Consider the following 259,514-nt stretch of genomic DNA (forward strand, 5'->3'; position numbering starts at 1 on the left):
CGTAAGTGCACGGCGTACGCAAGGTGCGTAACTCAGGCCGGCGTAGGGCGGGAAGAGCCCGGTGCGCTTTGGCGCAGCATTCTTACGCGGACCGCGCAGGCTGGGCCGGAGGGTTACGCTGGATTCGCAGACGGTTTGAAGAATACAGCCCGCCGCCTACTCGCCCACGGGCTCCGCCGAGCTGGCGGCGGGCTTGAGGACACGGTGATGGGACAATGGCGGGACAATAACGGGACGCTGGGCGACGGGGCGACAGCGGCCCATTGGACCTCTGTGGCGGCTCCGGCGGGCCGAGGTTATTCCCTGTAAGATTAGCAGGGGGATCTCGGCGCGGCGCGGCGCGGGGGCCGGAGCAGAGTGACAGCGGCCATGATGTTTGGTGTCGCCTGAGCGCCGGCAGGCCGCGACAGAATTGTCCATGTGCGCCAGAGAGTCCTCGCCGAAAGGCAGAATCATCCACGAGGCGATTTCCTGGCACAGACCATGAATGCTTTAGTGCTGTGTGCGTGCTGTCGCCAAATCGGTGTGTCCTGGGTCAAGGAGCTGTGTCCCATGGATGGTGGGGTTAGACCAGCCAAACCCAGCCCTGGCCCACACCGTGCTTCACTAGCAGCAGAAATTTCTGGGCTGACACGTTATCGAAAGCTGGTTATACTGGCAGAAGGGAAAGCGAGTCCCCTTTACTTTTAGATCCTTGGATAAAAATATCAGCCTAGAACGACACACAAATTACCATTTTAGTTTCACATCCTATATATATAGGTATGTATGTATCACGTGTTTGAGAAAGCAAAAAGCAATCTGAGTGCTTAAAATAAAATGCAAGAAAGTTTCTGTAAGGAACCTGGGTCTTTTAAGTGGGTGGCAGGGAGTCAAGTGACACTGCACGCTCTCACTGACACTGGGTACTTGACCACTGGATAAAAATGCCTAGTGTGGGAAAGCCTGGCACATGCAAAGGACTGGACATTGCATCAAATGACAGTGGCTGATCCATTCCTGGCTCTCTCAGCTGAACCAGCTTCCCAGCCTACAGCTCTCTAGACTTTTCTCCACTGTGAAAAATAGTGCTTTGTCTCAGGAAAAATATCAACTATCTGTTAAGAAACCACTTTAAGAAGGCAAGCCCTCTAGGTCTGTCACAAGGAAAAGCCTGGCTAAATTGTCAGGCGTCTCTTCCATGAATTTCTGGTCATTGTTGCCTTTTTACTTGATGTTATCTTACGTGCATTTGGTAACCTAAACAAAAAAAAATTCTTTTGCCAGTGAGGACAAGCTCTTTGACCAGATACCAAAATTAGACTCACTGTAATTACCAGAGGACAAAGTAAGACTTCCCCATGATATCCATGTGTGTGTTTATGTATGTTTAATTATTATTAATTATTATTGTTTAATTTATTTAAAACAAGATTCCATGAGCATTGGCGATTTTGCAAAACGAATTGTTATTTTGGCCCCCAATGCCCTGATTCCCTCTTTATTCCCAGCTTCTTCTTTTGCCCCCTGTGACCTACATCTCTGGCTAGTTCAGAGCTGTGCCTGTGCTGGCTGGCTCCCTCAGCAAGCTGAATCTTAAGTGCCTTTACCTTGGTATAAGTGCTGGTGCCAGCCTCTCCTATCTAGCCACTGGATTTATTTTATTCTTTTTAATAGTAACAATATTTATTATTACTTAATAGTAATCTTTAATAGTCTTACTTATACTAGAAGGATGACGAGTCAGTTATATCAAGTTAGTTTCTTTAGAGAACTAGAAAAAAGGTTTTAAGGTATTGGGTTGCGCCCAGATTATTTTTCTCGTGAAAGATCACTGAGATTTCTGAGAGGGGAGTTTAATTCAAAGCACCCAAACATAGTCAGACTTCTGTTCTAATTCATAGTCTTTATTTTTAACTTTAATAAGAACAGGTTTAAAACATTCTGTCCAAAAAGTTGAAAATGCTAAATAAAAACATGAACATTATCTAGTCAAGATAAAAATATTTAAAAACGTATTCTTAAAACTACTCGTTCTTCTACAGTACGTGAAAATCTGTCAAGTTCTTGAGCTGTTGTTCCTCCCACTGCCTTTTCCATCTATATATGTCAATTTTATAACTGAGTTTATTACAGTTCTGTTGCATTTCACACTGTTAAATTCTACCGCTTAGACACGCTCTTTGAAATAAATTAAGAAAGAGTATGTTCACTCCCGTGTGCAAGGACAGGTTTGATTTTCACAAAAGATAGGAAAAAGATTCTAAGAACAATTCACAATCTAATGGCTTAAATCTTTGCATGCCAAAAGTTCAATTGAAAAACAAAAATCCTACATGACCAAAATTTTAGTCCAGTAAAACTGAACTGTACAAATTCCATCCCAGTGTTCTCCCAAAATATCTTAAATATCTCCCAAAAGCTACAAATGCAGCCAGAGGTAGTTGTCAAGCTTTCACAAATCTTCATCCCAGCTGCTCAGCTGGTTTTAACTGTATGTTTACATCTTTTTTTTACCTATTCTTTGGCATCCCCAATCCCTCCAGTGGTTATTGCAAATGTGGCTTCGTTTTCAGGCATCTCAGGGCTGGGAGAAAAAGAAACAAGAAACTTGTGGATTTTTCCATGTAAAATGCAGTTGTGAAACAGTCTCCAAAATGTTGTGGGTGTGAGCAACCTGGAATACCTCAGTGCCTTTATACCTATGTGCAAACTGTAGAATGTGATCGATATCATCAGGATCAGAAAATGTGAAATTATCGCGTCAGGAAAACTTAGGAATTTAACATGTTCAGAATTTTCCTGCCAAGGGACCACCAGTCCTACCAAAGTATTTGATGGTCTTCATTAAGAGCTGAGCACCTAGTAGGATTTATGATGAAAGATTATATTATTTAATGTATGCAATGTGCAAGACAACTTTAATCAGTTGTTTAATCTGTTACTTAGTTTGTCCTTTCAGATTTTCTCCCAATGTACCATCCAGACAGTTTCTATACCTTGAACTTTGTCACCTTCCCTCCTGTGAGGGAAAAGTTGTTTACCTGTCGTAGATCTTTGCAATACGTAGCTCCCCTCTCCCTTTCCTCAAACTGATCCTGGTAGTCGAAGCATGAGCAAGGATGTGGCCCCCGATGGGCTTTTTTGGGTCTGCCTGAAAGCTGAATTAGCAAGAAAATTGTGGTGATTCACTGTGCAAATTCCAGAGGTTAATACTGTGATTAACTGTCAGACTGAGCTCTATTCAACTCAGTAACAAATAATCAATAGGGAAATACGTTAGAAACTGGACTTTTGCACACTTGTCTCAAGATAATCTGTTCATATATGTTCAATGCTGGCATCATTTTCCTGTCATTACATTCAAGAGGCTCAAGAAATACACAAATATCACATATGAGCTGCTCCAAAGGAAAATGTGGTGCTTTTTCAATATGTTTTAGCTCATTTTCTTTGTTTAAGTCACAGTGAAATCACACCACCAGCCAGCAGATAAACATAAAAAAGCTCATTCCAAAAACTGGGAGAAATTTCCAGAGGTCATTTATGTATGAATTCCTAATACCACAGGGAACAATGACCAATCTGATCTTTCATTTCAGTGCCTTTCACTCCTTACAATCTCAGTTCTCATTTCTGTTAAATACATAATACAAAGTACAGGATTTTTTTTTTTAAAGAGATAGAAAAATATCTTACGTCATAGTTGCTCCTGGGTCAGCAGTCATCTGGTTGGTGACAAACACGGCCACGTTATATTCTGCAAGAGAAGACATTGCAAAGAAAGTAGACTTCATCCAATTAGAATTCCAAAATATTCTCTCATCCATGGTAAAAGCAAGGTTTCTGCTGAAGTACTCCAAAATTCAAATGAATGAGAAGAAAATATTCTTTATGACCGATGGCTGCAGTTAGTCTCGACACAGCCTAGATTTGCTCTTGCATGGCTTCAGATGTAATACACCAAATATGAGCACTTTCTACAATTCCAGTGAACAAGTCTTTCTCAGTTCCCATCTATTCTCTGCTGGCTCCCTGTCCTCAGCTCTCTCTCCTTCCCTTTCTCTGTTTGCATTTTTTTTTTCTTTTTACTTCAGGAAAAAAGCATTATTCATTCCTCATCAACATTTCTGAGACATTCCAAAGAGAAGGAACTCTATTCATCCTGTCATCATCCTTCAAAGCATTGCAAAGTACTGAGAAAGTGGCAAGAGGCATGGCTTTTTCATTTCTCTATGCCTTCATCCTCTTTCCTCTGTCTTTCTTTTGTATTTAGACTGTTGAAATTTGGGGAAGGCAATTACTCTAACTGAGTATTTGTCCAGTTCTACACCCTATTATGTCATTTAGGGCTTGAGAGTATTTCTAGAAAAACTCTAAATGTTGGAAAGTCCAGAAGTTTTCTCAATCTGTCATCTTGAAATAATATATTATCAGTTTGATCTTTTTGTTAACTGACAGAGGTGTAAAGTGAGGAAAGATCCCTGGGCCAGTACCTGATTGATAATACACCTGGACTACTAAGTCGTTGTGCTACCAAAGCTACTGGTAGTGACTTCAGCCTGTATTTTCCAAATCTTGCAATGTTTCCCATACCTTCTGATATTTTTTGGAGCCTTGACAACATCTGAGCTAGTTTCTGTTGTCGTTCGGCCAACTCTCCGCGACCACTGAAATCCACACGGAAAAGTGCCATTATGGAGTCAATGATCTGCATTGTAATCATGCTAGGTAAGTAAATATAGTGAAAGAAAACAGGAACACTTATTCTGAGAACAGTAAGCATACAGAAGTCTTGTACCAATAACTTGAAGATACCAGCTTCCTCATGGAACTTGGCTGCTACGTAGTCAAGCAATTCCATCTGATGCTCACCTAGTGGGAAGCAGTTGCCAAGAGAAATAAGGACCAGAAAGAGCTCTGAAGGAACACAAGCCTGAACTTTAAAATTCCACTTTAAATGCCCGCACTGGTTATATTTTCATTGCCAGCAGTTTTAAATCCAGTGCCCAGCAACAATCTATTTTGCAGGTTTCAGTTTCCTCTCACCCATCTCACAAAACTTCTTTGTGAAAATCTTCACTCTGCATGAAGACAACTTTTTGTTGTATTATAAACTGAAAAGCAATATATACATTTTAATTTAATGTTGAATTAAATGACATACAGAAAATGTTTTAATCTTATTATTTATGTTTATATTGCACTCTTAAAGAAGTCTTATTTCAAAATTTCTTGAAGTTTTAAAGCGGTGTCTTGTGACAGAGTGTGTGTTGAGCTGTTAAACTGAGAAGTGTTAATAAACTGAAAACTATTAAAATAGGTACCTGAGAGAAAAAACCCTAGATATCATGCCAGTTGCAATAGTGGTCTTACTGGTATATGCACGTGCATAGAGCACGTTGTCAAGTACTGCCTCGTGGTCAACGTTGAAGCGATCAGCAATGTCACGCAGGCGGTCTGGTCGGCTTGCATGAGTCAGAGTTAAGGATTTCTCCTAGTGCAAACCATGCTCTGAAAATAATAAAACTCCATTCCAAAATAGGACTATGGGGGAAAAAAAAAAGAAGACTATTTATTTTAGTCCTAGAGAAGACTGACTTTTTGTCTTCAGGCTGTCCCACATACCCTAAAGATAGTTTAGGGCTCACGATGGTAATTGTTTTGTGTTTAGGGTTTGAGGCGGGGGGGTTGACATATGGATATCTGTGCTCTAGGAATTCAGCTGTGAGCAAAACCTGTTTATACACAGTCTACTGCAAATGTGAAGTGTTAAAAATAGTGTTTAGTACTTAGATAAATTTATCTTGAATAGAAAAGCTGTTATAACCTGTAGGAGGCCTACTAGATCTCAAAAACACAAAACCCCCAGAACAAACAAACAAAAAAAACCAGTTAAAATAAAATCCAATTCCTAACTAATTGTTCCAGCTTATATTACATCAAATGTCAAAAGAAAATCTCCCTTGTGGGCCACTATACACTGTGCGCTCCATGATTTCTGTGCCAGTCATGTTTTACATATATGAAGCTTCCTTATGACAAAATGCCAATCATAATGTTTTACATGTATGAAGCTTCCTTATGACTAACTTTCCAGTTCATCACACCTGTAGCTTTTAACAGTCAAAAAGATACAAAGTGTTTTCAGTATCAATGAAGATAATCTTTCCACCTGTGTAGCCATTTGGTCCTGGGAGCTGAGCTGTCACTACAGAGAATCATAGAAGATTAAAATGAAAAAGCAAGAAAAATATTTTCTTAATCCATCTATCATTATTTTTAAAATAAAATGCTACTGTTTATCCATATCACAAAGAACTGTCAGTTTTAATAAATGTGAAAATCAGGAGTATCTTGTCTTACTGCCATCTTGAGACTAAGCTCAAGCCGCTTTTCTCAATTGCAGATCAGATGAGATTTAATTAATGGTGTCAAAACTGTTTTTCTCAGTACCATCACTAAATCTGTGTATTTTAGGGATATGATTAGTGAGTTCTTACACACAAAGTCTCTTCTTAATCCTCTGCCCAAATTAATTCTATTGACTTAGTAGGCACTTTTTCCAGCTGCAACTCATATGATCAAAATTCTTTGCATATGAGTTTTTCCTGATATACAAATAGTTGCTGATTGTGGGTTTAGTCTCTTTGGAGTGAATAAGCTAAAAGACTCAATCCAGTTGTAATCATTCATGCAAAAGGGTATGACTCTGCTGACCATTACACTGTACTAACCAGAAGAGGCCTTGTTTTTCCAGAACATGCCATATTTCACTTTACAATATAGGGGGTTAATTTAAGAGACTTTGCCTACTCAGTGTCTGGTAATTCCAGCAGCATTAATAGTTTTATAAGGTATTGTTTACTACTCTTTACACATTGAGAAATATCTCTGGGAAATCGGAGTCCTGCTGTTTTTGGCACTGCCCAAATATCGTGACTGCCAAAGTCTGTTTATCCAGTTACTGACAGCTGGTAGTACCCTTTCAGTGCCCTTTCAGAATGTCATACTCAGCAAAACCTCTTGAAACCAGGACAGTCATAGAGAATTTTTTTTTTGGCTGAGAAAAAAATTTTGCCTCTGCCCTTTTATGAGCAATGCCCCGTTTACATGCGACCCATATCTGTGCTCTGCTTTTCCAGATGGTGTGTTTCACTGTTTTTTCTAAGACAGCCTATTATCTTCACTCTCCTTATGGCAAAACTTTCATGGATGTGAGCTCTATTAAAAAGTAACCATTTATATGAGTTCTCTACTCAAGCACGGTTTATGGCAGTAAGAGTCACCAAGGTCTGTTTCACTGTATTTGTAGAAATAGAAGATTCTGACTTTTTACTCTATGTGTTTAATTCTCATAGACTTGTAAACAATGGATTCACTGAGAAGAAACATCACTATTTTAAGGTGTTATACCTACCACAAAGAGTGTGAGATAGCTGGGTTTTGCCTGTCCGGAACTCTGTTAAATAAAGAGAAGGAGAAAAAGAGTCAGGGTTTCTTTTTCCAAGTTTGACAGATTCAGGAATTACTGCAGTTAGAAACTCTTACTTACAACATTCACCTCAATCTCTACCTTTTTAAATCATTTAACCTCAATTTCTAAATCATATTCTCTGCAGGAGAAATGTGTTACATGAAAAGCAAAATCTGAAATGCTTTAATTTGATCGTGCTTGACTGCTGAAGTTATTCTCCTGTGTATGGAAGTTAAAACCATATGGCAGCTGTGGAAAAGTGATAATGGGGGGGCGAGGTGGGGAAGAAATGGTTGATTCCATTAACCTAGCCCAGTTTCATTTCCAGTAAAATGATCAAGGACAAGCTTACAAATTTATTAATCTCATTCTACCAAAACACATTAGCCTCCAGTTTATCTCTCCTAAAAGGAAGATGACTGTGTTTTATGAACTCTTATTGCTAAAGTGTCAAGCACCAACTAATTAGGTGTCCTGTAACAGTAGCTTAATTGTAATTCCAAAATCTTACATAAAATGCAGTGTACCTTCAGTGTGCATAACAAAAATACCTTTTGTGGCAATTTTGTTACACTGCATCAGGGAGAACTCTGGCATGTTAGTAATAGTCTTAGTAATGCTATGTGGTGCTGAATTAGCATGCTCAAACTTAGCTGCAAGCAAATGAAGAGGAAAAACTGGAAGACATTAAGAGAAGTGGATTATTTCTCATTGCACTCATGCAGATAGTCATCTTTGTAACTACAGTGTGGTAAACTTTATGTAAGTAATCCAAGTTGAACTAAAATCTAAATAAAGTTGCAATTCTTTGTTTGGTAATACTCATTTAATGTGGTTCTCTTACCTCCAAAGGCCTCAGTGATTGCCATGCTTTCAATCCCACCACCCAGAAGTTTACTGCAGAAACAAAGAGGATTATGATATAGTTAAACCCAAAAAAATCACAAGAGGAAAGTAAAAAAGAGACATTTTACTACTTTAAGGAAAGTAATTTCTGCCCTAATGCCCTTCACTTGATGCATTAAGTGCAGGGCACTAAATGATTGTTGATTCATAAAGAATTAACTCTGTCTTTTACCTCCCTTTTTGTGTGCAAGGGAAAGATCGATAAAAATTATTACTGGAAAGAAAGGAGAGAATATAATATTGAAAATAATATTTGAAAATAACATTCCATGAAAATATCTCAAGGAAGGACTTGAAGACTTGTAATTTTGATCTGAAACCTGCAGATTATTTTTATAGGTGAAAAAATTATACTGTCAAGATTTCTGGATGCCAACTATTTATTTACAGTGACTGTACGAAGTCCAGTTTCCTCTCACAAAAGGAGTTGGTTTTGGTGCTTATTGATGTAGACTTCTTTAAGCCAGCACTAACTCCAAAAGCAGGGGGAATCTATGTGTCCTAGCTGAGTATTTATTCCCTTATATTTCTGTATCTCATTAAAGACAATTAAGATGATTATTGGGAACATTTGGATAAAGGAAGGATATAAGAGATAAGCTTACTCAAATTCCTGGCTGCCAGTAGAAATATGAAATACCATCTTCCGTTTTTCACTGTACTCAAAGGCGGTGAGGAAGCCTGGTTCCTAGGGAAGACCAAAGAGAACAGGAGAGGTTTAGTTTAGCTTTAACCTGAAGTTAAAAGTGAAATATCCCACATAAATATCTTTTCCCCCTAGCCTCATTCCCATGGGTTGGGTATTAAAAGCACCACAGCATTCGTCTGGTTGTTGTGGAGTATAAAATATTATACCTTAGAGTAACAGGCAGAATAATTTTCAAAATTATTTTGATGATGCAGTGGGAAATCTGCTAAGAGAAATGTTGCACAGCATTTTGGAGAGGCCAGCATTAAATTCAAACTCTCAGGAAAGTGACTGGCTTACAACAAGCTTGTTTGCAGCTTCTTTAATCTTGTCCACTTTGGCCTCTGAGAGCCCCTTCACATTGCACAGTGCCCTTCTTGTGGTCATCTGGATTCCTTTGATTGTGCAAATCCCAACTGCCTTCAGCTTTTTAATATCTGCTACGTTCTGCAAAGAAATTTCCCTTCTGTGAGTACTCAGGACAGTAAACAACTAAAAGGTGAAGTAAACCTTTACAAAATATTTTAATTTACATTCATATGCCTCTGTTTTCACCAAGAAAGAAACTGATTTACAGTAAATTCTTCATTGTGTATTTTGTGACACCAACAAAACAAAATTTCGAGTAACATTGCTGTGAGGGATTATGGTGCAGAGAGCAGCTTCTGGTGGTTTTGAGAGAAAGATGTCTGGGTATTTACTTCTCCCCTTTCAGTGCCAGTTTTTCTAGCTCAAAGTTGATAGGAAAGAAACAGTACAGAATTATTTCAGATAGTGTGGACCTTGGACACCCTGTGACACTCAGTCTGTCCTTGGTCCCTTAGCACAGATAATCTGTAAACCAGATAATCTGGTGGTGGATAGTTGGGAGCTGGCAGGTTCACTGGAAACTGAGTCTAACTGCTGTGCTGTTTCTGCATGTGCAGTTTAAAACACATGTATCCTGCAGATCTGACTGACACTTTAGGCTGGAGTGAGCTCCTTGTTTTTCATAAATTGGGAACAGCACAACTTCAGACAGCACCCTACTGACATATTTTACCTTCCCTCACCTCATTTTATGATTCTGCCATCACTGGAAATGTAAAAGCAAGAACAGATTACTCATAAGAAAACATACTATGTGAAAGGTGTGGGATAATACATCAATTTACCATTTCTGGCCAAGATTTTTCTTTGAAAAAAACTATGAACTGGACATATCATCAATTTATCTAGAGTGTGTGGGTACATAGAGCATAAGAAGGGAGGGGGGTTGTGTGAGAAATTAGTCATGTTTATTTTGAAGCTTATTTCTCATCCTGTGATGTGTGTGTGACACTCAACAGAGGCTGAGGGGTAACAGCACCTTAAATCCTACCAAACACTTTTGATCATCAAATCACAGTCTCAGTTGTTCTAATCTGATTCTCCTTCTGGGCACACTGGAAGATCCAGTATATATTTTTCTCTCTAGTCCTTGAAAAAAAATTCTAAACCCACAAAAATTGTTTCTCCAGGTAAATGAATTTAACATATATAGGTCATCCTATGTTTGCACAAAGCTTTTAGCTGTCAGAGAATAAAAACTTCCTCTGAGGTTTAAGAAAAACCACTTGGAAGAAATAAAAAAAAAATGGAAAGGAGCAGAAAACCTTTCTAACCCCAAAAGAACAGCCTAAGCCATTATTCTTAGTTTTCAAACTCTTTCATACATTTGTATCATTCTGTGAATGCCATGCCTTGTTTCATACTGACAGGGTAGTACAGCTCCCTTCCAGCTCAGGTCACCCTCTTTGATCAACTTGCTAAATTTTTTAAGCAAGAATTAGTTTATTTTTCCTATATTTCCTATTTTTCCTAGTTATTTTCCTATGTTGCCCCATAGTTTGAACACCCAACCATGTGATCCTTCTTCAGAACTATCTTTAAAACTGCCAATGAACTGCCAATTAAAAAAAAAAAAGCCAACAATTGCACTGCTGACATGGTCAGCCCAGTAACTACAGTGCTGACTCATGATGAGTCATTGTGATATGTCCTTCCCATCTTTATGTGTCTGTAGTCACCTTTATTAAATCTCACATTACTTCAGGCAAACCCAACTTTTTATTCTGCTTCTATAACTCTGATTATAACACAATTCCAATCCACGAGCCAGTCTCCTAAATAAACATATAATTATTGTAATTCAAATAAATAGGTGATGTTTATGTGATGATGCTAACAAGGATAGGAATTCACATTTGATGAGGAAAACTAACCACTTATTTCTCTAGCTACTAATATTTTCCTCACTCCTACTCTACCCCCTGCACCAGCACGCTGAAAATAGTATAGTAACAATTGTCACAGTGTAATTTCACAGGCACCAAAAATGCAGGAGTAATTACAAAGATTGGCAGGAACAGGAAATAATCTATCACAGTTTTCAAATAAATTAGCAAGCAGTTGGTTTTTCAAGAGTGCTAGGTGCTAAATACTCTGAGTATCTTGACACTTTATTTAGGAATCTGATGTGAATGAGATTTTCTAAAAATCTGTCTTACCACCAAAGGCAAAATTTGTCACCACTGACTGAGATAGAACTTATTGTAAGGAGGAATTTTAGTTATTTGCATCAATGTACATACAATTTTGAAAACAACCTTACAGTAGCTTTTGAGGGACAATTCTGCATGATCAAGTGATTGCTAATACTTACAATTCCATGCTTCTGAAGCAGATCAATATCCTGAAAAAAGGATTCCTAAACAAAATAGCAGAAACAAAAATAGATGTTGCTTTTTCTTGTTATTACATCTATCTCGTTACATGACTGTTTCAGATTTGTAAACATTTATTGATTTTTCACAAATAATACATAACTTGTTGGACAACTGAAATAAGCAAAGCCATAGTGAGCCAAAAAGGCCTACATATTTCCTGTCATCTTCTCCATAAAGGGTATCTTCACAGGCAATTAATCCTCTGCTGTGCTAATAAAACTTGTGTTAGCATCATCATAATCTGCAGCTTTTCTAACATAATTTCTCACTCTTTTCATGCTGATGATCATTCTTCAGAAGCAGAAAATTAACTGATAGTCCCCTTGCATTTAATACAGAAGTGTAAAATATGATAAAACAGTGATAATCCCATTAAAAACTGTGCACAGCTTTTGAAAGGTTAATGAAGATTACTTGAAAAGCCAGGCTGTACAGGGATGAGGGGAATGAGATTTTCTTGGTAGTAGACTGGAACAAAATTTTAAATGCATTGAACTCCCTGATGGCTTTTGGGGGCCTCCTGTCCCTCCATGGGTTTCTTAAGACTATCAAAATACCTTTGAACATTTGCTGCCCATAGTTTTCAATCAATAACAAATTTACCTCATCCTCCTGGTATCCTGGTTCTTCTTGGACTACTTGATCCTCCATGGCCTTCATTGTGAAAGAGCATGCAATAAAGTATTGATCACTAGTGGGAAATGCAAACAAAGTCAGTCATGGGGAGGCAATAAATGAGTAAATGTCTGTGAAAGGACTGTTAAGAAGTCCTCGAACTACAGAAACATGTCAGTATGACATCATATATAGATTTAAATTTGGATTCTGCTTCCAACTCTTCATTATCTGACCTACCAGACCAAAAGGAGAAAATCTATGGCTTACCACTCAGATGAACCAGTTTGGCTAGAAAGGGCTTCATAGGTATTGGGAAAAGAGATCTCATTCCCTTGTGAGAATCTTGGGTCAGAGATGAGTTTTGGAGGTGGGAAATTTAAAATGAATTCTTACTAGTGGAATTTATTGTGGTAAGAATGCTAAATGCAGTCTGTGTTTTTATAATAAAAGTCAGCATAGTTGCAGACAGAATGGGCAATGGGAAGGCAATGTAACAGCTCAGCCTCTCCATCTTTATGTGACAGAAAACCTACAGAACAGTGCTGAGAAGGCTACAGCTCTTTAGTGATGTATCTTGAGAGCAGATTATTAAAGCTGTATTTGTTTTGAAGTTCTTGCTGAGGTTCAAAATGACCAATAAATGCTGAAGACATGCAGGTAATGGCTGTAAGGAGTACGTTTGCATGGAGAGAACAGAGAGCTCATTTCATGTCTTTTCATGGTTAACTTGCCATGTCTGGACTCCAGCACAGCTTCACTGCCTTCTCTGTGTGACTTGCTATAAGCAAGGCCTAGAACTGGAATAGGCACTTAGTGACACCATGGTCAAATGAGCAAAGTGTGACCTCCTTAAATTTTATGAATGCAAGAATAGTGAATACAAAGTAGTTCCTTAGAAATATGATCTTACAGCCAAACTACTCTATCATTTTTGTGGTTTTGTAAATGGGTTAAGTTGCTTCTGTTTAAATTGTGAGCTTACACTTGGTGTTCTGGACGATCAAAGGTTTTGTAGTCCACCACATCAAAATGTGTGCATATATTTACTTGCTCATTTGTTAACAAAATCCACAAACTATAAGATGGGCTATGTCTAATAGATGTTAGGATAGTTTAAGCTAAATATCTGCAAAAGGCCTTTTTTTCAGCTTCTAAATGGATACTAATTTGCTTGCAATAATCCTGTGCATATAGAGGCTGGGAAAGAAAGGAACAGGATATCAGAATTTCAGAGTTATCTTATTCTGTTAGTATTTAATGGAAATATTCTTATAGAATTGGTTGTTTGTGACAGTGTCATGATATATTTAATTTCTATTTCAGAATTCTGACAATTATGGAGTAACAAAGCACGCCTTCACATAATTACAGTAAAATACTAATTAAAAAATACTTTGGGAAATTTGAAAAATCCCCTAGCTTCAAATACTGAAGGAAGAAAAACAAGTAATGCAAGAGGCATTAAAACTATATTACAATCTCCTTCTTCATTAAAAACGTCCTCACAAAATGCACATAATCCTGCATGTCAACCACCGCTGAGCAGGTTATGGGATTGTTCTCCTACTCCCCATCCCTAGGCAATTGGCATCTCACAGCAGAAAAACGAGGCAGACCCAGACCTGTGCCTTCCTGCAGGCTATTAGGGAAAATGGAGAAATTATACCTCACCCTATTAAAAGCGTTAGGTATGAAAAAAATCCTCCTGCATAGTCAAGCGTTGTCCTGCTGCTGTTGTGTGCTGGCACACCTGAAGGATTCCAGTCACCACTGCCTGCAGTGAAGCAGATAACAGGGTGAAGGTCTGAGACAACAGAGCAAATCCATGAAAAACCACCAGCAATCTTGTGCCACCTCAAGTACCAAGGGCAGGTGAGCAAGACCTGGATACCGTGGTGTCCTTCCAGCCTGCGGGTGTGACAGGGACCCACTCCCTGCAATTCCCGCTGGGCTTGGGCCGGCGGAAAACGGCAGCAGAGCTCGGCTCCCCGGTCAGGGGCGATCCGACCTGCCCCAAGGGGCTCCACGGCGCGACCTCACATCTGTTGCCTCAAAGGAAAATAACTGATTAATCGTCACCAACACACGGATTTATTCGGCTTTTCCTTGCCAGCTGCCTCCTCATGAGATGTACATTTCTGTTCCCAAAGGGCGAGGGACCGCTGAACCTCCCTCCCCCAGCAGAGCACCGTAAATCCCCATCAAAATTAGAAAAGTAATTAAATCCCCAGCTCGTGCCCGGGCAGCTCCGTGGCAGAGGGAGGGTGCAGTACCCGGGCGAAGGCTCCAAGCTCGCCGCGCCGCCCGCCTCGCCCCTCCTGAGGGCACGGCCCCGCCGCCTTCCCGCCGGCGGCGCGGGGCGGGGCCCTGCGGGCGCCATGAGGGCGGGCGCCATGAGGGCGGGCGCCATGAGGGCGGGCGCCATGAGGGCGGGCGCCATGAGGGCGGGCGCCATGAGGGCGGGCGCCATGAGGGCGCTGCGCCTTCCCTCACCCGCCCCCGCCGAAAGGCGCCTCAGCCTCCGTCTTCAATCCGTCCGTCGCTCGTGGTTTATCAACTGCTGTACTCGCCGTCCACCAGGAATATCGCACTGCCCTCACTCTACAGCTGGGAAAGGCAGCATCAGTTAAAACCGCGTTGGTTTGGAAGGCGTTTAGTTCAACGCAGCTCTGCCTTTTGTTTTTCCAGGGTGCCGCTCACGCGTCTTCCTCAACACACGGCGTTTCTGGATTGGATGGCCAAAATCTGTCAGAGAGCTGAAGAGAAGTGACTTGGCTGGAGTCACAGGACAAGAAAATGAGACTGAGTCATACACATGACTTAATGTGCCATTTTAAAAGGATGGAGAAGGTGCTTCTTAGGATACGAACACTTCTGCGAGACATCTGCAGGCTTCTTGGAGACAGTATTTGGAAAGCAGTCGCCCGTTTTAGCTTGCCTCTGGTGGCACAGTTGGTAGGGACTGCATGTCAAGGAGACATCACATCTCCTGCGAGCAGGAGTTCCTGGCTGCCCCTTGTGTGGGCTTGGCGTGGCAGAAGGGATTGGAGCAGCATCTCAGCCTGTTTCAAGGGCCTTGTGAAAACTTCCCCACCCTCTGCCTGTGGGAGGTTAAGGGCACCTTTTCCAAGCCATTTCTTAGCCAAGTCAAGAAACCAAGCAACAAAACCCACAGCCCTGTGCCATCATCAGCACACCACAGAAGTGCTTGTAGGGTCCCCATTCAAAACACTGAGCGATTTCTATAATTACCAAAAGTCCAATCCTGGGAGCACAAGGCTTTGTCTATACAGAGGAAGCGGCTGGCACAGCTTTTGAAAACCGCATTATTCTGCAAGAGCTATTCCAGAAGAGCACTTAGGCAGACAGTCCTTTAAAGGTGAATTCCTGCACAAAGTACGCTTTTATTCCAGAACAGAATGAAGAGGGTGACCCCTCTGGTGCTGCTGAGCAGCTCTGCAGCAGAAAATGCCTCCCTCTGTAAACAATCTTCCCTTCATTATCCTTTTAGTTTGTAAAATGGTTCTCAGAAAGGTCAATGAATGCACAGAATCTTAAGACCATTTCCCACTCCAAAGAGCTACTTTGGGCAATAAATTACATTCTACAACTTCAAAACATTGTGTGATCATTAATTGCTCATTCGGCTTCCAGCTGCTGTTGTACAATAACCCCGCAGAGCCCATCCTGTTAGACATTGGCCCAAATGAGTAGAGGCATCCCTCACTCTTCTCCTTCCACTTTCCAGGTTCTGCTGTGACCAGTGCATCTCCATCCCTGAGGGACGTACTGGAATGAGACACACCACTGTGATACACATTTCCTTTCACTCGAGATCTTGTACCTGTTTGGACAAGAACCAAGTCAAACCATTACCATAAAACATTAAGTTCCCAGCTGATTATTTTTTTCATCCTCAAAAACTTCATCCGTGGGTGCAGTAGGGGAATCATGAGGAGTTTTGTTGTTGGGGTTTTGTTTTCTGTCTCTGGTCAGAGGTAAGATGAGCAGCAAAAGCTCTGTGCATACAGTGGGTCTCAGGGTAAGAGTGGCAAAATATCAGATCAGCCAAGCTTTGAAATTCAGACTGAATTAACAGGAGAGCTATATTGTTAAAATGGAATCTCTGGAAGGAATAGAGATGGTACTGGGGGACTGAGTTATGTCTCCATCACAGTCTTGAGATCCTTAGGCTAAGCCTTGACAAAAGTATTCAATACTACAGTATTGGGAGTGATCCTGCCTTAAAAAGACATGTTAAAAGGTAGATTTTGCTACCTCTAATTTATTTTGAGTTAATCACTAAGGATTTGTTATAGGATTAGAGATCTCCCTTCTGTCTATCAAGATGTCCTGTCCAGACCACGGTTCAGCATTGCAGCTATGAAGGAAGTGATGAATTAGCGGGCTGTGCCCACTGATATCAAAGAGATGACAGGTCAGGTCAGGAACACAACAGATTGTATGTGACTGGAAAAGAAGATAGCAGTAATATCAAAACACCAACTAGAGAATTCAGGAATGGGTATTTTTCTAAATGAGAAATAAATAATCTGTATGTCAACTATACAATCACAGTAAGTGATAGTAATCCAAGCCCCACAATATTCACTATTTTTATAGGTGATTGTGAAATTAGAAATTATTTATATATATAATTAAGAATGACATGATAAAATAAAAAAATAAAAAAAGAAAGCAAACTGGAAAAAACAAGGCCACTTGCAATCTTTGCAAAACCTAAACCAAGTTAGAGGATTTATGGAGACATGCATCAGTATATCACGTGTGATCTATCAAAAAGACAAAGGAGATAAGAAAAACCATCCATTCTGAGAATGCACAAGGAATATTTTCTTTAAGATAAAAAACAAACTAATAATAGAGAACAATAGGACTGAAAGAGACATCAAGAGATTATCTATCTCAAAGCAGAGTCTAATGTTCATTTGGCTGGGGAGGCTGTAGATTTTCTTTTATCTTTTGAGAAAGAACTAGATCATTTCAGTGCTTGCCTATCCTTGCCATTACCCTTGTTGTCTACCCTTTACTATGCCATGCAATTTTATCTGTAAAAAATATGCAATATTCCAACTAACTTCTACTTTTAAAAGTTTGGGTAACTGAGACTCTAATACTTGCATGCTTTTTTACTACCCCAAAAGTGAAAAAAAAAAAAAAGCCCAGCATAATCACTTCTAAAAACATGCCCAAACATGGTGGATTATGTGATAGTGTGTGCAGCTTGCTCTTACCTGCTCCTGACCTTTGGGGCTGAAACATGCAGCCCTGGAATAGGGTATTGCCCCTTTCAGTAATTTTCCATAAGCTTTGTACTGAATGTGCAAGGCCTCAGGACTGAGATTTGTCAGGTTTGCTTTGTTTGAACTTCTCTGGACCCTTCTGTATCTTTTCACTGGTTAACTGTGACAGCAGTTTCCATAATTAACCAGGTCTAGGCTAATTTGTTTTACTTCTGTTTATCTGTGTGTGGTACAACCATCATTTTATATAAACAAAAGTAACAAACAGTTATTTTGTGTAGAAAAAGAGACTTATGGCTAGCGCAGTGATGCAGGGCAGAGAATTGCAAGCATGGAGCAATAGCAGAAGCCTCGAGAAGTGGGGGCACAAGATTTGCTGAGGAATACAGGGGTATAAAGGCAACAGGCAAGGCACAGGGCTGGCCTGGTGGCTGTGAACAACTCACCAGTGATCAGTCAAAGAAAAACTGAGCTGAAGCTGGATTTAGGGGCAACAAAGAGAAAAAAAAGAAGAAAAAAGTAACATTCATAATAGGCACTACATACCATTAAATAAGATGTAGTGTGGTACTGCCTGGTGTAGGTGCAGCAAAGCTGGGGCCCTGCCAGGATCACCTTGCCATGCCTTTTCCAGCCCCAGTGTTCCTGGAGCTGTAGGCTCTTGGACTCTCTCAACCCTAAACCTAACCCTAACCACTACCCTAACCCTTTGAGCACATTTCTTACCTATGCTAACAGATATTTAAAAAATACATTTTTAAAGCATCTTTCTCATTTTTAATACTTCTTTCTGCTTGAGCAACTGGTGCTATAACCTTTTACGGTTTATCAGTCTCTGCATAAAAAAAAAAAGAATCTCTATTTTAATCACTATAGAAAAAAAATGAAATGCAGTTGGCAAAATATATTACTCTGAATCATGAAATGTATACTTTGGGAAGTGCAGGTCTTTTTTTTAACTGTAAGAGCTTTCTAGATAGCTGTTGCAAATTCCAGAATAACTGCTCTTTACTAGCTCCACATACATAGATTTTTATTCTGGAATAAGTGCACCTTGTTCTACTTCAGCTGAATATTAACTTTATGATAAACAGAAGTAACGGACTAATTATGAAATAAGACTGCCCACATATGTAGCTAAGTGGGAGTAGTAATTGCAATTGCATATATCTTTGTTCATTTGAATTACCTCCAAGATCAGATAAAAGTAGGATGAAGAAAGCAATAATAAAATTTATTTGATATGAAACTGTTATCAGTCTTCAGATTTGGTGACAATGCCTCTGAGAAGCTTGCATTTGAATCAAAGCTCACTCACAGCCCTGGTTAAAGTCCATGGGTAAATATCTTCATTTTGCTAAGTAAACCAGAAGAATTGACTAAACAATCCTCTGCTCACAGATTAAATGGGAAGCCATTCCCCAAGGGAATGACGTACATCACATGGCCAGTCCCTGGCACCAGGGGCCTGATCACTGCCTGATCATGGCCAGGCTCCTACACTGCACAACCTAATACCCCATGTTCCAGCCCTCAGAGAGAGCCTGAGCTTAGCTTTAACCCAGCAAGGCATTATGATTTGCTTTTCTCCTATTTGTATTCCCTCTGGTGCTTATCTGAACAGCAAAAAAGGAAAGATGGAATCAGGCAGCTGGGAGTTGAGGGAGAGAGCGAAAGACTGTCTTGGCACAGTGCTGGATCACTTTTGCCATTTGGTGGACTGTCGCCGTTCCTGTAGACAGAGGGACTTCTCTGGGACTGAATGCAAATACAGGGGGTAGAATTTGTCTGGCAGCAGCTGAGCACATTGGTGCCTAATAAAAAGTGAGAGAGAAGGAACAAGGATTTGTTGCAGGAAGCTGAGTCAGAAATCTTGATTTAACTGCAACAACTCATGAGAAAGGGAGTTAAAACAAGAAAATGTTTCAGTGCTGCAGAACATAGGCCTCTGTGTGTGTATTCTTCACAAAGAGATTCTGACTCCTAATGCAAGCAAAGTTGGAAGTACTGCAAATACTGTCTTAACTGTTATGGCCAAAAGAGTCAATGCTTCTTTAACTTATTCACACACTAGCACTGAAAATTAGTCTGAAAAAGACATGAAGCAAAGCAGCTTTTTGCACCAAACATAGGACAGCAGAGTTTTCAGTGTTACAGCTGAAAAAAGCATAATTCATTGAATGTCTTTTTCTCCCCTTTAATGCATTCCAGCTCAAAGAAGCTGAGTGCTTCTGTTGTCAAGTAGGGTGAATAATGACTTTGTGTACACTGCTCTGTTTTGTACTCAGGACAACATTTTCATTAGCATGACTCAGAAAGAACAATGTATTTAAAGTGCAGCTGATAGAAAATTTTAAATTTCTAGGTCATGGCAAATTTCACTGGTCACATAAAAAAAATATGTATTACAGGAGAAACATTTTTAAATTCACGTTTGGAAGAAATTCAGCACTGGTATTTGAGACATTTCTTCATTATAAAAAACCCACTAAATTTTGAAGAGCCTCTGCTTGAAAAACAAATAAATTTAACAGTCTTCCCACATTCCTTATCAGTTTGGAAAAGCTCAGGTTTTCCAGCTTAGCCTCTCAGTTGATATCAGCTTTCCTTTTAAACCAACCATCCTGCAGAACTGAACATGCTCCTCCTTTGGCCAGTTTTTCACTCTTGGCTTTGCCTGCTGTTTCCAACTGAGTTTGTATGTAAACCATAGATAAAAACCCCAATCTTGCTCCATTTGTATTCCGTATGTTTGCCAGGCTATTGGCCACAAGAGATCATAAGCAGTTTGTTTTTCAAACCTCAAAACTTGGATAGGCATTGAGTGCATCATCATACAGTTATTTTTACATTAGAATAATATTTAAAGGTCTTAGGAATTGTAATTGGTTTTAAAATACTGCTTCCTTGATTTTGCTACAATAGAGCCTTAATTTTCCATAATGGTGTGGCTAATGATTTTCTTCAATCTTAAACCTTTAAACTTCAGAGTTTCATTAGTCTGATTATTCTTTTTTAATTAATTGTTCTCCTTTCCATGGATTACCATGGTTTCTTTACCAGCCTTATTGGTAAGTGAGTTCTTTATTAAACACTTCTCTGTCCATATCTGATAAAAAAGCTGTTAATCTCTCTTTCTCATGTTTTTGCTGAATTGGTGATTATAAATGACATATCTGTGTTTCTGAAACTCTGTGCAGCTGCACAACTCCTACTCAATAACAACTCCCACTGGGGTTCAATATACCCCAGTACTTTCTACTGCAGTCATTCTTCCTATTTTGTCTGTCCTGCACTTTCGTTCTTTCACTGGATTATTAAGGCAGCACTTCCTGTTTTAACAGTCAGGCAATCCAAGACAGAGGAATAGGTCAGAATTTCTGAGACCAGAGCTCACGCTCTGTCAAAGGACCTCTGTCCTTTGGACAATGAGCATCAAACAAGAAGGAAGTTGTAAGACATTCAAATATTTGATTTCAAAATTGTATTCAGTATTGAACTGCAGCCATGAGATGTTCCTAACTGACCAGCCACAGTTCCTCAGCCTCAGCTATCACATGCCACTGATGCAGCAGAAATAAACTGGTGATAAGAAGCTGAAGAGAACAACAACCATCTTTCATCCTGGGCATTTGTTAGAAATGACTGAGCGGTCTTGAAGAACCTTTTCTAAAGGTCTGCAGATCGGCTCAGGATTCTGAATTGTCTGGGTGAAGGTTAATCCTGAGTATCACTTGAGGAAGAATTCAAGTATCTTTGAAAGGATATGGGACCTGCTTCCCAAGAAAGGAGTAATATCTTCTCACCCATTCTTCTCAGGAAGACAAAAGGGTTTAAGTTTTAATGGGTATGGACCCTACTTTCTTAGGGGCAGAATCTGTGAGAAAAACTGAAAAAATGCAACACTAAAATGTGCAAAGCAATCCCACTTCCACACTGCCTTTACATGAGCAACTGCCCTTAAGAATCTTTTTTTTTTTTTTTTTAATTACATTGTGTATATGGGTGCTAACAAATCAGCTGTCAGCAGGAGAGAAAAATTAACTCAATCTATGACATCATGGCCTAACCTTCTCAAACACTGTGTCACCTCTCTAGGATGAGGTGCTATTTTTAGTCCTCTAGTTTCAAACATACGTTGAGACAGCTTCCAAATGCTTTCCTTCTTATCCTTTCAAGCTTTGCATTATATACCTGGAAAAGTCACTGGTTTATATTTTACTTGTTTGGACTTAGAAGATTTGCTTGTTTGATGAGGATGGTACTTGCTAGAAGCTTGTCCATGTCTCAGTTCCTTCAAGAGAAATGAAGGCCAGAAAGAATTTCAGTAATTTACCATATTGTTAGGATGAATGCCTTAATTCTCATGCCTTCTCTAAAAAGTCTGGCCCATCTCCGAGTGAAACATACCTATCTCTAGGGCAAAATACAGCAGCACTAGTGCTAGCAGCACCACACTGCAGCCATGGGAAAAGGAATAAAAGCATCCTCTCCTGCTGAAATAGCAGGAGAAATTTCAGGGTCATAGAAGGCAATTATAGTCTTGCAAAATAGCCATGAAACCAGGGAATGTCCTTATCTAGTAAAAAGCGACTGATGGAATTACTCCATAAAGCTCACAGCCGAGTCAGCTGTCTCCAACAGAAACGAGTTTAGAATGTTTCTTCCTTCAAGATTTATTGACTCCATAAACTGCTTTCACAAAATTAACAAATCACAACACACTTGTGTGTTTCAGTCTGTCAGCGTGTATAGAAAATGAGAATAGCATCACATGGTTACTGTATTTTTCTAAGACAGTTTTATAAACAAACTAATTTCTCCCAAATTCCACTCCCTGCATAATGCCCTAGTGAAGTATGTTTCCCCCTTGCCACTCCACGGTGACAAAGCAGCACCAGTTAAAGGGCTTTTTCTAACATGCTGTAATGACAATGCCCTGCCTGTGGCAAGAGGAATGTGGCTAGCAGCGTGGCAGTATCACTGGGATGATACTTAAACATAAGCAAGGACAGGGATTCAAAAAAATAAAAAGTGACCTGGATTCCATCAGCATTGCTCTAACAGTGACTATTTAAAGAAAAAAAAGAAACCAAACTCAATTCAACTTGGTCAAGAGAAGACAAATATTTTGCTTCCACTTGTTGACAGACATGTGGCAACACAAACTTTCATTATAAAAATATGTAGAAGTCAGCAAGTTGAAAACTGAGTAAATTGTGTGTTATGCTGAGAGAAGAAATTGGCAGCATGAGTAAATATAAAAGAAAATGTTTATACCTAATTCTAGATTTTAAGGAGAATAGCTTGCTCTCCTGCCAGCTTGTTTTCAAGGGCTCTGGATTTTAACAGAGCAGACAGACTTGTGACTGATCACCTATTCCTTCTCACCCCACCTCCCCTCCCTGCTTCAATGTACAATACAGGAAAATTCACAAAGTGTGTAACAATGTAGGCATTGTTCTTTACTTCTACTTAAGAGCAATATAATTCAGTTTCATTCCAAAGCATTTGTAGTGAAATAAATGTTTGGCTCTGTGAACACTAGCTTTGAATACCCTCAACAGGCTTCTGTATCCGGTTCAGTGTTCCCAGCCTCTGACTCAATGCAGCCTGTGTGCATTTACCACTACCATTCCTTCCACTCTTCATACTTTCTTCCATGCTGCTTTGCCCAAATATCCTTCCCTTGCTTTTTTTCCTTCTGCCTTATACTCTCTTAGCTCCCTGTGCTTAGAGCTTTTCCATTTTTTGTGTGATAAATAAGCATTTTTCCTTTTTCATAAAACACTAACAAAAAACATGTCAAAAATTCCCTTGGTTTTCTGTTAGACATTTCAAAGTGATTTCCTACTCTCTACCCAGCTACAGTGGTCAAGCTGTTGCATTATGCTCCATCATCCAGATTATTCAGGTCTCAAGATATCAAACCAGGAATTAAATCAGGGGCTTATAATTAAGCAGTAAAATTTTAGTGGTGGGCACCTGCAGTTCTCATTGACTGCAAAATAAGTGCCTATTATGGAGCATTTTGGAAAGTGTCACTACTTACCTAGGTGACTAAATATCAAATTAGGACATTTGTTTTGGATACTGCAATCCCCATTTTTTACTGGCAGATTATCCTTTTCTGCAGCCCACTGCACACTGGCTCTCCTGTCCAATTTCGATTACAAGTTTTCCCGTGTTCTACACTATGCTTGACATCCTTAACATGATCCCTGGCAACAAGTTATCACTACCAGTTGTTTAATCTTGGAACTGAAGTAGCATATTACTTCAACTGTAAATGAATGAATGAATTGTGAGAACAGCCTGTCTGCTGACCCATGAAAACAATTTCCCTTTCTTTCAGAGTGACAAAATTTAAACCTTCAGAGACTAAGATTTTCATTTGGTTTTTTCCCCAAAATTAATCAAATTACACAGATGTGTGAGCTGGGAACCACTTTCTAAATATGACAGGCCTTCCCTCCCATTAAAAAGATGAGATTCTTTACAATATTTAAGCACTTGGTGCATAAGTCAAAGTTAAGTATAATTTTCCCTGTACCACATTCTTCCCTTACTTCTTTTCTAAAGGAAATGTCTTGTATCTTGGATCTTGGCTAGAGAGTACAATATAGGCAGTGAGTGTTGCCTGGGGAATGATAACCTGCAACAAATAAGAATCCCTGAACAGCAGAGGAAGTGGAAAAGGTGCCTGTGGCATGTGTTTGAAATTAGAGTGATAGAACCTCTGCCAAGGACTTCAAGAAAGTCTTTCTGAATGGTTACAGAACTCCTGTTTCATGTCATCTGACAAATTAATGAAAAAAAAAATCCAACAAACCCAAACTGACAACCTTTTCAGTTATAGTAACAAGATGAAGAGTGTTGAGGAACACATTCAGTGCCAGTAGCTCGGTGTACAGCTGCAGTGTCAGCCACAGGTTGGGCTCTGGGCTGTGAGAGCCCCAGGCAAGAGGCCAGGAACTGGCGCTGAACCTTGGCACAACAGAGGGCACAGGACCTGTGGCACAGCCAGGTGACCGGACACTGGGACACAGCAGGAGCCGAGGACTCAGCAGGAGGAGCCAGGACTTTGTCACACAGAGATTGGGAGGGTATAAAACCCGAGAGCTTTCTTTGGGGTCCCTTCTTGGAGGCACCTAGCTTGAGCCATGGTTAAATTATTTTAAGGATCCAGATGTCTGAGACTCTACTAACAGAAATCTCAGCTCGAGCCAGTAAGGAAACCTGGTCTGACTGCGGGAGTGGGGAGGGTGTAGGGAGTCAAGTGAGGGACCCTCTGGGTCACTGCAACAGCCTGCTAAGAAAGAGCTTCAGTCCCAGGGTGACTGACAGAGTGGCTTCTGGATGGTTAGACAAGGAAATTTTCCTTAAGAGCAATGAATACTTTAAATGAAAGCCTGAACTTCTGTGACACGTCCAGTTGCTGGCTGCACATATTTGTGAATATATTTTTGTCCTGCATTCCTATCAGTCTTACCAGTCTTCTCTGAACTGCTTCTCATCTTGAAGGAATCTGGGGAAGGAAGGCAGAATGAAAAACACAGTTCCTAAGTTTAGTATCCATGACTTAGTTTATGTTTTATTTTCAGTTTCAGAGAGAGATTACCCTCCATTATGGCACATTTGGCTTGGGCATTTAATGCAAATTCAAAATTTATACTCTCAGGGTCCGCTTTCCCTTGTGAACCAATGAGCTTTAGTGCTGGTGAACACACTTGACACTGCGCAGCTACTTGTATGACAGTTGTTGACCTACCAAGATCACCTTCTTCCTGGTCCTAATATGTCTCATATTTGCATCCCTTGCTACCCCAGGGAACAACACAGAACAGGAAACCAAAACGAATCAGATTTCCTATTTATTGCTGTAAATACTCCTGTACTCTGCTTTCACAGGTCTCAAAGAAATGGGTTCTAAATTGGCATCCTGGAGTAGTGCAGACCATTGGTGAGCTGCTGTCTGCATTCCTCAAAAGCCTGAAAAGTAACGTCATCTGCATATACGCTGGCAGCAGATACCCAAAAGGACTTTCTGGGCCACACAATCCGTTGTCATGTTGTTGCAGACAATCCGTTGTCATGTTGTTGCAGACTCCACATCATCTAAAGACCACATTATTTCCAATTTTTGCGTTTGATAGGAGGCCATCCACAGGCATACCTTTCTAACACAAAGAATTAATGTAAAGTAACCTGTAGATCAAGGCATCCTAGGGGGAAAAAAGACCACCCAGGTTGGATACAAAATTCTTATTTTGATTAGTAGGGTCTAGGGAAAACGCTTACCTCAGTGTTCTTATGACTCTCTTTGGTGACAGCAGTTTGTTCATCTTGAATTTTTCTGGTTCCAGCTGGGAATCCTCCCAGTTAGTGGAGCTTCTTGGAGTGTGTCTAAGTGAAGGTACAGAAGGAATGGTGAAAGAACATGGAAGAGGAAAGAATACTTAGCACTTCTCTCCCACCTTCATAGCATGCTATACACACTGAGCTTCACAGAATCTCATCATACAGTTTATGATACACAAGTGTGCTTGTTTGTACAGGCAAAGCACAGCTGATGCTCTTCTGAGGCCTGAGATGAAACCACCTTGGCAGGGAATTTAGAATCCAGGCCCTGTTTGCTCTCCCCTATAAACAACACAGCAGCACAGTCCAAAGGCCAAACATCTTGTCTCCAGCAGCTGCCAGTGGTGAAGGGTTACAACAGCACCAAACACCAACCCACAAGAGATGCTTGAGACCCTTTCCCTGGTATTCCCTTTTCCAGAATCTGCTCGTCAGGAACATACAGACTGGAGGCTTAAGTTTCATCATTTCCTGGAAAGTGAGCCATGGAAACAGATGACTGTGAAAGTAAGAGACAACGAAAAGAATGAAATATTTTTTCATTCATGAAAATGTGGCAGATGTGGAAGCAAGCAAAGAGTAGCCAGGTAATAGGAACAGAGTGAAATAAAGCTTAACACAAGCTTTCACTGCTATGTGGGCTGCACATGCTCTCTGAACCTTTGGTTTCCCAGTCACCAAGGACAGCCTCGTGACAAACTCTTGTCAGGAAGCAACGGATTCTCTCCAGAGCATGTGAGTGGCTCAACTGCTTGGGTATTCGTGTAAATTCTTTCAAGTGAACAGTGTGGCCAGAATGGTGAGCAATGATTGGGAAACCTCAGAGTCCTGGGACTTTGCATATTTCATGCATGGCTTCATTTACACTTTTTTTGCTTCTTAGAGCAGAGGATACATGTTTTCCATGTTAGTACACATTAGAGAGGCCAAAAAGCACAAATGTAAACATGTTGTATGTATGTGTGAATCCAGGGAAGGAGGGCAGAAACTGAGTTTGAAAGACAAGGGGTAACTCAGTTTGCAACTGAGGGTAACTTACAGCTTGCAGAAGCTGCATTTCCTGACAGGAGCAAAACTGTTCTCACCTGTCATCCATTCTGAAATTGCATTGCAAAGCTGTGTCTTGCACTCATCAGTACTGAAACATGACCATGGGAAACAAGCACAGAAGCGGGTATACAAGGCTTGACTCAGCAGTGAAGAGAAAAATAAATAGGGTTTAAGGAAAAAATAATGACAACTCTACATCCTTTTTAGTCAAGAGATCATGTACACAGTGTTCTTTTGAATAACAAAGTCTACATTTCAGCCAAAGTAATGACTGCAGCTTTGAAAAGCCAGTAGGGTAAAAAAATAAGGATAAAAAACATTTCTCCTTCCTCCTTTATTTAAAGGTCTGGTTAGCAAAATAGAACAATCAGAAAGAGTGTTAGTGCAGCTATTCAGAACTTTAGGACACTATAAAAGCCAGCTGTGAAAAGTGAAAGAGAATTAAGAACCTGTGAATAAGTAACTAAAAGAGAGAAGGCAGAGGCAAAGTAGGCGAAGGCATATTTGCTGGCTGATAGAGGGCACACATAAGGGATGAAAAATATGACCTGTGCTTTACTGCATTTTATTATTTTTTAGGTTACTAAGATCCATCCAGAAGACAGAAGCATGAACTGCCCTGGCTATCACTCAGCTATTCAATGAAGGGTACCACCTGTGACAGACACTCCATTATCTCCAAAAGTCATGGCATCCGTGATAGTCAGATATTGAGATATTTGCGATAATTAATTGATACTTGCACAGAACTCTGAAAATCTCAATTTATAGGATAAGCATTAATTTCAGATTACTTTTGCGCGGATGGGTTTCTCCACTTCTCTTCATTCTCCTTGTGTTTTCTTTGCCTAGATATAAGCACTGGAAGGAGGCCTCCTGGTGGTGGAATCTGTGACAGTCAAGCGGGAGGAAAGCACGTTTCTTAACAAAGCAGTGCAAACGGCTCTTCTGTTATCTCTTGAGTTAGCTATAATGAAATAAAGAAACAGAGAGAAAAAGAAGTGTCGCCTTTGTCAAGAAAATATAGGTGAGGTATTTAATATCTAGAATTCTAAAAGAAGGGACGTCTTTAACTGCACAGCACTGAGACAATAAGAATTACCTCACTGCTGAAAACTTTATTTGGGCAGGGAATTAATTTCAATATGCCAAAAAGGTTTTAATTTATAGGTTTTAAACTCAGTCTCATTTAGTCCACCAGGTGTTACAGATAGGTAAGGCTTTATAAAGCCTTACCTATTCATAACAACCAGGCAATGTAGCAACTTTCAATACAAAAACGAAAATAAATACTCTCTGATGTCAGAGTAAGCCTAGAGTAAGTCTACTGAATTCATCAGTCAATGGGTTTTCCCTGTAATTATTGATATGACAGAGAACAATAATAATCTTGCAGCGTATATGAAAAAGCAAGAGAAACTCTATGGAGTTAAAAGCAGCTCTGAGAACATCTAAGCTATAGATTCTTTATCACTTTTGAGCCAAAAAAGCTGAAGAAGAGGCTCCAAATTAGGCTACCAAGAACAGCTTGGGTCTATTCCAAAATTTCCACACTGCCATGTGCTACAGCCCTATCTTCATCCTGTCAATCTCTCAGCCTTCCACCAGTGTTCTCAAAGATGTCCTCCTGGGAACATAGGCAGCTTCCTTACACAAAGACTGCGACATACAGGTTCTTCACCATTTAACGGGCTTTTGCAGTTCCTAAGTGATCTCTGTAGTTTTTGTCCTGGGAGAAAGAGTGTGTGCTAGGTGTTCTTTTCCTCACAGAGTGACAGGAACAGAAGGATGCAGACTACTACACCATAATGCTCTTAACATAGCTGAAAATCGTATGTCAAACTATATATAAATATATGTATGTATGTATTTGCAATATACTGAGAGACAATGCTAGAAACAGCAACAGTCAGTTCTTGTCTCGGTATCTACCTGATGTAGGTGGAGAAACAATGATAAAAAGCTGCTGCCAGAATATGCTGGGATGTTGGTGCAGTGAGGAAATTCCATAGCATTTTTCAAAGAAATTGAGTCTGGCAAGAAATGAAACCATGCAGAAGAAAGATTGCTGAAGCAAATCACAGCAGAAATCAAGACACTGAACCTCCTTCTCTTAGTCTCCAGGAGAAGGTTTCCGAACTCTTGTTGACAAGCTCTACCAACTGTGAGACCATTCACACAGGTATTATTCACCGTGGGCTCAGCAACCAGGCACAGAAGGAAGCATTTCTCTCACATGCCAAGGCAGTGGGGATGAGCTGCCTGGCTTTTTCCAAGTCTCTGCTCCACAGAAAGAGGCACTAAGAGAATCACTCTGAAACCCCAGATGCATGAGACAGTTCAGTTTTACAATAATGACAGTGTATTTCTACAATACTCATCCTGCTCAGCACAAGGAGAAGTCAAGCAGCAACTGTGCTGAAACATACAGGTTTATTCTAGGAAGGTGAACATTACTGAAAAAACCACCCCAAACATAGTGAGCTCAGTCCCTCACTATCCTGTACGGTCTTTGGCTCTTATCAGCACCCAGGTGAGCTGCCTTTATTTTCTCATTTCAAAATTCTAATTCTATATGCTCTCAGCTTTTATTCCAAAGTTCTTGCCCTCATTTATCTGGACCTTCCTTTCATCTTTCTTACCCAATATATGCACACACATATGGGTATTAAATGGTGATAGAAGCCACAACTACTTCACAAAGACCTTGCTCTGAACAGCAAGTTTTTATTCTACTTTTAAGGGTGTTGACTTCCCCCTCCCCACCACCCCATTATAATCACTTCTCTTATTGCAAAAATCACTGCTTTCCAGTGCACAGGCTCTGGTATACTGGGTCTGAAAGCAACTATTTGATAGCTTGTTTTCTGCAAGAACCACATATTGGTTAACTGGACTACCAAAAGATACAGCAGCACCAGAGATTTTTCTTGTCTCAAGTCACTGGATTTAACTGTGCTATTTTTCCAATTCCCATTCCAAGTGAGCAATTTTCTGGTTCACTTAAGGCAGGGTGCCAATTAAGCACTCTGGGAATGAAAGTCTGTTAGATAATTATTTTTTTCCCTGGAGTACAAATACATGTACAAACCAAATCAAAATGTTGGTGATTCTCTTCTTTTCTTCTCCTTTTATCTGCCTGCCCCATTGTTTTTTTTTTTTCTCCTTGTCTTTATTGTTCCTTTTTAACTGAAGTCAGCATCTTAGTACCTCATTAATCCAAAATTTTTCAGGAAAGCCCCAGGAAGTCCTCAACATAAGCTTTTTTAACAATGAAGCAAGTAACTTCAGATTGCTATTCTAACATATTGTAGAATTAATTTATACTTTAGGAGTGGCATTTTGCCTCTGTAACATAACAAGTGCTGGTGATATGTGTTACATACCCATGTCATTCATTCAAAATATCCAAACCAACTGCCACTGCCACCTCCATGGAATACAAGCCAGCAAGTAACACAAGGAATCTAAATTTATTCCATCATTTGCTGAAAGGGAGGACTTTGCAGTGTGCACAGAAAATCAGGATGCTGGGACTGCTTCAAAGGAAGGCATGTGAGGAGCTGCTGCTGTGGAGTCACTGTCCCTGGAGGTGTTTGAGAAAGACTGGACGTGGCACTTAGTGTCACGGTCACGTTCACATGGTAGTGTTTGGCCAGGACTTGATGATCTCAGAGATCCAACCGAAATGATTTTGTGATTCTGTACGATTCTGCTCTCTCCATCATCCCCTGAACTCGTGCAGGGCCAGACCTCCTCCACTTCTTCTCCAATGTTCCCAAGCAAGGAAGGGTTCTTTGCCTAATGGCGTTTAGTTATTTTTCTGAAAAAATAAACAAACAATCCCCACCAAAAACATTGTTAACAGCTCTTCCAGGCGATTCGAGCATTTTAGGGAAGGTGTTAAGGAAAGCGCGGTCAGCCCGTCACTAGTTTGACGCAGCCCGTTAGCAGAGCCCGACCCCCAAGCCTATTGCCCGGCACTCCGCCCCCGTCTACCTCCACCACGGGAGGCGGAGCGGAGCCGCGGATCCCATCGCCACGGCAACGCGGCGGCCGCAAACCGCTCCCGGGACACGCGGCGGATCCCACCGGCGGCGGACGGCGAGCGCCGGGAGCGGGCGCGGCCCGACGGAGAGGTGCGGGCCCCCCCCGGAATTAAGACGAAGCTCGATGGAACAGCCCGGCCCAACCGCCCCCGCACCGCGGGGCCGACCCTACCACTGCGGCGCGGGGGGCATGGGGGCTGGGGGCATTCTTCATCGGCTCCGCTCTTGCCAGTGAGATGCCGGGAGGGAAAACAGAACAAAGGAGCATCCCGGTGGTGGCCCGTGCAGGGAACAGCGCCCCGCGGGGCTCCCCTTCCAGCTCCTCGGCGTGCCCGTAGGGCGGTACGGGCCGTGCCCCCGCCGAGGTGCCGGCCGCGGGCAGGGCGGCACACCTCGCGCCGTCCGTCCTCTGCCCCCCGCCCGGCTCGGTCGCGTGGCGGCGGAGGTGCGAGGGACGTGCCCCCGGAGGGTTGGTGCTGCCTGGTGGCAGTGGCGGGGAGGCGGCCAGGACCGCCCCTCGCCCAAAATCTCTATCTTGGCCTGAGAGCTGGGCCGCTCTGCCTGGGGAGAACGTCACTGGAGAGAATGAGGGGCTCTGCCTCGGGACAGCCTGCCTGGGGAGAACATCACTGCTCTCGGCCCACAGCCTCAGACCCGTTGTGTCTCTCTTGCTCCTTCAGCAGCCCGCCGTAGGCCTGGCCAGCAGCTTGCGATGCCTCTCTTTGGGAACTCCTTCAGCCCGAAGAAGACCCCCCCCAGGAAATGGGCCTCGCTGTCCAACCTGCACCTGGTGAGTCCCAGCACCTGCAGTTTGCTGCTGGAGCGCTGCCTTGGTGGCAGGGGTGGGTGGCTCCTGCTGTGAGTGCCATAATCCTTACAAGGGGTCCCAGCTGCTGCTGGGGCAGGAAAAAGTTCTTCACCCAGAGGGTGATTGGGCTCTGGAACAGACTTCCCAAGGCAGTGGTCACAGCACCAAGCCTGACAGTTCAGGAAGTGTTTGAACAATACTCTCAGACACACGGTGCCGCTCTTGGGGACGGTTCTGTGCAGGGCCAGGAGTTGGATTCAATGATCCTTGTGGGTTCTTTCCAACTCAGTATATTCTAGTATTCCAACTGTGCTGCTTTCTTCCTGCAGTGCAGTGCCATTCCTGATTACTGTGACTGTACAGGAAGCTAGAAATGGAATAGCTCAGGGAAGAATCATCATCACCCCACCTGCAGTCCAGAACTGTGTCACTGAAAACTTCTCACCAGTGGTCTCCGAGTGCACGGAGATGAGTGTGTAGGTGGGAGAAAGTGCAGGGATGGCAGTGAGAGGAACCAGTCCTCTACTGCAGCAGTACATGACCAAAGTAGGGTTCCAGGCTCCAGGGCCACTTGGACCAGTGTCTTCCACTAGAATGCCAGTCACTAAGAAATGGGAGAGCAGGGGGTGGCTCTGGAATTCTGTGAAACTCTTGAGTGTGATCTTCTCCCTGCAGCTGGATAGATCCACCCGTGAGGTTGAGCTGGGCCTGGAATACGGCACCCCCACAATGAACCTTGCTGGCCAGAGCCTGAAGTTCGAAAATGGCCACTGGGTTTCAGGTACAGTACAGCTCAGCTTGCTCTGGTCTGAAGTAGCCACGGTTGGCTGACAATCTGTATTTCTACCTCCTTCTTTCCTCCAAGAATCAGGAGGCTTCGTGGGGGATCGCAGGGAACTGCAGCGCTTGCGCAAACGAAACCAGCAGCTAGAGGAAGAAAACAACCTACTTCGGCTCAAAGTGGACATTCTGCTGGACATGGTGAGCCTTTGCCCAACCCCTGCCTGCCTGTAGCAGTGGGGATGCCCAAGCAACGGGTTCTGGGTCCCCTGAAAAAGGCTGTTCTCAGGGCACCCCACTTTGTGCTTTACCCTGTTGTGCAACACAGGTGTAATGGCAAAGTGACTGTGGGAGTAAAGCCTGATCCTCTGTGTGAAAAGAGGGGAAGGTTCCCCCCACGTCAGAGCTTGTTGTGAACACTGTGACTGAGGAGAGAGAAGCCCCTGCAAGTGCCATGTCACCTGTTTCCCTTTCTGCACAGAATATGGCATTTTTCTTGCCACTCTGTCCTCTGCCCCAGCTAAGAAACTGAGTTACAGCCACTGTTTCTGGTCACAGAAGATTAAAGCTTCCATCTGCTGTCATGAGGGGTGGGACATCTATCCTATGTATAAAACTGTGGATGAAAGAATTTCCAGTAAATAAACCGAAATTCAACCTTACCCAGAAATCACAGCTTTCACGCTTAAAATCTGGAGAGACATTCAGTGAAATAGAACACACATCTATTCTCAGTTAATAAGTGATTTAGCCTTTATGTCACTCTAAACAAATATTTTCTTTCCCTACTCTTCACATGTTTTAAAACTGGAAAATGGTTTTTGTGGCTGGAACACTTAGCAGAAGCGCTAGCTGCTCTCCAGGTTTTCCAGGTGATCTCAGTGAAACACGACATGGCCACTTCCCCCTTGGTCAACAGGAACAAATTACCTCCCGCAGGACCTGCCTTGTGGCTGTAAATCTCGGTTGTGCTGTGAAGTTGGAAAAGCCTCACGAGCTTTTAACTCCCTCCTGTTGTTGTTTGCTGTGCGTTCCAGCTCTCTGAGACCACTGCCGAGTCCCACCTCATGGAGAAGGAGCTGGAGGAGCTGAAGCAGCACAGCCGGAGGAAGAAGTGAACAAGAGATGGCCAGGCTGGTTCTGGGTCTTGGCCCACGGGATGCTGGGGCTGGCTTGGGCCTCCCAGCCATGTTGGTACTGTGTGGAGGTACTCTGTTTCACGGGACCACGAGTGCCGAGATGCCTCCAGCGTTGTGTGGTGCCTTGGGTACTGCTAACGGCTGGTTTGGCACCACAGCGCTATTAATTAACACCATTTTCCTCAGAGCACTTTACCTTGCTACGTTTCCTCACCGCAGCCCAGCATAGGTACCCTCTTCTCTAAGGCAGCCGGACAGCAGGCGGTGGGGAAGCTCCGTCTCCATGAGGGCTCCTGCTCGCCTTTTCCGCTTACCGAAGCGGGGAGACCTCTGCCCGTTCCCCCTGGGGAGCCCGCGGGTGCTTGTACAAGCCTCACCGTCTGCCTTGGGCGAGCAGGATGCTGCAGTTGCTCGTTGTCGAGAGTTTTGCATATTTTATATAAAACCTTGCAATTAAAACCCGGTTCTGAGGGTGTTTGTAACGCGTCGCGCTGTGCTGTGGGGGCCGGAGCGGGGGCGGCCGGTGCTCCTCCTGGCCGCCAGGGGCCGCTGCCTCGCCCGGGCTGGTGGCGGGAGGGCCGCCGCGCTTCCGGCGGCGCTCTGGCCGCCGCTCCTTCCGTCCTGTCTGGTGGCGATGGCGGCCGCGGCGTCCCTGTCCCCGGAGGAGCTGCTGCCCAAGGGCGCTGCGGGCAAGGCCGAGGAGCTGGAGGACGAGCTCGAAGAGGAGGAGGAGGACGACGAGGAGGTATGGGGGCAGGCGGCGGGGAAGGCCAGGCGGGCGCGGTGACCCCGTGGGGCGCGCAGGGCCGTGCGGCGGGGCCTGACATGGTGGTGCCGTCCGCAGCTGGACGAGACGCTGGCGGAGCGGCTGTGGGGACTCACGGAGATGTTCCCCGAGAGCGTCCGATCGGCGGCCGGGGCTACGTTCGACCTGTCGCTGACGGTAGCGCAGAAGATGTACAGGTGAGGGGGCGGCGGGCCGGGCCGGAGCCCCTCGCAGCGGGCCCGGCGGGCAGAGCAGGGGCGCGGGACGGCTTCGCCGGCTTTCGCGGTGGCTTCGGCCGCTGGTAGCGCAGTCCGGGGCCCTCGGGGAGTGGCACAGCCACGGTTTTTGTTTATGGGCTGCTTGGGAAGGGCGGGGATAAGGGGACGCCCCGGAACTCGGGGTTGAATTTGGAGGCAGGCTTATGGTTGAGGCACGGAAGGGAAACGCGGGGTTGTGCCAAAAAGTACTGATTCCTAGAGTTCTTTATCCTTGATAGATTCTCTAGGGCAGCTCTGTGGATTGGGACCACCTCCTTCATGATTCTGGTTCTTCCTGTTGTCTTTGAAACGGAAAAACTGCAGATGGAGCAACAGCAGCAGCTGCAGCAGCGACAGGTGAGGCAGGAAGGCCCAGCCGTCTCTCCCGGCCCTGCAGAGTTGGCTGGGAGTGCCTGCACCTCCCGCTGGGAGCAGCGGCTGGGGGAGCCTGGGCAGAAGGGTGCACTCTCTTGTACGCTGTGGCCTCACTCCACCAGATCCTCTGGCTGGATGTCCTAATTGGACAATCCTGCTGATTGCCAGTGTCAGGCTGGTGGCAATGCCTGGCAAGCATAACCTGGCTTTTACCAGCCAAAATATGCTGTGACGGGCTGAAATAGGGGCTATGGTCGGGTTCTGACCTTGGCTGTTGCGGCAGGCACGGGACTGGTGCTGCAAAGTGCCACCAACACCTGTGGGACTGGGCACAGCACAGCAAGACATCTTGTGTCCTTGAAACCCCTCAATCGTTTTCTTTCCAGATCCTCCTCGGACCCAACACAGGGCTCTCAGGGGGAATGCCAGGGGCCCTGCCTCCGTTGTCTGGAAAAATCTAATTTGCAGAAGCTGAGTTGGATTCATATCAAGTGGGAAGACCTTGCAATTATGATATATTGAACTGTTGATTTGTTGGGCCAGGGCATTTTTCCTTTTTATTTGTGGTTCTCCTTTGGGACATTGACCTGTTCATAACGAGGGAGGGAAGCCCCCCTATGGACCTGATGATGGCTCCTGTCTGCATCCCCCTCTCCTTTAGAAATCATGAGTATTCCCTTTTATTCAATCACTATGCCATAACCAGTTACAGACTTGGACCAGGGGAGCTCCTCTGCCAGCTTCTTGCCCCCACAAAACATCCTGGGGCACAGGTCAGGCTTTGAAAAGCAGCAGGCAGACACAACAAATGCTTTCCTGCCTGATTTTGAGCTGAAGGACTGTGGTGGCAGGAAGTGTGACTATCCCAGCAGAGGAAGGAGGGGTGCCGGTGGCAATCAATACCCCATGGAAAATACTCTTTGTGAAGATGCATCTGCAGAAACACTTTGCAGCTGTGTGTGTGTGAGAACCGAGGGAGCAGCAGGCCAGGTTTGAGACGATCACATCCATGCAGATTCTCTGCCTCATAAAATAGAACAGACATCAGCTGCGTATTTTTTTGTATGGAATATTAAATAAATCCAACCTGAGCAGTGTGGTTTTAATAGATGTCCTTGAGGGAGGCTCAGTTCTTTCAGAGCTGCTGGGGGATTTCTGGGTAGGGATCTCTCCATTTCATGCACAGCCTGGCAGTGTGGAAGGGGTCGACATGGCCTTGTCACCTTCAGAGGGGTGGGGAAGCCTTGTATGGCTTAAGGGAATTCTCCAGGAGGTGATCCTACCTCAGCACCAGTGTCCACCGTTCAAGGTTCCTAATGCACAGAAACGTGGTGGTTTTATAACCAAAGAAAAAAAATTTATTTATCCTTTACATACTTTGTTACAGAACAATTCATTTGAACATACAGAAGTGATAGGACATTTATATGGAAACTTTTTTTTTCCATTTTTAATATTTGGTTAAACAAAATACATCTCTGTAAACAAACCCAAGACGAGGCTCTAACAAAACCAAACAAGCAAGAAAACAAAGAGGGGCTTCCCCGCTCCCGAGCAGTGGGACTGGACCAGCTCACCCACCCCCGGGCTCAGCAGCCTCACCTCCCACAGGGATGTGATCATACACTTTCCCTTTACCTGAGCAGCTGGATCACACTGTTTCTCCCCTGGGAAAGCAGCTGACATACAAGGAGAGGAATGCAGCCCCAAAGTATTTTAAAACATCTTTGCATATTGTGCACTGATCCATTGGCTTGCAGTTTCCATGCAAACAGGGTTTTTCTCCAAAGTGCAACTTCAATCAGCATAGAAAATGTTGCTGTTGAGATTTATATTTTCACCTCTTGAAGAAATGGCTTCAAGTCAGGAGCAGAATGCCTGCAGGCTGAACATCCTGCCTGGAAAGTGTTTAAAAACTCTGCCAGCTGGTATCGGTCATTGGAATGTGTTACGAAATAGGACTTTTTAAAACATAAGAGCCATTTGCCCTTGACTGTGGGAGGCTGTGCTCAAAGGACTGCAAAAGTGCTTGCCAGATGTCCAGGGGTCAGCAAACGCCATCATCCTGTCGTCATGTGGCCTCTTGTTCTTTGTCGGGATGGTGCCACTTTGGTGGTCTCTGAGGTTCGAGCACCTGCTCATGTGTTTGCAGAGCTCTGAAGAGAGAAAAGTAACTGAGAAAAGGTCATTACAATCCCTCCTTTCACCAGCTCAAACATCAGTAATGAGAGTTTCCTGCATGATGGAACAGGACCCTTTGAGCTCCATCAGGTCCCAGAGGTTGCTGTTCAACCAAGACATGTAAAGATGGAAGCAAACAGCAGCTCAGCCAGGAAGTGCTAAACACAATGAAGTCAGTTCCAGATTCAGCATTTCCTCCTCCTGCCATGGAAGGCATGGCTGAGCTACAGCTCTCCTGGGTGACTGGGAAACAGCCGGTGGAGATTCCTTGGTGTCTCCGTGTCTAGTCTCTCTTCCCCATGGAAGGCAGAAAAAAGCAATTCACCCATTAATGGAATGTTTGTTGGCCAATGCTAAAGGAGAGGTTGGTTCAACTACCAAGCTGGGGTGTCTCCAATGCCTCAAAGTTCTGGTGGACCCTCTGCAGCTCCCACACCAGCAGATAGTAGCAATAAAAGGGCAAAACTGACCGCTATAAAGGCTTCCCTTCCTCAGCCCATTTTTATTTTACAACTTGACCTCTTTCATTTCACATTACATCCGTGATTGTAGGACGGACTTCTGGAGAGAGGAAAATAAAAGGGAATTAATTTCTTTGAAAACCTCTTCAGCTTTATTCCTCTCTCCAAGGAGCCCCTAAACTACTGGGTGACCATGCAGAAAACCAAAATAACTGTTAAAAAAATAGTTTAAAAAGCCCCAACATAGCATGAAGAAACCCAAGCAGACTGTGGCCTCTCTCCAGTCCAGAAACTTGATACTCCTCAGTCATCCTGTGCTTGCTGTTTCCATGTCACCTTAGCCAGACACACGCTGCCAAACAACCACTCACCACATACATAAATCCTTGGAGACCCTGGGGAAGAATCCTCTAGCTACCCAAAGAATTTCTTGGATGACTCTGGTTTTATTATTGTTTCCTAATTCCTGGCACAAACCAGCCCTAAGAAGCAGAGGGTCGTGCTGAGCACCGTACCATTCCTAGTGTTTTGAGTGTCCTGAGAGACCCTTAGGAATTGCAAATGTCTTCACAACAACTTGTTTTGGAGGGAGAGAACTGTAAAGAGGCGCCAGCGTGCTCAGTCCCTGCTCCTTCCTGACAAGCCCTGGAGGGAGCAGCGTCCCACCACACACAGCCTTGAACCACATGGGGAAATGGAGGCCCGGGGTTTCCAGGCACTCTTGCTCCCCAGCCCAGTTTTTCAAGAGTGTGATGCCTTCCAGCTGGCCAAAGGGCACTGCAGCTCATCCACCTTGCAATTAGAGTGATTGGCTTCCAGTTTCCTCTGCTCTGCCCTCAGTTCTTCCCCACCCACCACTCCCAATGTCCTGCGCCATTGTCCTATTGCACCGAGGAAGGAAGAGAAGAGCCTAACAAAGGAAATTCCAGACGAAAAGAGTCGGGGCACCCATTATCCAGGTTTTAGGACATCAGGAGTTTGGTAAAGGGGAAGAACTGTAGTGGGAGGACAGAGTTGGCCTAGGTCACACGTCAGCTCTCCAGGTCTGATGTGCTTCCACTTCCTCTGGCACCACCAATAGGAGTTCACAGTTCTTTCCTCTCAGCTGGTGTTTCAGAAATTTCCTATCATAAAGAGAAATAGAAACAAGTGCTGCTGAATATAGAACTTCATCTACAACAACAATTAAAAATTACCTTAACCTCAGGAGAGATGACTCTATACTGATACCACTTTCTTTCTTTCCAAGGCAAGAAAAACAGAATTAAACCCAAATTTAGTTTCTTAATATTTCCAAGATCAAGAATCCCACCTTAACTTTAAATAATTCCAAAAAATCTGGGGAATTTTTTTTTTATTGTAAAAAAGGAACACCCCATCATATAGATGTCCTTAGCAGCAGTGTACCAGTTGGTCATTTGACATGTTTTTTTAGCCCTTTTCTGCATGTAAGCTTTTTCTAATACTAAACTTGGATTAGTTCCAATAAATATGAAAAATCAACATTTTCTCAAATATCTTTTGGTCCAGATTTCCAAAACTCCCAGTAGAGAAAGCCTTTATTTATTGCTGGAGAATGACACTCCTAGGATAAAATCCACCAGAACCTCTGCACAGTAGTTTCACAAGAGAGTTACTTACCCCAGAAATTTACCTAAACTTCAATGCCATGGCTGGCTCTGCAGACACTGCACACATGCAATCCCTATCTCAGAACAAGACTAATCAAAGAAGCAAAGCTGCTAGCAGGATTTATGGCACGATGGAATGGAAGCTAAACAGCAATCAAGAGCAGGTGAAACTTTACAAAGTATTTACAACGACCTTCTTGTGTTAAGATTGAGGAGGGAAGGGGAGCCAAGCCAGAAGGGCAGCGTATGCTTACATAGGAAAAGTGATTCCTAACAAACAGTTCTTACTGCTGTCAGGGATAAGGCTGCACTTTTAGTCTGGAAAGCTTTTTGTTGGAGACATAGAGATTGTTACTAAAGAGGCAAAGAATGCTGATACTGTCATGTTCGAGGAGGGAGCAGGGCACAGCACGTTGTGTTGCAGGTGGCAACCAGTAATACCAGAGATGGCCTTTACCTTCGCCACAGACAGAGCCAGACACGTAAGAGGCCAAGTCAAGCTCTCCTGAGCTGATAGAGATGCCACTGCCAAAAGCATTTCCCTAGCTTTGCACAAATGGGGCATAAATCCAAATGGAGGCAGAAGAATCTTATTACTCTCCAATTTTTACTATTGAAGATCAGCCATACATGTTTCAATCACCAACTGTTTTAAGTATAGACTTCTTACCTCCAACAGGGAAGGATTAGAGGAAATCCTACCTGAGCTCACTTTCACCTCCAATCCACTCGGGCACCTTGAGCTTGGAGTCGAGGTTGTAGTAGGTGCCTCCCACCTCCCGGACACAGATCCAGTGCTGTCGCTTGAGGGGGAGCTTCAAGGGGCCCCAGCAAAGGCTGGAGGGCAGATTCATGATAAAGCCCATCACATTAGACAGGGCAATGGCATTAACATCCCTGAAATAGTGCAGAACATCAACCAGATTATGTTCTGGTGCTTTCACTTCAATCTCTTTCTCATTTTCACAAAGAGTAGCCACCTCCAGAATTACACAACTTCTCAGTACCTGCGTTTATCCCACCAAACTGCCTCATAGCCTTTGGTCTGAAGTGCTGCCATAATGACGTTCACATCATAGTTCCCATTCCCCAGCATGCTCTTCTTGTGGGGGGTCACCATGGTGTTGGGAGACAGCCTGCAAACAGAAGAGGAGACTGCTCTAGAAGATGTTTGCTGAACCTGTATTCCACAACCTGCTATTTAACGTCAAGTCCATTTCCAGGGGTTTTGTGTTTAAACACAAACTACTGCATCCCCCCTTATCCCTCATCAAATGGGCTGAGAGAACTAAGTACTGCATTAATAATAACTTTGATGTACAAAGCCTCCAAAAATCCTGCCTTTGATGCAAAAGAAATCACAAAGCTGACCCCTTGAACTGGTACTTCTGAAGGATGCTTCAATTATGATTTTTCCTCAATTTACAGTTGGAGTAAATGCCCGTTTGCTATTTAGGACAGCAGTTATTACAATTTCAGGAGTCCAACAGTCAACACCAGTCTTGAAGACTGGATGAGAAAAAGAGGCTTGGCTGTAGGAAGGTTGTTCTTCCTCCTCCTCCACTGGTAAATGAAAGAAGTATTCAGACAGAAAGCTGTGAAGACACTTGGGGTTGGGAGCTTTCCAAAGCTGTTGCTAGATGACAAAAAAGTTATCTGTTGCTGTAGGTAACTAAACAGATAATCCTGATGCGAGCAAATCTCTTCAGCTTTGACCTGTAAGTTTGCTTAGACATGACGTGCATTACTACAGCATCTAAAAATGCAGAACCATGGTCCATCACATTCATATAATTGCAGAATATCCTGAGATGGAAGGGATCCACATGGAGTCCAACTCCTGGTCCCAGACAGGACAGTGCCAAGGATCACATCATGTGCTTGACAGCATTGTCCAAACTCCTCTTGAACTCCGTCAGGCTTGGTGCTGTGACCACTTCCCTGAGGAGCTTGTTCCAGTGCCCAACTACCCTCTGGGTGAAGAACCTTTTCCTAATATCCAAACTAAACCTCTGACAGTGCCTCATGCCATTCCTTCAGGTCCTGTTACTGGTCACCAGAGAGGAGAGATCAATGCCTGCCCCTCCACCTCCTCTTGAGAGGAAGCTGTGGGCTGCTATGAGGTTACATGCCAAAAATATCTAACAGCCTTTGCACAAGTTCACATAATGGATGTGAGACATAACATGGAGATGTGCAGCAAAAAAGCCTGTTAGCCGCTTTTATGATTTTATGTTTCCCCCCTCCGCCTAAGAAATTTTGTAAGGAGGGAAAACAACAGGATGTACTATTATGAAGATGACTGCAGGAAAAGCAAGCCCGGGGTAACTGGGAGCAGAGAACAACAAAGTCACGTAATGCCAATCCAAAGAAAGTCAAGCCTCAGATGAGTTCTGTTGTGATGAGTTGTTCTTTCCATTGATAAGAACTCCATTAATTCTGCTAGTGCAAAGTTCAGATTTCATATCATCCAAACATCTGTATTTTACCTGCCTCCTCCTCCTGTCAACTCCATCCCCAAAACTTCTAGTGCTCCTGCAAGTTTTTTGCTCAGCCTTTACCACACTGAATATTCTGCAGGCATATTTCATCACTGGAAGTCCCTCAGCCCTTCTGCATTCCTGCCCTTCTTACACAGCAAATTGTATTTCTTTAAAAAGGCGTCCATGCAGCAGTGGCGGAAGATGTGGAAAATTCTTTTTAACTTTAGCACAATAGTGTTTGATCCCTATATCTGTGATTAATGCTTAGTTTTGTACCATACAGTGCCTTGTACAAATGCCAGAGATTAATGTGGCTTTGTGTTAACTCCCTACATCTGTGACTAACAGTCTTGTATCAGTTAGTGCTTCCTTATTTACCTATATCAGCCATTAGGATGTACTAGCAGATGTCTTAGTTTTGAGAACAAAGACTGAGTGCCAGGGCAAAGAATGATAAGAGAAGTGCATGGTGACCTGACAACATACTTGAGATAGTCTCAAGGTGAAAAGATTCATTAGAGCATCCAGAACCATAAATGGAAAATTTGGGGAATTGGATGTTCCCAAATGGCCACCAAAGACCCTCAAAAAGATCCCTACTGATACTCAAATAAATCCATGGAAACAGTTAACATACATGCATGTATTTGGGAAGTATTTGTAATAGAAATACAGTGAATATATACTGGTTTCATGCATGTAACCTGGTCCAGTTGTATGACTAGTAAACTCCTGGGTGCACACATTAGTTGGAGCGATCCCCAGGCATCCAGCACGCTGAATAAAGCAATCTCAGCTTTCTTACTTAACCAGCTGTGGAGAGTTTATTTCCCAGTTATCAGTGACACCCTGACAGCATAAGGCATTTGACAAGAAAGCAGTGAACTGAGTAGGGAGTTTCAGAGCAACCAAAGCTGGAGAGGCTACAGACAGGTAGCCTTTGTCTTCAGCTGTGAGTTTTTCTGCAGTGGAGCAGTTTGCAGCAGAACAGTCTGGGAAGTGTGTTCACTACAGAAGGGAGAGGAGTCCACAATACCATGGTAAGAGGAAAAGCTGTTAATACCCACCATGGGGGTGTATTTTACTAATCAGAGAGATAGAACCTGCAGCTTGTCACAGCTCTTCCAGCATCTCCATTAAGCAAGATCACTTGGCTGTGCCTAATTCCTCAAGATCACTGCTTCAACCTACCAACTCTCCTAACACCAGCAAGCAAGGAAAACCTTACAATTCAGAGAGCCCTTTGGGCTGCAGAAGCACCCTCTCATGGCACCATTTTCCAGACAAGTTTATTCAAGAGCTGAAAGAACACATTTATCTTTGTTCCTTCACATAACTTCCAGAGCCCCAGAAATGCAATGAGGTGACCAGCATGAGCAACAAAAAACTGGCACCTGTGAGCAAACTTGCCCCAAGAACCACCTCAACATCTTGACCCACACATACCTAAGCAGGGTCCACAATCATCAGCTGATGGATTCTGACTAGGCAAGGAATTAAATTGTTGTTCCGGTACTTTTTATCTAGAGACTGAGCTGAGGAAGACTGACAAAGCTGGACAGAAATCCAGGTAAATAATCCTCCTGATCTTTCTATCAGAAACTTTCACCAACATGTTGTCCTAACGCAAAGGGCTCCAATATTCCTGCATGCAGTTGTCTTTCCTAATCAGGTTTCAAGATGCAGACTCCAGTGAAGCAAAGAGCTTTTGTTTGTATCTCCATGCAACACTTGGAACATGCAATCATACTTCCTGCAACAAAAGCCAGACAAACATCAAAAAGGTATTTCTTGTTTTAAGCGAAAGAAGATGGAAAGACTACACAATCGGAGGGGTGCCCAGACCAAGTTTTGGCATATGCTTGAGATGATAATCATCAGACTACCCTGGCCTTACACAATAGGATGCAGCAAAAGGGAAGCTAATGATTAAGCAATCTGGTTCAATCATTCTCCAAGGAATATAGTAAAAGCTAGAGAGCTTAAGTTTATTTGTAATTTTGTTACCTTGTCAACACCAGGTTTAAAAATAAGACCTCAGCATTTTTGCAGGTTATTAAAAAATATTCATCCATCCTTTATCAACACATAGAATGTGAGTAGACACAGGAAAAGACAAGTGACACAAAAAGGGCAACTAAATTCACACTTCTTAGAGGCAAGTCAAAGAGCTACACCTAGGGAGTCACCCAACAGAAAGGCAGTGGAAATTCTTACGTATGACTTATAGCTCATCCATTTCCAAGAGGAATATCCATGTGTATTTCCATACTACCATGGGGCTGAATCAATCTGTGTATCTTGATCTGAGTATTAGGATGGAACAATTCCATGTTGGAATAAAAGACAAACTCTCTCTTCTAGGGAAAGAGGTCCAACAAAATTAATACCTAGTCTTTTTCTGAGAGGTTTCATGCTACACACTAATTCTGTCTCACCAAACGCAATCAAAGCCAACTAATTAGATCATCACACTCCTACCACATGAACTGCCTTTGTTTTCTTCAGGCCAATCCAGCTGTGATTAAGATTCTGACAATTGCTGCACTGGAACAAAACCACAGCGTGTTTACACTGGACAAAGAGTGCCTTGAGCCTGCCACAGACTAGCTCCACTCCACCAGCAGGAGTTTTATCTGCAACGCCACAATAAATAGCATTTCAATCTGATACTTGTTATTGTCCTTCACCACATTCTTTTGCCAAAGACAGGCATGAGTTTGATGAGTCAAGCACCAGTTTCATAAATTTGTCAGTTTTCGGGAGAGCGGCAACAGGCCTACAGCTCCCTGCTCATCAGCACAGGGTACCACGACTGCCTTATCCCACAGCACCTGCTGCCATGATGTGAGATCTCCTGCTTGTCACAAACACAAGATGCTGCTGGTAACAAGATTTCAACCATAGCTTACGCGATGTTTACAACATCTGCAGGTTGAATATCAGAGGAGAGCCCTTTTCCATTATTTCCTTTATCATCACTTAGGTTCATCAGTGGTGGGTCACCAGAACTCATAAAGGCTTACACAGGAGAATTTTCATAAAGCATCAAAACACCATAAATAAACATTATTTTGCTCAGTGTTTATTTAAACGGAGTTAAAATAAACACCGAGCAAAATATGAGCTATTGCACAGGCCACATTGGTAATTTATATTCATCCCTGTAAAACTCAAATCCACTTTATTAATTATCTGAAGCTCCTGGGAAACATTTAGCAATGCCACAGGAAACAGGCATCCAGCTACTGAAATTAAATCCAGTTTGAGAGAGTACAGAGTCTTGCTGTATGGAAAAAAAAAGCTGATAATATTTGAAGAACTTCACTGAACCTCTTGAATAAAGAATCACTCATTTGGCAAAACTCCTTATTTCTAAAAAACTTACAAGTGTTGCAGTACTAAGTTAATAAGTCATTCCTGCCACCTTCATTCTCCCAAGGCAATCCCCAAATCCATTATTAACATCTAGGTAATTTATCTACACAAGGCAGGGGAAAAAATATGGAAGACGGGTAGAAGAGGCCTTAAGGTGAGCAGAGAGGAAGACAGCACTCCAGCCACATGACAGCATCTACAATAAAACCCTTGGACCCAAAGCTGGCAGCCAGAACAGGTTAACAAACAAGTAAAATGAGAAAGAATTTCTGCATGGAGGGGAAAAAAAAAATGCCGGGGTTAAAAAAACAAGATACATTCTGTTCAAAGCAATGGCACAGAACCCTTCCTTTTCTTTCTATTTCCCCCCAGATAACACCCAAAAATTCCTCCAATCAGCAGAGGACAAGGGGAAGCTAATGCCAGAACAAAGAGCATCCTACCTCTGGAAAATCTCCTGCAGGGTTTCCCTGGTGAAGGCGTTGCTGTCCTGGAAGACATTGTTGAGGGCATGGAGGGCACACAGCTCCCTACGTTGCTTCTCATGGTAAATGTGCTGTGGTGGCAGCTGGGATGGCTCTGGTGATTCCGATTTGGTCTTGTCACCTTTCCATGGCACACAACTCATTTTCTCGACGGGCGGATGAGAAGTAGGTGGTGAAAAATGAAGGAGGCTGAAGTTTCTGCCTAGACAGTCACTGCCCCTTTCTTTTGTGGGCTAGTGCTGCTTCCAGCTTACAAATCCTCCTCTTGTGCTTCAGTTTATTCAGTAATTGCCTCTGACAGCTGGTTTTAAAAAACACATGAAGATCTGCAACCTCCCTCCTCCCATACGCCATAAAATGTAGTATTTCACTCCCCTCCAAAGAAAAAAAAATTAAAATGTCAAAATATACAATTCTCCTTAGTGTCAAGGTATCAGCTGGAATTCATCACATCGCTCCTTTTCTTCCATCTCCTTTGGTCTACAGTGCCACTAAAAACAGTACCCAGACCGGGTAACAAGAGAGGCCCACCCCCGAAGTGCCAAAGGGAAGAAGATGAAGCCAGCGCCTGGTACTGCCTATAGGAGCACAGGGTGGTTAAGCACTTATCAGCTGGATTCCTCCATTCCTTTGGGAACGACTGAATCCCGGCAGAAAGATGCCAACAGCTCGGGAAAGGAAACCACTTCTTGCTAGGCCACGAGAAACCCAAGTCCAGGCTGGGGGAAGGCGATTCCTCACAGGTCACCCTGCTCTCCGACAAAGGGAAGTCTCCGTTAGCAACCAGAGGCAGCTCAAAGCCCGCGGGAGCGAGGGTAGGGCAGGCGGGACCTGCCCCACGGCCTGCCTCGCACCTTTGCACCCCGCCCCTCCCCACCCTACGCGCTCACAACCACCACCTCCAAAACAACAGCGACAACAGCCGCCCAGACGGGAGCCGCTTCCCACGACCAAGGCCCAGCGACGCCCGCAGCCCACCGCGCTGAGGAGACGCCCCCGTCTAACCCCCACCCAGGCCTTCGGGGCTCGCTGCTGGGCCGAGGCGCCCGCCCTTCCCCTCGGGAGGGTTGGAGGGGCCCCGCCGGGCCGGGCCGGGCCGGGCCGGTCGGGGCCGGTCGGGTCCCGCCGACGGCTCCTCACCGCCCGCTCGGCCCCTCGGGCCGCCCCGCGCCGGCGCACGCGCGCGCCGGGCCCCGCTCGCGCCGCTCTCGCGCACGCACGCACACACGCGCGCGCGCGCGCGCCCCCCGCCCCCCGCACGCGCCGGCGTACGGCCCCGCCCGCCCTGGCGTCAGCGGCAAAACGAAGCGGCAGCCAAGCGAAAGCGCTCTCACCGCCCGCTGAACAAACAAACGTAAATCCTCCCGCGGCTTCGTTCCGCGCCACAGGTTGGCGTCTGCGGCGGCGGTGCCACAAGCGTGCGTGTGGCTAGGCGGAGGAGCAGGACAGGCAGCTTTCCCCGCCGCTCTGCAGGGGTCACCTGCCCGTCCGCAGAGCCCCTCAGCCAGAGGGGTTTCCTCCTTGGCGCTCGAGTCCTGTCTGGCGGCCCCCGCCGGCGGTCTGAACACTGTGGGCTCGCATGGCGAGCAGGCGTAGGGCTTTTCTGTAGGGAGCCCGAGGCGGCAGGGGCGGCGGGGTTCTTTGCGAACCCCAGGAGCTGGCGGCACGACGCGCCGGGACAGGAGGTCCCGCGGCCAGCAGGGACAGCAGGCGCACTCCCTCCCTGCTCCATTGGCTGACACAACTATCAGTAAAAAAATGTCCTCTTTCTCACTGGCTCTCCCGAGAGAATGCCCTCCCACCAGGGCGGGCTCTGTGGCAGCACTTAGTCCCACCCAGGCTTTTGAGATCCCTTATTCGATTGGCTGTCACGGTTGTTTGTCAGGAAGCCCAGCTCTCCTATTGGACAGCCGGCCCCGGACACGTCGAGAGCGCTCTGTTGTGCGTGCGTATGTGTAGAAAACAAGCCGAGCTGGCAGTGCTGCTCCCATTGGCTTCGCGCGCTTCGAGGGGGCGTGGCCTCTCCTCATGAATAACCACTACTCCACCCACCGTCGCCATGGCAACATGCAAAATTAGCCGCTGCGCCGTCGGTGATTGGCGGGCGCCGCCTTGGCGGGCCCGGGGGCGGTGCCGGGGCGGAGAGCCGGGCAGGGAAGGGAAGATGGCGGCGGCGGAGCGGAGCAGATCCCCGGTTCCCGGGGGGTCCCCGGTGCCGGCCTGTATGTTCGCCCCGGAGCCCGGCTCCCCGGGCGGACGGCCTCGCGTGGCGGCGGCCGCCTGTCCTCTCCGCGCAGCCTTCGACGGCGAGGACGGCGAGGCGCTCAACGGCGAGCCCGAGATCGACCTCACCAGTAAGGTAGGCCCGGCGGGGGGGCGGGCGGCGGCGAGCGCCATCACCCCGCCAGGCCCCCGCTGCTCTCCTCCCTGCCGGCTGGCCGTGCGCGGGGGGCTGCCCCCGAACCTGACCGCTCCCCCGCACCTCTCGCAGGAGAGCGAGAGGCTGAGGCCCGCCTGCCTCCTCCGGGACGGGAGCTCCCCTGAGCGCTCCCCGGGCCCCAACATCAGCTGGGCGGGCAGCAGAGCCGGAGGTGCCGTGTGGAGGCGGCCGGGAGAGGCGCAGTAAAGTTGTCCCGTACTCCGGCCGGGACAGGAGGGTGCTGACAGGCTGCTCCGCCCTGCGCCTTCCCCGCCTCGGCTGCTCTAGGGGGGACGCCAGCCCGCAGCCGGTGGAGCAGCCTCAGGAAGCGAAGGGTTTGGAGCTGTCAGCTGCTGCAGCGTCCCGCTGACGTTTGCTCTCCGCGCTGGGTCTCTGTAGTTATCTCTGCTCCCAGTTGTACTAGTTCCTGGGACTTTCTCCACAATCTTAAAAGGAGGTCAGAGCTTGTAACTTTTAAGCGCAAGAGCCCAGTGACAAGGGTGCCTTGCTCCTGCAAACAGGGTTAAGTCAACGCAGAAAAGGCTTGTTCACCTTGTGCAGTTCCTTTCTAGGATCCCAGGGACAAAACTGTGTGGTGGTCTTATTTCTGTCAGAACCAGTTCTTGCTCCCGTCCTGTAGGAAGGTATATTGTAGTAATATGTGTGTGCCAGAGCCTGCCACAGACTACCTTAGTTGCTTTCTGTCACTGTCTTCTATTTTTTTTTGTTCCTAATCGGCTGATCTCTTTAACTGTATACCTTTTGCTGCCATGGGTTTGGTGTACTGTGGTGCTATCTCCCACTCTAAAGTCTCCTGAAAACTTCATTTGATCCATTTGTAATTATGTGATCCATAAGTCAGCATAGCTGTTGTTTCCTCCTAGTTTTCTGTCATCCCTCCCCTTCATGCTTCCAGCTGAAGTTGTTCCAGAGTCCTGGACTTTCTTGCCCTCTATACACAGAGAAGGAAAGAGGAATTGTATCTGTGTACGTGGAAACCTTTTTCTTTTTAATGGCTATTTTACAATATGGTACTGTATTAAAACAAACGTTATGAAGAAGTCTTGTAAGATAGTAAAGAACAGAAATCAGACCTGTAGTATCTATTGATCGTGCCTTAATGAGCTGGACAAGATTTTTGTACAGGATGCCAATATTGATCTGTGCTTTGTCTTGGACGTGACTGCTGTGGAAGAGGGCCAAGGAGGATGCCAAGGACTGCATCACTGATTCTTGACAGCCAGGAACCTGACCAAAACTGTGGCGAAGAGTGCTTTTCTCCCACAAACTCCCATTTGTGGTGTCAGTCTGTCTTCCATTCCTAGAAATCTGGAGGTGCTGTGGAGGTGGTAGGTAAGCATTTTTTTGACCTTTATTACAATTTACTTTTCCATACAGCATTGTGCACCTGCTATCTTTTCCCTGGACTTTTCATTCATCCCCACCTTGGATGAGAGCTGAAACTGTGAGCTTTGCTCCATCTTTGAGTTAATCTCACACTGTGTGCTCAAAACAGCAATCCCATATGGTGAGAATGCAGTAGCTAACCTGTGCCTCCCTGACCTCCCCCCCCATCCCCACCCCATCTTTTCTCCAGTTGAATTATTCCACTCCAGTCCCTACTTAAAATGGGGACACCCACTGCACTCAGTTTGTTTGATAGTTGCTAGTTCTGTCCTGGTCCTTCTGACCCACCCCTTGGCTGTGTTAATACTTTTCCCTCGGTCCTTTCCCTGTGTGTGAGGTGAGCTCTTAGAGAGGAACACTTTGGGATACTCTTATCAAGTGCACCTTGTCAGCTGGTCAGGGAAACAGTTCCGTTCATCAGCACAAATTCATTACCATGTTGATCTTAATGGGTGTTTGTTTTCCCTTCAGTGCCAGCACACTGCAGCAGTAATCAACTTTCAGGTCAAGAACCATAGCACACAAGGCTATTAGTGAAGCTGATACTTATTTTAGATCTACATTGACAACAGAACATAATAGCACCTGAACAATGTATGTCTACAGGGCATAGAAAACAAAATATGACACTACAGAAGGTGCCTTTCCCCCAGCTACTCGATGGCTGATGGTGGCTTTCCAGCTGTGCAAAATGTCAAGCTCTGTTTTTTCTAGTAAAGAGCAGCACTATGTACCACATAGTATTTGGTTTGTCCCTAATACTTACAGTTTGTCTGCCTCATGGAGGCAGGCAAAGCCACCTTTCCCCAGGGACTGGGAGGGGACTTGAGAGATGGCATTTTGAACTTGTGAGATGTTTCCTTCTGCTGTCATAAGAATAAAACAATAAGTCGTTGTCACTTTTTTGCCCTATAGGAAACCTGAGTTTGCTAGACCCGCATGGCTCCTACTGAGAACTGCCCAGTGCCTGACAAAGTGGAAAGAACAAAAGTGAACATTTTTGACTTTGTGAAAACCTCTTAAAACCATGCATTCGTAGTGCAGGCATGGAGGTGTTGCTCAAAGGTGAAAAGCAAAAAAAAGCAGAGGAACCAAAAGGAGGTCTTCTCTTTGACCAAGGAGATGGCAGAGGAGAGGCTCTCTCCATCCAGGAAGCTCAAGAGATCTTCAAAACAGCATGTCACATCTTGCAGTGACCCAGGAAACTACACAGCTGGCTGAGGCTGCAACTGCAGAAATAGTTGTCAGAAATACTGAGTGGCATTGGAAGGTGTGATCCATGAAAGCTGCTGTTTTATCTACAGATACTTCTCTTGATGTCCTACTATGTCATACGAGCTGTCAACTTCATCGGTCATGGAGTAAACTTTGGAGGCAATCTGCTACTGGAGCACCCTTCAGGAGCACCTTTGCATGGCAGTGAAAGCAGCAGTGTGGGGGAACAGTGTTGTGGGCTGACGTGAGTGAGCCTGTGCTGTTTGAGGCCCCCAGCCCTCCTGCCTGGCAACGTGAGGAAAGGGTACAATGAGCTGCTGACTGCCTTGGTACTTGTTGCAGCACTCTGCCTGCTCACACTGCTGAAGCACTTGGACTCAGACGAACAAAGCTGGTGATGAGTCTTGAAGAAACTGAAGTTAATTTGCCCTGTGCTTATGGCCCCTGCTATTTTATTGATCTTTGTGTGTGTTACAGCCTGTTTAATAGATCTTCCTGAGTCTCTGGCTTGTGCTGGTGCACTGGCCTAAAAAGAGTGAGCTTGTCTGCTGTGCATCCAGGTATTCCTGAAAATACTTGCAGGGCAAAATGAGCCCTACACATCAGAACACAGCCATCCATTCCTGCCCGGATTGAGCCTCTCACCAGTTGCTGATTTCGCTCTCAGTGCTTTTACATCCAGTGGTTTCCCTCAAGAAGAAAATGAAACTAAAAGAAAACAGAACTGAAAGAAAAACTAATAAAAGCAAGACTCATTCTTTTATAGCATGAAATAGAAGGACTGTGACCTTGCAGAGCAGAGTGCTTTGGTACACTTTGCAGACCACACCAAGTAGTTGAAAGGCTTAGGTAGGGCATGTGTCCAAAAGGGGCATGTGAAGGTGATTGTATCTCTTGTAGCTGTCTGGCCCTTGCAGACACATCCCTGCTGTCTGGGACCCTTAACATCTATGGAAAAAGTTGCTTTGGCAGCCTTAAACCTTCTAACCAGCACCTGCTGTCTGTGCTTCAGTGTCCCAGCATGCATCACTATGGTTTTGGAAACTGCTTAAACGTTATTTGTGGGGGGTTGGGTTCCTTTACATTCTAGATTTCCAAAAAAGGCCTTCATCAAGTGTGTAATAGTGGTGGTAAAGGTAGTTTCTCCTTGAAAACACATTGTGTTAACTGTGCTAAGCAAGCCAGGCTGTTTTAGGGAATGTTGAGCAGACATGAGGATGTTATTGTCAAATGCTCTAAGCCATATGTTTTAGGCAAACATCTAATTTAGCACAGCTTTCAGTCTCAGTGCATAGTGAAGGGAAGTGCTTCTTTCTGGGTGTGATTTTGGGATGTGTATGTAGGGACAGCTGTGGATGTCACTGAGTGTTGGCACAGGTATGTCTACCCTTAGGGCTCTTGGTGGGTGTCAGCCTTTAATAATTGTTACTAAGAGTGCCTTTTTCACAGAAATGTATATCTCAATTGCTACAGCTATCAGGCTACTGTACTGGGATGCTCAGCCACCAACAGATTTGTAACCATGGAGGCAGCCAGGGAGCAGGTAGAGTGGCTGATGGAGGTCTCCTTGGTCTCTCACTGCCATGCCACCATTGTGGCTGCTCTGTGCAAGTGTCCTCAGCTGTACTGTGTGAGCAGTGCAGGTTTCTGCCAGAAATGGTGCTATTCCATTCTAGGGAAAGTCATTCCTGAAGCACTCTCTTGTCCTCATTTTCTGCTTTGTTTCTGTTTTATTTTTTCATTCTCTTGATGTTCCTGAAGGGAAGGGCAAAGGAAGTTTGATTATTGCAATAGCTGCAGTCAAAGTTTGTTGGTAGCACAGCTGCTGGCCTACAAAACTGCAGCTCTCCACTGCTGAAACCTCCAGATGTGCTCATACAATTTGCTTTGCATGTCTGCCCCTCAGCACCGTTGTGTAAAGTACCTAAAATTTGAAAATAATGTTTATTTGCGTTCTCTCCTTTCCTTCTGCCCCCTCAGAAAACAGAAGGGGACATCAAAGACTTAAAAGATGCTCTGGATTTTGGTGCCCAGGTGTTCTCTGCAGTGAGGTCTGGTTGGCTTTCTGTGGCTGTCCAGTCATGTTTCAAGGAAGCAGCAGCACTCTTCGCAGCAGAGACTGTGGAGTACCCAGCTAAGGAATTTCTGTGGAGAAAATATCTGCTCCCCTTTCTGTTTTCCTTGAATGAAAACATATTGCAGTGTTCACTTAAATGTGGCTTTTAAACATTGGTTACATCAAAATGAGATACTTGGTATTCTTACTTGCTTTGAAGTGTATTTTCCTGCATAAATGAACTCTGAGCTCAGACAAACAACCTTGTGCCATGTCACAAGGAAATAGCTGTCAGCAAAAGCGGAGTAAAAAAGAAAACAAAACCACCACAAAGCGGTCCTGGAAAAAGAATCCTTCTCTTTCAATAAAGCACATTGATTGTGCTTGTAACTGAAGCTGGTTTTGAAATTGTTTTCCTGACATCTGCAAATGGATATTCAATCTTTTTTTCCAGCTGGTGATGGTGAGTCCAACTTCAGAGCAATATGACAGTTTGCTCCAGCAGATGTCAGAGAGGATTGATGAGGGATGTGGGGAGACCATCTATGTCATTGGACAAGGATCAGGTGAGTATAGCTTCCCCAGCAAAACAACAAAAAATTCTTAAAATTATAAGAAAAACCTAGTTCATCTAACTAGACTGCTGCTGCAGGTAGTGCTTATTTTTCCAGAATAACTTGAAAATGTCCATAAAACATAGCAGAATATGTGGGACAGATTCTTTTATTTTATTCCTGACAACTATCTCATGTAGTGGAGCGAAACTTTTTTTTTTTTTTAATAAAATCATGCAAGTTATTTTTTGGAAATAAGGCATATCTTGTCTGAGCTCACCAGAAAAAGGCGAAGAATCTAAAATTACAATAACAGCTTTAGCACAGATGTCCTCGGTGTCTGTGAAGGTCTTGTTCTTTCTGATTTTGTTCACTGCTCCGTTGGAAATAACATATTTTTGCCCCACAGGAATTTATTATAGATACTTCACATAGCCAAAATATATGGTGCTGACTTTCTGTGTTAGTATGGAGGGAAGTGTTTTCCTTTGCTCATCATGAGACCTTTATTGTCATTAGTTTGCGTGTGACCGCAGTCATTTGCCTTTGCAGATTTTAGCAGTTAGCATGGATTACATTTTTGTTCTTTTTGACAGTTTGAGTATTTGCATCTGATGCTGGCAAATGCTGGTAAAGGGCAAGGCATGCCCTTGCTTTGAAATAGACATTTCTGATTATAAAATAATTGTCTGTGGTTATCATAAGGTGAAAGGCATGTTTCAAGTATACTGGATAGCTACTGAATATGAAGTTGTCGTGATCAGGCATTTGCTGTGTTTGAGGAAGAATAAGAAACCCTGCCAGAATTGGCTGAAATAGTGGAGGGACAGAGCTGTGCAACCTCAGAACTGTGTGCTTTTTGGGTTTTCTTGGAGTTTTGTGAAGCAGCCAATGTAGAGGAAAAGCCATAATTAAATGGCCAGTGTTCATGCAGCCAGGGATTATGCTCTTTCCTCCAAGCAAGCTTCCCACATGTAGACTGTATCCTTGGTGTTTGGGATAAGCATATCTGCAGTGGAGTTCTAGCTAGTCAGGCTAGTACCTGCTTTTTCTTCTAGGATACCTTGTGAGAGTATTAACTGGTGGGTGTTGGAATGATTTACTCAGAAGTAGGCATTTGTTTCTTAAAATATGAGGCTAAACTTCTGACTTCATTTTGGGTTGCAGTGTAGCCGAGGAAGATGGGCGTATTTTCAACAGAGAAAGGATTTTGGTATCCCTGCCACTGTTGCTCCTTTTCATTCCCTTTTAGCATCTGTGATTTTGATCATCCCAGATACCCAACTCAGCTGACTGAGAAGCAATTGAAGACTGCCATAGGAAGATCATTAGTTCACCAGTAGTGACCTTTCCCTTTCTCCCTTGGGTCTTGCCATCTCCTGCCCCCTACTTCTCGTTCCCCTCCTACAACCCAAGGCTTGTTTTAGTTTTCCTCAGTCGCAGACAGCTTATGAGCAAGGCTGGAAATCGCCCGGTAACTCTGCTAGTTTTAGAGCTGGGCACTAATTAAAATGCTGATAAGTTCATGCAAACTGCAGTTCCTGCTTACCAGCCGATGAGTCAGCCATGCGTGTGATCATGTACACATGGCAATAACTTTGGTCATCTGGGTGCAGTGTGGCTCTCCACCTTTGTTGTTTTGGGGGCATTTTTTACCCACAGAGGAGGTTCTGGGGTCAAATCTCTGCACCTTCACAGCACCTGGATTGGGAAAAAGACAGTGATGGCCTTGACCTTGTCTAGATAGTTACCACTGTCATGCTCTGACTGTCAGCTCTTTTGCTTGGGTGAGCTGCTCAGAGGAGGCAATGCCACATTTACTGGCTAATTGTGGTGATGCTTCACTCAGAGCTTTCCTTTTGTTATTGCTTTACCTCTTCTTGCAATGTGAGAGGAGATTCTTTATCTGATTGAAGGACACAAAGTACCTTCAGCATGTGAAATAAGGGAATGAGACAGAAATGTGTCTTTCTTGCCAATCCCTATGTATTTGCTTGTAAAAATTATGAAGAAAACTCCTCTAGATGAAAGATGGCGGTTTTCTAGTGTCTTTTAAGACATAGAGTGAAGACCATCCCTTTTTATTTTGGGCCAAGAGTGTTTACTCTGTGTACATGGCTGACACCTCCAGTCCACATATAAATCCCAATGGGTATGAAGGCCCCAGGCAGGATGACAGTGCTGCTGCCTGTTGCAAGGTGCTGCTCACTGACTGCCCTTTGTCTCCTGCACACCACACCAGATGGGACCGAGTACGGGCTGAGTGAGGCAGACATGGAGGCGTCCTATGCCACGTTGAAGAGCATGGCAGAGCAGATCGAGGCAGACGTGATCCTCCTGAGGGAGCACCAGGAGGCCGGGGGCAAGGTGCGCGACTACCTCGTTCGGAAACGTGTGGGTGACAACGACTTCCTGGAGGTCAGGTGAGGAGCCGGGTGGAGACAGGGTTAGTCAGCAGCTCAGCTGCATTTTTACCGTGTGAGCAGTGCGTGGTGCTGAGCCAGCAACGCCGCTTTGGGTCTGGGTGTTGGAGCTACCCAACAAAGGGAGTCGAGCTTGACCACTCCTTGCTGATGAAATTGCCTTTTTGTTGGTGTTGCTGTCTCTTTTGTGAGCAAACTGTTGGTGGAAATTTGCCTGTATTTAGCAGAGGGCTGTTGCTCTCTGGGTGACAGCCTCACAGCTGGGGGCATCTTTTAGTATGCTGGGTTGCCAGAGGAGAGTCACGTGTGCACATGTGGCTGTATGTATGTGTATATATGCACACTGCTGGAACACAATACTTTTGACAAAGGAGCCTTTTCTGTTCCAAGACTGTGATGATCCAAGTCACCTTTTAATGGACATATACTAGCTTATATAACGTAACTTGAGAGTCTGCCCAGACCTGGATGGAGAGGATTTCCAACATTTGCCAACAGCCATAATAGCCACGTTGATCAAAGAAGGAGCTTGCTATAGGACATGGCTTCCTCCTAAAGTATATAACTTTTTTTTGAGCATATCCATTTCTGGGAACAACAATTTTAATTTTTGTGCTCTTCTTAGCTCTTGGTGCTGTTGCAACATAAGAAATATGAGAAAGGCAGAGGTGTTCTAGACCGACTTGGGCTTTAGTCTTCCTTTTGAATTGCCACAGTGTTTACGTTGGATTGCGGAGACAAGGAGTTGGAATAGAGACACTGTGTGGCATCAAGCAACGTCACGTTCAGTTGACTATGCTTTGGACACCAGTGACGTGTTCCCACAATCTTCCACATCCCAGTCCCCAGAGTCTGGGATCTCCTCTGTTAGTTAATAACTGTAAAGGAATCTCTGCTTGTGAAGCTCTAACATTTTTTAGTCTCTGTTTGAAGGATAGGGAGCAAAAGCCAGTTACTTGCAAGAGCAGTGATGTTTGGGTTTTTTGGATCACTTGTTCATTTCAAGTACCATATTTTACCAGGCTCCTTTTCCTTTCCCCTGCAGGGTAGCAGTGGTTGGCAATGTGGACGCAGGGAAGAGCACCTTGCTGGGTGTCTTGACTCACGGCGAGTTAGACAATGGCCGGGGCTTTGCTCGGCAAAAGCTCTTCCGCCACAAGCACGAGATTGAGTCAGGCCGCACCAGCAGTGTGGGCAATGACATTCTGGGCTTCGACAGCGAGGGCAACGTGGTGAACAAACCTGACAGCCACGGTGGCAGCTTGGAATGGACAAAGATCTGTGAGAAATCCACCAAGGTCATTACTTTCATTGATCTGGCTGGTCACGAAAAATACCTGAAAACCACCGTCTTTGGCATGACCGGCCACTTGCCTGACTTCTGCATGCTTATGGTAGGTAGCAAGAAAGATGGACCATACCAGCTGGAGTCGGGCTGTTCACAGCTTTAACAGCCTCAACTTTTTTCCTGTTGCAATGTGCCTGTGGTGTTTTGGAGGGAGGCAACATCTCACAGTACAGGAGAGCAGAAGCCTCTGTGGCTATCTGTCCTGTACTGTGAGGCATGTGCCCCAGGACTGTCAGTCCCAGACAAGCCCAAGGTTTGTGATTCTTGAAAATGGAAAGATTTCTGAATTTTAGAAAACCTTGTTAAAACTGGGGAGAAATGAGTCAGTCCTCTGCCAGTGTCCAACGGCATCTGAGATGAGCTGGGTCTGATCATATGGCCCCAGTGGCACATCTACAACCTAACCATGGTCTACTGCATGTCTGACACAAGGCTGTCTCTGTAATCCAGCTTACTGCAGAAGAAGCATTGACATCCCTGTATTTTGTATCCCTGGTGTAGGTTGGGAGTAATGCTGGGATTGTTGGAATGACCAAGGAGCACTTAGGCCTGGCGCTTGCACTAAACGTGCCTGTCTTTGTTGTGGTGACCAAGATTGACATGTGTCCTGCCAACATCCTGCAAGGTGAGTCTTACAGGCTCTCTCCAGGGCTGTCTCTTACCTCTGTACGTGTTGCTGTCCTCTGCTTGGGTTCAGGAACTACTGCTGGAAGAAAGCTGCTTAATCTGGTTCTGAGTGCATCCTAAACACCTTCCAGAAATCTATGCTTTTCCCTTGCTCATTTTGCAGATGGTTGACTTACACTCACTGTGTCAAAATTACCCACCCTGGGGACTCAGCAGCCCAAAAGTGTTTGCTACAAGTTTTTGCTTAATTGAGCTCTAAGAGGAGCAGCATACAGCTGGGATTTTGGCTTTGCTTTCTCTCTGAATATTTAAAGCTGGAGGAAAAGTCTGGAAGTTCTTTTGAAAGCTGCTTTCCTCCCGGCCCACAGTTTGAGTGTGATCTCAAGCTGTGATTGGACTTGATCTCCCCCTACTGTTAGTGAAGGGGCAGCTGCTTGTTACCTCCTGCTCACCTGGGCACTTCTCAGGTATGCTGACATAACTACAGCAGCTCCTTCCTCTTGTCTGAGCAACCAACCAACACTTAATAAATCATGGTTTGAAGCAGCTACATATGTAGGCTATGGTAGCAGGATGGGAGGCAGGACTAGATGCAAGCAGGGATGGCAACAAGTAGCATGGGCTAGTGATTTTTTTCTCAGCAGAGTTAAAGAAGCACCTCTGACCCCAGCAGCATCCCATTAACCCATGCATGGTGTTTTTTCAGGCTGTGACCTATCCTCACTTTAAAAATTCTCTTTAAGCATTTCTCATGCCTTCAGAAACATGCTGTGGTTAATTGGAGCAATGAGGTTTCTTTGATAATCAGTCCTAAGAATCAGGAAAGTGAATGCTCCTCGTACTGTCTGTAGTTCAGTGCATTACTATAAAAATCCTAAATATATTTCAGGCAAATAGATGCATATGATCAGAAGATAATCTGTGTGTCTCTATACTAGATGTTCAGCAAATAAATGTAAGGCCTGACCATAAGATAATAACTGGGAAGAAAGGAGAGCCTTTGGCTCAGCATGAGGAGAGAAGAGCTGCTCTTGGGAGAAGCTACTCCCGTGACATGCTCTGTTTAAAGTAAATAGACTCAAGATTTGACTCAGGTATATCTGTGAAGAGCAGATGGCCTGATTAGATGTTTGCGTTTCTGTATCCAAAACATTACTTTCCCACAGGCAATCGCTTGTTTACAAAAACCAGTCTAATTGGATGACAATTGTAGAACATAAATTATTTGCTCTTTTAAGCCCTTAGTACCCTTTTCTGTTTTTTCTTTATTTATTGTCAGGCACTTTGTAGGAGGTTGATACTAGTGCATCAAGTAATGCCCCTGCTGGCTGCTGGATATGAGGCCTAGAAAATAAGTTAAAAAGAGGCAAAAGCTGAAAATTGGAGCCATGAGATTTGTCCCAAAACACTGATTTCTGTATATGGTCCACCCACGTTGTCCTAGTCTGTGATGATAATCTTTACCTCCTTCATGCTTCTCCAGCCTCCTATGGCATGTTGACTGCCAGGAAAATGTATTGAGGTTTGTTTGGTCAAAACAGATTTGCAATTTGCATAATCTCAAATATTTCTGTCACTGAGTCCTGATTTTCAATTAATTCACTATAAAAAATCCTTTTTAAGAAAGAGGAAATACCTTGTAACTGCTTAAAGCTACTAATAGACAGCTACAAAATATCTACTTCACAGCATTGCGAACTTGTCTGTCTGTTAATGTATGGCGTCGCTTGGCAGCAGGCTAGCTGGCATGAAATGGAAGATGGAATGGCTCCTAAGTCCTACCTGGGCTGCAGCAAACTCACAGTCTCACCTTTAGCCATCTTCTCCTGTCTTATCTGTGGCCAGAGCATCCATCTCCCTGTGGGGAGAGACCCCACAAAAGTGATTTGTAAAGAGGGGAGATGCTGCCCTAACAATATTCATTTCACCCTTTAAGAAACCCTGAAGCTGTTACAGCGACTGCTGAAGTCCCCAGGGTGCAGGAAGATTCCCGTGCTGGTTCAGAGCAAGGATGATGTCATTGTAACAGCCTCCAACTTCAGCTCAGAGAGGTAACGGGAGTAGAGGAGAATCATTTCTCTTTCAATCCTATGTGGAGACTGGGTGAGGAGATTCAGAGAGTCCCATTGTCTAGATGTGTGAAGGTTTTATCTGCCATGTGGAGTGTGTTCCATAAGAGTGTGTTGATTTTGAGGCTTACCTGCTTGTGTTTCCCTCTCTGAGGCAGAAATGAGAGGCTGCTCCTGGGCAGTCTGCAGAAGACAGCAGGGCATTTGGCTTCCTTCAGTTCTTTCTTCAGAACCTTACACCTTTTCCCAAATGTCATTGGAAAGCAGAGGCAATGTTGCAGGTTTTCAAACATGGGGTGTTGTGCATCTGACTGCTTGCCAGGATCTCCCTTCCTAGCACAGTATATTGAATTAGTCCCAAGATTTTGGATGTCTCCCTACATGTGGAAGGCCAGGTAGGAAGGTGAACTAACTCCATTTTCATCAATTTTCCTTTACAGGATGTGCCCAATTTTCCAGATTTCAAATGTTACTGGGGAGAATCTAGATTTGCTGAAGATGTTTCTTAATCTCTTGTCTCCACGGACCAGTTACAGGGAAGAAGAGCCAGCAGAATTCCAGATAGACGATACTTACTCTGTCCCGGTAAGGGGCCTAGTATTTGGAAGAATATTCTGTTCCCTCTTTTAGAGGAGAGTTCTAGAGCTCTTTTGCTGGCCTGGTAGAGTAACCACAATTACTGCTTTTTCTTTTGTGGCATAGGGTGTAGGAACAGTTGTCTCTGGGACGACACTGAGAGGCCTAATCAAGCTAAATGACACCCTGCTGCTGGGGCCAGATCCCCTTGGCAACTTCCTCCCTATCGCTGTTAAGTCCATCCACCGCAAGAGGATGCCCGTCAAAGAGGTGCGGGGAGGGCAGACTGCCTCCTTTGCCTTGAAGAAGGTGAGATGATCTCCTCTAGACCCCCAGAACAGGAACTGCCCTCTTAATTTTCGAGTGTTCTTGGAGTTCAGCTGCAGTAAGGCTGTTTCTACATACATCAGCTGCCTGATGTTGCTGTGTAATGGAATCCCATAGAACCTCTGTGGTTCCACATCCTGGTTTTTCCTGCTAGGAGCTGCCAGGGGATAGCAGTGCCACTAGACAATGATGTTGGAGATATCTAAGAAGGTGGAGGCATTGCAAGAAAAGTCTCCTTTTGTGCTGGAACTGCATTAGTAACCTGCACAGAGTATTCACACTACTCCTCTTGGCTTGTAGGACCAGCTGCATGATTTGGGATTTAAAAATCAGCAAAATTTGATATGACTCCTCTTGCAAAAAGTTTCTGTCAATAGAAGCGGCACTGATTTTAAGGGGATATAGTTTAAGTTACACCATACTTCATGTGTTCGGGCTTATCATGTTATATTAACAGACATCATGATTTAGGAGAGATCCTTTCCTTGGATAATGTGCAACCAGGATGTATGTTTTGCTTTTAAAGGATCAGTGAGGTAAATGCGTCAAGTGTCCAGCATTTCCAGTACTCTAAATGTTCCTTATAAACTTCAGCTGAATTTGATTTTTGCAACCTTTACATAATATCATATACATAACATACAGCTATGAAGCTTTTGCTTTGCCTTTTGCTGAGCATGAGATAGTATCTGTGAAATCCCTTAGGATTCTGCTGGATGCAGTCAGCCAGAGCAGCTGATTTCTTCCCTGGAGAATCATGCTAAGGTTTTTTGTGTCTCTGCTTTTCAGATCAAGCGTTCTTCCATCCGGAAAGGCATGGTAATGGTGTCACCACGCCTGAATCCACAAGCGTCGTGGGAGTTTGAAGCAGAGATTCTGGTGCTCCATCACCCCACCACCATCAGCCCACGATACCAGGCCATGGGTACGTGTGTCAGTGTTGGATTGTCTTTGTTTCCCAGTGGTAGCATTTTGCATCAGATCTAGCCTAAGATAATTTTGCTCCTGATGTCTCTGCCAACCTGAATATATGCCATAGTTCCTGGTTTTGCTTTTCCCAGCACTGTGGAAGGGAGAGGGAAGGGAGCTAACAGAGAGTAGGGAAAGGCTATAAGGTAAAAAGGAGATGTGTGCTCTCAAATGTACCTGGAGCCTGCCTGTGCTAATATCTCTGTAGTGCAAAAATTCTCCACTTCCAAATGCTGATGGAAAGACTCATTTTGGGTCCTGACCTCTAACCCAGCTGCTTGGTGTGTAGGATTCTTGAAGGTGCTCCAGGACAGGCAGGATTTGAAGGCAGCTGTTCTAGCTTATGTGCATGTTCTTTTTGGGATGGAACAAAGGCAGCTGCGTGACTCATACGGTCTTTGCTGTTGGGTGAGGAGCTGCCTCAGATGTGTCTCTGAAGCTCGTTCCACTAATGGGCCTGGCTGCTGAAAGCCTTTGTGCTTTACTTTCACAGTGCATTGTGGCAGCATCCGTCAGACGGCCACGATTCTCAGCATGGACAAGGACTGCCTGCGGACAGGGGACAAAGCCACGGTGCACTTCCGCTTCATCAAAACCCCGGAATATTTACATATAGACCAGCGGCTGGTCTTCCGGGAAGGCCGCACCAAAGCTGTGGGTACCATCACTAAGGTAAAGGCTGCCAAGTCCCACTTGCTTTTGCCCATTAGCTACTTCTTGCACTGAGAAGCCAGCAGGAGAATCAAGATAGCTCTGGAAGATTGAGGCAAGAGGCTGTGCTTCAACCACAAGCATCAGGACTGACATGGGTCAAGGATGACCCATGTGCTTTGTCATGTGGTGGGTCTTTAGCTGGTGTGAATGAGGGAATGTAAAGGGAGGGGCTGTCATATGCTGCTGGTTCTTAAGGCTCAGTCTCTTTCTGACATCTTGAAGCTGGTCTGTTTGAGTCATGTTGTGGAGGTTAGTCACCTCAGCCAAATGGTCCTTTCCAAGGGTGGAAGATCAGAGGTCTAGGTTTCTTTGAACAGCTGCTGCATTCTTCTCCTTATGGTTATTTTTACAAATTCTCCTGAGGCTTTTTATTAAAAAGCAGCAGTGAACCTTGCCAGATCAGCCTGGCTATTTTAATGCTGAGTTTGGCCTCTCCCTTTGCAATTTGCAGCTACTCCAGACCACCAATAACTCACCAATGAACTCCAAGCCACAGCAGATCAAGATGCAGTCAACGAAGAAGGGAGCTGTTACGAAACGAGAGGATGGTGTTCCCGCTGCTGGGACGGCAGCTGGAGGCCCAGCAGCTGGGGATGAGGCCCCCTCAACAGCTGCAGCACCACTGACACCTACTGCCCTGCAACCGTTGGTAAGTGAGGAAAATACCATGTCTGTCCTAGCTGTTTGTGTCATGGTTTCACCTGTTGGAGGAAGGGCACTCTAAAGCACAAGTATTATCCCCTCATACCTCGAACTCACCTTGCTGCAGGAACAAATAGAAATGTAAGTAGTCTCACAGCAGGAATCATAATTCTCTGATGACTGGATGACTCCATGGCTGACCTTGCAGCAGACAGCAGCTCAGGCTACTGGGACAATTCACATTGGACCTCAGGAAGTGTCTAGTCTAACCTCCTGCTCTAAATAGGATTAGCTGTGAAGTCAGACTAGGTTGCTCAGGGTTTTATCCAGTCATGTCTTAAAAACCTCCCAAGGGGAAAGACTGCAGAACCTCCCCTTGGCAACCTGTTTCACTGCTTTGACCATGTGCACAGTGAAGAAATGTCACTATATACCCAGTAGCTGAACTAGTGAAACATACAACAACCAGTCACAGAACGAGTCTTAGATGTCTGAATGAGAGGTAGAATATCCCTACACTAGAGAAATTACAACCTATGTATTAGGCACAGGTCATCTGCCCTGTTGAAAAATAAGGATGGGGACATCCAAGAAGAAGGAAAGCCTTGAAATTTTTCTTTAGAGAAATTTATCTAGGTTGTTTTGTTGGTTAGGACTTTTCAGTTCAGCTCGTCCATGGAGGATACCTAGTCTTTCTGGCCTGAAAGGAATGGAAATTCAATTCTCACTGCAGGCCTACTGACCAGCTTTATTACTGATAGAAGAAAGGTCCTCTCCTTGTAGGGTACTTCTTCAGGAAGTGAAGTGTTCAGGAACTGACTCTGTCAAGTGACACGGTGTTTCCCTTAATTCTAGCTATATTAGTTGCCATGGTCAAATTTCACCCTCTTGAGCCAGACTGCTCATCAAAGGGGGTCCCCTGGCAGGGGTTCTGTCCCTCTGCATATCCCTGGGGCTTCACACCAGTCCTCCATCTTGTCCATGTCTTTTTGTAGCATCGCTGTGGTTGTAAGTAGTGGTCCCAGCTTGCTCTTTGTTTCATCCCTCCCCCTGAGGCTCTGGGTTGCTTTTGTTCTTGCTTACATCTTCCTCTCTCTCTTTGCTGCGTCCCCTCAGCCTGCACTGGATGAAGAGCCCCACATCCGTGAGGGCAATAAGGTATTTGGCTGCTCTCAAAGAGAAACAATGGGTTTGCTGAGGTTGGGAAAAGAGTCAGGTGAGCCTGAGAGCCATGGTAGGGGGCGGGGGGCTCTCCTTCAATTCTGTACAAAGTCAAGGGAGCCTGAGGCCTTGATTTCCTGTATGCTGAGCCCCATGGCACTTGCTGGCTCTCATGAGAGTGAAGCATTTAGAAACTTGGGAAATCAAAGTCTTCCCAGCTTGAAGGGCAAAACTTCCTGGTGCATCTGTCTCTCCTCCTTCCCTCATGGTGTGTCTGTCTCCCTCCTGCCTTATTGCCTTCCTGCAGTGGTAGAAAGCTGATCAGTCACAACTGCCCTGCTGCTGTCTGAATGTGTGTGTGATCCATCTGAATTCCTGCTGTGTTGATATCCCAACGGAGGGGTTGCTTTGCACTAAAGTCAGTCTTGTTTTTCAGTCAAAAGTCGGAGGAGGAGGCCGTCGACGTGGGGGTCAGCGCCATAAAGTGAAATCTCAGGGAGCCTGTGTGACTCCTGCCAGTGGCTGCTGAATTTCTTATTCCTCCTCTCTCTGAAGAACTCCCCATCCCTTCATTTCTTATCCAAAAGATCCAGAGCAGCGTAAACCAAAACCCATCCCAGCTGATTGGCTGCAGAAGAATCGTCCCTCCTCCCTGCAGGAAGCGATGGAGAGGAGCATAATTTATAAGCTAATGAAGGTGATAAGACAGAGAACTGAGTAACTGACACCTTCCTCCTACCCCTGTCGACACATTTTTGTACATCATGGGCTTAGTTTTTATTCTTATTAGTTTTTATTATATTTTGTGTGCATGAAGATGAGAGGGGAGTCTGGATAAAGCTGCAAAGAGCCAGTTAGTTGCCTCCCTCCTCCCTCACCCCTTTCTGTCCACAGGACTTGCTGCTCTCCCCTACTTGCTGTCTCAGATCCAGGGGTTATCAGATGCCTGAAATTTCAGACTTGCAAAGGTTAAAACAGGTTGTTTAGGATGGCTCCATGGAGCATCGTTTCATCACCACTGTGGCCTTGTGCCAAATAATGTTTTGGATTCCCTCCCTCTTAAACTATTTCTAAGTGGATTTAATTTAATGTTGTAATGACTGCAGTTTGAAGGAGATGGTAAGAAAGTTCCTTAGTTGGAGATCTAAGAGGGAAACAAACTGGGAAGCAGTTGTTGATGTTAAGTTCAGGGATCCTATGCTCAATATCCTCAAATAATGTTGAAAGCACTTAAAATTTTAACTAGCAACAGAGTTAAATGGGCAGGCATTTACCCACCCAGTTCCCCTTCCCATCGTGCTGCTTTTCCTAGTGTTTGTTCAGTGCACATTGGAGCACATCTAACCTGCCTCCCAAGGCTGCAGCAGCTCCACTGACAGTATTAAGAACAGTGCAGGAGCACTCAGTCCGTCCCTTGAGCCAGAGAAAGCCTTCTCACCTCGATGGATAGAGGTCACAGGTGGTAAGATAACTTTGGAACAGAGACATCAGGCTAACATGACCCCCCCCTTGATTTTGTTTACTCCAAGATTTCCAAAACCTTTTTGGAATTCACTGGCCAAACTTTGCCATGGCAGAGGCAGGATTTGTCTTCTCCCCTCTTGCTAAAGAGGGCAGTGACAAATTGGTACCAAATTTATAGAAGTACTTTCAAGGTTGGAAGTATGTGGTAATTTTTCTGACTTTCACTGAATTTTTTTTAAGATTTTATTTTTCTTATTGAGAAATTCTGACTTCTCCAAGAAGGCCCTGCAAGGACAGTTTACAAATTACTGTTAGAATGGTTTTTTTAACCATTTAATGAGTTTTTCAAATTATTATTCCCTGCTTATTTTGATCTCTTTTCTTCTAACCCTACCTCCTCCCTTGGCTCCAGTAAGGACAAGAATTATCCTCTGCCAGCTTATAGTGAGCGCTGGGAGCATGGTAGCATTTTGAGGAGGAGGTGGCAGCCTCAGCAAATCATGGCTCCCTCCAGCAGGCATGGTCAGGCTCAGTTTCTCTGAGGGCTTCCTCCTCCAATGAAGAACTTTTATTTTAATCAGAGAGAGACTGCAAAGTTTCTGTCCCTCCTTAGCAGGTTGTTCCTGTTCCACACTCTGTGTCACCTGTGTGGAGTTCATTCCATCTCACCTTGTGACTCGGGGTGGGCTTCCAGGCCGGCTGAGTGGCAGAGCGCATCTCCCGCTGCCAACACCAGCACTCCAAGAGCATTAAGCGGCACGGGAGAGGCAAGAAACATGCTTTGGAGACCAGGGTCCTTTGCCTTAGAGACTGCAGTGGGTGGAAGGGGGAGGTCAGACAGTCCTTTTCCAAGCTATGTGCCTAAATACCAGCACTCTCCTGGCGAGGGAGGAACTATAGGCGGCTACAACACTAATAGCACCCGCATTGTGAGGGGGTGTGAGGTGTGGCTAAGCAGGGCATGAGGGCCTGGCTTGTTTGTCTTCTGGCCCTGTAGCAGCATCAAACTGCATCTGATTTCACTGTCCTCTGCTTCTGAGGGGAGCAGGGAGCTCCAGGCGGTTTTCTCTTTCTCCATTCCTTGTGCTCCAAATGAAGGAGACTGCCAAGACTGAAAGAAGGTTCACTTCAATTTGTGCAAAGGAGGTGGTGTGATCTCTCTTTTGTGACCAGCATTTACAGATCACTCAGGCTGGTGTGATCTATAAAATAAATTTTAAAAAAGTTTGTTCCAAGTAAAAGTGTGTCTTCTTGATTTTTGTCCCTCTGGACAGAGGAAGGTGGTTTGACTAGCACCGGGTTTCTTTGCTGGCTACAAGACGAGGCTGTGCTCATAGTGACAGCAGGGCAGGGCATGGCACAGCACAGGAGAGCTGCTGCTGAGCCTCTGCACAGCCCTGACAGCTTTTACTCTGGCCAAAATGATGTGCACCACCGTGGCAGAGTGGTAAAATGAGAACACGGGTGTGGTGTGAGCTGTGCACTTTGAGATGTGAGTGGGTGTGAAGAGCAGCTCTAGCAAATCACCTGGGGCCAGCCCCATGTGAGAAACTCTGCTAGAGGATGCAGCAATAGCACAGCATTTGCAGTGCCTGCCTACTGTGCTTCCTGGGACATACACCTCACCTGTTTCTGCAGATACAGTGAGACTCTCCAGGGTTTGCAAGGAGCCTTTTTCCGTCTCCTCAGTTGATCTCAGAGGTTCACAAAGGCCTTTTTCTGCTCTGCACAGCCCTTTCATAGGTAAGTGTTGGGCTGTGGTAGCCAGAGCTGAGGCCCACATAGCCCTTGGCCTCCTGGAGAGGGCTGGTCCAGGGCCAGCAGAGAGCAAGCCTGGCCCTAGTGTGGTCTTCTGGGAGGAGCTGCATGAGTATTCCTCAATATAAGCCTTCCTCCAAGGCCAGGTTAAGCAGACAAGGTTGTGACCCTCCTCAAGCCAGTTCAATTTCCCATTTTTAAGCCTTTTTTATGCACTAAGTTAACTTCCTCACGCTAAGGAAAATGAAGTATTTCCTTTCTGCTTGCTTTGTAACTGATGAGTAGTTAGCCCATGTGAAGGAAAAGAGAAGCAAGCAGATCCCCTGAATTGGGCTTTGTGTCAGGCTTTGTCCCTGCTAACCCAGTTTCACTTGCTGCTCCTTGGGGCCAAGCTGGGCTCTGCTATTGGTAAGGCAGAGGATGGGAAGGCTTGGGAGGTGACTGCAGAATAAGGACAGCCATGATATCACAGACTTAAGTCTAGTAGAAGTTTTTAGTCCCAAGGAATTAAGAGATTTTAGGAATAAGTCTTGTTTTCAGCATTGTTTCAAGGAGCTTTTCATCCTCAAGACTGCTCAATGACAAGGTGATAACTTTGTTAACTGGCCCTAGAGTTAGTACATCAGGCTGGAAAATAAGGATTTGTCATAAAACTACATAGAACAGCTCCAAGAATAGCTTTGTCTATCTACTAGCTCTGCATCATTCCCAACAGCAAATTCAGTTACAAAACATCCAAAACACTCTGGGCAGTTTTGATATAATTTATGTCTTGGTCTTTTTTTTTTTTTTTTCTTGCATAGGCATAAATTACAATCTGTTGATTAAAAAATAAAAGGAACAAAACAGTGCAGCATTTGCAACAGGCTACAGCATCAAACACAAACTCCTGTCTGTAACCATCTGTTTCTGCAGGGCTAATTTGTAACATGTGTGTAGGGCAAACTGAGAAGTAGGGAGAATACAGGAGGGAAATGGAGTAAATAAGAGAAATCTGCTCCCACAGCTGTTCTGCATTTCTCCTGCCTCACCAGGCTCATCTTCGGCATCAGCTCTAGGATTAAATACCCCTGGGCAGAGAAGCACATGCTGAAGCAGCAGTTTTCTGTGCCCTCTTCTTTTGCAGCTCTGGGAAGTGCTGCAGAAATCCTGCAAGCTCCAATCTCGAGAGCCAGCGGCTTCTGGCACTTGGCACAGGTGCTCAGGCTGCAGCCCAGCACTGCTGCTGAATTTGGGGGCTAAAACCCCACATGTAGCCTCAGCATATGTTCCTGGGGATCCTCACACAGATGGCATGGTGAGGCCTCTAAAACCAGCTAGAAAAGAGCATGAAGCCCCAGGATGAGCTCTCACTGGTAGCTCCAGGGAGCAAAGATTTTCATGTCCAAAGGACAGGGCAAGCTTGCATTGTAAAGCCAAATGCTCCCTAACCCAGACACAGCAGTTAACACCCACGTGGAAGGAGCAGAAATCCCACTACAATTCCCTTTTCAGGGGAAGAGGTCACCTTTCCTGCCTCACCAGCATGCCTGATTTACCACAAAATCTTTTTTTTTTTTTTTTTGGGCAAAGACTTTGTTCTTACAGTCCAAGCCAGAGACCAGGGAGCCAGAAGGAACGTAAGAAAAGGGGTTTTCCCAGGCTCATGGTTATAGCTCTTGCTCCAGCAGCCAGAGAAAGGTGAGAAAAAGGGAGAGCTTCATGTCTGCTTTCTCTTTATGATTCAAATAAATACAGGAGCTGGTCTGCCAAACCCAGAACAGGTCTAGGCATTCATAAAAGCACAGCTCCATGTGCTCAGTGCACTCATGGACAGGACTCCAAGGCAAGTGGGCAGCTGTAGACAAGTTTAAAATAACTTTGGCTGTGGATGCCAAGAATTAAGATTACGCTCAATATAGGAGAGAATTTATAGTCCCTGGCTGTGGCTCCAGGTCAGTTTTCTCCCTGCAGCAGGGCCTCCCAGCTCTGCAAGAGGCTCCACAGGGTAATTTTAACCTGTTGGAGACAGGACTGTGCCCTCTGAGCTCACTTCCCCTGCTTGGAGCAAGGAGACCCCTTGCTCCAAGAAGGGGTGTACAGCCACCACCCTCACCCTCCCAGGCTGGCACGGAAGGAGTCAAGGCTCAGCAGCTCTGCCTGATGCTGAAAGGAGACACTTCTTCAGCCCCTTGTTCTCCTCCTCTATGCCTACAGTGCTTCAAGCAGAGACCACCAGAGGGGGAAATCAATACATGGTGCTCTCCTGGTGTCAGGGGAAGGATGATACCAGCACTGGACAGGGCTGAAACACTGACCATGAGCCCTTAAGCTTTTCTTTCAATGAAACACAACACAAACCTGGAGGCTGTTAACACCATCCAGTAACATAAGCCAAACAGTGTGATGCAGGCAACCTGTGCATCCTTCCTGCAAACCCCTGCTGTGCCTCCACCCATCCCAACAGTACAGACAAGGTTTACATGCCCACTGCAGGCAGAGCTCCCCCTCCTGCTCCAGCCCAGTCCTCCCACAGCCAGGGCTCAGAGAACAGTGCAATGCCAGTAAGGAGAGGTAGGAGGAAAAGGGAGCCCTTCCAAGAGAAAGGAGGTCAGCCCACACCAGCCATCTGCCATCGAGGACCCGAGAGCTGAGGGAGCCCCGTCGGCAGGGGGTGGCTCTGCATGCTGGCACCTGCAAGCCCTGGCGATTGCCACATCTCCCCCCCAGGAGCCCTGCAGAGCCCTGGGGCAGCAGCTCCACTTGCTGCTAACAGTCAAGTATATACAGATGCAGCCATGGGCAAGAGGCCACAGCCACGCATTGCAGTCTCAGAGGACATCCAGAGAAAGGAGGGCAGGAATGCCTCCAGCACCCCACCAGCAGCAGTGCACAGAGGACCCCAGCTACCAAGCCACCAACAATGTGAGGCCCGTATTTTAAACGGCTCTGCTCATCTTATTCTAGCTTATCCTACTGTGTATGCTATTCTACTAAACAAAGCTCTAGCCCTCTCCACATCTAAGCCACTCATCCAAGTGGAACCATGTAACATTCTCTGGTTAAGTACAAATTGCATGGAAAAAGTCTTTTTTCCCTTTGTTACTACAAACCCCCCCCCGACAAAAAAGCCAACCTCAACACCCCAACTGGAAAATAGCTCCCCTCCCCACCCCTCTTAAAAAAAATATATCAGAACAAACCCCAAATGAAAAGCAGGCAACAGGAATTTTCAATAGCATCATCAAGCTTAACACTGGGAGGCAGCCAGCCAGGGAGGCCACCAGCATCGGTAACACCCAACTCAGCTACTGTCAGCAGGAGGGCTTGAGTGGCTGGACGGCAGCACCAAGGTAGGCTCTGCCACCAACATGTGCCACGCTCCTCTCCTCCTGCTGCCCCAAACCATTAGTTTTATGTTAATACTTCATTAATACTGTCTTATTTCCTCTCTGCCGACCCAGCATTGGAGGGCTGGAGATCTTTACCCAAACCAACACCAAGGCAAGAGAAGTGACCCTGCGTGGAGGGAACTTGGTGGCCACAACTAGTGGCTCCCACCTACTCTGGCAGCACTGAGTCAGGCACCGTGGTCCCACACAGCGATCTCCTGCACCCAAGCCTGCATGAAGCGCATCACAAAATGACACACCCCTTTCCCAAGCCCTGGCCATGCTAGAAAGGAGTGGGACAACAGGAAGAGGGGCAGCGCAAACCCGATACAAAGTTAGCTTAAAAAGTTAAAACGTCCCATACACACAGAAAACAAGCCAGGCTGCGCTAGGACCCACATGGGATGCTCTTGCCTCACCACCCTGGTCCTTGGAAGAGTGAAAGCCTCACCCCTTCAACACCAGCTCTTCTCTTTCCCCTAGGGGAGCAGCTTCCAGGGGCGGCTGCTGGCACATGCCAGGATTTCTACGTGCGAAGCAGTGAACCAGACGCATCCCCTCCTGCTGTCAGCCCGGCAGCATCCTCATCCCGCGCGGGGCCGGGGGTCAGTGCGCCGGCTCCCCGTGCACACGGAAGCGGTAGATGCAGGTGTATTCGGGGTGGCCCCAGTTGCTCAGCACCCGGAGCTCCACCAGCTGGTATGTGCCCATGGAGTCACCCTTGGGGAGGAGGGAAAAGAAAAACCTGAGACCTTGAGGGCTCTCTACGGCTCAAGAGACCCCAGAGGCCCCATTTTCTTCTCGGGGATCAGGTGCTCCAGGGGCAAAGTATTTACCTCCAAGTAAAATGTTTGGATGGGGTCGCCATCATGGTTGTAGGTGAACTGTCCAAGGAGAAGACCCTCCTCCTCTCCTTCTTCCTTTAAACCCTATGGAAGGGCAGGGAGGCAGAAAGGGAGAACCAGGGGTCATCAGAGAGGGAGACCAGAGGTGATGTACACATCCCGGGCAGAAGAAGGAGAGGGAGACGCAAGCGTGCTTGGCCCCCACTCCTGCTCTTCCAGGTCAAAATAGACAAATGGGAACAGGGACCAGTGGGGAAGGATGAAGGGGGCAAGACCAAAAGTTACACCTACTCAAGCCCCTTTGTCCCTGTGTCCCCCCCAAACTCTTTCTGAAACCCGGTGATGCCCCTCTCCCCACCAGTATTGCTTCTTTGTCTTCTTCAGGGTAAGACAACCCCCTCAGAGCACCCCACAGCCAGGTATGGGGTCTGATAGCCATCCCTTCCAGCACCCTCCCACTGTGTTCCCCCCACCCCCCTCAGGTCTGGGTGAGGGCACTCACATAGACAGCAAAGTCCTTGGGGGCACTGGGGATTGTCCCCTGCGGTGAGAGGGCTCTTGGGATGTGCTCCAGTGTCACGGCCGTGGGGCGGATAACGCCAGAGAGGCGGATGACAGCAAAGCCCTGGGAGCCACGAAATGCCCAGCAGTTCCCAGGGTTGACATCTGGCTATGAGCATGGAAGTGAGACGCCAGCAATGTTACCACCATCAGAGTCATTTTTCTCCCACCAGCCTGGCTGCTGGCTTGGAGCAACAGTCGAAGCCCAATAAAACCTCCATGAGAACCAGCCCAGCCCTCCCAGTCAGCGCCCACCTGCAGGATGACACGGGGGGACTGTGAGTGGTACCACAGGGGGATGCCGAACAAGCTCAGCAGCGCTGTCCGTGTCTCGTAGGTCTCTGAGCAGCGAGTGTTGATGACGCTGGCCCCTGGCATGAGGGGATGGCAGCAGGTAAGCTGCAGGCCAGCCCCTGTGTCACCTCCCCAGGACAGCTGGCTCGTCCTGACCACCTTACCTGCTGACTCGAGGGCATAGTCAACCATTCCCACACGGTCCTCGCTGTAGCGCTTCAGGGCCTGGCCCACGATGAGATGCACTTGCTGCAGCGGGAGCAGAGAGCACAGGAGGGTGACAAACTGAGGCAGGCATCCTGCCCCCCACCCGCCTGCCCCTGCAGGGACAGAGAGTGCAAGGACCTTCCCGCAAAACAGCCACAGGATAGAGCAGCCAGGGGATGAATCACCGTGGCAAAAATAAGAGGACGTGCATTTGGCTGGGAAACCTTGTTAGAGGTTGCTAAAAATACCCCGGGGAGAGGAGCTGTGCAGTGAAGGGGCAGCACCCAGGCACACTGCACTTGCCTGTCCCCAAGAGGGGCTGGCCCAGAGGGAGGAGAGGTAGCACCAGACACAACCTGACAGACCACCCAGAATAATCAGCTGGTCCCTCCTGCCTTGTCCCACAGGATTGATGGGAGCTCTCCTCATCCAGAAAATGAGGAGATGGCTGGAACATCCTTCTGGAGCCAAAGCCAGCCTAAGGAGCTAGGACTCTGCAGCACCACTTTGGGTCTAAACTTCATGGAGTGCACAAAGCTCACACAGACTATGGGGACTGCTAATCCCAGCTTGATCCCTCCCCTCCACTACCTCCACAGGGAATTGCCAGCAACTCTTTCCAAAGCAAGCAGGCTCATTTTTTCCCCTTGGTGTCATTCTGCTGAAATGCTTTGCACCAAACAGCTCCGCAGCACTGCTGAAGAATGGGGATAAACAAGATGCTCCACCCATGGAAGCCTTGTTGGCACCTCTCCCACGTTCTGGGTGAAGGGTGCACTAGCAGAAGCTTGGATTTTAAAGATAGTAAGTGTGGATGCTGAGAACTGGTCAGAGAAGAAAGTCAGATAAAGTTTCCCAGATAGTCCTCTGGGAAGTTTTGAGAAAGTTCAGAGAAAGAATTAAAACAATCCTGCAGCTGGTGTTTTGAACTTCTTGTTAATTTTAAGATGTTTACAAGAAGGGTGTTGTTCCTAATTAGCCACTGGTGTGAGGGATATTGATTAAGGACCAATCAGGTCCACCTTTATGGTAACTGTCTATAAAAAAGAATGTGTGGTTTCTAATAAACTCAGCTTTTGCCTTCTGAGAAGACACAGGAGTCGTGTTGCTTTATTCACCTGCCCTCAATACAGCAGCGACAAGTGAGAGCCTTGCAGGGCTGCAGGTATTACCACCTGTGACCCCTTCCAGAGCACAGAGCAAGCACAAACTGAGAAGGGAGTGGCAGAGAAGGAGTTTCAAGGGTGCTCTTGTATTCTGTGAGCCCAGGATCAATATCCCAGCTGTGGGGGCTCTCCCAATGCCTCTGCCATCTGCCAGGCACACATGCCAGCCCCCTGCACACACGAAGTGGGGCACAGGGCCCAACTCTGTGGTCACCTCATATCCCTAGGGCTCAGGCCAGTACTCACCTCCTCTGTCACTCCTGCAGTCCCTCCTTGCCGCAGGGCCACTCCAATACCTGCCTGAGCATCCCGTGCTGACAGTCTCCGGTCCTCCCGGACTTTTGCAAGGATCTTGTGCTCCAGAGCCTGGAGCTCTGCTTGCAAGTCTTCCCGCTGGAGGATGAAGGCAGCGGCACCATCCTGCTGGGACTGTGACAGGAACCTACTGATCCACACTGGGAACTGCGCTTCCACCTGGAACGGTGCGGACAGAGCTCAGCCCCAGAGCAGGGACCCTTGCTTGCCTTTCTGCCAAACAGGCTGGGGACCGGGGACTCACATCAGCCCGCACTGTCTTCAGCTGCTCCAGTATCCCCTTCACATGCTTCCCCATCACCTCCTGGTCTGACTTGAGGCTTGCCAGCTCCCTCCTCAGCACTGCCATCTCCTGCTCCAGCTTGCCCACCTCCTGCTGGAAAGTCCCTCGCAGGCTCTCCTGTACCGAGCTGTGCCAAGAGAAAGATAACAAAACCTCGAGCCAATAGGCCCAGTTCCCCTCTGCAAACTGGAAGAAGAGGTTCATCCCACATCACCTATGCTCAACCTCATCTCCAGACCCAGTTTTAATTCCAGTAGCAGTGACCTCTTCTACTGCATCCCATGGGAAAGCATCCCCAGCTCACCCCTCAGCTGAAGGACCACATTCACAGTGATGCAAAACAACAGTGGCAAAGGTCATTTGCTGCCATTGCTCTTGGAGCCTTGCTGCCAGCCACAGAATCGCAGAATGGGTCAGGCTGGAACAGACCACAGTGGGTCATTTGGTCCAACCTCCCTGCTCTAGCAGGGTCATCCCAGAGCACTGGCACAGGATTGTATCCAGATGGTTTTGGACTATCTCCAGTGAGGGAGACTCCACAACCTCTCTGGGCAATCTGCTCCAGCATGCAGCCACTGCACAGTAAAGAAGTTCTTCCTCATATTCAGGTGGAACTTCCTGTGCATCAGTTTCTGCCTATTGCCTTTTATCTTACTGCTTGGCAGCACTGAGAAGAGCCTGGTTCCAACCTCTTGTCACTCTCCCTTCAGCCATTGACATTGATGAGCTCTCCTCTCAGTTGTCTCTTTTCAAGGCTGAACAGGCCCAGCTCCTTCAGCCCTTCTTCATAAGAGAGATTCCCCAGTCCATCCATCATCTCCATAGCCCTCTGCTGGACCCGCTCCAGGAGCTCCATGTCTCCCTTTTGCTACTGAGGAGCCCAGAACTAGACACAGCATTCCAGAGGTGGCCTCACTAGGGCTGGGTAGAGGGACAAAGGTACAAAATCACCTCCAGCAACCTACTGACAGTGCCCTTCCTAATGCACTCTAGGATACCACTGGCCATTTTGGCCAGAAGGGCACAGTGCTGGCTCCTACAGACACCCACATATGTATCCCTCCTTCCTTTCCTCCCCAGACTATGCCTCTTGATCTGTCCTTTGTCCCCAGCCAGGCCTGCAAACCCTCAGCCTGGCTGAGGGGAATTCACCCAGCTACCTGCCTGCCCCCAACAGAGCAATGGCCCTGCCCCACAGCCAGTCTTACCTCTGCCACTGCGAGTTCAGCTCCAGCAAGCGTGCTTCCATCTCCTGCCAGGAAAAGGGGAAGGGGTGAGACCCGTGACACCACTGCTGAGGGTGTCCTGTCCAGGTGTCACCACATGCTCATCTGCTTACCTGGGAAGCTTGTGCCATCTTGCCCAGGCGCCCGTCCAAATCCCTCTGCACCTGAGCTCGGAGCACATCCAGCTCACCCTGAAGGACAAGGAACAGGGTGGAATATCAGAGCCTGGCCCTACCCACCCCCATCTCCCTGCACTCCTCGTGTCATTCACCTGGAGGTGGTTGGCCATATCGGTGTGGAGATGCTCCTTCAGCCCCGCGTCCCGGCGGCTCACCAGCCCCTCCAGCAGCACAAGGATGTCCCCCGGGGGTGGTTCTCCCCCTGCTGTCACTGCTGCCGCCCCACGACGCAGCTCCCACCGCGACAGCTCAGCCTCCAGTGCCTCAAAGCGCTTCTCCAGGGACTGGAAGCGAGCCAGGAGTTGGTGTCCCCCCTGCAGTGACAAAATCCGGGTGTGATGCAGCCCTCCAGGGAAGTGCCTCCTCCACAGGTACCCTGTGAAAGGGGACCCTCACCGCTCATTCCCCAGTCAGTGACATCTTATTCATCTGTTGCTTCCCAGGAGAAGGCTCCATCCCTGGGATGCCCCAAGAGTGAGATGGCCACAAGCTGGGGGAGCCAGTGTGTGGCCATCATCTGCCCCATTCTCCATTATTCCTCATACACCGGAAGCAATTGTTCAGCCACGGATCACACCACCCCAGCTCTCCCTGCAAGGCACTCATTCCACCTGGGCCACCGTCGTGCCTTTGCTGAGGCTTACCTGGTCCAGCGTGGTCAGGTCCCCTGACCCAGGAACATCAGAGGAGGAGGAAAGCTTTCCAGCTCCCCACCATGGGAAGGAAGGCAGGCTGAGTGTCGACAGCCCATACGGGTAGAAGTACCACGCTCCTGGGCACAGAAGGATGAGAAGGTCAAAACCACAGGCTGGTAATGGGCCACAGGAGTGGACAGGGTGGACATGCAGAGGCTCAGCCATCAGCATCTCCAGGGATTACCAGGAGACACTGGCACGGGGATGCAGATGGACCAGGTTACAAGAAGCCATGAGCACTGAGCTCCAGGCCATCCCATCCCCCAGCTATGGCAGTGGGAGGCTCTGCACTGCCCCAGATCTCAGGGCAGCACATCAAGGGAGGTGGCTCACCGTAGGCGGCAGCAGCGAGAAGCAGGAGGAGCAGCAGCAGCAGCAGGGACCTCTTCAGACGTGGGTAGCGCCTGGAGCATGGAGAAGAGAGAGGTGCCTGTAGGACTGCAGCCACCTTCCATCACCTTTGGATGGGGGCCCGAGGGAAAACAAAGATGACAAGACACCCACCACCCCAAATACACCTCCCCTTTCCAGGGTCCTGCAGGTTTTCCCCATCCTTCCCCCATCCTAGTGTCCCCCCCAGCACACTCACCTGGAGAAGGGGACGTTGTCCAGGTGGGAAGCTGTGCCAGTGAGGCGGCGCCAGGCCCGTGCCAGCCCCGAGAACAGCCACCCCATGAACTGAACTGCCAGGAAAAAAAACAAGGCTCAGGAGGAGTCCTGACAGACATGTCCCCTCCATGCCCAAGGGTGGCATCACAAAGGGATAAAACCCCTCCACCCAAACAGGGAAAAGCACACACAGCACCTGGAGAGTAGGGATGCTGACTGGCAAGAACACTGCTGCTAGAAGTGCCCCGGCCAGCTCGCCACTCACCTGGGGAGGTGAACACCTGCCAGAGGAAGGAGCCCACCCGGGAGGCTGCAGTTCTCAGACCTGACCCGGAGCTACTCTGGCCTGAGTAATAGTGACCTGGAAAGGAAGCAGCAAGTCACCAACGCAGACAGCATCTCAGTGCATTGCCCACAGCAAAGGCTTTGCACTGGGGGTGGCATCTAGTGGGGACTGGCAGCACACTGGGTACAGCCAGGCCCTGAGCTGGTCTCCCTGGGGATGCCTCCCCTGCATTCCTGCTACTACAGACAGACTGGTGCATCCCTACCAGCGTAGTCATCCTCCGAGGAGTACCCAGATGAAGATGTGTAGGTGTCATATGTCTTGCTCTCTAGCACCCCATTGATCTTACTGGACTCGGTGTCCCCCGTGCCTCTTCTCCTCCTGGTGGAGAGCTCTCCACCTGTCCCAAAACACAGAGTTCCACTGAGAAATCACCACCATCACTTCCACAAGGGGCAACCCAGTCAGCCAGCCTGGGCAGTTGCCCCAACACTCTCCAGTGTCCAGGGAGGTCCCCAGCTGCCCTAGGAGAGTGGGAGGGCTCACCCCAGTACGTGCTGCTGTCCAGGTCATCATCCAGCATGGAGCTACCCAGGGCAGCAAGGCCCCGGCTGCCCCCCAGGTAGGACTCGCTCATCATGGACTCGCTATAGTAGGAGGTTTGGGTGCTGGGGGCGGGAGAGAGGCGCTTTGTGCTACTCGATTTCCTCCTGATCGTCCTGCGGGAGGCGAGAACAGGCTCATCAGACACGTGTGGTTACGGGGGGGAGGGGGGGGGGGCGGGGAGGGGTCGTCACAGTGCACTCATGGGGAAAATGGGGAATTCACCCCAATCCCTCGACCAGCATCACTTTCCTCCACACCGGATGGCGGCAGCTTTCGGAGGCTGCAACCTCTGCTTTGCAGAGCCCTCCCGCCCGTCCCGGGCATCGCTTCCGCTCGCACCGCTGCGGTTTTCCGGCCGGCACTCGCAGCGCACCTCCCTCCCTCCTCCCTCCCTCCCTCCCTCCCGCCATCAGCCGCAGCTGGGGGCTGGCACCCGGCCACCCACGGCAGGCTCCTGTGCCGGGCCCGCGGGGACGCAGAGGTGCCTGCGCTGGGAGCGCGGGGCTGTGGCTGGAGCAGGGGCACAGCCAGTGCCAAGGCGGCCGTGCCGGAACGCGTCGGGCTCACCGTCACGCTCCCTTTTGCAAGCTGTCCCCACACCCCACGCAGGAAGGTGCCCGGTGCGTGGTGCGGGATGGAATGCCCCGCCCCTGTCAGATCTGGGCAGGGGGAACCCCCCACTCGTGCCCCCCGCTAACCTGCCGGTGGTCTCCTTGAAGGGGAGCTGTGTCCCACCCAGCAGAGATGTGCTGCTGCTGCTGGTCGTGGCATCCTCGTCCCCGGGGTAATAGCGGGTGGTGACAAGGCGCTGGCTGCGGCGGGACATGGCGGCAGCACGGAGGGGAGCTCGCTTCACCTGGGGGTGGGGAGAGAGCGAGGGAGAGAGGGAAGTGTCAGTGGCAGGGTGCCTGGAAGTGGGGAGAGGGCGGGGGAGAGAGGGAAGTGTCAGCGGCAGGGTCCCTGGAGAGACGCACTCAGCGGGATCCCACTGGCGGAGACCCCACCCCTGTGGCAGGGGTCCCGGCCCACGCCGAACACCGTCCCGAGCTGGCGGCCGTGGGGTGCCCCGCGATGGAGCCGCCCCCCCGTACAGGCCGATAAACCCCTTCGCCTCCTTTCCCCTCCGCGGCCCGCCCGCGCGTGGAGCGGCTGCCCCCGGCCCCTCCGCGCCCCCGGCCCGACACATTTTCCCCCAAGGCCCCGGTACGGAGCCGGCCCGCCCGCAAGCCCCCGGCTTTGCCCCCGCCGCGCCGTTCCCCTCGCAAACCTACCGGCAAGTGCCGCACAGCGGGAAACGATCCCCTCAGTCCTTCCCGGCCGCCCTCGCCGCCGCTCCCTTTTGTTTTGCGGGGGAAGGCGGCACCCGCCTCCCGCCCTCCCCCCGGGCCCCCCCGCGCCGCCCCGCCCCGCCCGCCGCCGCGGAGAGGGGGCAGCCACCGCTTCCCCGGCCTCTGGGGACCTCTTCTTTATCATCATCATTATTGCTATTTATTATTATTACCGCCACAGGCATATTCTTTTAATTTAATTTTCTTTTCATCATTTTGGCGGGGGGGAGGGGGAAGCGGTGGTGAGGGCCCATCCGCACTCTGCTGCCCACCGGGACCTGGTCCCCAAACACCTCAGCCCTGGGGTTCCTCAGCCGTGCCCAGCACGGGCAGCAGTCAGCCCACGCTGCCAGCCAAGGGCGTGGGTGATGCTAGCCCAAAATGGGAGCTCCCAGGTGCAGGGCTGCACCCCGGCCCCGTTTGGGCTTTTCTGGGGTGGCTGGTTTGCTGGTCCTGGCGGGGTGAGAAATCTCCGCACCCCACGCACCACCCGTCACGGCGACAGGGCCGAACCTTTCCCTGGGGCGTGGGCAGCCCCGCTCGACACCCGTGTGCCCACGCCGCCTGGACTGGGCAGGCGTGTTCTGCTGCTCCCCGGGCCGCTGGCCCCAGACACCCCGCTGCCGCTGCTCTTCCCCACGGGCGGCTGGGCAGGCTCGTCAGGGGCGTGTGAGCCAAACCGGGCTGCTCCCACGGGACCTTGAACGGACCTTGTGCAAACTCACCAGGCTGAAAAAAACCAGCCACCCCCCCACACCTCGCGTTTTAAATCTGACGGTGCCTCGGAAAAAGATTTGCCTGGGGGAGCTCTGACAGTCAGGGCAACTGGCCACCTGTATCTGGACACAGTTGTTCAGGCTATCTCTGTGGGGCAGGGTGCAGGAATGGTCCCCCTGGCTTTGCATATAGGGCAAAAAGGTATTTATATAAAGAGTAAAAAAAAAACTAGGAAGCTGGCAGAAGGGAAGGAACCTATTGCAAAACAGCCCTGAAACCTTTTCCTCCATGTACTGGGCTTTGGGGCACAAGCCAGGGCAGTGGCAGGAGGACGTGCTGTCAGCACTGGGGGGGCACACCGCAACAAACCCCGATTCAGCGTCCCCAGCCCCGTTGTGTAATGCAGACAGATCCTCTTTGTCTCCCTTTTCTTTTTTTTTTTCCCTTCCTTTTGAGCCCATTTTTTGTTCCAGCCAAAATCTCTGCCTAGCTTTTCCAGCTCCATCTCTCACTGTGCCAGCTGCCCTTTTTTCACCCCCTCCCGTGGCTTCCCATCCCTTTGCAAGTGTCTGGCTGGGACAGAAGACATCTCCTCTCCCCAGTGGCACCTTTATCTCTGGCAGTGCAGATGGCAATCTCGTGTCCCAACCTGGGCACAGTGGCAGTGGCTGTCACAATGGCACCTGCTCCAGCTGACGTAACCCTGCATGGATTAACCCCCCTGGGAGGCTCAGGGGATAAGCTGGGTGCTGAGCCACCAGGCACTAAGTAGGGTGCATAGCCCCAGGTCAATCCATCCCCTCTTCAGGAGCCACATTTTTGGGTGTGAAGGGAGTCAGAGGCAGTTCCTGGGGGATTTGGGAAGATGTTCTGAGGGGAGTGGGGTCTGTCCTTGCTGCATCCCTGGTCCTGTGGAGGAGGTGGTGATGTCAGAGCCATGGGAGTTTTTGAGTGGGTGTGGGAAGACTGGGGCAAAGATAAGTGGTGTGTAGCTGGGAGCTTCTGCCTCATTTACCCCACACCAGCAGTGGGAAGTCTCAGCTCTCTTTTTGGGGGTCACCAGGGCATCACCGTGCTGGGCGTGGGGGTGGGGCAGAAGGAGGTTGCCAGCTGTTGCCAGCAGTTTGGCAGTTCTTGCTGGGGAAAGGCAGGAAAAATCCCTACCCTTTCCTAAAAGGCTTTGGAGGGCTGAAGTGACACATCCAGGCATGCAAGGACAGGCCAGGGCTGGGAAAGCAGCCTTGGTGGGGAAGATCACAGCTTGTGTCTTCTCCACTAGGCCAACCTTTTTATTTAAATTCCCTCCCTGTCCCACCTATCCTTGCAACCTGCTTTCCTGGTTCATCACACCATCAGCTCTGGTGCCTCCAAAAGCTGACGCTACACAGAATCAGAGCTGCACATCGATCCCCACATCGCCCTCGGCAGCACACCAGAACAGCCCAATCCAGCAGGATACCCAGCCCCCGTCACACCCATGGCCCCACATCATCCACCAGCACCTTTTCCTGGTGGGCTGCCCTGGCCAGGCAGTGTTCCACCGCCACCAGCACCTTCCGCAGGCGCCGGTCCAGTGCCTGCAGGTGGGGCTCAGCCAGGACAGGGGCCAGTGGATCTGCGGCCAGTGCCTCCCGCAGCACGTCGCTCAGGCGGTAGGGCTGGGTGACCAGCAGCTGCAGCCGCAGGTAAGTCGACTTCTTGATGCTGCCAGAGATGAGGAGGGAGAGGTCTCAATAGGAGGAGCCTCTTCCCAACAGCAGATCCAGGGTGGGGGCAGCCCCTTACCTGCAGCATTGCTGGAGAGGGGCCAGGATGGACAGTTCATCGCGTGAGTGTGTGCCAAAGCTGGGTGTGGGGAGAAGCCCATAAGGATGTGTCAGGGCAGCATTTCAGCAAGACTGGAGGTCTCCCCCCACCCCTCTGCTGTGATTTCTGCCCCCTACTCCCCAGCTTTACCCGCGACCGTTGTCCAGGTGGAGCAGGAAAGTGTCATTCCCAAATTTCTCAAAGGTCTCATAGTGGTGCCGGTCCATGTTGCCTGTGGCGGGCCAACAAATTTGGCATCAGGTTGTGGGCTGGAAGATGGGAGCAAAGACACAGAGCACTCTTCTGGTGTGAGACTGAAACCCAGAGCCCAGGGAAAAGGGTTGGAGGCACCTCTTAACTTTTCCATCTGGTGGCCATGCCTGTGCAGGGGAACTGAGCAGAGACCCCATGGCCTCCAGGCCCCTTCTCATCCCAGCAGCCCCACAGAGGGACAACAGTGGCAAATGGAGCAGAAGTAATGGCAAAGGCATGGCTGGGTGGTCAGGAATTAGGAGATGGGAAACTCTCCCAGTCAGATGCTGTTGAGGGGACAGCGCAGGGAGGAAGAAGTGGCCCAGGGACAGGAGAGGCAGCAAGACCCCTGGGCAGCATCATCTCCACCTCTGGCTCTGCAGGGGCTGCATGTGAGAGCATGCTGGAAGGTGGTCCCCATGTCCAAGGTATTCAGCTGGGGTCTCTCCAGAATCTCTTGACCTTTGAGTTCTGCCTGGGAAATGCCCTTGTGGCACAGTCCTGTGCTCTCATTGTGAGTAGGACTGCAGCTCACTGCAGCCTGAACAACAGTTTGGCCCACAAACCTCGCAGGGCATAGTACCACAGGACACGGAGCCATTTGGGCCTCTAGGTCCTGAGGGACCTCCACAGCCCTCAGCACAGGCACAGAGGGGCTCACCCATGAGGAAGTCGAGGATTGCCATGTCGATGAGGTCGAGGAGGCGATGGCCCCTGTCGTAGGGCGGCGTCTGTCGCACCTGAGCGCAGTAGTTGGGGTTCAGCTCCCACCTGGTGGCAGAGGCCGGGGAGGACAATGGGGACGTGAGAGCAGCTGTGGAGAAGCCCCCTCCTATCCCATGGCTCTGCTGGCCCACGTCCCCACACCCCCCATGCCCCATCTCACTCAGCCTTCTTGCTCTTGTGGTAGGAGCGGCGCCAGGGGCTGCGCCAGGAGCGGCGCTTGGCCAGGGTCTTGTCAGGGAGCAGGGCAGCCATGGAGCCCTCCAGCCGGTCCGGTTTGCCGCAGAGGGCATGCTCGGTGGAGCAGTAGTAGGAGCACTCCCCGTAGAAGCAGACGTTACCCGCTGGCCAGGTGACAAAACAAAGGTTGACAAAGAGAAGGAAGGCACCCCCAGGCAGAGTGGTCCAGCAAACAGCCAGGGAAGGATGCTCCATGCACTCTGGCCACATGCCACCAGCAAAGCAATGGCAAGGGAGGCTGTGAGGAGCAAAGGCCTGTGCAGGGTACCCACGGGAGCTGGAACAATCCCCAGTGGGATAGTTTGTCTGAGTGCAGGGGGAGCCAGGGCAGCAGCAGCCAGCACCAGGTGAGCTCCATTCAGGTGGCCACAGGAGAGGATGGAGAGCATGAAAGCTCACCTGGGGAGATGAAGAAAGTCTTGGCCAGTTTCTTGTCTGTGGTGATATCCCGAATTTCCTTTGTTATGTTGACCAAACGGCCAGAAACTGGAGGAATTCGCCGGAAATCCAGGATCCTGAAACACAGAACTTGGAACAATTTCTTACTGACCTCATCTGGTTTAATAATAGCGGGTTATTAAAACTGACAGGAGACACAGGTATCCCTCACAACAGGGAGCGAGCGGTGGGATGAAGGAGCAGTTTCTCTGGTGCTTTGCCAGTATGGGAGGGCAGGCTTGGATGCAAAGCTTATGCTCACCTGTCCAGGTGGAAGGCTGCAATCTCTGCATTGTGCCGCTCAAAGTCTGAGAAGTAGAAGAAATCAATGGGGGTCTCCTGGTCCCGGGTCTGCCTGGAAGGAGAGGGGACAGTGGGGGCAATCATCATGGATGGGGTCACTCCAAGCATGGGATTAGTTCCAAACCACCACTCATCTTGTGTTCCCTTGTGATACTGGAGACACAGCCAGACCCAGTCTCCTCCAGTCACTTCCTGATGGGTGGATGGCTCCAAGCCCCCTATCCAGGCTCTCATGCAACCCCTGCCTCCCTCTCAAGGGGTGGGGAAGCCCTCATGGACTGAAGGCTCCTGGATGGTCCTCATGGACCACCGTCTTCTTTCCACCACTGGAGGTCACTACCCCATCACAAGCTGCATCCAGTTTGCAGCAAGCATCACCAGGGAAAGAAAGGGAAACGGGACCATTCTGCTCGCCTCAGTTTTGGGATGGAGGTGCTGAAGTGAGGCAGCACATTAAGCATTTCTCCATTTCTCCCTCCATGGTCCCCTCTGGCCACTCCTCACTACCTAACAGGACCGTGTGGGTAAGTTATAGGGTTCTCCCAGGCTCTACTCACTTCATGGGCTTGAAGAGGGCCTGCCCATAGTTTGGGAACGTCATGATGAGCTTGAGCTGGGTCCCGCCGGACTTCTGGACTGAAAGGAGGCACATGTGGATGAGGGAGGAAGGCAGCGGGCAGCAGGGCAGGGGTGTGGACAGAGGTACAGGCAGGGAGGTGGTACCCGAGCTGATGATCCTTTGCGTGGCCAAGTCCTGGAGGAGCGTCAGCAACAAGGGGTCCCGGCGGGGGTACAGCTCATAGCGGTTGATGCCGATGTGGAATTTGAGCCAGGTGGGGTAGGTGTCATAGGCTGTCTTCCCTGTCGGGAGGAGCGTCTCGGCTTTACTGCTGCTGACCCTGCAGCCCGACAGCCACCACCACCCCAACAACAATGACAACAGCTTTTAGTTGGGACAGGATGGGTCCCGTGTCCCCGGGCCCTTCCTGGGAGCCAGTGCGTGGAGGGTGAAGTCGGGAGAAAGTCCAGAGCAAGCCCTGGACGGCTTCCAGGTTTCATGGTGGCAGAACTCCCTGCCCCATATGGTCTCCATGGGGTTCTTGGCACCTGGCAGATCCCACCCAAAGATGGTGGCCAGGAAGACCCACCAGCATGGCTGGATTGGACACAGTGTCTTCCCTCCATCCCCCATGGAAAATCCCTGGGTTGATCCTTCTTCTCTCATCCATGCATTTATTTCCCTGCTGGAACATATAATCTCACTGTTTTTACCTAAGGGATTGGCTCCCAGGAGTACAGTCTGCTACACTCCTCCCTGTGCTTACTGGGGACATGTGTATACACAGAACAAGGGTGGAGAAACATGGACTTCCCAGCCATACCCACCGCCGACCTGAACTCCCATCCTCAACAACCCATTCCCCTTTGGTGGGTTTCCCCAGGGGGATAGGTTTGGGTTAGCACTATCCCTGACTCTGTGCATCCTGCAAATTTGCAGTTTGCTGGCATTCAAGGGAGCCCCCGGGGGTATCTGCCCCACCTCTGTGCTAGCACACACTGGCACTGCAATGGGACAGTTAGCCCAAGGCATCTATAACCCAAATCCATGTCTCTCGCTAGGAAAACAGTGTGCATTGATTTCATCAAACCAGACCCAAGGCTACCCATAGGTGGTCCTCAGAGAAAAGGCAAATGCCCATTTGTGGAACCCAGCTCTTAAGACAGCTTTTATTCTCTCCCAGTTCTAGCAGGAACCACTTTTGGAAGGTGTGCTTTCCATAAGGAAGCTGCTATGTGTTACAATGCTAAAGCTTTTAATATCTTCCCTCCTAATTAGAGGTTAGTAGTCCAAAGATTAAAATAGACAGCCGTCAGCTCTGAGCTCATCATACAGCCAAGCTTAACAAGGTCAGGCAATATTGTGCAAAATGCAGGACAGGAATGGTGCCTAAATTTCAGGCTTGGCATCTCCAACATACCAAGAGAGGGGAATAAAACCGGTTAGAAATCTAGAGTGAGGACTTCCTCATATACAGACAGAGATACGACAGGCTAGTCTGCATTAGCTGAGGAGATCGCCTAATAGATATCCATAATACAACGAATAATTCAAGAGTCTCCTTTAGTTTTGCTGTGCGCTACAAGCTTATGGGTAGCAGCCAAAAAATTCAGGGCTAGGAGAGGATTTGAGATATGAGAATAGCATACTCAGTAATCAGGGCCCTTCTGGGGTAGGATGTTGATCTACAGAAGGGAACTATGTTTGGTCCCTGCTGCTTGTCCCATCAAACCCACATATCCCCCAAATGCAAGCTAAGGTTGAGCTTGCTCCTCACCATTCGTCACTCCCGCTACTGCGCAGGCTGAATTTCTCCATGGGGTTGATGATAAACAGCTTGTCTTTCTCTGTCACCTCTGGGACTGGGATGTGGTAAAGAGGATGCTCGAAGAGTGCTGCCAGCTTTGATCCCTTGGTCCACCTTGCATTCGCCTCTTCATGCTGCTGTTGGACCACTGGCTCTCCAGCCCTTAAGTGCAGCCCCGCTGTCTCTGGCTGGGAACTTTTCTCCAAGGAACCGTTGCTTCCACTGAAATCCTGAAGGATTCGCAGGCTCAGCTTTTTGAGGCTGGCTGGCATGGGGCTGCCTGACAGGACATCCACGGATTTTGATACTTTAGTATCGCAGCCACAGGACCTGTGGGTTGTGGGGAGAGCAAAATCCATCGCCAGGTGCACGAGAAGGGCCAAGAACAGAAGAAAGAGAAAGCCGATTTTCAGTTTCCTCTGGAATAGCATTTGCAGCCGCCACCGCATCCTTCCTCACACAAAACACTCAGCAAGGGATGGGCATGAACACAGGGTTAAAGATGTTGGTGTGGCTGCAGCCTCTGTGCAAAAATAGGAGAGAGGTTTCCAGGATTTAGAGCATCACAGCAAAAGACCAACTGGTGCACGGGCAGAGTGGCAGGAAAGATCTGTCACCACGGCACCTGGTGTGACACCACCAGGATGGGACAGGAGGTTGTGGCAGGGTTTATCAGCGCTGATAAGGGTCGAGCTGGCACTGCCAAGGTTAAAGTGAACGGGGCAAGTTCCAAATCAATAGCTGCAATGCTGGCTCAGGGACAGCAATGGCTGCAGATGACTCCCCACTGTCCTGTCTTTCTGTGCTGTCACCTGCACAGGGCTGCAGAACATTTCCTTAAATACAGGGCATTCAAATGGTTCTGCCCATCTACAGCACACACCCTGCCAACCACTATGTAGACCCATTCCCCATGTTCATCACACCTGCACTCTCAGAATCCAGAATTTTCTTTCCATTGCTCGGCCATATCAATTTTATCACCCTCCCTGATCCATTGAAAATCAGTTGTACTCAAGCCCCCTGTCAAAAGTCACTCAAGCTGCATAAAACAAAGGGGATGTCAGCATCAACATTGCTGCAAGGGGAAATGCCAGGCTGGCAGGGAGAGTAAGGAAGGGCTACCAGGCCAGTGAGTTTCAGGGACAAGGATGTTCCCAGGGCCCCTAAAGCAGGAAGGGGGAGGCAGGCAGGCAGGAGTAGGGATAATGCCTTGAGCGTTGGTACAGAGGGGCAGTAAGACCCACCAAGTGTTGGGGAGGACTGGCAGTTTGTGGAAGGGAAGAGCATTTCTTCTTACAAGAAATTCACTTTTGCAATGACACCCAGGGACACAGAGCTGGGATACATGCACAAAAAATGGTTCATGACTTGTAGGGATGGAGCTTTGTATTTGATAAGGGACAGACAAACACAGGACCACCTGCAATAAGTCTGGGGGCTGTGGTACAGTCTGGCATAATGTTTATTTTCTCTTTGCCCTTCCAAAGGATGCAGAAGGCATGTGAAATCCCATACATCATGTAGTTCTTCCTTGTCGTGAGAGGCACCAGCAGCCAGCTTGGAAATGCTCACTCCCAGCCAGGGAGGGTATGATGATCAGTGGGCAGGAGGGGCTATTCTGGAGACCCCCTCCTCCACTGCCATCCCTGCGCTACCCTCTCCGCTCCGTCCTGTGCCGGCTCCTTCCGTGTGCGTCTCGGTCCCCTCCCAGGCGGCGCGCTGGGAACGCGCTGTCCCCGGTGTTCTTGGCTCGCGTGTCCCACGGCGCGACAGTTGCCTGGAAACCGCCTCCGGCTGACACCATCACCGCCCCAGATTCAGCCAGCCCCGCGTTCCCGAGCCTTCTGCTAGCAAGATGGCCGAGGAGAGCCGGGGCAGGCGAGGAGGAGGAGAGCTTTCCAGCCCGGCTGGCGAGCACGAAGCCCCGCAGAAGGAGCTGGTGGAGGGGAGCAGATGGCTTCCCTGGGTGGGGGAACACAGCGTCTTGCTCCGGGAAGTTTGCTGAATTCAGTCTGGACACACGTTTCAGACAGAAGGCCCCTAGGAAGGGCTGTAGCTGGAACATGGGATCATTAGGTCATGGCTCAGAAAAACAGCAACCATCCAACCAAAACACCAACTCCGTGTACTAACTGATCCCATCAAAAGAGCTGGCTCGGCTCCCGGAGCAGGGCCACAGGTTTCATTATTCCAGAGCCAGCCCTGAAGAGAGTGAGACCTCCTCATTTCAGTGCCCCAAACCAGCTCCAAATGGGGCTGGAGGGGATAGAAGCCTCCTTCTCATGTCCTGGAGTCAGATGGGCACAGGGACCCTATGGGCTGAAGCCACCCTACTGACTGTTAGTCCCATTCCCAGATAATGAAACTTGCAATCCTACCTCCTCACCCTGATTTAGCATCCCATTGGAAAGCAAAGGCAGGGGGCTTAGATGAGGCAATTGCCACCCTTAGCACTTCAATGCTGGCATTAAATATCAACCAAAAGATTTTTCAGCGAGTCAGACATGAGCCTGCAGCAACAGAGAAGGGCTGGAGACCTTCAAAGTGTGCCCTGATCACCTGACTTGTTGCCATGACATCATCATAGAGACAGGGTTGAATTTGCACCTCTTTCTTCTCATCTCCCCCCCTCCAGCTCTTCCTCCATCTTCCCAGCAGGTTCAAGTCACCCTTGGGGCGGAGGAGGAGCCCTACATCCGAGGACATTTTCACTGCTGGCTCCAAATCAAGACTCATCGGCAGCTGATAATGATGTTCCCATCTCCCCTCAGCAGGGAGGGATGAAGTCATGAGGCACAGCCTCTGAGCTACTATCGCAGCTTTAGGGGACGGGCGGATAGAAAGAGTCATTTTGGCTGCCACCCATCCATCACTGCGTTTCTCATCTCATTTTCTACATCTGACTCAGCCTGATGCTTTGATGGGTAATGGCAGCAATATGCAGGGGGGCAAGAAATGAGAGGCAAACACAATAGCAAGCAAACTGTTGCCAACTTTACCAGCTTTCCACAGAAAATCCATAAGGAAAAATCCTCCAGCAAGTGAGAGCAGTTTTATAGTGAAAAGTAGAGAGGCCTTAGAGGCTCCAAAGCCTCATAGAATCATAGTTTGGGTTGGAAGGGACCTTTAGGGGTCACCTAGTCCAATGTCCTTGCAATGACATGGGGCACCTGAACTGGACTGTATTGCTCAGAGCCTCATCCAACCTATCCTTGAATGCTTCCAGGGGTGGGGCACCCACCCCCTCTCTAGGCAAACTGTTCCAATACCCTCATTCTAAAAGACTTCTTCTTCCCTATATCCAATCTAGAACAAACCTCTTTTAGTTTAAAACCTCTAACCCTTGTCCTATCACAACAGGCCTTGCCAAAAAGTGCCTCTCCAGCTTTCTTGTTGACATCCTTTAGGTATTGGTATAACGTCTTTCCAGAGCCTTCTCTTCTCCAGGCTGAAGAACTCCAACCCTTTCAGCCTGTCTTCATCACAGAGGTGCTTCAGCCCTCTGATCATCTCCATGGCCTCCTTTGGACTGGATCCAGCAGGTTAATCAGCCACAGAGGGGTCTCTTGTGGGAAAACACAGGACAAGGTTCCATCTCTGATCCATAAACCTTACTCCTCTGAAAATTACAAGTATGCCCAAAGATATTCCAGGTCCACAGCAAAAGGAGGATGAAAGTCTTTTTTCTAACACACAGGGGCCAGCAAAGCATGGCTCAACTTGCAACAGGCAGGACAATGGATCTGACTGAACGCTTGCCTCAGGGCAGGGGCTCTAACACACAACATTTTGGAAGGCTGAGGCTTGTGCTTTCAGGTACAATGCAAATGACAGGAATGCAAACCACCCAAAAAAGGTTTGCCTCAAGTTGACTTCCTGTAGGAAAGCTGTTACCCTTGTGAATAAAAATAGCCTGCCACTCTCCTGTGAGCCACCGTGCACTTACCTGGTGAGAAGGGCAGTGTAGGAGCTGACTTGCTGCACATCCACACCTAGCTCACCTCAATCTGTTTGCAGACTCGGGCTTCGAGAAGGCTAGGGAGCACTCACCCTTCCCTTGTTGCCAATGCAGGTCACAGAGACATTAGCTTTGGTCAGCTGGAGGCCAAGAAGATAAACAACCATCAAGTCCAAGAGACTGTGTGCTGATGTCAACAGCTCCCTGTGGTCATCTGCAGGTCACCACGACCCTGCAGAGATGCCCATGACCAGTGCCTGTGCATATGCACAGAGCAGTTAATTATTCATTAGTGCGAAAGAGGCACAATTAAAGTGACTGTGGTATGGCTGAAGGGATCATCCCACTTCAGCATAGGGCATTTCAAAGACTTTACCTCCTGCTCTGAATTTAGAAGAGACAGAAAGTTGCAGAAGATGAAATAATCTTTTCCACCTGCCAGCTGCAGAAAGTGTTGTCAATAGCACTATCTTCACATACAGGCAGCCAGCTGGAGGGACACAGAACAACTGCATGATGAGACAGCTCAGGGGATTTGGGCTCTTCCACACAGTACAGCAATCCTGATCATGGGGCAGGAATCACAGTACCAACCTACCCTGGCCCAGCCAAGCACAGATGGTCCGAATTTGAAATAATTCTTAGTTGTCTTCATATTCCTCCAATTCCTGGCTCCCTGACACAATGAAATTGAGAAAGGATATCTCTAGCATAACACTTGAGGTTCAGAAAAAGGGATAAGGTTGATCCATCACAGGCATTAATGCAGAAAGATCCTTCAGACTTAACTATGGACTAGAGGTGTCAGCTGGCAACATTCTGAGAGGAAACCTGAAAATGAAGGAAGCTACAAATACGAGACTCCAACAGTCAGAGCTGAGGCACACTTTTGAGGCAGCAGACACAGTTACATTCCCTTGCTGCAACTGCTTAGACAGCTGCCTGGACAGAGGGATGTGGCCAGCAGCACCATGGGCCTGGCAACCCTCCTCACCAGAGTGGCTTGCACTGGTAAAAGGAACTGAACAGGGAGGATGAGAGTCACACAGGAAGCCAGCAGGACAGAACTGTCACTGGCCTCTGCTTGTGCTACACCATGACTTACTTATTTCCATGTTTCTTGAACTACTTTGCCTACATAAACACACGCCAAGACATTTTACTAAACTTTTATTGTAAAAACAGTTTCTCAGGTTTTATAAATAAGCCATACACGTAACATAGTTACACTCATTCGATCCTCCAATACCAACAGCTTTAAAAAATGAAGCAGGCTAAAAGAATGCAAGTCCAGAAAGACATTAGGTTTCTGATGACCAAGTTATATTTCACATGGAGCCTCCTTTCTCTGTCAGCCTCCAAACAAGCTGCTGAAAGTACACAGCACTTGCAACACCCCCAGGAACTGACAGGGAGGCATTTGAGCCTTAAAAAGAGCTCTCACCCACTCCCCAGGCATCGTCAGCCGCCTGTGTTTTCATGCTGTCTCAGTGTGCTGTGGGTGAGAAAGGAGGGGGCAGTTTGCATAGCAACCTCCTACACCCAGGCAGCTCAGCTGTTGTACCCTCCCAAAACAGCAGGGAAGGGCAAGCCGGGACTGCTTCCCTGTGGCTCACACCTCCACAGACAGCCTGAAGGGAGACCCTTGGTGCTGTCAGGTCTGCACAGACATCTTAGAAGAAAGTCTAAGCAGCATCCAGAGAGAGGAAAGACAGGTGCTGGTCAGAGCCATGCTGCATAGCAGCAGAGAAAGCAGAGGAGAGAGGAAAACTATGTGGAATAAAGGGGAGTTAAAAAAACCATAGGGCTAGATGGCACCTTTTTGCTTTTGCTCTCCCCTGCTAGCGCTACTGTGCAGTGTGTTGTGAGATCACCTATTCCTCACTTCCCTCCTGCTCCAGCTCAAACACCAAGGAAAGACCCGCAGACAAATGAGAAATCCCACAAGCAAGGACAGGACAGTTTAGCAAGTTTATACACACACACAGAGCAACTTTATGTTTCCCACAGAACTGTTACGTCAGTATGAAAAAAAGAAATCTTGACATTTAAGTATTAAAAATAAAGCCCCACCTCCAGATCATACAAAACTTGTCAAAAGCAGGAAGAAATCTCTTGTATTCAGCAAGTCTGGGATCCAGCCAGTGGTCAGGAGCACTTCCAGACGCACACAGCCAGGCTGCCACCAAAGAACATGTACAGCAGGTTCTTCACCTCGTGAGTGATCTCAAAGCCAAAACCTTCCCCAATCACCACATGCCAGGAGGACCCAAATTTCTTGTCCATCGTCTCTTTGATCATCTTGGCAGCGCTCTGGAGAACGTTAAGGAAGACAGCATAGGGTGAGACAAAGCAACCAGAGAGGTTTTATGCAAACATCCCCCTAATCTTCTCCTCCCTTTAAGACTACTCAAGCCATGGGCAACAGGTATAGCAGCTGCACCACAGGAATTGGGAGCTCCCCAGAGGTAAACCCAAGGGTAGAACTGGTCTCAGCAGCCTCCAGCCCAGCAGCTAGGAAAAATTAAAAACTGCATCACTTCTGTTGTTCACACAGTCTGAAGTAAGTGTTCTGCTTCAGATGCTGCTGGAGTTATACTGGTTGCGGTGACCATGAGAGCAGATTCAGGTCACTAAGCTGCAGCTATTTTTACAGGAGTCCATTTTTTTTCTCCAGCTAATTACCAAAACACTGAAAAGTAGGCTGACTTTTAAAAGGCTTGCTTCTCCCAGATCACACCCTGCTTGATCCTAAAAAAGGCGAGAGGAAGATTTTTCAGTGACAGGCGGTGCCCTGCCCATGAAGCAAGGTATGTTTTCCCTTGATCACTGGCCCTAAAGCCAAGAGGAAATACTAACAGATTTTCATGTACTCATCCCCAAAACAAGAGACTCCATGCAGTTCTGAACCAAGCCCTCAGAACACAAGTCATTCTATAAACAGAGTGGAAGCATGTCTCAAGAAGGCAGGATAAGCAAGGAGGTAAGGTCTGGGAGTCAGCACCACTACTAATCTCTGCAAAGAGCTATTATAGATCTTGCAGACCAAGGGAACTGAATCTGAGATCTAGCCAAGCTCCTTGCCTCCTTCTACCCTAGCTCAGTGCAGAGAGTAATAGGAGGTCAGGACCTGACTCTGCTCTGCCCTACACCCTTATCCCTGCTCCTGCAGGTTCCCTGAGCTGCATTATCAGCAGGCTGCCCGTTTTGGGAGGTGGCTGGTACCTCATTGTTGGTGGCATGCTTCTCACACGCTGTGACACACAGCTCCATGGTCTCTACACGCATCTCCTCCGGCATGTCTGAGTGCTGCAAAGGGCAAACAGACAACACACCTAAGCAGAAAAATAAGAACTGCACACAAGACAACAGTAAATTTCTCTAACTTCTGCATTGGCTCTATCAGGGGCTTAGATGTAGTAAATCTGAAAAGGCTTATTGCACTATAAGTGAACAATTCCTCTAGCCAATGAGGAATTCTTCTCTACCTACATGAAAACTAGCACTGTGTAAGCACAGCTTAAAGAAGGAAATCAAGACATTTGCCAGTTTTTCTCCTATAATATAAAGGGAAAGCACGCTAACACCATTTCCACCACAGTCCTTAATTATTGCTATATGACTAACAAAGAAATCTAAATTACACAGCCTTTTCTTCTGCTGCTGCTATCTAGCTGGCTAGCAAGATCTTTTGCTCCAGCTTCTTCAGGACAAAAAGCAAGCTGCATCCAAATCACAAGAGAGGGCTCCAAAGGCAGTGTGCTCTCAATCTGTTTGATGGATCACTTTGGCCCAGGTTTCCTCTGGCTGTCATGGAGAACACCAGAGCTATTAGATTTCCCCAGGAGAGGTCAAGGACCAGCAGTACACATGTTCTCACAGTAGCTACGCAGCAGGAGAAGGACAGTAAGAATGAAGGCAGATTTTCATATCTCTGACACTGGTAGATGTGTAATCCATCTCCCTCCATACCCTAATCAGAGGAAAACTGTGAAGCCTTTTATAATCAGCCTCGTCCTTTTTTTCCTCCTCGGTTTCTTCCATGGTCCTTCCACAGAGACTCCAGGAAGGGGCTGAGGGGCTACCTGGAGTTCAGCAAAGTGCTGTGGCACAGCCAGCTGAGAGGAACAGGGCTCTGTGTTCCTCTCTTCAGAAGGAGGAGTCGCTCCTTGGCCTAGAGGACACTGCTTCAACAAAAACAAACAGGGGCAAGAGACAGATAGCTTTCCATTAAAACAAAAGGCAAATGAAACTGTTACAAGAATATCATGCTATCTCACTCGCCATTTCCTCAACAGCACCTTCACATCCCACTGAGAGTCTTAGTTCATAGACCATTAATGCAAACAAATTATTAAACCGTATTTTTTTCCATAAGTGAGGAGCACAGCGCTTCCCAGAAGCACCAGTGGAGCTTGAGGGAAGAGTTGAACCAAGGTACAGCTTTCAGGAGAGGACAAGAGAACAATATATCAGCTGCTACCACTCTTGATTAATTCCAAAAGGCTTTTCCCAGGACACTATTATCTGCAATAGCTTCAAACTGCACACGACAAGAGAAGGGTAGGAGTATTTTAGGCACAGAATCTGCGTACTCGTCTGGACGGAAATGTTTAACAGGAACATCTTGGTCTCGTTTGTGCACTTGCTCCTCAGATCCCCCAGCATTTGTCAGCTGGGGAGGGCCATATGGGAAAACTCTGGACGTGCCTCAGGGCCTCGTTACCAGCCTGCCTCTACCCGGGCAACGCAGAGGCACGGCACTGACTGAGAGATTCAGAGCACTTCACCGCCATCCTCCCTCTGGTTCTTTCACCCACAACAAAGCATCTTCCTCTCCTACCCAGGGGAGCAAGGGTGAGCTCATATTAAAAGGAAAACGAATTCAACACGGTGTCAGGCGACCCACCGGTCACTTATGCCACGTACACAGAGCTGTTGGCTAAAGCACCGAGTCAGACCACCAACCGTCACATGGGGGCCGTGGAAGGCAAACCACGACCTCCGCAGGACAGAACCCCCGCCTGGCCGGGGCCACTCCCGGGAGCCACTTCAATACCCACCCCCAGCCCGGGGCGTGCCCGCGGCCACAGCCCGAGGGTGTGAGGCAGCGGAACGCGGCCCGAGCGGACCGCACACCCGAAGCAGCCCCGCCGCGCCGGTCCGCCGCCCTCGTCCCCGCGGAGGAAGAGCTCGGCCGGCGGCACTGAGCGGGACCGCGGAGCTCCGGGCGCGGCCTCACCTGCGCGGCCGCCGCGGCCCAGCGCCGTTGCTAGGGAAGAGCCGCGCTTGTCATAGCAACCGGCGCGGGAAGTCCCGCCCCCCTCTGCGCCCATTGGACGGGGCGCGCCGCTCGGCGCGTCTGATTGGCTGCCTCCCTGCCGGCCGCCGCGCGGGGCCTTGGGACGCTGGGGTGGCCACGGAGCGCCTGTGCTGTGCCGCCCCCACCCCGACCCCAACCTGGCGTCTGGCAGCTTAATATTTTTCTGACTTAAAACCCCTTAGGGGCCTAGTCCTAGGTATTTTTTCTTTAAAAAAAAACAAGTATAAATATAAGAACAAGGAGCGATTTGGGGCGCTTTTGGGTTATTTTAGATCACAGAATCAGGTTAGGAAAGACCTCTGAGATGGTGGTCCAGCCTGTGAGCGAACACCACCATGTCAGCCAGACCCCGGCACCGAGTGCCACGTTCAGCCTCTCCTTAAACACCTCCAGGGACGGGGACTCCAGCACCTGCCTGGGCAGCCCATTCCTATGTCTGATCACTCTGTGAAACAATTCTTGCTAATGTCCGGCCTGAACCTCCCTGGTGCAGCTTGTGACTATGACCTCTTGTCCCGTCTGGTGGCCTGGGAGAAGAGGCTGACCCTCACTTGGCCACAGCCTCCTCTCAGGGAATTGGAGAGTGACCGGGTGCCTGAGCCTCCCCCTCTCCAGGCTGAACAATCCCAGCTCCCTCAGCTGCTCCTCACAGGATCTGTGCTCCAGACCCTTCACCGCCTCTGTCGCCCTTCTCTGGACATGCCCCAGCCCCTCAATGTCCTTCCTGAGCTGGGCGTTCCAGAGCTGGACACAGTTCTCATTGTGTGGGAGAGGCAACAGCTCATGTTTGCATGTCAACAGGAGTGTAAAGAAGGAGAAAGTGATGCTGTGGGGATGAATCACGAGTTTGCAAACAGCTCATATAGCACAGCCTCCATCCCCATGGAGAAAATCACCTCCCTCCCACCCTCCATAGCTTTATGCTTGTAATGTCTGTTTGTTTTGAGGTTTTTCTTGGGTCTGGGCTCGCTACAAAACCTTTCTTGTCTCTGCACCCTGCTAGCCAAACGCCGATTGTCTGTAAACCAGGGCTTAAATGGTTTTCAGAGAGGTCTAGGGTTGCATTCATCTGAAATTAACAAGGATGGAGAAGCAGCTAGCTCCAGGATAATACCAAGGGAAAGACTTCTCCTGTGCAAAGCCCCAGCTGCTGGGTGTGATGCCTAGTTTTCCATCAGTGGCCATCCTTGTCTTGCAGAATGGCTCACGGGTCTGATTTTCCGTGCGGTACTTGTGACTGGTATGTGTTTGAAATGTTCTTGCTGCTCACTGCCTGCTGAAAGAAGAATTTGCTTTCCAGCTGTTTGAGAAGGAAAAGAGAGGGGGAGGAACAATCTGGGCACTCTTCTGCCCCTGCCAGCTCAGGAGTCCTCCTCCCTCACCCTAGCACCAAGCCCTGTGATCACGGGGAGAACAACACCTTGTTAATCTCTTCTGCCGGTTCAGCAGTGAATCCGACCTCCTGCCTGTCCTGTGCCCGACAGAGCAGTGCTGGGGGCAGGGAAGCTGTCTTTGGGCTTGCAAAGACAAAGCTGCAGTGATCATTCATGTTTTCCTTTTCTGTCACTGCTGGTGGTGACAAAAATGAAGCACTGCCTCCTGTGCCACTCGTTCTCCCACCTCATTCCTGCCTCCTGGGCTAATTCCTTCTCCTTCCTCTTTTAGGCCTCTTGCAACAAGGCAGGCACAAAGCTAAAATTGTCAAGAGACAGATAAAAGCTGGGAGATCATCATTTTTTTCTTTTCAGACAAGATAATTAGGAAGAAAATCTCTGCAAGGAAGAAGATCTTTCCATCATCATTACTTTATCTCCAGGCAGCTACTCTAATCTCTCCAGGGACACGGCGCTTTCAAGCACCGTATTCTTGCTGTGGTTTTTTTTTTTATGCTTTAATCCCTGTGTAGTTCACCCACTTTTACTACCAAGCAGCAAGGGAGTGTGAGCTGGAGTGTTTGTGTGCATGTGCCTCTGTGCGTGGGGCAGGGGGGAGCACAGAGCACACTTGTCTGTGTGGTTCTGGGTTCAATTAAACATGCTTTGGTTCTGATCCATGTGACCCACAGGAGTGTTTCCCTCAGGGAATGTTGGGATTGCTTGTGAGGATTATTCATCAGTGGCTCCTAGGTGAGAAGCTAAAGGAAAACGGCCAAACAAAAACTGCAGCGGGCCAAAGATAAGAAAAACAATGTTTTTGTGATTGTGGTGGGTGATACAGTGGGGCTGCAAGATTGAGATGCCTCTTGAGGAAGGAGAGCGTTTTGCTGGCCTGCCTCCATCTCCTGGGGCTTAACAAAGCAGTTGGTTTCTGGACCCTCAAGTGCAGGGTTTCCACAGGCTGCCTCTGTACAACTCTGCAAACCACTCAGAGCCTTGTTGAGCCAAAAAAGGTTACGTGTACTGCTCTTTTTGCTGCTGGTTCTGGTGGCACAGACAGCACATCACCTGATCTTTAGTTTCCAATACTAGTGGACTGGGTACCCTTCTGTAGGTGAAAGCAAGTGCAGAGCAAGTGTTCAATTCACCCCGTGGATCTGTAGGGAACTGGAATTGTTGCTTTGCTCTGGCTGGTCATGCCTTATTTGCCACTAATCAGAGGTGGAAACTCTTTGATCCCTTTGTTTTCAGCAGCCACAGTGAAATGCGTTGAAACAAAAGTACCATTTGCCCTCTGACTTGAGGGTGTGTTATACTCCTTAGCTGAGCGCAGAAAAGTAACCACTGGCTGCAAAATATACATATATGTAGTAAATATACTGCCTCATGATTTCTTTTAGTCATCTTCATGAACCGGACAGCAGGCTGACTCTTCATCAGGTGGAGGACATCTTTCTTTTCTTTCTTTCTTTCTTTTCTTTCTTTCTTTTCTGAGCTGCTTCTGGCCAGGTTTTGGGACTTCCCCATTGTCCCTGTGGGCACAGGCTCTGCCGTGCCCCATCTCCTCTTTGTGGTAAAGCAGGGGGGCTGGAGCTTGCTGTCCAGCCTGGCAGCCACAGCCCAGGGACTGGGCAGTGCTCCACACCGCCTTGGCTAGTAACAGAGGGCCAAGGCTGGGGACTTTGGTCACACCGAGGTGCGCCCTGCAGGTGCCCCAGGATGGTGTGGAGGCAGCTTTCAGGAGGCTCTGTGGGAATGCTGAAGCCACGTTTCACTGGGATGAGAACCCCCAGCATGTTGAGCTGAGGGAAGCCAGAGATGGGGACACTGGTGTGCAGGAATGGGTGGCAGCCGGGAGCAGCTCAGCCTCTGTGCCAGAGGACAGGGCAGGTAGCTTAGGGACAGCCTGATCCCCTGGTCTGCTGGGAACATAGTGCCCCACGTGATCCCGTAGCTACTACCTCTAGTAACGACAGCTACTGTTAGTAAGGTCTGTTGCTGCTGCAGCACTAGCAGCCGTGCGGGGGCTGTTCCTGTGCCAGATGCTCCGGAATCGTGGTGCATTCCCTGTGTGAGCACTGCACAAGTCTTAATGAGCCTCCCTGGCTCTGGGAGGGAGCAAGAGAGGCTCCCAGCAGGACAGGAAGGTGAAAGGAGGCAATTAGGCAGCGTCCCATTGTTAGGGCAGAGCAGTAGTGGGGACTTTGGAAGTCACCTCCTGGGGACAAGTATTGGCTGGCTTGACCTCGTTTGAGGGCACCAGGGGGCTGACACACTGCAGGGAGCCGTGACATGCAAACTCTGCTGAGGTTGCAGGTATTGGGGAGCACAGGAGATCCCTAAAGCCCACTCTGAAGTCAGCGGTCCCAGGATTGCCCATGTCCCTGGGAAGGCAGAGCCTGCATGGCCAGCGGTGCCCTCTGGAAAGAGGGGTAGGGGCTGGAGGGGTTCATAAATGGCAGCATCTTCTTTTCAAACACAGAAGTTAATAGCCATCAAGCCTGAAGTTTTCCCATTGCCATGTTCGACTTGATCTTCTTCACTGCCAGACAAAACCCTTTGGGAGTGTGGGATGGGTGGTATTTGAGTCTGGCTAAGCCCTTGGCTAGCAGAAGGCCCTTCAGCAGTGAGTCCTGCAGATTAGGGAAGGAAATGGCAGTTCCTTTCCTCTCCTCGAAGCGTGCTTACAGCCCCTTGGCAGGGACATAGAGGACAGCACATGGGTGGCATCCATCACGCCCGCCTGTCTCCCACAACGTCTCCTCTTGTGCCAGCTCCTGCTGAGCTGCCACAGCCCAGCGGTGCCCCTGCCCTGCACTGCCCAGCTCCTGGGTGCCCTCCTCCTTTTCCCCCCCATCCTGGATATCTGCACACAACACAGCCAACCAGCTAAGTACCTGCCACAAGCACAAAACCTTCTCCACGCCACTGTTAAATATTTCCTTCCTTACCCTCCTCTTTCCCTCAAGGCTCACTTTGTTGTTCCTCATCTCTTCTGTGCACAACATGTTGTTTTCCAACCAGCTGCCCTTAGAGAGACACGGGGCTTCTCCTGAGTGCTCCTGGTTAATTTAGAAGCAAGCAATATTTGTAAGTCATTGTAATTACTCCTTGCAGCCAGCAAAGCTATTGATTTGTCATCTCCTCTACCTTTTAAGCCCTGTTGCAGGTTTGCAGCTCTTGCAAGGCTCGGCTTACTGAAAAGAAATGGTCTCATCTTGCTCTCCTCCTCCTCAGACGGGTAAAGAAGCAGACATTGCTTCCTGCAGAGAGCCGGGGCAGGATGGAAATCAAATATTTATTTCTGCTCTTCATTTGTGTCTCCCGTCCAGTTTCTAATCTCTCCATAATGTCTTTGTTTCCTGAAGTATCTTATGAGGAGGCATTTGCTGGAAGCATTTGAAAGGTTTGGGAAAATTCTACCAAGTTTTTCTGTGTGCCCCCAGGTCTGACTAACTGTCTGTGAGCCTCTGGGGGAGAGGAGCTCACCCTGCAGAAGCTCTGCCACCAGGCTCCCCCCATTCTCCTGTTCCAGAAGTGACAGGTCCACATCCTGGGGACATGGCTGGGATTAGGATCATGCCAGCATCATTTGGCAGAGGTGAGGAGGACAGCACCGAAGGCCCTGATCAAGCATCTCCTGGTGTCCCCTTTGTTCCTGCTTTTCTGGAGAGGATTTACACACAGTTTCAACATGGGCTGGGTTTCCGGGCTCCGGAGGAGATGGGTGGTTTGCCAATAGCCTACATCAGCAGCCAGGCTGTTTCCATCCTTGTTCATCCTCTCATGTTTCTCCTGCCTTGGCCAGCAACCCCAAGAGCCCTCTCACAGTGCTTCTGCAGTTTTGATAGGAGGGTCTTCTGGACCAGTTTCCTTCCCCATTTAACCTCTTTCTGAGTTTATGATCCCATCAGTGTTTTTTGACATTTCCTCCTCTAGAAAAAGTTGTGCTTCTTAATTATGCTGCTGTTATTTGGGCACATGAGCAGATGGCACCCGTTGAACCCTCTCCTCTTAGTGATGGGGGTGTGAGCCTCCAGCTCAGCAAGGCCCTTGAACCAGTGTTCCAGCTGAAGTACATACTTTTTCTTCAAAACCAGCCCTCAACTTTGTGAAGATGTGCTGAAGGTGAGAGTGCCAGCCTTTCTTTTATGGCATTAAATACCCTCCAGAAGGAGAAGTGGTGGGGGGCAGCTCTGACTCAGAGGGGAGATCCCACCAGCATGCCAACAATGGGGAAACTCAGTACTTGGGCTTTGTGCTGTTTCCCCCAAATATTGGGGAAGCTGTACCTCATAGCAGGAGCAGGACCCACTGAGAGGCAAAAGCACCATGCAGACCTGGTCATGAACTGTGCTACAATAGGTGCTCCAAGAGCCATGCCTGAACCATCTTGTGGCTAGCTAGGTCAGAAACTCATTACTAGTACTTAATTAGATTTACGTTCAATGTGACTTCCTTGCTATCGTACTCTGACCTAGAGGGTAGGATTTCTCACTTGTTTCTGCTTCCCTCCATGGAGAGGTGTTTCCCCCAGCCCTCATGCCCCACCAACAGCAGCCTGTACCCCATACTGCTCTGCAGTGGGGTAGATCAAAGGTGGCCGGACTGTGACACCATCCCCTGCCCCTCTGCGGCAGCAATACCAAATCTCTGTGATGATATTCCTGTAATGCCACCGGTGGGCCTGGCCACTCCCTTCAGTGATGCAACCCTCAGCACCCCGGGGAAGGTCACCTCATCTCGGGCTGACCAGTCCTGTCCATCCCCCAGCAACCTCGCACTCGGCAGGAGGCTCGAACAGAAAACATCACGTTTATTGTTCACGATCAGCTTTACAAAAGAAACGTCCCAACACGGGCAGGCGTCAGGGGCCCTTTTCACAAACGTGCATTAGAGAAAGCGTGCGAGCGAGGGAGAGGGGGCAGCTCCTCAGGGTGCACGAAGGTCACAGTGTTCCCACTTAGCACAGGGGCTGCTCCCCATCCCCACCGTGTCATCCCCCGTGGGCTGAGCCACCCCAGCACTGGCAGAGACCCTGGGTGGGGGGATGGGGGATGGCAGGGCTGTCCCTTCTGCCAGCTTTGCCTCCCCCAGGGGAGGGGGCAGCTGTCACCCAAAGTGGGACTTGGGGTAGAGGGAACACTGGAAGCTGAACACTGCATTGAGCAACCATGAGAGCCCCGAAATAACCCTCCCACCCCACCCCCAGACACACACACACGTGCACATACACACACTCACATATCGAGATGTTGGTGACCACGCAATGTGGAAACAGTGTATTCTCAGGCACTCCACAGGGAAAACACCAGCCTGCTCTTTCACTCTCCCAGTTTCAAGGCCAGTGGCAGCCCTGTTCCTGGCAAGGAGCATCTAAAGAAGGGTACCTGGGTGGAACCAAGGGCAGTAGCCCAATCCAGTACCAAAAGATTGGGGGATGGATGGCAGGGCTCCTCTGACTGCCACCATCCTCCATCTCTTTTTTTTCTTGCTTTTGCTCCCTTCAATGGCAGTGCTGCACTCTTTCCCCCTCGGCCAGCGCTGGGGGAGATGCTTTGCCCCTTTCCCCCCATTCCCTTGGTGGCTGACCCATCCCCCATCTTGGAGGTGGTGGGGAGTGCTCTCTTCCCTCTGCCCCAAAAGCCTGGCTCACTTTGGGCCGCCCTGCCCAAACAGGCAGCAGAGGCAGGGAAAGGGGTGCAGGGGGGTAAGTGCTGTGCTACTGAATCTCTCCATTCTCCCTCAGCTTCCCTAGGGCCACATTTGGAAAACCAGAGCAGCAGGAGAAGGATGGGGCTGGAGGTGAGATCCTGGAATGCAGGCTCATAAAACTGGACAGTGAGGTTGCTAGAAATAAATAAGGGAAGGGGATGTGTTCAGGTGATGCCTGCAACCTGGCATCCCACTGAGGCTGGACTGCACTCAAAGTAGACGGATTTCTCCTTCCCACTCCCTGTTAGGTCTGACAAGGTGAGGACCCTCACCGTACCAAGGACACCTGCAGGTACCGCGAGTTCCACCCAAAACAGAAGTGGGGCAAGATGAGACTCAGGAGCCAGCCTGCCAGGAATGAGGACAAGCCACAGCACCAGCACAGGGACAACATGGAGGCTTCCAGGGGCCCCTCTCCCTCCTGGGACACCAGCACAGGGGGCTCAAGCATTGCCCCGGCAAGGCTTACTGGTCTGGGAGGGGAGAAAGGGGCTCCCTGTTTCAGGGCTGCCACCGGGCTCCTTGGCGCTGGGGAGAGGGCTGGGGGCCACTCATGCCTTCCTCCCTTCGTCACAGGCGGCAAAGCCCGCCTTGCTGGCACCTCCAAAGACCTCCACCGCCTGGTCATCCCACTGGATCACGTTCCCTTGGAGGTGGGAGGTGCAGTTAGCCAAGCCCAGGATCTCTGCTGGCGCCAGCATGTGGTCCCACACGCCAAACTGAGCCAGCTCTCCCACGAAGGCCTGTGTGGCATCAAAGCGGCCCCCCAAGGTGTCCTGGGAAAGAGCAGGAGAGGTGATTGGACAGGGATGAAGAGAAAAGGAGGAACATGCATCCAGTGGGAAATGGCAAGGGGGAAGAGGGATAGGTTTGGGAAGAAGCAGAGCAAGGTGCTTGTTGGCAAGGAGGGGAGGGGATGAATGCATGGAAGAGATTCAAGAAAACAAGGCAGGGAGGCCAAAGGGATAGGGAGAGGGAGGAGAAGACAATGAGGGCACATGGCCAGCCTGGAGGCTGGATGAACAGGCAGGAGAGCCAACTGCCCTGCCCACGCTGCCCCCTCCCCTCGCCCCATTTGGGGGCTTTTCCCCCCAGCCAATTCCCACTAGAGAGATGCTAACTGGCAGCTCTCGGTGTCAAACTGGTACCTACCTGCTCCTGACCCAGGATGATGACGCCCTGGGGCCTGATGGAATGCCAGGAGGCCAGGTTCTCACCGGCACCCCGCTGTTCACCATCCTGGTACGCTGACCACTTGCCGTCCCGGGTGGTCCATGCCACGCAGACATGGTGCCAGGCCTTGTCCTTCAGACTCAGTGGCAGCTGGGCGACCTTTGAGAGAACAGCAAGATCCCGGTGCTTGGTAGGACTGCTGGGGGACCTCAGCATCGCCCCAGCCCCTTGCAGAGCAAGCAGTGCACCCCCGTGGTGGTGGTGGCATCCCAAAATCTACAGACATTCATATGTGCTGCTTCTGTCTCTCAGAACTCACCCCAATGAGCCATCCCCCTAATCCTCCTGCCTCCCACCATAAACCTAGGGCCTCTTCCTCCCAGCTCCCCTACACCGGTGTCCTCAGGAATGTAATTTCCCAGGGGGATTGAAGGATGGAAAATGTGGGCAGGGTTTTCTCTCCTGCCCCTCCTGCAACTGTGCTGACCTTGTCATTGATGAGCAGCTCCAGGGGGTTAGAGCCCCACTCCAACAGCACGATCTCATTGGCTTGGCTCGGGACAGAGTAGGAGAATGGGGTGCCAATGCCTGCCAGGGCCTTGGACTTCAGCCACATGCAGATGGTGAAGGCGTACAGCTCCGGCAGACTCTTCTTCATGCGGGCATACATGTAATTGTTCTGCACTGGGATGGTCACCTTGAAGGCATCAGGAGGGTTGTAGCCCAGTGGTCCTACATATCAAAGATGGGGACGAGAGAGGAAGGTCAGCACCTGTAATTGGGATGAGGGTGACCCGTCCCGGAGCTCTCCTGGCAATGTTCCTCAGGGTAGGAACCCTCCTTCCCACCTCCATTGCTGCTGGGCAGGACTCACCATGCTCCAGCTCCGTCACCCGGTTCTGAAGGGAGTTCAGCTCCTTCTCGATGTTGTGCTGCTGCTGGCTGCGGTCAGTGCTGGCGGCCTGGCGCTCCTTCTGCAGGGTCAGGATCTTGGAAAGGAGCTGCTCCTCCAGCTGCTCCATCTTGGTGTGGAGGGCATCACGGGCAAGTGCCGGGGCAGTGGGTGCTGAGCCATTGGTGCGGGCTGGCAGCTCCTGCTGCATTTGGCGGCAGCCACGATGGCAGGAATAGGAGGGACAAAAGAGAAAATTCAGCACAGTGTCACTTTAAGAGTTAAAATAAGAACATGCCCAGCCTGCAGCACTACAGGTAGTGCTGGGATGACAGATCCATATCCGCACTGGGGTCTTCTCCAAGAGCCTCCAGCTGACTTTGTACCTCCCCTCTCAGAGCCCCCATTGAGTTCATTACTGCAAAACGAAGCTCGGCTGCTCTTAATGACTTTCTGCTGCTTTAGAGACAGAGCAAGGATGGGATGTTTGGGTCATCCCTTGGCTCTGCTCCTGCAGGCAGCCTCCCACGATGAGGAAATGATGCAGGCAGGACCTTGGAGCTCCCTGCCACTCCTGCTGCTCATGAGGCTGCTTACCTATAGCTAGCACGTTAACGTTAACATCACTTAATGGGGCTGTAATCCTCTTAGCCGAGCTCAGCTGGCGTGTGGGGGTGTGTGCACGTGTGCCAGGTAGCTCTTCATAAGCCAACCTCTCCCGGTCCACCAGGATGGCAGGGAAAAGTGGGACTGGTGCCAGACTGTCCTGTCTCTGGCCCTCAAGGCATGAGCCATCACCTGGGGACATTGAGCCTGTCTTGTCCCATCAGGGTTAACACTCAGACCAAAACTCTTCCCATGGCAAATACAACATGGCAGCTGGTGAAGATACTCCCAGCTGCTACTGCACTCTGCAAAGACCCCAGATCCCACCTGACTGGGAAACCCCATCCCAGCTGGAAGAAAACCAGTCTGGAAGGGAGAAAGTGACCCTCTGCTATGCTCCTGGAGTTTCTCTGTAAATAGGAGCCCTCTTCTTTCCCTATGTGCTTAGTGCATTAGTGTCTCTGTCATGGGCTCTGAAAGATGACAACCACCTTCTCTGTGTTGCCAGACCTTCCCAGAGATGCTGAAGCAGCCATGGAGACCCTTGCCTTGGCTCCTCTGGCACCAAGGGATCTGCACGTCTGCTTCAGCCCTGGACATCCACATGGCTTGTGCTGGCAGGACATGGGGGACACCATCCCTGTCGATCCGAACAGCCTCCCTCCTGCCTCAGAGCTGGCCTGGGGGAGGTCAGCACACTCACCTGTGGTTGTGGTTCCCTGTTTTTTCTTCTTTCTTATATACATCTTCTCCAGGCTGGACAAGACCTGATAATCACGCACACAAAGCTGAAGGGGAGGGATGCCTGCCCACATCACCCCTAATCTTCACTATCCATCACGAACAACAGAGGGGAGGGGAAGGCTGGAAAAAAATCAGGTTTGGCTGGGCAGGATGCAGCCTTGGTGGATGGGAACAGCAGTGAGAGGAAAAGTGAGAAGACGGTGTGAGCACAAATGTACCCACTCTGGGCAACAACATGCTCAGGCTACAAATAAAATGGAAGTTATGATGTCCCAAGGTTGGCAAGAGCTGCCAGCAGGGTCTGCGAGGGCAAGCCCACAAGTTCTGTGAGGAAAACCAACCTGGAAAAGCAAAACCCAGCAAGAAAAGAGAGGTTGGGAAGGGGACATCTGCCAGCCCTGACCAAATGCCAGATCTCACTGCGAGCTTGCTCTGGGCAGCACTAAGGATGAACAGTGAGAGCAAAACCTCTCTGGTAAGGGAAAAATGCCTAGCAAAGAGCATCCTACCTTTGGTCTTTGCAAAATTGAAAGATTAGCTGATAGGAAAGGGGGCTTTAACTATTTTGCTGGGGTTTGGTGGGTTTTTTTGGGTTGCTTTTTTTTTTTTTTTTAAGTGGGCTTGGGCACTGCATGAAATGCAGGGTAGAGATGGCAGGAGGGAAAGGAAGTGCAAAGTTTAATTCTCATCCTCCTGGCAAGGATAATGCCCACCTGGGGCTGTCTGCATTTGTACCCAAGCTGATCTGGCTGCACTGGCAGGAGGCAGCACAGGTGGGATGGGGTTGCCTTTGCCTCTATGGCCACATCCCGTGGGCTCCAAGAGCTTTTCTCATCCTTTCAGGCTGCCTGGCTACAGCGGAGGCTGGCACACTCCTGTCTGCCGCACGCTTTGATTGCTCGAGCTGCGGGTTTGGAGCCTACGTCCCTGCTTTCATGCATGGCTCCATCTGTTAATGATGAAAAAAGAAAAAGCTGGGAGATTTTGTCACTCTCACTAGCCCCCAATAGCCTGCCCTACATTATTCAGTAGTGACTGAGTACTTTTTTTTACCTCCCTCTTCCTCCTGCTTTTCTCCCTGCTGCTATTTTCTTTCCTCTGTAACTTTTCTCCCTATGGCTTTTTCATTTCCCTGGCTTTGGGGCATCTCCTCCTGATGCTTCTGTCCATGCTCACACACTGTGTGTTTCCCCATTCACTTACTTCCCCCCTCCTGAGTTTTCCCCCATCCAGCCCTCTCTCCAGCTCTTGCTGATCCTTCCAAGTTGGCAGCCAGGGTACCGACAGCTGGAGCCACGTGGCCGACTGAACCATTGCTGCCCCCATGTTCCTTCTGGAAAGGGATTACAGTCAGTACCCTCATCTGGCAGTGTTTCAGGGCCATCCCAGCAAACACCATCCGTATCCCTGCAGCCAGACGATGGCTGGACAGGAGACCGGACTTCCCATTCTACCCCGTGCAGCTGAGTTGTGCTGGATGATCCCCCTGATGCCAGGTTGGGCTGCATCCCTGAGCCATGATCCTCATGTCCAAGCTGCCGCTCGAGCATCTTTCTCACCAGGCAAATTATTTGCAAAATTCTTAATGGTTGATGTACAGCTGTTATTTACTGGTGGCCTTTGGGGAGGGGAAGGGGGGGAAGCGCCTTCTCTCTGGCTGTTCGGTAGGCACCCGGCTTCCCATCTGCCACTGCACAGGCAGCAGGGGAGTGGGCAGTGGGTGTGGGGGAGGCTCGTTCCACGCTTTTTGGCCACCAGAACCGGCAAAAAAGACTGAAAGATGCCAGGTAATATTAATCACGTTAAATGTCAGCGGCTGGCAGGGGATGGGGAGGGGGAGGTGGGGGCAGGGGGCTGCAGCAGCCACGCCAGCGTGTGCTCTCTGGGGCTGCAGCCCTCAGTCAGCGAATGCACTTTGATTTACGTAAGGAGATCAGAGCCTCATTTACTAATGCACGGGCAAATCCGGGTGCCACTGCTCCCTCTGAGCCCCCAGCACACCAGCGCCCACCTTGGCTGCTGGGACAGGGCGGGCAGGAGCACAGGACGATGCCTGCGGGATGGAGCCCTGGCACATCCCAGGGATGAGGATGCTCGGCTGCGTGCGTGCACACAGCAGACCCATTCCACTCCTTGGACCCATGAATCCTTACAGCCCGCACAAAACTCCTCTGTGGCTGCTACCCTGGCATACTCACTGCTGCAGGACAGCACACCTGCTGCACCAGGGTTTTTTGGACACTGCCACCTCTTTGGAACCAGGCAGGACCTTGGGGATCATTAAGCTCCAAAAAGGACTGCATGGAGTAGAAGAAAAACAGGGATGCATCAGCCTTTCCCTCTTCCTCACAGGAGAAGGGCTCACCGTTGATCCTGTCCCCCTAAAATCTCGCTCGGAGGAGGAGGGCTGGGACTGTCACAATTTGGGTGTTTACATCCCCTCACTGCTGGAGATTAAGATGAGGGAAGAAGCTAGGTCACCACCATTCCCATTCCCTTACCCGAGGGTTTCCTGCCAGCAGCCAGGTCACCGGCTGCAATGGCACAGCCACGAACCAGCTGAGGAGCAAATAGGCAATTCCACCAGGTCCCCCACGGAGCCCATCAGGCTGTCCCCTCTCCCGCTCCGCTCTCCTGCAAGGGATGATGGGGAGAAGGGGGGCATCTGCATCTCCGCACAGCCCAGGCAGCCAAGGTGATTCTCTCCCCGATCCCTTTCCATTTGCAGCAATCAGTAAAAGCATGGAAAAGGAGTACCTGGGTCCCTCAGCCCTGTGTTCCAACATGCACCAGAGTGTACAGACATGAGCACATGCTGAGAGAAAGGGGGGGACGCTCGAAACCAGGATGAAAAAGCCTAACTAGGCTGCTGTGCATGAGGAAAGGACTATCAGTCCTGGGATGGCGTTAGGAAGAGGTGAGGGAAGATGTGTGAATGCTGTACTGATTCTAGCCCAGCCCCACAGAAATGGCAGGGGACAAAGAGAGAGACCATGAGGGCCCTCCCTGCATCCTCTCCTGGGAAATCTTTCTGCCATACCGACAAAATTAAGAAACAAATGCCTTAATAGGTTTTTCAGTGCATGAATAAATCTTGTTATGCCTTACAGACAGGGCTGAGAGTGTAAGATTAGATCAGCAATCTTCCACCAGCCCCCTCCCTGCAGTCCCAGCTCTGAAGCATCCAGCAGTAATCCCTGCTGGCAAACCTGACTGGAGACTCCCTGGGATGCAGCCGTCCCAGAGCGGCTCATGGCATTTTGTGTCATCTCTCTTCTAAGACTAAGCCACCACAGACTTGGCAGCATTTCCTCTCCTTCCCAATGGGTTTTGCAGTCTTCAGCACATGGGGCCCACCCCGGGACTGTCCCCATGCAGGTCATCTTTTGGGACGATCATTGCCATCATCCAGGATAGCTGTGGAGGCTGAAGAGTGCCTCCCATGTCATGGGGTACCCCAGGAAGGCTCCCAGGGCTGACAGCCGAAGCCATGCGGGACAGAAGAGTGCAGATACCCCACCACGAAGTTTTAGGTGTGTGCTCCTGGGGTGGGGTGGGAGGCAATTTGGAGAGGGAGGACACAGGCAACTATCCCTGGATGGCTGAGGTGTGACCATGAGTCTCAGCTGGCTGGGCTGCAGCCATTACAGGGGTGTGGTGCACACCAGTGACACTTTTTATCAGGCAGGAGCCAGGACAAAGACCAGCCCACTTGTAACACCTCACCTGGCAGGGCTCACTGAGCCTCAGGGTGCTGTGTCTCCCCTGCAGAATATACTTGGGACTCTCAGGCCCCTGGCAACACAAAACCAAACAGTTTTGGTCATGTGCCACTTGGCTCCCTCATCAGTGTGTGCATGAGCCTCGTCCCAGCACCGCTTTAGGCTCCCTAGGCGCATGTGACAGCTCGCTCCAACCCTTCTGAGCTTCCCCCTCCTCCACCCCAAACCTCCCACCACCATCAGAAACCCCAGGAGAGGGGCCAGGGCAGCTCGTGGGTGATGCTGCCCCACAGAGAAGAGGGAGAGCACGGCTCTATGGTCTGATGCGCCCCAAGATTCAAACTGATACGCTGGGCACCATCCCACCATGCGTCCTCTGGGATATGTGTGCAGAGACCTATTTCCCCACTTTATTTTTGGGTGAGCATACTGCCGTGTTACTCCACTGATAGAAAAATAATTTGTTTAGGGCTGCAGGGTTGTTTGTTTTTTTTTGGGGGGGGGGTCTGTCCTTCCCTTTGGCTGCATTTGGCTCTGGGCAATGTGTCAGACAGGCTGCACATCCCACTCTCCCTGCATGTGCCTGGCATGCTTCTGTGTTTCTTCTTGCTCCTGTGTGTGCATTACCCTGGCAGCTCACAGGTGCTTCCTCTCTGGTCTTCCAGCTCTTTTCCTTCTTGTGTTCATGTGTTTATTTGCTTTTCTCTGTCTTTTTATTCCTGTTCATATCTCCATCGCTTACAATAACCCTCTCTTCCAGTCTCATTTCTCAGCCTGTGACCTCAGTGGCTCTGAACTTCCCATTCCCGTTTCCATTGCCTGCTGCTGTGCCCACATGTCTGTAGTGAGAGGGGCAGAGGGGCAAAGCTGAGGAAAGGGACCCCACAGGGTGCTGCATGACCCCCCTCCTCACTCCACACTCCTGGAAAGAGTGGAGAGGGCAACAGGAGACTGAGCAGGAAGACGAGAAGGTTGAGGACTCACAGGAGGCTCCTTGCTCAGGTGGCTCTGATGCCAGACAGACTTCAGGGAATAACTCCTACCTGGAGCAATTCCCACAGGGAAAACAGACAACTCTCCTCTTGCAGCTCTCACGTGCCACAGCCATATCCTGCAAAGTCTGCCAAGTTCCGTGGGACTGCTGAGTCCAAATCAGCCCAAATAAATCAACGCTCACATGCACTCCGTGATGTGCCCCATGGCAGGCATCATGGTAGAGCTTTTGGTGCCACTGGATTGTGGCTGGGCCAGGGCTGAGTCTGCCAGGCACACACTGCACAACTGCTACAAAATGGGGACCAGGGGTCTGCACCCACGTGCCAACAGCCCAGTGCCACAGGAATGGGCACACTGAATGACTCCAGCTGTGCCCTTCTCTCTCCAGCTCCTAAGAACCATGTGGGAAAAGGGTGACAAGCTCCCGGTGGGTGGCACTGCACTTTACTTTGTGAGACGTCCCATTCATAACCACGATGGCATCAGATGGGATTTACCTTTTTGCTAAAGGGCAGGATCTGGCTGCCAGAGCTGCCAACCTGGTCTGGAGGAGTCCTTAGAGGGTGCTATGGGGCAAGCAAGGTATCCTGAGTGCAGACTGGGGAAAGTGGGGCAGCCCTGATGCTTTGGGACTACTCTGCAGGGAAAGGGGAGAGGAAGGCTCAAGGTGAGTCCCTTGCTCCTGGGCAGAGATCTCAGGAAAGGGGAAGGCAAGGACAACCTTCCTGAAGTCTGATGAGGGGAACGAGCTATTTTGGGGTGCATGTGGCTGCAGGCCTGGGGAATGGCACGTGTAGGAACATCCTTCCCTGGGAGCATCCCGCCCAGACCCCCAGGAGCATCCCTCGCACCTCTATCCGGTCGATTCGGTCCTGGAGGGTGCGGACAGCCTCTTCCAGCTCCCGCACGGCGGGCGGCTCGTCGGGAGGGTGGCCCATGGTGCCGGGGCGCGGGGCGGCGCGGAGCCCGGCGGCGGCGGGGGGCGCGGCGGCGGGGGGGCTCCGCAGGCCGCCCTCGCAGCGGCTGAGCTTGCCGGTGAGCTCCCGGATGGTCTCCTGGTCCATGCGGATCCGCTCCTTCTGCTCCAGCGCCGTGCGGCGCAGCTGGGCCGCCGCGCTCCGCAGCGCCAGCAGCTCCTCGGGGCCGGCGGCGCTGCCGGCGGCGCTGCCGGTGCCGGTGGCCGGGCACTCGGTGCTCAGCGGGGTGCAGACGAAGCGGCTGAAGAGCGGCGGCCCCCCCGGCAGGCGCGGCCCGGCGCTGGCCAGAGCCTCGGCGGGGCCGTGCAGCGCTCCCAGCCCCTTGTCGGCAGCGGGCAGGAGGGCGGCGGCGGCCGAGTCATTGTCAGCGGCGGCGGCGGCGGGCGCGGCGGTGCCGGCCGGGTGGACGCTGGCGATGATGCAGATGATGGCCCCAAGGAAAGCCAGCATGCCCGCCGCCAGCAGCACCGCCAGAAACTTCAGGGTGGCAGCGGCGTGGGGGGCCCGAGCCCGCGGACGGCGAGAAAACAAAGCGGGCGGGGATGGAGAGGGGGACGGACGGATGGACGGGCAGCCCGGAGGGAGCTGGCGGGGAAGGACGGTACCGGCAGCAGCACCGGCGCCGGGGCCCCGCCGCGCCGCGCCGCGCTTATATGTGCCGGGCGGCGCCACCCGCACCGCACCGCACCGCCCCCGCCCCCGCCCCGGCCGTGCCCCTCTTAGTGACCCCCCTTCCCGCTGAGCACCCTCCCCGGGCTGCAAGGACGACTGTCCGAGCGCTGGGAAGCGAGCGGGTGAGAGAACGGGAAGGGCAGGGAGGTCGCCACAGGGGCACCCGGGGACGGGACCAGCCCTGCCTCGGGCTCGCTGAAGTCAGCCCGGCGGGAGCCTCTGGCGAGAGGATGCTGCTCCAGCACAGCCCAAAGGATGATTTTTGCCCCGCGAGATGCCTAGGCTGGAAGTAAAGGGCCCCTTGATACCCCGAGGGAGAGAGCCCTTTCATCAGTCATTCCCTGTGATGGTCTTTCGGGCCTTTTCCTCCTTGCCTTTCTCCTAAAAATTAAACTAGCAAAGTTCCTAGCTGTCTTGCTCTCCCACCTCAAACAGGACTGTTGCAGAGAGCTGCCATGGGACGCCTCACCCTCTGCCCCACACACCCATGTTATCCATTTGGGAAATAAAGACACACGTTTAATCTTTCCCCACCATCACTCTAGTCTGAACTGCTCATAAACGAGCTGCTTCAGACAACCACTTTCTCCTTGCTCCAACAGAAGCTGTGCCGTGCCCTCTCCTGTTCCCCAGGCACCCAGGGGCCTTGGCGACACAGCCCTGCCGAGAAAAGATGAGCAGAAGAGGGAAAACAAACAAAATCAATTTCAAGGTCTACTCAGTAATGGCAGGGAAGCAGGAGCGTGTGTGTTTAAAAGAGCTCCAGTACTGGGAATGAAACAATGGTAAAGATTACCTCTTCTTTCCCCCAGGCACATTTGAGTGGATAGCAAGGGAGCCAGAGCTACAAAAGACTCCTGAAATTTGGCTGTTGACAGCTACAGTCACCCTTTCTCCCCACAGAGTGCATTGTACCCCAGCCCCTCAAAACCATCACCCCGGAGCCAAGAAGAGACCTGCCTGACTCGTGGTGTTGTAAGGCTGTGGGGAGGAGGAGAGGAAGACAGATGGGGCGGTTCAAGGAAGAGGCAGAGATGAAGGGAATACCGAGGAGGAAAAGTGGAGCTGGACATGGAGTAGTCTGGGCAGGTGGATGTGAAAAAAGCCCAAGCAACAGGCATCTGGCCCTGGTGGCGAGGCCAATGAGCACTGTGGAAGGGTGAGTGCTCGGTGTGATGGGACAAGTGGGCACTGGTGCGGGATGCAAAGGAAACAGAAGCCTGCACCCCGTGACATGAAGGGAGGCCCCCTGCCTCCAACCTGTCCCTTGCTAACAGTGGGAACTGCTGTGTCACCCCCTGCCTACTGCATGCCCACCCTGGCAGCAGCCAGGCAGGAGTGGAATTGAAAGGAGCCCATGTGAGAGCTGTACCTGGCCACCCTACCCCACAGTGTGCAGATCAGGCTGGGAGGGGTATCCTTTTTCTGCTACCCTGCGGGGAAAAGTGCCGTACACTTCTTACAAAGCTTCTTGCCAGGGAAAGTGATGCTTTGCACTGTCCAGATTTTATTACCAAGGGTTGTAGGATGGTGGTGGCAAGGTTTATACCTCTGGCTGGTGCTGCTCTGGCAGTGAGGGGAAGGCTGAGCCCCTCTGCACCAACCTGGCCCCACTCACCCATGCTGGGATGGGGAAGAGTTGGGTATCACAGCAGGCAGGGCTCACCTCTCCCACGGTCCCGACCTGTTCCTCAGCAGGTACATCTACAACAGGAACCACAACTTCTTCCCAGAGACAAAGTGGTGACAAAAATAGATTTTCATAGGGAGTGATGACTCAGACTGGTGAGTGGCCAGAGCAGCCTCCCTGTCCCATGAATAACAATTCAGAGATGCTCGGTGGGCAGCAGGCCCTTGCAAGGATGCAATGCATGACAGGGTGGGGGAAAGCAATGTGGAGCATTTTTGGTTCCTGTTTTGAGCAGGATTGGCGACAGAAGCTGGATTTAACAAGAGCTCGTGGATTCAGCCCAGGGGGACTGGGAGCAAGCAATTAAGGGATTTTCTTCCATTTAATTAACACCCAAACGGTGTCTGGGACTAGCAGCTGTCCCCAAGACAGGGCAAGGCAGGACAAGGGGTCACCCCGCTGTGCCCCCTGGGTGAGAGGGATGTTTTGGGATGGACTGCTGGCTTGAGGGGAAGGACACCCACTGCTCCAAGGCTGCCCTGCATCCTACCCTCCCCACAGGAACCAGGCAGCTCCATCCTGGCCCATTCCTGATACTGAGGCCAGTGGGGTAGTGGGGTGAGGGAAGAGGAGAAACCTTTTCTCAGAGGAGTGTAACCTGATGCCTGTGAGGTGGGGGATTCCCTCCTCCCAGGTTATCACCCAGCTCAGGAACATCCCCAGGGCCACCCTAAGGAGATGAAAGGGCTCCTCTGCCACTCCATAGACTCAGCTCCACCATCTCCTTAGACCAGGAGCCTTCAGATCCTGGGGATCTGCAGGTTCTACTTAGCATGGAAATCCTGGCTTCTTTCATTTCCAGGTTTCTCAGCCCTGCAGATGTGACTTGCATTGCCTTGCCCTGGTTACTGGGTCTGCCTGCACCAGGTGCTGGTGCAGGACCTCATTGGATTTGTTCAGTCAGGCTGAGGTCCTCTCTCCAGCCTTCCTCCTGCTCCAGAAAGCATTGGGTGAGAGTTGGCTTCATTTGATGTCCTCAAATCCAGCCAAAAGCCCACTGGCTTCTGAGCAAAACCAGGGTGCAAGGGCAAGGGAGGAGGGAGTGCAGGCTTTGCGAGTGTTTTATGCAGAAGAGGCAAGGTGAGCCTGATGGCACATGAATGACACCTGGACTGTGCTTGGCTTTGGTGGGCAGCATTCCTCGGTGCCAGCCATGCCACCACTGGAGCAGGCCCTGCTGTGGCTTTCTAAAACTCAGACGCTGCAGAAGTACCTCAAGGCAGCAACTCTCTCCAAGGAACGCCCAGCCCAGGTGAGACCACATCACACCCTCCTGAAGGGCAGGCCTGAGGGTGTTTTGTTTGGAGCTGTGCCCAGACACTGCCCTTTCCCAGTACCCAGAAGTGTTGCCTTCCTGCCCTTCTCTCCTGCCTGCCCAAAGGGAATCTGCCCAAAACCAACTTGCTTGCCCCACCACATCTCCCACCACCAGCACCTCCCACCTAGAAGTTTTGCTGGGCCTTTTTATGCAGCTGCTACAGGCTGGGGAGGGATGCAGTGAATCTGGGGCTTCAATTACACACAGGGAGAAGATTTTTCACCGCATTTCTTAGATCAGCTTGTCAGAAAGTGCACTTAAGCAAGTGTTCTGGAGTTGGGAAAAGCCGAAAGCATTTTTCAGCCACCAAGTGCTAGGTTGTACCCTGATCTAATTTCATTATTAAAAGAAAAGGATGTGGCCGACCCATGGGAGACTCTCCAAAGCACTTGGGAAGAGGGTGTTCAGGTTCCACTTGCTACTGCTTGGCCTTCCCAAATGCTCCCTCTTCCCTTAACATTCCAGAATGCTCTTTTGTCTTTTTTTAGAGCTTCTCTGTGTCCAGAAAGGTCCAAAGACCAAACCAGGCTTAATCCATGGTGCCCAAGAAGGGTGCAGGTGCTTGCGTTTGACTGCAGAGCTGATCTGTGCTGGCTCAGGGCAGCCATTTCCATAGCCCTCCTCCCAAGCTCCACAAGTCACAGCCCGCCCAAGGAAAACAACAGGTTTTGGAATGTAACAATTTATTGGGGTTAAGTTTTTGTTTTAATTTTTAACTCCCCATTTCTGGCATTGATACGATATTCAAGAGCAGCAGAAAGAACAAAATGTACAAGAATACAAGAGTAATTAGCACAACCCCCACCCCCAAACCTGGAGCAAACCAGTTTCTTGTAGGAAGCACCAAGGGAAGGAGTGATTCAATCACCCTTCCAGTGGCTCTCCTCCTACCCATCCACTCTAGACAGAGTTTAGCCAGCTGGGAACTGGATTAAAAAACAAAACAAAACTGAACAAATACTATATTTAAAATGAAAAATATATAGATATACAATTCATCCGTGCACAATCCTTAAATGCATTTTTTTCAAAATAAAAAAAATTACAAGATACATATTTAGGTTTATTTTAAATTAAAAAAAATTACCACCTTCACTCTGTATGCCAAGTGAGGGGAAATAAAGAGACAGATGGGTTGCACCAGAACTATCAGCACTTGGAGTTAGGGCTGACCTTCTCCAAGAGGAAGGAAGGGCTCTGATGCTGCCAAAGCTCAAGCACAGGCAGAATGTGAAGCACCCAAGTACCACAGAACACAGTGGGGTCACTCGCCTGCTCCAAGTTCAGTGTTTGCAGGAATCTGCAGCATTTGAGCCTAAGCTTGGCACAGGGGAAGGTGAAAGGAAGGAACAGATGAAGCAGGCCCCTGTCCTCCACCACCATCAGACAACTTTCTATGCAAAAAGAAAACAAACGGGGGAAAAAACATCCCAAAGCAGAGAGTCTCCTCTATTCTTAGGGAGTGTACAAGGCTTAATGGCACAGGGGAGAAGAGGAAGGAGGACAGCACACTGAGTTGATTTGCTTGGGGGAGGTGCAGGCATGACAACTCTTTTCTAAAAAAAGTCATCACAACGATTAATTTTTTTGTTCCATTTGAGAACTTGACCTAAGATTCTGCCCCTGCTTTGCAGCTGGAGGCTGGAAGCAGCAGGCTCCCTCCAGGGCAGATGAAGAGCAACCTACCTGTGCAAGAGCACCTACCTGCTGCTCTGCCCAGAGGAAAACCCTCATATCCCTAGAGAGCAGGGACCAGCTGGGGGGCTGCTTGGGAGCATGGGAAAGCCCCATTAGTCCTACGAGGCCCTGAAGCCCCACAAAGTGCTTTGACCCACCCAGCTGTGTTCCAGAAGTTTAATGTGAGCTCCAAGTGCTCAGCTGAACACGGAATGAAGTAAAGATCCAGGGCCTTGCAATGGGAATTAACACTTTGCCTGCATGTCCCACCATGCCTCTTTTCTCCCAGCAGACACATTTTCTGAACCATTGCAGAAGCTGGCACCACTCTGATTGCATCTTGCTGCAGTTCTGTCACCTTCTTCCCTGTGCCACGCAGGCTGCTTGCTGCCCACCCAGCCCAGGGGCACAGAGGGCATCCCGCTCCTCCATCCCAGTGCCATCTGCCAGTGCCTGGAGTGTGTGGGCTCAAAGCACAGAGCTCAGCTGGACTGGAAGGACCCTCACCCCAAGGACTGCTTTTGGATGGCCCTGGAGTCATTGTTTCCTACCACAGAGAAGCTGGAATGGACAGAAGAGCTGCCAGAGGCAGCCAACCACCACAGGACTGCATCTCCCTTCGCTCCTGGAAGGAGAAATTTGCGGAAGGGAATAAAGAAGAATTCAGGGCCCTGCTGCACGCTTACATGTGAGGCAGGTGGGACACAGGGCACCTCAGAATCACCATACAGAACACAGGAGAAGCTCCTGTTGCCAAGACTGACCCTGCACAGAAAAGAGTGCAAATACCTCCGACCGCATCAGTCTGACACAGGGCAATGGCAAAATGTGAGAGGAGCAGAGGACGGAAAGGCAAAGGTGAGGATGGAGACAGACTCCAACATCTCCTGCCATCTATACCCCCCAAAAAGAAACCACACAGATTGCACTCTGGGGAAGGATCTCAAAAATAGAAGTTAAAAGAAAATAAAGACACTTATTTTCTCAACCTCAGAGCATTGGTGAAATGAAGATACTTCCTGGAATTACTTGGGGAAGGAAGCACAGACAGGGAGCAGGGGACTTCTGAAGCAACACTGAGCACTCCATCTCTGTGCAAACGCCTCGAGAGTTGGGCTGCCAGCACCCTCAGCAGGATGGTCTCCTCCATCCCCATCCCCTTTGCATGAGGGAGACAGAGGCACAGGGCAGTGACACAGCTGGCAGAAAAACCATGGCAAGCCAAGAAGGAACAGAACTTAGGAGGCACTGAATCCCCGACCCCAAATTAGCCCTCTACGGCAGATTGCCTTCAGAGCGGAGATCAGGGAGGCTGCGCATGGGGTGGTGGGTAAGATGGGGAGAAAGGGGGAGAAGGAGGCTTTTTATAGTCATATATTTATATATAAGAAGTAAATAAGATCCCAGCTCTTGCGTGATTATTGGGCAATTGAAAAATGCAGCAAAAGCAAGCGACATTGGAGTAAAAGGATGTGCCAGGCAAGGAGGAAAAAGTCTTGTCAGAAGGTGGGGAAGGAAGCAAAAGGGAAAATAAGCACTTAGCCAAACACACACTCCAGGTTTGTTACACCTCCCTGGGAAGAAGGACTTGCTCCTGAGCAGCCCCACTAATGCTATGGCCTGGGGTGGGCAGAAGTACAGAGAACTCGGGACACCATCTTTCAAGCATGGCAACCTCATTCTGCCAGGAAGTCCCCAGGAAGGTGATACTCTCCAAACGCTGGGAGCTGCTGAAGCCTCCTCTAGACAGAGGGGCTGGAGAAGGGAGTGATATCCCTAGGAAGACTCAGCTCAGAGACAGCTCCTACCTGGTAAAAAGCATGATTGCGGTTGTTATTTTTTTCTTTTTTTTTTCTTTTTTTAAAATTTGTTTATTTCACAAAATCTCCCTGGGAATTTCAGTAAGGGGAGACAGAGCGAAATGCTCCCATTCTCTTTTGAAAACAGAATTTAAGCAGTGGCTCACCACAGCTGGGCCTGCTTACCACACTATTTCTGTTTTTCATCCCCAAAGGAGCTTGTATCTCATTAGCTTCATGCTCCTCCTGTCCCACGTTGCTCATTGAGAAGAGAGCCTAAGACAGGAGGTTTCTGTTCCAAGTTGAAAGCCATGGGAAGCACTGACAGTTTGATGGGCGGAGAGAGAAGTTCCCGAGTGCAGCCCAGGCTATGGGAAGCATTGAGACATCAGTCATCTGCCACTACAAAGCCACTGCAAAGGGCACCAGAGAAGTCCAGACAAGAAAAGCTGTTCAAGCGTCTCTGCCTACCATCTTCTGTTCAGACACCAACATCTGGTGGTTTCCCTCTTCCCTGCAGTCACTCCCACACACCAGATGAACACCAGAGACATCGTGGACAGGGAAGCCAGCACACAAGAACTGCCTCCTCGCTCTGAAGGAACACTCAGGCAACTCTTCCCCACCACCCCAAAGGAAGCTGGAGAAGAAGGCTGCCCTGCTTGAGCACAGTCCTATCAGAGTCAGAGTGTTCCTCTCCCCTCTCCACCCTAAAAACTTCCAGCATTTGCTGGCCTCAAGAAGAGGGTCCATGTCCCTCAGCAACACAATCAGAGCACACAAGGCAGCACTCTCATCTGTCTCTAGATATCTGGCCACTGTTGGAGCAGGGGTGCTGGAATACACAACAATGGGATTCAGTTTTCTGTCCTGATGTGGTGAATTCTATACAGAAAAATGTCATCCCCCCCACTTGGTGTTGGAAGAAGTTTAAGACACCTTACAGAGAACAGGCATATCTGCTTCCCAGGAAATAAGTCCACACTATTAATTCTGCTTGGATATAGGGGATGGAAAAGAGACAGCAACTTGGCAGAAAAGGTACATGCCAACCCCAAACATTAGCAGCTTGCTGTGCATGCAAAGTAAGTCAACTGTTTCCATGTTGATGGCCCGATCCACATTCTGTCAGAACATGACCGGCCATCTCTGAGGGCTGCTCAGCCAGAAAACCACTTGGAGACTCCACCTTAAGCTCACAGGAGAGGTATGGAAAGGAAGGGAACTCACTCCAACACTTGGGAGGCAAGGACGGGAAAGGTTTGTAGACAGGGTTCCTCCAACATGCAACTTGCCTTTTCAGCTCAGAAATCGCTGCTTAGTCCTAGAATGCCTTTCCCTCCAGTTCAAGCAAGCCAAACACCATCCCAGACACACATGCTTCGATACTACAAAATACTCTTTTTTCTAAGGACCGTCTAATACCACTACAGTTTGTGCAATCACTGCATTTATTATTCATTTTTAAACTCTCTCTCGCTCTCTCCCTGTAGAAATTTTTTTTAAAACTTTTCTTTTTTTATGCAAAACTAATCATTTCACTTTTTCCACTCCATCATAAAATCTCCTCTAAAAACACGACAACGAGAACAAACATGGCACAGACACAGAGAATACTTCCCTGTTTTTGTTGAATTTTTTTTTCTAAGGGTTATGGGGAAAGGAAGGGGATACTTTCAAATAAACTCCTCCTTCAATTCCATGCCCATTTTAAAAGGCATGGATGAATCTTTTTTCCTATCTCCATTAAGGAGCAAGGGCAAAAATTCAGAAGGAGGAGCACAGCCCACGTGAATACGAAGGTAGGTTAGTCAGCCTCAAGCGTCTTGTCCACCTGAGGGAACTTGAGGCGACTGCTGCATTCAAGTTAGCAAACCTCTAACTCAAACCAGCACGGGATCCTCATTTCGGATCCAGAGGTTCAGGGTTTGGTTCCCACCTGGTGACCCACCCAGGGAGGGATTTGTCACACAAGCAGGTGAGCTGTGTCTGCAAGCCGGATCATACTCCTTTTTTCCTCCACAAAGAGGATCTACCACACGAGTTTCTCTGCTGCAACAAGTCCCCTCATCTCCTCACCGCAGGAAGGAGGTCCTTGCGGAGCATCCCTACAATGACCCACTGTTTTTCTCTTCACAGACAGTTCCCTTGCTTGCCACTCTGGAGAAAGGCAAAACCCCTTCAATTAAACAATTCCTGCCCCTTGCCCCCAAAGAACACCATACAAGAGACACTGGGGAAAAGAATTCTGCCAAGCAACACATCTTGGCCAAAACACATCAAGAATTTCCTATTAAAGTTCCCTTTTATCTCCCACTTAAACGCTTCAACACTTTTTTCAGAACCTTGATACCACAAAACAAAACACACCACCACATACACACCAAACAGTAACTTAACAACCTAAAGTGACTGGCCGGTTTGCATTCACCCCATAAAGCAGCTCTTCTTATCTCACAGCCACAGATTAGTTCTTATTCAGAAGGGGAAGGAAAAAAAGAAGACTCTCCTTGCTATTTTCCTAGGAAAGAGCTTTTCCCTATGCCTACAAACTGCTCATCTTTGAAGCTGCAGTCAAATGGATAGGCTATGCTAACATAAGGGATCCCTGGGTGTGCCAGGCACAGGAAAGATGCGCAAAAGAAAACCCAAATTAAAAAAAAAAAAACAAAAAACAACACCCACAAAAAGTACAAGCACATATTAACACAGACACGCACACAAGTCCAACAAGTTATAGAAAGCCTTAGCTTGGTGAATGATCAGGGAAGTCTCTTTCTCCCTGCCCCTAGCTTCAGCTGTGAATGAAAGCACATCACCGAAGAGTCCACTAAGCTCTTTAACCAAGGAAAGAAAAAGAAAGAGGTGTACCAAGGGTGGTGCTAACAGCACCTGGAATCCCCCTCAGACTGTCTGCACAGACACCCAACCACAACTGGTGCGAATTCACTGTTTCCCACAGCTTGGAATGCCACCCACTGCCAAGGCAAGGTTTGTGGGGAGGGCAGCAAAGATTTTATTACACCAACCCAGGCGCTGGAGGCAGGGAACAGACACACTCTGGGCACAGAAGCCCTAATTAAGGTCAGAAGCTGGTCTATCCCTCTACCACCCTGACAATGTCCCTTGGGCAGACAAATATTACTTCCCTCCCACAAATTGCCTCCTTTCTATGCTCAGATCACTACAACCACAAAATCACTACTGCAGGAGAGCACTCCTCAGAGCCAGCAGCTCCTGAACATCCTTGTGTGAAAGCAGCAGAGGGGCCAATTCCACTTGTGTTCACTCGCCCAGGGCAGACTTATAAGTAAGTGAGCCCTGGCATGAGGAAATTTTTCCACCCTTTTCACCTCTGCAGCAGGTTATGTAGAAGTGGCATCCCTCTGCCCCATCCAGGGACAGGGCTGCGAGGGTGAGGCTCTCCCACCAGTTCATCAGCACTTCTTTTCCTTGCCTCTACAGGCTCAGTCCTGTGCAAGTAGAGGAAGAAAGGAGAGCAAAGGAACGGCTTCTCACCGTGAAGCTTAGGACCCACACAGAAACAGAGCAAGCCAGAAATGGCAGGCAAAAAATAGAGCTTATTTTCGACGTGAACAAAGCTGGTCGGGGAAAGAGGGAGCTGTGGAATAAACAGCAAGCTGTGGTCTTCCTCCCTCCTACTTGCTAGGGGTGAAGAGAAGGAATTTCTAGATCAGCTCACAGGAGCTTTAGGGGACGAGATCCAGCACACATGCATACGATGTGAGAGAGACAGGTATTTCTTATGAGCACCTTTGGTTGACAGTTGTAAGGGCTGTTTCAGATGCTAAAAAGACAGAGGGGAAACCTCTTCCAGGCCACCCACCAGAGGGAGGGGAGAGCAGGAGGGGCAAAAGCAAGCAGGAAGAACAAACAACCTGCCTTAGCATCCACCCCTCCTTCCTTTGGAAGGAGCAAGAGGAAGCAAAGAGGGCCGGGGGAAGCTTACGCACAAGGTGGGAGAGCAGCCTCACGCGGCTGGGGCAGCATCACGCTGTTGGCATTATCTTCCCACAGACTGAAAGATCTCCCACTCCCGCTTCTGCCACGGAAAGACCAGAGAAAGGCATTTCATGCCCTTCTCTCCCTAACAAGTGCAAGTGATGAACATCAGGAGGAAGATATGGGCTGGAAGCAGACTCCTCTTTTCTTCCCTTTCTCCTGAGGAGCTGAACAGGTTGGAAGATGCAGGAGAAGAGGAGGGATCAGGGCACCTGAAAGCACCCATACAACTGCCAAGGTAGCACCAATAGTCAAAGGAAAGGGGAAGCCAATATGAGGCATAGGCTGCATGGGGCACCCCCCACCACCCCAGCTTTGTCTCAAGCACCTTCCAGGCATGACATTTCACCTGTCCTTCTCCCCCTCACTCTGAGGGTATCTGGATCAGCAACTGCCACAAGGACAGTAGAGGAGAGGGCAGATCCAGGCCGCAGGCCAAGAGGGGAAGGATGGCAGGATGGTAGTCATGGCAAGGGGGAAACAAGAATGGAAGAGTCTGCATGCACATTGTGGGAGAAAGTCTGGAGGACCATGGGCAGGGGCTCCAATCCTCTTACATCCTCCCCTCATGGGTTTGGAGCTCCTTTTCAGTTTTTGTCAAAGATAGAAGGGAATGAGGAAGAGCAGCACCTTCCTCACCACCTGCACAGGCACACAGACACATGCTCACTCATCCCTCAGCCCCAAAGGCTCCACCGCCCGTTGGACAACACCACATTCAAGGACAAACAACCACTCCCCAGCCCCACCACAACCCTCCCTGCCTCCTCCTGGCAGTACCAACACCCAAGAGCAGTGGGTGGTCCCACACCCCCACTGACACACTCCAGCCTCCAGGCAAGAGGAATTGGGCAGGAGCAAAGGAGAAGGAAGGGTAGCAGTGAGGGTAGAGGGACAGCCAAGGGGAGAAGGAGAGAACTAAGGACAGCCATTCGCACCACGACTTCTCTCAGGTAGAGCTCCCCCCACACCCCTGGAGTAGGGGGACCTGGTTGCTCACTTGCTGCCTCCTCCACCACTGCCCGCCGCCACCTTCTCAAAATCCTCTGCATTGCAGAACTCCTTGATGGTTACAGTGAGGAGGTTGCTGGTGACATCTGTGACCACCACATTAGAGCAAGGGGACATCTCGGGACGCCAGTCGCCAGCCTCCTGCTCCGGGTCAGAAGAGGAGAGGGACAAGGAGGGTGTCTGCCCCCCACTGCATCCTCCCGAGGGAGAACGCTTGCTGGTGGCAGCCGACTCAGGTGGGATTGAGAGGTCGAGGACCTCCGACTCACGCCAGTCGGGGATGGCTGGGCTGAGGGTCTCAGGGAGCAGCTTTGGAGGGGAATCATCTGGGTCGGAGGAGGAGTGGGGAGCAGGTGATGGGCAGCCAGAGGAGCTGGAGCTGGGGGCATCATAGGGGGTGGAGCCCATAACGAGCCCACAGGAGGCTGCCTGGGAGCCTTCAGCCTCCCCCTTGCCCTCTGGAGAAGGGGTAGGTGCAGCAGACGGCTTATTGTAGAGCGAAAAGGTGCCAAACTTCATGTGGCGGATCTGAGTGCGGAGGACGCTCTCGCTGAACTTTTTGCTCTTGCCAATGACACGGTTTCGGGACGGGATCTTGGGGCGAGCCAGGCCCCCGGCCCCATTGGCTGGTTTCCCACCTTTGTCAATGACTTTGAGGTTGAGGATGATGCGGCTGCGTTTGGGCTCGCGGGGTTTCACCTTACGGTTGATGATGCGGACGGTCTCCGAGAAGGGCGAGACAGGAGGACGAATGCCAGCCCCGCCACCCACGCTCCCGCCATTCTGGGGATCTGGACGGGGCAGGGGGCGCCGGGACATGCGGTGGCATCGCCGGATGTCTTTCTTGAGCCGGTGCACTGCGGCGCTGGAGTGGAGTTTGGGAGAGGAGGTACTGGAACCAGGCTTGACAGAAAAGTGTACATCCCCAATGTGGAGGGCCTCCGCTTGGGCCCGAGCCTGCGGTGGTGGGGAGAAAGAAAACAAACAGGGTCAGAGAGGCAGCCTAGGTGCAGTCAGATCTCAAATCGGGCACTGCTCACTTCAGGCCAAGCACTCGCCAGCAGCACCATGACACATTTATACCCAACATCAATGACAAGTACTGGTACACACCTACAAACTATTGATAGCTCCAGCGCAGCCCCCAGACAGGCACAGGACACTGTCTATATCATTTTTGGGCAGCTGATGTCTACCTAGGCTGTACCCCTGTTGACACATGCTTTCCCCAGGGACAACTGCGACTTCCCAGGCATGTTTCAGGGTTAATCGTCTCCAAAGCCCCCCTTGGTTGTCATCAGTCAAAGTGCACAACCCTCCACTGTCAGCCAAAGAAGCCAGCATCATCCTAGGCACTTGGGGCTGTCAGTGCTGAGACAGCACCCAAACTTACAAAGGGATTGTACTAGGTTCTCTACAAATTGAACACAAGATAAGAGGAAAGAGGCAGAGTAATGCCTAATGAGAATTGCCTCTGAAAAGCGTGGTAGAAGGGGGTCTTGAGGAACACAGATGGAGGCTGGTGAGAATGGTCTGATGGAGCTGTCTTCGTTAACACAAGACATTTAGAGATCTGATTTTTAACTAGGGTCACATGCAAGTCATTCATTCTTACTGTGCTGTGGGAGCAAGTTCCAGTGTTTAAAGTCAGAGTTGAGGTCAGCTGGAATTCAAATAAAATTTAACTACACCTTCAAAGAAGAGATTGACTTGTCCTTTTGAGCACCACACTTGTTTGAAACCTAGCACTGGACCAGAGCAGGAATAGCACCTGTTCAACTGCTCTGTGCCAGCTGTCCTCAAGAGCCAGGCCAGGGGAACATTTTTAAGCTCTTCTGGTGCCAAAAACTGCCCTGGTTCATACACCAGAGACAGGAACATTTTCTGTCAGCAGGAATAAGAGTTTCATTGGCAAGTTGGTGCTGTATGACCTGTGGGTATGGAAACCCAGAGTCTATTCTTAAATCACGTCATCAGAGCACTGTTGCTTGTATAGCTCATCCTTCCACCTGCACCCCAGTACTTGCCCAAGCCAACCCCCTTCCATATTCGCTCTCAGCAGTGGTGACAGGTCAAAGTCACACAGGCCTGGAGGGGACAGGTGAGCCCCCACCCTGTGACTGGCCATCCCGCGAGCAGCTTCCCCCACCTCGTGGGCACAGAAAGAACTGCAGTGCTAGAAGACAACAGCTGCTTTTCCTCCCCAGCTTTTCCATCCCGTTGCCCCTTGCACACGCCAAGATCGGGATGGCTTCTTGCCAGCTAAGAGCTTAGCACTCAACTCCATCTCCTTTGTCACCCTGCAGGCTGTGCCTCCTACCAGAGAAATGCCTGGGGAAAAATGTGCGTGTAAAGGCAGGGATCTAACAGATCTAAGCGAGGGGCCCAGCCAGCCCCTGCACAAAAAGCTCAAAGTCCTGGCCCTACAGCTCCAGAGCTTTGCTGTTAGCCAGAGCCCCTCTTCTCCCACAGAGATATTCATGGGAACCACAGAAGATCCTGAATGAGCAGACAACGGAGACGTGAAGACATTTTGTTCCTCTCTTGACTAACACTGAATGATCACAGCCTTCTGTACTACTCGTATTCTGGCTTTAAAAGGACTGCAAAAACGAGGCCTCCTTCTCTGACTGTACAAGAAAACACAAACTGAAGGCTCATCCTGACTAGGGACCTAGACTCTGTGTTAGCCAACTGACAAAGAAACACAGGTAAGTTAGCACAACCCCAAGGCAGGCACAGACACTCTGCACATTAACAAACAGGGCTGTTTCCACCTAGCTAAAGGGAAGTGTTCCCAGGACACACTAACCCCAACACTTTTTCTGCTGTAGCAGAAAGCATCCCAATGTCCATCTAGTTACTCTTTGCTCAGCCTCGTGTGTTACTCCATGCCCCAAACTGTTGAGAAAATAAGACACGGTTCCTGTCACAGGCATAGTTCAGGCCTGAGCACAGCAACAGCACCAGATGAACTCCCTGCAGCACACATCAACTCTCCCCCTCCCATCTCATCAATATACAACTTGGGGACACTGCAGACCCGGTCAGGAGGTCACAGGCACAGGCAAATGCACATTTGGGCTGTGCTTACTCCATCTCTTCACGGGTCCCTCTGAAGCAGATGGTAGACACAAGGAAAAGCTAAAGTTTGCTTTCTGACATACCAGCACAGCCTGAATTAACAATTTTGTCCCCTTTCATCCTGCTCCACATCACAGCCCTGCCAGCATTGCGACTCTTGTGCTTTGGGTTTCTTACCAATTTACCACTGCTGAGCCAAGAGCAAAATGCAACACAACATCCCATTCCAAAATAGAGGACAGGGAAGGCAGGCAAAGGTTACAGACAGATGCATCACTGAAAATCCTTCTACAGCTTCAGTGGATGGACACAGGTATCCTGCAGGGCCTCTCCTGTTGCCAGCACTGCACATCTTTCAAATTAATTGCCTATCCTGTAATCATGCCTTCGAGTGAGGAGTTCTGCCCCCTCTGTGCCACTCTGCTCCAAGTCAAATCTAATTGCCACCTTCCACCAGCACTGCCTCCACCACCCAGAAAAGAAAGAAGGCAGCTTCCCAGAAGTGTGGGGGAAGCAGTCAGAAACACCCTCAGTTTCCTTATACACCCCAAAAATTCCTGAGCAAAGCTTCCCATCAGCCACATTAAACAAAGTGATAATGTTGGGATGGTTACTACCTGGCCACTTCCACAGCCCCCTTGCTTTTACTTTCTCTTCTTGTACACATTAATCAGCTATTGTCCTGTTTTCACAGGAAACCTGTCTTGGTTTTGAGCTTGCCCAGCAGCTACTGCAGAGCCCTGGAACTTGACCTGGACTTTTCCAGTGTGCCAGAACCAGTAGGTCTCATTTACGTGCCATGAGTCTGCGTTTCCAGTTACTTCTGGGGCACTTTCTCCAAGGCTGAAACTGTTTCTAACTCATGTTTCAGCTATCTGCCTTTATTAAATTCCAGCTTCAGTAGTGTGCAGGTAGTCTACACACAGCATTGATACTTCAGTCAGATTATTAAGAGAGAGGGTAAGTTAGGGCCCAACAGTCCTCCCCTGCTGCTACACTGCTATCCCCAGTGACCAGCTTCAATGCAAGTTCCAAAGAGCATTATGCAAATATTCAGCTTACCTTGAGATTGTTTTTCCAGGTAAGGTTTCAAGAAAAATCGTATCAGATGCTTTATCTAAGACCAGGCCCCAGAGCTTTCTCACTTGGGAAGCTCAGTATTCCTACCACAGGATCAGGTTTATTCAGGCATCACCTACAAGAACTCATCCCTTCACTGCAGAGGACAGCACAGAGGCACTCCTTCTCCCCTGTTTCCAACTTCAGCTTAAGTAACTTGCTACCTTTGGTTTGGAGAAGACTCAACATTCAGTTTCATCTGTTGGAAATGCACTTCTTCCTGCTCTGGATCCATTCCTCGATCACATTTACAAGCCATATGAGGATAAGGTCTTTGAAAAACAAACCTACTGTATCCTTTCAGCTGTGTCACCACAGTTTGCTCCTTGGCTCACAAGTGTTCCGCACGGAAACTACCTCTCTAGGTTTTGCTGCTTTCACCAGCAGGATGTGCTCACTGCTGAAGAGGTACTCAGCATGTATACGAAGTAATTCACTCTCTGCTTACAGCTCAGCCTACATCAGGATGCAGTTTCTGGAAGCTTGCTGCAGTGCTCTGTCATGAAAGCAAGCCAATTGCTGGGATTGCTTCCCTTCCCCCTCTTCCCGTCTGGGATACGTATCACCTTTATTTATCTTGTACAGCTCTCCCTCACTGCCCCTGGGAACTAGTGTATCTCCCCTATTCCCTACTATTTCTGAATAAGTGTCCCTCGAGGCCCAGCAAGCATATTTGTTCATTCACTCCCTTAACGCACTGAGGCACACAAGCACGTACACAGACATGTGCTTAGAAAGGCCTCCCTTACCTGATTTGTATCAAAATCTCTATGATTTGGAAGAAAAAAACAAACCAAAGACCTTGTAAGGCAATGGATTTCTAGTGAATTATTTCAAAATCTCACCAATTCCAGTAGTACCGCTACTCTCTCATAAATTACTGGCTCCGCTTTGTCTTTTATTCTCCACCTGCATTCCCACAGTCTTTGCTCCCAACAGCATTTGCAAGAGCTCTTCTTTCCCCTTTTTGGCTGCCATTCTGCTTTTTTATCACCCTCTTTCTTCTGCAGTCTTCCAAGTAACAAGGCAACAGCAAGCCAGTTCATAGCACAGTTCTCCCAAGCAACACTGCCATAAACTAAAGTTTCCCTCTGGATTGAGAACAAAATGCTACAAAAGGGGAACGTTCTGTTTTCAAATTGCTCAGGATAATTTACGAACAGGGAGGAGATCAAAAGAAACCCAATTCCAGCTTTGGAGTTCAACAGAGGGCGAAAGGACAGAGCACCATGCTGCTCAGCCCCTTCTTCCCCCACTCCCCTACTAAGAATCCCTTTACCCTTATTCTCCCTTACTTCTTCCTTCCCATTAACCTTCTTCACTCCTGTCACCTTAGTATTTATGGCCACCTCAACTAGGGGTCTTTGCCAGCCACCCACTGAGCTTGAAGACTGGGCTCTGTCTCTGAATAGCACTTGCTAGACTTTATAAGATGAGTTGGTGAGGTTTGCATTCCACACAGAGGAGTGCCTAGAGAAAAAAGCAAAATAAAAAGAGCAAATCAAGCAGGAGAAAAAGAGGAGGATCACTACAGCATGTGCTATGTCTCTTTCTAACCTCACACCAGCATCCATGCTGAAGGGCCTGTTCTCAAGGATGACTTCTGCCAGACACCTGAAGAGCCTTACATACAGTGCTGCCCGTTTCAGACTAAGAACTTCGTTTCCCATCCGCTCAGCACAGGACTGCAGCACACCAGCAGCTTCCTACCAAGCCTGAGCCCAGCTGTGGGGAAGTTTGCCCTGAGCATGCAAAGGATAAAGACCCATTTCCTGCCCAAAACTTTGCAGTTGAAGTTTGCAGGGGTCACTTTCAACACCGGCCATCTTGATAGTGATATTACAAAGTGTGGACTGTGATGTGCCTCTGCAGTCTGATCGAAAGGGCAAGTGTTAGGCAGCTCTCAGAAACAGGAGCCTGGCTTACAAAGGCAGCAGGTGGTCAAAGATGCAGCTTTTCAAAGCTTTTCCAAAGGCGTGGGCCACTAACCTGCTGGAATGCTTTCTGCAAATCCCCCTGGGTGCCTATCTGCAACTTTTGAGAACTAATCCCAGGATAAAGCTAGTCCCAACTGCAAGCTAAAACACCCACACAAGCCAAAGGACTGAGTGGCATATCAGGGCACTTATTTTGATGCCATTTTGGAGACTCAGAAGCCTAGGTTTAAGCACTGATACACATGAAAAATCCTAGCAAGCCACCAAGTCAAGGGCAGACTACTCTATCAAAGCAGTCCTAGGCCAGATTTCTGCTTAAACATCATTGCATGCAGGCCTAATCTGTTCAGTTAACAGATCAAAAAGAATATTGTTCTAACTGCCAACTCCAAATACTCCCTCTGGGATACAAGAATCAGATTTCTTCCCCTGCTTCCGAAATTCTCACTGGCAAGAGATTCTGCAGCTGAAAGAACTGAAAATACTGTTACTAATGCATGAGGCAGAACCCAATCCCACTCCTCCCACAGCAGAACTGGTGCTGCGGGGCTGGAGAGATCAAATGTGCATCTTCAGGGGTCAGAAAAACCGAGTTCCAAACCATCTCGCTGTCTCTGTCGTAACTGTAGCTGCAGTTGTGTCGATTGTGGTTTGCCTGAACAGAGCTCAAACAAGTTCAGATGGGGCTGGCTCAGACAGAGTTACTTCTCGCTGCCTGGTCTGGGGTGTTATTTTTAGGGTAGGATCCGAAGTCACAGAGGAACAGCAAGTCAGAGCACTAACAGTTCCACCAGCTGTTTCCCAGAGGTGCAAACCAAGCGGCAGTGGTAGCGCTCTGCCCTGCCAGCCTCTCCCACAACGTGGCACCAGCCTTCAGGAGGGCCGATCTTGCTCCCTATCACGAGTCATCTTCTACAAAGTACCAAGCCAGCTCTGCAAACCTACAGGTTTCCATTACCATTTGAGGCAGAAAGATGTGCCACAGAAACGTGTCACGGACATGATTCAAAGGATGCTGCTGAATAATTCACGTTAAGTTTAGGGGAGTTTTAAAGGGTAAGGGGAAAAGAGAAGCAATGAGTGGGTTTTGAGTTCGGGGGTTGGTTTTGGTTTTTTAAATGAGTGAGCATGAGTAATTTTTTTTTTAAGATATGGCAATAGATATGGCCATATCACATTCAGAATCAAAAATAAAATAAACTGATTACACATAGCATAGTCACCTCTCTACAGCTCTGAACAGTGTCAGGTGTTACAAATACCAGTATTTTTTAATGCAGGCAGAGGACTATTTCAAGCTGGTGATTTTCCCTTCAATTGTTCCTTTACATTGTTGGACATTTAAACACAAGAGTTACATTTAGTGCATGAGTGCCAGAAAGAGGAAAGCCAACTAGGCTATGTTCCCTGAATACAGCATAAGAGGCAGTTCATATCAGATATGTTTGTAATTCTCAGGCTACAGATACAGAACACTGTTAGCAGAAAAACAGGTGACCGGGGAGGACAGTTCCATCAGCAGGACTTCCCAAGGATTACGACGGGTTTCACGCAGACATCACAATACGCCTGTTCCTGCATTTCTTCTGTGTGCTTCATTATGCCCTCTCAAAGCAGAGAAGAGGTGACACCCTACCCCTCACTGTGCTTTCCAGTGCTCATGCAGTTAAAAGTGCTGTGCTGACTTGAGTAAAGCTCCTACTGCTGCCAGGCAAAGGGAAGCATTAACCTGTTTCACAGATGGGGAAACACGCACAAAGCCTAAGTGACTTGCCCAAAGCCACAGGATGACCTGGTGATAGTGATGCCTTACTGCAGGATCCACACTGGCTGTTCCAGGGCTTCCGATCAGAATAAAACCAGGGGAACTCCAGACTTGCTCATCTCTCTAAACTGTACAAAGGTGTGTTCTTTCTGTGCTCATTTGAAGCCTGAGATTGTGACAGCTGGAGAGGAAGGGGAGGGAAGAGGGGAGTAGAGCACAGCATTTCTTCTGTAAACTAACAAATTCACAGAATTCACATAACAGTCATGCAGCTATGGAGTTCTTAATTAAAAAAAAAGGAAGGTAAAAATACAGGGCAAGTAGGCCTGCACTAGGGACTACCTTCCTTGCTCTTCTCTGCAAGCAAACAGAGATGCTATGACATCTTGCAGAGATGCTGAGTCTATCAGAAAGGAACTGGAAACTTCAGCTGCCATCCTATGCAGAGGTGAAACACTCCTCCTCCTCCAGCCACCCCCCACCCTCTGCAAAAGCAAAACAAGCCTGCAGCTTACAGATCAAAGCATGAACCCTTCGTGGAACTCCCATGGAGCACCTACATCCTTAAATGCAGTCAGAGGAGCACAAGTGGCAGTGGGATTCCCACCTCTGCTGCCTGACCGCTAGCATGCTGCTAAGTTGCAGGGCACGAGTCGGATGGAACAGCCTGCCGAAGGAAGAGGGAACAAGACTGGCTAGCTCTCCACTGCGGCAACAGAAGGCCAGGAGAAGGAGAGGATATTGGAAAAAGAGACTGCAGGCTCACCATGCACATCTGCGTGTGCTGACCGTCCTGCTGAGGCACCCGTCGCACGCACAGGCGCTCTACCCTCACACGCTTCTGCGCCTCTGCCCACCCCCCCTTTCCTGTCGGTTTTCCCCGCGCTCCCAGAGCCATGCATCAAGCACAAGTCACTTGAAAGTCCAGTCCTTCCAAGGGCACACGCCAGCAAGGTTTGAGAGATTTTTTTTTTTTTGCTAGGCCTAAGTTATTTAAATAAGAGTTACCTTCAGCAGAAAAGTTTTAGGTTTAGGTCCTCTCTTCTTGGGCCCATACAGCTCACGTTCTCGTTCCCTTTAGGGAATCAAATTTTTCAAGAAGTTAAAACTTTTCCCAAAGGGAAAAACAGATGCATACAAGTTAAAGGCAAAAAAAGAAAAAAAGAAAAAAAAAAAAGAGGAAAAAAAAAGGAACGTCTGGACGCTGTTTCCCGCTCGCCCACCCAAAGTCAAACCTGCTGCTGCAGTCCCCCCAGCCCGGGGTGGGGGATGAACACTCACTTCTGCTCGAAGGCGGCGATGAGGCGGGAGTCCAGGATGTTCTCCTCGGGCTCCCAGGTGCTGTACCTGCCGGGCCGAGAGCAGCGCAGGGGACAAGCGAAGCGGTTAGCGCCCGAATCCCCCCGCCGCCGCACACACACACACAGATACCTCCCCCTCCATCCCACTCAGCCCCATCCCGTGCCCCCCACCCCCGCAGCCCGGGCGGGATACACTCACTTGATGGCCCAGCCTTTCCATTTCACCAGGTACTCGATGCGCCCCTGCAACACACGGGGGAGAAGGCAGGGGAGAGGGGGGGGGGTTGTGTGAGGCGGGGGCCCGGCGGGCGGGCCAGCGGCGCGGCCGGGGCCCGGCAGCGAGGACAGAGGTAGGGGGGCGGGGGGGGGGGGGGGGTGTCCCGCAGCCCCAGTGGGGGCGGCCCCTCACCTTTCGGATGCGGCGCTTGATGATGGACTCGGCGGCGAAGACGCGCTCCCCCACTGCAGACAGCTCCATCTTGCTGCTCCCCCTCGGCGGCGGCGCCCACAGCCCATAATAATCCCGCCCGCCCGCGCGCGCCGCCCCGCCCCCTGCCCCGGCCCCGCCCTCCTCGTGCCGCCGCCGGCTCGCGCACGCCCGCGCGCCCCCTCCCGCCGCGGCCGCGCGTGACCCGCCCCCCCCCCCCCCCCGGTGGTTAAAGGCCCTTAAAGGGGCCGCGCCTCGGGCGGAGCCCCGGGCCCGCGGGATGGCCGCGCAGCGGGGAGAGCGGCGAAGGGAAGCGAAGCGAGTCCCGCCCGGGCAGATCCCCGGCATGGCGGCGGTATTGCCCCTTCCCGCCCGAACGGGGCCTTTTTTTTAATTAAAACAATGGCGGCAGCCTCTTCTCCCGCTGCAGATGCACCGTCACCCCCTCTCGCCAGCGGGGAAGCAGGCAGCCTCGAAGCACGTACCAAGGCAAAAAACTGGCAAATGAGGCGCTTAAAGGTTTTGTTTCCTTTTTCTGTGTTTTATTCCGTTTAGCTGGTGTGAGTGTGTGCCAGTATAAGGTACAGTTTTTGAGCCAGTGCAAGGTACTGCGAGGTAAATGGGCCAACCACGCTACATAAACCTGTAAGGAAACCAGAAAAATGTTAAGTCACTTAGAGGAATTCCCTGCCCTGACTATTACTGCAAACCCCTAATTAATTTGCAGCGTACTTTGCACTCTCTTGCAGGTGCTAAAAAGACAAAAATCTCAGTCAAAAATCGTATTCTGCAACTCAAAGTGGAAGCTCACAGCCCTGCAGCTGTTTTTGTGTGGAACGCAGGGTCCAGCCTTACCTGCAGGACTTATCTGGCCCATTCTGCCTTCTCACCTGGTTTTTGGGTGAGGAGACTGTGTACTTCAGATACCCTCTGGAAAAAGTGGGAGCTGTGATGAGGGCTATAGGGAATGGTTGTCCTGCATTTGCTGCTCTTTCAAAACCCACGATGACCAGCAAGGTACCTGCAGAGCGCTGGAATCCCTCTGCTACCTGCTCCTCAGCTGGGAGGGCAGGGACCCCTCACAGACCCTGTGGCTCTCGCTAACCCTTTCTACATTTGCATTCACCTTCCCTTTCCACCTCTTGCTCAGGGGTTTCACCCAGAGGGAGGAAATTCTGGAAACGGCTATATTATGGCTATCATGTCAGTTCTAGTAGGGATGGATTTCCCCAAGTCAAGGCAGGCGGGTAACATTCAACAATGAATGTTTTCTTCACTGCCTGTGATTCAGGCAAGATCTGTGAGAGTGTTTTTTCTTTTTCACCTTAGCAGTTGAAATACTGCAGCCAACACAAGCTCTCTGCCCGGAGGAAAAGTGACTCAGGAGAGAATGTGCTCCCACTGCCATGTCCCCATTTGAAGTAGGGTTAGTGGAGAGGTTGCTGAATGCTGATGGAGACAATGCACAGACCCTGGTTCAGGATATGTGAACAATTCCAACATGTTTCTGCAGTCAGGGACTGAAACACAGCGTGCTTCATCACTGATAATTCTGCATTTAGGTCATACCCCTCACTTCGAGCACAGGCTCTAGGAGGCCCTTTCTCAGGTGTTTGGCATCACAGGCCAGGCAAGAACAAAAGTCCAAGACTCTCACCTAGAGTGGGTCAAGTCCTTCTGGACTGCCCTTTTTCTCTAGACACCGCCTTTTTTTAATCTCAGTTCTTCATATGCTTAAAGATGACTCCAAAAGAGTAAGTCCATCACATCCATTGCATTTTGCTTTTCACTTTTTTAACTTTGCACATTAAGTGTTCATTAACACCATCCACGTTTAAATTAGCATTTATTACCGTTCACTTTGTTTAAACAACTGCTTTTACATTTGTAGCTGTGTGTCAAGCAATTGAGCTTTCTACCAGCAACATCATCCATCCCCAAAAGCAGACACCCTTAAATCAAAATGGGGGAAAGTCTTTACATAGCTACATAAACACATGTGCAGCAACCAAGACTGGTGGCCTTGTCCCAAAACAGATGTGTGGGTCACGAATAGTACAGCCTGCCTCAGGACAGGAGCAATAGACACCATGATCCATGGACCGGAAGGGGCAGCAGCTTTTCAGAGAGCTCTATGTGCTCTAGCTAGTTATTTTCTCCTTCCACCTGTCAGCAGAACCTTCTTTCCAGCCACAGCCACTGCTCAAATCACTGCAAGCTGCCATAGCACAGGTATGGCCTAACACTTTCATCTACCTTGTACTCTCACAAAGCAAAATAGTAGCAGAATATCCAGCTGTTCAGGGCATTGTTGAGCATTTCCTTTGTTTCATTCACATTTCTAGTAAAACACTTAAAAAAAACCCCAACCCACCTGGGAACACAGCCCTCCCTGAGTAGCTATTGTTCACTACAGACATTGAAATAAAATATTTTTCTTGCAACTCACTGCCTGCAAAACCCTGGTGCCATAGGATACACTGTAGCACTTCTTACTAGCACCAGGAAGGCAGTGCCTGGAAGCAATAAGCTTTGGGAGAGCAACAGGATTTTTCACATCAAAAGCCCATGTCAGCAGTGTAGGGGCACGAGGGACAGCAGCAGGTGTGAGAGAATTTTTATATGTTTTTGAAATGACACTTAATAATAGGAAACTCACCTGCTCAAAGTCAGTAGCTGCCTCCAAGCTCATTTTTTGTGGACCTGGCAGGAGTAGCAGCACTTATCTCCAGGAGAAAAGCTCCAAGGGTTCATCAACTGACTCTGCTGCTCTTCACTCCGGTGAGGTCACTGTTAGGAGCAGCAGATTTTGGAAAGCAAATGGTCAGTCCCTCACCTATACTAGGAACAGCTGCACACAGCCCAGCCCCTCAAGCCCATGCTGTGTACATTTCCAAGCAAACCCTTGGCACTATGGGCATCCAGGTGAATGTGTGCTGGGATTTCCCTGCTGCAGCTCTGAAACACACACAAGCAAAGGCAGGTCCCTCGGAGCTGACCCTGCACGCCAGGTACGGGTGGTTCAGCATGGCCCAAGCAGTGGCCAGAACAACCAGCACTCCAGCCCAGTAACTTTTTGATGCAGCAGAGAGAGAAGGCCCGTGGAGTTTGTGTTGTGCCTACACCGGTGGGATGCTATGACATCCCTGGGGCCTGCCTAGGAGTTCCCAAAGCAGGCCCAGCTGTCCAGGCTGCCGCTGGCTCAGGATGATTATACAAATCCCCCAGATTTCTTCATTCTTGTTTCAAAAGCAGTTGCTCGGCAGGGTAAATGCTGTGAAGAGCAGGGAGGCTGTGTGGCACTGAACAGACAGGAAGTGACTGCCATCACGGGGGTCACACAGGCTGCTTTCACTTTGTGCTTCTCAGAGAACATCGAACTGCTCAACCCTTGTTGTTTCCCCTTTCGCCAAGTGCCCTTGATCTCAGGCATCCAATGGGGAGAGCTGCGCAAGGCAAGTCGGCTGCACTGCACGGAGCAGAGGGGCGGCATAGCAACAGATTATTAAAAAAAGGACTGCCCAGATTAACCTTTAATCCAGCCAACACATGCATGCAAAAGGACAAGCTGTTTCTAGTACCAGCCAGCCTCTGCAGCTTTGGCAGAGGTAGGAAGACACAATCTCCAGAGCAGGCTTTCCCGTAACTCTGCACTGCAGTTTCTTACAACTTCACCTGACCCGCTAGCTGCTGCCAGAAAGTAAGTGGCTGGCTGGAGTCCTGCTCTGATGCCATCACTCAACTCCAGCTTCCCTGGTTCAAGGCAAGCATGCTAATGGCACTTTGGTGACACAGGCAAGACCTAACCATACTGCCTTGAGCCGTGACTGACTCAGGAAACGCACCCCATCCCCCTCTGCTTTTGCTCCACATGCTTTTGTCATTGATGCCATAACTTCTTCCAGGTGCAGGGCTCACCCCCACATTACATCTACTAGAGGTATCTCAGACAGCTCCATTCTCTTGGCCAGGTACCTTGATAAACACCTGGCCTCCCCCTCCACAGGGGATGGAGTGGGACACCTTGAAGGAGCAAGCCAGACACCCAAGTGAACTAAATGGCATTTGGGATTTCCTCCATGGAGTATCAGCAGTTCCAGGACTCAAGCTCCTTGGCTAAGTCCTGGGGTGAACCAGGGGCCAAACTGTACCCAGGAGCAGCTGTGCTCCTGAAGAGGTCCCTGGAAGCCTTGCTGGCCAAACCGTTGGAGGCTTTGGCTTGGAGGAGAACTGCTGTCCTGCTGGCAAGCACAGCAGAGCATGCCTGGCAGCCCAGGCCTCACCTCAGACTTTATCTGTTCCAATGAGATGCAGGATATGGGGCACACCAGCACTCTCCTGGTGCTGGCAGAGCTCTCCTGGCATTCCAGCCTCATGCAAGGATGTAGAGAACTCCCTAAACCCAGAGCAACAGCCACCCTGCCATCAGCGTTCTCCTCTTCAAATTATAATCCATAAAAGACCAATCATCCTGGGTCACCCTGGACAGCTCTAACTCACCCAGTGGATTAAAAATTAATAAAAACTTGACCTCCTCCAATCAAAGTAACGAGTAATGTCAGAAGTAGCCTTTTGCAGGCTCCATTCTTCATCGATCCTTCTTTACTGATCTCCATCATGCACACATGCATGTTGTCCATTCTTTTTCCAGCTGCACTGCATGTTTATACCGCAATAGATGTAACTGTTGGAAAATAATTCAGCTGTAGAATTAAAGCAAGGGTGGGGGGGTAAATGACCACACAAATATACCATGAGGTAAATGTCAGTTCTCATATTTAATATTTTAATAATTTTGTTTGCAACATTTACCACATAAATCATCTAAATAAATAGATGCTGTACAGTCTCTTATCCATATCAGTACAAAAATAAAACCACACTTTGTGTCAAATTATACTTGAGCCTGCCCTCCCTTTGCTATTACAATCTCCTTTTACAGCACATACTTGCTCAGAAAAGGCATTATACTCTGATTGGTTTGTTTGGAATTGGTTTACTCCCTATTCCCCCCCTCCCCCCAAATACATTCAATTAGTCTGTACAAAAGCTAGAAGCTCATTCTGTGCAAAAGGAAGCTTTCTGTGTGCAAAGACTCCAATACTCTAGCGTGCTGATGGGAACAACAGCAACAACTGAAGGGACAGGAACAAAAATAATCACGGACCCTCCCCTCTAACTGACCTCATTGTTCCCCATCTTCCCCCTGCAACAGAAAGGGAGCACACCAAATTAGGTGAATCAGTGTGCAAAAGCATTCTAGATGTGCGTACGCTGAGGGAAAAGGTTGCTGCTGAAAACCCAGCAAGAGAACTGGGGTGTTGACCCTCATGCTGTAGAGTTGACTAGGTGAGGGAAAAGGATTCTCTGCCCTTAGCCTGCTCAAAAGTTTCTTGAGATACACAGAACAAAAGCTTCATCTAAATTATTTTAGTTCTTTTGTTGCTGTTCTGTTGGAGATGAGGTGAGAAAACGGCCTCTGGAAAATTCCAGCAGCTACTGAAGACAGCTCCTGGTTCACCCTCCCTTCCTCTTCCTCTCTCCCTGCAGAAGGACAGGCATCTCCTCATTCCTCAATTAAGCTAATAAGGCGCAATTTTTCAGACAGGAAACTCTATAAAATGTCTCCAGAGCTGGAAGAAACAGTCATAGCTCCAGACTATGATCACTCAAACTGAAACTCAACTTCATTTTTCCCTTTCCTCGATCAAAGGAGGTGGGGAGGAAGGAAGCCAACCTGTGCCCCAAAGGCAAGCAGGTCTCCTCTTCTCCCTTAGGAAACCCTCTGCTCCTGGCATGGTGGAGTACACTCTCCCCCATGGGAGGGAGGCAAAGGGCTGGGTGGCAGCTCTGGAAAAACGAGAAGGAGCAGCCATCGGCCTGAAACAGATACATCCTTTGCTTTTCAAATGCCACTTTTAGACAAGACGATAAGGAGTACTTAGCACTCCTAGTGCTTTGCATTTCCAAAGTGCTTCAAAACATAGTTCAGATTTAAAAGCAAAAAAAAAAAAGCTGCTTAACATTTTGACAGATTTGCAAAAAGCTTCTTAGTGCTGACACTACATTTTCTGGTTAAAAACCAACAATAATAATAAAAAAAGGTTTTTCACCTCCTTCTCCTGCAAAATTCCCCTCCCAGCCAAAACTTTGATACCCCAGTAATGAGATAAGCTGTGATGAAGGTTCCAATTCTTAGGAATTCTACCCCATCCCAACTTTGTAGCAATCCACAGCAGCCCCAAATGCTCCCATGGAGCCCTGCACCTCAACCATTCCCAGTTAATTAGGGATCATCTCCTGCACACTCCCTGCACTTCAAGAAGTTAAGGGGGAAAGAGGTGGACGAGATAAAGGGCTCATCTCTACAGCAAGTGCTAGTTACAGGAAAGGATCTGAAGGGTCTGAATTCCATTTTAAGTGATTGCTTCTCTCTCCTTCTAATTGTCTTGGGGCTGTTTTATAAGCCTTCCTATCTTGACCACCTTTGTGTGTAGAATCCAGGTGGTTTGACACCCAGAAGCTCACACTTTCTCTGTGAAGACAGTAAGTGCAGGCACAGGACACTGTGGCCTGTTAATCACAAGCTATTATCCCAAAACAAGTTTATCATGCCCTTGGGGAAAACATTTACAACAGGCATGGCGAGAGCAATGTGTTCCAATGCTATACAGTTTTATGTAGAAATTACCCTGTGCAAGTTGTCAACATACACATCTCCCTTGCATTCCCAAATGGCAGAAGACAGATACATAAATGCAGCACTCACCTCTCTGCAGGCCCATTCAGAACTTCATTAACAGATGCAAGGGATCTGTTTCACTACAAGTTCTTTGCTTATAACACACCTTCTCTCTCAACTGCCAGCTGACCCAAAGGTCACTCCTCAACCACCTAGTGAGAGCAGTTCGGAGACACCTCTGTCCCTCCCTTCTCTGATCAGCATTTATCCCTATTATTTTCCCAGAAAAGCCCACTGCCCTCTTCTTCCTAGGCTGCAGGTAAGCCAGGGAGGAACAGAAGATGGGTAGATACCAATTCACTTAAGAAAAGGAGGTTTTTGTACTTTCCCTACTTCTGAAAACAAAAGCTTAAAGCTTGAGAGGAGAGGAAGAGGTGGTGGCAGACTTTGCTTTGCCTAATACATAGATGTGGCTGGCAGCCCACACTGTCTTCCGCACCCCAGCCTCTGTTGTGGCTACCACAGAGGGACTTGCCTGAGCTACCCTGCCTATTTTTTGACCTGTGTGAGGCCTCCCTTCTCTATTCCAGTGAAACCATCAAGCAGCACTAGCTGGCGTACAGCATGAAACAGTACTGGGACCGAGGGCCCCTTGTGAGGTGAACAAATAATTTTATACATTCAGTCACAAAACACCAGAGGAACAATTCTGGACAGTTTCACAACACTAATAACAAAAAAAGCCATTCATTTCTCAATAAGCTTCTCTATGTCTGAGCTCTGACATAAACAAGAGTCAATTCACTAACAAATTTGGGCTTATTTTGGCAAATGGAACTGCTTTTGGGTGTTCTCACAATAATATCCTGGTCTTGCTTGGAAAAAAAAAATAAGATAAAGAGAAAAAAAATCACCTTAGTCTGACTTCACAAGCAGAAGGGCCCCCAAGCAAATGCAAGACAATAAGGAGCATGCAGGAGGCTACTTAATGCCACTATTTACGTGTTAAAACTTGCTGTTCCAAGGCATCACTTGTATATTAGAGCAATAACATCTAGTTTATAACCGTCCAGGAACAGAGGCAGTCCTTTCCATATAGATTTTTTTTTTTAAACACAGTGTTAACAAAAAAAGGCTTTCCAGTCTTATGAAGTCCCTCAGGTCTATCACATATACAGTGAGTTCACTGCAAGATCTATAAAATAAACACTTCTGTCCCCCAACACTGCTGTTAAGTTTTCACATGGAAACAGTTCTAAGAATGACTATTAGAGCAGTTCTCAGAGAAGGTTGTTTCTTGTGTACAGTTCAGTAATTTCCACTGGCTGAAGTTTATTTTTCTTGTTTACAGCCATGGAGCCAAACAAGGTATGGGAGAGTTAGCCCATTTCTATTCTCGGCTTCTGCTTCAAATAGAATTATTAAACTCAGCTTCAGCTGGATGCTATTCTGGCTCTTCTAATCAAACGGAATGCTTAACAAAGATCCAAACACAGCATCTGATTTTCATGATATGTTAGCAGAGGAAGTCCCAATTCAACTGCCAGGTTTTGGGTTGAACTGGCAGATGGACAGTACTGGGGAGAAGAGATAAACCCAGACAACCTGTTTTCCATCACTAGCAAAACCCTCTCTATACCTGCAGAGGTGGAATAAAGCTAATTTTAAAGTCCCTGAAGACCAGCTGTACCAAGGAAGTTTACAGTGATATGTCAGCAGACAATGTGGAACAGAGCCACATTTTAAAAAGATCAGGAGAAAAATCTTCTTGAAAAGTTCTTTGAGATAAACAAGAATTCATGAATGTCAAAAAAAAATTCCACACCAACAAAGTAACTGCTTAGTTTCCTACCACAAACTCCTCTTCACACCCTCCCCTCCAAACCCACGCACATGCAGCTTGTTGTGTCTTAACCCCATTATGGTTAGCTCATCATTGACACAAAGCAGCATGGCAGCCAGGTACTTGTTCCACACTTTGTGTAGCAAGATGATTAGTCACCAGCAGAACACTAGATAGCCTGATCCAAAAAAAATGATTAAGATATGAAGCTGTGGGTGGATCCTCTTTGAAAGACCACCATAGGTCTTTTAAAACTCCACTGCAAGAGAAAGAAAATACGTTTAAAGAAAAATGCCAAAACAAAGTGTTGAGAAGTGTCAGGTGGAGAGTGGAGAGAAAAACAGAGGATGGAAATCTAGTTCATTAGGACAAGCTCTTTCCTGCTGCAGGACTGATATTGCTTCTTATGTCAGCCAAAGCCAGGAACTTAGTAAATAGGAAGCCTTTTTGGGTGCATTTGTACACGGAGATGAAGACATGACAAAGGTGGCAGTTACTGCATTAGACTAAGAAAACAGATCCTATAAATGCCACGAAGATTTAGCAGGATGAGCTGCAGTTCAAGACTTTTTTTTAAATAAGCTAAAACTACGCTTCTGCAACCATCACTACCTGACCTGCTCCAACTCAAAAGAGTGGACTGGGCCATGTGGCATGTCCACTGGTCACAACAGAAGAGAGATGCAGGTATTCAGCATATTTGGCAGGTGTCAGGAAGAGGGGGTATGTGGGTGATGGTAACAAGACTGTCTGACCCCACATCCTGCAAAAAAGGGTGCAACTCCAGACACAGAAGCTTCGCTCTGGACACCCACGTTCAACAAACATCCTGAGCCTGCATGCTTACCTCATCAGCTTGCCCTTGCTAGCTATTGCAAGCTTCTTTCCCACTCACTCTTCCTCCCACCACATAATTCCCCCCCAGCTTCCACTTCTCATCCTCTCAGATTTCTCCATAATAAAACTCCCATCTTACTTCTTTGACAGACAAAAGGTCAGTCCAGAAATTCAAGATCTTCCCAGTGATCCTGAAACAGCTCTGGTGGCATGAAAGACAGACCTGCTCCAACAGCTCTGAGATGGAAGGGGAAATCCTAAATCTACACTGAGCTACCATATCCTAAATGAGGTAAAAATTGCTTCTAGTGAAAACCCACAGTGGCAGTCCAAGCACTTTACAATAAGTAGATGTTTGGAGGACCAGAAACCCTAGAGCTCCCAAATTCTGCAGGCCAGGAGCCAAGCCCCTCAAACAAACACACTGAGGATTTCCACAGGTGTCTTTATCTCAGAGCTAAGAAGGCTCATGGCTTCATTTCAAATAAATACAGCAGGTAAGAGATGCTTCATGGGGTGGAGTAAGGAAACATAGTATTTGAGGACAGTGATCATGACAGTAGCCAATGTTACCCTGCAGCACTCTGACCTGCAGTTCCCACTTTAGACTACCTTGCTTTTCTTGCTTTCTGTTGGAAAAGGTCTATATTTAAAAAAATTAAGTTATTTAAATAAAATTTGCTTTTAAAATGGAAGAGAACATGCATGTGCAAGAACAGATGCTATGCTAAACTACCAACTCAAAATACAGCAATTCTTCAAAAACCTCAAAGTGTCACAGGCAGTCCAGGACAAGGCATTTTTAAGTGCAAGATCAGGCGGGTCTATTGAAATGCAGACCACTTTCCTTGGCAAAGATTTTTAAGCCTTCCAAGGGGAAGTTCCTATCAGTAAAGTAGTACAGGATCACAGATACTGTGAGGATACTGGAGTCATGGAAGAGTATCACTCAGGCAGCACAATCCAAGAATTCTCATTGCTAAGAATTAGGAATTTTTCCCCTCCTCAGATCTAATACATGCCTTCCCCACATTTTGTTTATTTTGGATCTCTCTATGGGATCCAAGAACAGAACTTGCTGCTAATCAAGGTCCATTTCTAGCTCAGTTCTGTCCAATTCCTGTGTCCTGGGCCTGTGCCAGTATCTTGGATATCTCTGCAGTGCCAGGCAATGCTTCAGTTGTCCTATTAGTCCCGCCTCCCAGGGGAGAGGAGTCAGTTTTCAACGAACTTATTACCACAGATTCAGGGCAGGATTTGTTATTAATACTGAATTTGGCAAAGGGTAAGAAGACCCCGCTTTCCATAATGCATTCCTCATGCAGCAGAGCCAAGCCTGCAAATCCTGTTTAGCATATAGAGAATGGTATGTCTCAACTATGCTGGCTTTCTGAGCTTTTAATGAGGGCAAATTGAATTTGTGTTGCCAGTTTGGATTTCAGAAATGTATTTCAGTCTTTCCGCATGATCAACAATCAAAGGGAAAAAGCTCTGCTGTCTATATGGACCCATGCTGCAAAGACTGACTTACCACAGACAGGCAAATATGCTTCTGAAGTCCTGACAGCAGGCCACAGGGAAAACAGCACTGGAGAGAAAGTCTTAACAGGCTGGAGTTATCTACACAGGTAGGATCCATCGCCTCTCACTGCTGCAGGAAGAGAGGGAGGAGGAAGGTGGGAAGAGCAATGTACAGAGACATATCTTTATCTAAGGGATATCAATTGCAGAACAAGGCGGCAGGCTAGAGATCCAGCTCTCTTTCCACCTCCACATGCCCTCTCCCCACAAATGCAGCTGCCGCCACTTAACAGGATAAAAGGCGAATTGTTCAGCTTGCTGCTGTCACATCAAGGAGAAGAGTCTTTGCCAGGGAAAGGGCTGTCAGTTTTTCAGCCGGACAAAGCAATGACAAATACACACCCCCTACACCGCCTTTTTTTGCGTATCTGAAAGGGGAAAAAGGAGGGGAAAAAAAGGGTCTCTGTAAACATTTTAAGAGGAGACATTTTGATTTTTGATTTTTCTCTTAAGGGATAACGTAAGCCTTCCCTAGCCCCACCCTAAAAGCACTGGTTTTGGGGAGCACTGCAAACAGAGATTCAGAACTGCGCACTCCGGTCTCGAAAGAAGCCCTCAGCCACTTGTGCTTCTCTGAAAGTGACGGTGATGGAGTTTGCCGTGATGTCTGTCACTGTCACTTCACTGGGGGGCACAGTGGGGATCCAAGGGAGACTGGCATCCACATCTGCTGCAGGAAGAAAGGCACATAAGAGCATGTTAGTGAAACAGAGAAGGTGAGGGAGAAGAAAGGAGGAAGGGGAGAGGGAAAGGAAGGATGGAAAAAGGGTCACCTTCCTGACAAACCATAGGTGAAATCAGCCTGTACTGAATCTGCATATACAGATAAAGAAAGAACATGGGCAAGCCCTACCCTCAGAGGCTAAGGGAAAATGGAGCATCAGGAGTCCAGATACATAGTAGTATCAGAGCAGCCTACGCAGAGGTCAAAAGACTCTGTAAAATCACTGAGTTCATTTGACCATCCACAATTCCCCCATATCCCTCATCCCATCTCAGCCCCTAATTTGGTTTTGTGTCAGCAAAGCACACTCACCCTGGTTTGAGCTCACTGTCTTCTGAACACCCTACCCGGCTGAAAAGGCAAAAACGAAAATCTCTTACACACACTCTTCAGATACTCCTAGGAGAGTCAAAGGGAGACAAAATGGAGTACAAATGCCTTGTACTGCACCTGCAACACAGCCTGGGTGTGATGCGCTCAAAAATCCCTCAGTAGTGGTCCACAGAGAAGCTGCTCTTTCTTTTTCATACGCCTCCTTTGCTCCCAGACAGCTCCATACAAGAAACCAAAGCACCCCTGAACTTTGTCACTGTAAGAATAATTATCAGCCCCTCTGCCACCCAAAGGCTCACTTCCCCACAGCCCCCAGAGACTGCCACGTAGAGAGGGAGGAAGGAAAACACACCCTCTCCCCGTCACTCTACTTGTCCACTATGTACCTTGTTGTCCCAACCTGAGCAAAGAACGAGACACCCTTTAGAGTGTATTTCCTGGCTTCTGTCTCAAACACCAGTGGTATCTACTTTCCCCCCAGAAAGAGTCCAATTCCCCCTAACAGTAACTGGGATTCCACACAGGCCATGTGTCAAGAGGACAGTTTTACAATTCTGTAGTGCCACTCACTCTTCTGATCCCCAAGTGCTGTAGTGCCACACACTTCTGGGGAGAACAGCCCCACACATTTCCTCACTGCCAGGATGTAACAATGGGTTCCTCTGTGCTACTCCCATTGCTGCCTCCCTGGATTCTGAGCACCATTCCAGTCTCTCTCAGAAAGGAGGGAATAGCGCTGATTCCCAGAATACAGCCCTCTCCCCAAGATCCTGCCTAATCCAGCCAGCTACTCCTAGCAAGGAGTAACAGGATTCCCTTAGCTACTACAAGCAGCACAAGCCACAGTTTTCCACTCCTCAGGAAAGCTACGCCTTCAGAAGCTCTAATAATGCAAGGATAGAGTTTCCCTGGTAACTGAGAGCAACACACACATCCCACAACCCTCCTGCACAAGATACTGGTATCCTTCCCCAAAATGCCAAATGTGCATGGACATCTCCCATGCCTACACTCATGCTGCCTACTCAGTGGGATCAGGCAGGAGTTACCATCCTCACCATCCTCACTTCATCTCTCTCTCCCTTTCTCACATAGCTCTATAGCAAGAGGATTTAGAGGGGTGTGGAGAAGAACGGAAAGGAGGGGGCAGTGAGTATACTGTGAGTTCCTAGCAGCATTCCTGTATGCTTCTTAAAGCAGCACTATGAGAGGAGTGCCACTGTCCAAGCTTGTCCACTGCCAGCCAAAGTCCTTTGAGCCAAGCAGCAGACTGAGCATATGTGGATAATGTGGACAGAGGCAGAGTTCATCTGTCACACTTGAGTGTCACCTCTGCTGGGAGGAAATTTTAAGAGAAGGAAAACTTGCAGTATCTTCTGCACGTTTTCTAACACTGGGAGGGGTATCAGGGATGTAAGACTACATAGTGCCAACAGGACCAAAAAAAAAAAAAAAAATTAATCTGTGCTCTTTAAACAAGAAAGAAACCTGCAAACAAGAGGGACATAATATGGGCCAGCAAGGGCTGCTCTGAAGACCTAACCTAAACCACAATCCCAGGAGGATGTAACCAAGGTGGAAGGATGCAGAACATCCTTCACGTTCCCCAGAACTTCACCAATGGGTGACTAGCCTTACCTTCTTTGCTGGTGTGCTGCGTGGCCTCCCAGTCCTCGGGGCTCTGCCTGGCCTCTAGGCCCACTGCATCATTCAGGAAGAACTCATGCCTGCAGTTTCGGTTCTCCAGACTCGCCATGCGCGGGAACTTCTTCCTTGACAGTCGTAGGTACTTCTGGTTTTTGCGTTGCTTCCGGAGAGAGAATGGCAGGACTGCACCCCCAGTCTTCTCGGGGAACTCTGCCTGCCCTGTCTTGGCCCCTGGCAGGCTACTGTCTCCTCCTCCAAACCTCCGTGCAAGAGAGAAGCAGAGCTTCTCCTTTCCCTTGTGAGCACTCCTCAAGTCCATGCCATACAGCCGCTGCCAAGACACCAACGCAGCAAAGGTCAGAGCAGACATCTGATCATGCAGTGAGGGCTCCCCACTGGGAACCAGGAAATTATTCTTTGTTCAGTCTCTGAACCTCTAGATGAGCTAGGATAAGGTGTGCTGCTTCTACAAGACCATTTCTCTCCCCTCTTCAGCTGCCTTCTAAGCTCTTCCTAATATCTGTTTCCTAGGATGGGCTGCTTTGCTTGGCAACAGCAAAAGCATGCTGAAACTCCGCTTCCAACTATGGGCTACCTTTGACTTGATGGAAAATCCAAGCTCAACATGAAATTAAAAGAACACACAAACCAGGTAACCTGCAGCTATCCAGGTCATCCACTTCATAAAGTCCTAGTTCAGAAAGAAAGAGCTGTTGTTTTATTTTGTTTTGCTTTTTTAAAGATAAATTAGCTAGCTCTTCAGCTAGCAGATTAAAACTATCTGCCTAAACACTGATTTCATGTTACTATGTTAACTTGTTACCTCCAATTTTGTCCATGCAACAGCAAACAGACAGTTTCCACCTCACTGAGAGCAGGGGAGCAGCACAGCAGCTAAGGAGTTAGAAATACACAGAAAAGCAAGAGGCTACCTGCAGTAGGAGGCGCTTTGGTTTGGGGCCTCTTTTCCTGTACCCTGATGCACGGTCTCTTTCTTCCCTGTGAAAGAGGAATACAAATCAAACTGAGCACTAAATACCACAGCGTAAAACCTAGTTGGGACTTCAATCTTTTCCAGCGTAGCTCCCTCAATTTCCTTCAATAAAACCCAATGGTGACCAGTGTGAGCTTGGAAAACATCCCAGAATTGCTTCCTGTAGGAGTGAAAACCTTGGAATAGGGGAATTTCTCTGACACAGCTAATCAAGGATGGGTTAGAGAAACTTCCCACCTCACATCACTCCAGTCCAGATCTGGACCCGATTAAAACCTGAATCTGATTGTTCTTTGGCTCAGTGCTGCCTGTTCTTGGCCTCATTTCCTGAACAATGCCAATCAAAGCTGTTTTAATCCTGTCTTCTCCATCTCAATCCACACCAGGGTACAAAAATCAAGCAGGATTCATTGCTATACATCTCATCTTTGACTGAAGTAGGGACACTTCATGCATGAACAGGGGCACTTTATGCATACAATGAAATAAAGACACTATTTCTTTTCCTGTGTCCAGGGAGAGAAAGAACATGTGTCCTTACTTTTCTTCATAAGCCACTACCAGGCGAGGATCCAAGATATGATCCTCCGGCTCCCATGTGCTGTATCTGAAGAAAAACATAAGGAATAAAAGTAAACAATATTTTAATGAAACATTCTCTCTGCAGGCCTGCTACCAGGGTGCTGCAGCCCTGGATACTGTCTTCACAAGGGTCGGTGGGGCCTGCCACAACATTGCAAGAGCTCCGAGGAATCCCAGCCATTCCCTCCCCAGCTTCCCACAGACACCACCTCCCCTTCCCAAAACAGGCAGGGCCAAGCATCAAGCGGCTCTTTGTACGAAAACGGGGAAGACTTTCCTCCCCAGGGCCCCCTCCACACTGTGTGCAAAGCCTGTGCAGACACTCACAAACTGTTTTTAAGTCCATGCCTAAAGAGGTCTCATCTGCAGCACTCCTTCAAATCCCACAAACCCCATGGAACAATGAGGTACAGACTGATACATCTTTCTGAAAAATAGGTCTCTCTTAATTTAGAGTGCTCAAAGAGTAAGTACGCTTTCTCACCTGCATTATTAATTACTTCTAATCACTGAAGCTGAAAGGATTCATTTAAGAATTTAATTCTTTCCACTGATGCCGTTCAACCAAACATATTAGGAGCTGGGCCCTGGGGCAAGCTGAGGGCCACTTGCCAACGCCTCCTCCTCCTGCTCGGCTCCCCCTGCAGGTTGTTCCTGTGGAGCGGAGCTCATCGATACAAAGTACCCCAACTGCACTGCGGACAGGGCCACCAACACTGCTCCGAACAGGCTTCACGCTCCCGAAGTAGCCTGGGAACAGCGTCACTCACTGCCCCAGCTCCCTCCTCGACAGCCAGACAGCTGCGACAGGAATCAGATGCTCAGGAAAGGACTGAACCCACCCAGCAGGCCACTCCAAAACTGGTTCCCAAAGAGCACAGATGCACTTAACACTAGGGAGAAGCAGCCATAATGCTCCCACTGTGGAAGCTGAAGGAATCATAAAGTGGTCTTTGAGGCATGTTTACTTCTTAGGGGTCACGCTTGCCCAGAAAAAGTGGGTGTTGTGTCTCTACCATACAAACTCTAAGGCAAGAAAGCAAACGTGAATCCTCAAACACTTCAGAACCCCAACTTTCCTGAAATGTGAGATCCAGGCCTGGAGGCAGAGCTTGTCCCAGACCCTGGGGAGGAGGACCAGAGAAGAGTCACATGCAGGTGCATAAGGGTGCATTTGTATCAGTGCTTTTAACAGCAAGAAAGCATTTTAGGATTTTTACATTTCTGGATGAAGCACAGACTGCATGTGAGGACACAGTATACATGGGGTACACAGGAGAGGTGGTTTGGGAATGCTTCTCCCTTTTATCTCTCCATTAGAGAGAAGAAAGGTACTGTAATACAGGAACAATACTGGAGGATAGGTCTAGAAATGAAAATACAATTATTTTACAAAAGGGAGAAACAAAAATATGACATTCAGATATCTCCAGGTGCACTGTACATCAGAGAGTTAAGAACAGACATGTCTTCACAGCGAGCTGATCCCTCCCTCTCTCCCTCCCTCCTTTGCTCATGCCTCCTGCAGCAACCTGACTGTGAGCTGTCAAAGCCAAGATACTGTTTGAAAAGAGGAAGATTTCCTCCCAGCTGCAGGGATTCTGGCACTTATCCTACAAATTTAAGAAAAATAACACCACAAGGGGGGAAAAAAAGTCATGGGATTGCTTTTCATGGGCAGAAGAAGAAAAGGGATTTGCTTAAAAAAAACCACCCTGGTGGGTGTTGCCTTCTTCTCTGCAGCTCAGATTCTGGCTTCGCTGCAGTGGCAAAACACTGCATATAAAAAAACCACGGTTGAGTTTGCCACGCGCGCGCGCACACGGAGCTTTATATATGGGTACACACAGCCCGGGCTGCAGCAAACTGCAGAGAGCAGGCACTCTGGAAAACACAGATCATATGATCTTCCTTCCCCCTCCTTCTACTCCTCCTCTTCCCCCTCCTTTTAACTCCAACACCAAGTTGTAAACAAGCTTGTAGCTAGAATCAGATTGTCACTCCTCTATTCCCTGACTCCAGCAGTGCAATCCATAAATCTGAGGTGTAGGGTATGAATAATAATTTTTTTATTAAGAAGGGGGGGGGAAAAAAGTGAAATGTGAATTGCATGTGAAAGCAGTAAACTACTGACCTATCTTTATTCTCTTCCATAATACTTCCAATGGGAATGATAGGCTAATAGGTACAGAGACTACAAAAAGCAATGCAACAAGGTTGGTAATTAAGGAAGGGAAGGATGTGGAATGAGGAAACAGACACAAAGATACAAACAGCTTGTGGTGCTGCATGCCATCACGGGCATATATATGTTTAGAAACAAGGAACAGAGACTGCTAGTGGGATGAAAGTGACTCCAATGCTCTAAGCATCTTGAGTAATTCAAACCACTGAGACAATAGTTAAAGTGGAGGCAGGCAGGAGGAAGGAAAAAAAAATAATCAACAATCTTCAGACTTGGAGTCTGGGGGAAGAGGGAAGATGCTTAGACATGCCATACATCAAAATAAGAGAACCCTGACATCACCTTGCACCCAGGGGAACTGTGCTATAAATTCCCCAAAGTGTTTCTGTCTCCCCCAGTGTTCCAAGGCGCAGGACAAGGAAAGGCAGCAGTTAGGAATAAGGCCTGCTCTGTCCAAGAAACATTACGACATGCCTCAGCCCACCCTCTTGGCAAGGGGCTTTACAAGAGAAGGACTTCAATGCGTTTGTTGAAAGGAGAATGGGATAAACATCAGTATTCTGGCCAAGAGGGGATGAGGACTCACAGGCTCCAAATACATTTCCCACCCTCTATCAGTGATTAAGTAAGACTTGGCTATTTGAGGCTGAAGCAGTCCAACCCATGCTACATGGCAACTGGTGCTCAACAAGTGCACAAGGTTACACTCTGACAGCAGAACTCTCAAGAATAAAGTCACCCTCTCCCTCTACCACCAGAGAAGGGAAGCTGTTTATCTTCACAAGTGGCCTATAATCACAAGGATTAGGCATGACAATTAGGCACCCAAAAACACATTTCAGCTTCTTGGACACTAGGTACAGCCTGACAGAACCATCCTGGCGGGCCCCACTTTGCAGCTGAGAGGATGAACCCGTACCAAGCGGCTCCCTTTGCTTAGCAACACGCAGAGCAACTGCGTGTGTAACACTGCTGTACCCACGCACATTGTGTATGTACACACACAGGCACAAACAGAAAAGCAAAGACAGGGCCCCATATGGATTGGCCACGAGGCTGTTCTACTAGACTGCTAGCTGACATAGTAATATTCTCCAGTTGCCTAATCCTTTAAATCTCAAAGCATTTCACAGACTGCTTAAGCACAGAGAAACCGCTCTTCTTCAGGAGCAGCTGCATTTTAATGAGAGAAGTGTCTGTAAACAGTGCGCAGCAATGCTGAAGAAAACCCAAACTTTTCTTCCTTTTTGCATTGGAGCAACCAAAGTAAAAGCAGAAAAGGCACTCAGAGTAACAGGAGGTTTCAGACAAGGAAATGAAGGCATGGCGGTAATTTTCAAGGGACAAAGATCACCTGCATTTGGCTACAATCAATAAATCTGAAACATTGCCCCTTTCCGTTGGTGAATTGCAGAGGGGAAGCAGTAGGAGAGGAAGACAAGACCATCAACACGTTTTCTATTTTAAAAGACTGCAGACAGCTCTAAAAATAAAGTGGGGTCCTCTTGGTGCTGACTCAGAAAAGCAGGAGCTATTCCAAGTTCAGAAGAATCTGGGTTCTTTGTTGAACTCATAAGGAATTTAAAAACATTTGTATTTAGAAAGTATCTCAATGAAATATTTCAGTGGTGGCAAAACCCAGTCAGAATAGACTGGCACGCAGTTTGTATTCCTTAGCTGCCAATTCACAAACAGATTTGGGTTTGGTTTGTGGCTCTTTGGTTTTGTCTATTGTTGTTGAAATGAGGGACAAGCCATTACCCACTATGAATTAAATGCTAAATTGCAGAGACACAGTGCAAGCTATTACAGAATATTAAAGGAAAAACAGACAAGTAAACACAACTTACTTTGGGGGCCATCCTTTCCACTTCACCAAGTATTCTACTTTACCCTGAGGGTGGAAAAAGGCAGAAGAAAATAGGTGAACCATGGAACTAAATATGGGCTACAGTACAAGATGCAACCAATCAACAGACTGAACTCTGCAACCAAAAAGCTTGTGTCCCATCACTTTATTTTCAAAACATAGCCACTTCCCCATTCAACCACACTTGCTATACATTTTTCTCCAAAAATTGGGCACACAGGGGTGTTTAGGCATGCTTGTACTGCCATCAGCTTGGAGCATAGCTTTGCAGAAGGCTTGCAGGCAGAACACTAAAAGCCAGCCAGAGAACAAGACCGAACCATTCACACATTCACAGGCAAACCTACAAGAAGTCAGCACATATAAATGCAGGAAGGAGATGTATGCCAGGAGCAAATGTCAGATGAAATTTTTTTTAAGCAGAGAGAAGAAACAGTATATCAGAACCTATGAAGCGTCTCTGGCATGTTCTTTTCCATTTGCTACACGTTCTACTCAAACGCTCTTCCATCCATCCCAGGCACTCATCCTTTCGACCCAAGCAATCAGCAGCTCACAGCTGAAGTTCAGAGCTATCCTTTTTTTTTCCACTCTAAGTACAAGATTAAAAAAAAAAAAAAGGTGTAGTGACTGGAAGCTGCATTCAAGGGCTCCGCAAGCAATGTGAACAACTATCAAAATATTTAATGTTATACTGAGAGGTTTGTTAAGCACTTCCCAAAGCATGGCAAAGCCTTTGTGCATGCAGGACGACCACTCTCCAAGAGCCGCTGCTGCAGCCACAGACACCTTTACAGGAGAGCAGAGCAAAGAAAGCACTCGGGTACTTGAGGCAGAGAACCAGTTTCATTTTCCTCTTGGGGGGCTCATCAGCTTCCCAAGGTTGGAAAACACTGCCCTATAAGGAACTTTCCACCAGAGGATCTCTACACACTGCATGCTTACAGGTTAATCCTTGCAACACTCTGCGGGGACGGGAGCGCTTCCTCGGCTGGGGAAACTGAGTCACGGGAGCTTTCCCGAACCCTCTCCGGTTCGGGCTCTCCCGTTTGTGTCACCAGCACTCATCCGGCAGCGAGGCTGAACCCCAGCAGCGACAGCCTCCCCTCCGCCCCGCACCACCTCACGGCGAACACGTGTGTCCCCCGCCCGCCAGCCTCGGGCAGGTGCCGGTGCCTCCCCGCGGGTGTGAGGGGACGGGGACCGGGGCACAGCGACGGGGACCGGGGCACAGCGACGGGGACCGGGCGGCCGCGCGCGCACCCACCACGCCTCCCCGCTCCCGGTGCGCGGCGGGAGGGGCGGGGGTGTCCCGGTGCGCTCCCCCCGCCCCGCCCCGCTCCGCTCCGCTGCTGCCCACCTTCCGCACGCGCTTCTTGCGGATGCTTTCCACGGCGAACACCTGCTCACCGATGGCCGACAGCTCCATGCGGCGGGCGGGCGGGCGGGCCGGCGGCGGCGGGCCGAGGCTGTGCCGGTGGCGGCCGTTCCCCGCCGCTCCCCCTCACACGCCCCCTCGCGCGCGGCCGCGCCCCCGCCGCCGCTTTAGAACCTGCGCAACGTTTTCCCCGGAGCGCGCGCGAGGGGGCGGGAGCGCGGGGTGAGGCGAGGAGGGGAGGGAGGGAGGGAGCGAAGGAGGCGGGAGCGGCGCCTCAGGCGGTTCCCGCCCCGGCCGCGCCGCCTCCGTCCCGCCTCCCGCCGGCGGGATCGCCGTGAGGGAGCGCTGCCCGCCGCCGCCGAGCCGCGGCATTTACGGGCGTTTTCCGCAGGAACACGGCCCCGGGCGGTCGCGTGCCGGCGGCGGCGGCGGCTGGGAAGCGGCGAGCGGCAGGGCGTGGAGGCGGGAGCAGCGCTGCGGCAGGAACCCGGCGCGCCTCCCCTGCCCGGGCAGGTGCCTCAGCGCCAGGTGCCTGCCACGGCCCACCTTTAAGGGGAAGGAAGCAGCCGGGGATCGTCAATGCTCGCGGTGGATAGCAGCGATGAAAGTCTGAGGGCCCGCAAACGATCAGAAAGTTTTAGTAGTAAATTACATACTTGGAGTGGTAATTGCTACGTCAGTCCCTGACCTACTGTATAAGCACACGGCAGTGGGTTTTGGAAAAAGGGGTAAGATGAGAAGGAAGAGAGAAAAGATGTATTGAGGGGCGTGGGGGGATGCAGGGCAGGGGAGAGAGAAAGAAAGAGAGAAATATAAAAACAGGAGAAAAGAGAGAAAAAGGGATCACCAGTCCTGGTTCCAGTGTCAATCCAGCTGATGCAATGTCAGTCCTGGTTTCAGCGTTGATCCAGTTGATAATCGTGGTTTCAGCGTTGATCCGGCTGCATCCACCCAGCCGATGAGATGTCCTGGCGGTGCCTCTGAGCCTCTACCAGAGCACAGGGGCTCTGTGAACACAGCACACGTGTAGCTATCAGTCATCGTGGAACGAGCAGGACCTCAGGTCACCTCTTCCAGGCAACTAAGGCTTTCTTGGGTGAGGCATGGGAAAACAGGGACGTCATGAGCAGGCATTCAGCTCGCACACCAGTCTGCAGAAATGTGCTCTTGCTTCCCAACCACTGCTTCAAACAACAGACTGAGGGTTTTTTCTTCGAAGTCTCCTAGGAAACTTTTTACATCAGAGCAGGGACTTATTTCTACATATGCAACTACCTACTCTCCCAAAAGTGTGCTCTCAGTTGCTCCTCTGCTGTGACTGAATGTCACTGGGTGCTGCTTGCACGCGAAGTCTGAAACAGGACAAACCTTACTGTAGAAATGGCAAACACGCAGTGTGAATGCGTTCATCGCAGTCGTTTAGTCTGCCTGTGCTCATTTGCACACTACATACTGTGTCCACAGGTATGGATTGGCTAACTGGCAGGGTGCTTACCCTTGCTGAAGCCATCTAAGAACTCAAAGTCCGCTGTCAGGGAATGGTGACCTTTTGCATTATCATTAGGCAGAACTAGCAGTTTGTAACAGGGTTTGGTATTTAATAGCATAGCTGTTGCATATTCAAGACATTTATATTATATTACAAAATAATGGTTAATAATAGCAATAAAAACTTTGATCTTCTTTTTAATTCTTCCTTTACTCTGTGTCTATGTTTTAGATGGAATAGGGAAAATATTTAAGGTAAAATTTTCTTTGTTTCTCAAAATTAAGACCTTCAGAAAAAGTAGACACAAAAGAACAGAACATTTTTCTGAATTGCAAGGATGTGCTTGTATTCCTTTCCCTCACATTTGAATCCACTTACTGAGGTGTCAGACTGGAAGAAGGAAGAAAACATGCTCCAATGACTACGTTAGGATAAAGTAAAAGAAAGAAACCCCCTAGTCACAACAAACTTTCAGTTATTATTATTTCAATTATTGATAAACTTCTGTACTTCTTGGTCCAGGATGTTTACAGCTCATTATTTAATATAGTCTCCTTAAGGCAAATAATACATACAGATATATTAACTTTGCTAATGGATACCAAAGGGGTTCTCAAAAACAAATTGACCTGCATTTTGATCACAAGCTGTAATACTCTTCTTATAAACAGAGACAGATAGTAAGAACCCACATGCTTGGTATTATCAGTGTAATTTCCATGTGATTATTCCCTTCTTTCTTTCTGCTTTTCTCACACCAGCAACTGACCCAAGTGAAGCTTAAGCAATATTTGCACCAGCTATGTCACAGCTTTCAGAAAAGCACTCCTTTGCCCAAAAGTACTTGTCACAAAATGCTGGAGCGCTTCACTGCAGTCTGGTCAGGGAGTTGCTTTTGCTTGGGCTTCATTTTGCGACATTTTGGACAAAACGTTACCTTTAAAAGCTGTTCCACCACAGTTACTTTATATTCTACTAATGGTTATAATGTAATTTCAGTAGTTTGGTTTTGTTTTTTTTTTTTCCCTTTGCGTTGGCAACCAAAACCCGAGCGCTGAAGGCAAAGCGCAGGGACATTTCCCATCCTCCCACCCCATCCAAGTTCTGAATTACCGTTAAGTGAATTTTGCTAAGCCATTCGTTGGGGCTAGAAATAATTAAGACAAACAATTTAATCAATCAAGTTTTTCAGATCTTACAGCCTGTTTTAACAGTACTTTAAAAGCCATTCTGTGATAAAAGACCTTTTCTGAAGTATATCAAGAACTAGATTACAGAAATCTTTATTAGAGTTGTTCTTGTTACCACTAATTGTACAGTCATGCTAATATATAGCGGTGAACTCCATGTGCAGAAAACCAAAGCAAATATTGAACCTTCCTTAGTACAAATTCAGAGACCCAGATCCAGGAGGCTTTAATCAAAATTCCAATTAACTTCAAAGAGTTTTACTTGAGTAAAAATTGCAAGCAGAATCTAGTACAGAAAAAAAATTACCATTTTAATTGCTGCTAGCCTGATTAAGTGATTCAGCTTTCAGTTGATACAAGCACTTACATTAACACAAAAAAATTATTAATGGTCATTTATATTCTACAAAGCCTAATCCTGCCAAAGATTTTTTTTTTTCCCCCAGAAGACTGCAGCAAAGATCAGCATAGCTTCAAAACCACCCAGCACATGCCGAAGAAACGCTGTTTGGTGAAGCTTCAAGAAACGACCTTGCAGCAGAAGCCAGCCCTGGCAGCCTCCGTAATGTCCCGGAGCTGGCAGCCCTGAGGACCGGACTGTCGATGCCGGGTGCAAGGTATCGCTGAGCCGGGGGTGAAGCGGCCTCTCGCACTGCGGTGCTGCGTGTCTCATCAGCAGCAGACGGCTCTCACCCTGCTGGCCTGCAAGCACAGGTCCGCTTCATTTGCACACTGCGGTTTCGGCAGGCAGCCTCCGAGCACATCGCAGGAGTGAAGAGCAGTAAACAGGCGCAGTCGGTGTTGCCTGGCCCCGGGGAGCAGCCCCGTCTGCCCCATGGAAGCATGGAAGGCGCACGCAGGATGCACTGGGTATCAGTGCAGTCAAGCCCAAGGGCACCAGAAAAACTACCCTGTCGGTATGCTCACATCATTTAGTATTTTTAATGTTAGATTCTTAAAACGCGTGGAAGGAATGCAGCCGCCCCCTGCTGCCAGCTGGCAGCTCCTCGGCTTACCCGGAGCCCTTAGCACCAGCAGCCAGCGAACAGTGTGTTCAAACCTGTGCTGCTGTGTGCTCCCCACCTGGCTCTGATCTGCTCCCAACACGACTTCCCCCGGCTGGATGGCCAGTGAGCCCCAGCCCAAAGCAGTGCTCTGCCTCCGGGTGTGGCACAGCAGACACAAGGAAAACAAACGCAGAAGTCCCCCAGCCTTGCCAAAGGAGATGGTCCTAGACGTAGAGGAAAGATCATCTGGCCCAAACAGAGGACTCCCTGAGAGCTCTGGTTGAGATTTGTCATGGATTCCGTGTCATTTTGTTTCCATTCATAACCCCTTTTTGCCCAGCATGAGGTTTCTCCTCTCCTTACACAGCGTACAGCACAGCTGTTGACTGCAGCCTTCCATCCTCTTTAGATATGAGCACCCAGCACTTCTCTTGAAATGTGGCCAAGCCTTGGATACACATCTAAGGCCCTTAGAGGACCATTTTAGTGGGATGGTAAGCCAGAATCCCAGACCGTGTTCCTCTCAATCCAGCACAGCTGGCACTTGTCCTTTAGTGTTCTATCAGCCCAGTGGGCAGCTGTTTTCCTCTGCACCTTGTCTCACAGCCAGCTGTGGCTGGGAACCACAAGGTAGGTGTTTCTTCCCAGACTTCCTTGGGAAGAAAGCTACTTCCCAGAGCAGGATCAGTGCAGAAAATAGCAGCCAGTACATTTACAAATGCCACTGGAAGAGGGTTTGTAGTTTTCCTACCTTTTAAATGATAGCTCAGCAATTATTGCACAAACCCAGTAGTGCTGGTGCTCAAGGTCCTGTCCCTCCTCTGTCTTCAGAGCCATAAAATCCCACCTCCTGGGAGACTGCCCTCAAACACCAGATTATTCTCTTTTTTGAGAACAAGGGCAATACATATTCACCCACTGAATCACTTGCTCAGTGCAAGACAAATTCAGAGTTCACTGGGCCATGGAGCAGCTATGGCATGGTGCTTTTCCTGGACAAGATGAGATTTGTGTTCCGACCACAACTCCTGGCTGTGTGTACATGTCATCCAGTGCCTGACTCATGCAAAATTCCTAAACATGTCCTAGGGAAGGTGCTGAAACACTGATTTCTGCTTTCCAAGATAAACACTTAGCTAGAGATCAGTCTTCCTTCTCTCTGGGCCACTTTGACTGTCACAGCAAGAGTGAACCTTGCTGATTTGGTACACAAAACACACACTTCAGATAAATTCCTCTACAGGAAGCTGTAGTAGGATTTTCATTGCTCTGAAGCCTAGGCTAGAAGTGTGGGTGGGCAAGAGAAAATAAGTGCTTTTGTGGTTTGTTTTCTTTAAAAATATTTTTGTGGTTTCAATGAAATTGAGTTTTGTTGTTTCAATTAATTTGAGTTTTGTTGTTTTAGTGAAAGCCTGCCCATCTGTGGACATATGATATGTCTTTGAAAAGCCTTGGCTCCCACACGCTCTGTGGAAACTTCTTCAGCTGTTCATTGCTTAAAACTTCCAAAGACTCCCACTCTCACGTATGATCTTCTCCTGGCACCGCCTGTTTGTAGAGCATCCAGCCCTAAAAATGTTTCTTTTCACGGAGGACTATTTGCATGTGAGACAGTGTATGTCCCCTGTTCCTTCCTTTGTGAAGGGCCCGAGTGGCAGTTCTCACTTCCTTTATCCCTGAAGCACTCTAAAAAATGTGAAAAAGTTCAAAACCTATAGCTCTAGCTATGGGGCTAGAGCCTGCTTTACACTTAGCTGAGTGTTCAGCATCTGTGCAGTCATGACATGGTTGGCCTTTGTGGCCAGATCTGCTGCTTTGGTGCCAGAATCAGGCTCCCAGCCTTCACACCAAGACATGTCTGGGTTATGCCCTTGGGATGCTGAACCTGAGAGGTGCTCTTCACCCATCTTCCAGACCTACCACATTAAACCCTGCCCTGCCATGCCATGCTGTGTGGGGTAGAGAAGACTGGGCTGCTGGAAAGAGTGGGTTACAGTCCCTGCGGGCTGAGGAGAATGCTCAGCTCAGACCCTCCATTTCTGGGGAAGGGCTCTGACCACATGGCTGCCATTCATACATGTTGCACTCTGTGACAGCACCTTTACAGAGGCCTCTGCTTTGGTGGGTGCCTGACCTGAGATCATGACAGAAAAGGTAAAGGGAGAAGAAAGAATGCAGAGCCCTAATTCCAAAGCTCCAGGGAGAGACTGAATTCCCCACACTGTCTGCCTGCTGCCAAAAGGCAACTCCCTGCTGCCTAAAGGCAGCTCCCTGCCCTGGGTGATGGTTTGTCCCCTAGGATGCCTCCTTGTATCAGCAGAAGCCAGAAACCAGAATGCAGTCCTGGGAGGCGCCTCAGTCTCTTGCTCTCTGGATCTGAGAAAGCAGATGCTGTGACCAGCATGAAGCTTACACTTTGCGTGGAATATTTTTTCTCCTTGACAACGTCCTCTGTAAAAGCCAACCACCAGCTGGTTTCTTTCTGAGGGAATGTCTTTTTGTACCTTGAGAGCCATTCCTGATCTTCATGCCTGACCACCGTCCTCACAAACCAAATGGAACTAAGCTTCTTCCTCCTGGAAGATGGGAGTTCAAGGCTCGTCACCCAGGTGGGTCCTGTTGGTGCACGACAAACAAGCCAGTGAGTCCCAGGAGAAGAATGCAAATTGCAACAATGCACCATGTCACTGCTTTGCCCTGTCCCTTGGAAGCACTATTTCCAAAAGTGACATGGAACAAGGAGTTAACTCTCATTTGTTACTCAACTACTCTTGGCTTCTTTTGTGTATTTAGGCTCAGCAAAAAGCTGCTCCTCAACTTATTCACAGAACAGGGTAACTATTATCTGCTGCCTGACAGCAGGGTTGCGAGGATCAAATAAGTAGTTTTTGAAGCACTGGGAGAGGGATGAAAGGTATTTGAGAGTAATGAAGTGCTCCACCAAGTGCCTTTGCCTGGTTTCCCTGCACACAGCAGCATCCATGTGGGCTCTGAGCTGCGCCTGTTCATTAGGTGGCACTACAGGCCCAAGATTCCACATGTGAGAGCGGTCTACAGAGGGCTCTGCTGGGTCTGGACAGGGGTTTGTAGGCTCAGACACTTCGCTACCCTATTGGCATATATGTTTTCCTGGGGAGACATGCTATCCTGACAAATAGTGGAAGAACACAGGCTTGGTATTGTAAGTGCAAAGCAGCAGCAACTGAGACCTCTGATACAGCTGTCTGGAATTTAAGTCTCCAAGAACTGCAGGGGGAGCCTGTACTTGCTTGGGGTAAATCCCATACTAGGGACCTGCAGCCCACCCTGCTCACCCTGGTTGCACCAAGGCAGTGCAAAGGGGCTGCTGCTTTCCTCTGAACTAGGAGACAGCACAGTCAGTCCTCTCAAAGACCTCATCCATTCTCCACTGGCCTGTGGAGAGGCCTCAAAGATGATCCAGAGACACATGATCTTTAAGGAGAGGGCACCATGCCACCGTACCTGCTCCTTTTGCCTCTGCTGCATGGCTGGCAGTGGTGCCTGGCACCTGTCCTGGGGCCTGGAGCCTCCAGTGATTTTGAGTAAAAGATACACAACACATCTCAGGTTGTGCCTTTCCCACTGAAACATCCTGAGCTGAACTCAAATTGGGAAAGTGCCTGTGTCCTCTTACAACCCTTCCAGCCACCTTCTTCCTCACCTTGATTTCCTTGGCATTTCCCTGGTTAAATGTTTACACAAGTTTTCAAAGCCAGGGAGTGTGTGGGCAAGATCTGGGAGTGCTTGCCTTGAACAATTTGGTTTGAGGTGTTTTAACTCCCTCCTGCCATGTTGCCAGTTTTTCCTGGCCTGGCACACTCCTGGCTCTGTTAGGGCACACCTGACTTGGCTGACAACTGACACAGCTGTTCCCATCCCAGTGCTCCACTAGAGCTGAACCTGGGCTTCTCCATTCCAGCTGGCAGCTTAGTCATTCTCTAGCCCTGGGTCACTAACCTGCAGTCTACTCAGTGCCCCTCTGTCTGAAGCTGAAAGATAAATGCCCTTGAAATCTGAAGTAACCATGATAATTTTATTTTGAACAGGAAAATGGACTGTTTTTTCCCCTTATCTAATTGATTAGGAATGTCAAATATTCTTTTCTGTACACTGTGCATGCCTCTTACTTATGTAGGAAGCAGCTGGTCTAGGGAAGGAGCCAAATGCTTTTTTTAACTAGAAAAAATTGAGCTTTCTTTTGGGACTTGGGGGGCTGTCACTGTATTTCATCGTGAGTTGACAGATAGAATCCATCTCTCTGCTTTTCCTTCTGCGTCCTGACATGTCTCTGGGAAATGCCTGCCATGTTCCTGCTTCAAAGAAAACTGCAGGTGTCTGGGAGAATGGAGGTGAGGAGGGGTCGCTGGGGCAGTCAGGCCAACAGGATGTTCACAGCTCTGGAGCCACGTCTGGGCACCTGACTGACATTAGAAAAAAATCTGGGCTTTTGTCTGGGTGGATTTCTGTCTACTTCTATTTTTGCACATTGCTGAGCAGCACTAGATGCAGCAGTTACTATCTAGAGGATGATATTGGCTTTGCATCCGCGTGACTTTCTAATTCTTTCTGTAATGGGCTTAAAATGGAGTGTATGTTCCCGTTTCTCTCAGTAGGCAGTTATGCTTCCCATCTGAAATTATTCAGCCTTACACTGCACTTCAGAAAAACCTTTCTTAGGAAGAGCCTGAAACTGCAGCGTAGGTAGATTTGTTTCTGAGGAAAACTGTTGCTTCAGCAAGATTGACAGGTACAGCACCGTCTACTTGCAAAACCCAATAGAAAGATGGTTCTTGGTGCTGTTTGGCCCAATGGGTGATTGAACCCCCTTAAAAGATGTAGGACTCTCTAGGATCACTAGACATTGTAACCCCTGGAAATTCAGGTCGAGAAAGTCGCCAATGAGTACAATTATTTTGTAGGCTAACTTGTAAAAAGTAAAGAAAAAGTAGATAGTCAGTGTTACAGATGTCACTGTAAAGCTGTCACAATGCACGTGCCGCATCCCAAAGCAGACTACTGCCAGTGGTATTCATAGAATCCTAGAATGGTTTGGGTTGGAAGGGACCTTTAAAGATCATCTAGTCCAACCCCCTTGCAATGAGCAGGGACATCTTCAACTAAATGAACCTGCTCAGGGACTTTTCCAAGTTAATTGTGAATGTTTCAAGGATATGTCATGTACCACCTTGCTAGGCAACATTTGCCAGTGTTTCACCACCTCACAAAGCCTTCTATCTCATCTGAATAGATCCTCTTTTAGTGTTGGGAGTTGGTAGTTCATTATGAGGGGATGTGTAAAAGACATAGTAATGAAAACATTAAGAAGTAATTTTATCTCCAGTAACATCTCTGTTCACCAAAGTAGAGAGGAGCAAGGGGTCATGCTCTGGTGGATCACTGAGATACTGGGGTTGGCATCAGCTGCAGGAGGTTTATACCTGAGTGAAGGGAACAGGGAGATACCAAACAGATGAGGTAGTGTCCTACATCTCCTTTTATAAATGTTCTCATGAATTCTCAGCACTCAGCCATGGCTGATGTCACCACCATTGCTTCCCACTTTCTGTGATACAGATGAACCTGGCATCCAGATGAGCATCACACATCCCAGATGCGTACCTGGTGCACGTGGGGGACAAAATAGCGCTAGGGATGGACTTTCCCAGTCGAAATAGCACATATTCCATGTGACAGGTTGCTATGGGAAGTGATCATTATGATGGTCACCTTGAAAATACCTCAGTTTGTTGAGCTGGCATGGCACTGACGCAGCCCTGAACAGGATCACACGTGAGGTGACCAGCAAAACCCACCACTTATCTACACAGGCCTCCAAGGCTGAGTCCCGAGAAACATTAAAAATGGTTTAAAGAGCACATACACAGCCTGATCTGAATATACTCCTTTTGTATTCTAGTTGTCTGGTGCTTCCAAGTGCCATTTGAAATGTGGATTCATGGTTGTTATCAGGGCTATGGCCAGAATGACACTCTTAAAGCTGAATATTCAGCAGTAACTGAGCTGCTGAATGCTGCTTGATGATCTTGTAAGGACCAGGGAGCTGAAAACCTGGATTTCAACTGGCCTGGCTGAAAACACTGGGATTTATTTAATCAGCTAGCCAAACAATTTTCAGCATCTGCTCCCTTAATAGATGAGGCCAAGCAACAAACATTTGCTGCATAAAAGTTTCCACCAAGGTCTCAGTGGCAGGAGAGAGATCTGCCAGCAGTGCTGCTCTTTCTCACTGAGACCTGGTGTCCAGGCGCTGCCCGGGACATAGGGGCAAAAATGGATAACCTGGTTGTTCCCACCAGGCATGAGGACCCCTGTATGCACACAGTAATTTGGCCTGAGTGTTTGGATTTGTCTTTTCCAGGTTTTTACTTGTGTTATCAGGAGCTGGTGAATTGCCAAAGGTTTGGCAGCTGATAAAAACAAGTACCATGCCAGATCCAGGGAAAACCCCACTCTCAGATGTGAGTTGCTAGCCCCAGCAACTCTTTCCTGTGTTTTGAGGTCCCTGAGGGACATCTTCTTTGACAGCACTGTTGAACGACAAGGCATACTCTGCATGTTGAGCAAGATGGATTTTGCTGAGACAGTGGTTCCCATGATCAAGTTTAAGCAATAACTGTAGCTGTTAAATAAATCAAGAGAGGAGCTGTGCTGGACTTGCTGCTGCTTGTCATACACTGGTACATTGTACTCCTGAGGTGGGATTCACTGTTCTTGGCATTTGCCAACTAAAATTTAAGCACCTTAGATTGAACTGAGTGAAAATGAAGCAGTCAAACATTAACAGCCTTTGTCTCCTTCTCTAGACAAAAGAGAGCATTGAGCACTGTCACAGCATGATTCATCCCAAACTTTAAAAGTTTGAGCCAGGGCATCAGGTTCTTTTTCTGGACATGCCCACCTCACTCTGTAGATTATTGAGGGAGATGAGACATCTGGCTGAGACTTTAGAGCCAGTGGTTAGACATCTATTGTAAGGTGAATCCCACTGATGTCCACCACACAGATATGGAAATGCATAGAGAGCACAGCAAACACAGGGACAGTACAAACACTCAGATTTCTGCAGGGCTGCATGCTATGTTCTAGCTCTGCCCCAATTTCCTTCCTAATTCCCACTAATCTGTCTCCAGTACCTCTTTGACACAGTTAACTTTGTTCAGAAACCATCTTTCACTGACCAACATCTTGCTGATGTGACTGACCACATACACTCTTGTAGCAGGGGACAGGCTCATCTTCTGATGGGAGAAGAACAGACCAAAACAGTGCCAAGAAGATGTCACCTTCACAAAGCATTTGTTTTTGCCCAGAACACAAATCCTTACTCAGAGACAGGAACTGACATCTGAGCCCAGACAATGCAGGTAGGTGGGACCTTGGATCTGGCTCTTCTGGGTTGCCTCAGGAACCTCGGTGCTCAAAGTCAATCCTTGAAACAAATGAGTTTGCTCAACTTCAAGTGTCAGTGGGCAAGTACACCACATACCTACTAGACCTGCCACCTGCTGCTCCACTGCTGCATCCTTCCCTCTTGCCTTGAGCCACGACAAGGCTGGCCAGTTGAGCGGGCTGTTGACTGAGTGTTGAGGCACCGGGTCCGTTTTGCCCAGCAGCCTGTGACCTCATGTAAGAAAGGTGAAATCTGAGGAGATGCATGTACAGCTGAAGTGATGTCATTTTGTGTACAAAGGCCTCAGTTTGGTTTAAAGAAGGACAACTCCTTTCTTTCTTGCACCTGTTTTTTAATTGGCAATCCCAGCAATCCTCAAACAAAAGAGATATGGATCTGATCATCCCCTTGGAGACTGTTGATTGACACTTCAAACAAATGAGAGGTGTGGTATCTCAGATGCTAAATTTTTCAGGAAAAAAGTTAGAATAAACAAACTTAGTTTTACTTGTCTTCTTCCACAACACAGACATTTAAATACAGTCAGTTGGGTGCCAGTGACACTATCATTGGAAAGAGAAATCCTGAAGGAGAGAAAACTGACCACAAGCCAAACAGGAACTGAAGAGCCAAAGTGCAAGTAACAGGGGCTCCCCTCATCCCAGTCTGGAAGCCTGAAATGTCATGAAGCTGTTCATCCTCCATCTAATGTACATGGTTCTCTTATTCTGTCACATTTAATCTGGCAATAAATCAGCATGTGTGATATGGCTGCTGTGATTATTTGGTACGGATGCCTGCGTAGCCTGAGAATGGCTACATGGCAGTGGTTTGGGATGGCTACCTAGATTACCTGGGGGAGATGTTATCCGGCAAAGCAGTGGGAGAGGTCAGGAGTGCTCAAGGGCCTGCTGCTCCCACCAGAAAGCTGAGGGGGAGGCGAGCAGCCCAACTCCAAGGCAATCACTCCTCTGCAGTGCTGAGAATGGGCAATCCATGGCAGTGGGGATGAGCAGCAGCCCTGCAGTGCCGATGCTCCCGGGAGCCATTTGTGCTGACCGACCCCCACACGGCAGGGGAGAAAAACAAAAAGCGGCCCAGGAGGGCCTTGTTGTGAGAAGGAAGTATTATTTAACGTGCATTGTACTGGGAAAGGAAAACAAGGGTCCTGGCACTGAGCCAGGTCCATTGGCCTCTTTTTTTTTTTTCTCTTTTCTATTCTTCTGGGCAATTGTTCTAGTGAGGACATTTTTTTTGGTTGTTTTTTTGCTTTGTTTTGTTTTCTTTGGTGTTTTTGGAGTTGACAATGCACGGGGTAATTTCTTGGTGCTTTTCCTGTGTTTTGGCACAGGGACTGCCCCGAACGCTTGGCTGTGTTTCCTGTGGCAGGGACACCGCTGCCAGGTCCACTGGCACCAGCACCAGCACCGGTCCATGGGTTGCATCACCAGTCAAACAGGGGCTTCTCGACCATCCCAGAGCTGAGGGGCAGGAGGGAAAGGCAGAAGTGTGGGCAGAGAGGTGAGTCAGTGTGGAAAGGCAGCACGCATTTCTGCAGGGTGACTCACCAGCCCTTAGGAAGAAAAAAAATAATAAAAAAAAATTCCAGCCAAATTCTTTCAGGGAGGTAAACAAGGTCACACAGCGCCGCGAGATCCTGTTTACCTGAGACAGGACGTCTTTGCAGAGCCTGTGCTGGAAGCAGGGACGTGTTGACATGACTGAGGGTGGCCAACACAGGGAAATGGGGCTGGGGGCAGCTCTTAGCCTGAGAACCCCAACTTCATCACAGCAAGGAGGGGGTGAAACCTTGCACTGGGGTGGAGACTCTGCTCTGTAGAGGCTCTGCCTGCCACCCTGTGGCTCTGCCAGGAGGGAGAGCAGGAGGAAAGGGACCACTGGGTGTGATGGCAGGGCTGTGCTGGCACTCGATGCTCACCTCCAGCCTTTGTCATGCTGGTGGCCTTGGAAGACCTGACCCACTGCTCCCACTTGCCCGTATCCCATCATGAGTGAGTGCTTTCCTCACGGCCCCACAGGGAAGTGCCGGTGGCCACACAGTTAATGAGAGCCCATTCCAGACGCTGACTGAGTGTTTTTTCCTGATAACAAGACGTGTGTGAGTGTATGTCGCTCGTCGCTCGGGTGAATATCCTGTTCTTGCGACGGGCCAGGGAAGCGGGGGGCAGCCGGGGGGGACAGACGGGACGGGACACAGGGCAGTTTGCCGGGATTTCGCATTCCTGGCATTCCTATCTTGGCCTGCAGCTGCAAAACAGCCCAGTGGGAAGAACAGGGCACCCACTGGATGAGAAAGCCCAGCTCTCTTTCCCAATGGAGTGTGTGCATAGGGAGGACAGGTATATACAGGAGCAGAAGTTCCCCTGGTGTGAGCACTTGAATTCAGCTCACAATGGTCATATTTCTGTTGCTCCTTCCTCTTCCACAACCTGCAACTCATCAGCCAGACTGCACTTCTCACTATATCCAGACAAGTGGAGGATGCTTGGCATTTCTCCTACTCCCAAGTGGCTGTCGGGAATCATCATGATGATGGAGGACATCACTCTTTTCTCACAGCATTGCTTCAGCTCTTGGGGGTGCAAGAAAGCCCCCACAGCCCTGCTTCACTCCCAAAGAAAGCACAGAGCCCAAGAGTGCCCCTTCGTTTGCTGCCTCAACCTGCTTCCAGCTCCTCCACCCTTGCAGAGGTGAGCCAGGATCAGCAATTCAGATATTTCTAGACCTCTTTTCTTTCTTTCTTGGCTTTTTTTTTCCTTTTTTTTTTTTACACTGACACACCAAACCAAACAAGGCCAGTGCTGACCTTCGGCCAAAGCTATGTCATGATGGTTTTGTCCCACAGTTAAATCACAATCCTCAGGTCTTGCACAACCAGGTACTTGGAAAAAAGAAAGAGTTCATTCTTCTTTTAAAGCACGACCCTTGTTCCACCTACTCCAACTTTCCACTTTCCCCTTTCACAGCCTTCTGTGGTTTGGTACCTTTCTCAATGAAACAGGCACATGTCATAGCCCCACTGACTGCTGAAAAAGAAGGAGAAGGAGACTCCCTGGTTCCCATCACCAGCTGCACACACGTGTTATTGGAAGGGGAAGGGACCCCAGGGAGGACAGAGGACAGTGCCTTTGGTCACATGCAGAACACTGATTTTGAGGAATTGAAAGCATGTTATGTCCGCAAGATTGCAAAAGAAACCCCAAGGATGCTTCTACATTTTAGGAAGTGGCCAGCACAGCCATTCCTAGGCCTGGACAGGCTTTTGGGAAGCTCTCGAGGGAGTCTTGGTGACAGACCTCCCTGCAGCCATTGGGAAGAAAACCTGCCAGGTGAAGTTTCCATACCCATGGCTGGGCATGCAGCAGGGGTCTCAGCCTCACCCCAGGGCCTGGTGCCTCTGCCCTGGCACTGGTGGGGTGAGGAGCTGGTGAGGTTTGGGCTTTGCTTGTTGCTTCGTTGGGGGGTGGACACTTGCCACAAGCACTGTGACTTTGGTAGGTCTGTGTGTTTCTTTGCTCATTGCTGGGGGGGAATCCCTGCAATACCAGGTCAGGGTGTCTGTGGGGACTGCAGTCAGCACCAGCTAAAATGCCTTTGCTCAGCAGGGAGGCAGATCCTTGCTGTGTCAGGGCCTCTTCTGTAGGGAAGAGCTACTGTGCATCAATCCCAATATCTTCCCAGCATGGAAGGCCTTTTTACCCCTCCCTGGGAGGGGACTAAGCCATGCTGCAGAGCAGCTCTGAGCACAGGACAAGGCAAAGGGGGCTTCTGCACTTAGAACTCAGCTCCAGTGCTGCACAGAGCTTCCCTCCAGAGTTGTTTATTCCTAAATTCATTACATTCAACTTCTTTGAGAAATGCCTTTCACACCTGAAGCTGAGGAGAGCCCTGTTATTGGGGAAAGGCAGGAAGATTTTGGACAACACGTTGACAAGTGCCTTAAAAACATATTTGGGTCTGTAGGAGAAATGGTGTCAAGGTCTGACACTTGCTGGCAAAGTCGGTTCCATCCTGAGATTGCTTGGGAAGGGGTGTGCATGTGTCCTGTACTGCCCAGAGGACAGGTCCAAAGATCAGGAGCTTAATCAGAGGCACAAAAGCTCCAGTCACTCAAGGATTTCAGCCCAGCCCAGAGCTCCCAAGCAAGCCAACTCCTTGGGAATGGGAAAACCCCAGCAGGGATTCGCTGGACTCTCAGAGGATTACAGTGTGAATGACTAAACCTGTTAGGTCACTCCAATGATCTGATTCCTTTTATGGTCAAAATCAAGTGTCAGAAACACAGATTTCCTCTTTCCTTATAACTGGGTTTTCTCAGTACCACAAATCGGAGGATGCAATGCTAAAATTAAGTGTCTGAAAGCACATGCATAGTGTTGCAATCGTGCTGCCTTGCCCACTGGTCTGTGTAATGCATGAGTTGGGTAACAAACAATAGAGGTTGGAAATAGCCAGGACGGAGATTTCCTCTTTCAGCTGGAGAATTGTTTCCTTGACTGGTGCGTGCATAAGCCAGGTGGCAAAATGCTTGCCCCGACCAAGTTTCCTGGCAAGCAGGAGGGGGTCTTTGGGTGAGGGGTGGAAAGGAGTGAAAGAAAAAGTTCCCAAAAAGCAAATCCTTCCTTTGGGCTTTACCTTCATCCTCCCACTCCTTTACAAGTTCCCTGTGTCTCTCCATAACTGGTTCTGGCAGCTCCACACAAACTTCTCAGGTCCTTTCTAAACCTGTGCATGGGAACTCTGGACATCCCATACCAGCCATGGAGAGCTGAGATGCAGATACCTATATCCAAGGACCTCTGCTAACTGCTAAAACCTGGCACTGTGACCTCTCCCATGCAGTGACACGTATCCCAGGGAGCCAGGTCCTGCCAGCACTGGGGAGCAGCAGACCTTGCTGCTCTCCCCACTTCAAGCAGTGCAGTGCCCACCTCTCTTAGCCTGCAGAAGTGGCAGATGGAACCTGCTCTGGCTGAGCACAGACATCCAGGTCTCCCAAGACCCTTGCTTCCCTCTACTCCGGCTCCATGAGGACTGATCACATCTGAAGTTCAGGACCCACCCACCTTACTCCCAGCTCACACTGGTGACACTTTGGATTTGTGGCCACAAGTGTTCCAATGCCAGGGACACTGCCAGCAGCAATGACATCCTTCCCCATCTGCACCACAGCACAGACAATGCATCACAGTGGGCACAGCAGCACCGTGCCAGCTCCCAGCGTTTGCTGCCTGAGGGCCTCCATTTCCTGGATGGGCGTGCACATGCACCCAGATTCCTTAGAGGATGTTTTAATCCAAGCTCGTAAATATTCCCCTTTTCCAGCTAGGAAAAAAAAAAAAAAAAATCCCCTGTTGCTGGCTGTCTTTCTTCAGGGATTTGTGGTGTCTGGCACCAGGAAGTCTCCAGGTACCCAAAGCTTCTCCTACACCCTTCCATCCAACCCTGGTCTTTCCCTGGAAAGAGGAGCAGCTCCTTAACCCAAATCACTCCAATCAGCTAACCTGTTGCTTGGGAAAAAAAACCACACAGAATGAACTTGCAATGAAATATTCCATTTTCTAGGTTAGAGCAAGGAGGGAAGGGAACGGGATTCAGTCCCGGGTTTGGGGGTTGCACATGGCTTCTCATCTGTGTTCGAAGTGGGGAACTGGAGCAGATTTTGTGTCCCACATGGCAACAGCATCTGGCTGCTCCTTCCTGGCCATGAGCTTTGAAATCATCCACAAGACCTGAGTAAATAAATAAGTACAACAATAGGTCACAGCATACCCAGTGGGACTATCCATGGAAAAGGGAAAATACGTATCATGGGGAAAAAACTGCAGATCCTGTTCAGCTGCTCCTTTCTGTTTCATTTAACACATTTGAAGGTGGCCATGCTGGGAAAATGCCTTATTCAATTACTGGGCTGTTCACACCTGCCTCAGTGGAGCCAGAAGAGCCCCATCCCAGCCAAACCTGAATGCAAGGAACACCCATTTCAGTCCTTTTACAGCCATCTGACTGCATCTCACTGCAGCTGGAGAGATGCTCTGATGTGTAAAGCATCCCACATCCCTCCCAGGGGACAAGCTGCACCACTGGCTGTCACCTTGCTGCTCTTCACGGTCCTGCCCTTCACGGACCAAAAGCCTCATCTGGATTTGTGCATCCTTCTGGGAGGGAGCTGCTCTTCATCCAGCCTGGGATGCTGGAAAGCAGGGTCCCCTGTGAGTGAGAGGTGTGCTCCTGCTTCGCTCCACTGGCCAGAACTGCCTCAAACTTTCCAGGGCAAGGCTGTGCTGTGATTGTGGTGTTTTGTCCATGGCTACCAGGTTTATGGGACACCAGGGAGACCCCCTTTTCCTCCCATCCCCCTCCCAGTGCAGGCATTTTGTTTTTCTTCTTAATTAGTGGAAAAAATTCCTGAACCTGTTAGAGGGAAGGAAGGTCTTTCTCTCTCTCCCCCCCTCCCTTCTCTCTCTCTGTCTCTCTCTCTGTCTCTCCTCGGTCAATTACTGAAATACAAACAATATCCATGGTCATGGTGAAACATTTTTTTCCACCTAAATGCCACCTCTGCAGATTTTAAAGGCACAGGCCACTTTGCACAGCCCCTCAGCATGAGAGATGCCCAGGAGGCATTGCAGGCACCCTGCAGAAATGCAGGCACTTCCCAGAACTTTTCTTCACAGACATCAAGCCAGTGTGTGCAGCATCACAGCAAACCCCCCTGCCCTCCTTTCTGGGAGAAGCCAACACCCTAGCACATCCAAATGTCAGCTCTCCTGAGTACCCTCCCAACCTGCTGATATCCATGAAGCCTGCTGGACATCCCCACCCAAGGCCTGGGGAGTCCTGAAATCCCCTCCGTGGGGGGATGCAGGTGTGAGGAAGGGCTTCTTTCTGGGAGCACACCTTGGTTCAGTCATCAGCACTTTTCCTGTGCTGACCTCATTTACTTTTGTCTCTGAGGTTGTTGCTCACATCTGAAGAGACCAACAGTAGCTGTCACCATCTCCTCTGCTCTTCCCTTGGTCTGTGCCGAGATCCCTGCTGAAAAATCACTTCTTTTCATGCAGAAAACAGCCAACCAGGGCCTGGGTTTGGGGACCAGAGCCTGCCTTCACTGACTGCATTGGTCAGCTTTGGTCAGGGCCAAAGGTTAGGACATTTGGGAACTTGGGAGTTTCCAAAGCTGCTGGGACAAGACCTATGGCCAAACCTGCTTGCCTGGTGTTTCTGCACCATCCATTGAATTTTTGCAGCATGTGCAAAAAAAAATTCACAGCAAACGTTTTGAAAAGTGCATCGACTGTCAAACCACAAACCTCCCTGCTGCCTGGGTCCCTGCCGTGTTTGGGTTGCTGCTTAATCCCTTGCAAACAGCTTTATTGAGATAGTAATAACATGGTAATAAAAAAGGGGGTTGTTTCCCTTGAGGCTGCCTTTACTCCAGACTTTGCTGTGAATCCAAGGCAGTCCATCATGCCAGAGTCCTATGTGGAATCTGCCTGACTGGGGGAGGAAAAATGTGAGTCCTGCCATAATTTTATATTTTGGTATCTTTAATCTCCTGGCTCCTCTGCCAAGAGCTTCACGAATCCACTGCTGTGCCTGTTAACTCCTTGTGTTAACCCGGTGTCTGCACTCCCTGCAGGGAGGTCACAGCATTTGGGGTTACCTCCTGTTCCTCTTAGCACTCCGTTTTTCACTCTGCCCTGTGACAAAATCCACAAACAGCTGAGGCTGCCTGGCTTCCTTGCAGTGTCTTTTAAGATGGGAAATTCCCAAGCCTGCAACAAGTTCACTTGGTCACGGGCAGATCAGGGAGGGGCAGCACCCTTTGGTCACGGGCTGGCTGAAGGCGAGTGAGGAACAGCTGCATGCTCAGGCAACGAGTTTTTGTTGTGGGGCTTTTTCCGAAATAGCTTTCAAGTCTTCATATTTTCCTCCTCCTCTGTACCCTGCTTTTCCCTTGGCATAGCTGGCTTCTCCATCCCTGGGGCCCAACAGATATTGGTGTGTGGACAATGAGATGGGGCCACACTCCAACACATTCCTATCCCACCCTGGGATAAAGAGGGAAAGCACTGGTCTCCACTGAGCTGTCTCCAGCCAGGTCTGGATCCTGGGCAGGTGAGGCAGCAGGACATGGTGGCCGTCATGGTGGGGGCACAGCTCGTGCCAGGGAGGCAGGAGCTGAGCACAGGGAGAACGCCTGCATGGGCTTTGTGCCACATGGCTGGGCTGGAGAAGGCTCTTCCTTCAAGCCACAGCCAGGTGTGGGGAGAGTTTAAGCTCTTTGTATTCCTGAGTACCAATAAAATAATCAGTCAAGGGTTTTCCTGGGCCTGTTCTTGCAAACTGATTTTCCACTTCATTTACCCATGAGACAGATTGAGTGTTGCAAACTGTCAATGCTAAAAACCAGGAAGTCTGGCTCTAGACGACAGGGGTGTGCTCCTTGTGCCTGAATAGCCCCCAGCCTTGCTCTCCCATCTGTGTGCTGCTTTCAGGAGGCATGCTATCACAGGGGGATCCACTGCTGCAGCCTCTCTCCACTGCCTGGCAGGCTGGATGCATTTCCTCCACCAAAAGAATAACCTCCTGTTGAATGACATATCCCAAGACTGGGCCTTTAGATAAAGTAGCAGTTGAGCAATTAAGCTGGAGAAAGTTGCCAAAACTGCCCGGCACATCTGAGATCACCTGTAGCAGTGGGTTCACCAAGCTGCAGGAGCAGCATGCTGCCAGGATTTCTTTCCTGAGCCTGGCTTTGCAGGGTGGGTGTAAACCACCTGCTCCAGACTTGAGAAGTGGCACAGGTCCCTCCTTCCTGTGCTCCATGCTGAGCTGTGCTGGATATTGCTGTGGTGAGCAAGCAGCACCTCAGCAAGCCCCTGGACAAGCCCCTGGACAAGTGGCTGCTGCACGGGGGTGCCAGGCACGGGGCAGGGGATGACTCCAGGTGCCAGGGCTTGCAGCCTTTCAGCACTAGTTCATTCCAAGCTGTTAAAAGCATAAGCTGCACTTGCAAATGGGGCTGCCTGGGTACCTCCATGGACAGGCAGTGTACTGGACCCTGGGACACTGAGCCCTTCCTCCCAGTCCCCAGTCCAGGATGGTGCTCCCATGTTTCCTTTGCCTTGTACCCCTCTTTGCACCCTTTTTTCCTCAAAGTCCCTGCTGACAGGCCTTCAAAGCCAAAGCAGTCTTGTGCCAAAAACCTTTCTTTTCCCTGAATTATCCCCTGAAAATCAAAGTGGGGATTGTGATTTTGCCTGTGTTACATTCTTTGGGGCAGATAGAGCTCACTGTTTACTCCCTCCCTTTGGGGGATCTGAGAAAACAGGTCATCACCCCAAAATGAACCATGTCCAGCAAGGTGCAGACCTGTGAGCATCAAGCTTGTCCTTTAAGGACATCGTGGATTTCTCCTACACACTGATGTCCCCAGGTTCATCACTGCAGCACAAGTCTTCACTTGGGTCTGTGCTCCCCACAGCTGAGCCATGGACTGAGGGTGCTGTGCATGTGCTCGGGGGATGCCAAAATTGAGGCACAGGGCAGCACCTGCCTTTGCTCCCCACAGCATGGCACCCAAATCCAGATGCGTGACACCTCCCTTGCTGGGAGGAAAGGGAAATGCAGTGGCCCTTCTGACCAAGGGAAGGACTGCTGTTGTCTAGACGATGTGACTAAGGAGGGAAGGGGCCAACTGTTTGTACAGCTTTGGAAAGTGTAAACAATGCCGACCGTCCCAAGCCCTTCAAAGCAGAGGAATCCGGAGATGGGATGAAAGCACAGGGAAATTCTGGCCGGGTGTCCTAGCAGAGCAGCTAAGGAGAAGTAGACCTCTTCAAGGGAAAAATCCCAGCACCTAAGTTGTTTCAAACCAGCCCAAGTGAGGACGGAGGAGCACAGCATGTCTGGCCATGGGCAGGGCTGTGCATGGGCTCTCAGGACTTTCCCAGCTTTGGTTGCTTCTCTCTGCAATCTCAGAACAAGTGTCCTGAAAAGGAAACTGGAGGCCGTGGAAATCCTGCCATGCCCTGCAGTGAGCTAGTTTGACCTATGCTTTCATTCAGCTCACAAAAGAAAGAGAAAATGCTGTTCAAGAGGTGATTCTTTTTTTTTTTTTTTTTAACAACTTTAAATACAGTACTGAGTATAAATTAATATTACATTTTAAAAAAAGGCAAAAAAAAATTAAAATAAAATAAAACAAAACCTCACCATATTTACAAACCAAAAGAAACAGATTTTGGAATAGGGTAAGAAAGTGTCTTAAGACTTGAGGGCTTGGGGCTGGAGGGAGGGAGCAACATGCTGCCTTGGCAGTGGTATGAAAGTGCTCTGGGCTTGCAGGAGGTGAGGACTGGCTCCCTCCACAACTTGTAACAGCTCCCAGGCTGTGGCTTTGGCTACTCTCCCCATCTCCCTACAGAGCTTGACCCCACAACAAGGGTGTGTGTACAAGGGGAGAAGTGCCATGTGATTACTCTGGGCAGGCATTTTCTTCATGTATGCAGCACCCAGAACAGCACAATCCAAGACCCTGACTCCAAGGTGATGCTGGGAATTCCCATCATACGTAACAGTTCTGCTAATGGTTACTGACTATTACCTGTGCAAAACCAGCCCTTGCCCACACAGTCCTCCTCCCTCCTCGAAGACAGGCAGTGGCCCAGGAGGGACTCTGCAACTGACCCTCCAGTTGTTCTCGGAGTCCTCCTCACTTAGAAGAGCTCATTTCTGTCTCAGCTGCTGCCAACTGTGAAGACCATCCTCATTTCTTTCTCTATACCTACACAGAGCTATCCACATCGTGGATTAACTTCCAAGCTAAGTGGGTTAGGAACATTGGCAGGGAAAGATTAGTGGAGGCATAGAATGCATGACATCCAGGAAGGGGTTAAAAACCTCATGGGAATGACATGATTCTGCTTTCAAGACCACAGAGCAGGCAAGGACAGCTCACTGAGATTAAGTCATGCTTCTAAGTTTGGCTGTCCTTGGTCTTGTTGTGGTGCCACTTCACCTCCTGCAAGGAAGTTGTGCTGGGGAGGGGGGGTTGGTACAGAGTGAGAGAAGAGGGTAACAAGAAAGAGAGAGATCAGATGAGGCCTCTGCCTGCCCCATCCCTGGCCTCGCAGGCACATTGCAGCAACAGTGTGCTTTTCTGCCAGCCCAGCGAAACCGATGCATGCACGTGCCTCTGAGCTTCCTGCCACTGGGGAATGAAATCCATTAAAGAACATATATATATATATATTTTTATATATGTATGTATAAATACACATACACACGCACACACATGCACACGTATATATATATATACACACACACACACATATACACGCGCGCACATTCAGTGTGAATTTAAAAAATAATTTGAGTCCGAGCCTGGAAAGTTGAATTCTCCACCAGCATGTGCAAAGATGGCTCTCCTTGGCAGGGGCCGGGGGCATGGAGACGATTCTGCCGCCTTGTGCTCCTTCCCCACCATCCAAACACCTTCCAGTCAGCACCAGGAGCAGAGGAAAGAGGGAGTGGGGGAATGCATTTGGCTTCTTTGTTTTGTTTCTTTGCTTCTTTGTTCTGTTCCCCGAGATGTTGTATACCTTAGTGGTTTTGGTTTTTCTTTTTAAAAATAAAATATACACACGCACGTTAAAAATATATATCTGTCCAGGTAGGACAATAAAAGTCCTTAGTGCATTTTCCATCATTGGTCACCACTTGCAGTCTGAGATTTGCCTGTTGCCAAAAGGGAGGTCCAATGCAAGAGCAGATCTCAGCTGGGCCCTTCCAGCCTTACCAGAAGCATGAGGGAAAGGAAGAATATTCCCCTCTGGCCTCTGTCCATCTGTTTTTCTCCTCTCAGAAGAAATTGGACCCGCTTTCCTTTTCACATTTTCCATCCTGTCCTTCGTAGCAGGGAAGGAATTGTCCTGTTCTCATCGCAAGTTGTGGCTGTTGGCATTCATGGTTTTATTTGTACTTTGTTCTTTTCTCATATATTATATATATGTAGATCATCATTGTCCTTTTTTTTGTGTGTGTGTGTGTAAAACTTTAAAATTATGCTAATAAATGAAAGGGAGGCTTTGGTGGGAGAAGGTCCACTGATGGAAAAGGAAGCACCAATTGCCATCTGAATCAGACGTCGAGGCAGATGGACAAAGAGGAAAAGTTATCATTCCAAGGACCCCATGGGGGCTATACAACAAATATATTAAATAAACCTGGAAGTGAAACAAAATCAGACCCAGCATTAGAACATGTAACATTTTTCCCCCCTGCAACTCCCCTCCTATCCCCTTTTTTCCTCTGGAAATATTTGTGCCAAAGAGCCAGATAAGAAGCCTGGGAGGACTTTTGACCTCCTCAATTTTTTTTCCCCTGGACAGCTTTAGCCAGAGCTGAGATTTGCATGGGTTTGCATAATTTCTACCCTGGGAACTTTAGGCTGGCCAGGAGAATCCTGGGATAATCAGAGCCCTTGTAGTGCTAAGCGTGGGAATCCCAGTCTCAAGACACTGCTCGGTGCCCCTTGTCCCCAGCTCCTGAAATGCCACACACGGAAGCCTGCTGTCCCCTCTCCTGGGGTGAGGGGAAGTGAATGTGCAGTGGTGGCCTGGTCTTATTCAAGTGGCTGTAGCAGAGCTGGAACTGCTGAGCTGTGGGCCAGGGCTCTCCCCGTTAAGCAGTGTCACAATTCAGCTCCCACCAATCTGCACCCTGACTACTCTTTCCCTCTTTTCTGCGCCTCTTCTTCTCATGGGGAACCAAGGCTTAGCCTCCTTTAGCCTGTACCAGTGAAATTCTTCTGATGATGAAGGAATTACTCCTGTTTACACAAGTCATGGAGAGAAGAATCAGACCCTGGCCTGACAAAGTCCAGATCTCTTGTCAGAGATTCCAGTTCTCCTTTCCCCTGGTATGACCTTTCTCATGCACATAGGCTTCCCTATAGGAGAGTGATGAACCAGAAGTGCTGCTGCTTTTCAGTCTTTCTGCCAGCTCAAGTAATGAAATAAAATGAAAAGGGATCCCTAAAGCCACATTAATTCTCTGTTTTCAATGGAGAACCAATAGAGAAACAAGAACAGTAGTTGCTCCACAGAAGAGATTAATTACCTGGACCCTGAGGGGATTTAGGTGTAGTGAGAAGTCAGGCTTGTTCTCTGCCTGAAAGGGAGGCAGAGAAAGGAGGGAGCAGGGCCTGAGAGCAAGGATGGCTGCAGCATGATCATTCCAACTTTGCAAAGTTGCAAAGAGCCTTAATTCCATAAATAGAATGCACATGCTGGCACCCAACCTAGTTCTTCCTCCTTCCTCAACCCAGGTTTTATCCTGCAGCACCCCACACTGAACGAGTGGCCAGTGGTGTGGGAAGGGTCCCAGATGCCATGTTCCAGGAGGACATCTCTCCTGAATGGAGAAGCGGCTCACTGTTACCTGCCTTGTGCTCTCTCTCCCCTGCCAGCACTTCTATGCTATGAGGATTTCTTTCAGCACTTTCTTATCGTTGACATGCTTGTACTTCTTATGTTTCCTCTTCTGTGCCGGCGGCCGGCGTACTCGCCGCCTCTGTGAGACAGCGGCTGTGGTGAACACCGGGGACAAGCCTGCCAAAACAGAGGGGAGAGTGTCTGTACAGCCAGGGGCAGACGGCTCCTGTTGAAATATCCTTCTCCACACACTGTCAACAAAGAGCTTTGCAACAGCAGGGCCACAAGGCCTCTTTCTATTCTTCTGTTCTTTGTCCTCTGTTCTCCACAATCTCTGCCCTCTCCCTTTTCCCACCATGCCCTTCCCCTCACCTCTCACCTTCCCCTCCTTCTTTTCCCTCAGTTTCAGCACCTTCCTGGCAGGAAGACATCCTGGGAAAGGTCCCTCAGCTGCTATAAACCAGCGAAGGCCCTTGCGATTGACTGGAGCTAAGCAGATTGAAAGTGTTGGAGGTCTCTTTTCTCTCTCCCCAGCCCTCTTCTCACACCTCCCTTCATTCTACTAATGCCAGGATCCTTACGTCTCTGTTCACGTGGCCCTGGACGGATGTTCCTGGGGGGTGGTCGGAACACGGCTTCACACCGACACTGCACATGGTCCTCCAAAGGCACAACGACTTTTGTGAATTTTGGCTTCCTCTGGACAAATTCGATCTTGTTCACCTGTTTGCAAGAGGAAGGCAAGAAAAAGATTAGTACAGCCATGTCTCCCACTCTGTAAAATTTGTCAGTGTCAGTGCACTTTACTCCTGGCTTTCTTCCTAAAGGGTCAGAAGGCATTTTACAGAGCTTACAGAGCCAAGCTCAGACTCAGCGGTGGTGTGTATGGGAGATAATTCTGAATATGGGAGATAATTCTGAACAAGGCAGCAGAGCAGACCCAGACCAGGCAAGTTTGGATGTCTCTGGTTGGTTCCCCTGATCCTAACTATTGCCAGAGCTTAAGCAGTATGACTGGTTGATCAGAGACAGAAACATGGAACATGCAGGACATGCCAGCCTGTTTCTGACAGATGCTATGGCAGAGACCTGGGGCAACCAGGATAATTCCCACAGGGACCTACAGGAAGGGCAAAAGGAGAAGAACTCAGGTCTGAAGCAAGATATTGCAGCCTCACCAACTCTGCTGAGGCGTGTCTGAATTTGTCTCAAGCTCTTTAATAACTCACAGGGCTGAAGCCCTTGGCTCTTCATAGGAAAGGCGGCGCTCTGGAAATTCCCCCGGACTCTCCACCAGTGCTGACTCAGAGGGAAGACTCATTGCTCCACATCCCACCACAGGGCACAAGCTTTCGAGGGGGTCCTCCCACTCCATCAGCAGCCAGGCCTGACCCCACTCAGCTTATCTAACAACTCTGCGGTCCCTGAAGTGCTCCACAAGCTATAAATACCCACTCTGCTGTGCGTCTGGGATGGAATTCCTCTAAACCCACTGCCCCCAACAGCATCCCTCAGCCAGCGCCAAAGCAGCCAGGCTGTTTATCTTTCCTTGAAAGCCCACTCCACACGCTTCAGGCCACACGCTGCCTGCTAGACAAACACTTCCAGCCAAACAATAGAGAGACCTCTGTCCTCAAAGAAACCATTTCCAGGTCACTTTTTCAGGTTGGCTTTTGACCTCTCACTTGTTTTTTTCCAGAAAAACAACTCCTGCTCCCCCCCATTTTTTCCTCATTCAGCCTGGCTTTTCTGAGAAAGGAATTTCCTGATGAAAAGGGCTGTGTGTGAATACAATCTCTCCCAGCCAACCTCTGCTGCCTGCCTGGGGGAGTCTCTTATGGCTCAGGCAGAGGATTAGTATGGGATGAATATTATTTTTAAACAAGCTGTCTAGGAGGAAGCTGTGAGGAGATCACTGGTAGCTGTGAGGGGAGGATCAGAGCAAGAGGTTAGCTGTCAGGTGTCTGCTGGCTGATGGAGCAGGTCAGGAGGTAACTGTGGGCTGAGAAAGAGAAGCTGTTCCAGTGCACATCTTGGAAAGAAGCTGCAGCAGCAGTGGGGGGATGGATACTGACGCTGCAAACCCTCCTCTTTTTGCATCAAAACCAGTTCCCGTGATGAAAGCACCCTGTTTCTTCTGCTCTAACACAGCAGACAAGGCTGCCTCAAGCCACAGGAAGGGCCGTGGTGTGGAGCTGCAGATGGGGACAGTGCCCTGTGACAGTCTCCAGCTTCTGGACAGCACCAGCCCTTCCAGCAGCTGGCACGGAGGTCACCTACTCCAGCGGCTGCAGCGCTGCATGGCCAGCGCAGCAGGGACAGATGGCTGCATGAGCCCAGCACCTGAGACCTGCCCGTGCTTGGCTTTGGGGCACGGGGATGCCAGTGGGCGGCTGGAGGAGGGAGCAGTGGTAGTCACGTCCCTCACCTGGACGTGCCGGACACGGATCTGCGTGGGGCGGCACTGCACGTTGCGGTTGTTGCAACACCCGGAGCAGCGCTGCACTTCCACGCAGGGCGGCCACACCACGAAGTTGGCGTTGGTGCTGTCCACCATGTTGCGGGAGATTTCGAAGACCACCTCCCGTGTCTTGCACTCCGCCAGGACAGCTGTCTCTGCTGCTGCCAGAGCATCTACAGAGGGCCAAGAGAGAAATGGGATGAAATGGGCTTTGCAGCTGTCACCAACACGCCACAGCCACCTCTGCTGCAAGTGAAGGATCCCACAAGGCTCTCACGTGCACAAGCACACACAAATGTTCTTTCTCTTTCTCTCACTCCTCCGGCTCTCTCCCTATACAGAGCCATGGGGAGGAAGCCCCAGTACAGTGATGCTTCTCACTGCAGCCCAGTGAGAAGTGCAAACGAGCACTGTTGGGCTCGTTAAGGCAGAACAGTGCACAGAAGTCCAGACTCCCTCTCCTGCCCTCCCAGGGTGAAGCACCCAGCTCCCACTCCAGGCCCAGACCCTCATTTTTATGCCTCCACACATTTAGGTGCACTATTACCTCTACCCCTACATCTGTATCTCAGACACATATCTGGACCACCTACAGCTGCTCCCCAACAATCCAACAGCTGCTCCCCAAGTTGCAAGATCCCCCAGCTCACCTAGGCTTCGTCGCTCTCGAGACAGGGCCACAGGGTTTTGATCAGGCTGAGATGCATTCAGGTTCAGGCTCGAGCTGTCCCGCTCTGCAAAGGGGAAGACATAACCTAATGACCTAATAGCACCAGGTAGAGGCAGGAGAAGACAGCAGACACTTGTGCTCAGATCACCAGGCGAAGTGCAGGGACATGGGATAAGGCACGGACCCAGGACCTCATACTAGGTGTAAATCCATAAGCAAGGTCACAGCTTTTCTGGGACACGGACACTCTTTGCTCAGACTAGGCAGCTCAGAGCAACAAGCCTATCAGTCAGGTCTTGGCGAGGAAAACTCCAGCTCAAGAAAGATAAGGCTCGTGTCAGGACTTTCTGGTGAGTTGTCATTCTGGTGTCAGAGGGATTCAGATTGGCCAGCTGAGACCAGGATAACACCAAGGAGGATCAAAGACCAGATGGGACAAGCAGAACACTTGGCATTTAACACTGAGGTGCCTTGCTGGGATGGCTTGGGACTGGGACAGTTGGGAGGTGAGAGGGCAGGTGAAGGGGGGGATGGGTGGTAGGTAGGGTGCTTGCTTTCTCTCTCCTAGCTCACCTCAGCTGCTCTAGGTTAGAGAAGTTTTATGACAGAAGAACAGAAAAATAAAGTTAAAATTACTTTTCCTCTAGACTACGCTAAGGTAAGAGGCAGGATCTGGAGGTGGTTCAGTCGGCGATGGGAGAGGAAGACCGATAGCATTCAGGCCAGCCCTGAGCGGTTCCCTCCCACCCCACTGCTTTTTCCCATAGGAAGTGCTGAATAGAGAAATGCCCATAATCCCCATGGAGCACTCGAACACGCAGCCCCTCCTGAGCTTGGGACAATGGCTGCGCTCGAAGATAACTCCCACCCAGCCACAGCTCTTTCCTTCTCTAACCTGCTTTAGCAGCTGAAGGAAACTGAATGGACGTCAGCATCAAGGGAGCAATTTTCTTAAAGGGAATTAGGGGCCAGTGGAAGATCTCTGTTTATCAGATGTGTGGTGGAGCAGACTTCCCTTACCTATCATGTCCCATTCCTTTTCCTCAGCCCTGCCCTAGTGCATAAAGGGCCTTCTCATAAAGGGAAGCAGGGACTTTGCTCCCTGTTCAGGTCTCAAGCAGTTGCTGACAGATTTGGGGTGGGTGCACAGAGGCTGCATTCAGAAGGCAGGAATCATGTGCCTGTCAATAAGCAGTCAACATCTACGTGTGAGGTGGACAGACAGACACCCTTTAAAGTGGCTGGAAAGGTGCGATCAATTCTAGGCACCATTCATCTCACCCTCAGGCAAAGTCCCAAAATGAGAACTGGTGGATCACACTTTAGAAGGGCCTGTAGTTTTCTTTGGGCTACAGAAGGTGTCTGGATGACTGATTTACATGGGCAGCCACTGCTTTGTGGGCAACCACAATTAAGGAGGTGACTCCCACTCTACACACTTCTGTTGCTGGGTCTGCAGTAGTGCCCAAGGTCAGGAGAGCACTATCTCAGCCCATCTGCCTCCTGGAGCTGCCTCATTCCGGCTCCTTGTGCAGTCAGTGGAGGGAGTCAGCTGTGACACACACAGGGTGCACAGACAGCACAGGGAATAGCTCCAGCCACTTTGGGATTATTTTGCTCACACACTAATTTGCTAATTCCTCACAGGGTAAGCGAATGTCAATGCTCCTCAGTCAGTACCTGGGAACAGATGAGAGCCACGGCGTGAAACAAAGAAACAGCTTCACAGCACCACTTTTCCCTTCCCTGACCAGCCTTTCCTATCTGGGACCTGAAGTGAAACCAAAGTGACTCAAAGCTCTGCAACCTTCTCTCATACCCCTGGGCTTCTGGAGCCAACCAGATAAGCCCATTTTATTTCTTGATCATGAGGCTGGTTAATAGCCACGATAGAGATGTATCTGTTCATTAGACACTGGGCCATGACAGATTGGATGCATCTTCTCAGCTGCTCCTTGCCCACCCCTCCATCCTGTGGCATTTCATCAAATGAAGGTGGGGGCTGCCTTTGGTGCACAAGTTGAGTTGATGAGAGGAGAGAAATGGGGGCAAAAAAATACCAACCACTCTTGACTCAAAACAAATCTGTTGAGAATCATGTCCCTCCCTCCTCTAGGTTGTCCTTCTACACCCTGGATCACTACTAAAGACATTTGGGGTAGGGGGGGACCAGCCTTGGACAATCCAGCAGGGCTAATTTTGGAAGTTGCCCCATTGTGTGGTTCGTGGACAAGGAGAAGGGAACTGGTGAGGGTAGGGAGCGGCCCTGGCAGTGGTGGGGAGCCTCGTCGCCTCTTTCTAAGACAAACAATAGCTGAACGCAGCTGGTGCCCTCCCCCTCGCTTTCCCCCCCTGCCCCTCCAGGGCCGTTTTGAAAGGCAGCGGGAATGCTTTTGAGACTGCGCCAGTGGTTGGACTGGCATAGGAAACAAAAGCAGGAAATTCTGTTCCCCCGTAGATAGTGTCTCGGCAAGGATTACAAAGCTCAAAACAGACAAAACACGAGAGAGAAGTCGAGCTGGGGGGGCTGGAGGACGACGGGCGGGAGCAGGGTTAGAATAGAAAGGAATTTGCTCTGAAGAGACCATTTATAAATAAATTCCTGGGCCAGCCCAGCCGCCGTGGCGCGTGCTCCAGTTCCCACACGTGCCGACCCCTCCACGCTTCGCCGCTCCTGCTGCTCACTGCAGCCAGCCCTGGCCAAGTGACCCCGAGGCCCTGCAGCCCCCGGAGCTCTTATCTACGGGCAAGAGGTGAAGCGACGCTACCCTGACTTAGCCCCTGCCCCGTAGCTCACCCACAGACACGTGCTCTGCTGCTCTCATCCTAAGGGCCTCTGGGAGCCTGCAGCCTTTTGTGGATGCCAAACCTGGAAACCCACTCAGCCCTTTCCTCCTCTGTCACCATATTTCCACCTCCCATTTTGCAGCCTCCTAAACTGATCCTTGTCCAGTTCAACCCTGCTGACTGAGCATCTCCCAGGGTGAAGAATGAGGATCTCAGTTCCTTGCACTCACCTTGCCCATATCCTACTATTTTTGGAAGCCAGTGTCCCGACAGTTAGGAGATCTAAAACAGCATCTAGTTGCCTCTAACTCCCATAAGTTTCAGGGGGACTAAGTCTGTAAACAGCCAGGTCTTGGCTCCTGAGTGGTTCCTATATTTATAATGAAGTCTGTTGATAGTGTGCCTGCTGAAAAAGAGAATATCCCCTCCCAGCCCCCCCAAAGACTAAATTAAAAATAGAGGAGTGTTTGGCGGAGAGGAGATTTACCTACGGAGTCTATCCGCAGGGCACGCTGGAGGTCACTGATGGAGCGCACTGAGCTGCCACCTAAAATCTCATAAATGTCTTCGGGAATGGGGTCCCCCTGCCAGACAACAAAAAGAAAAGAAAGGGAGAAACAAGCATTAGAGAGATGATCTGCAAATACTGGCTGTGTCACAGAGCAGGAGCAGGGAATCAAGCATGGGGGAGACACGACAGAACCAGCGAAACGCAAAGACGTGCATTGTCTTGTGTTGGCTTTGAAACCTTGAGGGCTTTATTCCTCATGAAGACATGAACCTGAACCTTAGCAAAAGCAAGAGAGACCCTCTTGCAGCCTCTCACAAAGCTTTCAGGAGACTAAAAAAGCAAAAAAATACCCAGGCTATGCAGCAGAGCCCTGGACACTATGCAAGCAGCCAGCAAAGCTTCCTTCTCCGGTGGTGTATGACTTCTCCAGGTGGCTTCTCATTCCTGCTGCCTGCAGTAAAGGCGTTTTAACAGACTTCCCTTACACTATCAGATAAAACCTTCCTAATATTTCCCTCCGTTATGAAACTCCTTCACGGGCTTTGTCAGTTATCGTGTGTATGTGCGTGTGCGAGCGCGTGTTTTCAAACCACAGAGGCCCAATAATATACATCATTTGCATACTCTTTTTTAAGTATAAAAAAAAGCAGGGGGTGGAGATGAAGACTGACCTTCACGGTCGAGGCTGCCCCAGCGTGAGCCTGCGGTGAAATGACAAAAGCTGCAGGGAGGTGATGGGCTGAGGAGCTGATTTGGAGGAAGAAACATATGGGAGTTTGGATGTCATTGCACACCAGCATGAAAAAACCTTAAGTAAGAGCAGGTTTAGCAACATCAGACAATGGGCCAAATACAGAGTTTGTGCAGGCAGGTGCAATGCCATGAGTCTCTTGTGAAATTTACTCTGGCACTAGGCTAGAGCGGGCCCCAGTGACAGCACTTAATAAGAGTACAAAGGAGTGGTGTGGGAAAGCAAGCACTGATTAAAACATACTTCCGAAAGACTAGAAAAAGAGACAGAGGAAAGTACTGGCCGAAGTGTTTGCTTAGCTCCCAGCTCTCTTCATTCAGGGCTACTCAAGCGGAAAAGCTGCTCTTGCAGCCGGGTGCTGGACGATGTCTGAGGCTCAGCCCTCCGCATGTCCCTGTAACTGAGAGGAGAGCTTGGCTTGTGTGCCTGTGAAACGCAGGGATTTTCGTGTGGGTTTCTACGGACAGTTGGTGGCATGTGTGTGGTCCTCCTACTGTACAGCTATTCCCTCCCTGCCTGCGTTCAGTGCAGAACATTTTCCTTCCGTTCGCATCAGAGAAAAGCCACCAGGCAGGTGGCTAAATGCTGGCTTTAAACCTTGAGAGCTTTGGCCCAAACCTGCAGCCACTTTTGGATGGCCGCTTGAGCCTGGCACTCTCTCACATGTGCCTGTCCTTGGCCACCCACTGTTTACTTCCATAGTAAGACAACAGGAGTGCTCCCTCCTCAGCCCTGCCAGACCACCCTCTAATACTATAACTTTAACTGGGATGCAATGATGTGAAGGTTGCTACAGCCAAAGGAGGCTCAGAAACCTCCTGAAGAGAGCTGCAGAGCAGACAACATCAGTGTCCTAAACCTCCACAGCCAGATCCACCAGACAGCTTCAGTCAGACCGAGCTTTCCTGCCCCGCTCCATCCCTGTCACTGCCACATCTCACCACAGATCTGGCTGTCTGCCTGCAGCAAAAAGCAGATATTACATCCCCAGGCATTACTTCCTCAATCTCTGAGGGAGGGGGAAGCAGCATCAGTGATGAATTCACAGCAAGAGGGAGACTTGTATAATTCAGGGATCACTGAATAGCTGTGAAATGAAGATGCCTTCTGACATCTCCTGCAGTGTGAGGAAGAGAGGGACCAACAGCCCAGTGCTGGAGAGGCTCTGCAGCACTTCCCTGCCTTGTGCCACACACATTTACTGGAAGAGGGATCATTTGCAATTCCCAGTACTTGCAGTCAGAGCTCAGTGCTGGGTGGTGAAATTGCAGGCTTTCAATGTTTGCACCTGTCAGCCAAATGCGTTTGTGTACAAATGCTGCTCTGCATGGATGCCTCTGGACCTTCCTGACACTTAATACATGTAGGAAATGGAACTTTATTTTAAACTCTGGCACTTGCTGGGGGGAGAGCGTGGGCAGGTGTTACGAGACTCAGACTCAGCGACTTTGGAAGCAAACTGGGAGGTGTCACCTTGCTAACTGAGCAGGAGGAACAGATATGAATCGGGGATTGAAAATGCAGGCCCTCAGGAGCTGTACTTCTGGTGACTGCCTGTGGCAATAAGCTCCACTCCCTGCTCATGGCAGCAGTTTTAGATGCCAATTTTTTCTTGTTGCAGATACTACCAGCATGGCTATGGTGTAACACCAGCCCACATGGCTCATAATCCTGTCCGCCTCCCCCATTTTTGTAAGGCAGCTCTGCCAGTGACAACTGCAAGCCTGTGAAGCTCCTTACTTTACCCTTGTAAACCAAGGCCAAGGCTGGCCTAAGAGCTGCAGCAAACCTGAGCTGCGTGCCTTGTCCTTGCTCCCTCTGGGGTCTGTCACTGGGATCAGCCATGCCTCTGGCCCCCGCCCCAGCCCTGTGCCTGGGAGGCTCTGAGATGGAGCACTGCACACGTCCAGACTCTGGGCACTTGTGGGATGAGACACAGGGAAGCAGAGGTCCATCAATCACCTCCACCTAATCCCATGGGGTCAGAAGGTAGAGGAGCATTGAGAGAGGTGGGATCCCCAAGAGACCAGCCCAAGCAGCTGGTGCTTTTCCTGCTCAGCAGCTCCTCTGGAGTTATTTGTCTAACACAGGTTAACAATCTCCTTTTTTAACTGTGCGGCAGATCAAAGAAGACTTTTGTCTCAATGGACTCTTGGCTGGCTGTCAAGTGCCCCAAGGCCTGGCCTCGTATTCCTGCGAGGCCCTGAATTCTTAGAAGAAAGTTTGTTCTTCCCTCCCTCCCCAGTTCCTGACTCTGACTCTCCCCTGAGTTGCAGGAGCACCCCCCAATCTGCCAACCCCTTGTTGGTACTTCCCTTTCTTGTGCTGGTTGCTGGTGCTTGAGGGGCTATGGCACATCTGACAGAAAGCAGCAGAGCAGCTGCTGCCTGCACTGTGGCTGTTGCACTAGGGCCTCTCAGCACATCAGCTTTGCTCCCCTCCTCCCAGATGTCCAGCAGCACTGTTTGGCCACTGTATATAAATGCAGGTGCAGCAGCTCCCCTGTTCCCGCTTCCCACACATGCACTTTCCCAAAATCTGCTTCCTCCCTAGCAACACCTCCTCTTGCTCTGGAGTTTTTTCCCAACTTATGCTTTTGAGCACCAGGGATGATGAAAAGGTCCCCTTGTCATCAGAAGCTGCCAAGTTGGTGCAGGGAATAGGCAGTGTTGTGGTCTGTACCCTCTGGCAAGGGCTTCACAGTCTTGCCTGAAAGTGTGTCTCTTGGTAGGTACAGAGGAGGAGGGAGCAAAGATTGTGCAACCAGCAGGGAAGGCAGACCCTCAGGGCTCAAAGAAATCAGGCAAGGATACTCCCGAGGTGAGGACTCCTCCAGCTGCTTTTTCCAAGCCGGTGTGACTGCACATAGAAGGACAGAATGGTGTCAGCAGCACCAGTTTGTGAACAGCAGGGAAGCACCCACCTATTCGCTCCTCTGCCCAGGACAGGGGAACTTTCTGAGCACCTCCACACCAACCATGGCAAGGGATCTTGGCAGCAGGGTCTTGAGTGATTAACCAGGCAAAACCCACAAACAAACAGCATTTTTTAATTCCCTCTGAAGCTGATGTGTGGACCCTGAGGGGAGAATCCACCGCGTTCCCTGGCAGAGGGCAAGACCAGCAGCACCTGCCACCAGCACCCCCCTGGCACAAGGCTTCCACCCTTCCAGCACCACTCCTGGCTACAGAGGGACCCTGACAAATGCCTGCCGGAGTACTCTGCAGCAGGTACAACCCTCTTCACATGAACCCCTTCCACTTGGAATTGTGGCTTATGTTTCCCCCTCCTTAAAATAATTAAACAACATTCGATCTAGTCCGTGTTCCTAAAATACAGCCAGACCTACCCACCCTTTTTCCATTTCAAGGGGGACTCCGCTGCTCCTCCACACTTGCCCCACATCTCCCCTGCGAGGGCTGGAGGCATTTCCACCCCCGGGGCTGGTTGTGTACCAGCAGCACTGGAAACAGCGCAGGAGCCCTGTCATTCCCTCCTGCTGCTGCACATCAGCTGACAGTGAGAGGGAGGCAGGGACGACTCGCCTGGCTCCTTCCACAAGCTCACCCCAGACGTGTCATCCATCCCAGCTTCCACTGCTTTGTCCTTGTCACTGCCTCGTGCTAGGACGACTAGGGAAGAACGCCGGAGCCTTGCAGCAGGAAGATGCAGTGGGGCGCTGGATCGAGGCTATTAGCAAGCGCCCAGCCGCACCCCATTCCTTGGGAATTCCAGAAAGCGCTGCCAGTGGGGCTTCACCCCGGCGCAACCACGGCTGGCTCAGCCCATCTCTGTAAATGTTGCAAGGCAACTATTACAGCCCGTGGGGCAAATGCAAATAGGCTTAGCATCCTCGCTTCCCAACTGGCAAATACCTTCCCGCTGAGGCTTGTACTCCCTCCGGCTGGAAGAGCTCCAGGGCCCTCCAGCTCCAGATGGGTGTGATCAAAGAGGGAGAGGGACTCAGGAGGCTCCATCTCTTTGCTCAGGGCCTCTGCTGATCTGGGTAGCTACTGCTCCTCATACACTTTCTCCGGCACGGCTGGGGAGGAACTGCAAGCCCTATTCAGAGGATGACTCTGGTTCAGCAGCCTGGTGGGAGCTGTGCTGTCTGTGCCTGCTGCAGAGGGTGCAACACACCGCCCTCAAAGTAACTGTGAGCACTGGCTGCAGGCTGAAGCATCTACCCAAGCAGAAACGTTTTTGGTTCTCCTGTCATACAGTGACAAATATCACAATTCCTCCCATGAAACCTCAGGCCAGAATTACCAAACTCTAACTCTACTAGGCTGTCACAGAGCTGTGCATTATTTCAATCTGATTATGGCAACTGAGTAACAGCTCTTTGGGATCAGACGCTTCCATTTTCACCCTTCCCCAGTGCCAACCCTAGCTGATGCTTCATGCTGCATGGGAGAAAGAGATCTGAGCCATCCACAGAGGCAATACCATCCTCTGACCAAAACAAGCATGACCACTGGGTAGCCCACAGCTCTAACTGCTTCATTTTGCAGCTTGGGCAAGGGCAAATGGGCCCACAGCGAGGTGACGTGATGCTTTGCACGCAGCCTCTTCTTTGCCATCTCACAAAGGGGTGGACTCACTTACCCAGCCCAAAAATGAGGAAGGAAAAGAGAAAAATTATGCAAAGAAGGGAGAGTTTTGGTGGAAGGATATTTCCTGCCCCCGACAATCAAGCTGCAGATCCAACCCACAGTTTTGCCATCTTAGGTAGAGCTGAAGTGGGAACCCAGCACTGTGTGGGAATGTTAGGGGCTTTCTGATCCCCTCAATCCGCATGCAATCAGATGATGAAATGTGACAGCAGAGGTCAAAGGATTTGGGGGTTTGGGGCTCCTTTTCCTCAACCATGGCTGGGGATGAGGCTTCAATTTCCACACAGGGAAACCGAAGTCGGTTGGGGTGTTTGTTCAAATCCACCACCTGGCCCTTACCCTCTGCTCGGCTTCTTCCTGAGCAGCCCATTCAGGACTGCAGGGTACGTTGCTTGTGTGACCGTGGAAGCCCAGCAGACAGTCACCTCCTGCCCCTTCCCCCGGCTGGGCACACACCTTGCTGAATGACCATGCCACTCAGTGTCGGTGCCGTGTCTCTACTCACACCGTCCCTTTCCTCCCCCTTTCCAAAGCCCCACGCCCTTTCTCCACTGTCCCCCTGGCAATGCCAGGGTGGATTTCACACTGTGCGTTATTCCAGAGATGTCAAGAGTCCCGGTCCCTGCTGCACCCGCACCGCCGTGATGCTAAAATCACGGGGTGGGGTGAGAGGTTCGAGGGAGCCAGCACCCGCCCCGGGGTGACAACCCTGGGCGAGGCAGGGCAGGAAGCTGCGGCTTCCCCGGGGCTCGCCAGCAGCATCCCTGCTCCCACATTAACCGGGGCCGCTTCAGTCTGGTCTCCCATGGCCCTGACAGCCGGGGGCAGACACGCGGGTGGGTGCATTCCCAGGCGAGCCCCCCTCGGCGGGCCCGTCCCGACGGGAGGGTCCGCTCCAGAGGGGTGCCCGTTCCAGAGGGGTGCCCGTTCCAGAGGGGTGCCCGTTCCAGAGGGGTGCCCACTCCAGAGGGGTGTTCACTCCGGAGGGGTGCCCGCTCCAGAGGGGTGCCCGCTCCGGAGGGGTGCCCGCTCCAGAGGGGTGTTCACTCCGGAGGGGTGCCCGCTCCAGAGGGGTGTTCACTCCGGAGGGATGCCCGCTCCGGAGGGGTGCCCGCTCCAGAGGGGTGTTCACTCCAGAGGGGTGTTCACTTCAGAGGGGTGTTCACTCCGGAGGGCTGCCCGCTGCGGAGGGGTGTCCGCTCCAGAGGGGTGTTCACTCCAGAGGGGTGTCCTCTCCAGCGGGCGCTGCCCTCCGGGAGGGGGGCGGCTGTCGCTGCCCGCCATTAGCGCGGCCGGGCCCCGCCGCAGCCCTTCCCGCGGAGCGGGGCCGGGACCGCGCCCCCGGGCTCCGCGCCCCCGCCGCTCCCCGGCCGCCCCCGGGCTGCGCCCGCCGCACCTGCGGGCCGGAGCCGCCGCCGCCGGCTCTCCCCCAGCTCGGGGCTGGCAGCTCGGCAGCACCGCCCTCTGCCCGCGGCGGAAACTCACCTCCATGCGGGCCAGGGGCAGCGAGAGGATGAACGCGAAGACCACGCCGAAATTCATCCCGACTCCAGGCCCCGCCGGCTGCGGGCACATGGACGGCGAGCCCCGGGAGGGAAGCGCTTCCCGCAGACAGCCCCGCGGCCGCCCGGCCTCAGGCATCGAGGGCGCTGCGCGTTCCCATGTCCCCTGCGAGCCGGGAGGAGGTGGGAGAGTCGCAGGAGCCCTTGGAAGAGGACTGGAGGTGGTGGTGGTGGTGGTGGTGGTGGTGGTGAGGGGAGACAGAAGTAATTCTCGGTGACTTGCCTGCCTCTGCGCTATCTCATAAGCCCGGTGGGAAAAAAATGCAGTCCCTCGGAATTATACACATCCAGAGTCTGGGTCCCCCTTGCCGCAAGGGATGCTTCAGTGGTGCCTTTGGCTAGGTGGTCCACATGCTATTCTTCCTCTTGGTTTTCTTCCCTTTAAAAAAAAATGTCTATCTGTAAAAGCTTTTACATGCAGGTAACAATGTCTCAATGTTCTCAGAAGAAGGTGCACAGAATAGTAACTAAAAGGAAAAAAAAAACTTTTCCAAAGTTTGGTGTGAAATCCAAATAATGAAATCTTCTTCTTTAAGTTGTCCTCTTCTTAAAATGCTCCTTTCCTTCCTTTTTGCCACTTGCTTTTTAGAGAAAAGTTGCCAGTGTACACTGAATTTCTTCCCCTTACATTAGATTCTGGCTCGGGTGCCTTCTCGTTCCAAGTGTTGGCACTTTGCTTGGACAGGAGTTTTGCTTTGGGTTTGGAGACAGGTGAGAGCAAGTGTTTTTGCTCTGGGTTGTGAGTGTGTGTTTGTGTGTGTGCGCTGAGCCTTGACAAGCCTCAAAGTGGAGCCACTGATGCTGCCTCCCGCACTCTGTTGCAACAAGAAAGGAAAAACAAAACAAAAAAAATGCAGAAAAGGTAAAATTGCAGGAGAGACGAGTGAGCCGACGGATCTTTATTTTCTGCGAGCTGCAAGAGAGACTAAGCTGGCACTCGGGGCTGCTCCTTTTATGAAGGAGAGGAGATGGGTGGAGCATAACTTGCCATCCTCCTCTTGGCTGGGTATCAAGGAACAAATCTAGTGAGGGAGTAGCAGTTCATTGCTGACAAAATAAAAAGTGTGTTAATTTAAATGATAAATTAATTAAAAATGACTAATGCTGCAGCAACCTGTATAATGTGGCTTTAATATCGCGTGAGGAATGGGGACAGAAATTCCTGCCTCCTCGGCAAGAGATAAGAAGAGAGGAGTTCCCGGCACGGTAGTTTGTTATTTTTTTTGGCCCCAGGTTCTCGCTGTTTCAGTCTGGAGCCCATTTCTCTAAGATCCACTTGCTGCCTTCCCTGCCCTGCTACACCACTAGCTCCAGGGAGAGAGATTACTTTAATATCTTACATCTCTTTGTGTGCAGGGGGAAAAAAGAAGCCAGAGAAATTTACACGTTGCTATAAGACAATCTGGTGTTGCTCGTGGCTCCCGGAGGTATTTTGCTGCATGATTATCTCCACAATGTAATAAACATCTGAAGGGAAATTAAGCCAGCAGATATTTGCTGTGGGGGGAGAGGGATGGGAAGGGGAAGGCTGCTAACAGGTGAGTTCAAGAAAGAGTCATATCCTATTGAAAAAACACCCTCTCACGTACATACGAGTGATCTCCCGGCGCTGACTCGCACACTCGCAAAGCACACTCCAGGCACGACCAGGAGGGATCTCTGCACCATCTTTGTGCAGGCTCGTATCCACCAATACATTCCTGCACCGTCATGCACCGCAGGCGCTCGGCAGGCGTTCGCTCTGAATCCCAAGCATCTCCCCTGTTTTTCCTATGCTACGCACACGCTTCTGTTCGAGCCGCTCGCATGCACAGCTACGTGCAAATTTTGTCTCATTCACACATCCCTGGGCATCCATGTGTTCTCCTTCACTCTCCCCCTCTCTCTTCCCTTCTCACATACATACACCCACTGGCATACTGGTGGCCTCATCTCACAGCATCACACATGCTCCCTTAGACTGTCTGGGTGCCTGTAAGTCTCCTGCAGCCAACCGTCTCTAAAACACATGGTCTCGCACCAGCACTCCCATTTGCACCATCCAAAGTGTCCGAGTGCAGGAGGAGCAGCCACTGGAACTGAGTGAGCAGCAGGCAGCCCCCCAAATGCTCCTCTGCAGCAAGCACCTGACAGCACATCCCAGCTTGGCTACTTATGCCCCTGAACCTGATTTTGATCTCATGGATGTGGGTGCTGGTCAGGAAGCACAAGGACACGAGGAATACTGTGGTTCCTCCATATAGTTAGCTTAAAATAGCCTGGGTCCTCATGTCAGGGTGCCCTTGGGTCACAAGGGATCACCTTCATTCACCATAACCCAGAAGAGTGGGCAGACTTCTCTACATTTGGGGAGCTGGTCAGAGCCATGTCAGCTCCAAAGGCCAGGCCATCTGAGGTGCATGAGTGCAGGGATAAGGAGGGTCCTGGGACTCCCTCAAACCAAGTCTCAAGTGGCTCAGCTCCAATATTGGAGCTCAAGGGGGAGGAAGTAAAAATGCAAGGCATACCTTTGCTCATTTCCACCGCCAGAGACCTTAACAAGACTTTATCTTAGATGCTCCAGCCATGATAGCCCTGTCCCACCCCAAATTCCTCAGGACGCTCTTAGAATTCCCCTCATTCTCCATCCTGGCCCGCCAGCAGCGTACCAGCCATTTAAAGTGATGATAATGGAGCTGCAACCCTGATGTCCACCTGGGTGCTGAAACACCTTTTGAAGTCTGTAGAGGGCTTCAAAAAAGAGTTTTAAAAGGGTCTCGGTTCATTTCACCTCTTTCCAGATGGCACCAGCCAAAGAAACGCTGCAGCCTTGGGCTCCTTAGCAGTCAGCAGGAGAAAAGGTGACGATTTGAGAAATCCTTCTATCTCTGTAGAGAGCTCTGGGGACAGCTGGGTCCTGAATTTCCATGACCTTGTCATGTATTTAAGGTTCCCAAGGGGTCAGTGGAGGCTCAGGTGCCTTTTGAGGATCTCTGCCCTCAAATAAGCTGGCGTGGCTCCACCACCTTCACGCCACCTGTGAGGGGAGTCCCCCACGCTGTAGTGGCTTCCTGGCCAGGACAGAACAGCCTGCGTGTGGGAGGGCTGATCAAATTCCTCAGCAGGGAGAGATATTGCTGCCAGAGAGGAGAAGGTCTCAGCAGAAAGCTAGCAGGGACTGCTGCAAATTTCTTGCTTGGTAGCAACAAGAGCTGCTGCAGGGCCTGATTTTGGGGGAGATATGGGTAGTGCGCTTTTTCTTTTTTTTTTTTTTTTTTTTGAATATCCGGCTCTATTACATGCTAGATGGGATAGAAATAGAGTTATTTATTTTCATGTGGATGATGCTGGGCAGTTTTTAGTAGCTCGACATCAGAAACAAAAAGCTAATCCCTGTTGAACCTCCAGACAGCAAGGAAGAGGATGTTTTGAATTTGACTAATCATTTACCTATAACCCTGCCTGGAAATAGAGCAAAGTGATACTCAAGCTGCTCAGGCTTCAGTGGTTTTTCTGTTTTTAAGACAGGGATAGATTTTTCTCTAGTGATGTCTTTAGACTGGCTGGGTCGGTCTCACTGGCACTGAGTTTGATAGGAGTGCATGCACCTAAAACTGCTGTGCCTTGAGCCTGCTGGGGGCTCCTTTGACTCTCTTACTTCTGTGAAATTAGTTTGACATCTGTCCCACAAACCCCTAAAACTAACTGGATCACCCTCTCACTTGGCCTGTGGGGTAGGCATGCAGGCCTGCGGGGCTATTGGTGTCCCAGATGTCACAGGATAAGAGTTTGAAACCACCATGGCATATATTGGGAAGGTATTTTGAGGGAAGCATCTGGACCATAAAAATGTCCCATTAGAGCATCACGACTTGACAAGATGTGGTTGCAACTGTGCTAGCTGGCAATGGCCCCGCAGAGAAACCACAACAAAACAAGATTGCCTAAGAGCCTGCACCAGGATTTCTTATTAAAATGCTTTCACCACCACTACAGCTCTCAGACCTGCAAACAGCTGAACTCATCTCCCTGGTTATTCTCTTATCACTAGGGAGGAGAGCAACACGTGTCTGAGGACAATAGGCAATTCCTTGCTGCAAGGCTGCTCTCCCCTCATCTCGTGTTGACGGAAAAAATGATCGTACTAGCCACCATCCACAGCAGCATGAACTGAGGGGTGATTTTTTTTTTTTTTTAATTTATTGCATTTTTTTTCAGAGGGGGTAGGTAGAGAATTATGAAACAACAGGAAGAAAAACAGGGCTTACAACGGAAAGCAAGACTCAGTCTGAACAGCTGAGGTGTCTCAGCCTCTCCATGATGAATCCTATTTTGAAAACAATCAATGGAAAGAAATTAGGAGGTGTTGACAGCCAACGTGTAGTCAGCCCGCCCACTCAAGGTATCTAACTTAGGTGCTGCTGCTGCTCCGGTCTCTAAGTTCAGGAGAAGGATGAGCAATCCCTGCGCCTACGCCGTGGGGCTGCCGCAGCCGTCAGTGGAGGGGAGACGCCGCGGCAGCGAAACGAGGCACCTGGAGTAAATTTTACATCTCGTTTACACCCGGAGATCCGTTCTGTGGGCGAGTTGGTTTTACACCACAGCCCCCGATTGAATGGGGTTTATCCCGACTACCGCAGGTGATAAGGACAGGGTTCCAGTGCGCAGCTCACGCTGTGTTTTACAGCACTTGCCCCAGAGGTGCTGACATGCGAGCTGCCCCGGCTACCTAAGGACTGAGATTGGTTTAATGGAGGAAGAAGGAGGAAAGAAGAGAGACCAAAGGAAGGAGACAGAGACAAGTCAAGGAGCTCGGTGTTTGTATTTGGGGCTGGAGAAAGGCAGAGCCTCAGGGTACCCAGGGCTTGCATAATTTACCTTCCCGCCCCTGGCACTGGCAGGGAAAATGCTTTCCAAGGATGAGTAAAACCCTGACAGAGCCAGCGCCTCCAGGGGAAAGGGAAGGTGTCACCTGGGGAGCAGGCGTTTGATGGGACCTGCCAGGCTTTCCCTGGGAACCACCCCCTCTGCCTGTCTCTCTCCGTCAGAGGGATTCCCCCAGCCCCTCACCACCTCCTTCATCTCACCCATTCCTGGCAGGAACCTGGCAGAGAGGAGAGGATGGGGAAGGGGAACGAGCATGCAGAGCCCAGCCCCTGACAACGGCAGAGAGGGAGAGGGCTCCTGTCGGCTGTGCCTTCCTGCCCCGTGCTTTGAGATGAAGGAGAAGGCAAAGGCATTTCACATCTCTGCGGATGTGCAGCTCGAGCAGGATTCAAAGAGAAAAGGCAAGGCTGGGGGGCACCGATTTCCCAGCACTTTCCCGTGTGCACACACGTTGCTGCGTCAAGTGGGGAGGAGGGGATGCAGCCTTCTCTGATCATACTGCCATATATTTTTCCCCCACCCCAACCCCCAAGTTTAGGGTAGAAGGGAACAATTTCCTTACACTGGCAACCATCCATTATGTCTATGGATCTGCTCCCCACCCCATTCCCCCTCTCCTTCCTGTTTTGATGAAAGGAAAAAATGTTCTGCTTTCCTTCTTTATTTTTCCAGACTGGTGAATAGCACTCGAAAGGAATTTCTCTCCCTCCCCCCTTCCCCTCTCCCAGTATAATAAATATATACGTATGTGTGTGTGAACACACCACACATAGCAGGTCATCTGTTGTTTTTCAAAAGGCATATACTATTTTTGTTTCCAAATTGATTAGGTGGGCAGCGGTCCCCCTTTCCACTGACACCACCCCAAACACTGCTTCCCCTGCCCTCACCCTCTGCCACTCACCATGTCCCCATCCTTTGCCCCCGGGTCTGCAGCGAGCCGTGGTGGCGGTGGCAGCAGCGAGAAGGAAGCTTTGCTGAGCTGGAGTAAAAATAGCCCCAGCAGTTACTCAGCTCAGAACGTAACATGACTCATGTGAAACGAAGATGAGGGTCGAAAACCAAAAGCAAGCGGCTCTCCCCCCCCCGGCCCCCGCCACCTGCTGTTGCTGCTCATGTCACAGAGCAAAACCCACTCAAAGTGCTCCTTGCTGGGGGTCAGGGCATCAGCCAAGATGGAAAGCCCCACTTGTGCTACCTGCAAGAGCTGGTCCTCTTGCCTGCACCCATCTGGTGGTACTGACACCAGCAGCAGGCGGATTTGGTGATGCTGCAGCTGACTTTCAGCTCATTTAACCTCCCTTAAGGTGCGGGCCCTGAGCAGAACTGACATCCCACTGACACAGCGGGACCAAACACTCTGCAGCTGCACCCTTGTACCAGCAGCACAACAGCACAAATGCAGCCAGCTGGCTCTGCCTGCCGTGGCCTGAGCCTGGAGAGACCAGCGAGGTCATGCGCACCCGTAGCCCACTCTGCACCCCACCCCTGTCACTAAGCAGGGTGTCCCCCATGCCGTGTGGGGGACAGCTTGCTCCCTGGGGCGGGTGGGAGAGGGGCACGCCTGGCCTGGCAGGAGGCAGGCTGCTGCTATCTTCTGGCCTGTGTAATAAAGGAGGGAGTTTAAAAATAGACTTTGAGCTGCAATGCCGGAAAGGCAGTGAGACGTATAGAGCGGGTGTGTGTTTATCCTACACACCCTGTGCCTGACGCCCCGCTGCTACGGGGACCTGCCCCAAAGCAGAGCCACTGCTCGGCGCTCACGGCTGCCCGCCTGTGAGTGCGGGGCTGAGCGGAGCCCTGAGCTCTGCCTCACAGGTGCCAGAGCTGCTCAGAGGTGCCCACCCACCACCCCATCCCAAAGCCATTTGGAACTGCGGGACACGCACCTCTCCCCCATGCCAGACCCACATGATGTGTGGCTCCTCCACCCCCATATATCCAGACAAAGTGGCATCTCTCAGGACAAAGCCTTTCAATAGATCCCCTGCCCTCTGCCCTCTCCTGAACAATGAGAAATCAAGGAATATTGTCCGAGCTGAATAAAAAGATCTAAATTTAGAGTGTCTGATGTGTTCTTGGTTTCCTGCCATAACTCCCCTCCTCCCCGTCCTCCCTCTTCATTGCTTGCTTAGCCTTATGCACAGAAAGGTTTCTGATGGGGTGAGATCACCACCAAGACCCTGTCTCCCCAGTGATGAGACAGAGGGGAATTCCAAGTTTGACTCTAGTCTCTGTTTTTGTAAGACAGGGAGGAGGGGAGCACACTGGTTTTTTCCTCACCACCTTAGATGTGCAGAAAAGGGAGGGAAACCTAAGATCAGGAGAGAGGAAACTTTCTCTCCCACTTCAGCCTCCTCATGTCATGGCCCTGACCTGCCCCAAGCACTGTCCATATGTTTCCATCTGCTCATGGCATCTTCTCCTACAGCTCTGCCATGGCAAGTCCTCAGAGCAGACTACCCCTGTGCTGTTCCAGCCCAGAAGCTCAAGCCTGTAGGACCCTCACTGTCCTCCCATTTTCTCCAAGAGAGCCTGGCTAGAAGCAAGAAGCTCAGAAAGAACAAATAAAAGCAGAAAAAAGCCTGACACAACCCCCAAAAATGCCCAGAGGGGAGGGAGAGGAGGGGTGTTATCCAGCAATGTACTCCTGATGTTTAAACAGGGGACTCCCTTGGGTTCCTGCCTGATAAGTCTGGGTGTCAGGGGAATCTATTCATTTGTTTTCTTTTTTAAATAAAAAGGCCTTCCCACAACCACAGTGAGGAGGGAGCCAACACCTCTTGACAAACAGTCATGTCTTAAGTGCACACATGGGAATCCTTTCAGCCTTGCTCCTGGAGAGGAAAAAAGCCTAGACTCCATACTGACCACATTGCTCGGTGTCAGTGGAAAGGGAAACATGGGCCAGCAGCATTTTCTGCACAAAGATGGACACCAGCAGCTAACTCAAGCTTGCCAGCATGTCTGTGGGGTGTCTGGAGGTGCAGAGATCTTTTCCAATAGTGGAATCCAGGCAGGTGGGCTGGGAGACTGACTCAAAAGCAAGGAAAACTTTTCTCACCCTCCTTTGGCTTCAAACAGCGTCTCCCAAGAGCTTCCTCTGACCCTCCCCAGCTTGGTCACTGAGTTGACAAGCAGGTGGAACGGGACTTTGAGGCCAGCCAGGCCCTCCCTGCTTTGCTGTCTTTCCCTGGCTGCATTATGTGTCTGGGAAGATTATGAGTCTTTTTTATTACTATTATTCCTAATTTCCCTTTTGCCAAGCATTCAGGGACAGGGTCTTCAGAATGACAGCACACCAAGTGTGCCAGAGCCATTGCTGGGAAAGGAGAGGGGAAGGAACAGCACTAGGTGCTCACAGGGAAGGGGAGAGCAGCCACAGCCCAGCCAACATAGTGTGAGCCTGCAGAGAAGCCAAGCAGGACTGCACCCACTGGAGCAGAGAGAAATACTCCCCTTCCTTCCCTCTCAGAAAGAGTGAACGGCACAGGGGGCTGAGGAAGTGAGAGGGAGAGCTGGGACCCCTTTGCTGCTGGAGACTGAGTTTAGTGCCCATTCCCAGCTCGGAGAGATTGGCAGCGCTGGAGGCTGGGGAATGGAAAAGTTCAGGTCTCCAGTTCCATGTGCAGCTGCTGCCAGAAAGCATCAGACTAATGGATGCAGCAGTGTGGGAAGGGAAAAACCAGCACCAAGGCCCCTGGAGAGGAGGCTTACTACCATGGTCTGGCTTGTCACTGGCAAGAAGAGCGTTGTTCCACAGGAGGGGACACTCCAGGTGTGACTCCAGCCCAGGTGTGACCCCCTGTTCCAGGTACAGTTCCTTGGTACCCAAGCAGAGACAGAGATGAGGCTGGAGATGAAGTGACCCACAAAGCAGGTGTCGAGTCTGTCTAGGAAAACTGGTCAGGAAGCCAGGACAGCCTGGGACAGGGACAGGCACGGATGTGCCTCCAGCACAGCTGGGCTAAATGGGGCGTAACATCAAGGTGTGTTCTCACACCTCATGGAGGTCTGGGCTTTTGTGAAATGTTGGATAACACACAGCAAGGTCATGGAACTGGGTGAGGATGGTGGCACAGGACCAGTTTAAGGTCACAGTGCAGGGACAGGGAACTTGGAGCCAGGTTGGGATCATAACTTGGAAACAGTGCAGGCACATGAATATGCTTCAGAGACACAGAGATGAAAAAAGGCTCCCAGAGGCAGGCAGACATGGGGAGGGGTGCCAAGGCCCCACTGTGGAGAGCCAGGGAGTGGGAGGGGACATGGGAAAACCAGTGTTAAGAAGCCATAGGGACAGAAAAAGGGGTGCAGCAGTACCCTAAGGTCACTAGGGAAGCATTGTGGTGCAAGGTCCATGGCCTTCCCCCAAGAAAGAGGTGTGGGTCCAGGTCACACACAGCCCAGGAACAGGATCCAGCACAACTTGGGACTGAGGAGAGCTCAGCTCAGGCCAAGCACACCCCCAGCCTGGTCCCACAGGTGATCAGCACCACCAAGGTGACAACAGGGACAAATTCCAGTCCCAGTCTTGGACAAGTGAAGATACTGTCAGGAGCAGTAGGAGACAGGGCTGCAGACAAGGCTGCAGCACAGGTCCAAGGTGCATCCTGGACACCGAGCTACCACCAGCTAAAGACTGGAGTCCACTTGGAACAACCAGTCAGGAAACCAGGACAGCTGAGGACAAGGCTGGGCACAGATACACCTACATCAGAGCTCAGGCCAGGAGCGGGTACCTGGACCTGAGCCTAAATGGAGCTTAAATGGGGTGAGGGTGCCAGGGGAGCCTGCCTGTGCTCATGGCACTGCCAAGCATTAGCCGTCCCCACGGCTGGATATTTCCAGCCTCTTTAGGGTGTGGGACCTGTAAATCTGTCCCTGGTGAGGCTCACCATCTGGGCAGGATGTTGATTACCTAAACCAGCCAGAGGGAAAAGAGGCTCAAAAGCCAAGACACACCTGAACAACACGTAGTCATGCTGAACTATCCTTGCCTGGCCTAATCCTTTTTTCTCTCACTCTCTCTTACTCTCTGGAATGACAACGCAAGATACTGCCTCCATCTCTGAAACCTATGCCAAGAAACTTTTATTTTTAAATTCACAAACAATGACCTAGCAGCTGCTCCAAGGCTTTTTTTCCCCTTGCTAACAGAGTGGAAATTATATATATATTTAATTAGCTCATCGGAGCTAAATTTCCCTTCCCACCATTCTTCATTAAAGGCAGATGTAAAATGACCCCCGACTCCAATCTCTATTGAAGGGGGTGTGACCCCTTGCCATCTAACAGAAGTTTCCAGAAAGCCAGTTTCTCCCATCCTGCCTCTTTGCTTTGTCCAATTGTTGGTAGAGGGAGCCAAGAGTTTAAAATGCCATTTTGGCTGCCTCTCCATTATCTTGGGCAGACAGAGGGTTGAGATACCTCAGAGAATGGAAAAATCCTGATAAAGGGCTGTGGTACAGATATACCCTCACGTCTCACCAGCCCTTGGACCCAGCTGGGATCCAAAGATGCTTTCTTTCTGTTAAAAAAAACCAAAAACCCAAACTATTTTTTTTTTTTTAAATACCAGCCATCTCAAGTTCTGGATGGTCTTGAAGTAAAGCCCATTCTACAGGTCTTTAGCTTCTGCACTCAAATATTAGCCCTTCCCTATGCACTGGCCATGTGCCATTCCAGGGCAACTCTCCTGACCTCAGGAGAGGGAGCTGCCTGCCACCTTCATGCACACCACACTGCCACCAGTGCCACCAGTGCCAGCAGAGGACCATGGTCACTGCACGAAGACTGTCTAACATAGGTGCATGCATTCAACCACCTGAGGCACAGCAAGGGGATTCAGTATTCTCTTCACATCTCTGAAAATTGTGTTGAAACCTGTAAAACCCTGTGTTTTCTTCATGTTCTCCCTGAAGATATTCCCTGAAGGTATTGCTTTTCTTCTCCTGGCCCCTTTTTTAGGAAAGATACTGGGCTGACTGCCCTGGTACCTTAAGTCCCGAAGTGGCAAAAGGAGTACACATCCCCTTTTTTCTGCCCTTGCCAGCCTGTCCAGATATTTGTGTGAGCAGCAGGAGACAGAATTCATGGCACAGACATCCTGTACAACCACTGCTCCTCACCTTGAGAAGGGCCTTGTGCTCCAAGATTCAACAAGGCTTCCTCCTTTCTGCTGAAGTGGCCAACCAGAGATACCTGAAACATGGATTCTGGTACCTTTGCTATATCTCAGTCTTTCTGCCATCCTTCTTCTCATTCCCTCCCCTTTCCCCACAATTATTTACAACCTGGATCTGGACCTGTCTTAACTAATCAGAAAATAATAGCTTGATGGATGTTTCTGGTATGTTTGGCTGCCACAGTGTCCTGGATTTGACTCTGAGCCATTGGTGGTGGTTGGCTCTTGCTTGGAGAGCATCCTCCAGGATTTTGGGATGAACAGTCCCTAGATGCATATGCTGAGAGTTAGACCCCCCAGATGCCCCAGACTCCCCAGTCAATCTGCCTGGCATAGGTCTGGGACAGGACATTCCAGATGGGCTGTTTCGGACCTGGCAGCAAGTCTGGGTTTCTCTGCATCACTGTGGACCCATACTGGGAATGCCTCAAAGTTTGGGAATTGTTTGATCACTGTCTTAATCTCCTTCAATGTTTGAGCCACAATAGAAGGTCAAGACAGACGTAAAGGCCGGCTCCTGCTGCTGCTCTGGAGTGACTGCGAATAGGTCAGACTTATCTCAAGAAAACACAGCTCTAGGAATGGCACAGACCCTCTTGTCCACCTGTCTGGCCTCTCCTTCTCCTTCTCCGTCACTGACTCCCTGCAGGACTCTCTGCAGGGCTGCCAGGGCCGCAGGAATCTCAGCAATGCTGGTCACACAAAGCCCTCTCCAGTGACAATACCTCCTTCCTTCCTTCCCCCATTCTTCCTTCCTTACCCCATTCCTTCTTGCACCTCTGCAGCTCTCACACATTCCCAAAGCTGCTCCCAGGGGTTTCCAGAAGCTCCTGAGCAAAACCCCGTTCCTGGCCTCCTCCCCCAGCATGGCAGGCCACAGCCATGCAGAGCAGCCAAAGGGGTGCTTTTGGGGAGGAGGGGTGTCCCCACGATGCAGCTCTGCTTGGGAACAGACATATTTACATCTCTGTCTGTGACTGAGGGTGTGGTTTCAAAAACTGGCACAAGTCACTTGGAAAAAAGCTTCTGGAGAAAGCAGCTCTCCTGCCTTCTCCCCTCTCCTTCCAGCTGTGCATTCTCTTTGTTTTTTTTTGGTTTTTTTTTTTTTTTTTTTTAAGTTTTTCCCCTGGTTCATCCATTTTGCAAGGATTGTTTTCAGCCTGGTCAGCTCCAGCTTGCCACCCTGCCACCTGCTCGCTCACGCTGACATAGGATGCTGGAGAAGGCATGGCTAGGCTGGAGGAACCAGCCCCTTTGCTGCCAGCAGAAGCCAAGACCAGCAGAAACCAATCCTAAAACCACTCAGTCCCAATCCCTCTGTCCTCATACTGGGAAGTATCCCCACAGTTATGTGGGATATATGTACCTGTGGCTGTGCCTCTGAGAAAAAGATGTTCCACACATCTCCAGAAGGCCATGTAAGTGTGTGCAGGAAGATTTTTGCTGTATAATTTCTTACATGGGAATGGATGCCATGCAAGTGGCCTCTCTACGGCCTCACATGTGTCCCCATATGGGACACAAGGCCTGTAGGATTATCTGTGTTTCTTGTGTGAGGCAGCCATACACAACTTTGCCTTTTCCTTGCCCCCATAGAGTTTGGTGGGCCTGGAGCTGGGAATGAAACCCACACAAGCTGCTTTGTTCTTCTGGGACTCGGCTGAGGGAAGCGAGTCTGGAAGAAGCAGCAGGGTTGCTATAACCCACTCTCTTCTCCCCCTCCTCCTCAGCCTGTTTCCTGACACAGTTCCTATATAGGACAACTTGCTGCTGCAATCAACTCTTAGGTTAATGAAACCCTGAATTAACCCCCATTTTCTCCCACCTCTTCAGGGAAACTGCCCAGCAGGCAAAACAAATCCTGGGTATCTGTTCCCTGCTCTGAGGGAGGTACATTCCCAAGGACACGTGTGGGAACTCAGGCTGGAGTGGCCTGCAGGTCAAGGACCAGTTGATAAGGACCTTTAAACCTTTAAACCCCACTGCACATAAGAGCACAGGGACATTTACCACTCTCATGGAGGATGGTAGGAAGAGAGGGAGGGAAAGGCAGGCTTGTGTTTTTGGGATTCCTTCATCCAACAGACAGGGCAGCAGCAGATTAAGGGCAGTGAGATCTTTCAGACATTGCTAGTGAGGTGTTTGCTGGCCCAGACACACTGGTTCACTGGTGGTCTGAAGGGCAACCTGACCGACTGGTTTGGAATAAAACACTGGATTTGGAGAGAGGATAGTCCCTTCCTTCTTGAGCTTTTATATCAGGTGCAGGAGGACTCCAGCTGCTGGCTTAGCCAGGGGTGGTGAGCACATTTAAAACCTGTCTATGCTGGACTGATCAGACCATTTTTCCAATATGGCATCTTTCCTCATTTAAAGTTTGCACTGAGGTTCCTGCCTGACTCTACATGTTTCCAGAGCTATTTTTTTACCTTTAGCACTGATGGAAATTACCAATCTAGATATTTCAGTACATTAATACTATGGATGTGTTTTCCTGCCTCTTCTTCTGGATTGAGAGGTTGCAGTTTAGATTGTGGTGGGACTAGCAAAGTGCCTCTACCTGTGATGTTCATGCTAGGACACCGAGAGAGCAGGCCTCCCTCTCATTTGCACCTTACTGCATCCTAGATCTGGAGTGATGCTGACCTCCTTCTCCTGAGCTTGTCAGGAGCAAGGTGTTCCCTGGTCCTGTTTCAGCTCCAGGCAGGGATATAGCAATGGGTTCTGAATCATAAAGACCTGTGATTTGTGCCGAGAGGTGGTGCTAGGTAGAAATGTCAAACTTGGACTGATGTTTCTGAAAAAATGCAGGGAAGCTGGAAGGGGCCTGGGGGAGGGACCATGAGTTATACAGAACAGATCATTTGGTCCTGCCTGGCGTTAGCAGATTTAGCAACAATGGTAATATTCATCATTATCACAGCATTCAGATAGCAATTTCCATCTTGCAACTGCTGTGTGTGCCCTGACTCATTTATTTTCCCTGGTGAGACAGGGAGGAATTGTTAGTCCATGGCTAAGATATGGGGAAACAGACATCCCAAGCCCTGCAGAGAGGGTCAGTCATGGGGTTTAGTTGATGAAATGGTCCCTGCCTTCTAGCTCCACATCCAAAAGACCCTGAGAAAAATGCCCACTGAAACAGAGCTGCGCTGTCACGGTACCCCAGCCACAAAGGATTTGATGATTCAAAGCGTGCATCTCTCCCAAACTATGTGAGTTTTTTTTTTTTTTTTTTTCCTAGCAAAGCTGTTTTGGTGCGTGGGCACATGGGAAGGATTTTACCACCACTGTAAGCTCCTAAAGTCCTGTTGTGGGTTTTAATTTCTAGTGCCGAGGCTCTGGCACCTTGCAGTGGGACTAAAGGGGCTGAGAAGCGTGTCTAAGCAAGCACGGAGCCCCCCGTGTGACGCACAGGCCACCGAGTGCCGTGAACGGCAGGCTCGTGGCTGAAGCCTTTTCCCAGGCCAGCCTCCCCCGCTCCCAGCTGTGCCGGGCCGGACCCTCTTTGCCGCGATGGGACCGCTCGTCTGTGGCTCTGTGTCATCGCTGGCCATGCCTGCACCGAGTCAATAGCAGCCATTGTCCCGGGAAAGGTCACCCGAGCCAGGCACGCAGACGGCAGCGAGCGTGGAGGCTGCTGCTGGAACGACTGAGCACGGGGAAGGGAAGCGGGGGCAGAGGGCAGAGGGGGATGAGGGGATAGAAGGGGCAAGGACGTCGGAGAAGGTCTGGGGTGCCTCCTGCTTGGGGGAGGTTTTGTGTCCGTACGCAGCGAGGCACTGGCCGATTTCCACAGGGTTAAGCTTGCATTTGTGTGGGCAGCACCTGGACCCTTGTTGGGAAATAGCTAACGCCATAAAGCTCAGGGCTTTCCTTGGCAATCTGCTTTTCCCATAGCTGGCTGTGCTTTTCTCTTCTTCCCATCCTGAACGCAGCGCTTGCAGGGCTTTAATGGCTTTAGCACCGCACCTACAGCCGACATCACCTAATCTCCTCTTACACGTCTCAGTCCCCAGACAAGTGCTGTGATTTTCTCTGTCTGACCTCCTGCTGCGCCACACAGTGAAGGAATGTCCTCTGCACAGGATCCCATCACCTCTATCGCCTTTATCATCCCAATGAAGTGCTACGTTCATAGTGCCAAGGATTTTTACGCCTGTTGAGCAAGACCTTCGCTCCCTGGCCTGTTAGCATTGGGTCATTTGTGCTTTTTTCTGAAGCTTCACAAAGAAAGTGGGGCTGGAGCCATTCTGGCAGTCATTTCCTTTCCCCTCATTCCAGCTTTCTGGAAAACACACTGGAATTTCAGTAACAAATATTCCTCCAATTTCACATTCAGATGTCTGGGTCATAAGTCCCACCCTGGTTTCTGAAACACAGGCTCCACCAGTCCAGAATGGGTGTCTGCCCCACCAATTCCTGCGAGGATATCCATGAAACCACTCACAAAGTCAAAGCAATTGCCAGCATTTTTTCCTAATCTATTCATAGTTCTGTAGGGTTTTAGTCAATGCTCTGGAAGCATATGCCATTGGGTGATCATCTTGCATTTGAACAGCTGCTAATCTCTGCAAATTTGCATTCACCGGGTTTTTTTAGCCTCCTCCTTAATCTCAAGGCATTTGGTTTTGGGGTTTCTGTAACAAGTATTTTTTAATTTTCAAAAGCAGTTCTCATTATCAGAGGGATCACCCTGGGACAACCATTCTCCAGGGAGAATAGAATGGAGATAAATTTGAGATGTGTTTAATTTTAATTCATTTAACATGCCCAGGATGAGCTGGAGGGTGGGCAGGGCAGCAGGCAGGGAGAAAGAAGAGTGAGAGCAGTTTGCCCCCGGGTACCTCTTGAGAGAGCCTGGCTCATTACGTTATAAGACATTCTCATTTGGGAAAGATCACAGACCTGGGTTTTGCCCCAGACCCTGTGGAACCTCACTGTTCCCCTGGATATGCCTGCAAATCTCCACAAGGCTTTGGGATCCTTCTTCACAAACTATAGCCTCCCAGCACTCTCCATACCCTTCTTCTGCAAGCCAGGGGAATAAAGATTAAGGGGGGAAGCAGAGCTGCTCTTCCAAAGTCAGCCTGCAGAAGGAGGTCCACCAAAGCGTGCTGCCAGCAGGAGACCCCGGGAGTGCAGCGCTCTCTGCTTACACAGAGCTGGTAAAGCCTCCAGAGCCCGACTGCCCCTGGCTGAATCTGCTTGAACCTGCCCCTGTGCTCTGCCAGGCTTCTCTACATTGGCACCATCTCCTGCTCAATGAAAAAAGAAGGGGACTTTCCCAGGCATTCTCCCGCAATAGTACCAAAATAAGGCAGCTCAGAGAGCAGACTGTTCTCAAAGTTTCCCTCTGCCTTCCCCAGGCCTGACTCTGCAAGGAGCCCTGGTGGCTGCAGTTACCAGGGTCAGAGTCACTCTCTTTGGCTGATATCTTCCTCAGGCTCCAGTTATGATTTCTGATCAATTTGATTCCAAACCAGTGTATCAGCCACGGGCATTCCTCAACTCTCAAGTCCTTCAGACACATTTCCTTGAGACACCTCAGTTACCAAGAAAAGGGTCAATTGCAGCATCCAACATGGGAAAATGAGTGGAAATATTTGCACTTTCTTTGACTTTGGCTCTACAAAGATTTTCTCCCCCAACCCTCTGCTGAACAGACCCTTTCATTTTGGTTGGTTTATGACCACTTCATTGGAGGTTTGCCTACCTAAAATCCCAAAGGCACTGTCAGAAAAGGGCAAAAATTATGCAAAATTAAATATTTGCTTCAGTGTATTCATAATCCTGGGATCTTGTTGCCAAAATGAAGTGGTTTAGAGTCATATGAGATGTCTTAGGGTATCTGAGACACATGAAGGGGGCTAGCAGATCTGCCATGGAAGTTACTGGAGCCCAAGACCGTCTGGAGTAGCAGCTGGAGGCCAGGCAGGATACACTACTGCATCTAAAATGAAACTGGAAACCAATATTTGGGCAACTGCATCAAATCACAGCTGAGTGAGTTGTGAGTTTATCCCCAACTCGAGAGAAACAACCTCAGGATGAAGACAAATCTGAGAACTGAATAAATGTGCACTACCAAGCCTTACAAGCACCCTGTCTTCTCTGCCAAATCAAATCCGGTTCTTGCACTAACACTGAATTGAGCTGCTTGTCAGATCTGCTACAAAATAATTTCATCCCTGCTCAGGCTGGCCATCTGTTCACTCTTCGGATTCACATGATTTTTTGCCACCACTCTGTAACCTGATGATCAATAGCTTCACCATTTCTGGCAGCTGGTGTGCTGCGTAAAATCTTTCCCAAGCGCTCTTCTTACAGGGATGGGTGGAAGGGGCCTTGAGATTTCATGATGGTGTTGATCAGCATTTTTCCCTGCCTCTGCTAGAATGGAGCATGGGTCTTTTTCATGTCTGCCTCTCCCTCATGCGGTGTCAGGGACTATTTCAGCTCTTCTGCCTGTCCTGAGGACCTCACTGCTACAGGGGCATCCAACCACCTGCTGCTGCCTCCTCTCGCCCTCAGCCAGCGAGTTCTGCCTCTGTCCAGGGTTAATTGCTTTAGGCCACTGTGTAAGCACCCTGTGACTCGCCGCAGGGCTGATAGGAGCCTGAGCTTTATTCCTCGGCCTCAGTTACCTGTTGCTGATCAATGCTGCCCTGAGCCGTGTCACTGTCGTGTGGCCGGGGCCAGCAGGTGTCTGTTCTGCCATCTGAGTGTGTGCTGGGAGCAGCACGAAACCACGGTATTCCCAAGGCAAAGCAAAAGGCTCTCGGTTACCTGCAGGGTCCTTGGTGTGTTGGATGAGGGCTGCAAAGCCCAGAGGTGCTGTGGTGGACACTCGGTAAGCGCAGAGGTTCAGATATGGCAGGGAATGTGTCCCCAAGGGTGTCTGGAGAGCTGCGGGGCCGGGAGCCCCCATCACATCCTCACACTGATGGGAGTAGGGAAGGAGAGGCCCCCTGAGGAACAACGGAGCATTGAGCTGCTGCCCTATCTCTCCAGGGGGAGGGAAGCGGAAAGGTGATAAGAGCCCTCTCAGATGAGGAATTCCTTCTCACTTTCCCCTCTTTGTTTGCCTTTCATCAGAGATAATGCGGGTCTTGGGCAGCTTACCTGGATGCTGAGCTGCAGCAGAAGAGGCAGCCACAGCCACCCCTGGTCCTGTCCCCCTGGGTAGCCCTAGAACCACGGCTGCCAGTGTCTCTGGTGGGTTCCCACAGCAGCAGTCCAGCCATGGCCCCTCTCCTTCCCCACCAGCTGACCTGTGTCCTCGAGTCTGCTTGCATGACATCCCATTGATTTACATCAGTATCTGTAACCTGAGGAGCAATTCGGAAAAAGGGAGCAAGATAATGGGCAGTAAAGCCGAGGCTGATAAAGGTGGCAGAAATATTTGGGTAGCATTTCACAGCACAGGCACTAACTTCCTGAGAGGGAGCAGGAAGCACCAGAATGCCTGCCCATGCCGTCCCCAGCCTGGGCTGTGCAGGCCTTGCATGGCCAGGCCACGACCTTAAATCTCAGAGGCCCTGAGTCTATCTCCTGCCCCCACAGATGGGATGGGTTTGAACTGAGCAGAGCTCTGGGAAGAGAGGCACAGAGAAGCAGCACTACCAGACACAGAAGTCCCTTCTGTGACTGTGTGAGCATTTTCCAGAAGGAGAGGCTGATTTCCAGCTGCCTTTTCTAAACCCAACCACTCTGACTGCTTAATCCAATCCCCTTGTCCTCTGCATGACACAGCCCAGGAAATCTTGCTTGCCAAGCCTTTTCCCCAGCCCATGTTTTTGTGGCTGTGGTGCCTCCAGTGACCAATCCTTGCAATGTGGCACAGTGAGGTACAAGCATGTTACAGGATCCCTGGGAAGTGGGAAGAAGATGGGAGACTTGCAAGCAGTCAGACCCAGTGTCTTTTTTTCTGTAGAGAGGCTCAGCTGCACAGTGCTCAGGAACCCCAGAGCAAGACTGGACTTGTCTCCTCAGCAGATGTGACTGACAAAGTTTGTCTGGAGATTTGGGCTGTGGTGGTGCCCCAGCTCCACACCTTCCTGCCTACACCCCCTAGACAAGAGCTGGAACGTCAGTCATTGAGTGTGGCAGCTTGAGAGGTGGGCACAGACATCCAGGTCAGGGTCTACCCATTGGTGTGAAGAAGAAAGTGAGAGGGGAAAAAAAAAAAAAAAAAAAAAAAAAACCAAAGAGAAAAGTCTGGGTAATGGAGAAAGACAAAGCATGAAGCTGGTGTTTTATCCTTGGCCTGGGCTCAAACCTTTGGAGCAGGAGAGGGATCCTTACTCTGTCCAGAGAAAGCTCTGGGAATGTCTCTTTGGTGCTGGAAAAGATCACAATTTGAATTCAGTCCTTTTAGGAAGGGACTTCTTAAGCACATCTTCCAGTGAGATGGCTTGGAGATTTCTCTGTCCCCTGGGATCACCAGTCCTTGTCACTCAGTGATGGGCAATGCCCAGTCCCCTGTGGTGCTGTAGCTGGGACACATATGCTGGGATGCCCAGGGATGGCCTTCTGGTCCCTCAGCTACCCTGGCCTCTGATTCATTCCTGCTGTTTGTTGCCAGTCCTTGCCAAAGGGAAGGCTGAGGAGAACATGGGAAGAGAGGGTGACTCATCCTTAAAGCCCAGGTGGCTGTCCTAGCTAAGGGACACCTGAAGGCTTCCGGCCTTTACCACAGGAAAGCGGTAGGAAGGGCGAACATTCCCAGAGAAGCCCTGCAAAATAAAGGCGGGAGAACAGGGTTTCCCTGCTGCATTGTGTGCCTGTGCATTTGGAATCTCATCAAGCCCACGCGTCAGAGTGAACTCATAGCCAGGGTGGGAAGGCAAACCCGGAGCCTTTGTCTGCCCTCAGGTCCCATCCAGCCACTGCTCTGGCTCCCTGTTGTGCTGCCAGGGCTGGCAACTACTAAGTGGTATCCCCGACCCACTCGTGGTGGGATGGGGAGGTAGGATGGTTCCCAGTAAGCACGTTCCTGAAGGTGCAGGCATTCCTTCACCAGGATCTGTCACCTCCCTGCCACAGCCACCCCTGTGCCAGCACCTCCAGAGACCAAATACTCAGGGGAAGAAGGGAGAACACATGATTTGGGAGAAAAGAAAAAAGTGGTAAGGAACAAGAAGGTATGGATGAGGGCAGTGGAGATGGTGGGGCAGTTGAGGGAAGCTGGAGCCAGCCAGGGATAGCATGGGGCTGGGTTTTGGAGAAGTAAATGGGATGGAGGTGGAACCTCTGCTAATGAATACTGTATTTGACCTGGCAATTGAGATAGATTGTACACAAGATTAGAGGTCATGGAAAGTGTATTACAAGCTCTGCATTGCTTTTATTCACTGGAGACTTTTGGAAAAACAAGCAGGAAGGCAGCACAATGGGTCCCCCAGCTACGGACATCTCAGCACACATTTGAAAGACAATGGAGAAAACTATTAACTCCAAGAGTCCTCTATCCTGTCTCCAGTAAGATGCATTCCTTGTTTGGCCTGGATAGGAACTAGGGATCAAACAGACAAAGCCAATTAAAAAAAAAAATCTCGTAGAAATTTCTTCAGGGGAAAAAGGGGGTTGGGTAGAGGGGAAGGATGACGCAGCTGCCAGGATTAAGCACAGCCTGAGTAAGGGCCTTCAGCAGATGTTGACTGGCAAAGGAAGGCAGGTTTTCACATAGCCTGGTGCTGTGAGATCTCTCTATCCTGGTTATGGAATGCTTGGTTTTGGTCTGGCTACTGGTCCCCAGCATCCCCAGCCAGGCCTGCAGAGTGATCCCATTCAGCCCCAGAGCTGTTCAGGACAGCTGTTCAGGGCAGGGAGCAGCAAGGAGGGTCCTGGGGACCCTCAGCTTCTCTTCTTGCTCTGGCACTTGGCCTTGACTGGAAGGACAAGGTCAGAAGCTTCCTTGCTTGAGGTCTCCACAAAGACCTCTCCAGAAGGGAAATCTGCATCCTGTCACCTGTCTTAATTAGAGAGATTATCTAATGAAATTGCTCTTCCATCAGTATTCCTTTTTCTGATAACAGATGGTGGCTTCCTTTCCCAGGAACCAGGAAAGCTGTGCGTCTCTCAAGTTCTGCCACGTTCTTGCCCATGACCGCAGCCCCCTCTCTTTGGATAACCACCAGCATTTCACAGGGCTCTACTGCAGATTTTAAGGTTCAAACAGTCCCATTTGTCCATTGGGTGACCGAAGGGACCCTAAGGGGCTGCACCACCTTCCCTACCTGAGGTGACCTGAGTCCTTCAGCCATAACTTTTCTGCTAGACAGAGGCAGGCCAATAAGCATGGGCACAGCCCCTCAGAACTTCAGGTCCTTGTGCTGGCAGGGCTTCCCCTACCTCCCCGGGAAATTCTTGCTGGGGTTCACTTGAGCAATTGCAAACTCTTGCTCAGATGGGCAGCAGAACTGGACAGGCGATCATGCTTGAAGGGTTCAGCATGATGTTCAGGCTGGCTCCTGCTTCCTCTGCTGCTGCAGCACAAGCCTATTTCTCTTCCAAACCCCTAAAACTCATCACATTGTCTCTTTGACTTCTTGCAGATCTGCAATCTCATGACCCTGCCATTACACCACCCCCTGCTCAGTCTTGATCCATGTTTATCCTGTTTGTTTGGGCTTAGAAGGTTTCATTTGCTGTTTCTCATGTTGAAATGAAAAAAAAAGGGGCAGGGGAAAACCGGTGGTGTAGTCAGAGGAAGACCAGGAAAAGTGATGGAGGTTTGGGGCAACCTCTCCTGCTGCAATCGACCCTCTCACCTCTGCTCCCCATGGAGTCCTGGGGAGGTACTGTTACATCTTGGCTCTGGAGGAGAGGGGATATCCTTAACATAATTTCCTAAGGTATTTTGGCCAAGCATCCTGTCCCCTCTTCCTCTCCCTGAGTTCCTGTCATCTGCAATGGCCAGTGACCTCAGCTTGCACAACGGGTTGTTGAATTCAGAGGTATGAGACCATGAAACCTCCCCATGGTTCCTTCGGGGCCTGTGGGCTACTTGGTTCATTTCCTAAGTCTAGAAATAACCTGTTATTTCAAAAGATCCATCCCAATCTTGAAACTAGCCTTCTCAAGAGTGCTGTTTTTGTTGTTTTGACTCACATCCCCCCTTCCTGCCCCAGCCTGGAAGGTCTCAGACCCTAATTTAACCATGGGTTGGTGGGGCGCTGTGAGGTTGCAAAGCACTGGAGAGTCTCTTGTTGAACAGATCCTCCCTGGAGAAAAAAAAGGTTTTGCCATTCCCCACCTTCCAGCTTTCCCTCACATACCTCAGCAATCCATTTCCATTGCCCTCTATCCCTCAGGCTTGCTTTTGGGAGTACCTCTGTCCCAGGAGTTACTCTGAGCACCTACTCAATTCCCAGCACGGTCGCTGAAAGAGAAGTCTTTCCTGGCCCAAAAAGACCCCTGCTTTAACCTCCATTCAGCACGACGTTGCTGATCTCCCCTTCCTCTGCACACCCTTCCATGCGTCCTTTCCCAGCTCTGCTCCTGGACACACATGACAGTCCCAGGTTTGTTCTGCAGTAAAATATGCCTCCATCCCTGCTCTCCAAAACACCCCAGGCCCTGACTACATCCTACTCCCTGGGAGCACCTTATTGTCATGATTCCCAGCCCTCCTGAGCTCAGCAGCCTGACCCCTCCTCCACCACTTGCCCCAGGAAAAACTGTTCAATATGAAGAGCAGCAGTGCTGGATCCTGCTTCCAGATCAGCATTTAACTCATGCTGGGCTCCATCCCTCAGAATCCAACACACATCCTTAAACCTTTTGAATTCTGCAGAAACGTTTTGCCCAGACCTTCTAAAGGGCCAGGCAAGAGAGGAAGCAATGGTCTCCAAAGAGTGTGAAACCTTTGCGTCATGGTTGTATCCCCTCATCCTTCACGGATGCTGAGAAGTCCGGCTGTGCAACACTGCATGAGGCTGCACGGGGAGCAGCACGAGGTATGTAGGGGGGGAATGTGTGTGAAAGGCCAAGATGTGCCAGTGATAAATGCAGAACATCGATTTCCTACATCCTGAGTCCCCAGTTTCCCACCTGGGTCCCACAGAGCATCCCACAGGGCACCCCACACCTGCAGCATCCTCCCTGTTACTGGAAGCTCAGGAGCCACCCACTCACCATGGCTTTCCCTGCCTTCCCAGGTGGCCAAGCCCTGCCTGCCTGGCAGAGCTGGGCTTCTGGATTCACATAAGCAGAGTGAATGTGTCCCATCGAGGAGGAAGAGCAGGTGTGGATAAATTTGGAGCATAAGGAGGCGGAAGAGTCCTTGCAGCCTGGAGGAAACCAGCTGCCAGTGCTGGGGTAGCTCAGGGGAGGCAGCAGCAGCAGAGCACAGGGCAAGATTGCAGGAGCTGGGGGAGGCTCAAATAAGGAAGTTAGTGAAAAGCATCTGGAAATTTGAGGTCAGGTAATTCCTCATATAGCAGTTCCTGCACCACTCTGGGAACGGACAAACAAGGCCTTCCTTCATCCCAGCTTCCTCCTTCTCAGCAGCTCTCCTTTTCAGGAGAGGCAGCCAGCCAGCCAGCCCTCTCCTCCCACATCGCTGGCTGCATCCCTAGGGGTGACTCACCTGGCCCTTGGTGTGCTGCAGGGCTGCGCACACCTCCCTGCCTGCCGTGGGACGTATGAGCAGTGTGGGCACAGGGACATGCCTGGGGCCACACAGCAAGCGGTGGTGTCCCGCGGCAGCACAGGCTGGCCAGGCAGCAGCTGGCACTGCTTTGGGCAAAAGCTGGAAAGCACCTGCCAGCCTCCCAGTGCAGTGAGGTGTGGCTGCTATTTTAGGCTGGGAAAGCACAGGAGAATGGATTTGAACTCTCCCTGCAAAGCTGCGGTGGGCACTCAACCAGGTGTCAGCTCCAGCACTGGTGAGCCCAAGTGGTGGTGCTATTTTAGGAATGTATTCTTTTTCCCTGCTAGGCTATTTTTGGAGACTGAGTAGGTACCAAAGGGACCCAGATATGTTGCAGATAAGGGACTGATGACATTTTGACGCTTATGTTCCAGCCACAAACACTGCTCACGAAGGCAGACCCTGGGGATTGGAGGCACTCCTGGCAGCAGCAGCATCCTGGCTGTGCTGCCCTTTCTGCAGGCAGCAGGGTAGGGGTGCTGTAAGCTTCCCCCCAGCAGTGCTGCCCCAAATGGTTCCGTGGTCCCCAGTGTCCCACAGCATCACTCATCTTCATCACATCACTGGCGGGGGAAATCCTCCTCCCTGGCTCTGGAGCAGGCAGTGCACATGCCATGGGGATGGGGTTCTACATCTGATGGAGCTGGAATGGGCTCTCACTCCTGAACCACGGAAGGATCTGAGATGTCAACGCTGGCCCTTGTAACAGAAAATGTGTCTTCATTACTTACAGCTTTGGTACTCATCCTCTTATTGGAATTAGGGATATGGGAGTTGGATGGGGCGAATTACCTTGGCACAAGTGTGTTGCAGAGAGCGCTGTGTCCACTGTCATCACACTCCACTGCCACATGCAAGGCCAGGACTTAAGAGAGTGCCCCAGCCCAGCCTAGCTGTGGCACTTGCACCCCATAGGGCCAGCAGCTAGGAGACCCAAGGGCTTTGCTCTGCTCTGGGAGAGTGGATTTCCTGCCCCAGAGCCACATGAATGGTCCCTTGGCACTCAGGATGCAGCACTCCTGACCTGGACCTCCAAGAGAGGAAGAACATGGGGGCTTCCTAAGGACCTGGAAGGTGACATGGATGGGGATGAGGACAGGGGCAGCTTGTGACCCTGCTAAGCAGGGGTTTGCATGCTCCTCCTAGCCCTGGGTGAGATGGATGCCAGGCCCTCTGACCTTTTTACTCAGAGTTTCCTTTTGTGCCTGTGGGACAGAGGGCCTGTTGTGTGTGCAAGGCATGGGGACAGCCCCCTGGCATTCGGGGGTGCTGGAGGGGACAGCTTTGAGGAAGCGGTGAGGCTGGCGCCCACGCTGCCACCAAGTGTTGTGTTGTTCCCATGGCCACCCTCGCTCCACCATATCAGCCAAAGCTTTTGCAGCACTCTGGGGATAGAGTAGAGGACATGCCCCCGGGTCACCCTCTCCAGGGCTTCTCCATGGCAAGAACATCAGGTAGTGTTAGTTCACAGCTGCCTCCTCTCCTCACCTGGGGACCCCTCGAGGTCTCTTTGCACCCCAGAACTCAGTGCAGGAGGTTGGGCTGCGAGGTGCAGTGTGCTGGAGGAATGTGAGGTGTGCCATAAGCTGGGACTGAGACTACTTGTCTGGGCTGTCTCCAGCACAAATTCATGTCTAACTCCTTCTGAATGTCTTTGTTCCTCTCAGTGGCGTCAGCAGCTCTTCGCTCTCTCCAGGAGATGATTCTGCTTCCGTCGCTAGCGTTTCCTGTGTTTCTCCCCCCTCACTCCCGTAGAGCCAGGCAACACCAGCACAAAAACAGGATTTGAGTGGCTGGAGAATTATCCTGATAACAATGACCAAGGAGACAGTGCTCTGGATGGGACCCTCCCTAGAGTCAGCCCTCCAAACAGCTCACACCAACCTTTGGCACCCCCTTCTTCCCTGCCCCCATGGCTACTTGTGCACAGGGGGGATTTCAGGCAGGGGAGTGAGCAGCCAGAAAGGGCTGCTCCATGCTGGCAGGTCCTTCCATCCCCACACCTTGGCCATGGTGGCCAGGCAAAGCAGCTCTGACACTGTCCCCAGCTGCTGTCCCCATCACTGGTCAGCAGAGCAACCAGGTGCTGTGCCGTGCTTTCCCTTGCCATCCCAGCTCCATTTCCCAGGGAACAGAGCTTTTTTGGGGAGCAGGCAAGGGTAATTGCAATCTGTCTTCATCCATGAACAGAGCTGAAGGCAGCTCAGGCTTACAGACAGGACCAAGGGAGCTAATGCCTGCAGATGTGCTCCCATGCAGCAAGAGTCCTGGACCTGTATGTCCACCTCTCCACCCCAGGCATGCCTAAAGGAGAGCTGGGATTGCTTAGCATCCCACATGCAGATCTGAAATTCAGGGAACCCTCACTAATGGCCCAAAATGTTTGCCTGGATTTCTTGAAGGAGGTCCCATCCCCAGCTCTTGGCCGCCACTTCCTGACGAGGAGCTGCCACCCTTCCAGGGGGCTGCCGGCACAGCTGGGGCAGGGGAAGAAGGGGCCCGAGCGAGCCTGGCTGATGGTGCCTGGAGCGAGCGAAGGAGCACATGCACAGACTGATCTGCTGGCAGGTCTGGAGGCAGCAACAAGCACTTGGAAGGAGCTGCAGAGCCGTGGCGCAGCTGGAGCCTGAAGAAGGTGCATCTGCAGCCACGCTCCAGCTTGTTGAACAAGCCGGGTCTGTGTCTGCACCACCCTCCCCCTCCCAGGTGCTGGGCTGGTCCTTGACCGAGTTCTCCCTTTGCCTCGCACAGCAGGGACCTGTAGAGTGAGGGACAGCAAAAACTGACTCTGTGTGCGCCTGAGTGACACCCCCCTGGCTTTATGGCCTGGAAACTTTTCCAGTGTGCTGGAAGTGCTCTAACTTTTCCAGTGTGCCCCTCTCTAACACGGCATCTGCTTCCCGCTGGGGCTCTGGGTAGCTTGGAGGTGGTACAACCCAAGAGAAACTGAGGAAGTCCTGCCTGCTGCAACATCCAGTGAACACCAGACTTGCAGAGCTGATGGAGGGAGCAAGATAGTACCTCCAGCCTTACTGATTCCTCCAGCCTTACTGGACCTTCCATCCTCAGCCCTGGCCTTGCTGTTCCTCCACTGCCCTACCCTGTAGATGCCCAGCAGATGTGCTGGGTCTTGGAGCAACTGGTGGAACTGAGGCCAAGTGTAGACAGGAGTTTGTCCTGTCAGAGCCAGGGGGTTGTGATTCCCTTGTTACCATCAGTGCTGCTGATCCATAAATTCCTGGCAAGGGAGGAAATCTGATTTTTGGCCAACACAGGAGGTCTCTGACCAACAGAGGCAGGAAATAGCTACTGTGAGCGAATAAATAAATGCTGCAACTGTAGCTCTGCCTTACATGGTCTTCATGGGGAGTTTTCCTTTGTTTTTCAGGATGGCTATTTATACCATGGAGTGTGAAAATGATGTCATCGAAGCCTCTGCTACTCGCCACAAAGAAAACCAGACTTGAGAATTTTTGTAGGGCTGAGAGACCTCCTTGAGCAGAAAGGTTCAGAGGCTGTTCACAAGGCTGGTGGACCTGGCAGGAAACCCCAGCTGCTGTGCAGTTCTGAGGAGTCCCTTCTATTTCCACACATCCAGCTCCGGGGGACAGTGGTCCCAAACCCATCTAGAATATGGCTCTGCCCTGTAAAAGTCCATCTTGCCTAAAATGTACTCACAACCCCTTCCCAGAACATCTCTAACCCCTTCACAGCCTCCCTTTTATCACCGTCTTTCTCTTTTGCTCCCTTTATTTTCTATCCCATTCTCCATTGCAACCTTTAAGGGTTTTGGCACCTGCCTGCTCATTCTGGCAGTGTGGATCCAAGTCTACCCTCGAGGACAGGAGAAGAAGAAATTCTTTCCTTGTGGGACTTTGCTGCTCCCCTGGGAAATCCCAGGAGATATTTCAGAGAGCCAAACCCCAAGATGGGTCATCCCCATGCTCACAGGAGGTAGGAAAGAACAGACTCAGACCAGAAGACGAAAGTCCACCAAGTTCAAGCCGAGCTTGTTCATCTGTGGATGGTGGGTAGCAATGCTTTGGGAAAGGAAAGGAGGAATAAAACTTTCCTTCCCACCGTGTCTGTCCCCTGCAATTAGGAGTGGCTACAACAAGCCCTCACGAGTCGGAGCGCTTGGTTGCCAGCAAAGCCTCGGTGGTGCCCATGGGCAGGGGCAGCCGGCGGGGTGGGAAGGGGAAAGCCAACATGAGTTCAAGGATTGCCGGTGTACTTGAGACAAGAAAAACTCTTTCTGGTGACACATGCATCAGGTGTTTCCAGACGATAACAAAACCTGCCTGAGGTCATCGATATTTAATTAGCAATGAGCTCGGTTAAACATTATCCCGGGGGCAGGAGGGAGGGGAAAAGGTGCTGAATTGGAGAGAGATTTAACTCTTTGCAGAGAAAGAGAAGAGGAAAGGTTGCCTGCAAGGAGAAAGGGTCTCTGTGGTTGGACCCCATCAGATTTGAACACTAGGCTGGACCCAGAGGTGGAAAATCTTTGGGGTACGTGTGTCTCTTGGGTCTCCAGGGGAAAGAGGTGCTTTTTCCCATGGAAATGAAAAGCACTAAATTTGAAAGCTCAGTGCTCCTGCACTCCAGCAGCCCCAGGGCAGCCAGGCACGGCCGCTGGAGCAAAAGGCTGGTGAGCAGTGAAGCCGGTGGCGTGTCTGGTTTCCCCCCTGGAGCCCTCCTGGCCTCGGCCGTGCCAACAGCTGGGGAACCACGGCGCTTTTTTTCGGATGGCTGAGTCACAGCCCCGCTACCTGTGTGGGTTCACACCTGGGTCCCTGCCCCGCCGCCGTCTCCACTGCTTCCTCTGGCACACATCCCGTGCTCCGCACCGCAGAGACCCAGCTCAGCACCCTGGGGGCAAGGAGGAGGAGCAGGAAGGCATGGGGGGACAGTACTGAAGGTTTCCTTTTGGATGAAGGCTTGGGTTGAAGAAGAAGGGATGCCAAACGCTCAAAGTAGGGGTGACATGCATTTTGGGCCTCCAAGCTCAGCCTGAAACCCCGGCATGCTCCAGGAGGAGATGCTGTAAAGGTACCAAAATCCAGCTATGGACCACCCTACTTTGTCCTTCCCCAGCCACTCGCACGTGCTGCTCCCTGCTACCTCCCCCCTCCAAAATCCCCTCTTGGCTGCCCCAAACCTGACACCCATAATTCACCCCTAGATCACAGGGATCTGCTGAAAGATTGAGCACGAGCTGTGCTATGAGGGGGGACATGAAAAGCAGCTGTGTCTCCTGCCCAGCAGCCCCTCAATACTGGGGACACTTGGGAAGGCTCCTGCTTGGAGAAGGGAATGGAAACCTCCTTGGGACATGGACAGGACAGCACAGCATGGCTTGGGGTGTGGTCAGCCACAGCTTCCATCAGCTGGCTGAAATCCCTGGGGCCTGCTCCTGCCCGGCAGGAAAACCCCTCTTGGAGAGGAGGCAGGTGAATCTGGGCTGGTATTTACCAGTGGCTGCGTGCCAGGGGATGATTCCACTCTGCCTCAAGCAGAGCCTGGGGGACAGTCAGCCTTTGTCAGTGTTCAGTGCCACCTCCCTCGGGATGCTGCATATGCTGTCTCTCCTGCATCTCTGGCTGCAGTGGTGGTGGTGGGGGTCTTCCATTGCTGAGCCCCTGGGAGGGATCCCTAGAACAAAATGGCCTTTGGTAGAAGGGTCAGATGAGATCTCCAACACAGGCATGGTGAGGGCCTTGGGCTGGAATGAGGCCAGCAGCAAGAGGTTCCAGTAACAAGGACGTACATCCTGCCTCCACATCATCTGTGATGCAGACAACCTGCCCAGCACAGGTGTACTGCCTTCCTCGAACCTCATCCTCTCCTTATCCCTGCTTGTCACCAGAGCCAGGCACCAAAGAAGAGGATGGATGTGCGGGACAGATACAAACTCCTGCCAGGCACCTTGCCCTTGGGTAAGGTGCCAACTCCTGCTTTCCTGCTCCAGTTGCTGTGACATCCATGGGCAAAGTCCACATGTGACACATCAAGCACAGCTGAGATCCTTCAGAAGTGGGAGAGGGAACGAAGCTGAGGTGGGGAAGGTGCCACAGTCCAAGTCCTCTACCCCTCACCCATAAGCTCTGAAAATGGTGGAGAATGAAGTGGGAAAAATTAGCAAATCGCTAGTTTAGGGGCAGAAAAAACAGCAGCAGCAACCCTACAGGTCTTTGAGTGAAGGAAGAGGCTGCGGTCCCAGGCAGGGCGGAGCAGGTCGGCAGATGCAAGAATTTCATCTGCAAGAAGCAAGGAAATGTCCCGGAGCTGTTTGATCTTATTGTATGAAGGGAAGCGGGAGTGGGCGTCCAGCCTTGCTGGAACCAAACAAAGATTATAAATACCTCTGCCATCAACAGCTCCTTGCCGACCTGGCCTGCCAGAGCCCAGGCTGCTGGCTGATTCCCAAGGGGAATAATGAGCTTTGGTTTCCATCTACCCCTTGAACACAGTGGCAGAGAGGAGCAGAGCACACAGCAGACAGCTCCAGCCACAAAGGTGAGGGGGAATTATCCTGTGGAATGATGCATGTGGGGGTAGCTTCTCTCACTGACTGCCTGCACGGCTGTGCCCAGCAGCAACGGCCCCTGTTGACTTAATTCAGTCTCTACCGCCACTGGTGTCAATAAAGAAGTTAAGAAATACATGTTTTAAAAGCCCTGTGATGTGGCATTTGGGTGTGAAGTGATGCCTGAGCCCAGTGGACAGTCTCAGAGAGGTATCCCTTAGATGTCCAAGCCAGATCTAGGTATAAGTCTTTCCCTGATTCAATCCTTGGGTTTGAATTTGATGCCACGCATGCTACCAAGAATGCTGCCTGACATCGGAGTGCTTTGGGGCTTGTAGGGAGCTGGGTGGCACCTGGGCATCCAGGGGACCCTGGCACAGGAGCTGTCCCTACCAGGGAGGGAGGACAGCCCCACACAGTTTTGGGGAAGTTGGGAGCTTGTGGAAGATAAATTTAGTCTTCCTACATGCGCCCATTGGTTGCCACAGAAACATGTGATTCTCCAGAACCGTGCTGAGGGAAGGAATGAAAAGACTTCCCAAAACTCACGTGGACTCCTGTAAGTCTCATGCCCAGCCAGGGAGCAGTGCTGCACCAGGACTACTGACATCTCCATGGCAAGAAGGCCCTGGTGGCCATGGGAATGGGGAAACTTCAGCTTTGGCTTTGCTTTTTGGCACAGGGAGCTGCAGTCCTGGAGCAGGGCTGCCTGCCACCCCCTGGGCCCACGCTGGGAGTGCCTCTGTGGGGAGCCACTCCCCACCACATCCATGCCCCCAGGTCCCACAGGCACTTCTAAGGGTTGGTGAGAAGCCAGCGAGTTGTCAGGTACAAAAGGAGTCCTCAGGCCGGGGGGGGCTGCAAATCAAACGCACGCCGCCCTCGGAACAGCGCAGCGGAGCTGCTCTGGCAGAAGAGCTGCTGTGGTGCGTGAACCCGGCCGCGGCTCCCCCGGGGCACCTTCGTCAGCCCTTCTCCCCCATCGAGCATACTTGAAGCTCGCTGCTTGTCACTGGGATCAAAGGCAGGGGCCAGGGTGGGAAGACAGGGTGTCAGCTGGGCCACTTGTGAAGCTGACTGGGGGAGCCAAGACCTCCAACTTGAACCCAATTTTTTTTGCCCCCCCAGGCATCCTTACACACTTCTAAGGTCTCCGCTCCAGCATCGCAGCTGCATCTCGTTTCATCTTCGGCAAGGAAAAGAGGCAGCAGCGCTGGCTGGGGCCAGATGCTGCTGGAAAAGCGGCCCCCCAGCCGGGAGCGCCGGGTCCCAGCCCTGCACCGCTGGCAGCTGGGGAGCACCGCGTGCTGGGGGTGAAACCCAGTCCCGCTTCCCAGCCGCAGCCCTCCCACCACCAGCTGGGACAGGGCACGTTCCCACGGCTTTTGCTGTTATTTCAGCAGGGCCAGGGCTGTCCCTGTCCTCCTGTGGCTCTCGGGTTGGTCTGAGCATCACCAGGGTGTAGGATCTTTTCTGACTGGACTGGGATGTTGTTGGACATTTTGGAGCAGGGAAGATGCAGTCAAGAAGCACCACCACAGCATTCGTGGAGCTGTGGGATATGAGGTGACAGTGCCAAAAAGAAAAACTCAAAGTACTTAAAAATAAATGTAACTCACCCTAAAAATGTTGGGTCTCAGCAGCTGCTGGACCAACGTGTGATCTGCAGCCTGTTGCATTGGGGACTGTCCCCAAAATAGAGGATGCACACTTTGCAGGAGCAGGAAGGCTGGGAGATGAGAGTTGCAGGGTGGAGCCAGGTTTTAGGAGTGGGAGGCTTTGCCAAAGCCAGCTTGGCATCCCATGGCTTCACTCTCCAGGCACATGGCTTGGCAGGGACCTCCCACAGCAGGTTCCCAGGAGCTGCCCAGCAAGGGAGCCGGGTATTATCGTGGGGCTCCAGGGAGCCCTAAGCAGGGCTGAGAGGTCTCACACAGGCTGGATGCCCCAGCTAAGCAGGGTTTTTCTCCAGGCCAGTCCCACCAGCAAGTCCGAGGCGACAAGTGTCTACAGAGGAAGGAGCGCCACCTCCTGACGCTGGATGTCCCTAGGATTCCAGGAAACCGCTTTTGTGGGTTTTTTTCCCCCTCATCATCCGCTGTTTTATCAGTCAGCAACAATCGCTTCAAAAATAAACAAACCCAAGTCTGGCACTGGATTCCAAGACAAAGTAACTCCTCCTGCCAGACACACGCCGAGCATCTTCAACAATGACATTCGTCCAGGACTGCTTCCACCTACTTAGGTGCCAATTTGACTAAAAATTCCCTCTGCTATCATTGCCACTTAGAATCAGCAACATCCCAGAGCTCCCACCACAAGGCATGGTAAAATTGGGTGCTTTTAGAAATTTTCATCAAGGTAGTCCACAGTCATGGATGCTCACCCCCAGCACAGCCATTTATCCTGATAATCCCAATTCCCTTGGATGCATCTGACTGGTGAGACAGAAGGCAGGGTTGGCTCAGAGCCATGCCCTCCCATGTCAGCCAGTACATACCAGCTTTAAAAAGTGAAAATCCCACCTAAGGCTAACAAGGTGGAGGAAAAAAAGCCTCACTCCTCAGAGCTACCCATAAAACTGCAGGCTCAGGCTGGACAGAGGTTGGGAATTCCACTTTTCTGCATCAGAGGAATACTAATTTGTCTCCACCTACCTGCCAATGTGAGACCTGAGAGAAGGGAAAAAAAATATTTATTATTTCCTCTCTTATTTCACTTGGCTGAAATCAGCCAGCAGGTTCACGTGTTAAATGAAGCTGACAGTGAGTCAGGCAGCTCTTTCAGTCACCCAGTCTGGTTTCTAGGGAAACAAGGTAAATGTTTTTCCTCCTTCTTGCCACCTTTCAACTCTTAGAAGGCTCTCATTCACCACCACATGAAAAAATCTCTACATCCCACCTGTCTCCACTCTAGATAAGAGCAAATAGGGCCAACCCAGGTGTTTCAGGGCAGTGCTACACTTTGGTGTGAAGGTCTGGAGTTACTGCTTCAATTGCTGCCACGTCTCCACTTATGGTCAGCGAAGGACACAGCAAACCATCTCCCCAGGAGCCAGCAGGGTATTTTAGGCCAGGCAGTAACACCATACCAGCGGCACTCACAGCCCTCCCACCTCTTCAGAGAGTGGGATGCAGATTTCCCCCCTTCCCACCCAGGCAGGCCTGCTTCCTGCCACCTTTCAGCAGGGAAGCTACATGCAACTCAGAAAAATCCAGCTGCTGTAAGGCTGGATTTTTCAGGATACCTGCTGCTTTCTGCTGCTCTCAGGGATAGCAACAAACTGCATTTGCAAAGTGTGCACGCTACAGCCCCTGCCATACAGACACTGGGAGGTTTCCATGGCAACAACCAGCACTCGCCAGCTACCTAAAATTTAGTGGTTTGAACGTCTGGTTTATTTTAAAACCCATTTGACTCAAAGCTCTCCGCCCACCCAGCTGGGGCTTGACAGGTGGACAAATACCTCAGCAATTGCAAACACATTTAGGGCCCCTGCTGCTTCACTATTTCACACCACCAGACACATCCTGCTCTGATCCACAAGCTCTGCTCTGTAAAACCAGCAACAGCAGCTTAATTTTTTTTAGAGCAACCCTGCTGCTATAAGGCAGATGCTCATGAGCTAAAACTTTACATGGTTCTTTCGTTTGATCCACATGTAGAATCTGCAGTCAGAGTACCAGGCTCGACACAGTGATATATATACCAAGAGGCAAAGTTAATTTCTTTAAAATATTTATTTTTTGGTCTGAGAGCACACAGGCCATAGGACCATTCCACCCATTAGGCTGCCTCCTCTTTTGCAATGCGATCTTTCTTGAGTGGTCCCTGAAAAAAACACACAAAAAACAAGCCATGTAAACAGCAGTCTGCACAAAAGCCTTAACGTCCCAACCACAAAAGCTGTAAAGAAACAAAGGCAAAAAAAGCCCTCCATGTTGCAACCCACTGGAAACCCCATGTCCCATGGCCACAGCCAGAGGCTTTTGGAAAAGCTGAACCTGGCGCAGCCGCACTGGGCTGGTCGGGTGACTCCGGATGCGCCTGAGCAGCAACGCTGGTGCCACCTGGTGGGGAAGCTCCTGCTCGGCCCCAAGCACAGCACTGCTCTGACCCTGCCAGGACCTTCATAGAAATCCCTCTGCTTTCTCCAGCAAAGTGGCAAACTGGGAATGCCACCACTGTGAGCACCCTCCTCCCAAGCTGCTCTTAGGGGAAATAGAGCAGTGCTTGTTCTTTGCTTTAACACTTAACCTGTGCCCTAACATGGTATCACCCCGCAGACAGAAAGCTGTCACTGGGGAAGTGAGACCCCAGGGCCCCTGCAGTTACAACCAAGTTGGCAGGAGGCCTCTCAAGAGAAGTTTGTGTTCACAGGAACTCTGGCCACATGACAGCCCAAAGGCCAAGCTATCAGCTGCTATGAGCTCAAAGACACCACAGTGGTACACAATAAATGTGCCAGCAAGAGCCCTTACCATGAAAGCCTTCTTCTCCTCAGCTGTCTGGAAGCGGCCATGACCAAATTTAGAGGTTGTGTCAATGAACTTCAAGTCAATCTTCTCCAGGGCCCGGCGCTTGGTCTGCACAAGCAGGGACTAAACAGAGAGAAGCCAGGTGAGTATGCAGCCCTTCTAGCCTCCAGTACACCAGCTACTTCTTGTCCCCTCCATGGCTAATGCCTCCTCGGTCCCTCTGACCTCAGACTTCAGCTGCTACCATGTGCAAGGAACACATGACCATAAGCCATTTACCCTGCACCTCCCAGGTGCAGGTTCAGCCTCCCCAGGTGCACATCCAGGCTCCCAGGCTGAAGACTGGACAGCTCCCTGCAGCACAAGCCCCACTCTGCCAGTGTCCTTCTGATCACAAGATTTCTCAAGCCAAAACCATGTCCATTCCATCATTACACCTGCAGAAATGACCTTGTACCACTCCCACGGCCAATACCACAAGGTGGGTTTAAGGCTTTTCTTTCTAGCACGCCCCATGATTCTCAGGACAGCACACACCGCACCTGCACCAGAGGCAGCACAGCTCCCTCCAACCGTTCCAGCCCACTACTCACCTTGCGCAGGGTCAGGACCCTTTTCTTGGTCCCCACAACACAGCCCTTCACCATGATGAAGTCATTGGTCACCTCACCGTAGTGGACAAAGCCTCCCTGAGCAAGGAGAGAACACTCAATGCTCTGTACCAAGCAGGACCAGTAATCACATCTGCCTACAGATCCACACCATTTCCGGGCCTTGGCCATTCCCACATCCACTGAAATCCTGTTTCCAGTATTGCCTCTCACTGGTCAAGTTTCTTGATGCAGCCATTTACTTGTTGCTATAAGGCTTTTATTCAGAACAGCAGAAGAGGCTGACAAAACAGCAAAAGCTCATCTTGCTAAGTTATTCTTTGTACAAGTACCATTCAAGGTTTGCAACATGTCCTACTGCCACATAACAAATTCAATTTCCATGTTACACAAGTCAATAATGAGGCTGACTAAACACCACCATCTTCCAACAGCAGCTAACTTATTTAAGAGCTCTTCATTTAATCATTTTGTGACTTATACCAGGGCCCACTTGCCTCTTAGGATTGCAGCTTACAAGCAGACTCTTGGCACAGAGCTGCAGCAACTCACCAGAGGGTTAATGCTCTTGTCAGACAAGTCATAATCAGTTGATGCATTGTTTTTGATCAGCTTTCCATCCTTGATTTGGTAACCTTGGCCAATCTTGTAAATCTAAAAACATAAAAGAAATTTTACTTAGCAAAAGGCAGGAAAAAAAGCCTGTCATCAGATAAAATGTAAGGAATTTTACAAAGCCTCAGAAAACAGTCTGCTGCGCTTGGGAAACACGTGGCCATGCAATAATTTCAGTTACCCAACATAACTAACCATCACCACTATCCCCAAGACAACATTCTAACACAGCAAAACACCCCAAGCAAAACTCCCCGCTCTGTTCACGGTCACAGAGCAAGTGAGGTCAGGCAGCTCTCGTTCCTTCCTAGCAGCCGAGAGACACCAACCTTCTTGTTGATCTCAGTGCGGTGGTGGTAGCCCTTCTGGCCCGCACGGGCCACGGAGAAGGCCACGCGGGCAGGGTGCCAGGCGCCAATGCAGGCCACCTTGCGCAGGCCCCGGTGAGTCTTGCGCGGCAGCTTCTTGGTGTGCCAGCGGCTGGTGACACCTGCAAGGGACCAAAGCAGTCTGCTGTCAAACTGAGCTGTCACTGAAGTCTTCAATCACAGTTTAAGCCACCTTTTCAAGCTGCAGTCCCCAGGCAACAAAAGGGCAGCACAGACCAAGCATCCCCGGAATCAGTATTTCCTGGTGAAGCTCCCTCCCTGGCTGTGTTCTCAGAAGGAAGGCAGCATGGAATGACTCCTCACGGATCTCAGGCGCTGTGCCCAGCGCTCATTCCATGGTCTCATCATTGAACTGTGACAGCAGTATGGATTTACCTACGCAGCTCTTGGCACATGCACTTGTGAAAATTCAGCGCTAGGATTTAATTAAAAACTGTATCCTACCGCAGAGAAGGATTTCTGTGTGTTTACCTTTATATCCCTTGCCCTTGGTGACTCCAATGACATCTATCATCTCATCCTGGCCAAAGACCGTTGATACAGGCACCTGCTGTTCAAGCTTCTCCCGGGCCCAATCCACTTTCTCAGCAACAGTGCCACCATTCACCTGGATCTCCATCAGGTGAGACTTCTTCTGTCTCAGGGGGAGCAAACGCATCTAGAACACAGAAAACATGACATTCAGCTCCTGCTCTTCTGAAATGGACCCTGTATTAATAAGCCCAACAACCTTTTAGCCCTGGCATAATCTATTTTTCTAGTATCCTCTTCCAAAATATAGAACTTAAAAGAAGGCCCTACAGTAAGGGGGAAGTTGTATAGTGGCTTGCAAGTCACTGCACCTGGAAGTTGCATGCCACCCATCAGCAAAATTCCAATGAGGAATAAAAAGAAACAAGGGGCAATAGTTTTAAACTGAAAAGGAGGGGATTTAAAAATTATGAGGGTTGTGAGTCACTGGCATGGCTTGCTCAGAAAAGCTCTGGATGTCCCCCCCACCACTACAACTGCTCAGTCAGGTTTGACAGGGGCCTGAGCAACGTGGTATAGTGGAAGGTGTCCCTGCCCATAACATGGGAGTTGGAACTGGATGATCCTTAAGGTCCCTTCCAACCCAAACTTTTTGATAAAGCCTGCCACACTTAAGGCCACTTTGGGTTGGATCACATTTGCAGTTCTATTGTATTTAGTAGAGGGAAGGATCACATTTGCAGTTCTATTGTATTTAGTAGAGGGAACCGTTGAGAGAATCAATAGAGGTTGCAACACTACCTCTACTGTCTGCTACAGGAAATTAATTAGACTAAAATTAGCCATCTTACTGCACTGAGAACCAGCTGAAAAGATTTAATCCATCTCTCAAGAAATTTAGTCAGAGCACTGACAGCTGGGGAGACACCACATCACTCAGCAGAACACCTCCTCCAGCTGAGCAAGAGAAGCTGCCAAAAGTCTGACTGCTCACAATCCCAACAGAACGCAGCCTGAAATGATGCTGAGCACACAAACCCCTCGGTTCAATGTTCAGTCTGGTTTTATTTGTAGCTGAAATTGAGAGTCTAGGTCTACACAGTATAAGCAAAGGACTGAGCCCAAAAAGCTCCTACTACAGCTCAGTCTCTTTTGGTCGCTCCTTCAAAACCAGCCAGTGGTTGCCAAGGCTCTTCAACTATCCTGTGAGCACAGCTCTGCAGAGAATGAATGTGTAATGTGCTGAACAGACAGCATCAAGCTGCAGGGGAGGGTAGAAATCTCCCTACAGAGATGGATCAAGTTTCAAGCCTGCTCTCTCAGCAGTTTCCAGCATACCTGAGCCCACAGGTACTTACCTGAGTGTGAGCCATGACTCTAATAACCTGGCAGTACTTCTTCATGCTATTGAAATCTTTCTCCAACTGCTTTTTGCCATCCTCATCTTGCCACTTCTTGCAGTATTTGGTGAAGGCCTTCTTCTTGGACTTGTGCCTTCAGGAGCAGAGCAGAGACAAGGTTTGGCTAAGCCCTTCATCAATCCCCAGGGAACTGGGGTGAGCGGAAGGAGTTGCCACCTCAGTTGGCTTTGGCTCATTGCCAGCTTCTAATGACTCTTTTCCACTGGCAAGCGGAGCCTGGAGCTCATCAGACAGTGGCCAGATTGCCAAAGCTGAGCGGAGCTGCCGTGAATTCCAAAGCACATTAAATTTCACGCTACAGAAAACAAAAGACTGTAAGGAGATGTCAAACAATTAACAGGAAAAAACCCGATCTTTAAAGCAATTGTGAGATGACTGTGATCTACTTCAAAATACCCTAATTTCCCCCCCTTGTGTGCCCAACAGCAAAGTGGTTACTAAAACACCCTTGAGAACTTTATTACTTCACTCTGACGTCTTTTCAGCCTGCCAAGTTCATAAACAGGCTGGAAGCTCCAGACATGCTGGAGCCACACTTGGGCAAATGCACACTTTCAATCACAACAACAACGCCTGGAATGGCAATCACAAGTGACACTTGTCTTCCCCTTTCCTGAGAAAACAGGGCTACAGTCAGGACTCGACACTCAACAACAAGCGCCAGAGGCGATTTCCTTATGTCCGCCCGTCGAAGTATCATCACGTGTAGCCTGTTAGGGAGCTCTCCGGCAAACCCAAAGCCACCACACTCACACCAGCACTACCTAAAGTTGTGCTGCCACCCTCACGGAGCCATTCCTACAGCCTATCCCATTCTTAGGCCAGTCTGTCAAAGCTAAACACGAATGGCTAAAAAGCCACGCTAGGATCACTGCAACCCAACAGTAACAGCACGAGCCGTGGCCTGGGACCAGGCGAGGCCCTGCTCTCTCACCAGTTCTTGTAGAAGCGGCGCTTGCACTCATCGCTGATGTGCTCCGCGAAGATGGTCTTGAAGCTACGGAGACCGCGAGGAGTCTGCACGTATCCCACAATGCCCACGATGACCATGGGAGGAGTCTCTATAATAGTGACTGCCTCCACCACCTCCTTCTTGTTCACCTCTGAATGGAAACAGAAATACGGCACAATTAATTCCAGCAGCAACTCTCTTAAAACCACCTGTTTTTTCTTACTCCCAAGTCCTCCGCGTGAAAGGTTAAATGACTCAAGCTCTTTTCACACAGATGATGCAGGGTAAAGCCAGCAACTCTGTAGTCTTAATTTAATGCCTTGCAAAACTTTGAGGCTGGCTCAGGAGAAAGGTCAGCCAAGCTGGATGGCAACAAATAATACATCCAGGACTGGATAATCTCCAAATAAACACTGAAAGCAGCTGACTGATGTCCCTCCATCCAGAAGATCCATCCCAAGGAGCCTGTTTCTGTGCAGCTAAACCAAACCAGTGGTTACAGCAGAAACACACCACCCACTTGAACAGGGTGAAGGCAAGCTAGGACTAAAATCCCTTCAGCTGCTGCTGAAGGGGCCACCTGTCACCATTCCTGACCAAACCCACCTCCTGTTCTAAGAGGAATATTAATACATACTAGATCCAGGCCTGTCCACTTCCCGGACAATGTGGGTCATGCCAGCTTTGTAGCCCAGGAAGGCGGTGAGATGGACAGGCTTGCTGGGGTCATCTTTGGGAAAGCTCTTGACCTTGCCCCTGTGCCTGCTGCTGCGCTTGCGGGGCAGGAAGCCCAGGGAGCCGTGCCTCGGGGCCGAGAACTTGCGGTGAGACTGTGGAGAGAAAACCGACACTTGGTGCTTGCTACAGAGACTTGCTTATGCCCACTCGGGGACCAAGGCTAGCTCGGTCCTTGCCTGAGAACACGAACATCACATATATCCAAGGTATTCTGCGTTCCAGAAATTCCCACTATCACCTGCGGGGCTTCTGAATTCCATTATGGTACAGGAACATAATCCCCATGCAATAACTATGTACTGCTCAAATTTCATTAATGCCCCTTCCACGCTCATTCTAAAATGCCACCAAGTCCCACTCTAGCCAGGGAACTGCAGAAGCGGTAATTTGGTCACAGCGTGCCACCACAAGTTCAGTCCACCCCACCAGTCTAGAAAATGCAGCACAGACGGCGTCACATTTTTCAATGAATCGAGACCAAAATAAGCCTGACAGAAACAATTTCAGTTTGAACAACTGCAGTAAAGCAGCATCTCAACACCCGCCTTTGCGCCAGTCGCTCTGGGTGGATGTGCAGTATTTTTTCCCAAGATTTTCTCCTCGAGTACCACCCCTGCAGCCTCCCCCTGCAACCCGAGAGACAATACAGACTGGGTTCCATCCGGAGAACTCTGAGCCCAAAGAAAGATTTACCCATCCTATCTCACACGCAAACTGAAGAAAAACACCGTGCAGCTGTACACGGAACTAAAAATAAACACGGCTCTATTCAAGAAAGAAGATACTCGGCACGAGTTACCCTAAGCGAAGTTTAAAACCCCAAAAAGGCCATGACCACACATCAGCCGCCCCCCTCCTAGAAAAAAGAGCCCCAAATGCCCCCACGGCAGCCCGCACCACCCAAACCCCGCGCCCCGCCCGGCACCGCACTGGCCCGCCCGGCCTCCCCGCGCAACGCCTCGCCCGCGCCTCGAGATGAGCCCCGCACGGCGTCGCGCAGGTGCCGGGGGCGGCGGGCGCGGGGCCGCGCGGCGGGCGGGGCCGGGATGGCGGCGATGCCCGCGGGATGCGCGGCGAGGCCCGAGGCCTCCGCACCCACCATCTTGTCCACGCGCCGGGCCGGAAGGGCCGCCGCTCTCGCGCGCAGCCTTTATAAGCGCCCCGGGCCTCGGTCTCGCGAGAGGGCGCGCGGCGCTACGGGCAGCGAGCGCGTCCAGAAAGGTGCGCGGGCAGCGATGCGCGGAAAAACAGGACGGCGCAAGCCATCTGGTGGGGCTTGTGGGGAACTTGGGTCGTAACAGATAATGTTTATTCCACTTCATCCCGTTCAACGACATCTCGTGAAATGAGTGAAATGTTGACATGTCATTTCGTTTCATTTCATCAAGCTTCATTTCATTGTTTCATTTTATTTCATTTAATTAAATTTTATTTCGTTATATTAATTTCATTATGAGTGAAATTTTGACATGTCATTTCATTTCATTTCATCAAGCTTCATTTCATTGTTTCATTTTATTTCATTTAATTAAATTTTATTTCATTATATTAATTTCATTTCAGGAAATTTCAAAATGTCACTCAGTTTCATGAAATTTTGAAATTTCATTCCATTAATTTTCATTTCATTTCCTTTTTTGAAATGGAGTTTCAAAATTTAATTTATTTTACTTTCATGAAATTTCATCTGTCTTATTATAATGACCACGGGCCTTAATCCACTGCAGCTTGTGGTACGAAAGGGGATGCAAACTCAAGGCAAAGTGGAACCCAGAGCTGGGTGGTTTGGAGCCTCCTGCACATGGGGCACCCAGAGTTTGCCCTCAGGATCTCCTGCGCCTGCCAAATAAGGATGTGTTTGACACAACACCGTGAGGAGATTCCTGCAGCCAGAATGAACTGGAGAGCTAAGGATCCAGCTGTGCTGGCACTGCAGCTCATCTTCCTAAAACAGCACAAAACATCTCTGGAAAGATCCAAAGTCAGGTTGGACAGGGCTCTGAGCAGGCTGATCTAGTTGAAGATGCTCATTGCAGAGAGGTTTGGACTAGATAACCTTTAAGGTCCCTTCCAGCCCAAACCATTCTAGGATTTTGTGGCTGGATGTGATGGAGGAATGTCCATCTTCTACCACCAACCTGCCCCTCAAAAGGAGCCCCACAAAAGGTGAGGAATGGCTGCTCGTTTTTTGGAACTCCCAATGGGAGCCCATGGGTTGGCTGTAAATGCTCCTCCATCTCCCTCGTACATTCACCTTTAGCTCTTGTACATTTTTGGCTTCCACCGCTGAGCTTAGGGAGCCATGTCACAACCCAAGGGCTTGCTTTCCATTTCAGATTATCAGGGACTCTGCAGCAGCCAGCAGACCACTGGTATGCAGCTACTCTGCCCAACAGGCATGGGCCAAAGGGCTGGAATTGCCCCTAAGGCTGGAAGGCTTCTCCCCACACATCCCTTCCTGGCTGGGCCAGTGGCCACGGTGGTAATCTGGGCAATGGAGAAGCCCAAGTTACTCTCAAGGCTGCAGCCTCTGGAGTGCCAGCCGTGTATCTTGCAGCCTCTGCCTCCTAGAGTCGGGGGGTCTCCCCAAAATCTGGTCTCCCCATGTTCTCAGAGGGCCTTTTCCCACCCTCTCCCAGGACACAGTGGGGGTAGGGTGGTGGGTGCTGGAAATGAGAGCCCCAGTCTTTGCCGCAGAGTGATCCTGAGGCTCACTGAGCATCTTTGTCCGGGGCAGGCATCTGGTGAGGGACAGTGAGTTGTGCCCATGGGCCCAGCCTTACCCCTCTGTGGGGGCCTCTGTGGGGCTGCATCCCAGAATGACAGAGTTGCTAGGGCTGGAAGTGACCTCTGGAGATCACCTAGTCCTCTGGCAGGGACACCTGGAGCGGGTGACATGGGAAGGCACCCAGGTGTGTCGAGAGCTGGAGGCTCCATGACCTCCTTGGGCAGCCTGTTCCAGTGCCTCTGCCACCTTGAACGTAAAGAAGTTCTTCCTCACGTTGAAGTGAAATTTCTCGTGTTTTAGCTTAGTGGTGCTCTGCTGGGCACCACTGAAAAGCGTCTGGCACATCCACCCACCTTTGAGATATTTATATGCATTAATGAGATCCCTCTCAGTCTTCTGTTCTCCAGACTAAACATGCCCAGCTCCTGCAGTCTCTCCGCCTAAGAGACGCTCCAGACCCCAAATTATCTTTGTGGCCTCTGTGGGACCCTCTCCGGCGGCTCTTTGTCTCCTACTTGTGAGTCCAGGACTGGACGCAGCCCCACTAGGGCCGAGCAGAGGGTGTGGGTGGGCGGGGGGCTGGCCCTGCAGGGCCCCACAGAACCCAGGAGCGGCATCGCCCCCATGCCGCCCCCGGGGCTCTGGGGTGGCCTGCCTTAGTACCGGGAGGTGCTGCCAGCCCCGCAGTGCCCGCACCCCGGGCACCCCCCGCACCCTGCAGCCCCACGGCCCCGCGTTTGTCCCCGCCATGTGCCGCGGGCGGCGGCGGCGGCGGGGCGGGGGGAAGGGGTGGCTGCGCGCTCCCGGCGCGGCGCGTCCCCGTGGGCGGGCGCGCGCGGCTCGTCGCCGCCGGGCTGCCAGGCACGGCTCGGCTCGGCGCGGCTCGGCGCAGCCCGGCTCGGCTCGGCGCAGCCCGGCACCGCCCGCCGAGCCCCCCGCCTGCCTCCCGCCCACCCCCGCGCCGCCATGGACGGGGGCGCCTTCGGAGCGGGGAAAGCCGGCGGCGCCTTCGACCCGCAGGCCTTCATCCGGCAGCCGCAGACCATCCTGCGGTTCGTCTCCTGGGTAAGGCCCCGCTGCCCCCGCGGGCAGCACCGGCACCGGGGCGGGGGGCGGCCCGCCGGGCTGCGGGGGGCGCGGGCCTCCCCCCGGGGCGGGCGGCTGCCACCGGCCCCGACCCTGACCTCCCTGCACACCTGCATACACACACACACACACACACACATGTAAAATCATTACGCTGTATGTTATATACCATTATATGTTGTTACATGTTACCATCATATGCTGCTATGTATTACATACTTATTATTAATATCTGGTTTATATATGCATGTGTATGCGCATGTATCCACATATATATAATATGCATGTGTCCATCAATATGTCTGCACACAGCCTGCATCTGTACCCAGAGATATGCACGTATATGCTTCCATAGCATTTATGGCTGTGTCTCTGTTATATATATGTTTGGATGTAGGGATCTGTCTCTGGGTTTATATATCTCTGTATGTATAAACCTCCAGGTATATCCACACGTATACATGCACATAGATGTACAGCTGAATGCACATATATCTGTGTGTGAGGGCAGGCCCATGTAGGGTGAGAGCAGGCTGGCTTGGGCTTTCTTGTGTATGGAGGGAAAGGGTGAGTCACGTTGGACCATGACCCTGTCTCCGTCTCTGGTGGTTTCCAGGGTGGGATGTCTTCTCACTCCTCCATGCCTGTGTGTTTATGGTGGATGCAGGGAGCCAGCAGCATGTGGGGTGACAGGGGGAGCCCGGGAGGGGGGATGCTGCAGTGCTGGAATTGCTTCCCTGTGGGTCAGAAGGTGCTGGGCTCAGGCCGTGCTGGGCTGAGTTGAAGGGGCTGTGGGGGCTGGATGTTGCTCTGCGTTTTACCCTTATCCTCTCAGCCCCCCAACCTGCTTTCCCTGTAAGGTTTTCCTTTTAGTAATTCATGGGGCAGGGGGAAAGAGGAGCCTAGCGGGGGTGTCATGGGAAGGTTTCTCCCTCTTCCCGTGACGCTGATCCATGGCTGCCCATGGGGCTGGCGCGTTTGTTCAAGAAGGTCATTGGGATTAAGGGAGCGAGAGCCGCAGCAGCGAGCTGGCGGGGGAGAGATTGAGGTCTGAGCCGGCAGCGGAGAAGGGAGGGCAGGGAGAGAGCGCAGGGGAGGCACATGCGCATGGGAGCTGGGAGGCAAAGCGGCAGGCTGGCTTTGGGAAAATAAAATAAAAGCAATGCCAGGTGGAATCAAGGAGGAAAAGGGAAGGTGGCCTGGTTTGCTGGTGGTGGTGGAGAGGCAGCCCTTGCCTTCCCAACCGGGTGGGTGTGTGATATCCCCTCCGGGTGACTCGGAGGGTGGCTGGAGAGCCCTAGAACAGCTGAGGACTTGATTAATACGGGCATTCTGTCTGTCTGTCCATCTGCCTGAGCTTGTTTACAGTACAGCACATCACGCTGGGAGCGGGTTGGCTGTGCCGGGGCTGCTGCTGGGTGCCAGGCAAGGGGGAACGCGTGCCCCCCGCCCCTGGGGGGGCTGGAGCGGAGCCAGCCTGTGTGCCCAGGGATGATGGACGTGGTGTGACCTACAAAGGCTTTCCCATCGCTAATCTCTGTGGCAGAATTTTATCTTTCTCTGTCTGCCTCTCAGTCTGGTGGGTTTTTTTTCCCCTTCATCCAAGCACTGCAGGATTTTGGCTTCCCAGAGGCGCCAGGTGAGGGAGAGAGAACAAGAAATACATTTTTTAATTAGGCACCTAATCTGCTTCAGAGTATCTCAGGTACTGTTGGCTTGATTGCTGAGCTCATTTCTGTGCTCTGCAAGGTCTGCCCTGGCAAGAAGCACTTTCTACAGAGCAGCATCTCCTTGGGACCCCACGCTATTTCTCCCTGCCCATCTGACCTTGACAGAGGACAGGATGGGATTTACCTCAGGCACTTCACTTGGCTCTGGAAATTAAAGTTCTTCTGCAGAAGCTGGAGATACTTCAGGTCAGCAGTTCAGCAAGGGAGGATGATATGGCCATCAAGGTGGAAGGCTATGCCTTCCTTCTCCTGCTTTTCCACTGTCTTGTCCTCCTGAGCATCTCTTTTTTAAAAAGCAGGGGAACCAAAAGCTCATCCCAAATACTTGTAGTTTTGGTCTTTTCTTTAAACTTGAGACCAAGAGGGGTCCCTGTCGGCAGTGAAATCCTCTCTCAAGCTGTCAAAAGCATCAGATCCTTTATGGCCCCTTCCATAAATTGGATAAGCTTTTCTGAAAAAAGACTAGTTTGTGGTTTTCTTCCCTTCTCACTTCCTCTGAGAGAGGGTTCCATGGTTCCACTGGTCATAGGCTTTCCATTGTAAATCTGTTTGGTATCCGTTTACTTTTGTGATCTTTTGCCCTTCAGTTGAAACGGTGCTTTTCTGTCCCTGGTGTTTTCCCCTGTGTATTTGTAAACTGTGATTGCACCCATACTTAGACTTTCTCATGCCAGGCTCTATGAGCCAAACTCTTGTGGTGGCCAAGGGCTTTCCCTCCTTGTGGTCTCTCTGAGAATCCTTCCTTTCACATGCTTTTGCACACACTGGAAGTGTTTTGCCTGTCATCTCCTGAGATCTCATTTGCCTTTATCCTACTCATGGCATGAACGGTCCATTATCTCTCCAGGGCAAGCTGGAGGCTCCTTTTGGCCAGTTTCACGTGATGAGCTTTCACTGAGCAGAAATTCTCATGATCGCTTCCTTAGGCAGTGACCTTGTGCTTGGGTCATGCTGCCTGTTAGCAGACTTCATGATGCCACAGAGGTGCATATGACTTTTTACCAACAGGCACCAAAACTGGCTCCTGCCCGGGGAGTTTGCAGCCCAATTGAGGCAGCAGCAAGTCTCCAGGGAGAACTGCAGGATTAAGAACAGATGGGATGACCAAAGATTATTTATGTTGCTCCTTGCTGAAGAGGAGATAGGATAAGTTTGACAAGGAGAATGCTAAACTGTGGAAAGAGTTTAGCAATTCTGGAACATCTGTCCACCACAACAGTGTTGTTGGGCAGCTCAGGTTTCGTGGGTGCTTTGGAGGTCAGCAGGCAGAGCAGAGCAGAGTGTCTCCCTACAGAAAGGTTGCCTGGTTGCCTGGTGTTGTGTGCTGGTGATCAGTGGTGGCTCTGTGGGGTTCTCATGTCAGGTTTGGATGTTTAGGTGGCCCAGAAGCTGGAGCTATTGGTGCTACAGCTGGATCAAGTGACATTGGGTGACCCACACCGAGCTAGGGCTGCACAGCTCCAGGATTGTTCTTGAAATAAAGCAGGCAAGTGTAAGCACATCCCTACGTGTTCCCACTGTGTCCTGACCCACAGGGCAGTGCAGCAGTGCTCTCCACAGCCGGTGCAGGGGAGCTGGGTGGCTCCTCTGCAGCCCGCAGGCGTTGGACATAGCGCTGGCGCCATAAATAAGTAAAATGCTAATAGAAACAGGTTGTTCCAGGTGCTCCTGTCTGCTTGGAAACCTGCTTGCTGGAGAAACCGAAGTGCTGCTCGATGTAAAAGCCTAACAAGGCAAAAGTAACTCAGTTTTTGGAAGCAGGCCCAGCTTGCTTTGACGTGGGCTTGAGTAAGAGTATTTCTAACCAGAGCTGCACAGACAAAGCAGCCCGTTAAAACTTGTCACATAGGTTGAGGTGCCGAGTCCCACTCTGACACCAAGGACGCTGCCCCTCCAAAGGGAGGTTCAGTGAGAAGAGGCACTCAGTCTCATTTTCTATCACTTGCTGCTGTTGCCACCATGTCCTCTGGCTGACAGGTGCATCCAGAACATTTGAACTGGTACAGGAAGGGCTGTCCCCTGTGTCTACAGGCACAGCACATCCCAAGCAGCTCCAGCTGAGCAGACAAGACAGGTGAAGGACAGGAACCACATTCCTGGCTTCCCCATGAGAGGCTGGCACCCGAAAGCTGGAGGATGGGAGCTAGCCACAACATGGCAGAGAGCCCCATCTCCTGCCTTGCCAGCAGGTCCCTGGCTTGCCACACTCCTGCTTGGCTTACAGCACCACTTGTCTCTTCCTAAGGACATGTAGTAGGGGCTTGCAATGGAAGTTAAACTGAGTCTTAAAGCCTGGAGGCATTGTTAGTCTAAAACCAGCTGCAGCTGGGTTCCCACCTTCTTTCTGTTCACCGTTAATTTAGCTGAGATCTTGCCCATGTTCCTGACCCATAGCTCATGCTTTCTGCCTCTGCTCCTCCACTCCATTTTTGCAGCAGCCCCCATGCTCACTGGCTGCTTGCTTGGGAGGTAAATTGGTGCAGATGAAAGGAACACGGCGGTTCAAAGCACATGCTCTCAGTCAAGCCCTAGGGACAGTTCTTCATGGGCTGCCCTTGCCTTGGTCAGCTTCAAAAGGATTTTTGGGGTTTCGCTGTCATTAAGAGTGGGTGAAAGGCTGTGTCACAAGATGCACAACAGATATGCACAGTTGCTCAGTGGTTCAGGTTGGATACAGCAGGTTGTGTTGTTTCCAGCACAGCATTTCCAGGAAGGATCTTGAAGCAGAAGCAAATCTCTCATTAATGATATTTCCAGATAAAAATCTAAGTAGCAATAGGGACCAAAGCCAGAAACATGGGCAGAAAATAAGACAACCATACAAACATATGTAATCTTCTGTTTCAAAACATGAGAGGCATACCGGGGAGAAGCAGAGGAGCTGCATGGTGATGGGACATGGCTAGTGCAAATATTTGTGCATAACAAGGCAGCAGAGAAGACCCGCGTGGTTGCAAGAGGAGCAGGCACTGCAGGTGGCATGGCATGCAGTTCTCTGCCAATGCTGGCACAGCCAAGCCAAGGAGGGAGAGATGTGTTGCTAGAAAGAAAACTGAGCTTTTTGTCTGGAAAAAAGATGCATCTTTTGGGCAGCCACTTCGCTGACCAGTGGCACAGCAATGTAGGGACCATCTAGAAAGCACAGAAAAACCTGGATACTGCCATGGACATGTGATTGTGGAGGGCTGTCACCAGCAGTTGTGGGACAGAAGATGCTGATTAACCATGGGAAGTGCATGAGACCTGAGCATAGGTCTGGTGGGAGGCAGAAGGGTTAATGGCCAGGCAGTCAGCTGCCAAACCATGTGTGAAAAAAAAGCCAGGAAAGTGTGTCCTAGATCCCATGGCAGGAATTAGGGATGTGGAGCCTTTCTCCCTTCAGTCACCTGCTCCGGATCAGCCCTGGCTGGGGAGCTGGTGCCACTTGGCTGATGGCCAGGGAGGGTGAGCTGGGAGGGAAGTGCTGGCATACCCATGCTTTTCTCCTGTCCCATGTTCAGGGAAATGGGGTCCAGGGAGGCTGGCCTCCTCCAGCACCTGCACGAGGCTCAGACTGTCGAGACTGTGGGCAGGAGTTGTTTGCTGCCTGCGTGGTGCTGACTGGGGGGAATAAATAGAGGCCGCCTGTTTCCAAGCTGTCAGTCCCATGCATCTCAAAAGCTGCATGTGTTTTCTTCAAAATGAACTAAATACAAGTAGATTTAATGACAATAATAATAATCATAATAATTATATTCCATGTCTGTGCAGGGCACTCCAAAGCTTTCCAGAGACTCCATTTGCAAGTGGCTGAATGAAAATGAAAGCCAGATAATCTCTGCCAGTTTATCATTTGCACCATCTCCTGCTCTTGCTTTCTTTTAAACAGATTTATTCCTGGTCATTACCAGATCAAACTCAGAAGAAGTTATGGCTTTGTTCTGCCAGAGGGGGATTTGATTTAAAGTCCCACGAGGAATATTATGTCATCAAACAATTTCCTCTCAATAACAGAATAAAAAAGGGGGTATGTGAGAGGGAGAGGCAGCACACAGTGCGACAGAGGCCGTGACTGGAGGGCATTGCAGTGAGCCCAAGCGGGCAGCTCAGCAGAAACCCTCTTCAGCCTCATCCCCACCACAGCCATCATGGGGATCTTGGGGATGAAGTCAGCATGACAGAGTCCTGGGATGAGGTACAGGAAAATCCTAGCGCACTGCCAGAGGCTGGCCGTGCTTTGCATCCATCACATGATGCTCAGGAGCATCTGATGCATGGCTGGGGATGGGCAGCATGGTGGAAAGCACCTCACATGATGCTCAGGAGGTTTTGCCTGGCTTTCTGCAGGGTTGAGCCTACAGTGGGGAGGGACTGGAGATCCCTTCTCATCTTTCACCTTTGCCTTTGGCAAAATCAGATCACCTAGTTTACCAAGGGGGAACAAAAAAGGTGTTTTATGACAAGATGCAGAATTTTGCCTGGTTTGCACTTTTCTGACTGTAATGAGCCTTTACGTGCTTGTAATGGTCAGCATGAGCCCCTTGAGAAACGAGGAGAGGAAAACTCTCAGCTTCTCTGTGTCCTCCCCGCAGTGCTAAGCATTAAGTTCATTTTGCTGTGTCTCTTGGCATATTTCTCTGCCTGTGTCAGCTTTGCAATGCACCTGGCTCTGGCTGCACTTGGTGTCCTCAAAACTCTTGGATGAAAACAGGAATTGAGGAAAATGATTACAACAACCTATGTTGACGTGGTGGGTGAGGAGCAGTGAAGTAGAGCAAAGCCCAGTCCCAGCAGCAGGGCTGAGTTGGTCAGATCTTTTCCAAGTGATCTTTTCTGTCCCTTTTTTGAGTGTAGCCAAATATATTACTGCTTATTAAGTGAGTACCTCCAGACAGGCCGCACACCTGCCCAATTAATGTTGCTCTTGGAGGCTTAAAGAAACCCTCTCAACCTAAAAATCTAGTTAGTTCAAGTCTGTTAACTGACTTAAGCAGCCTTGCTGAAAAAATGAGGCAGCTTAAGTGCACAAAGCTGGGGATGGTTGGCTGGTTTTCATTACCAAGCATTAGAAAGTGACTGGTGATCTCCCTCTGCAGAGTGGAAGGATGGGCTGCATTTGGGAGCCTCGGGAGGCCTCCTGTTAGCCTGCAGACAAGCCACTTGCCTGTATCTCATTGCTCAGTCAGGAGAAGACTCCTGCCATCTTGTCCTTGCCTTCTCTTTGCAGCTGGATGTGTATTTTGGGCCACTTCATCAGTGGTCGTAGGCAAGGCTTTGTGCAGCAAGTGCCAAATGGGGGGAGAAGACACAAGCAGCAGTAAGAGGCTTGTGCCAGTGCTGGTGGTCACTGGTATTTCCTTACAAGTGCTGCAGATGTGATGGGAGCAGGAACGTCAACACTTCATCCTTGAAAACTTGGTGCTTTTTTTGTTATCTAAGCAGTCATTCATTCTGCATCTGCTGCTTGGATCATCTTGCAGGGCATGGATTGTGAAATCAAGGAAATAAAATATATTTGCTCTTTCTAAGATGACTTGCCATGTCAGTGAGCTTCCACCCAGCTGCTCCCTTACCAACAAGGAATAGCTGCATGGATGAAGTGTGTAACTGTTTCTTCTAAAGGCTGCAAGATCTAAGCTCATAACTGTGATTTTTTTTTAGAAAATTGTTTGTCACAACAGTTTCCAGGTACGGACATCATGGGAATGAAAGAGGTGCTGTTGCCTGTCAGCAGCAGCAGCAGCAGCAGTTGGCTCTTTTGCTGTCCATCTCTGCCTGGAGTCTCTGGTTTGAGCCTGCCCATTCTTGCCCAGTCAATGTAATCCAGCCCAGCTCAAGGCTTCTGTGCACAGTGGGTCCTCACAGCGTTTTGCTGTGCCATCAGGATGGTGACAGGCTGGCAAAGGGAGCATGCCCTCTCTTTGCCCTCTCTTTGCCCTCTCTACAATGCCAGGGAGTGGAGCATGGATCAGAGCTGATGTCAATGGTCAGGAAAACACAGAGAGAAGGAGACATCTCATAAGCTAGTGTGCTTTGGTCCATAGAAAGCTTTCCTAAGGACAAAGAGTACTTTGGGATGGCTTTTTTCAGGACAGAGAAGATAAGTATCCACAGTGTCTTACTCTGCTCACAAGTGAGAATAGGCTTAGTGGAATCTCCCCAGAGAACTCCTAAGATCATCTGAAATCAAATGCTTGCCTGTAAATCATACCTTGAGCACCTCCAGGCTGTGAGACAGGTTTCTCTTCATAGGAGAGAAGTCTGGCATCTTGCCTGCAGGTGGAGAAAGGAAGTTAGTAATGCCTCCTCTGCTTGAAAATTAGGGAGAGGGAGATGTTCCTCTAGTCTTGTGACTCTGAGCTGTGCCTTTATGATGTGGCAGTATAAAAAGGTATGAAAGAGCAAATGCAAAAAGAAATTATTCTGTCCAGCCCAGCAGCAAACCCAAAGGTAGGAGAAGAGAGGAGATGTGTATCAGGATGTATCTCCACAGATGTGTCTCTGGGGAGACACCATTAAAAAGTTCATTCATCCCAAATGAGTAAGCGGAGACTCACAATAGAGCTCATTGCAGGGGTTCGTCTTACACAGGGGAACAACATTTTACTACTTTTGAGTCCTAAACCAAAACTGAACACCAGACTATGCTACTTCAGAGGCTGTTCCTCATCTTCCAAAGAGAAGATAAGCCTTCTGTCTAATGCTGCAGAAAACAGGGCACCTGCTTTGTAAGCTCAATATATGGATGGAGGTTGGTACTTCAGGTGTCAGCATCAGTGCTGGTCACAGCCTCACACTGGGATGTCACTTCAGGAGTCTGTCAGCTCTCCCTTGGGTCAGAGGAGCAGGGTGTTATTGCCAATGACCCTAAGCAGATCTGCCAGCCCAGCCTGTTGTGAAGGTGTGTGAGACATCCCACTGAAAGAGCCTGGCTGTAATTGTCTGCAATTTAGCTGCTTTCCAAACCATTCAGGCTGAAAATTTGAGGACTAAATCTTTGCTTCTAACAGAAGAAATTCTTATTTAATTTTCATGGGCAATTTCTGCAAAATATGATCAATCTCAATTTGCAAGAAGAAGGAGGAGGAGGAGGAGGAGGAGAAATTGGTTATTTTACTTCTAAACTTAAAAAGCTCTTATGATTTTCAGAGAACCCATATAGCTCCTACGCTTAGGAACACCAGCTTCCAGCTTTTTTTAGTTTGCTCTAGTGTGATACACCCAATTTCAACAACCCAAGTGTGACCCAATTATGAGAGTTGAGGTGAAAAAATAATATTGGTGTCAGTGGATATTTGTTAGAGTTTGGCAGGTGAAATGTGGTTGATGTTGAGTATCTGCCCAAGGCTGTTGGGGGGCTCTGAGTAAGGCTTTTCCTCTGGATCTTGATGCCACTTGCCAAGCAGCAGAGGTCTGTGCTTTGGATCTCAGGTATCCAACCTCACTGGTAATAGGTGGTGTATTGGGCTGGCATTAATCAACCATTTTCCCCGCACTCAACAAAGCTGCTTCTTTGCTTTCTGGGTTGTCTTCTGGTGCTTGTTTGGGTTAAGTGGAACTGGGGTCCTGACCAGGCAAACACTCAGACCTAGCTCCCCTTCCTACAGGAGACTTGGCCTCCTCATCTTCTGGTGTGCTACTTCTTGGGGATGGGAGGGTGATTTCAAAGGTGCCAAGCCTTGTTGTGCAGACATCTCCCAGGCTGGCAGAGTACCCTGGTGATGTCCTAGTGCACTTCATATATAATTTTATCCCATGCTTGAGGTCCCATTCCCATTTCCCTGAGGCTCTTCTTGCAGGCAGCATCCAGTCAGCTGTTCCTAGTGAGGGTCTCCAGATGCTCTGCAAGGAAAAATCTGTACATGCTGCCTTAATATTCCTCTCTTTCTTCTGTAGGGAAGGGGAAGCTGTTTATTTGAGATGCAAGGTGCAGGACTGGGGCTGCTGTAAATAGCTCTCTGCTTTGGTGAACTTGCTGTGTCAAAGAGGGACAGCCTTGTGGCAGGCGGCAAAGGCTAAGCCCATGAGCAAAGATTAGACCAGCAACTGCGGATTAGGGCATTTCTACCTGGACTCATCCTTAATGCTGCCTGATTTAAAATAACATGCAATGGCAGTGGTGGTTACAGGTAGGGAGGACTCAAAGTGGCCCTGACAAGTGGACCTGGAGTAGGGATGTTTGGCCCCTGAAGTCTGTGGGGAAGGTTGGAAGGTGTTGGCATATGGGTGGGTGGACAGAAGTATAGGTGGTGTCATGGAGTGGGCTGATGGAAAACTGGTGGAGGGAGGTATGTGGTGTGGGGAAATAGGGAGAATGGAAGCCCAGCAGAATGGAGCCGCAGAGCAAGCAGGGCTGTGGATTGTGGGAGGGTGGATGGGGAAAAGAGCGTAGTAGCCTGAAAGATAAAATCAGTGAACAGATGAATATTAAAAACAGTTAATCTCTTGAAGAGAAAGGAGTGAGTGGGAGAGTAAGTGCAGACTAAGAGGATTTCCACTACTTGAAGCCATTGTATGCAGGCACCCGCACCAAAACCATATCCCAATTTACACTCCATGTCACCTCCCTGTGTGTCTGTGGGAAGCCACCCTTACTCCAGACTGTAACTGCTTTGCATCGCTTTAGGTCAGATGGATAAAAAGGTTCAATCTAAAAATGTCCTATTATAAGTTAATCCTCAGAAATAAAATGAGACCATGTTCCTGTGGTTACAACCCAGGCAAGGCAGGAGTTCAGCAGAGCAGAAAGGTGCTGGTGAAGGGTGTCTGTCCCCTGCAGAGCTCTGCTCCTTTGTCCTGGTCCAGAGAGATGGGGCTTGCCCTGATGTGTCTCCGGCCTCCCTCCCCACCAGGTGTTCTCTATCGTGGTGTTCGGCTCCATTGTCAATGAAGGGTACGTGAACCGCATGGATGAGGTAGAAGAGCACTGCATTTTCAACCGCAATCACAATGCCTGCAACTATGGCATTACCGTGGGTGTCCTCGCCTTCCTCAGCTGCCTTCTTTACCTGGCTCTGGATGCCTACTTCCCGCAGATCAGCAGCGTCAAGGACCGCAAGAAGGCAGTGCTCTCGGACATCGGCGTCTCGGGTGAGCCTCCTGCCCTTTGGCCCCACTGGCTTATTCCAGCCATTCAGGCAAACTGCTCAATGTCAGGCTCTCCCCGGAGTATGTCAAAGAGGCCAGGAACAGAGTGAGGGCAGGATCAGGTGAACCACCTGGATTTGCTAAGGACTTTGGACTTGCAAGTTCTTTCAGTTAGCCCCTTGCCTAGCAATCCTATGTACAGCTGACAAGAGAAGGGGAAGGATTGTGTCCTGTTTTTCTGTTGCTTTGGAATGCCCATTTCCCTCACTGCCAGGTGTCTTCCTGTGCTTGGCAGAGCGTGGGGTGGGACCTCCTACCTTCACCCCTTTCCTGGGGGCACAGCATGTTAATGCTCTTTCAGCACTTTTCCTTGATGTGAGTCCCTGAGCTGTTCTGTCCTGAGCACAAGCCGGTCTCTGTGTAACTGCAGACCAGCTGCTTCCCACTCTTTTGCAGCTCTCATGGAAGGAATTGCTCTTTGCTTGTCCTTGCAGGACAGGATTGTGAAGCAGTGGCTGTTTCATAGAGCCCAGGTGATTGCTCTGGTACTGGAAGCCCTTCAGGCTGCCTCCCAAGGCCAAATGCAAGTCCTATGATCAATCCAAACACAAGCAAATGAACTCTCCTGAGGTGCTCTCTGCAGACACCTCTTTGTCACCTTGACAATTTGCTGTCAGGGAGCCTGCCAGCTCACTTGGGCTCAGACTGGCTGAGCAGTCAGTTTGGCCCAGTCTGCAACATAGTGGTGGGTCTCAGAGGGTTGACATTTCCAGAGAAATATAATATGTATATGTTATGCTCACACATATCTTCTTGTTGTCTTTGTCCTTCCCTTTGGCATGCCGGTGGTGGTCCATCCCAGCCTTTTGGGCATTCCTCTGGTTCGTTGGCTTCTGCTTTCTGACCAACCAGTGGCAAGCTTCGAAACCAGAGGACAACCCACTGAATGAGGGAGGGGATGCAGCCCGAGCAGCCATCACGTTCTCGTTCTTCTCCATCTTTACCTGGGTGAGTACAGTAGCCATGATGTTGGATTAAATGTCCTCTGTGCTGTATCATCTTGTGGGGAATGAAAGGAGACTGAGTAAGAGTGGGGCCCCTGGGATCGCAGTTCACATGGCTTCTGAGAAGGAAAGCAAGAGAGGAGGTGGTCAGGAAGTAAACTTGGGAAACAGGGACTCAAAAACTTACGTGGAAGAAGGTTTTAGAGCACTAATAAACATAATGGTTAAGAGAATCCCATATCCCAGTAAGAAGTGTTCTCAACAGACCTTTAATATGACCTTGGACAAGCCAGCTCCCCAGCCATCATTGTCATAGAATCATACAATAACTTGGGTTGGAAGGGACTTTTAAAGGCCATCTAGTCCAACCCCCCTGCAAAGAGCAGGGAGAGGTTAAACTAGATCAGGTGGCTCAGAGACCAGTTCAATCTGACATTGAATGTTTGCTGGGATGGGGCATCCACCACCTCTCTGGAGAACCTGTTACTGTTTTATCTGTGAGTCAGAGGACTTCTACAGCATTTTCACCTTACAGACACTAAACAGAGAAGGGAGCTGCAGGCCAGGGGTTGCACCCATCTCCCTCCCACCTTTGCCCCCATCATACAAGAGGTCATCATTGTTCTTCTGGATTCTGCACCCACCAGTGGAGTGCTATCTCACAGGGTCGCCTTTTTGGAAGGTTATAGTGCTCTCTTAAGGCTGCCCTTTCCCCAGCAGTTCTTTACTGCTAGTTTCCTGGAAAAACTGTTGGGTGAAATATAAATATCTCTGATGACTTCTTCCTGCCTCTGAGAGAACCAAGCACGAGTGATTTTTTTCTGAAGTGACAGGATAGTGCCAAGCAGGAAAGCATTTTAACCTTGTCTCCATGCATAAGCCCTTGTGGCTTTATCTTCTGCTCTTCCTACAGGCCCTGATGTTGGGCAAGGACCAGATAGGAAAGGTGCCGTAAGACCACGGAGCTGTCAAAGAGGAAGAGGGGCTGCAAAGGGTTGTGCTATCACCACCCTTGGCGCGGTGACACTGGGCAGGATTGAGGGACAGCAGTGTGTGTTCCCTTTATGAGCTGTGTCCTGCACTTGAGTGCTGCCAAAAGCCCCTTGCAAGCTCCATCAGAAAGTGAGATAAGGAGCAGGGTTTTTGCAAGGGATCCCTCAGGACACTTTTGGAGGTGCCATCACCTGCAATGATCTTCTCTCATGCACAGTCTTGCAAGTGGCCAAAAAGGCATCCTCTTCCCCTGGTTCCTTGGGGTTTTTTTGGGGGTTTTTTTTTCAGTCAAACACTCTGATTTGCTCTACATTACTGATTCTCCTTCCCACAACCCTCTCTCTCCTCACAGGGCTTCCTCGCATTTCTGGCTTTCCGGAGACTCAGAGACATTAATTTTCAGGAGGAATACAATACCCTGTTCCCTAACTCCCCATCCTTGCTGCCTTAGTGCCCCTTGCTGATGGGAGAATTTGGGGGAAGGGGTGGAGGGATGCAGCTGGAGGAGGTCACTGAGCAGAGCTGGTTCCAATGCCCTGACTATGTGTGTGTGGTCACTGCAGGGCATGGGATGGGAAGACATGGCCATTGAATTGGAGTGGGGTTGTCCATTGAATGGGGCATCTCCCTCTGGAGAGTTGGAACTGGCAATTTCTTCTCCTCTTCTGCTCCCTTCTCTCCCTCACCCGTACCCTAACTAATGCTATGTAACACCACTGTGCCTTTTTTTGATGACTGCTCAGACCTAATACTTCAGACAGGAGATGCCTTCTGCCCCCACTATTTTATCTCTTCCATTTCTTCCCAGACCTCATTCCCCAAAAACCTCTCCCCCATCACTTGCTAGACTGTTCACCTCTCTCAGGGATGCTCTGGGACAATGAGCCATGCCTGCTGAACCCTGTGCCCAGGCTCCCGCAGTCCACCAAAAGGTGTCTGAGGCAGGACACAGCAGTTTGCTTGTTAACTGTCCCCTGGTCTGGGAAGAAGCTGCCTTGCTTCCTGCAGCTCCTTCCCAAGGTCTGTGCTACACCTTGCACATGTTGACTGGTGAAGGTGTTTCAGGGGTTGACCTCTACCTCAGTACTTGGTGTCAAATCCTGCTCTCCTTACTGGCCTTTACAAGTCGAATGGCCTCGTACACGCAGCCCAGCAGCTGAGCCCTCTGGTGTTGCCAAGGCAGATTGCGTTCCCACAGCCAGGAGGGGCTGACTGGGATAACCAGTGCCAACTGAGCCTCTGCCACCCACAAGATGTTGGTGAAACCCCACTGGCAGACAGGAAGTGCCCTGAACATCCCAGAGAAAGCAGGGAGCCTTGGCAGGCTGCACACAGCCAGGTGGTTTCGCAGCCACCCCTGCCCAGTCCTCCTCTTTCCTTGTGGGCTCGTGCTTTCTGTGGGAGAGTGTGGACTTCCATGCTCATGGGGTGTTTCACCGGCGATCTGCCAGGTGGGCCTTGCACACTAATCCATAACCACTACTAACCCCACTTTTGTTTGTTTCTCTTTTTCGGTACGTTCCTCCTCTTTTTCCTCTTCTCTCTCTGCTTCCCATCTCTTCCCTCCACCTCCTCCCTTAAAGGTGGGCCAGGCATTCCTGGCGTATCAGCGTTTCCAGCTGGGTGCCGATTCGGCCCTCTTCTCCCAGGACTACATGGACCCAAGCCAGGACTCCGGCATGCCTTATGCTCCCTACACGAACGAGGAGGATGCTACAGATGCGGTGGGGACGTACCAGCAGCCCCCTCCAGCAGATGCTTTCGACACCGAGACACAGGGGTACCAAACGCAGAACTACTGAGCCACCGATGCCCCTTTCCCTTCCCCTTTCCCTTCTGCCCCCGTTCCCACTGCCGGCAGAAAGCCGAGGCACAAACAAGACACGTGCATAGTGGTACAAGAGGTGGCTCTCAGCTATGCTCCAGCCTTCTGGGTCATCTGTTTTTATTTATTGTTTTTAAAAAAGGCAAAAAAAAAAAAAAGGAAAAAAGGTTTCCCCATCACCTATTCCTTCTCCTCTCCCACCAAGCTACCTGCCAGAACCAAATTTTTCCAAAATCTGCATTTTGACAGGAAGGTCCCTCCTTTCCTCCTCTTCCTCTGCATTGTTACAGAGGGCAGAGTCTGTCTTGTGGATAGGAGAGGAGCTATGGCACTGGCAGGGCAGGGGAAAGGGTGTTGTAGGCAGAACAGAAGAAATGAGAGGGACCGGAGATCTTTCTAGAAGAGATGATATTGCTCAAGGCTGGAGTAGATGTGGGAGCATCCAAATTGGTTTGGAGCACCTGGTGGCTCAGGGAGGAGAATGATGTTGGAGTCAGCATTCGAGAGTGTGAGGAGGGGCTTGGAGGACAGAAGCATCCTCCATGTAAAGACAAGGTGGCTTTTCCCTGCCACATGCTAGTGAGGGAGGGGTGCTTTATTTTTAGAGGGTTTGGGAGAAGTGGTATTGAAGAGGAGGGGAGAACAAGAAGAAAACATGGGAAGGAAAAAAGGAAGATTTGCAGGTACAATCAGAAATCACAGGTACGTCTGTAGGTTACAGCAAGAGACTGAGCAGAGCAGAGGGGTGGTGCCCTGAAATTCAGTCCTTCCTCAGCCCCCTTGGATTGAGGTGAACGGTGATTCCCCTCGCTTGTATGTCCTGCTAGTCATTGCTCTTCCTAGACCAGTGTTTGATGAGGCAGGAGGGGAGCCATGCCCAGTCTCTGGGCCCAGATACAGTGCCTGTAGGAGGAAGGATGGAGGAGGTGGGCTTCTAGAGAGCCCTGAGAGCCTTCAACCCCAGCTGGGCTGGTTCGAGGGGGAGAGGGGAGCTTCGTCGTTTCACCCAGAGCAGGAGGAGAAGAAAGACAGTTTTGCTCCTCAGATCCTGCTGAACCTTCCTTTGTTCCTCTGTTTCTTTACAATAGTGCAAAGCCTCTTGCTGACACCATCTTTGTAGCACACAGGAATGGAGCAGGACCCCACTTAGGAAGAAATACTGCTGCTGGGATAGCCAGCATGTTTCTGGCTCTCACACAGGGGTGCAGCCAAGCAGGAGGGGTCCTGCCCCGTACAGCTGTGCTTTGCCTCCCACTCAGATAGGGAAAAGGTCTTGGTGTGCAGAGAATTGGTTGGGGCTGTACTGAGTTGTCTGAAAACTGGTCTTTCTGTACTTGCCATAGGCCATACCTTAGTGCTCTTCTGCAGCATCTCAGATCCTGAGACTTTAAAGCCTCGCCTAGGTGGCAGCAGTGACTGTTAGATAGAGCTCTTATGGGTATCATTCCACACTCCTCATAATTTTGCTCCAAGTAAAGACAGAACTGTGGAAGCCCACTCTTTGTTCCAAGTTAGAAGTTAGGTCTGTGCATGAAGACAGATTCCCAGATTTTCCCTAAATGGAAATAATTCAGCAATAGCCACCTAGACAATTCTCCTGGGCACAAACATCTCTCAGATCACAAGAAGCAGGTTTACCTTGCAGAAGTGAGGAGCTCCTTCCCCCAGGCAGCCCCCCTGCTTGATGCAACACTGGTCCCAGTAGCAAAGATCAGGAGCAGATCCAAAATGTGTCAGTGCCCACACTGCACATCCAGCCTATTACTCATAGTCCCATTAGGAGTGGGGAGAATAGGATGCAGGTCTGGCCTGTGGTTGTGTGAACATCTCATCTGGAGGACACTAAGGTTACCAGTCCTTCCCTCCTCCCAGTGCCCCACAAAGATAAGGAAGGGGTAGAAACTGTAGCTCAGCAGGGGGAAGTGGAGCAGTGTTCTCCACTGTATATACAGGCACCGTTTCTCCCTGTTCCTACCAGCACAACTTGGGCTGCTGGTGGCTGTCCCCATGGCTTGTCCTCCCCAGGCTTGCCTTGCCTTACTGGTGGTTACCCACTGGTGAGGACAGGAGCGGGGGATCAGGCAGCCCTAAGGACACAGCAGGAATGACTGGGCACAGGCACACATCCCTTGCTCTGTGCCTATGAGTGAATGCAATACTGTAAATAAAAGGGGTGCTTTTTGGATGGAAGCCCCTTGAGCTTCATTTTCTGTAGGTTCAGCCTAATATTTAGGCTTGGGACGGGTTTACTTTATTGAGAGAGGTTTGTTGTGAGTGGGTGTGGGGGGAGCACCCTCCTGTCTGTCTCCCACCAGGGGAGAAGAATGACTGAATGATGAGGTGGAGGAGGAGAGAAGTTAGTTGTACTCACCTAGATTCGTCTGTGTCATCCTTCATGCTTTCCTTTGGGGTGTGGGGAGGGAACCGAGAGGAGGTGGAGGCTGTAAGTAACTATCCCTCAGCACAAAAATATGTTGTACCTTTTGGGAGGTGCCTCCTCTGTGAGTGACTAGGCACATAAGGAGAGGTACAGGCAGTGTGGGGGGGAATCTACCTGGGGCTCTGTTATCGGGTGTGGTGCAGGAGCATCTTGCATGCCCCTTCTCCCATCAGAGTTACGTAGATGGCTAAACACCATTTGGGGCTGACTAATGAGCAAGCTTTTCTTTATCTTCTTGGGCTTGCTTCCCTCGTGTAACCAGCTGATGGGCTCAGGTGGGCTTGAGACAGGAATGAGCCTCCCCCTCACAACCAGCACTTCAGTGGGACATGAGCCAAGTGACTTCATCTTGGGTTACGTCCCATCTCTCTGTTGTTCTCCTTGCTTTGTGTCATAAGAAAAGCATTGATGTGACACTACAACAGAAGATACTCGGACAACTTCTTGCTTTTGCTCATGGGAGAAGACATACTCTCCTTGGGTTCATGTGCTTTCAGCCTTTGCAGTAGAGGGTTGGTGGTGACAGACCTTGGAGTGGGACTATGCTTGTTTGCATGTAGCCCTTTAAAATGCAGAATGCAATTTCCAGTGGTATTTGGCTAGTTCTGTAGCTGATGAGACATACAGACCTACCTAAAGGGCTGGTTATCCTATCTTAGATGCTTCTGATAAGGTGCTGCCTATTTCTGGTGATCAGAGACGAGACCTGAGCAGCTGACTGGAACATGTCCCTTTTACATTCTAAGTGTGGGTGAGATCAGCCCTGCTCTAGAGATTAGGAGATCAGAGGGAAGGCTGTATAAGCAAAATGATAAGGCAGCTTTCTTCCCCCTCTGCCATTTGTTCTGATTACAGGGGATTACACATCCCCTGTTGGGAGCAATGGCCCCTTGATATCTTCTTATTTTATGAAGCCCCCAAGTAAGGGACTGTTTTGTTGAAGCAGAGGCTGTGAAGGGCAAAGAGATGATGAAATGTTGCCCCAGTTCTGTCTGTGGATTCAGCCTCCTGATGTGTCCCCATCCCTGGATCACCTATATCCCCACCACCCTGTTCATCACCTCATCACACGCCCTTCCTCTCTGCATTATTCCTGGCAGTTTCCCCAGGGGAGGAGGTATCTTTGTCCCTGTACCCTTGCAAGCACTTGGGAGGACCCAGGAAGGCAGCAGTGCAGGGTGATTCCCACAGGAGTCTCAGCTCCCATCCCCAGAGCAGGTACAAGGTAAGGAACCCAGTGAGGCCACCCTCATGCAGCAAGTTCAAACCATCCCTCCAGACAACTCCCTGCTGCCTGTGTGGCATTTGTAACACCACCTGGGCTGCCCTGCCCCTTCCCCTGCCATGTTACTGCCTGTGTATAGTATATATATTATATATATATATTTAAAAAGATGTATAATATAAAGCTATACATATATACGTATATACGATGACTCACGGATGGCCTGCCGCATACAGGATCCTCTGAGTGGTCTTGTCTAAGCCCGAGTGTCCCTTCATTCCTCCTCCCCCTCCCCTGCTCCCGTCCGTTCCGAAATTCAACTAAGCAAACCCCGCCACCTCGGCACCTGTGTTTACAATGTCCTATATATTTGTGGTTAACAAAGTGAAGGTGGTAACTACTGGTGTCTCAATAAAGTTATGACGTTCAAAATAACCATACTATATGGAAAAAAAAATTGTCTGGATTTTCTTCTTTGGGGAGGGATGGCTTTTTTAGCTTGGTTTGCTACAAGAGCATTGGCTCCTGTGCTTCTGCATGGCCAAGCTGGCAAGTTTAATGACAATCAATGGCTCGGATGGAGGAAAGAAACCTAAAGAACTGCCCTTATTGAGATGTTTTGATGGAAGCTAATGGTTACATGTTTTACTTGGCCTAAGTTTAAAATCAGACACACCATCAAGTGTCTCTCACCTAATTAGTAGGAAAACTTGAGGAACCTGACACGCAATGTTAGAAGTGGACTGTCACTGTGAAAAGGATGTGGCAATAGGAGGTGTGGATGGGGGACTTGCAGGAATATAGGATACAAATCCATCTGGAAATAAACACCTGTATTTCCACACCCAGGGAAGCAGAAGTGTTTAGTCTTTTGATGTGTCTTTATTCATCTATGTGTGACCATTGCTCGAGTGTCTGGTGTACTGCAGGTTTTCAAAACATAATCAAATCCTGGGAAATGAGCTCTCAGGGCCATTGCCCACAGTGGGTGTCAGTGATTGGTAGCCCACCACTAAAAAGGATCTTGTTTCAACAGACTTTGCAATAAAAATTAAATTCAAAATCCCATCCTATGGTGATGCTTAGCTAAAGCTTTCCTCTCATCCCCCTTTAATGAGTCTGTCACCCAAGTACCTGAGTATCACATTTCCCATCCTTTGTGGGGTTTGAGGACAGTAAGCAGAGGCACATGACAGTGAACAGGCTCTAGCCAGTCCTTCAGACTGTCTCTCCTCTTGAGGCCACTACTGAGCACACAGTGCAGCTGCACATCAGATTATATGCAAAAGTGTTGGTGGACTAACCCATCTGTTTCATGATTAATCTTTGTTTGGACAAAGACCCTTCCTACAGTCACAGCTTTTGGGGTGGATGTTTTGTGGAGATACCAAGCCCACAGAAAGGCAAATATCTGTGTTGGCAACAGGTGGTGTTGAGAACTGGTGAGACAAGATGTTGCCAAAAGCAAGCAAACAAGCATTTCAGATGAGTAGGACTCCAACATTACTAGTTTGTTTGTGTTTTCTAATAGTTTGAAATCTCTTTAGTTTTGCTCTCTGCTATTTCACATGCTTATGAGTCATGTTTTGAAGCTTCTCCCTGCAGCCATGACATCTAGAAACAATTCTGTTATAAAGTTGTTTGTTTTTTTTTTTTAGAGTACACATCATCCCTGGACTCAAGGAGATTAAACTTTGTTTAGTGTATCAAGGAGATCAATAAAATTATATGAAACAACCCATTTCCCTCCCTCATAAATCCATCTGGCCTAAAACTGTATAAACTCTGTTTTGCAGAGGTATTTGACTCTCTCTTCGGGGGATCAGCACACTCTCTTCATTCCCCCTTTCTCTGGCAGTAGCTTTCCGCACTGGCTCTCCAACTCTCACAGAGGGTGCTGCGGGAAGGAATCTGTTGTTTCCATCTTTCCTTCCTCAACACTTGTTCTTTTTATTGCCCCATCTTATTTCTCTGCCCTTCCAGCATGCCTGGAAACAATGGCCTGTAAAGAACAGAGGAGTGTTAGGGCACCTGTAGCTGTGGGAAGCAACAAGCTGAAGTTGGTAAAGGTAGATGAGGTGACCTCGGGGTGGAGCTACGTGAGGCCTCACAACACCACCACCCCACCATCCCTTTCTGTCTGCCGTGGGAGCAGAGCGAGTATGGCAAGCTGGCTCTGTCCCAGAGACCCTTCCTGTTTTCCATGTCACCCGCAAGCTTTGCCAAAAATCATGGCTTTCCTTTCCAGCACCAGCCTCTGTTAGCATCAAAACAGAAAAAAAAAAAAAATCTCCCTAAACATATCTCACACATCATCAGTAGAGGGAAAAGAAATGGTGTGACGGCTTCTGCCAGCAATCTGGTAAATGCTTCCCGGTTTCTGAGCGCCTACAAGAGCACTGTGCAGGGGCTGCCCCCAGCTCCCTGCTCTCCATGGCACGTTGCTCAGTCATGCTGTTCATCTGTCATCCAGCAGCCGTGTAGTGACCATGCTTCTTTCTTTCCTGCAGAGGAAGCTTCCATGAAACCAGGAAGGCCGCAGTACAGCTTGGAACCAGGAATACTCTGTGTATTATACCTAGCACTGGGGACAGAGAAAATGGGAGAGTAATTACAAAAGGAGAGAGAGGGAGGAATGAGAAATGTGGGAATTCAACATGAGAGGGGGAGTTGTATATCTGGTAACCACTGAATCATATAATTCATTTACTTGTGCATGGATGGTGAGGTTCAGTGACCAATATCCTGCATTCCTGAGGAGAACTTGGCTGCAAGGGAATATGGCACGGCAATTTCTGAGAGGATTTGCAGAAAGTAAGAAGCATAAAGAAAGGTTAAAATAAGTTTGATCAATACAACCAACAGAAGCTCAGTGCACTATTTCATCTTCCAAGTGCTGCATAAAGCTTTCAATGAGCAGACATTAATGGAGCGGCTCACCAGCTTCTGTAGCACTTTCCTTTGGATGACTGTGAAATGCTGGACAAATGTGCATTTAATGCTGCAAATGGCCTCGTTTGCTAAATTCTACTATCCACTTTTTTTCCAGGTCAAGTAGTTTAATTGGCTGACTCAAGGTTAGGGCAAAAGCTCAATGACAGAACCACAGGAGTATCCAGGCAGAATCTGTCACAAGTATTTTCACCAAGAAAAAAATGTTTTGCACCAGGTCTGCATTCCAGCACAAACTGGCAGAAAAAAGGTAAACCCAAATGACAAAGATTAGTAACTATGAGCTGAAGCCAGATATTTAAATTAGGAACAGGGCACATTTTTAACTGCAAGAGCTGACAAGCCATTGTACCAACAAGGAAAGAAGCAGATTTTCTATCTTGTATCTTTAGGAAAGTTGTTTTTCTTTCTCATTGACTTCACATTCTGCCTTATCACACTCTCACACAGACTCTGCTCTTGTTAGTTTCAAAAGGATTCACTTAGGATAGAAGAAGACAGAAATGACTCCTAAATTCCCAGCCCTGCAATGCAATACATGCTGACAGTCTCTAGGCACACCCAAAGCCTTGCTGATTTCAGTGTCGCTCTGAGCAAGGACGGAGTCTGACTGTGCTCATCAAGTTGCATGACTGCAACCTTCAGTGGCATTAAATAACCATAAGCTGCTACTGCAATGCTGAAAAAGTGTCATCCTGTTTTAAAGCAAAGACACTTGCCTGCAGCTTTTTAATGACACGGACAATGCTGTGCTATGCGTTTTTCTGCAGGACCGGGAATTCTTCTTTTGATACTGGCTAGAAAACAAATCTTTGTCAGTACTAAATCTGTCCATCCTACTTCTAACACAGACTTCAGACCTATTCCTACAATTATTTGTACCTATTCACAGCTTTACCCACAGGAATACTCTGAATGACATCACTGAGACCAAGCTTATACAGAAGCCTAAAACTGAGGAAACTTGTTTGTAGACCCAGGTTCTAAATCTAGCATTTTCTTCTATCTTTGCATAATAGAAGCTTTTAGAAAAGTAATTCTGCCTGTGTACCTAATTCTTGTTGAATGTCTGTATATTTGTGAGCCTTGCATGAAGGGGAAGGATCTGTAATCTTTGTATATTTTGAAGAAAGAAATGTAGCAAAACAATAGACAGGATTTACAGGAAAGGAAGCTGGAGTCCTCTGGAAAAAAACTCTGCAGCAAAAGCCATCATTCCATAGAATGAGGTTAATTAACTGGCAGTTATTTCTGAAGTGCATCTGAATTGAATATATCTGCCACAAAGATGTCATTATGAGTGTATCAAGCCACTGCTGGATATCAGGACTATTTAACACTCCCACCCTCACCACAACTGTGCTGCTGCCCATGACTGAAACTGCACGTCTCTCATGCTGGAGCCCCTGCAGCTACAATACACACAGGGCTCTTCCCGAAGCCCTTGCTCCCACAGCCTGACTGCTGGCCATCACTCACACTAAGATACGCCATTCACACTCCTGGAGGGCACTTCTGCTGACTTAGAATTTTGAGAAAGCAGTGAGATTGAATCTTGTGTCTTCCCTCCTCCTCCAGCTGAGTTGATTCTATGGAAACAGCCTATGTCTGCCAAGAAAGGATCTTGAATAAGAGCAAAATCAGTGCTCTCTGATTTTGTATTGCTCAAGCAGGCATGCAAAGTGATTTTACTGTTGTGCCTGACTCTAGACTAGCAAGAACGGCTCCCAACTGCAGTGAGGATTGAGAACCACTTGTCATCTGTCCTAGACACCTTCCTACTGCTTCCCTGAGGACATGGTCCAACTACATCCTTGTTATCACCTGCAAAAGAGAGAGGGAAAGGGCAGGACACAGACTGCAAGCTGAGACACATGGATGCCATGCATGTGGTGCCTATGGAACAGGGTGCAGCTGAGAGCTGACACCTAGGCTGAGTCTTCCCTAGAGGTTGCTTGGAACATGATGCACTACTAAGAAAATTATTTCAACACCAGGCTACCTCAGGGCTCTCTGGCATTCAGGGTGACCCCATTTCACAGGATCCAGGATTCACAGTACCAACTGCACCTCAAAGACTGTGTTCACTTTTGGGCCCCTCACTTTAAAAAGGACATTGAGATACTGGAGCAGGTCCAGCGAAGGGCAACGAGGCTTGTGAAAGATCTAGAAAACACATCCTATGTGGAACAGCTAAGGGAGCTGGGGTTTTTTTAATC

At 49.6% G+C, this 259,514-nt stretch overlaps 14 protein-coding genes, 1 long non-coding RNA gene and 1 other non-coding gene across 36 annotated transcripts; 4 read left to right on the plus strand and 12 right to left on the minus strand.

Annotated features, from left to right (window-relative positions):
* Positions 1-1,865: 1,865 nt before the first annotated feature.
* DMC1 (DNA meiotic recombinase 1) lies at positions 1,866-14,657 on the minus strand. Of its 4 annotated transcripts, XM_068191281.1 has the most exons (15): positions 14,503-14,657; positions 14,087-14,189; positions 12,401-12,488; positions 11,734-11,778; positions 9,351-9,497; positions 8,968-9,050; positions 8,301-8,353; positions 7,400-7,441; positions 6,118-6,190; positions 5,356-5,447; positions 4,781-4,854; positions 4,576-4,690; positions 3,679-3,739; positions 3,024-3,140; positions 1,866-2,566 (listed from the first exon to the last, which is right to left on the minus strand). In XM_068191281.1, the coding sequence occupies exons 3-15, from the start codon at positions 12,455-12,457 to the stop codon at positions 2,497-2,499; spliced, it is 1,029 nt and encodes a 342-aa protein (XP_068047382.1). In that variant the 5' UTR covers positions 12,458-12,488; positions 14,087-14,189; positions 14,503-14,657; the 3' UTR covers positions 1,866-2,496. The 4 variants fall into 4 exon arrangements, with proteins under 4 accessions (XP_068047382.1, XP_068047381.1, XP_068047378.1 ...); XM_068191280.1 differs by lacking the exon at positions 14,503-14,657 and having other exon boundaries at positions 14,087-14,194; XM_068191277.1 differs by lacking the exons at positions 14,087-14,189; positions 14,503-14,657 and adding an exon at positions 12,949-13,106.
* A 1,083-nt stretch (positions 14,658-15,740) lies between these two features.
* On the minus strand, positions 15,741-18,091 carry LOC137474575 (uncharacterized). Its single transcript, XR_010999411.1, has 2 exons — positions 17,671-18,091; positions 15,741-16,259 (listed from the first exon to the last, which is right to left on the minus strand). It is a non-coding gene; the product is annotated as an uncharacterized lncRNA (long non-coding RNA).
* Positions 18,092-31,060: 12,969 nt separating this feature from the next.
* On the plus strand, positions 31,061-34,320 carry CBY1 (chibby 1, beta catenin antagonist). Of its 2 annotated transcripts, none has more exons than XM_068191291.1 (5): positions 31,061-31,229; positions 31,820-31,929; positions 32,623-32,728; positions 32,813-32,928; positions 33,765-34,320. In XM_068191291.1, exons 2-5 carry the CDS (start codon positions 31,852-31,854, stop codon positions 33,843-33,845), a joined length of 381 nt encoding a protein of 126 aa, XP_068047392.1. In that variant the 5' UTR covers positions 31,061-31,229; positions 31,820-31,851; the 3' UTR covers positions 33,846-34,320. The 2 variants fall into 2 exon arrangements, with proteins under 2 accessions (XP_068047392.1, XP_068047391.1); XM_068191290.1 differs by lacking the exon at positions 31,061-31,229 and adding an exon at positions 31,563-31,584.
* A 130-nt stretch (positions 34,321-34,450) lies between these two features.
* Positions 34,451-36,374, plus strand: TOMM22 (translocase of outer mitochondrial membrane 22). The gene is made up of 4 exons (XM_068191288.1): positions 34,451-34,611; positions 34,711-34,829; positions 35,129-35,246; positions 35,651-36,374. The coding sequence occupies exons 1-4, from the start codon at positions 34,501-34,503 to the stop codon at positions 35,723-35,725; spliced, it is 423 nt and encodes a 140-aa protein (XP_068047389.1). The 5' UTR covers positions 34,451-34,500; the 3' UTR covers positions 35,726-36,374.
* Positions 36,375-36,599: 225 nt separating this feature from the next.
* On the minus strand, positions 36,600-47,115 carry JOSD1 (Josephin domain containing 1). 5 transcript variants are annotated; one of them, XM_068191285.1, is made up of 5 exons: positions 47,024-47,115; positions 45,842-46,632; positions 40,545-40,673; positions 40,240-40,434; positions 36,600-39,030 (listed from the first exon to the last, which is right to left on the minus strand). In XM_068191285.1, exons 2-5 carry the CDS (start codon positions 46,024-46,026, stop codon positions 38,931-38,933), a joined length of 609 nt encoding a protein of 202 aa, XP_068047386.1. In that variant the 5' UTR covers positions 46,027-46,632; positions 47,024-47,115; the 3' UTR covers positions 36,600-38,930. The 5 variants fall into 5 exon arrangements, with proteins under 5 accessions (XP_068047386.1, XP_068047385.1, XP_068047387.1 ...); XM_068191284.1 differs by lacking the exon at positions 47,024-47,115 and adding an exon at positions 46,889-47,017; XM_068191286.1 differs by lacking the exon at positions 47,024-47,115 and adding an exon at positions 46,895-46,913.
* An 849-nt stretch (positions 47,116-47,964) lies between these two features.
* GTPBP1 (GTP binding protein 1) lies at positions 47,965-67,095 on the plus strand. Of its 5 annotated transcripts, XM_068191260.1 has the most exons (14): positions 49,498-49,655; positions 50,625-51,773; positions 53,435-53,546; positions 55,777-55,957; positions 57,003-57,351; positions 57,807-57,930; positions 59,869-59,983; positions 60,442-60,586; positions 60,704-60,886; positions 61,694-61,829; positions 62,367-62,545; positions 63,039-63,236; positions 64,346-64,387; positions 64,827-67,095. In XM_068191260.1, the coding sequence occupies exons 3-14, from the start codon at positions 53,441-53,443 to the stop codon at positions 64,917-64,919; spliced, it is 1,851 nt and encodes a 616-aa protein (XP_068047361.1). In that variant the 5' UTR covers positions 49,498-49,655; positions 50,625-51,773; positions 53,435-53,440; the 3' UTR covers positions 64,920-67,095. The 5 variants fall into 5 exon arrangements, with proteins under 5 accessions (XP_068047359.1, XP_068047360.1, XP_068047363.1 ...); XM_068191258.1 differs by lacking the exons at positions 49,498-49,655; positions 50,625-51,773 and adding an exon at positions 47,965-48,242; XM_068191262.1 differs by lacking the exons at positions 49,498-49,655; positions 50,625-51,773 and adding an exon at positions 48,610-48,759.
* Positions 67,096-68,362: 1,267 nt separating this feature from the next.
* SUN2 (Sad1 and UNC84 domain containing 2) lies at positions 68,363-79,623 on the minus strand. The gene is made up of 18 exons (XM_068191263.1): positions 79,527-79,623; positions 78,954-79,111; positions 78,196-78,368; positions 77,915-78,049; positions 77,629-77,724; positions 77,344-77,437; positions 77,088-77,158; positions 76,704-76,831; positions 76,152-76,373; positions 75,994-76,071; positions 75,863-75,906; positions 74,616-74,781; positions 74,303-74,530; positions 72,848-72,932; positions 72,645-72,760; positions 72,331-72,498; positions 71,820-71,912; positions 68,363-71,703 (listed from the first exon to the last, which is right to left on the minus strand). The coding sequence occupies exons 2-18, from the start codon at positions 79,079-79,081 to the stop codon at positions 71,590-71,592; spliced, it is 2,139 nt and encodes a 712-aa protein (XP_068047364.1). The 5' UTR covers positions 79,082-79,111; positions 79,527-79,623; the 3' UTR covers positions 68,363-71,589.
* Positions 79,624-80,660: 1,037 nt separating this feature from the next.
* Positions 80,661-91,387, minus strand: LOC137474586 (extracellular serine/threonine protein kinase FAM20C-like). Of its 3 annotated transcripts, none has more exons than XM_068191266.1 (11): positions 90,988-91,387; positions 86,399-90,879; positions 84,786-84,961; positions 84,620-84,698; positions 84,022-84,114; positions 83,721-83,836; positions 83,245-83,425; positions 83,020-83,129; positions 82,257-82,338; positions 82,086-82,145; positions 80,661-82,004 (listed from the first exon to the last, which is right to left on the minus strand). In XM_068191266.1, the coding sequence occupies exons 2-11, from the start codon at positions 86,875-86,877 to the stop codon at positions 81,770-81,772; spliced, it is 1,611 nt and encodes a 536-aa protein (XP_068047367.1). In that variant the 5' UTR covers positions 86,878-90,879; positions 90,988-91,387; the 3' UTR covers positions 80,661-81,769. The 3 variants fall into 3 exon arrangements, with proteins under 3 accessions (XP_068047367.1, XP_068047368.1, XP_068047369.1); XM_068191267.1 differs by having other exon boundaries at positions 86,399-89,996; positions 90,482-91,387; XM_068191268.1 differs by having other exon boundaries at positions 86,399-88,487; positions 88,810-91,387.
* Positions 91,388-91,542: 155 nt separating this feature from the next.
* Positions 91,543-95,770, minus strand: DNAL4 (dynein axonemal light chain 4). Of its 3 annotated transcripts, none has more exons than XM_068191292.1 (4): positions 95,632-95,770; positions 94,362-94,573; positions 93,615-93,698; positions 91,543-92,702 (listed from the first exon to the last, which is right to left on the minus strand). In XM_068191292.1, exons 2-4 carry the CDS (start codon positions 94,431-94,433, stop codon positions 92,538-92,540), a joined length of 321 nt encoding a protein of 106 aa, XP_068047393.1. In that variant the 5' UTR covers positions 94,434-94,573; positions 95,632-95,770; the 3' UTR covers positions 91,543-92,537. The 3 variants fall into 3 exon arrangements, with proteins under 3 accessions (XP_068047393.1, XP_068047394.1, XP_068047395.1); XM_068191293.1 differs by having other exon boundaries at positions 94,362-94,576; positions 95,632-95,717; XM_068191294.1 differs by having other exon boundaries at positions 95,453-95,658.
* Positions 95,771-102,922: 7,152 nt separating this feature from the next.
* On the minus strand, positions 102,923-112,556 carry NPTXR (neuronal pentraxin receptor). Its single transcript, XM_068191274.1, has 5 exons — positions 111,788-112,556; positions 104,851-105,073; positions 104,464-104,708; positions 103,956-104,135; positions 102,923-103,579 (listed from the first exon to the last, which is right to left on the minus strand). The coding sequence occupies exons 1-5, from the start codon at positions 112,361-112,363 to the stop codon at positions 103,355-103,357; spliced, it is 1,449 nt and encodes a 482-aa protein (XP_068047375.1). The 5' UTR covers positions 112,364-112,556; the 3' UTR covers positions 102,923-103,354.
* A 3,703-nt stretch (positions 112,557-116,259) lies between these two features.
* On the minus strand, positions 116,260-133,856 carry CBX6 (chromobox 6). Of its 2 annotated transcripts, none has more exons than XM_068191276.1 (5): positions 133,719-133,856; positions 133,509-133,552; positions 133,290-133,355; positions 133,017-133,083; positions 116,260-125,006 (listed from the first exon to the last, which is right to left on the minus strand). In XM_068191276.1, the coding sequence occupies exons 1-5, from the start codon at positions 133,785-133,787 to the stop codon at positions 124,089-124,091; spliced, it is 1,164 nt and encodes a 387-aa protein (XP_068047377.1). In that variant the 5' UTR covers positions 133,788-133,856; the 3' UTR covers positions 116,260-124,088. The 2 variants fall into 2 exon arrangements, with proteins under 2 accessions (XP_068047377.1, XP_068047376.1); XM_068191275.1 differs by having other exon boundaries at positions 119,101-125,060; positions 133,719-133,854.
* A 4,639-nt stretch (positions 133,857-138,495) lies between these two features.
* On the minus strand, positions 138,496-154,615 carry CBX7 (chromobox 7). Of its 2 annotated transcripts, none has more exons than XM_068191250.1 (6): positions 154,375-154,615; positions 152,995-153,038; positions 148,919-148,984; positions 148,316-148,382; positions 147,375-147,714; positions 138,496-145,346 (listed from the first exon to the last, which is right to left on the minus strand). In XM_068191250.1, exons 1-6 carry the CDS (start codon positions 154,441-154,443, stop codon positions 145,201-145,203), a joined length of 732 nt encoding a protein of 243 aa, XP_068047351.1. In that variant the 5' UTR covers positions 154,444-154,615; the 3' UTR covers positions 138,496-145,200. The 2 variants fall into 2 exon arrangements, with proteins under 2 accessions (XP_068047351.1, XP_068047349.1); XM_068191248.1 differs by having other exon boundaries at positions 138,496-145,349; positions 154,375-154,614.
* Positions 154,616-177,568: 22,953 nt separating this feature from the next.
* Positions 177,569-192,563, minus strand: PDGFB (platelet derived growth factor subunit B). Of its 2 annotated transcripts, none has more exons than XM_068191252.1 (7): positions 192,255-192,563; positions 185,379-185,475; positions 182,085-182,168; positions 181,402-181,607; positions 179,555-179,696; positions 178,985-179,150; positions 177,569-177,764 (listed from the first exon to the last, which is right to left on the minus strand). In XM_068191252.1, exons 1-6 carry the CDS (start codon positions 192,408-192,410, stop codon positions 179,014-179,016), a joined length of 822 nt encoding a protein of 273 aa, XP_068047353.1. In that variant the 5' UTR covers positions 192,411-192,563; the 3' UTR covers positions 177,569-177,764; positions 178,985-179,013. The 2 variants fall into 2 exon arrangements, with proteins under 2 accessions (XP_068047353.1, XP_068047352.1); XM_068191251.1 differs by having other exon boundaries at positions 178,981-179,150.
* Positions 192,564-226,292: 33,729 nt separating this feature from the next.
* On the minus strand, positions 226,293-233,454 carry RPL3 (ribosomal protein L3). The gene is made up of 10 exons (XM_068191253.1): positions 233,346-233,454; positions 232,146-232,338; positions 231,491-231,659; positions 230,494-230,629; positions 229,136-229,322; positions 228,605-228,765; positions 228,213-228,314; positions 227,643-227,738; positions 227,053-227,172; positions 226,293-226,402 (listed from the first exon to the last, which is right to left on the minus strand). Exons 1-10 carry the CDS (start codon positions 233,346-233,348, stop codon positions 226,358-226,360), a joined length of 1,212 nt encoding a protein of 403 aa, XP_068047354.1. The 5' UTR covers positions 233,349-233,454; the 3' UTR covers positions 226,293-226,357.
* Positions 228,928-229,020, minus strand: LOC137475067 (small nucleolar RNA U83B). Its single transcript, XR_010999682.1, has one exon. It is a non-coding gene; the product is annotated as a small nucleolar RNA U83B (small nucleolar RNA).
* Positions 233,455-235,797: 2,343 nt separating the features above from the next.
* Positions 235,798-250,778, plus strand: SYNGR1 (synaptogyrin 1). Of its 2 annotated transcripts, none has more exons than XM_068191256.1 (4): positions 235,798-236,039; positions 246,622-246,859; positions 247,719-247,864; positions 250,437-250,778. In XM_068191256.1, the coding sequence occupies exons 1-4, from the start codon at positions 235,941-235,943 to the stop codon at positions 250,653-250,655; spliced, it is 702 nt and encodes a 233-aa protein (XP_068047357.1). In that variant the 5' UTR covers positions 235,798-235,940; the 3' UTR covers positions 250,656-250,778. The 2 variants fall into 2 exon arrangements, with proteins under 2 accessions (XP_068047357.1, XP_068047356.1); XM_068191255.1 differs by lacking the exon at positions 250,437-250,778 and adding an exon at positions 249,206-249,435 and having other exon boundaries at positions 235,804-236,039.
* Positions 250,779-259,514: the final 8,736 nt, after the last annotated feature.

The sequence above is a fragment of the Anomalospiza imberbis genome, chromosome 5 (assembly GCF_031753505.1).
Source record: "Anomalospiza imberbis isolate Cuckoo-Finch-1a 21T00152 chromosome 5, ASM3175350v1, whole genome shotgun sequence".
Classification (NCBI taxonomy): domain Eukaryota; kingdom Metazoa; phylum Chordata; class Aves; order Passeriformes; family Viduidae; genus Anomalospiza; species Anomalospiza imberbis.

Coding starts and splice junctions, on each gene's coding strand:
- LOC137474586 (XM_068191266.1), bottom strand. CDS start 86,877: ATGCGGTGGCGGCTGCAAATGCTATTCCAGAGGAAACTGAAAATCGGC. Junction 83,130..83,244: donor CACAAGAGCAAGAAGGCTGA/GTGAGATGGGGC, acceptor CTCTGCCACCAG/GTGGGAGCTGAACCCCAACT. Junction 82,339..83,019: donor AATCCTCGACTTCCTCATGG/GTGAGCCCCTCT, acceptor GGCCCGCCACAG/GCAACATGGACCGGCACCAC.
- TOMM22 (XM_068191288.1), top strand. CDS start 34,501: ATGGCGGCCGCGGCGTCCCTGTCCCCGGAGGAGCTGCTGCCCAAGGGC. Junction 34,830..35,128: donor GTAGCGCAGAAGATGTACAG/GTGAGGGGGCGG, acceptor TATCCTTGATAG/ATTCTCTAGGGCAGCTCTGT. Junction 35,247..35,650: donor AGCAGCTGCAGCAGCGACAG/GTGAGGCAGGAA, acceptor TTTTCTTTCCAG/ATCCTCCTCGGACCCAACAC.
- CBY1 (XM_068191291.1), top strand. CDS start 31,852: ATGCCTCTCTTTGGGAACTCCTTCAGCCCGAAGAAGACCCCCCCCAGG. Junction 31,930..32,622: donor CGCTGTCCAACCTGCACCTG/GTGAGTCCCAGC, acceptor TTCTCCCTGCAG/CTGGATAGATCCACCCGTGA. Junction 32,929..33,764: donor TGGACATTCTGCTGGACATG/GTGAGCCTTTGC, acceptor TGTGCGTTCCAG/CTCTCTGAGACCACTGCCGA.
- CBX6 (XM_068191275.1), bottom strand. CDS start 133,787: ATGGAGCTGTCTGCAGTGGGGGAGCGCGTCTTCGCCGCCGAGTCCATC. Junction 133,356..133,508: donor TGGAAAGGCTGGGCCATCAA/GTGAGTGTATCC, acceptor TCGGCCCGGCAG/GTACAGCACCTGGGAGCCCG. Junction 125,061..133,016: donor CTAAAACTTTTCTGCTGAAG/GTAACTCTTATT, acceptor CCACCACCGCAG/GCTCGGGCCCAAGCGGAGGC.
- NPTXR (XM_068191274.1), bottom strand. CDS start 112,363: ATGCTGGCTTTCCTTGGGGCCATCATCTGCATCATCGCCAGCGTCCAC. Junction 105,074..111,787: donor ACCGAATCGACCGGATAGAG/GTGCGAGGGATG, acceptor CGCCAAATGCAG/CAGGAGCTGCCAGCCCGCAC. Junction 103,580..103,955: donor TCATCCTGGGTCAGGAGCAG/GTAGGTACCAGT, acceptor GCTCTTTCCCAG/GACACCTTGGGGGGCCGCTT.
- SYNGR1 (XM_068191256.1), top strand. CDS start 235,941: ATGGACGGGGGCGCCTTCGGAGCGGGGAAAGCCGGCGGCGCCTTCGAC. Junction 236,040..246,621: donor TCCTGCGGTTCGTCTCCTGG/GTAAGGCCCCGC, acceptor CCTCCCCACCAG/GTGTTCTCTATCGTGGTGTT. Junction 247,865..250,436: donor TCTTCTCCATCTTTACCTGG/GTGAGTACAGTA, acceptor CCTCCCTTAAAG/GTGGGCCAGGCATTCCTGGC.
- GTPBP1 (XM_068191258.1), top strand. CDS start 48,048: ATGGCGGCGGCGGAGCGGAGCAGATCCCCGGTTCCCGGGGGGTCCCCG. Junction 48,243..53,434: donor AGATCGACCTCACCAGTAAG/GTAGGCCCGGCG, acceptor CTTTTTTTCCAG/CTGGTGATGGTGAGTCCAAC. Junction 57,352..57,806: donor CTGACTTCTGCATGCTTATG/GTAGGTAGCAAG, acceptor TCCCTGGTGTAG/GTTGGGAGTAATGCTGGGAT.
- JOSD1 (XM_068191285.1), bottom strand. CDS start 46,026: ATGAGTTGTGTGCCATGGAAAGGTGACAAGACCAAATCGGAATCACCA. Junction 40,435..40,544: donor GTTTGGTGGGATAAACGCAG/GTACTGAGAAGT, acceptor GCACTATTTCAG/GGATGTTAATGCCATTGCCC. Junction 39,031..40,239: donor GGAGGTGAAAGTGAGCTCAG/GTAGGATTTCCT, acceptor TCTTTATGATAG/GAAATTTCTGAAACACCAGC.
- DNAL4 (XM_068191292.1), bottom strand. CDS start 94,433: ATGGAAGAAACCGAGGAGGAAAAAAAGGACGAGGCTGATTATAAAAGG. Junction 93,699..94,361: donor ACAGTTTTCCTCTGATTAGG/GTATGGAGGGAG, acceptor TGCCCTTTGCAG/CACTCAGACATGCCGGAGGA. Junction 92,703..93,614: donor AGCATGCCACCAACAATGAG/GTACCAGCCACC, acceptor AACGTTCTCCAG/AGCGCTGCCAAGATGATCAA.
- DMC1 (XM_068191277.1), bottom strand. CDS start 13,100: ATGCAAACGTACTCCTTACAGCCATTACCTGCATGTCTTCAGCATTTA. Junction 11,779..12,400: donor CAGGATACCAGGAGGATGAG/GTAAATTTGTTA, acceptor TATTTTGTTTAG/GAATCCTTTTTTCAGGATAT. Junction 9,498..11,733: donor TGCTTCAGAAGCATGGAATT/GTAAGTATTAGC, acceptor ATTTCTTTGCAG/AACGTAGCAGATATTAAAAA.
- RPL3 (XM_068191253.1), bottom strand. Junction 227,173..227,642: donor GGGTCCTGACCCTGCGCAAG/GTGAGTAGTGGG, acceptor CTCTCTGTTTAG/TCCCTGCTTGTGCAGACCAA. Junction 226,403..227,052: donor AGGAGAAGAAGGCTTTCATG/GTAAGGGCTCTT, acceptor TGTTTTTTTCAG/GGACCACTCAAGAAAGATCG.
- PDGFB (XM_068191252.1), bottom strand. CDS start 192,410: ATGCCTGAGGCCGGGCGGCCGCGGGGCTGTCTGCGGGAAGCGCTTCCC. Junction 181,608..182,084: donor TCGAGAGCGACGAAGCCTAG/GTGAGCTGGGGG, acceptor GGCCCTCTGTAG/ATGCTCTGGCAGCAGCAGAG. Junction 179,697..181,401: donor TCCGTGTCCGGCACGTCCAG/GTGAGGGACGTG, acceptor TCTTGCAAACAG/GTGAACAAGATCGAATTTGT.
- SUN2 (XM_068191263.1), bottom strand. CDS start 79,081: ATGTCCCGCCGCAGCCAGCGCCTTGTCACCACCCGCTATTACCCCGGG. Junction 77,438..77,628: donor GCAGGTGTTCACCTCCCCAG/GTGAGTGGCGAG, acceptor TTTTCCTGGCAG/TTCAGTTCATGGGGTGGCTG. Junction 72,761..72,847: donor CTATGCCCTCGAGTCAGCAG/GTAAGGTGGTCA, acceptor CCCTCATGCCAG/GGGCCAGCGTCATCAACACT.
- CBX7 (XM_068191248.1), bottom strand. CDS start 154,443: ATGGAGCTGTCGGCCATCGGTGAGCAGGTGTTCGCCGTGGAAAGCATC. Junction 153,039..154,374: donor GCAAGAAGCGCGTGCGGAAG/GTGGGCAGCAGC, acceptor TTCCACCCTCAG/GGTAAAGTAGAATACTTGGT. Junction 148,985..152,994: donor TGGAAAGGATGGCCCCCAAA/GTAAGTTGTGTT, acceptor GTTTTTCTTCAG/ATACAGCACATGGGAGCCGG.